The sequence below is a fragment of the Acartia tonsa genome, chromosome 4 (assembly GCF_053477335.1).
Source record: "Acartia tonsa isolate MP-2025a chromosome 4, ASM5347733v1, whole genome shotgun sequence".
Lineage (NCBI taxonomy): Eukaryota > Metazoa > Arthropoda > Copepoda > Calanoida > Acartiidae > Acartia > Acartia tonsa.
Genome location: NC_137263.1, coordinates 23227528 through 23515885, shown reverse-complemented (window position 1 = coordinate 23515885; position 288358 = coordinate 23227528). Strand labels below are relative to the sequence as shown.

Here is a 288358-nt window from a genome sequence, read left to right as displayed (position 1 = left end):
AACAACTGGAAATTTAATGTTAATATCTATAACTGAAAAAAATTTGAAAATCGCACCATAAACACTGAAGATATGGAGAAAAATGTGAAAAATACAAAAATAGCCTAAAACCTGCTAAAAATTGGTCCTATCGCCATCGATGTTTTATAATTAATTGTGCTCCTTAATGATGGGAACGTTGTCAAAAAATTTCAGCATTCTACCTTTTACAGGAGCTGAGTAAATCCCATTTCTCCTATAGCGTTACGGACTGACGGACGGACTGACGGACTGACGGACGGACAAGGTAAATTATAGAGTAGCTTCGCTACTAAAAACATGCTTAGAATAAATTTTCAGTCTATTTATATTTCACTTTCTCTCTTGAATAAACCAAAACAATTTTGACTGTATCATCAAACGGTGTAATTGACAATTCATTGTTTTTGCATTGAATGAAATGCAGGTATTGTAAAAATATGACAATTCAAATAAAAGAATTAATGCAGTTTTTAGTAGCGAAGCTACTCTATAATTCACTTTGTCCGTCCGTCAGTCCGTCCGTCAGTCCGTCAGTCCGTCAGTCCGTCCGTCAGTCCGTAACGCTATGGGGGAAATGGGATTTACTCAGCCCCTATAAAAGATAGAAAGCTGAAATTTTTTGACAACATTCCCATCATTAAGGAGCACAATTAACTATAAAACATCAATGGCGGTCGGACGGCTTTTAAGCAGGTTTTAGGCTATTTTTTTATTTTCCACATTTTTCCTCATATCTTTGGTGTTTATGGTCCGATTTTCAAAATTTTTTCAGTTATAGATATCAAAATTAAATTTTCCGTCGTTTAGAGACCCAACAATGACGGTCAGACTGCCTTTTTGCAGGTTTTTGGCTATTTTTATATTTTTTACATTTTCCCCTGTATCTTTGGTGTTTATGGTCCGATTTTCAAACTTTTTTCAGTTAAAGATATCAAAATTAAATTTCCCATCGTTTGAAGAAAACAACAATGACGGTCAGACTGCCTTTTTGCAGGTTTATAGCTATTTTTATATTTTTTACATTTTCCCCCATATCTTTGGTGTTTATGGACCGATTTTCAAAATTTTTTCAGTTAAAGATATAAAAATTAAATTTCCGGTCAATTGAAGAAATCAACAATGACAGTCAGACTGCCTCTTTGCAGGTTTTTGGCTATTTTTATATTTTTTACATTTTCCCCCATATCTTTGGTTTTTCAGTTAAAGATATCAAAATTAAATTTCCCGTCGTTTGAAAAAAAACAACAATGACCGTCAGTCCCATTCACGAAATTTTGTGCTTTGCTACTTATGGATGTTGTCATCCTTGTTAATTGACAAATGATAAACATCAACTTCCTAAACTAGAACAAGGAGCGAAGCTGCTTTAAATTACGGACAAATCTTAAGACATTAAGATATAGAGAAAAAAAAGATAAGAAAAGAAAGAGAAAAAGAAAAGAAGAAATAAACAAGAGAAAGTGAGAGAGATAGATAGATAGATAGATAGATAGATAGATAGATAGAGAGAGAGAGAGAGATAGAGTAAAAAATGGAGAGAAAGAGATAAAGAGAAAGAAAGATAAAGAGAAAGAGAGATAAAGAGAAAAAAGAAAGACAGAAAATGAGAAGACGTAAACGATGTTTAGCTGTTAGCAACTAAGACCTATTCAACCGCTTTTATTAAATCATATTCCAATAACTAATTCATATACCAAAAGTCAAAAGTAATAAATTTCGTTATCCTTTTAATGAACATTACGTATTAAAATTACTTTTATACATTACACAGTGGGATCTTTTGCCAAAAAACGGGACATTTAGAGTAGACAAAAGTAAACTTCAATAGATAAGCTTGTATTTGAAGAAATGATGTAATTTCTTTTGCTTTAACTCGGAAATAACTTAAATTTTGCCTCTGTTAACTTCTAATGTGCATTTGGTAAGTACGTCTTGCTGTTTTGGAGGAGCGAAGCTACCCTATTTTTAAATAATCTATAAAACTTCATAACTTTAGTTAGGATAGGAATATTTTAACAAAATCAACGTCTATGTAAATATTTCTTCAATGCAAACAATGTTTGTGAACAAGAATATAGCGTCGGGTGCACCCATTTCGAGTCCCGGCATTTTTAGGTAGGTCCAGTATAAGTAAAATAGGACACTTATAAGGCATGTTTTCAAATATTATTTTTACAGATATAAACAACAATAACATAATTTTCAAAACACTTTTGATTTTGTGTTAATACCTTTATTCTAGGTCTAGCTATCTTCATTTAAAGTTTGTATAAGAATATAAGCATACTTACTTAAATTATATTCTCTCTCAAACGTATATTTCTCTCTCTCTCTCTCTGATGCATATATAATGTTTTTGCAATATTATAATTAATCTCCAAATTTGAATTTCTGCTGGACCAAAACCAGTGAGAACTACAAATTTTTTTAGAACACATGAAATTTAGCAAATCTAATTGCTAAAATAAAAGTATTTTTAAGTCATCTTTATTTAACGACTCCTTTATCCCTTAAATGTCCATTAAAACCGCGAGAACGGCAAAAATCGTTAAAAATCACGCCAACGGCGGCAAATAACGGCGAAACGGTTCGCCAGAGGCAAATGATGCATAAGTCAAGAAAGATCCGCTTTAAAAAGTTTGAAAATATTGCAGAGATGACTTTGGGCTCTAAAATGACTCCTTCCCCCTCTAACGGGGGAAAATTTGAAATTAACAAGAACGAAATTGTTCAAACCATGCAATGTAAAATGCTCAATTACTCAAAAACGGACAAGAGGCCCCAGGTTGTGAAAACTGTTTTATACACAATACATGTTGTATATTGATATTATTATTGCAAAACCCGGGGCCTCCTGTCCGTTTTGGGGTAAAATGGAGAAAACTGATTTTTTGGGGTTAAAAATCTTAATATTTTTGGTGAAATTTTCTCACAAAATGTCAATTTACACAACCAAAAAAATATTTTTTTAAATTTTTTCTTTAATTAGACATTGGTACAGGTATCTGAAAAGTACCTCAATTAATTTTTTTTTTCATAAGATGAACATAAATGTATTTTTTATTGCTTTGAAAAAATTGTGTAAAAAAATCTGGAAAATCATCAAAACTGAAAAGAAATTTTTCACTACCTTTTTTAAAAATGGCATAAACCCGCTAAAAATTAATATTTTTTAAAAATTTCTTTTCTAGCTGTCTACTTACAGCCATTATTAGGTCCTAGGATAGATAAAAGTCGATTTTAGATTTTTTGGATGTCCCGATTTTTTTTCAAAAGATCGCACTGTGCATTAAACAAGGATAAAATTTCCATAAGAAGCTTAATTAAGAAAAGGCCATGTTATAAAAAAAACATTATAAGGCCTAATATGAAATTAAAACTACTGGAACGACAGTGCTATCAGTCAAAGAACCCTCTTAAGCAATGATAAACCAACCCCCTCATTTTCTTTTGAATTAAATAAAAAAAGGGGGGGGGGGCGGATAGATTTTAGTTTATTAATTTAGGTTATATTGTGCACCGCAGGTGTAGGCGTTGCAGCGTTTGGACCACCCGCACCCACTCTCAAATCTACAATATACGGAAAAGAAGACGGCTACAGAAATACCTTATTATATGATATCTTGATATAATATCCAGACTCATGTACAGGGATATTAAGGGATAAGACAATGTACGACAAATGTACTTACACAACAAATTATTATATACAAAATTACCCCTTCTGTAGATACAATTAGAGATTAGTTAATGAACCAATCAATCAAAATTCAATAACAGTCCCAAAAGTTGACTGCCAACGAATAAGAAAATGTTTTTTTTAAATAAAACTTTAGTTTAATGAACAGCCCAATGTCTCTTCACTCCCTGCAAGTTATCCATATAACGTTAAGCTATGTTCTGTGAGACAACGCGAGTTACAGAGAAGCTAAACTCTTTTGAAATGACCGATTTATACATTGATTAGAATTAGCTAAAAAGGGTATTTAAAAAACCATCAACCCGTAAAACTAAAAGCGTTGTGTTGACAAATCTTTTTATTATCTAGCCAATGTTGATTTTATTACATTAAAGAAAAGCGGCGATGGCAAGGAATCTAAAGGGATAAGACAATGGCCGATTAATTGATGTACATCCCCCCCACCCTCACCCAATGATGATACCCCTACTGTAGATTACAATTTGTTGTTAAAAAGTTAGGACACTTAATTTGATTAACCAACCAATCAAAATTCAAAACAGTCCCCAAAATAGACAGCCAACGAACAAGAAAACGTTATTAAAAAACTTTAGGGACTAGTATAATAAACAGCCCAATGTCCCCTCCCTCCCATGTCGATGACTAATTTTGCCTGCCTCTTGTCGACGTCGACATAATACAAACATTTACTTTTCACTATTAAAATCTTAAATCTACCAAAAGCCAAAAGTTAAACAGGCACAATCGTTTAATATAATTGTCTTGTAATGGGATCATTGGTAATATCCTGTGATTTAATAGAGGTCCATTTTTAATCTCCCACCTTTATTGCTTCCAGTATGGCTTCGAAACCGATTAATATCCAGTGGATTAGGACCGGTTCTCATCCCTACTGAAAAATCATATATAGCATCGAATTACAGAAAATTTTCCATGAATAACAAAATACTAATAATATGATAAATACCAGTTTTGCTGGCCGGGGTTTTTGGCCTCTCGGGGCCAACAAAACTGGTTTAATGGTATAATTTTTCCTTTTGATATCTGCGGAAAACTGTCTATAATACTATGCAATAAATATTTTAGCCCCTACGGATCACCATGCTTACGTTTCTCTTCGAATCTTACTTGACCCAACCTAACCCAATCAGGCATAAAGGGGGGGGGGGGGGGCTAATATTGCAATTACAATCAATGGGATGTTGTCGGATAATTTAAAATGACTTTGATTAAGTGGTTGGAATGCTTACTAATTGCTACATCACTTCCGAACTAATTCACAATGGCTTCAAATCATCTTTGAAAGATAATATTTCAACATAATTAGTATTTCTCGCATAGTATTATAAACGGCTTTCCGCGGATATAGAATGTACAATTATAAGATTAAAACTAGTTTTTTTTAGCCCCGAGGTAGAAAGCTGGATACAATACGAAGCTAGACATAGTTTTTTCGTATGGATGAGAACCAGTTCCTATCCACCGGATTCGAATGAATACGAGAAAAGTTCATATTATTGGGATGAAAGCCTTCGCAATACCTTTCTGCGAAAATAATGCCTACCCACCATACACCCTAAAAAAAATCCTATTTTCTAAAGTAACATTAATTTTAATATTTGTCCCTTATGAAGTAAAATTTTATTGGATTTAGGAAAGGTTTTAGGCTATTTGGAGTAGGTAAACGCAACTTCTCCCCCTCTTGGAGAATTTTTAAAAACAAAATACAAGTAGCCGGGTAAGTACCAACCACCTCTTGGGGCTAACCTTCTTAAATACTTTTTATGTTTTAAGATGTTATGTTGGCCCAAAATATCTTGTAAACGGCTTGACAGGTCGCTTCACACTTTTTTGTGTAGTTAAGTAGTGGTTCAGTTAAGGTTAGGCCGATCAACCAGAGAAACACCCGTGCAATTATCATATATTTTAAAAAAAACTTAAGTCTTTTTAACTGCCCTTTCGTCCATAAATTATAGGGACGCTGCCGATAGGCTATCATAGAGATAACCTGTGATAACACTGTTAATAACAGTACCTCTATTTTATTCTTTTGATTTTACAGCCACCTGTCGATAATCAATCAGCCAAGCTTCCTTTTGTTAAATGCAAAAATTCGACATTATACATTCAAAAAGTAAGTCAACACGAGGGTGCTAAGTTCAACTGGTCATGGTGACATAAAAAAAATGTTTAAGTTGAGCCACTGTGTGCTCGTGTCATATGTCATGTCATCCTTATATTCCAAGTTTTACGGTGGCTGACTAGCACACAATCAGTTGAGAGTGATCTCTTTCATCTAAAGGCAATCATTTCTACATACATAGAATTCTAATTACAAAATTAGTATAAAAATAAATAAGAAAAAACAATTTAAGTAAACAATAGCCTACATACCAATAACTAAAAACACATTAAAGTAAATTTACGTCAAGTATTTGAAGCTCCTTAGAGTGCCTAGAAAAAAAGGGGATAAAATTTTTTTTAACTTTTGGCAGAAAATCCCGAATAAAGTCATATTAGAATAATGGACTATTCTAATATGACGGCATTCGGGATTCTTTGGCCAAAAGTTTTTTAATGTGTCCCCTTTTTTATAGTCACTTTAAAGAGCTTTAAGTATTTTCACAAATAACTAATTAAGACATTTTAACGCAATTTATGTTGAATTGAAATTTTTAGTTTTAAAGACTGACTTACGGACATTATCTAATTGTAGAATTGATGTGCTGTTTTACATCATTTATAGAAAAGAAACAGCAAATAACGTCTGTTTATTTAAAATGAATTATCAAAACATTTGTAAACAAAATAACATTTCAAATGTCTACAAATCTTTTTTTAAAGTGAATCTTAAATTTAATTCAATTAAAAGTTAGATTTGATTAAGTGCATTCAAAGATAGGTTAGCTCGCATGGTATTTTTAGTTACAGGTATACCTGACTTTAAATTATCATTTTAACCATCTTTCAATAACAATTCGAAATTCTTGCAGTTTTTCCTTAAATTCTTGTCTATTTTTAGCGCGGCAATATAAGTCTGTTCGTCTGTCTATAAATAAAGCTAATTTCTCAGTTGCTGTCTAAGATAGACAGCTACAATTGTTGGTGAATATACCCTTATACCTATAAGCTTCCACTATAAAGATTACTTGATAAGTTGGTATGATGCTATAAAAGACATACATATATGTATACGTATTCATATAAGGTTTTGTGAATTTCTATAAACATTTATGTTTATCATTACTTTTTAATAATTATTAACACATTCCACAGGACATAGAAATGGGATAAGAAACTTGATAGTGCATACATTTTAACCTTTAAAATCCATATGACAAAATATGCCTTTGGTAACAATAAAATAATTTCCTTTATGTAGAAAGATATAAATATCTAGAGAATCCAGGTATCCTGCTGACAGAATATTTCAGGACAGGAACTTGGAGGGGAGGAAGAGAACAACCACATGAGCACAACAAAATAGTTAAAGTAAGTTGCAAAAAATAATCAATTTAATTTTTGGAGCAAAGTTTTTTATTCAACATGTCTTTGGATTCAAAGGTCTTTGTGTCATGGCGTTTTATATTGCTATTAAGTGCTACTAACATACCACAAAATTTAAGATTGAGTGGAACTTTAGGACCGCGACAGTAGCGTAACAAGTAGTGTCTTCGCTCTTTTTCGGGCAGGTAAAGGGTTCGAATCTCGGTCCAAATCGAGTCTTAATTTAAGAAATGAACAACTGTACCTTCTGCTATGCGTAAAAGGCCTTCCTAAGTTAGAACCTTTAGACAAAAGTTGTCAATCAAAGGATTGATTGTCTGCAATAGTTGGGATGTATTAGGCCTAAAACAATACAATTCCAAAAGCTTTTTTCTAGAAACAAATAGCCTAAAACCATCCAAGGTATCCAAGGTCCTTTAAAAACCTGCCTTGGAATGAGAGCTCAATCAATTCAGTAGTTACTGAAATCTTAAACCTAAGATAAAAAAAAAACTTTACTACTTTATATTATAAATTTCAGGTGCAGTCAGTCAGCCACCGAGTGATTCCAGATCAACATCAATACAATTCAATTGATATAATCTAATCAAGAATTACATACATACCATAGTGTAGAATAGTTGGTAATAATCAGAGTATTTATACAGAAAACAAATATATTATTCACTATTAGACACTCAAGATTTAATAAGAAAATGATTCCTGTAATTTTGGTAAGTGTTTTTACATTTTAGATAATGAAAGCGAGGCTTTTCTATAATTAAGGTCGGTCCGCCCGTCCGTTACAGTTAGCTCTTTTCATGAATTGAAATAGGTTAGAATTATCCTATCGATTTCAAACTTTGCATGCTGATAACAGTTAGGTACGACTTAGAAAGCGCAGCAACTCTATAATCGTTACCAGAAAGTCCGTATGTCCATTTAAAACATGCTGATTTTTATTCTTTTGACAACAAATTTTTGAATGTTAAAATTATCCTATTCATCTGATATTTTGAATACTGACTTCTATTACAACAAGGTATAGTGTTATAAGCGAAGCATCTCTATAATCAAGTCCTAATAATGTCAATATGTCCTTAAACAGTAACATGTATTTAATCAGTTTTGCAACAAATTTACTTTTGAATAGATATTTGCATTAATATTTAGTTTATTCAGTTCTGACACACTACAAGTGTTAATGTTTGTTTGTCCTTCCATTGCAGAGCTTCGCTTTTATGGATGTTGTCATTCTTGTTGGATTTAAAGCGAGGCTTTTCTATAATTACATAAATATGTGATAACAGATAGGATAGTTTTTTCCTAGTATGGCTTTGAAACCAATTAATATCTGCATACTGAAAATCATGTATAGCATCGTATTATTGACAATTTTCCACGAATTATAAAATAAAAGGACATAAAATTAATTTGTTAGTCCTGGCATTCGTCCCCTCGTGGCTAACAATACTAGTTTTAATCTAATGATTTTTCATTTTAATAAACACGAAAAGCTGTCTATAATACGATGCGATAATTAACAATTATCGTATTTTTTACATGATCGTCCGTATGAAACTAAAACATTTAATTTCTTTTGTCTATCTTAGCAGGGAGGGAGGAGACACTGGGATGTTTATTACACTTGTCCTCAATTTTTTATGATAACGTTTTCTTATTTGTAGGCTTAACAACTTTAGGGACTTTTATTGAATTTTGCTTGGTTGGTTTATTAAATTGAGTGTCTAAACGCTCAAACCACTTATTGTAATTTACAGAAGGGGTACTTTTGTGTACACTTATTGTGGTTGTACATCAATGTATCTTCTTTTGTCTTATCCCTTTAGATCCCTGCAATTTAAGTCTATAATAGAGTTTTATAAAAAAGTATCTACATAATATTTATTTCAAGTTGTTTGTACACTACAAATGTATGATTATTGATTTTTAAATTTTTTGAATGTTTCCAACCTTGTTGTTTCATAAACATTAATGTTGCAAAATTAATTAAAATTTTCACATTTTCATTTTACTCTAAAAACTTATGTTCTGTTTAGTTTAATAATTTGGTTTTGTTCATAGTATTCATTATCGTAATAAGCTTGTTTGGCCTGTTGCGAAGGATCTCGCTTACCGGTCAAACGATATGTCAAATAGCTAAAACCTCTCTGAGTATCAAGCATAAATTTTACCAAATGCCACTATTTTGTTTTATTTTAGATAGTTATATCAGCTGTCCTAACTGCAGCTGATTATGGGCCAAAGTGTGGAACCGGATATGAAACTGTGTACGACACAGTGTACGACACTTTCTTTGAGAAACGCTGCAGTACTGTGAGCGACAGACAGTGCAAAGTACACTATGACACTTCCTACGAAGGAGTTGTTGAGACACAGTGTAAGCCGGGCTATGATACCAAGTGTAAAACTGTATACAAGACAGGTTATAAGAAATATTGTACGACAGTGTATGACCAAGAGTGTAGGGTAGCCTATGAAACATCATACAAAACTGTTTATGACAAGCAATGCAGCACTGTGTATGAGAAAAAGTGCCATGAAGTTGGTTACGGCTACCACAAGGAGAAAAAATGTGACAGCCATCCCAAAAAAGTTTGTCATGACGTAGCAAAGCATATTCCCAAATCACATCCCAAGAAGAAATGTCATTCGGTGCCAAAAAAGAAATGTCACGATGTGCCGCATCAAGTTCCGGATAAGAAATGTTTCCATGTTCCAAAACAGCATTGCGAGAATGTGCCAGTGACAAATCCTGTGTCAGTGCCGGTGGAAAAGTGCTGGGAAGTGCCACGTGAGCATTGTCAGTCTGTGCCAGTTCAAAAGCCGCGTGTGGTCAGCAAACACGTGCCTAAGAAACATTGCGAGTATGCTGGCGGTCACGGGGGCGGCGGGTATGACGATCATCACGACGATGGATATGGGCATGATGATCATGGACACGGCGGCGGTTATGGGCACGATGATCATGGACATGGCGGCGGCGGTTACGGTCATGGCGGCGCCAGCGGTGGATATGCTGACCATCACAGACGACAGGATGAGGATAAGGGGGTTAGCTATGTTGAAAATTCTGGCGTTGATGATAGTAAAGTTAAGGGCATGACACTGACAGAACTTATTAAAAAAGCTTATGCTCCATCATCACTTAACAAGGGTATTGATGCTTCTATGCGAATGGATACAGCTACAGATGCTTTAAAGTCATTGAATAATGACGGAGCAACAACACAAGCTACAACAGACTATACTGTCAACACTCTGGCCATTCTGGAACAAGATCTTTCATTGGATGACATCGAATACGTGCCAGGATTTTTTGACACTGAAAACAAAAATCCATTTCTTGAACTATCATTAGACATCTAGAGTATTTATTACTAATCAATGTTTTTTTTATTACATGTATAAATAATGTATGATATAAATGTATTAAAAGTTGGAATAAAATGATATAAACATATAAAGCATTTTTTACACTAATTTAAAAATTTACAAATTTTGATTTTGTTGTCTGCGCATAAAACATCCACAAAGATACGACATGATATTTTGTTCTGGTGGCTTCCAACTGGGAACCTCCATCTTGTCTGACTTCTTAGTTCTTGCCGGCCGCAATGGCGGAATACATTCCACACCAAATTGACGTTTTGACAGGTCTGTCTTTTCAATAATTTCAACTTTGTCAGGTTGTTTAGCACCTGACTTCCCAACTGACTTTGCATTCTCTTGTGGCGAAGGAGTTGACTCCACGACAGATTCATAAACCGGATCAGGATCATTAACACTGATGGGTTCATAATCAGGCGTGGAGCCTTTTGGAGAATCTTGTTTAGATGCTACAGCTTTGCTTTCAACTTTATTAGTTTTGGTCTCAGCTTTCACTGGTTCAACAGGCTTTTCAGTTTTACTCTCCACTGCTGCTTCAGTTTTGTTCTTCTCTTTTACAGTTTCAATAGGCTCTTCTGCTTTAGTTTTACCTTCATCCTTCACAGTTTCAACAGCTTTTTCTACTGGTGGGATTACTGGAACAATAGGCTCTGTCAGTTTAGATTTTATAAAACTCAAAGATTCTTGGATTTCCTGTTTTGTTTCTTGGTAAGAATCTCTTTTTGTTTTGTCTGTTTCACTGTTTTGTTTTGTTAGTTTAGATTTTCTTTTGGTAGCTACAGGTGAAACAATGTTATCTTCGACTGCTGGAGGTTTGGGTGGCAGTTCAGTCACAGCAACAGGAACTGGTTCAGTCACAGCAACAGGAACTGGTTCGGTCACAGCAACAGGAACTGGTTCGGTCAGAGCAACAGGAACTGGTTCAGTCACAGCAACAGAAACTGGTTCAGTCACAGCAACAGGAACTGGTTCAGTCACAGCAACAGGAACTGGTTTAGTCACAGCAACAGGAACTGGTTCAGTCACAGCAACAGGAACTGGTTCAGTCACAGCAACAGGAACTGGTTCGGTCACAGCAATAGGAACTGGATCAGTTACAGCTACAGGAACTGGTTCAGGTTTATTGTCAGCATTTGTTTCTTTTGGAACACTATCAATAGTAGCATTCTCTGTATTATCCTTGGAAACAGTTTTGTTATCAATAGGCACATCAATTTTTGTTTTTTGGACATTGTCTAGAGTAGGAGCAACTGTTTTATTATCATTATCAGCTTCATTTTTGTTTTGATCCAGATTTTCAACATTCTTAACAATAACATTTTCATTAAGTTGTGTCAAGCCTTCTGCATTTTGAGAATCATTCACTTTAAGCTTCGCATCTTTAGGCTTTTCTTTGTTAGATACATCAGAATTTAATTGATCATCTGTGTTGTTGTTGATAACATGATCAATTTTCTCAAATGAAGATTCAGATTCTACACTGGCAACCATAGGATCAGCTGAATTTGTTGGCTCATTTTCAGTAATAACAACAGGTTCATTTATAATTCCTGTCTTGTCTCCGTCTGATATCTCTACAGGTAGGGTCTTGTCTTCACCTACATCTTTACTTTCTGTAGGCTTATCAGTACCATTAACATCAATATTATTCGGAGAATCTACCACATCAACTGTATTGCAAGTCATATTTTTTTCATTGTTTGAGTCAAAGATAACCCAATCTTCTTCAGTAACAACTTCAGCCTTATTATCAGCCATTTTAAATTCAACCGTCTCAGATTTTAATTCACTTTCTTTGTCAAGATCTTCTTTGTTAGCACTGTCCTCCTTGCCTACTCCTGTGCATGATATAACATCAGGAATATTATCTCCAGATGCAGATGCTGCACCAATAATAGCATCAACAACACAATCAGCAATCAACAGACTTTCGTGCTTATCAACTTTAATTACTTCTGTTTGTTCATCAACACCATTTGTATTTATTGCTTCTATTTTTAAAACACTTTGATCACTAGGAGCAATATCCTGTAACTGAGATTTTTCCGTTGCATCTTTTTCGCCGTTTAAGGCAATTTCTTGCTTATCCAAAGAACAATCACTTTTTTGCTCCATTTCTGCATTTGCGACGTTCTGAGATGTCCCATTTTCAATAAGTTCTTTGTTTGGCTTTACTTCTATCTCAACAGGAGTATCTAAACAAGAAAATAATCATTTTTTTTTACATAAAGATTAATAAGAATTTAATTACAAAATTACTAAACTATTGTTTATATCAAAGTGTTCTAATAAAAATGATAATTGCCTTTGTCTGAAAAATTGTAAAGAAACTCACGTCATAACTACGAAGGATTATTTAAGAGAGCGCTCTTAGCTCAGGGAAAAGGAATAGAAAAAAAATTCCCCCAAATTCAGAATTTAACAAAATAAAGTTTTTTTTTTTGTAACTTTTAAAGCCAATGTTCAACAGTGTGTTAAAAATATGAAAATAATTTTTCATCTGGTGCCCTTTCCCTGTCAGAACTCTTTTTATTGAACAGATTTTTCAATAAAAAGTTTTGTTTGGATAAAACAAAATACAAGGCTATTAGCACGAAGCTGTTAACTCTAGACGTAAATTTCCCTATTCGATCTCAGGAAGAAAGGGGACATAGGGCTGTTTATTACACTAGTCCTTAAAGTTTTTTAATAACATTTTCTTATTCGTTAGCTTAACAACTTTGTGGACTTTTAATGAACTTTGATTGGTTGGTTCATTAAGTTGCAACCACAAATTATGATCTACAAAAGGAGTAACTTTGTGTATCATCATTGGGATGTACATCAATTTATCGGCCATAGTCTTATCCCTTTAGATCTCTGATACTATCCCCTAACAAGGTACTGAGAAAGCTTCATTTAGAAATTATAATTATTATTTAAATTTTAAACAAAAGGTGTAAGAAATATAAACTTTCAATTGAAAAGTATTTCTGTACGAAATAAGTACATGTTACACCCATGTTCAATCGATCTTTAGATGACAGATACCTAGTTTAAAAGGCATAAATAACTTTTAAAAGCTGCTTCTAAAAGTTGAATTATTATTTCGTTATAAACTTTCTGTGTTTTGCACATTTTATTACCTTGAATTTCTGTGTCATCCATTTTTTCTCTTGAATTAAATATTTGTAAAAAAAATGAATGTTTCAAATATCTAAAGTATCTTATTTAATTTGAAGTACTTGTGAATAGGGATCCAGGGGGGTAAGACAATTGATTATAAATTATGTACATTACCTATGATGATACACAAAATTACCCCTTCTGTAGATGACAATTATTGGTTGAAACATTTGAGCACTCATCTTAATGAACCAACCAATAAATGAAATGAAAGTCCTGTTGTTACGCTAACAAATATGAAAATGTTATTATATAACTTTGGGAACTAGTGCAATAAACAGCCCAATGTCAACTCCATCCCTGGCTTGTGGGCTAAAAATATAATATAATTGTACTTATGTTCTAATTAACAAAAAAAAGTATTTGAACATCAGTCAAAGAAAAAATTGAAAGAATCTCACCGTGAACTCCGTTTATTTCCTCAATAACATTATGATTATTATTTTCACAAGCAGCTCCTGTCGTTTCGTCCGCTCCCATTCTTAGAACACAAATAATACAGCAGTTTTTGCTCAGCCTAGTATTTGTGTCTAGGCCAGGCAGTGTGCAATGACAGGCCGTGCCGGGCCAGGCTGGGCTTGCCTGCCTGTCGCACGCGGCTAGTACCTTGTTATCAGCTGATAGCAGCCGGTAGGAGCATTTCCTGAAACTAGGTTGACCCATCCCGGCGACAAGCAGTGCAAATGCGAGCGCGCATGACTCGACCCGCCGGCATTTATTAGGTTGGGCATCTTATTTTAGATATTAAAATAAATAATTTCTTATTGCATCTAAACATTGAGAGTTTTGATATTAATTTTAATCTATTACATTATCAAATTTAAAACGATTATATAATTATTCTTTAATTTTGAAGGTCCATTGAGTGTTTTATTTTAAGAATAACATAGTATGAGTTTTCTTATAAATTTTACAAATATTTAAAATCTTGAATTTCAAAAATATAGAAAAATGTACAATAATTAAAAGAGCCGCTTTTTTATAACTAGAAACTTGGGTATATAAGTTTGTCAATCCATCTTAAATAAACGGCTATATCTTCAATGATTTTAAATAATTTTGTTGTTAGAGATAAAAAAAATGTTCTAAAATTGAAGAAATCAGCAAAAATAATCAATGTTGCGAAATAAAAAATGAAAAGATAGTTCAGCCTAATCTGACACTTGTTCGGTCAATACAATTCGCAAGGGAATTTTCTCTACAGATATCTGTGTCGACGTTTTTTCATTCTGGCTAAAAAAGCAACCCTATTATTTTTTATTATTCCAAAACAATGTTTTAGCCCTGCATTGTTTTATTGCTGCGCTTCTTATGGAAAAAAATTGTCCTACTTGTTTTGGTATAACAAAATGATTTTTCCAGTATAGCCTCGAAACCGATTAATATCCGCTGGATTAAAACAAGTAATCATGTATCGCATCGCATTACCGACACTGTCCCGCGAATATTAAAATTGAAATCCTAAGATTAATACCAGTTTTGGTAGCCCGGGCCGCCGGCCCTCTCAAAACTGGTTTTAATCTTATCATTTTTTATTTAATTTCCGCGGAAAGCTGTCTCTAATCCAACATGATCACTGTTTTGTTAAAACTCTCTCCTATGTCAATGTAAATCAATGGATTTCTTATCATTTTATCACAGAAAAAACTTTTCCCCCCAATAAAAAAAAAGCTTGAAATATTTCTTAGTCGGATTTGTAGAGATTAATATTAACTTAATTAGGTTATTAAGACAAACATTCGAAAATAGATTTTGTTGTAGACGTCAAAATATCATATTTTTTAGAAATTCTGTAAGATACTTTTACATTTTAGAAATTTTCTAAAATTTACTTTTTTTAAATATGTCAAATTATTTGCATTGCAAAGTCTGCTGCTTATTTTCAGTTATTATGCATGTTTTGCAAAATGGACGTGTTGAAAAGTACAGACATCTAAAGGAAATAATTTGTTTAATAATTGATCAGTGCGAGAGGAGGAGTCTTCTAGGTCCCAAACAAAATTTACAAATTGGAACATGGAACGTTAGAACCATGTGTGACTGCTCAAAGTCAAACCAAATTCTACGAGAAATGAAAGTTTACAAACTTGATATACTATGTCTCAGTGAATGTAGACTAAAAGATAGTGGTAAAATGCTGCTAGAAGATGGAACTACACTACTTTTCTCTGGAAATGCAGATCAATGCATTAGAGGTGTAGGAATTGCAATTAGAAAGCAATTTTCAAAATGCCTTCTAGAATGGAAACCCATCAATGACCGGCTAATCAAAGCCAGGTTTAATTCCAAATATGCCAAAACCACTATAATTCAATGTTATGCTCCAACCAACCAAGCAACAGATGATGATAAAGACAATTTCTATGAAATTCTCCAAAGAGAAATTGATCTTGTTCCAAGTCATGATGTCCTTATTGTACTTGGTGATATGAATGCCAAGGTTGGAAGCAATAATAGTGGAAGGGAGCAAGTGATGGGTAAACATGGTCTTGGAGTCATAAATGACAATGGAGAAAGGTTTTGTGAACTGTGCACTAATAATAATCTTGTTATTGGTGGTACAATTTTCCCTCACAAAAGGATTCACAAAGAAACCTGGACATCTCCAGATGGAATTACCAAAAACCAGATTGACCATTTTACCATCAACAAAAAATGGAGAAACTCTCTTCAAGATGTACGTGTCTACAGAGGTGCTGATGTCCACAGTGACCACTACCTCCTTGTAGGAACTCTCAAACTTAAATTGAGAAAGTCGGAAAATCCTGCTAATCCAACAAGGAGAAAGTACGATACAAATAAACTAAAGAATAATGACATTAAACAGCAATTCAAGTTAGAGCTGAGAAACCGCTTTCAAATTCTTGAGAATGAAGAAGAATCTCAAACAGAAGAAGATAATTCTGTTGAAGGAAAGTGGAACAATTTCAAATTAGCTTTTCAAAAAACATCTGAAAATGTTCTTGGTTTCAAAAAGAACAAATCTAAGCCATGGATTTCCAATGAGACATGGTCAAAGATTGATGAAAGAAAGAAAATTAAAACTAAGATGTTGGGAACAAATTCACCTGAGACAAAAGAAGAACTAAAAGCAGAATACAGTGAACAGGATAGAAAAGTCAAAAGGAGTGCCAGAAAAGATAAGCGTGATTACATTGAAGATCTTGCTGGTAAGGCAGAAACAGCTGCCATTCATGGTGATTCAAGAGAACTTTATAGAATTACCAAGCTCCTAGCTGGAAAGAAACCAGCATCTTCTAATACACTTAAAAATAAACAAGGTCAAATACTCACCACAGAACGTGAAAAAGCTGATAGATGGGTAGAGCATTTCAAAGAAGTTCTGAATAGACCTGAACCACTAACCATAGCTGATCCTGAAAGTGCAGACAATGACTTAGATATAAATGTTGATGCTCCAACAGATGCAGAAGTCAGAAGAGCTATTGAATCTTTAAAATCTAATAAATCACCAGGAATCGATCTTATTCAAGCTGAAATTTTAAAAGCAGACTTGGATACTTCCACCAAATACTTATCTGATCTATTTCGCGCTATTTGGATGGAAGAAACTATACCTGAAGATTGGTGCAAAGGTGTTATAACAAAGCTTCCTAAAAAAGGTGATTTAAGCAATTGTGACAACTGGAGAGGTATAACTCTTTTGTCCATTGCAAGCAAAGTTTTCTGTAAAATACTTTTATTTCGAATTGAAGATGAAATTGACTTATTACTAAGAGAAGAACAAGCTGGATTTAGAAAGTCAAGAGGTTGTATTGACCAAATTTTTGCTCTAAGAGATATTATAGAACAAGCTTCAGAATGGCAAAAACCTTTATTCATCAATTTTGTAGATTTCAAAAAGGCTTTTGACTCTATATGTAGAGTAGCCATTTGGAGAATTCTCAGAAACTATGGAATTCCTGCAAAAATTGTAAATTTGATAAAATTGTTCTACAACAAATTTGAGTGTTGTGTGGATCTCAATACACAATTATCTGATTGGTTTGAGGTGCAAACAGGAGTTCGACAAGGGTGTATTATCTCACCCATACTCTTTCTTATTGTTATTGACTGGGTAATGAGACAAACCAATGAAGGAAGCAACGGTCTTAGATGGCATGCAGCAAATGTTGATGACCTTGATTTTGCTGATGATCTTGCAATTCTTGCAGATTGCATAACTAATTTACAAAACAAAACCAGCAGACTATCAAATTTTGCTGAACAGACAGGTTTGATTATTAATGCTGACAAAACTAAAGCCATGTACATATCAAATGACAATGCTGTAGCACCTATTATTGTTGACAATAATACAATTGAAGTAGTTGAAGAATTTACATACCTGGGTAGTATTATAAACCCAAAGGAGGGCGCAGCAGCAGATATTAAATCAAGAATTAATAAAGCAAGTGCAACTTTTGCTATCTTAAAACCAGTTTGGAAATCCAATAAATACAGCGAGAGAACCAAAATTAGAATATACAATAGTAATGTTAAATCAATACTAATGTATGGTTCTGAATGTTGGAGAGAAAATGTACAAAATTTCAAGAAACTAGATGCATTTCATAATACATGTCTACGAAGAATATGTAGAATATATTGGCCTGAGAGAATATCTAATAAAAATTTACACAAAAGAACAAATAGTGAAGCAATGTCATTACAAATAAAGAAAAAACGTCTTTCTTGGCTTGGACATGTATTACGCATGAGCAATAGAAGGCTTACTAAACAAACCTTTAAATGGGTACCAGAAGGACAGAGGAAAAGGGGAAAGCCAAAAGGAACGTGGAGAAGGACTATAGAAGCTGATCTTCAAAAAGCTAACCTAACCTTGGATGAAGTAGAGACAGAGGCACAGAATAGAAATGGATGGAGAGCCCTTGTTGCAGCCTTATGTTCCCAGGTGGAATGAAGAGCTGGTACAGGTACAGGTACAATAATTGATCTATCCCTGTTTACTTTTCTTTCTTATTGTGAGGAAGTATTGTTTAAGTACACGGGTTAATCCAGGGGCTGTGATTCAGCAAATTGATTTTTTTTTGAAATTGCCATAAATTTGAATATTTTGTGGTTTGCTACTTGGCGGAAAACTTTTTTTGTTCTGCAACTAATGGGAAGTGGGAAAGAAGAAATTGTGTCATGGGGAAATTTTCACTTAGAATTGTTTGTGAAAATCATTGTCCATTGTCCGTGGAGCTAAACATTTAATTATATGATTCTTGTTAGCAGCGTAGCTACTCTACATAATTAGCGTATCGGTTAGAAAGGATTACTAAATAAATTACTTATAATTTTCTTGCACAACACAATTGCATAGACTTGCACACATATAATTCCTAACCCGCGACCGTGGCTCAACACGTAGCCTATCCGCTCGTCGCTAGGAAAGTGATAAGTTCGAATCTCAGCCTGAAACTGCGTCATAACTAAAGACGTTAAAAATTGTTCTTACTGCTGCTATTTACGGTACGCTACTTAAGTAGTTAGTGTATGGGGAATTCCTTTGCTCATAAACAGGCGCAACTCATTAATGTACATAGTAAGGAATTCTCAGTTAAAGGTAATGCAATGAAAGGGTTGGTTGTTTGTTTTTAAACCTAATATCCACCATGGGGCGTTAGAGTAAAATGATCCCATTACCGGTACCGTTACCTTTCCTTTTCTGCTGTAATTCTGATATACATGTCCTTGTGCTTGCAATGAATAAAGTTAAAAGGAAAGTTAACCGACACGGCTACTTTGTACATCACAGTGCGCTCCTTTATCATATCATATGTAAACATCAAAGATCTAAAGGGATAAGACAATGGCCGATAAATGTATGTAATTATTATAAATTCTCAGTAATGATTCACAAAATTACCCCTTCTGTAAATTACAGTTAGTGGTTGAAATAAACCAACCAATCAAAATTCAGTAAAAGTCTCCAAAGTTGTTGAGCCAACGAATAAGAAAATGTTATGATGAAACTTTGGGGACTAGTGTAATAAACAGCCAAATGTCCCCTCCCTCCCTGCATATGTATACAGTTTCATTACAGGGTGCCCACAAAGAATTAAAGTTGTTTAATTAACAAGAATGATAACGTTAAAATAATGCAAATCTAATTGAAATTATACAGAAAATACCTATACAGTTGGAGCCTTGGAGTTTGGACGAGATATAAATGATGGCTTAGAATAGAGTTGGCCTTGTTCCCTGGATGTATAAAAAGGCTATAAGTAAGTAAGCACTTTTTAATCCCTGAAAAATATAAAAATGTAGTTTATTATGCACACTGTACTAGATATGTATATACACAAGAAATATACGATGTTTAGAATAAAAACTGAAGACATAATATCATCATTATTCAGCTTAACTGTTTCAGATATCAATCGATATACATATCATTTCTTCGAAGTTGTACAAGATTTTCATGTATTTTTAGTGATGCTCGCAGCTGGCTAAAATAACGATCCACCCCCTTCACCCCATTCCCTCCCCGCCTTCTGACCATAAATGAGGTCCATATTACTAACCCAAATCATTTCTAGTCCTTACTGCTATTCTTAAATCTATGACTATTAAGTTGATACGATAACAGCACAAAAGGTTAAAACAATAACAGTAGTGAAACTTTGTCTAATACTTATCAAAAGCAAAGCATCCAAATATTCAAGAACCAAGAACGTAAGTATGTCCATTTATAGCCGGTAGGCTTAATGTCCACTAAAATATAAAATCTCGTCTAATTGAAGTTCATCTGAGCAAAAGCCTTTACCTTCCTGTTACTTAAATGGATAAATACTCTGTAAATAATGCCTAGGTTTAGTAATTTTTTTTACAAAAAATATAAATTAGCCAATCCTTAAAGTTTTTCTCTTAAAGTGGAATAGTCCTTTTCGTAACATCGCCCCATATGGGGCGATTCGTCGTATTTTTAAAATGGCTTTTATAGGTTATTTTAGGTTAGGTTGTATTAGGTTAGGTGATTGCCCCACAGGGTTAGGTAAATGGCCGCGTAGGGGTTAGAAATAGGAGAAAAATTACTGTGGAAAATACGAAGAATCGCCCCATAAGGTGCGATGTTACGAAAGGGACTATACCCAAAATAAGTAATAGATTTATTGGCGAAAAAAATCACTAAACCTTTCTCACGGATTTTATATTTTTAATATTCATATTTTGTTGAGTGACTGACATACTGACGGTCAAAGTAAATTACATACAGGATGCTCAGAACAATGGGAAATTTAATTTTGTTACTATTATCCACAAAATCTTTTAAAAAACGGACCAAAAACACCAAAGATATTAGGAAATCTGTGAAAAATAAAAAAGCTACCTTTCATCTTTGAACACCGTTTTCCTTTTCTGTTAATAATTCTGTTCTCTTTTGATTGTACTGAAAATACTCAAATTTATAAAATAAATGATCGAAAACGAATTTAAAAAAACGACAAGAATTTAAACTTTTAATTCCATACATTTTTCTCGTAGCAAAGCCTTTTCGTAAAATCTTCTATAAATCTCTTATAATATGATCTAACGCACAGGGAGGAAGGGGTCAACGGGCTGTTTATTACACTTGCCCTCAAGTTTTATAATAATATTGTCTCAACAACTTTGGGGACTTTTATTGAATATTGATTGATTGGGTCATTACGTTGAGTGCCAAACGTTTAACCACTGATTGTAATCTACAAATTGATAGTTTTGTGTATCATAATTGGATATACATTAATATATTTGATCCCTGTTTTGCAATTCTATTATGTAACAGAGGTCTGTTCGTAAACCTTATTATATATTTATACTAGTTACTATATATCTGATATATTTTCAATCTCACTGTAGCTGTAATCTTAATACCTACTGTTCTTTTAACACATAAAACGTAACTTATCGAATAGAAAACCTTTCGTAAATTTAGGTAAAATTTTATAAGAGAACTCTATAAGCCTTTTGTCTGACTGTTTCATGGTTTTTATATGCCATGATTGTTAATCTAGAGAACAAATTTTAAGTTAAGATTGCAACATTTTTTATAAGTATATTTATTCCCATTTATAAACCATGTAAAGGCTTTATCCCTCGATCCCATTAAATCTTTGTATCAGTATTACCCAGTAATCTTAATCAATTCGCTTAATAATACAAAGACATCAATCTCATCTACGTCAAAACTGGGGGTATGGAGTGTTTACCCACCTAAATAGTTTTAGAAATGTATTACATTACCCCCATCAAACCTTTTAAACCCCTCATTTTATCCCCATCAAAATAATATGCTTGGATATCCCTAATAAATCATCTTAATTTATGTTAAAGATTATATATTTCTATTCTTTAGAATTACTTAAATGTCGTCCTAAAATGTCAAGAATATGAAATTATTTTCATAAGTAGTTTAACACCTTTTTAAACAGTGCTTTAAATTAATGTTATGATGTGTTTCTTTTTTATGAATATTTTTGTGAAATTTTTATTTAAGTATCATATATTTTAAATCATATTCAAATTCATCAAATGCTTTGCTAAGTTTATTATGACTAAAATTTGTTTATAGCAAAATGGATGAAGAAGATATGTGGATATTATGACAGGGGAAAAACTTGTCATCAATTTAGGTTGCTAACATGAATAAAATTTATTGTAGATGGGGTAATTGTGGGGGGGGGGGAGGGTATCGTTATTTTAGCCTGCTACAAGTTTCACATAATAATCTGGTCTAAGATCCAAGAAATATAACTACATTTTAGGAAAAGAATCTAAAAGAAATATATTTTTATTGAACAATGTATGAGTTTTTTTTGTATAAAAAATAGATTTATTAGCAAAATATTGTAACACATATATCATTTTTTTCTCTATTTTTTTGTCTTCTTATTTAAAGATGCAAAAATACACGGATCATTAACTTGTGGCAAAACATTACATGCTCTGTATAAACTAATTTACTTTAACCTTAAAGCATTATGCTTATAGTATATTAAATGTTAAATAATTATTTATCGTATCATATTATAGATAGCTTCTCGTGGATAGAAAAAAGAAAAATGTAGGATTAATTCCAGTTTTGTTAGACCTGAGGGGCCAAAGCACAGGCTAGCGAAAATGGTATCAAAATTATGATTTTTATATTATCATTTGTAGAAAATTGTTTCTAATACAATACAATACATGTTTTTTCCTCAGTATAGCTCAGAACTGATTCTTAACCAGGATGTAAATCGATTTTTGTAACCATATGGTATGTTATTTTACTTGAAAATTCAGCATGAAGAACTTGACAAACTTACGAACATACGAACAACGATGGGTAAGGAGCAGCTTATATTGATAACGAAATTAATTCGGAAAAAAATCACAAAACCTTTACGTGTTTTTTAGCTGTCGTTGGGGGGCAACACATCGTAAAATTGACGACCTCTCCATTTGCCCCCCCCCAAATATTATTTTAGATTTTTTGCGCTTGTTGATACCTTATACCTAGGTAAGGAGAACCAAACCGGTGTACATTTTTGATTATATGCAGGGATCTGAAGGGAAAAGACAATGGCCGATAAATTGGTGTGTATCTTCTATGATGATACTCAAAATTACCCCTTCTATAGATTACAATTAGTGGTTAAAACGTTTGGACACTCAACTTGATATACCTACCAATGAAATTTGAACAAAAGTACCCAAAAGTGTAAAGCCGACGAATAAGAAAACTGTATTATAAAACTTTGGGGACTAGTGTAATAAACAGGCCATGTCCCCTTCCTTCCTGATAATATGTAAGTCCGAAGTACTAAGTTCCCCTATATATTCATTGCCGAGCAGCTTTCTTTACATCATTAGTTTTAAACTTACTTGTCACCAAATTCCTTTCACGCTAATAATGGATGTAAAATATAGATGGATATTATGACAGCTTGCTATCCCCCCCCCCTTTCATTTATTGGTCGGGCCAATTCATCCAGTAGGAGGAGAGGGGATGGGGTAATAGGACGGATGTGAGAGATCGTTATTTAGCCGGCTACATGGTTAACTGTATTAGAGAACATGAAAATCTGGTGTAAGATCCAAGTAATAATAAATCCATTACGCTAATAAGTTTTTACCAGTGCACATAAGAACAAGAACAAGAATGAAAACATCCATAAAAGCAAAGATCTGAAATGGAAGGACAAACAAACATTAACACTTGTAGAGAGTAACATTTGAAAAAGCAGAATATTAATGCGTAAGTCTTAACAAAATTGTAACTAAATTTGTTGCAAAACTGTTTAAATACATGATACTGTTTAAGGACATACTTACCTTTTTATGACTTGATTAAAGAGAGGCGTCGCTTATAACATTAAACGATGTTGTCCTAGGAATCAGTATTCTAGATATAAGATAAATAGAATAATTATATCACAAGAAAGAATGTTGGGAAAAAAGTAAAAATCAGCATGTTGTAAATGGAAGTGGGAACTTGTTGGTAACAATTATAGAGTTGCTAGTATGCTACGCTTTCTAAATTGCACCTAACTTATATAGGAATCATCATGCAAAGTATACGGGTGAAATGTATTTCCGATACTATAAAGCGTAGCATACATCCAAATATTTTCATTTTAAAATGTCTGTACGATATTGACCTACTTTAATTAGGAATTATTCTTATTTTAAAATATTTTATAAAATATTTTATTATATAGCAAGTAAACTTTATAAAAATATGCGATATCAGTAAAAATTCTGACATATTTTTAACATATTTTTGATATATTTCTTTATTTTAGAAGGTTTTTATTTTTTCATTTGTCATCATAGCTCTGGCCTATGTTTAAACAAAAATGTAGGGCTCGTCAGCTAGCGCTTGCTTGAATAAATATCTGATTTTTAAAGTTAATAAACGAAGGAAAGGGCTTGTTAAACTGATTCCCAAAGATTTATAAGCAGGTACCTTGCGCGTTGGCTCAAAACTGTATTGAATTTTGATTAGATTTTATCAAAAATAAGGGGGTAGTCGTTCAGTGGTGGATTCTTAAAGAAAGGTTGCCCCACTAATTGCTTAGTAGGGCAAAATTGCTTTCGTGATAAATCCACCAAAATCAAAAATCTACAATAAAAAAATAAACAAAATCATAGAAGGGTTATGAACATAAGATTTTATTTAATTTTTGTAGATTTTTATGTGATATTGGAGGATTTTTCGCGAAAACAATCGCTTAGTGTTGCAAATTTTTTTAAATAATCCACCTGAGTGCTCGGCAGGCACTTTGAGGGAAACATAAGTATTTCAAATTTGCATAAAACTTTTCCATAAAAAATGCTTATATAAGCAGCTTAAAAAATTTCCATAGTGACCTGCTTAAAGTTAAAAAAAAGAGGAATGTAAAAAAGTAAAAACTGTTGTTACACCCAATAAAAACAAACAGTGCTTGAATTTTAAAATGTCAAGCATTTTTACTCTATATACAGAGCACAGCAATGGAAAATAGAAGGGCAGAGAGAACGTAATGTACATTGGCAAATATTCTAAATCGGGCTCGGCATCCGCGCTTAAGCTAACTGTAAGCTTCGGGGAAAATCGACGGTTTTTGGAATCATTAGGTATAAGACAATCGAAATTGTGTAGAAAAAAAAGGAAAAAGTTTATTTACAGTTTGTTTGTCCAACCAAATCAATATTTGATAATAAACCCTCAAAGTTTTTAGGCCAAAGAAAAAGTTTGGGGGTCAGTGTTATTTGGAGCCCAATGTCTCAGTCCACCATTAACTTGTTCTAAAATAAGCTTGATATAGTCCAAATCTTTTCCTTACAATTACAGGTTTTTATTAGCATACAAGCGGCTGCAGAGCCTATAGTTAAAATATGTTAATGTGTTTAAGATATAGTAAAACGTATGATAACTTTCCCCTTATTGTTTACAGTATAATTTTAAAGACTTTTATGTCCTTTCTTTTTGAAATATTTATATTTGTATTAAGATTACTTAGGATAGTATTATTATACTTTATACATTTGTTTTTTTTTAGCCCCGAGAGGCGGAAAGCTGGGGCTAACAAAACTGATATTAATCTTTTATTTCAATATTAGCGGAAAATCGATGCTGTTCATGATTTTTCAGTATGACTGAGAACCGGTTCCAATCCAACGGATATTAATCGGTTTTGAAGCCATACTGGAAAATTTTTTTTTTAATTTTTAGTGTTTGGTTATGTTTTAAAATAATGTTTAGATTTAAAGAATTTTTATTACTTAGAAATGCTAAAGTCATGATTTAAATTGTCTCAGAAAGGTAATTTATCTGACACCATCTTTACCTCTTAATTTTAAAATTAAATTTTTAGCAGACTTTTATTAAACAATATTAGAAATGTACAAAGCAGTCTTGTGTTAAACTATGCAATGTTTTTGTAAAGCTAAATTGTGTTAATGATATATATGTTAATTTGACCCAAACAAAGCGTTTGTTTTAAAGTAAAACTAATTTTACATATTTTATAAGAAAAAAATCACATTAATTGAATTTAAAAACTTAATTTTGTAAAATATTATCAAAACAATATACTGAAATTTGTTTTCAGAAAACTGTTTATAGTGCCTATTAAAAATGACGCCATACAATACAAATGACTAATGCTAGGCCAATAAACAGACTAAATGTCCAAAGGAAGGCCAGTATACATTTTAATTAACTTATGGTAGGCCAGTATGACGTCATTTTAATAGGCACTATAAAAAGCTTCGATAAAATAATTGAAATCGTAGTAACAAATAAACAGGTCAAAAATCTATTTTTAAACCCCAATTCTAAATTCGAAATGGTAAAATAAAAGTGTTTTTACCTCAATGTTGTCAAATTTCTGAGAAAATATTTGCAGTACGCTTTTTACGGCGCTCAATTTTCTTTTCACACATTTTCCCTATTTCAAAATTCATCCTTTCAGACAGATCAAGGAAAAATATGTTGAGATTTCCGGGAATTTTTGTCTGTTTTCTGCTTGGATGATCCTGTACTTTTATTCTTTTCAAAGCAAGAGAAAAGAACGAGAAACATATTTTTGGGGGGTTTAAAATCCAAGCACCTTATAGTGCATATAAAAAATGACGTCATACAAACCAAATGACCTATGCTAGGTCTTCATATATTGTAATTGACCAATCGTAAAATGTATACTGACCTATCATTGGTCATTTGCATTGTATTACGTAATTTTTTTATAGGTACTATAAGCTGCTTCCCTGTACAGATAATACTAACACATTACACATAATTATATATCCCACAGATGACAAACTCTTTTATTGCTTGATCGTTGTATTAAAGTTTTGCTGTTATAAGTATTATTGATTTTGAATAACTCTTTCTTTTTATTATCCTCGACCTTTCTCTGTAAGTTCCAAATGTACTACTCTATTGCAGGGAGGTTGGGGACATTAGGTTGTTTATTACACTAGTCCCCAAAGTTTTATAAAAACGTTTTCTTATTTGTTTGCTCAACAACTTCGGAGACTTCAATGAATTTTGATTGGTTATTTTATTAAGTTAAGTGTCCAAACGTGTCAACCAATAATTGTAAACTACAGAAGGGGTACCTTTGTGTTTCATCATTGGGGATGTACATCAATTTATCGGCCATACTAGCTTATCCTTATAGATATTAACTCTATTGCCATTTTTGTTTTTTGTATACTGTATAGAAGTAGACATCTATAAACCATCTATAAGTATTTATACACTCTATTTACAGACATCTAATTTTTTACTACAATATTTCCATTATGCTTTACATTCATCATTTTTTACTAAAACATATTTTGTCAACAAATGTTCAAATTTCCCCCCTTTATGTTATTTAAGAATGCGTATAATGATTTGTTAAGAGAAGGTTTGCTCAGCGAATAAATAACTCAATATAAAAAGCTTAGTGGAATAGTCTCTTAACAAGAAACAAAATACTCCAAGCTAAGGGAAAAAATAAGATTGTCTTTAAGTAGAACTGCAAAAACAAGCTGACAAAAATTTTGGTTAATAAAGATCGGAGCTGGATCTTTAAATGTGTAGCCGTTGCCGTAGCCGTAGCCAGCTATCTTTAAATTATCATTATACATTAATACGGCTACGACTACGGCCATGACTACGGCCACGGTTACACATTTTAAGATGCAGCTCAGTATTATTATTTAGGTTAAAGCAACCTTTTTTGAATTGTTTTTATTTTTTTTAGATCTGTCTCTAATCATGAAAGTTGCAGTCTCTTATTTTGACGTCGTAGTGACAGACAAACAATCCCTTTTATTATATTAGCTGCATTACAATATGTGATTAGCTTATAACAAAATATTTTCCAAGTTGTAGAGATGTTGATGAGTTCTCTGGGTACAAATCTTTCAATAAAAATTCTCAGACAAATGACCGATTTTTCATTGCAGTTTTTAAATCAAGATCTTGCTTTGTTGCAAATAGGGCTTGGCATCCGCGACTAAGCAGCGCATAAACCTTAATTTTAAACCTGCTAGTGTGACAATAATTTTGTTCTCGAAAATATGGTTTGTCTGTTTAGGAACAGGTTAAGACATCCAGCTGAATTTTAAAGGGATAATATGACGTTTTTACTGTTGCTTACTCGCGGCCGATGCGCAGCTGCCGAGCTCTGGTTGCAGACTGCAGTGTGTACTTTAATGACATACGCAGACAAACTTCTTGGGTATCTTCCTAACCCGTGCTATACATAATTTTTAGTATGGTTAAAAACCGGCTCTAATCCAGTGGATATTAATCGGTTTTGAACCCATACTGGAAAAATTAATTCTTGACATTCCGTTAGAAAAATATGCTTTAGAATAAAACTATAAGTTATGGATATATAAATGCAAATACGCATATAATTGTCCTTGTTACATAAACGTATCGACTATGTACTGTGGATACTGAATACTGATAGGGTCAAGCTTTATTGGAAGGGAATTATTTGTGACTTTAAAACTCTCGTGTACCTGGCAAACAGCCAATACTTGTCAAACTATATAAGTCCTTACTAGCATTTAGTTCGGAAAAGTTCAGGTAAGGAAAAACAGCCAGTGTAGTGTACAAGTGTTTTATTCAAATTTAAGTGATTTTTAATAATTTTCAAACTAAAGTGTTTTAATTTTAATTACAATATATATTGGTAATTAAGGAAAGTAGTTTAATATAATTAATATTAATCCTATAAATATTTGACTATTTTATGCATAATGTAAAAGCACCGTCAATATATTTTTTAACATTTTAAGTTCACTTTCAAATATTCATACTTTGCGACCTTGACAGTTATTGATTCATTTGCTGTTTTAGCTCAACTAAAATTAGGGTGGATTTTTCGCGTGAAGAAAATCTTTTTAAAAAGATTTATATAAACATAGTATATTGTTTTTTTTTGTTCATTTGTTATTTGAAAATCATGCCGTAATTATCATCAATAACGGAACACATTTAAATGAATTGGCTCGCGAAAATATTTTTTTTCTTCAAAAAATAAAAAAATATATAATTATGTAGCTTTAAATGCAAACTTTTTAAATTGTACTGTCACCAATTTATAGATAATTTAATTTTTATAATTTAATAATTTGTTACAGGACAAAGTGTATCAGAAATCAACCATGAGACGTCATAAAAATGAGTAAGATGAGAAGAAAAGTGGGAAAGAAAACCTATAAAAAGAGATGGATAATTCCTCATTTTTATGATGTCACATGGCTGATTTTGAGCCAATATGTCCCACTACTAAGAATTTATAAATACATAAATTTCTTTTATTTTAGTAAAATTGAATTGCTGGAAAAATGTTAAAGTCGTCTTCGGTTGACCCTGGACGGCAGCGGGGTAGCTGGCAAACCATTCAGAGTGAAGAGAGAGGACTATTTTCATCTTGGTTACAGGTATTGTCACTTTTTTTTGGGTGGGGGGGGGGGGGGGGTGGTTTGTAGCTAGAAATTCCCTTTATATTTCTAGTTAGCAAGAACAATTTAAATCGTATGAGAAAACTAAAGATAATTATCAAATTTTTTAAAGAGTGTTACAAAAAATATTTATTGATTCAGCATAATTTTAAACTTGGAATACCTACATAGTTATGTCAAATTATTTTGAAATTTGGAAATCAAATATAAAAAGTGAGTTTTTAAAAACTCAAATTGAAATGAAAATAATAGCCTTCATTTTAAACTTTAAAGTAGTGTTTATTAAAATTAATGAACATTGTGACACTTCCTAGAAACTTTTTTGTTCTTACTTCTTAAATATTTTTTCTTCGTTTCTTTTCTTTACTCTACAAAACAAATTAGTCTTAGAGACCCAATTATTTTGACTTTGGCTGCAGAATAGTGAAGTATATTTTGATCAGCGGAAATTGCATGTGTGACGTCATAAAAAAACACGTCTAAATACATCTCTTTTTTAGGGATTTCCTTTCCCACTTCTCCTCACCTCTCATCCTTCCGTATTAGACCTACGTATATGATGTCACACATGACACTTTCCACTGCATCAATCTATTTCAGTTATTAAATTAACTAATATAAGTAAGCAGCTGTAATTTTTAAAAAAAATTTACGGTCTTGGTTGCAACTGCTAAGCTTTATAATTGAATATTATTAGACTCCAAAATATCAGGGAGAGAGGGAACAATGAGTTGTTTATTACACTAGTCCTGCAAAGTTTTATAATAACGTTTTCTTATTCGATGGCTTTTTTTTGACTTTGGGGTTTTAAACGTTTCAATCACTAATTTTAATCTACAGAAGGGGTAATTTCGTGTCAATCATTGGAGATCAATTTTTCGGCCATTCTCTTATCCCTTTAGATCCCTGCTAAAATCTACATTTTAAATGTTATTGGAAAGTAATTAAAGCATAGAAAGCACCAGCAACATAAATATCATTTCTTGACATTAATGAACATCTCAGCAGTAAGCTTTCTATTTCTCACTCGTTTTCCTCAATTTATGCAAGAAGATGTTTCCCTCAAAAAAAGAAATTTTTGCATTTCCGCATTTTTTAATAAATGGATGTAGAATATACGTGGATATTATGACAGGGGAAAAATTGTCGCCAGTTTAGGTTTCTAACATGGACATCATTTATGGGTCTGATCGTTCATCCAGCGGAAAAGGCTAATCGTTTTTTTAGCCAGCTACAAGTTCCACTTTATTGGAGTAAATGATAAGCTGATGTAAGATCCAAGTAATAATAAATCTACTAAAGAAAATTTAATTATAATTTTGTCAAATGCGTTGAAAATGTCAAACTGCATTATAAAATACAAAAATCTTTTAGGCTAAAACAAAATATAAGAATGTGAACTTTTAGATTTATTTTCCATAAATAATGATAGTGTCAAAATAAGTTCATATTGAGAATTATTGAGATGTACATTGAAATTTTGTTTGTTTAGATGCTCTTTATAGTGCCTATAAACAAATGACGTCATACAATACAAATTATCAATAATAGTCCAATAGACAGACTAAATTAACAATGACAGCCCAGTATAAACTTTGATTGACCAATAGTAGGCCAGTATGGCATCATTTTTATAGTCACTATAAAAAGCTTCATTTGTTTAGGAAGTTGCCAAAGCGAACCCAACCGCCATAGAAGATCTAAAACAATTTGACTCGGACGAACAGAGAATCCTATTTTGCTCCAGCCTTGAGAAGGTCAACTGTTTCGTTGTTCAGCCAATCTTCATGAAAAAAGATGTGGAGGCCGCCAAGAAAATGAAGGACGAAGGAAACAGTTCTTTCCAGAAGAAATGGTACAAGCAGGCACATGCCATCTACAGCATCAGCATAGTAAAATCACCTGGAAACAGCGACACCTATGCCTACTCCATAGCCAACCGGTCAGCTTGTAATTATTACTTGGGTGAGGCAAAGAATTGTATTGCTGACATAAACATTGCTTTAAAGTCCGGATATCCCCCACAACTTCATTATAAATTGTTTGAAAGGTTGGCAAAAACATATGTGTTGCTAAAAGACAAACCCAATGCATTAAAGGCTGTCAGGCAGGCCAAGGATTCGCTTGAGAAGCAGCGCAGTAAATTTGAGAAAGACAAATACAAGTCAGCAATGGAGAAATTAGTCAAACTTGGAATTGTGATAAATAATAATGATGAGGTTATCCAGGAAACGATAGAATTAGCAGAGGAAGACCCAGAACCAACAACTCCAAAACTTGCCAATAAATCACACAAGAAAATTACAGAATTTAGCAACCTAATTAAAGTAGATCACAATGAGAATGTTGGTCGTCATGTACGGGCAGATAAACCTATCAAGGCTGGTGACACCCTAGTTGTGGAGGAGCCTATGGACGCCATCTTGTATCCTAACAGATATGGAACCAATTGTAATTATTGCTTCAGTAAGTTGAAGAATGTGTTGCCGTGTCCCAATTGCGCTGGTGTTGGATTCTGCAGCGCTGAATGTCGTGATATTGCTGTAGAATCTTATCATAAGTAAGTGGATAATATACTAATTTAAGACCGTAATTGAATTTAATAACAAGGATGGCAACATCCATAAAAGCGATGCTCTGAAATAAAAGGAAAAACATTAACAGTTATAGAGTGTCAGAACTAAATAAGCAGAATAATACTGCATAAGCCTAGACAAACTTATAAGTAAATGTGTTGCTAAACTACTTAATTACATTATACTGTGTAACGACATACTTACATATTAGGACTTGATTATAGAGATACATCGCTTATACCAGTGTACCTCGTTGCAATAGGAATCAGTATTATAAAAATCTGATGAATAGGATATTTTTAACACATAAAAATTTGTTGTCAAAAACTATAAAATAAGCATGTTCTAAATGGACGTACGGACAATCTGGTATCTAATATAGAGTTGCTACGTTTTCTAAGTCGTACCTAACTGTTACAGGAATCAAAATGCTAAGTTTAAAATCGATAGGACAATTCTAACATGTTTAGGAAGGACAAACGGACCGACCCTAATTAAAGAAAAGCTTCGCTTTGTAACAATTATATTCTTTAGTAAAATTAAACATTTTTAAATATTCACAATGCAAGCATTGCCTAATTTAATTTTTTTTCACCCTAAATTTTTTTGTGGTTATTATCTAATGCTATGATAAACATTATCTTTAGCATAAAATCTAATAATTTTTCTTTTAATAGGTATGAGTGCAAATTTGAGAGTTTATTTAATGGTCTTGGATGTTCAGCCCTTGACCGGTTAGCCCTCAGAATCATCACATCCAAATCTTTAGAATTCTTTAAGAAACAACGCCACAACCTGCACGTGGATAACGTTTCCAGCGAGTTTAAGTCCACGTACCAGTCAGTCTTCTGCCTGGCCGGCCTGGACGAGCATCGCTGGCCAGAGGATATATTTGGCCGCTGCATGATGGCTGTGTGCCTGCTGAAGGTGCTGAAGGCGGCTGGCTACTTTTCCGACAGTACTCCGGATGTTTACACAGATGATGAAGTTTTTATTGGGTCTCTGCTGTATCGCCATTTAAATGTGCTGCAGTTTAATGCTCATGAAGTGTATGAGTTGTTGCGAGGGGATAAGACAAAGATAAAGCCGTGTAAGAATAATTTGATAGCCCTGGCTGTGTATCCCAAGTCTTCATACTTCAACCATTCTTGTAATCCATCAATTGCCAGGTAAAAAATTGTAAAAATCCTTATAATGAAGTAAAAGGGTCTCTGTCTGTGTGTGTGTATGTATCAAAGGATCTGGCTAATCACAAAACTGATATAGTTCTCCTTTATAGAGTAGCTTCTCATAGGTCCTGGGAAGGTATTTGGGGGTACCACGACCTTCCATAGAATAATCAATTCTAGAAATGACCTGCCCCTCAAAAAAATCTTTACTGTAGCTTTAAAACTACAATTAAAAGTGGGAGAGTCGACTTCCCCCCTCAACCTCAAGGGCCCCTAGAGGCATCTAGGTGCGTAGCCGCTTATATATATAAAAAGATACAAATTCTCTCTCGAAAAAAATATGGGGGAAGGGGCCAATTATTGTTGCAAAAGCAATTTAAGGTATAAAACCTTCCTCCCTTAAATAGGAAAATAATATAATCACAATAAATTAAAATGCTTCGCTTCTATAGAGACATATTCGTACTTGGTGTACTTTAAAAGTGAAACTGTCAATTTGTGAAAAATAACAAGTAACCTCAAATACATTAGCTTAAACTAACTCTTTCCAATATTCTAATGTCTTTATTTAAGGTTTTGTTTTATGTAGTTTTATACCATTTTAATCACCATCTAAATTGTCATTATTGAAGGGCGATGTTTTTAAATTTTTAAAAAAATTTGTCGATTTCTCTAGGGAGGATGGTGGTACCCTCCCCCAAAAAAGTTATAAACCTTCCCGTGACCTATGAGAAATGTCGTGAGAAAAGCTACTTGACACTTTACCTATAATAATCCTCTAAATAAAATCTGATGTTAACAAATGATGAAACAAATATCATTCAAAAGATTTTAAAATGCTAAAGCTTGAAATTTATGACCACAATTGAAATTCCTTTGAAATTTGAATAGGCAATTTTAGAGAAGATTTTTCCTTTTTTTGCACTCTGTCTTAGGTTATGCGATATATTAACTTGTTACAACATTTTTACACTCCAATGTCTTTCTTTAAAGGAAGCCTGCAAGAAATACACCGCTCTTACTGCTAAAAGACTGCCAAATGCCTATAACTTTTTTGTTATTGAAGCTGAATGCTTCAAATTTTGAGTATTGGGTCTTTAGCAGTTAAAGAACAAGAACAAAATCGAAGCTAAATAAATAAGACTGACAAACTGACTTTTAACATCTACGAAAGAAATACATAATAATTTGGGGTATACAGAGAGAGAGAGAGGGTACACATAGCTGTTTATTACACTAGTACCCAAAGTTTTAAAATTACGTTTTCTAATTCGTTGACTTAACAACATTGGGGACTTTTAGTGAATTTTGATTGGTTGGTTCATTAAATTAAGTGTTCAAACGTTTCAACCACTAATTTTAATCTACAGAAAGGGTATTTTTTTGTATCATCATTGGGGATGTACATCAAATTATCGGCCATTGTCTTATCACTTTAGATCCCTGTGGGTATAAGCCTACTTATCGTCTATCTTTTACCCTATTAACATGTCACCAATGAATGTCCAATATTGAATTCCTGGTTTATTCACTGATAAAACTGTTATGATAGTTATATCAGTTGCAAATACAGGTAGATAAAAATGGAATGAAATAAAATGAAATAGCCTAAAACATGCCATCTTCATCATATTTTATACCTACATTCATAAAACAGTATGATCTAGAAATGATTTGCGTATTTTTCATAAAAAAATATGGTAGTCGGAGGACAACTGTATAATGTAAAAAATTGCCAATATATCTAAAAATCGTTATTATTAAAAAAATGAACTGGGCAAAGTTTGAAAAGTTTATAACGTATATATTTATTATATTCTGTTTATAGTTTTATTATTAACAATATTTTTGTTTTAATTAAAGGAAGGTTTCGTGATTTTTTAATATACAGTTCTTTCATTGGATGTATTATTACTTGGATCTTACACCAGATTATAATATACTCTAATAAAGTGAATTTTGTAGCAATAAATATCACCCCCCCCCCCCCCAACCCCCTTATTTACCCCATACCCTCCCCTCCTACTGAATGAACGAACTGACCAATAAGAGATGTTCATTATAGTATCCTAAATTGACGACAATTTTTCCCCTATCATAATATCCATGTATATTCTACATCCATTATTACAGATATTTCATTTTTTACATTTCCATTTTAAATAGACTAAATTGTGCTGTTAAATAAAAGTAAAACAGACCTAGAAAATCTGTTTACTGTGGCAACCCATTTAAAATGTTTTTAGTGTCAATTATGCATTCAATTGCCAGGCGCAGAAATATTGACACTTTTAAGTCAAGGGCTCGGCAGCCGCATATTTTATTTACTCTGTTGCAGAATATTGACTATTGGAGTCTGAAGCTTAAGATTTAAATCAATGCTGAAATAATTAAGTTCTCCTTTTAAGGGAAGCTTCACAAAGTTCCTGGGATAGTTTAAAATATTTCATTTTTAGATTTAATATTTTGAATAGTGTTACGCTATTTTTTAGATTTAGTAATGGGATAGGTTTAAGACTTAAAAAAAACTCCTAAAAATGAAAAAAAACATCCATCTTCACTGTGTCTGCTGATTTTTGTCTTTCAATGGGCCGAAGATCTTTAATTAGTTGCTTTCAAGTGTTTTGAGTCATTTTATGCGGCCTTCCAATGCGGGAACTGCGGCATGTACATGTGGCTCCAGGTGTTTTACAATTGCGGGTGAAGAAGAACCCAAGTAAAGACATTTGTTATTTACAGTGAATAGAAAATCTGAATAGATATTGTATTTCTAGATAAGGGATAGTTCTTTTAGGGAATAAGTTTTGGACCAAGAAAGGCACTAATGCATATAAACTAAAGGCTTTATAACTTTTTGTTGTTATTCTTCTTTATTCTTTCAAAATTAATTTAAAAGTCAATAAATTTATTGGGAATGTAGAATTTAATTTTAATTTAAAATTCTAATTTAAGAAATAAATAGAAGAAATTCTTGATTTTTTTTCTCCCGTTTTATGTTTCGTTAAATAAGTTCTTAAATTGGAAAAATATAAATTTTGCATACAAGTTTTAAAAAGGAGCTTCTAAAAAAATAAGAATTAAGCTTTCTTAATCTAAGAAATTTTTTTCTGGAATTTTATGTCCTTTTACATGTACATTTTATATTTCTTCCATCAAGAGAAAATTGAGTTCTTCTATTCAGAAAGATCACCTCGTAGCATATAATAGTTCATAAAAGTCAAATAATTTAAAATTTGAAAATTTAAAGCAGCAATTTGCATTTTATTGCTTTGCAACTTGTGTTTTGTCCTAATATGAAAATATTGTTGTTGTTTTATGTAAAGAAGTTGTATCAACTTTTTTTTTATAGCTAGCCGGTTCTTTTAGTAAGTAGTAGATGTAAAATTTTTCATAGAATTCAGATATGCAATCGGTTTTTTTGTAGACCTCTTATTTTTTAAGTAATTTAAGTTTTTTAAAAAAATAATTAAGTCGGTTTTAAGGTACTAAAACGCAACAAAATAAAAGAAGAAAATGGCCAGTAAGAACAAAAATAGTAAGATCTTTAATTTGACACCTTACTTTTAAAATTCTGTTGAGTAATTATTGAAAAAATCTATTTTTTTAACCTCGGTATAATAAAAACTTTAGACCTAAATATTTTCTCAAACAGACATAAAAAACATGGGTTCATATATACCTTCAGAATCAGAAAAATATTACGAATCCATTGTAAGCAAAATTGAAAAAAATTAAAAAATTAAAAAATTAAAGAAATGGCCAATTATTTTTTTTGTTCAGACAACACTATTGTCTTCCCTTTTTTACCCCCTCTTTACCCCCTCTTTACCCCCTTCCCATTTTTATACTCAATTGAAGAATTAAGACGTTGCCTGTACAATATAATATGATATTTTCATATAATTCCTTTTATTGTAGTTTATATACTATATTGTAAACTTTTTTTTTCAATTTTGCTTACAATGGATTCGTAATATTTTTCTGATTCTGAAGGTATATATGAACCCATATTTTTTTATTTGTGAAATAATAAAATTAAGTTCAAAGTTTTTATTCTCGTGGGTTAAAAAAAATCGATTTTTTCAATAATTACCTGACAGAATTGAAAAAGTAAGGTGTCAAATTAAAGATCTTACTATTTTTGTTCATAATGACCATTTTCTTTCTTTTTTTTGTTGCATTTTAGTACCTTAAAATCGACTTAATTTTTTTTTTTTAAACTTAAATTACTTAAAAAATAAGAGGTCTACAAAAAAACCGATTGCATATCTGAATTCTATGAAAAATTTTACATCTACTACTTACTAAAAGAACCGGCTAGCTATAAAAAAAATAGTTGATACACCTTCTTTTGGCCAAATTGATTTGCATTTTGGCTGGCGCGTGTGTTTAGCTCAGTTTTACTGTTAAAACTTTTAAATTTCATTTAATGTATGCAAGATACATAAAGATACAAAAATTATATTTTTACTTTTTCTTTTAGTAGCGAAGATTTTTTATGATTCCATTATTATTTTGCTTCAAAACTGGGCTTTTACGATATAACCCTAAATAAAAGAACTTGTTTAGATAATTTCATTTGAACAGTAAAAAAAACGGGGTCTAAATGCTTGTATATTTTTTTAGTTGAGTGCGTAAAGTTTAGTTCAGTTGCGTGCACATATTTTAAAAGGGGGTATTCGTCTTTAGGGTTGGGGGAGGCAGTTGTATTTTAAATGAGTGTGACACCACCCTGCATTAGATTTAAAAGTATAGTATCTTAGAAATCTCTTTGGACAAGAAGGCCCCTTAAGACTAAAATAGAAGATTTTTCTCTGTCTTGACATCATGTAACAAATTTGAATATTTTAGGTATAATATTGGCAGAAAAATGATCTGCAAAGCCCTACATCCACTTGAGAAAGGAGAAGAAGTTACAGACAACTACGGACAAGTATTCTACTTCAAGAGTAAGCCTGACCGCCAGAAGGAGCTGGACGCCAGGTATTGGTTTACCTGTGGCTGCCAGCCATGCCAGCAGGACTGGAATCTGCTGGGACAGAATGACAAGCCAAAATGGAAAGGAAAAGCAGATAATGGACAGCTGGATTTTCTTGAATCATTATTTAAGGTTGGTATTTTGTTGGTATTTTTTAAGCAGCTTTATAGTACCTATGAGAAAAAGGACGCCATGCAATACAAATGACCAATGATAGGCCAGTATACCTTTATATTATCCAATGATGAAATGTATACTGGCCTATCATTGGTATTTTGTATTGCATAACGTTATTTTTTATAGGCACTATAAGCTGCTTCGTATTTTTTCAACAAATTTGCAAATTATTATGAATTTCTTATATTTAGCTATTGATCCATGTTCTTTATTTTCAATCATCATCTGTCTGTTTTTTTTTTTTTTAAATACAATAGTTCATCTTTAATATCTTTTTTTTTTTTTGTTGGTTTAGTGAAGTTTTATAAGATAGCAGCTGCGCCCCTAGCATTTAGGGACTCTATAATTATATTCGAAGAAATATGGGAAGACAGAAAATAGTCTAAAACTATACCTAGATTTTTTATAAAAAAATAAAATAGCATTAAACCATTCCAGGACCTACATATAAGAAGGTTCACTGTAAAGGAGGACCATTTCGGTTCATGATCCTTTGTTACAGACAAAAAAAGCTTACTACATTATTTAACAGGATATTATTCTAGGTTGGTGCAGACTTTATGGAGAACGGGGACCAGGTGCAGGCCAAGGAGAACCTCGTGGAGGCCGTCAACGGGATGTACGAGCTCGTTGAGCCCAGCTATGACCCTCTGATCCGTGCCGTGGACAAGCTGAGGTCCTGCTACAATGCCGAGGGAACTGTCGTATTCTCCAACTCTGTGCGCATTACCAACCCAGCGGAGAAGCGACCGATTGATGACAGCCAGTTTTCATTTTGAATAGGACATTGGGATTTGCGAGTGTTAAATAAGATTTTCCTTGGATCAGGAGCACGAAACCATGTCTTACAAAGTGGAAGCTGACACTCATAATTGTAAACATGATTCATGTTTTTATCTTTATTTCTTATATTTAAAATTCATTTTGAATAATCATATTACCAATTCATTTGTAAAAATCATTTTAATAATGATTTAATTTTTTATTATGAAAACTATTTTAATTTGTTTATAATTTTATATGTATTTCTTTTCTGTTTTCTCTAAAATAAAACTCTATTTATAAGCTTATTTTTGTGTTTGTATTTTTAACAATTTTTAAAATATGTGCTACTCTATACAGTGTCGTTGTCCGTTCGTCAACCAATCAAAGTATTGCGGAGAAAATGTAAGTTATTAAAACTCTGATCAGCTCCTAACTTCGCAGGGATCTTAAGGGAAAGACAATGGACGATAAATTGATGTACTCCAAATATTATGATAAACAAATTTACTCTTTCTGTTGATTGAAATTGTTGATAGAAAATATTTTGTCAATGCTAGCGTGTACAGGCAATTAAAGACCTAAGAAAAGTCCCAAATACTTTTAAGTGCCATATTAAAACTGTATTATAGACAAGTTAGATATAAAGTCCAATATCCACCTACTTCTTGAAATCTTTAAAGCCAGCTGACAAATGTGCTCTAGATTTATTCTTATAATGAAGGAAGAACCTCGCCCTAACTATGTAGAAGTAGTTCTCTTTGGAAATTTTTTTATGCATTATTTTTTACTTCTTCTTTGGTTATCTGCTAAAAAATATTCGAAATAAAAATATTCTATAGATTGGAGAGTGTTCATTGCTGATTAGGCTTTAAAAATAACACATACTTTTTGCTGAAACGATTGCACATCAAATTAGCCTCCGACAATAATCAGTTCACAAGCGAAAAAAAAGGTTACGACAGCTGCGACTAATGGTATTGTGGCTGAATACAAGGTTATAGCTACAGCTGATCGAGATTGGCTGAGGCTAAGAGTGGCTTTTTGTGGTTGTGACTGAGTGTGCATGACACGAAGTCAGGTTCTCTGGTGGTTGCGGCCGGCTGATTCTTCTCCTAAATCCGTGCGGTCATTTGAAAATTTGTCTTTTGAAATAATCCGTCAATTCAATATCAAAAAATAAATCGTTTTAGGTTTATATTACTGTAAATTTCATCCTGCTTTTTAGCTAAATTAAACAAAAATGTAAATGATTAAAGGTTATGCATTTTTTTCTTTTTTAACATTCTTCTCTTTAAATTACTTTTTCTTCTAGGTTAAAGAATTTTCTTTGCATAAATTTAAAGGACATTATGTTGTCTATTTAAAACTAATTAGCATATTTGAGCAAAAAATGTCCAAAGAGAAAAAAAAGCTGTTCAATTGAGAAAGGCAAGGCGTGAAAAAGTAACTATTTCATTTATGTAGCGAAACAACCTTATAATGTTGGTCCTAGGACAAAAGCAGGAGTGACAAACGTCGGAGTGGACATTAACCTAACCTAACATATTTTAAACCATCTTATAGGGTTATTATAAATGCCTAACCCATTCGGGGGGATTATTTGTATATAACCTAACCTAACCTGTATTAAAAATACTTGTCCTGGAACCATAATATTTGCAATTCTTTTATTCATTTATTAAACTGTTTTCATAGCCGTTCAAGAACCCGTTAAGAAAACATATCCATAGTAGCGAGAGATCATAGATATTTTTAGACGGATATATTAATTTGTTAACAGACAGAGAAAAAGGAGTTTTTGGGTTGTTCATTGCACTAGTCCCCAAAGTTTTACAACCACGATTTCTTACTGGTTGACTTAACAACTTTGGGGACTTTTATTGAATTTAATTTCATTGGTTCTTAAGTTAAGTGTCCAAACGTATCAACCATTAATTTTAATCTACAGAAGGGGTAATTTTGTGTATCACCATTGGGAATGTACATCAATTCATCGGCCATTGTCTTATCCCTTTAGATCCATGGTTAATAATCCGTATGTGTTAACTGGCAACTTTCAATCATTTTTGAGACAGATATTGCACCAAATTTGAGGTTCTAGTTTGTAATTTTAATCAGGAATAGTAAGGGATAAGATGATGGAAGATAAATTGATGTACACCCCTTTTTAAAATAAACAAAATTATACCTTCTGTTATTTAAATTCTAAGGTAAAAAATTGTATACACTGATAGATTGCATCCACTAAAAAAATAAAAATCCTTAAGACAACAAATAAGATTATTTCTCGTATTCATTCGAATCCGGTGGATTAAACTAGTTTTTTTAGCCGGTGCCTTCGGCACCACGGGGCTAAAAAAACTAGTTTTAATCTTATAATTGTACGTTTTATATCCGCGGAAAGCCGTTTATAATACGATACGAGAAATAACTATTCCTTACTTCTCTGAATTTTACAACACCTAATGTAGAATAGGCTTGACACAAATGTCCCAAAATGATATTTTTTACTTATTTTAAATATTAAATACAAATTCGCGGCTGCGGCTGTTCCTTTGTGTAGCTGGCGGTTTTGGTGGCTGGGGCAAAGTCTTAAAAATTGATGGCTGCAGCTAGGAGTGGATAAGGGTAGCTGTTGTTATCTAAATAAAATAAGACGATTAATGAGCTAAAAAAGAAAACATTAAAAGTACACCATTAATACATAAAAACAAAAGAATAAAATTTTCATCAATTTTATTTCAATAACTTCGCCACAAGCCTTAATAATGTAAATTGTTTTGTAATTATTCTACTGACAAGGGTTTAACATATTTGCAATTTATATTTCATATATACATTGAAACAAGGATAGTAGCAAACACAGGGCAAAGTTTCCTAAAGTAAGAATCAAGAAACATTTCCTACTAAAATAGATGTAGAATATACGTGGAAATTATGACAGGGGAAAAATTGTTAGTAATTTAGGTTGCTACCATGGACATTTCTTATAGGTCAGTTCGTTCGTCCAGTAGGAGAGGATGGGGTAGGGGGTGGACGGGGGAAATCGTTATTTTAGCCAGTTACAAGTTTCACTTTATTAGAGTACTTTCCCTACTTTTCACCTGAGTGACTCATTACAAAAGCTGTTTTATTCGAATTTTTCCACTTTTTATGTTAAACAATAAAAAATCATCATTTTTCTCTCTCTTAATGGACATAATCGTTTTGTTAAGACTAAATGTTTAAATACTTCTTACGATCTCAATTTCCACGGACAAATATTCAAACTCTATTAAATCGTTTGTAAACCATTTACCACCCCCCCCCCCTCTATTTAAGTTTATTTTGCGAAGTAATAACTGGGTAATAACATACTTTTTCAGTATGACTTTAAAATCAATAAATATCCGCTGGATTATAACCGGTGAAAAAATCATGTAAAAATCGTATTTTAGACTGTTTTAATCTTGTAACTTTCATTTTAATATCCGTGGAAAGCTGTCTACAATACGATCTAATAAATAACTATTGTAAAAACAAATTAGAAGGTAAGTCAGAAAACAAATTTTATTTGACAGTGGGTAAATGTCGTAGGGTCGTTCGGATATAACATCTTGCACGTGATCTAAAAATGAGTAAGGGGGGGGGGTGTAGTCAAATAGCGATTTAAGGAATTTAGCCACCTCTAAGCTTCAAAGAACTATTTCATTTGTCAAGCAAGCGATTAGTTTGGAGAAATAAAATTGTATGAAAAGGGGAAAGGAAGCAGGGTCTATAACTATTGTTGGTCAACACTTTTTGTGCCTAAAATTTGCAATATTAGACTGTACACACCCATTTCATTTTCTCATTTCATATTCAAAATAATAAGATAGACTCGATAAATACATTTTGTTTCACCTAAAATTATCATATAATGTAAAGAGGTAGGTATTTTTTGTCTAGAGCTAAAGATCTCAGAAAATGTTGGTCCAAATTGATTGTACTTTTCATATAAGCTTTATCAATGTTTTGGGTAGGTTTTAGTCTATTTTCCTGACCTCAAACGTCCTCTCCTAGAATCTATGGTTGAGAATTATTTAGAAATAAAAATAAAAATGGAAAACAATAATAAAAAAAACATTAACGTAAAGGTTTTATTTAATAAAATGATTTGATTTTTGTTTTCAAAATAAGAATTATACGATAGTTCAAAATATGAATTTGAACGTTTAATCCTGTTACATGAAGTAGTAGGGTTTTTTGTCTTTAGCTTAAGATTACTAACTACTGAACCGATTGAGTTCTCCATTTTATGAATGCTCTCATAGGTCCATGGATGGTCTTAGGCTATTTAATTTTTATATCTAAGTTTTGTTTTAGGCTATTTTCCTACTTTCCTTACTGCTTCGATCATAGAGCTCCTGGATGCTAGGAGTGCATCCGCAAGTGATATAATAAAGTACTTACACTTCTGAAAATATAAAGAAAATTTAATTTTTGTTACAAAATTGTACCAGGCTACTAAAACTACTCCACTCCCGGTCTTAACCTAGAGATTATTCATTTCTTATATCAACATTTAGATGTGCGAACATTTACATTCTGCACAACAGTAATTGCATATATTTTGCCCATGATCCACACAACAATTGCAAAAAAAAATCCGCGGATACTTTAATTTTTGGGCAATTTTTGGCTATTGTATGACAGATATGTTTCTTTCTTGGAACATGGAATCTGCAACATATTTAAAAAGAACATTTTTTTGCATTGCAATTAGGTTTTTTGCAGCGCAGCTACATTACGATAGGTCCGTCCGTCACACTGGCATATTACTTTAGTTATATAATGAGTTCTACGCAGCGGCATACACATAAGGAAAAAGGATAAGAGGATGAATACTCACCCCTTTTTCATGTTAAAATACTACTTCCCCATCCCTAAATTTAGAAGCAGACGAAAATCAAAAACCGCCCAGGGCTTTTTGTAAGTCAATCATAAATAATAATGTGAATAAAAAGAAAAGCGATATTTAGCAAACAGCCGTGGGCGGTCAGAATCAGCTGAATGTTCATTATGAAAAAAATTTCCCCCTTTTTAGAAATAGAAGGATTCATCTTTCATGAACAAATTTTTTTAAATAAAAATAAAATTCTATGTAATTTTTAATTAAAACATTAAAACGAAAATATCTAATCTAATATTCTTGCCCTAAATATGGAAATAGTAAAAAGTAAAAAAATATTTTTTTAAATAATTTTTAATCCTCCCATTTGAAAAGTAGTGAAATAGCAATAAATTTTAGCGCGGCAACAGCGCTAATTAGGCCTCTAGGCCCACTGCCTATTTTCGTCTTCTAGTTGCTTCGATTCCTCTCTTATATTTTTTTCTCTATGGGCATACAGTAGTAAGAGCCATTTTAATCCAGTTTCTTTGGTTGCGCAAATATATTTTCTTCTCTCATTTCCCATCCCTTTCCGATGCTGTTGTTGTTGTTGTTGCTGTTGTTGTTGTTGTTGCTGTTGTTGTTGTTGATGCTTCCCTCTTCCTTCCCTAAAACACCTAAACATTTAGAAAGGGTAATATTTTAAAACTTTTTATGTAAGTGCCGAAACTTAAATTTTTCTCTTTTTTTAGCTTTATTTATTCTTTTTTTTTCTCTGTTGGGGACCTTTTTCGTCTTCTAGAAAATTGCTAAATTGCTTTCTGCTTTTTTTGTAGCGAACTGGCTGTGTTGATATATCTGACGCTATTGGCTGATATTCAAAGACCCAATTGAAAGTCAAAGAAGGGTCCACGAGGTGAGGACATTCAGTTATTTCACCCTTTGTATCTCTATTGTCTTACTCTAATATTGTTTATGCAATTTGAGACTGAGCGTAAAGAGGCACCAAAAAAAGACGTCATACAATAAAGTTGATTAATGAGAGGCCACTATACACTGTAATTGACAAATGGTAAAATTTATACTGATCTCTCATTGGTTATTTTGTCGTAAGACGTAATTTTTTTGGGTGCCACTTTGCGCTGTCTCATACAATTTTAAAAAGGCTTCGCTTATATTGAACGCAATCGTCCTTGTTTTATATATTTTTTGATAGATTACAACTATTGGACCAAATGTTCCCTGTTTTATTATTGCAGTTTTAGGAATTAAAATTATCTGGCAATATTTTTTATTGCAATTTTGATACCAGTTTTATGTTTTATTATATGAGTTGTTAAAAGTTTACACCTCCATAAAAAAAGCAAAAATATCATTTTTATCATTTAATTTTTTTTTAATAGAAAATAACAGATGCCCGATATTATTTCAAATAAGTATGAAATCACAATTCTATCATTATGGCGATAAAATGTCATAAATGACGATATTACATCCTTATAGTCGGTTTAAAATTCACGTAAATGACGAAACGACGCAATATTTTGTCACCCGCGACAATGGATCTAGAATATACGTGGATATTATGACAAGGGAAATTTGGTCGTCAATTTAGGTTGCTAACATGGAATTCATTTTTTGGTCAGTTAGTTCATCCAGTAGGAGGGAAGTGGATTGGGTAAAGGGGGAATCGTTATTTTAGCCCGATGCGAGTTTTACTGTATTAGAGAATAAGAAAATCTGGTTTAACATCCATGTAATAATATATTCAATCCCAGTTTAACTTTTTAGCACCTTTTTGAAGTGTTGACTATTTCGACGAGGCAGAGGTTTAATTATGTATTGATAGGGTAATGTCGTGGCAATAAACAGGCGCTACTCATATTTTATCGTTTTAGAGTTTCAGACAAAGATCCTGTGTTTTGTGTTGATTGTCTGCAGCCTTTAGATAGACAAGTATGACAAAATTCATAAAAAGCAAAGCTCATCACAAAAATAATTTGAAATGTAGTTGCAAAGCTTTATTTATAATACCTAAAGTAGCTTAATGTCTGTCCGTCCGTCCGTCTGTCTGTCTGTCCATCCGTCCGTCTGTCCCTTAAGATCTCGGTAACCGCTGAACCGATCGGATTCTACACTTTAGGGTATATACCTAATGGCAGCCCTGTAGCCTGTAGCAGAGCCTATTTTTTAAAAACAAAGGCATCAAGGCGTCAGCCTCTAGCAGAGCCTATTTTTTAAAAACAAATTTTGTATAGGGGGGTTGACTTTCCCTTACCACATAGGGCGAAGCCCCTAGAAGCTAGGGGCGAAGCCGCTAGTATTCATAAAAGTAGAAGATTTTTAAATGCACTACAAAGCATTTTAACATCAGCTTATGAACGTACATACTTACCGACATAAACATTGTATAAAAGTCCTACTTTAGTACATTTTTTGTTTGAGAATTTATAATAAACACAAATTTTGAGGTTCCGTGACGAATAAAGAAATTCTTGAATTAAAAATTATCATTTGCATTTGATTTAATTTTAACTCAAAGTGCTAAATCTTTTATTTTGTTTATTTACAGCTGCAAAGAAGTGTTATGTTTCACAAATTAACCTGAAATGTGTTTAATGTTTACTTTCTAAATTAATTTATGCAAATTTTGCAAAATAAAAACATTTTTTTTTTGCAAATTTGTCTCAAAATAGAATATAATCAGGTTAATCTTTTATGCTATGAGTTAGAATTAGCGGAAACTGTGAATCTATCATGAAATGACCTTTAGTCGATTTTTTACGTTTATTTAAGCATTGTGTCCAAATGCCTGTCCGAAACGAAAGGCGACTACAATAAAACATAAATTTAAAATAGTAGAAACTTTGGGTATAGTCCCTTTCGTGGCAACTCTCCTTAAGGGGCGTTTCTTCTTTTTTTTCATATTAGCTTTTCTCCTATTTCTAGGGCCAATTGCCAAACCCTGTGGGACAATCACCTAACCCAATATAACCTAACCTAACCTAAAATAACAAAAGCCATTTTAAAAATACGACGAATCGCCCCTTAAGGGGCGTTGCCACAGAAGGGACTATTCCCGAAACTTTATCACCCCAAAGGACCGTATTTAGATGTATATACCGACAAAGTGATATTAAGAGCAGAGGTTTTGTGGTTAAAAAATCACGAAACCTTTCATATTTGTTCTTATGTGTTTAAAATTTATTGACTTACAGTTCGACAAACAGATTGGTTTTCACACAAGGATGCCAACAATCATAAAATCAAAGCTAGCAAATCAATCATAAAATCAATATTAGCTATGCAAGTTTAGAGCAACATTACTCCGACTCATTAATTTAATAGATATAAAGCAAAATGGCAATATTTATAGGCAGTAATGTAACCTATGACCAAATTCTAAGTATCGATTGCGTTTTATAGTTAAAATAACACAAGCTTTGACGAAAATTGACGCATGGATAAATCATCATGTACTAGCGGATGCGCCCCTAGAATTCAGGAGATTTTTGTGAAAAGGTGGTATGCTCAGAAAAATAGCCTATAAACATCCCAAGACTTAAATATCTTCGTATGGTGTAGCCATCTCAACGTGAACATGAATTATAGAAAAACTTGGCTCTTATGTAAAGACCAAGGAGGAAGGGGACATTGTGCTGTTTGTTATACTAGTCCCCAAATTTTATAATCAATCTTTGTTATTTATTGGCTTAACAACTTTGGGGACTTCTGTTGAATTCTGGTTAGTTGTTTAAAAGTTGAGTGTTCAAACGTTTGAACCACTAATTGTAATCTACAGAAGGGCTAATTTTGTGTATTATCATCGGGGATGAGCATCCATTATTCGGCCATTGTCTTATCCCTTTAGATCCCCTGATAAAAGCAGCCATAAAGGTTGGTATTTCACATAAAAACGCGGCAATAAACCCATTCCTACATTGCAATGCAATTTAAAAAGGCCCGAGAGAGTTTTGTTTGGTATAATTAATTGAACAAGATAGAAATTAAACTGAGAATTAACTAAGCCATAAATATTGTACAACATCGTTTTAATCTAAAGGTTTGAATTTAATGGGCTGAATGCCGCGTGTATGCATGTATGTATGTACAGATACAACTCTATGCATATACTAGGAGAAATATAAAATAACTAGGGATCTTTTACTGTTTTTAAAGCTGCGGCTGCGTCTGTAGCATTAAAATATTTTTTTCCGAATTAAAGTTTTAACTGTCGATGCTATGTGCTAAGTCTGAGGACCCTCAAATAATTAGGAATAGTGATGATTCAATACTGCACAGCAGTAGTACAGTTAACTGGAATCCGATGCTCTTTGTAGTGCCTGTAAAAATGACGTTATACAATACAAATGACCTATGATAGGCCAATAAACATACTAAATTACCAATGGTAGGCCAGTATACAGTTTAATTGATCAATGGTAGGCCAGAAAACAGTTTAATTGACCAATGGTAGGCCAATAAAACGTCATTTCTATAGGCACTATAAAAGGCTTCTTAGTTTTCCCGAGAAAGCCCCCATTTTACGAGCGTTTTCAACGGAAATCTTAGGAATAAGACACTGGACTTTGAATTAATGTAATTGTAGATGCTCCATTATTATAAACTAAATTATCCCTTTTTATAATAAAAAATTATTAATGGTTAACTTTGGAAACTTTTAGTGTATTTCAACAAATCAAGATTTAATTGTCCAACGTTTTTATGCTAAAAATTCGAGAAATGGTTTATAAATAACCCTTCGCCTCCATTGGTTTCAAATACTGTTTTTTTCCTTAGTTATTTTAGCAGAAAGTTAGAAATTGCGGAAGAAAATCCTTCAAGTTTTAATTGGAAAATGAACACGCTTTGCCTTTGTTTCATTCATAACTTTAGATATTTAAACTGATTTAAAAATTCAAAATTAATTAATTTCAAAGCAAATTAGTAGATAAATATTATATAATTACGTTTCTTATAGGCGAGGGGGCCAGAGGGGAGCTGGGCTCTAATACAAATTTAGGATCTACTGCAGTTCATGGTAAAATATTGCTGGTAGGCAATATTTCCAAAAATCTATGAATTTTAAAGGCTGCCAAACGGCTGAACGTACAGATCATGCCCGCACACTGCCACTTAAGCGGCATAAGAAGGCCTACAAATAATCTAGAATAGCCATAAATCAATAATGCACAATTATCTCGCAGTGCAGAGAAATGCGCGAAAAAGACCTATTTTACGCGTTTTTTCTTCAGTGAAGCTTTCCCTGTGTGGATAATTAGATCTTGGCTATTCTAGATTATTTGTAGGCCTTCTTATGCCGCTTAAAATGGTGTGCGGGTATGATCTGTACGATTAGCCGTTTGGCAGCTAGCAGTCTTTAAAGTTCATAGATTTTTGGAAATATTGCTTACCAGCAATATTTTACCGTGAACTGCAGTAGATCCCAAATTTGAATTAATCCTTTACCTTAATGAACTCCCTTCCTGAAATTTGCCGAAACATGTCTAGGAATATTGCAGCTACACCTCAAATGGGGAAATAAATTAGATTACCCTCCAAAGAAAGAATGGTATAGTCCGTCAACACGAAATTGCAAAAATTAAATACACCCAAGCCCCTTGCACCCTTGTTAACGCTAAATTGGATGGTAACCTAACCATTGCGTAAGGGTAACCTAACCTAACAAACCTCAGGAATAAGGTATAACCAACAAGCAAAATAAATCTAAAATAATATTTGGGGGGCAAATGGAGAGGTCGTCAATTTTACGATGTGTTGCCCCCCACCGACAGCTGAAAAACACGTATAGGTTTCGTGATTTTCTTCCGAGCTGGTATGAGCTGAACAAACCTACTCATTCTAGATTGGGGTTAATCAATAACATAACTTTTATAATGGCTGTTTTAAATGAAATGGTCCAGCATTGGTCCAACCCTAGGAATTTTGAAGAAACAACCTACACAGACATACTCAAGACAAAGTGTGAGTAGCAAACCATTCTAGAACACTTATTGCGTATTTATTAAAGCTATTATTAATCAACCCCAGACAAAGAATATTTAGTATATATACTTTACTAACAAGCAAAATAATTTGATAACTATGAAAACTAACTATACATACATATATGTATAGACTTATAGCTGTATATAAGATATCAACGAGGGAGGATATATTGGGCTGTTTATTTCACTAGTCCCCAAAGTTTTATAATAACGTTTTCTTATTCTGTGGCTTAACAACTTTGGGTACTTTTAATGAATTTTGATACGTCGGTTCATTAATTTGAGTGTCCAAACGTTTTAAGCACTAATTGTAATCTACAGAAGGGGTAATTTTGTGTATAATCTTGTAAGCGAATGTACATCAAATAAGCGGTCATTGTCTTATCCCTTTAAATCCCTGATAAAATATACATACTTATACTTCATCGTTTTATCCCTTGACCAATCTACACAAGTTTCATAAGTTTGCTGTTCTATAATTTGATCAAAATAAAACATGACTTTTCTTTAATCCGAAACGGTTAGCTTTTTTCGTTAATTCATGTCCTATCGATTTCAAACATTGCATGATGGTTCCTTTAACAGTTCTGGTAATCTGTACCAGAAAGTCCGTACTTCCAATTAAAACATACTGATTTTTAATTTTTTAACTACAATTTTTTGTATGATATAATTAAAATTATCCTATTCATCTGATTTTTGGAGAACTGATTCCTATTAAAACATGGTGCAGTGTTATAAACGAAGTATCTCTATAATAAAGTCCTAAAATGTAAGTATGTCCTATGACAGTATCCTGTATTCAAGCAGTTTTGCATCAAATTTAGTTACCATTTTAATTAGACTTGCCATTAATATTCTACTTATTCAGTTTTGACACTCTACAAGTGTTAATGTTCATTTGTCCTACTGTTTCAGAACGTCGCTTTTAATTGTCATCCTTGTTTACTCCTAAATTATCAAAATTTGCTTTTTCTTTAATGTAATAAGGATACGACTTTAAATAGTTCTAGTTTGGCAAACTTTGGCCATTTTTGGTGCATGTTTGATATAAACTGGCTAAATGTTGCAGAAGGTCCTAATTATCAACTCAACGGTTATCTTAGTTAAAATCTTATTGATATTTTGTTAGATATGATGAAACTGGGGCCCGTATATTAGTCCAGGCCAGGCCAACCCAGGCTATACACAGTGCAATTAGTTTTACTATATTTTTAAAAATTCTAAAAATTCATGATAGATATTACAAATTTACAGTTTATATCATAAGTAGGCGTATCTAGAGGGGGAGAAAGTTTGTAAAAATTAAAAAAGTAGTTAAACAGTTGTGATAACTTGCAAGAAAGCGAATCTAATTGATATACAGCGTCAATGATTATACACAAAATATCCCTTTTTTAAATTAAAATTAGTGGATAAAGCGGTTGGACACTCACCTTAATTAACCAACCAATCAAAATTCGGTAAATGTCTCCAAAGTTGTTGATCCAACGAATAAGAAAATGTTATTATAAAACTTTAGAGAAATGAGTAATATTTTAAACAGTCCATTGTCCCCTCCCTCCCAGAGATAAGCTACTCTTTTATATTTTAATTGCTTCTGAATATTGGAATAAAATCTTACTTTTAATTAAATCCGCAAAAAATGTAAAGCATGAAATATTAAAATTGCCAAATTGGTAATAAATTAATAATTGGTGAATAGCTTTTGGGAATAGTCCCTTTCGTAACATCGCTCCATAAGGGGCGATTCGTCGCATTTTTAAATGGCTTTTTATAGGTTATTTTAGGTTAGGTTAGGTTATATTGGGTTAGGTGATTGCCCCACAGGAGGGTTAGGTAATTGGCCCCGCATGGTTAGAGCCCCCCCCCCCTCCCAGGGGCTAGAAATAGGAGAAAAGCTACTGTTAAAAATACGAATAATCGCCCCCATAAGGTGCGATGTTACCAAAGGGACTTTACCCTAGATTTTTAAACGGCCAGTAGAACGACTTCACGTTGATATTGGAGTAAATATGCTTATAAAGAGAAGCTTTGTCTAAAATGAGATGATAGATAAGAGAAGAAAAAGTGTTTTGCATTGTAAGGTTGTAAAATTACTTTATTGTTTATTTTTTTGTATAAAAACTTTATTTAATTGTTTTAAATTCTATTTTTTCATCTTTTTACAAACGAATCTTTTCTATAATCAGGTTAAGTACATCTCTAGGGAATAGCACTTATATTGGGTATAGTTTCATGGCAACGCACCATAAGGGGTGATTCTTCGTATTTTTCACATTAAATTTTCTCCTATTTCTAACCCAATATAACCTTACCTAACCTAAAAAAACCTATAAAAAGCCACGACGAATCGCTCCTTAAGGGGCGTTGCCACGACAGGGACTATTCCCCTTATATTTATTTTGGCAAGTGAAAATTGTCCTTTCGATTTCAAACTTTATATAATGATTTCTAAAATAGGTAGAATTGAAATTTGGAAAGCACAACAAAAGTCTGAAGGCTAATTTGAACATATTTGTCTTATTTAAAAGATTTTTTTGTTAAAAAAGACGATTCCTGTAACTATACCGTATAAAATTGCGGTCTCTATTATAAAGTCTAAAAATATAAAAAAAATACGTCGATGCTAATTTTCAAATATGCTCTGTTAAAACTAATTAACTAACTACATACGCACAACAAATTTCGAAATAATATTTTTTTCTCGTATTCATTCGAATCCGGTGGATAGGAACCGGTTCTCATCCATACGAAAAAACTATGTCTAGCATCGTATTAAATCCAGCTTTCTACGAATATAAAAATGTACAATCATAAGATTAAAACCAGTTTTTTTAGCCCGTGCCTTCGGCACCTCGGGGCTAAAAAACTGGTTTCAATCTTATAATTGTACATTCTATATACGCGGAAAGCCGTTTATAATACGATGAAAGAAATAACTATTCTTTAATATTTAAAGTATCTTGTTTGTAAATGTTCGTATGGACGCAGAGATCTAAAGGGATAAGACATTAGCCGATAAATTCATGTTCATCCTCAATGATGATACACAAAGTTCCCTCTTATGTAGATTACAATTATTGGTTGAAACGTTTGGACACTCAACATAATGAATCAACCAATCATAAATTTTTAAAAGTCCCCGAAGTTGGTAATCAAACTAATTAGAAAATGTTATTTAAAACTTTGGTGACTAATGTAATAAACAGTCCATTGTTCCCTTTCTTCCTGGTTTGGGCGTCTGATTTGTTGAGTTTCGCTTCTATGGATAATGCCAATTATGAAATTACTCTCTATATTTTCCACCGAATACCTAGAATCCCAAATGAAAATGCACCAACAATTAAATGACAGTAGAGAAGTATAGTCTTTAATTTGTAATATTTTCATCATGGTTCCCCTTATTATCATCTGACATGTGCCAGCAATGTCAGGGATCTAAAGGGATAAGACAATGGCCGATAAATTGATGCTTATTTCCAATGATGATACACAAAATTACCCTTTTTGTAAATTATAATTAATCGTTTTAGCACACAACTTGAACTAACAAATCATAATTCATCAGTAAACTTTATAAAACTTTGGGGCAAGTGTAATATGTCCCCTCCCTCCCTGCAGAAGTGTGGGGTGGTCACACGCATATTTACCATTTCGGGGGTTTGTAGGTATATAGGGATTGGTAAATGAAAGATAATTAAGTTTTCTGCATTTTTTTTAAATGATGGATGATTATTGATTATATTGTTACATTGATACTTTCCGATCAGGTCCACATACTCCCTATCAATCTATTTCTCACTTTGGAATACTATCCCTGCGATAATTGATTTATTATTACTTGGATCTTACACCAGATTTTCATGTTCTCTAATAAAGTGAGCACGCAGCGGGCTAAAATAAGGATTCCCCCCTACCACTACTTTTAGAACCTAGTGTCTGAAAGTGTGAAATTATGACGTAAAAAAATTAGCCAATGAGAGGCCAGTTTACACTGTAATTGACCAATGGTAAAATTTATAGTGGCCTCTCATTGGCTATTTTTTTGCGTCATAATCAGAGCCAGACACTTTTACTAGGTTCCTACTTTTACCCAATTCCCAATCCAAGAACTAACCAATAAACCAGTTCAATGATAGCAAGCTAAATTGACGACAATTTCTCCCCTGTCATATTATCTACGTATATTATACATCCATTCCTGCGAGACTATTTTAACCTAGCCTAACCAAATTAACCGTTAATGATATGTTGTTCTTAACAAAGTTCGTTAGTGTTCCATATGTTAGGGAAAAATTCAAACTATCCGTTGCCTTTACCAAAATTAACTACCTAGCTTACTACTAAGCCTTGCATTTAATAAAGACATATGATTGTGCAAAGATTGTATAAAACATTGGCACATGTAAAGAATAAAGAAATGTATACAGGAGTTAGAATATATCAACACAACAGGATTTCAATGTTTTTGTCAATTCTAAATATGTATGTAGATGTATAGTTAAACTAGGGTGCCTAAATTATTGCAAGGTGAGGTTTTATTGGGCTTTTTGTATCCTTATATAAAAGTAGCAGAATGTCGATCTGTATGTTTGTTTGTACCGAAGAATCTTGCTAACCATTATAACGATTTTGGGGGAGGGCACTAAGAGGGTAAGAGAAATCTCATTTGAAAAATTAGCCACCACCTCACCCCCCATCCATCATTTTTTTTGATACTTTTTTAGAACTGAAATTAGTTTTAAAATGAGGGAGATCGAGTTCCAAATCCAAAATTGTTGTTATAAAAAGCTATAAAATGAGGATGTTCGAAATTGCCATATATGTCATGATCGTAATTATAAAGTTGCTACGCTTTGTAATTGTACCTAACAGGATGCTTAAGATTATTTAAAATTGATAGAATATTAAACAACCAGTGCTTTCCGTTTCGGACGTACGGCCATAATCTTAATGTAGTAAAAGCTTTGAAATGTATTTTAAAATTGTTATTCACCCTAGCTCATGTTCCCGCCTTTTTTTGTTTTCCTGAGTCGGCTCTCTCTCTTTCTCTCTCTCCCTGTATGATATGATGGATTTACTTGCAAAACAACCCAATCTCGCAGTAAAGTCATCAAAAAGGGCTTGTATGCAGCAAAAACTTGGCGCATCAATTTCGAGATAGGAAAAAAACACCTGGCTTGATGGTGGTAGTGGGTTTTTTCTTATGTTGGTCAGAGTGGATTGAGGTTTGGCTGTTGTTTAGATTTTTAATTATTTTGTTTACAACCTGGCTAATTAGTTTGGTTTTTATCACAAAAAATGTACATTTGACCAGGGATCGAGAGGGTGTAATCTAGCAAAGATATATCCTGAAGTGATTCCTGGATTAATTAGGTCTAATATCTCTAATTTGTTGATTGTGTATCACACAATATTCAGATTTTATGCTAACATTTCATATAGTGCCTATAAATAAAGACGTCATACTGGCCTACCATTGGTCAATTAAAATGTATACTTGCCTTCAATTGGTTATTTAGTCTGTGCATTGGCCTATCATTGGTCATTTGTATTGTATGACGTCATTTTTTTTATTGGCACTATTTAAAGCTTTAACATTTCATCCACTTGACTTAAGAAAATATTTTTACTTTTAAAATATTATTTTTTCAAATTCAAAATGCAAATAAAAAAAATATTAGTAAATAAATGCAGAATTTAACATTGCAGAATCTCCCTTGATTAAAGAAACGCGAGGGATTAAAGTGCAATTGGGCTCAGGCATAATTCGCACCTTTTTGCTGCAGGGGGAAAATGATTATGTATTGGTTTAAACCGAGCGTCATAAATATAGGAATTATCACTGACAGCATAGGCCTAGTGCAGTAGCAGGGTATTAACACTAGACGAATTAGATCTAAGTAGAGTTAAAGGGACACTTTGTAACTTTGACATTTTCATCTTCGTCATAACATATTTTGAAAAAATTGAATAAGAATGTTTGCTAGCTCTAATATAACATAAATAGTTCTAGTATTAAGTAATCTTGGGGTTGCTTTATGCAATTGCTAGACGAATTAGATCTAAGTAGAGTTAAAGGGACACTTTGTAACTTAAATATTATTATTTTCACAACAGTAATATATTATTCAAAAAATATAATAAGAATGTTTGCTTGCTTTGACTCAACATACAGATTTATGTTATTATGGAATCTTGGGGTTGCTTTACGCAATTGCTAGACGAATTAGATCTAAGTAGAGTTAAAGGGACACATTGTAACTTTGATATTATTATTTTCACAACAGTAATATATTATTCCAAAAAAAATTGAATAAGAATGTTTCCTTGCTTTGACTCAATATGTTATTATGGAATCTTGGGGTTGCTTTACGCAATTGCTAGATGAATTAGATCTAAGTAGAGTTAAAGGGACACTTTGTAACTTAGTCATTTTTATCTCCATAACAGATATTTATTATTGCACAAAATATAATAAGAATGTTTCCTTGCTTTGACATCACATAAATATTTCTTGTATTAGGGAATCTTGGGGCTGCTTTATGCAATTGCTAGACGAATTAGATCTAAGTAGATCTAAAGGGACACTTTGAAACTTTGACATTTTCATGTTCATAACAGTCATATATTGTTGCACAAATTCGCTTGCTCTGACATCACATCAATTAATTTTATTATGGAATCTTTGGTTTGCTTTATACCAGTATCAAATATAGGTAAATAACTGTAAGGGTTGGATAGGATTTACCTTAACGATAACTGCATATTTTACAAATGTCAAAACTTCAAAGTGTTTAAGATTAAGCTTCAAAAATTTAAAAAAAAACACTAATTCTGTGCCTGTTTGAAATAAAATTATTTTTTGGTTTTGTTGTTATTTTTAAATCATAAATCAACACGTAATTATAACATTGTTTCTTGAACCTGTAATTGTTTTTTTTTATATTTGATTATGATATTAAACCTTCAATTACATTAGCTATAATTGTGTCTCTTTAATCTAGAATTATTCTGTGATTCTGTTTGTGATATAAACATTAAAACTATTATCATATGAACTATGATAGTGTCTCTTTAATCTAGAATTATTCTGTGATTCTGTTTGTGATATAATCATTAAAACTATTAGTATATGAACTATGAGAGTGTCTCTTTAATCTAGAATTATTCTGTGATTCTGTTTGTGATATAAACATTAAAACTATTATTATATGAACTATGAGAGTGTCTCTTTAATCTAGAATTATTCTGTGATTCTGTTTGTGATATAAACATTAAAACTATTATTATATGAACTATGAGAGTGTCTCTTTAATCTAGAATTATTCTGTGATTCTGTTTGTGATATAAACATTAAAACTATTATTATATGAACTATGAGAGTGTCTCTTTAATCTAGAATTATTCTGTGATTCTGTTTGTGATATAAACATTAAAACTATTATTATATGAACTATGAGAGTGTCTCTTTAATCTAGAATTATTCTGTGATTCTGTTTGTGATATAAACATTAAAACTATTAGTATATGAACTATGAGAGTGTCTCTTTAATCTATAATTATTCTGTGATTCTGTTTGTGATATAAATATTAAACTTTTAATATATGAACCATGAGAGTGTCTTTTTAATCTAGAATTATTCTGTGATTCTGTTTGTGATATAAACATTAAAACTATTATTATATGAACTATGAGAGTGTCTCTTTAATCTAGAATTATTCTGTGATTCTGTTTGTGATATAAATATTAAACTTTTAATATATGAACCATGAGAGTGTCTTTTTAATCTATAATTATTCTGTGATTCTGTTTGTGATATAAACATTAGAACTATTAGTATATGAACCATGAGAGTGTCTTTTTAATCTAGAATTATTCTTTGATCCTCTTTGTGAATTTAATATTGCACCTTTTATTATATGAATTATGATAGTGTTTCTTTAATCTAGAATTATTCTGTGATTCTGTTTGTGATATAAACATTAAAACTATTAGTATATGACCTATGAGAGTGTCTCTTTAATCTAGAATTATTCTGTGATTCTGTTTGTGATATAAATATTAAAACTATTAGTATATGAACCATGAGAGTGTCTTTTTAATCTAGAATTATTCTTTGATTATGTTTGTAATTTAAATATTTAACCTTTTATTATATGAAATATAAGAGTGTCTCTTTAATCTATAATTATTCTGTGATTCTGTTTGTAGATTGAATATTAAACCTTTTATTATAATTACTATGAGAGTGTCTCTTTAATCTAGAATTATACTCTGATTCTGCTTGTAGATTTAATATTAAACCTTTAATTATATGAACTATGAATTATGTGAATTTAATATTGCACCTTTTATTATATGAATTATGAGAGTGTCTCTTTAATCTAGAATTATTCTGTGATTATGTTTGTAATTTAAATATTTAACCTTTTATTATATGAAATATAAGAGTGTCTCTTTAATCTATAATTATTCTGTGATTCTGTTTGTAGATTGAATATTAAACCTTTTATTATAATTACTATGAGAGTGTCTCTTTAATCTAGAATTATACTCTGATTCTGCTTGTGGATTTAATATTAAACCTTTAATTATATGAACTATGAGAGTGCCTCTTTAATCTAGAATTATTCTGTGGTCATGTTTGTAGATTGAATATTAAACCTTTTATTATATGAACTATAAGAGTGTCTCTTTAATCTAGAATTATTCTGTGATTCTGCTTGTGACTTGAATATTAAACCTTTTATTATTTGGTTTAAGGGGATTCTGCCAGGGACCTGAAGGGATAAGACAATGGCCGATAATATACATCCCGAATGATGAAACACAAAATTAACTCTTTCATAGATTACAATTATTGGTTGAGACGTTTGGACACTTAACTTAATGAATCAACTAATCAAAGTTAGTAAGCCAACGAATCTGAAAAGTTATTAAAAACTCTAGGGACTAGTGTAATAAACAGCCCATTGTCCCCTTCCTTCCTGGGATTCTGTACACTACACTGCAACTGTTTTTAATTCAGGTGACATTATACCTAATTGCATTTATACAAAAGCATCTTTAACTTTTAAAATCTTCTACTTATTACAATTTTTTTAATCGATAAAACATAAACCCTCTAAAATCATAATTTAAAATATTGAGACAGGACATCTGAGATAGAAAAAAGTGGTTCAAAAATATTTTTACTAAAATAAAAGATCTACACAAAAAACATCTGCGATTTAAGAATCTCAATAGTGCCTATACAAAATGACTTTATACATACAAATCACTAATGATTGGCCAATGCCCAGACAGACTATTTTACATAGGGCAGGCCATTATATATTTTAATTTACCAGTGATAGGCCAGTATCACGTCATTTTTATGGGCACTATAAAAAGATTCACAGAGAAGAAGTATTTTATAAGGCCCCTAAAAGACAATCCTGACCAAGAGAAAAAAACAAAAGGTTTAAGTACTTTAAACCCAACTAGCGACTTCGCCCCTAGCCTCTAGGGGCTTTGCTTCAAGAGGTTTGATCAAACTAATTTTTCGTGTTTTAGATTTTAAAGAAATTTTTTTTTAAAAATTGGGGGGGGGTTGAGGGGGGGTAGTCGACCTCACTATTTTAATTTTAGTTTTTTTATGGGGGGGGGGGGTATTTTTCATTTTTTTTTGCGGGGTGGTAAGGTGTGTCCCACCCCCCCAAGAAAATAGTTATAAACCTTCCCGAGACCAATGAGAAGCTACCCTGTAAAGGAGAACCCGATCGGTTCAGCGGTTAGCATGATCCTTCGCTACAAACAAACAGACATACAGACAGACAAACGATCAGACAGACCTCGTTCTTTATAGATAAACCTGACCTAATTCTTTTAAAGCATTGTATTTGTATGTATATTATAACACAAAAGTAACGAACTTAAATGATAGATAAAATAAAAATGTAAAATGTAAACACACCTTTCGGGTAGCTAAGTAGAGTTTTAGTTATATTATAATCAGGCAAAATATTTATGACTGAGACACCTTGGACATGTTTAGTTTGCAATAATAATCATTATCTTAACTTCACATCGCAATTCAGAGTCACATTCAAACCATATATAAACTCAGGGATCTAAAGGAATATGGCAATGGCCGATAAATTGATGTACATCCCCAATGATAATAAACAAAATTGTCCCTTCAGTAGAATACAATAATTGGTTGAAATATTTCAACACTCAACTTAATTAACCAACCAATCAAAATTCAATAAGAGTCCCCAAAGTTGCCTAGCCAACAAATAAGAAAACATTATTATAAAACTTTAAGGCCTAGTGTAATAAACAGTCCAATGGCCCCTCCCTCCCTGATATAAACTATGGTTCTAGAGACCCTTTCTGTCACAGTTTGGTAGAGTATAATATGAACGCTAGCACAGGTAATAGAATACGTTACAAAATGACGTTAGAACCCATCTTAATTGTTCATGCATGTATGGTTGGTATTATTAATGGTACTGAATCTCCCTTATAACTTACTTAATCCGTATGTCAGCTCCTTTGTTTGTATAATAGTTATGCCAGCCCCGGATACCCTTTGAGCACGGGATATACCACGAGATCTTATGTTGGTGTGTCTTTGAACCAAATCTTGCTTATTGATGTGCATGATTTTATGGTCAAACGTCGCTCAGACAACCAACTTATTGATTGCACAACCTTTGTTTGGAAGTCCTAATTGTGCATGGTAATGAGTTGTGCCTGTTATTGGACCAAAGCATTCCGCCTACTCTAACTATTTATGTTGCGCACCTTTCCAGTAGGAATGGTTTTTTGCGTCTTTATTTATGACGCAGTGTCAGGCCTAGATATGAACCTATTAACTTCCCAACAACGACCACGGGTTTTGTTGTATGGTTATAGATGATTGAGATGGGTCTCTGGATTCTGACATCCTTGTTATAAAACTAAATGGTGTCTCAGAATAAAAATGTTATTGTTTATATCCTATTATAGTAGGTTTTTTTTGTCTGAAGCTTCAGATTTCCACAAATGCTAAGCTGATTGAGTCCTCCTATATAGATAGGTCATGTGACAACTTTAGGCTATATTTTAGATTTAAGCCTTAGAATGGTTTTTGGCTATTTTTTGCCGCCATATCGCTTTCTATATGCCGCCATTTTTAAGTTGATCAAATCAAAGAAAAAAGTGTAAATAAGCGTTTATTAGACATGGTCGCAAATATTATTCAAAGACAGCTTTAAAAAGTATATGGCATTTATCTTGGATTTGATTCTTCAGGAAATCATTTTCAACAAAAAAAAGGAAAAAAAACAGAGATAGATTTTAAGAAATGATTCTTTCTTTATGTAGAACATTATCTTAAGCGCAACAATAGGTCGGACTAATGCAGATGATGACCTACAATAAGACACATAAAAATGTGGTTTCAAGTGAATTTTTTACCAAGAGTCGAGTCTTACAGCAGATTCAAAGGTTTGCCTATAAATATACTAAAGAATAGTTTTAGACACAATAAAAACTGTCCCGAATTTGTATTAATTTTGAGGAACACGACTCCAGTTACGTCATATTTTTCTTTCCCGAAAAAGGGAAGGGGAAAGAAAAAAAAGGGAAGGGAGGAAGAAAAAAGAGATGGGAGAAAAGGGGGTTTTCCCCATCTCTTTTGAAGAGATTTTCTTCCCCCCTTCCCTTTTTCGGGAAAGAAAAATATGACGTCACTGGAGTCGTGTTCCTCAAAATTAATACAAATTCGGGACAGTTTTTATTGTGTCATAGTTTTATAACCCAGGTATCTAAATGGATAAGACAATGGAGATAAATTTATGTATATCCCCAATATCAAAGTAAAACAATAAAGGGGGAAGGGGTTAAGTAACTGTATGTCCCCCCACCCCGTGGAACCTGTGCCGACTATCGACAATTGGGTCTTTGAATATCAGTCAATAGCGTCAGAAATATTAATACATATTCATCAACAATACTTGTCTTGAGGACAGTTTGCATACGAGTAAAAACAGTTAAATAAATGCCAATTTGACGAAACTAAAAAATAAAATGCAATGATTTTATGATAAAATCACGAAACCTTTTGAATAAAAGTGTTTATATTCAGAAACATTCTATAATCATACAGTTTTTGTTGCTTTTTATCCTAAATATATTACATTTTTTTGTCTAAAGATTTCAATAATTATTGCTCTAATCGAGTTCTACTCTTTGGGTAAGCTTTGGATAGGTTCTACAAAGGTTATATGAAAGAATAAAGTGCCAACATGCAAATTAAATTTAGAATAACATTTAGGGGATGGGTAAGAAGGTCGTCAATTTTACTAAGTGTTGTCCCCCAACGACGGCTGAAAATAATGTATACATTTCGTGACTTTTTTCTAATCACTCTCATTGCTGGTATGAGCTGGTCTATATAAATAAGCATATCCGATTCTATAATCATACAATGTGATGCTTTTTTACAATAATCTATAATACAAAGTAGAACGTCTGTCTGTTTGTCAGTCTGTTTGTAGCGAAGGATCTCGCTAACCGCTGAACCGATCGGGTTCTCCTTTACAGGGTAGCTTCTTATAGGTCCCTGGAAGATTTATAACTATTTTCTTGGGGGGTGGGACGAATAAATAAAATACGAAAAATCGGTTTAATCTCTTGATTCTAGAGGCTAGGGGCTAGGGGCGACGTCGCTAGTATTTTATAAAGTAAGTTTTTGGTCTTAAACTTCAGATTTTAACAACCATTGCTCTGAATGATTTCAACTTAGGCTTTGATAGGTCCTAAAAAGGTTTTATGATATTTTTTAGATTCAAGGCTATTTATTTCCTCCCCTTTTTTAAATAATTTAATATCATTTCGCATTTAAGTAAATCCTATACTTTAGTTTGATTCATTTCAGATCCTGTATATAGTCCATATTTATTATATTGTTAAAATATGTTGGCTGAATAAAGTTGTTTTGATTTGTTTACCATTTTGGGTTGATTGATTTGCAAAGTCTGGCCAATAGGCTCTGGCTCATCTTTACGGTGTCCCGCGGATCTTGCAAATTTTTTATGTCTGCAAAGAAGCTTTTTGTAGTGCCTTTGAAAATGACGTCATACTGGCCTACCATTGGTAAATTAAAATGTATACTGGCCGGCCATTGGTATTTTATCATGTATTATTATCTATGTATTGGCCTATCATTGGTCATTTGTATTGTATGACGTCATTTTTTTAAAGACTATAAAGAAATTCAATCTGCAAATGTTACGTATTTTCTACTATACAGAATATCAAAATAGATTTTAAATGGGGAATTATGAGAGAAAATTAATGAGAAAGGGGCATTTTGCGCTGTTTTGATGATTTGACAATGAGAATTATTTAGCTGTAATGTAAGGACACCCATTTATTTCTTTATTTATTATTCACCAGCTAAAATTCAGGGTGCTGCAAAATGTTTTATTTGAAACTAGTAGTTGCTTCGCCCTTAACCTATGGGGGATAGCTTTAGGAGGTTAGGAAATTAGCCTAAAACCACTCCAAGACATTTTTTAAGCTTACATGAAAAATACAAGTTATTTGGGACTGAAATTATCGAGATCATCAGCTTCATACAAAAACTATAATTGCTTTATGGTATAGGTTAATTAATACATAAAAATTATAACATTATCATTTTATACTTGTAAAAAGTGTAGATACCCTATAACTAGGATATGTCAGACTACTAACTATGAACGTCTCCACTTGATAGTAAAATAGCTATGACTATTTTGGAATTGGTAAAAAAAATTGCTTAGTTTTTGATTAATTTTTTGTTATATCATTTTAATTGAGCAACATATGTACGATATTGTCCTTTATTTTATTCTTAAATTCCTTACAAATAAATGATTGAAAAAAAACTTCAGTTTCTGTCTTACTATATGATTAGTTATACATAAATAATTATATAGAACAAACCAAATCTATTTAAAATGATGTGTTGTAAAGATAAAACGAGGCCAAACAGTTTCAACTCAAACTGATCATTTAATATCAATCAAGGCGCCAATACAGTTTTAGATTTTATTCGAAAATTTCCCCCCCTCAACTTTATATGGTATTTGCCTTAAGGGTTGTTCGTTCCCTTGCCTGCAACTGGCTGCCTGATTGCAGGGATCTAAAGGGATAAGACAATAGACGATAAATTGATGTGAATCCCAAAATGATGATACAAAAAATACACTGAAGAATACAATTATTGGTTGAAACGTTTGGACACTGAACATAATGAACCAACAATCTAAATCCAACAAAGTTCCTAAAGTTGATAAGCCAACGAATAAGAAAATATAACTATATAACTTTGGGGACTAGTGTGATAAACAGCCCAATGTCTCCTCCCTCCCTGGCCTGCTAGCCTGCCCTATTTACCCCACCTCCTCCCACTTGTATAATATTACTTTACAAGGCACCATATAAATAGAAACACGAGTTTATTTATATCCTGGCATGTTTGCATTCTATTCAATTACACATTATACAATTAGGCAATAAAATCTTTTAGAATTTTAATTTTTTTATGTGAATTGATTGTATTGATATTTCAAAACATATTTAGATTAATTTGTAAATGAATTAAACTATAATTAAACTAACAAGGATGACAACATCCATAAAACGGTAGGACAAACGAACATTACCACTTTGTTGTAAAACTGCTTAAATACAGGATACTGATTAAGGATATAGGATATTTAAGGTTAAAAACCACCATGTTTTTACTTTTTGGTAGCGGTTATTGAGGTGCTTCGCTTCCTAAATCGTACCTAACTACTACAGGAATCACCATGTCAAGTTTTAAATCGATGGGCTAAAACTAATATTCCTTAATTAACGTAAAGAGATACCATTAAGGACGGACAGACCCTAATTTTAGAAAAACATTATTTGAGCCATTAAACGTTTTGTAGTCACCATATCAATATGTATTGTATAGATTTTAGTTTTTAGTATAACGACATGTCGATTATATGTCATTAGAAAACGTCATATGTCAACCACGACCACTTTTAGATCATTGCCATAAGAATAAACAGCTTAGTTCTATTCTAGAACAATACTTGATTTAAGCAATTATTGTTTATATACTCAAATTTGTTAAAAGTTTTAATACACTGTTTTTATTTATAATTTTGCTAAAAAGCAAACAATTTTGGAAGCAGTTTCACCTTCAAGTGATTATGAACTAGATATATTAATATCTGTTTATATTAAACTGGTTTACTGGCTGTTTTAAAAAGAAAACTATTTTTAAAATGATTTAAGGTTTAGGTGGTGTATTTCGGTTGGGTTGTTGAAACTAGGACCTCTCACTGTAAAGCACAGGCGTGCAGAAGAGGGGTGTATTGAGAGCTTGGTGGATAAGGGGGATGTTAAGGTAAATGGTTGCGTTTGCTAATGTTTTATAATAAGAGGCGGGTAGTTTTAATTTTTATATTATTAATTTGATTTTTATCATCCTAATATATTAATTCTTATATACTTTCTTTTCTTCTTCTCACTGAACATTTAATTGATAATTTCCTTTGTGTCAATCCATGATTTTTTCCTTTGCTACTTATGGTTGTTGTCATCCTTGTCTCAATAGGAACTAGCATTTCAGGGTGGCTGATTTTGTCTTTAGATTGTCCAAAATTGCTTTTGCGCATTTTTTTCCCTAGCTTTGATTTTAATTTCAGCCACCCAACTGTATTATGTAAATACAAATATTTTAAACAGAGTTCTCAAATGAAAACATGAAACCTTTTCTTCTAGCACAATAACCATTACCATATTTAGAAAATTGCAAATAGACCAATCAATCAATCAATCATAACACCCCTGATTTCTTATCTGATGAAATATACAAAGAACAGTTAACACATTCTCATATAGATAAACAATATTCTTAATATTAACTTCAGGGAGCGATATTTTATCTAAATTATATTTTTTTTAATTATGGTATTATCCTGAATCAGTCATGTGACAGTTATTTGTCGCATCGTATTATAGACAGCTTTCTGCGGTTATTAAAATGAAAAAGATTAAAACCAGTTTTGTTAACCCCGAGGGGTCGATACTATTTTATTATACGTGGAAAATTATCTGTACTACGATGCTATACATGATTTTTCAGTATGACTTAAAACCGGTTTTAATACAGCGGAAATTGATTTGTTTTGAAGCCATACTGGAAAGCTTGTACGCCTTTGGATACATTACTGTTGTTCTTTTTCAGTTATTTTTTATTTTAAAGTTAGTATGTTTTTCAGTTAAACTTTTAGTTTGTTATTGCTACTCTATTTAATACATATAACGAAACTTTTAAAAAGTATTTTAGCAATAAAAATGTAATCAAATAATGATTTTTAACAACAAAATTTGAACATTTGAAATGTTACTATTTCAATCAAGCATAGAGAAAGGATTTATGAACGCTTTGGCTAATTTTGAGAAAACTGCAAAAAGAACAAATATTCATGGACATTTCAGTTTTTGCATTTCCACGATTTTTTTGTTGCAGCAATGAAATGTGCAGGGATGCAGGCATTGGTCAGTTTAAAAAAAAACATATAGAAACAATAATTACTCGCGGCTATGCATCGACTAGCTCTCATAAGTTCATCATAGAAAAGACGTTAAAAAACCAATCACAATACACAGTTATGATTTCCAGACAAAGTTCGTGCAGTTGAATGGGTGGTTGCTTCGCTACTGATATAAGTTAATTCTATAAGATTTCATATCAAAACCTTTGGTACAAAATCCCAAAATAATTGTTTGAAAACCTTCCCCCCATCCCCCAATGGTATTTGAATATCCACTTTTTCCAATTGTAGCTAAGTATCCAAAAATTACCCCAATAGAAGCTGAATATCTACGTGGATACTCAGCTGGTATTGAGCCAAACTTTCTTTTAATAAAATGATTCCTAGAACAATCATATTTACACTACTAATCTTTAATCTAATTTTAAGGTTTCGCCTTCATAAATAATGTATAATTCTTGTATTAAGGCGCGTTTACATTAATTTGCCAGATGTAAATTACTTTTCAGTATTAAAAGAAAAGGCAGTTTTTCTAAATTTCTTATTAATGGGGGGGGGGGGGGGGGTGGGAGGGAAGATTCCCCTCTAATGTACGCCCATGCTTGTATTTTAAAAAGTTGCAATCCTCGTTGCAGCAGGGAAAATAATTTAGTGTGCAAATATTCCTAAAAACAAACTAATTTATTCGCCCCAAGCATTTCCAGAATAATTTTTATGTGTTTAAGCTTCATTATTTTCTAAATTTGAAAGTAAATATTACTACAATATTAGTTCAAGGTTTTGAGCAAAAATGTAAATTTATATATTGATCTTGTAATCGAAAAAAAATGTACTAATACTCATAAAAACTTTATTTAAAGTTGATTTTTTTTTCTATTGGATAATATACAATTTTTCTGATAACAACATCATGTAAATAAATTTTAACTGAACAATTTTGGGGACTTTGATTCAATCATGATTGGTTAGTTTAATAAGTTGAGTGTCCAAACGTTCAATCAATTATTGTAATCTACAGAAGGGGTAATTTTATGTATCATCGTTGAGGAAATATATCAACTTTTCGGCCATTGTCTTATCCCCTTAGATCCTAGGGTTATAACATTTAAATTTCTGTATAAGTATCTCCTTTTTAAGAACCCCAGACCGATTATAGGCTTCACTGAAAATCAAAACACAATTAGTTTCGTAATTAATTAATTAATTTGTTCATAAAGGTGAGTGTTCAAACGTTTCGCTAACTAATTGTAATCTAAAGAAGGGGCAATTTTAAATATCATCAATTTATCGGCCATTGTCTTATCCCTTTAGATTCCTGTAATAATAACTAATGTCAATGATCCAATAAATAATAATACGATTTCAAATCATGCTAATTTTAAATTATAGATACAAACAATATATAAAGATTCACATATTAACCAATTAATATATATATGCAATGCTGTTCTTATTAAAAGTAATTTAATAATAATAAATTGGATAAACATTGAAACAGGCTTTATTTGTCGCTTTCATCTCATAGACAGCATATTTTTCTTACATGCACAAAAGTTCATATATCTATAGTAGCTTTTGACCTTACATATAGCAATTATTTGGCCGTCAAAATAAAATAAAAATATGCAGCTGATAGTCATCCACTTATACATTATAGTCGCATTAAATGCCAATGTTAACATCTGTTTGTTACCAAAAAATAAACTATAGCCGCCATAATTCTTTCAGAAATTGTGTCCCCCCGCTCGTGAGCTTTTTTAATTCACTTTTCAACTGCTGAAAAGTTAACTTCCATTTTTTACCTATATTTCAACTTTCCACGGCTGTATCTCCATAAAGACAAAGGTAAGACTTTTTAAGCCAAATGTTCTCTCTTTTTTGCTTTATGGGGCTGAAACTTGGTTCCTAAACACAGCAGTGGTCTCCAAGCTACAGACATATGTCAACAAATGTCTTAGGAGAATCAACAAGATCTTTTAGCCAAACAAGATCACAAATGCTGAGCTTCTATAGCGCATTGATTGTGAGACATCAAACTGACAATAAAATAGAGAAAATGGAGATGGTTGGGGCACACTCTAAGAAAAGGGCATTATGATTTTACTAATCAAGCCTTGACTTGGAACCCCTTCACGGGAAAGAGGAAACCAGGTAGACCAAAAACAACCTGGATGAACTGAAAGATGAGAATCCATCAATGATGCCTCTACTGAGGCCCAAACCAAAGAAAAATGGAGAACCATTGGGCGTGGCCTATGCTCTGGAAAGAAGAGATAAATGGCGATGATGATGACGGCTGTACCAGCAGCTGATACCGCTCCACCACCCAAACTAAGCGGCTGCCGAGCATTGATTTATAGGCTTGCGCCAGACACAAATCTAGAAAAATAAATATTTACTTTAAAAAATAATAAATATTTGCTATCTTCTGTATGGAGTGACATAAACTAAGCTCACCTTTGTTTGTTTGTTTGTGTATTTAAAAATAGAAAAGATAATGCAATTTTTACTTTGTGCCTTTTGCTCCTAGGAATCACCATTGCAAAATTATATAATATAAAAAGTTAATTTTAAACTAGCCACAAAATTAACTTATTTACACTTTAAAGTAGTCAAAGAATATTTAAACATGTTTAGATTTAACATTAAAGCTTCCTATGACGTAAGAACAAGCACTGAAATATATAGAAGTTTGGCGTGTTTAAAAAAACAAATATCGGAGAGGTGTGATGTTTATTAGTTGTGGTATCTCCAGGGAACTAAAGGGATAAGACAATGGCCGATAAATTAATGTAAATTCCCAATTATGATACACAAAATTAATCCTCTCTGTAGATTACAATTAGTGGTTGAAATGTTCGAAGACTCAACTATATAAACCACCTAATCAAAATTCAATAAAAGTCCTTAAAGACTAACGAATAAAAAAGTTAGAAAGACTTTGGGGACCAGTGTAATAAACAGCCCAATGTCCCCTCCCTCCCTGGGTATCTCTTATCATAAAATCATATCTAGTCTTTAATAGCTTCTTAATATTCACGATTAACACAAAATTAAATAACTCGTATTTTTCCCCTCGAGACAAATTAAATAAAATTTATATTGCTTTTCTCAAAGTTTGTACATTATAAATAACGTTTTTAATTATAAATTCAACTGGCACAATTTTGTTAAAAATTAGCGCAGCAATAAGAACATTTTTATAGAAGCGGGTTGAAACTATTGTATTTATTGACAAAAAATACTTAAATCTAAATTTCTGGCAGTTATTTAAATAAAATTGGATTTATCAGTGAATTTTTTTTATTGATTATATTAATCATATAGTTATATGATTGGACTTTTGATATTAAAAAAAAACATTTTACTTATATGATGGTCGGGCGGACATATCGGTTTACTTTATTAGAGCGGCTGTACTTCTAAAAGGCGTAGCACAAGCGTCAATATTAGTTATTTCTTTCATCGTACTATAAACCGCTTTCCGCGGATATAGAATGTACAATTATAAGATTAAAACCAGTTTTTTTAGCCCCGAGGTGCCGAAGTCACGGGTTATAAAAACTGGTTTTAATCTTATAATTGTACATTTTCATATTCGTAGAAAGCTGGATATAATACGATGCTAGACATAGTTTTTTTGTATGGATGAGAACCTGTTCCTATCCACCGGATTCGAATGAATACGAGAAAATACTTTATCTCTTAGGTTCAGTATACATATGAAAAACTAAAGTTAAACCTAACTATTTTTTTGTCTTGGCTTGTAGATATATAAAACTAGGTTTAGATTTGTAAATTAATTGTGATGCAATAAAGTATCTTGAATTGGGTATCAACAAGTTTCTAAATATATATAAATTTGATCTCCTCATACAAGAGTATCGTAAATAGGCTATTTTATATCGTTTCTTTAAAACTTATAAAAGAATAGTTATTTATCGCATCGTATTATATATATTATTTTAATATTTGCGGAAAATTGTCTGTAATGAGATGCTATACGTGATTTATCAGTTTTGCTGATAACCGGTTCTAATCCAGCGGATATTTATCGGTTTCGATGCCATACTGGAAAAGTCTTACTAAAAACTGGACTAATGCGCAATAACATAAAAAGTTCTAATTTATTCTGTTAATTGTATATTTTAATTATCTTTATTTATCATATACAATACATCTATTATATAACTTAATGATTTTCATAAGCGCAGCTCCTCTATGATTATACTTTGTGTTCGCAAGTAATAAAGTAGTTAGTAGTAAGTACGAATTGTTTTTTTTTATTACGTGGATCATACACCATTGTCATGTACTCTAATAAAGTGAAACTTGTAGCTGGGGGGTGGATTCTTACAAATCCACACCCTCAACCCCCTCCCCTCATAATAGATGAACGAACGATGTCCATGTTAGCACCCTATATTGATGACAATTTTTCCCCTATCATAATATCCAAGTATATTCTATATCCATTTATCTAAATGTCTTCGTTGAATGTGTTTGTCAGTATATCTATCTGTTAGGTTTTTCTCGCAAATTGCTGATCAATTGCTGTGTGTTTTTTATTATAGAAAATCCGCAATTTCAAATAATTAAGCTAGGCTATGCAAGAATGTTATTTTACTTGTTATAATTTTAGTCTGGTTTTACACTACAGTGAATATATATAAGTATATTAATATGACTATATGTTTAACAGTTAGAGCCACGAATTAATTACTGTTTAAAGAATCTTAGGGTTCAAACATTTTTTTTGAGCTTAAAATAGATAATAAACTTTTTGTGAATTATATAATGACTATGCCAGTATCTTTATAGCAGGGATCTGAAGTGTTAAGACAATGGCCGATAAATTGATGTACAAGACATCCCCAATGATGATACACAAAATTACCCATAGATTACAATTAGTGGTTAAAACGTTTGTTTACTCAACTTAATGAACTAACCAATCAAAATTCAATAAATGCCTTAAAGTTGTTAAGCCAACGAATAAGAAAACAGTATTATAAACTTTGGGGACTAGTGTAATAAACAGCCTAATGTCTCCTTCCTCACTTTTTTTATAGATTAATTTGGTGATCATTAGAATTTTCGAACGTATAGAAATTTCGTACGAAAGTTTTTTCGTCGTGATCTATTCATGATAGTTAAAATAATATGATACGCAAATTGATCAAAAATATTTAAATAAGGTACCAAAGTAAATTGCAATTTTCATTAAAGAATAAATCTATTATTTAAAGGCAATTTTAAGGTTTTTTATTGTTAAATTTTTATACCTATATAAATATATATATATTTTCATGTTTTAGTCTTAAAATAGATAAAAAGTATCTTAGAGTACATAAAACAAGTATGATCCAAAAAATAGTAACATGATAACAACAAATGATAGCAAAATTAACTTTAACTTTACAAAAAAAAACTCTGTGTTTAAGGCTTGAAATTCATTTTATGAAAATAATAAATTATTCATTTACTTATCCCTGTATTTCATGAGTAAAGATATAATTACAAGCAGATGGACTATTTATTAGGTGTTTTATCCTTACTACAAAATAAATGTGCTTTGAACTACAAGAAAAAAAATTTTACTTCTATGAAAACTAATCAAACTTGAAAATATAAATATATAAATATAGCAAAAAAGAACCTATAATATTTTGGAAAGTAACTGCTAAGTATTAAAACAATGATAGAATATTTGCTAAACTATTATTTTGCTGATCTGAATGGAATACTCTTCATATTACTAATGATTTCAGATAGCCTGATATCTAGTTGCCGAAAGTGTACGCAGTTTCCTGAGTGTTTCCTCATCCTAGCTCAATATTTACTACTAGCTACAAATCTTCAAACTTCCCTTAAAAAAATCAAAATTTGAATGTGTAAACGATTTATACAATATACATTATAAATTTGAATTTTTTAAATTTTGATTTTTTTTTTTGAAGTTTGAAGCTTTTTTAGCTAGTAGTAAATATTGAGCTAGGATGAGGAAACACTCAGGAAACTGCGTACACTTTCGGCAACTAGATATCAGGCTATCTGATTTCAGATTTAGTGTGATTTCATTACAGCCAAGAAAAAAAAATAATGGGCATCATAGTTCAGACTTAAAGTTAATTGTATTTTGTATTAAAATAAATATTTTCTTAACCAGATTTTTGTAAGATAATTTACAATTACATTTATCATTTTCCTATTTAAAAAAATTGTAAATGTATAAACACCACATTATCAAGATGACATGTAGAACCTTACATCCTGTCCCTATCTAAAAGGGCATTCACATAGGGGGTATAAGGGGATTGGACACCACCTTTTCTTTTATTTCAGGAGTGGCTCATCTAGCATAATTCATATATAACCTCAAAAAGCATGAAAAGCTCAATAAACCTAAGCAAGTTATTTTTATTGTTACAAAGGTTATACCCATAAGACAATATTGTCTTGAATCTTGAATTTTTAAGTGCTGAAATCAAAAAGCCCCACTTTTTTTGGAATGATGAATAGACCTTGACTGTACGAATTTTCCAAATCTATGTTCTTTTCGAAGAATCTCTTACGAAAATGATACCTTCAATCATTAATTTATGTAGATACAGTAAACAGTGGTGTGTTCTCGGCTTTAACTGTACATACATACAAATAACCATAAATTGAAAAAGAACAAAAACTTTTGTATTCATTTATGTGTTATGTATGTATGTGTAATTCTTTCCAAAATTTCAATTAACAACTTTTTCAAGCGTCATATAATATTTATCAGTACATTAGTTCTAAATTGATGACTTTAATTTTACCACCCTCCCAATAAAAATCCCAAATATTAAGTGCCTCTGTATTTTGTTTCAACTTCTATACAAAAATCTGTTTTAGGAAACCCCTAAAAATAAAAGAGTTGATTCTCGTTGGCACTATAAAGATCTTCAAACCATCATAATAAAAGCATTGATTCTCAGTAATCATTAACTGTTGTTTGCCGTTGTTGATTTGTAGAGTGTTGCTAATATGAATATTATCATCCTTGTTGTGTTAACAATTTAAACCCTACTTTTTCTCCTACACGTAGTAATTTTAGCACTAATAACTTTTAAGTGTAAAATTTAGTCTAGATCTTATGAAATAGACCTTCCCTGTTAAACCTCGATGCTTAGTGTTGACACATTTGCATTGGTCTATGATTATTTTTTTCATTGGACAAGAGGTGTTTATCGAATCGTTTTATACACAGTTTTTCGCGGAGATTAAAATGAAAAATTATATGCGACTGTTTTTCCCAGCCGAAGCTCTTTGCCAACAACACAGCGATTAATCTTAAATTTTAAATGAATTAGTATGCCGTGTAATCGGTTCTTATCTAGCAGAAATAAACGCAGCCATTCGAAGCTATACTGCAAAAGTGGTCAAATTATCGAAATACTGTTTCAATAACTGTCGCTAATGATATTATTTTTCTTGGGCTTTGTGGATATAATAACAGTACCCAAAGTTTAGCAGGGTTCCAAACATCTGGACCTTAAATAGGATTGAAAACTAAAGCGAGCCGTAGTTTTGGGGCGGGCTACAGCGGCGCAGTGGTCTCGCATTTTAATGGCCTTTCCGCTAATCATGGACTGATAAATATCAAATACTCAGTTGGAATACATAACTGAAATATGCTTTTAAATTGTTAATTAATGCGTAATAGGACAAAGATTTTTTTATATTTTTTTTCTGTTTTTTTTATAATATTTATATCTAATAACTATTGTATTAAGTAAGGTTTTTATGTCTGAAGCTAAATATCTTAGAAAATGATGGTCTGAATTATATGTTCTTTTTAGAGAGGCTTTTTATGTGTCTTTTGTGTGAATGCATAGATAAGTGACAAAAGACAGCCATATTTATATTGCTCGAAAAACTCATGTGCCTTTTTGGACAGATAGTCGGTTTGTATAGTTCCTATTTATAGAAAAGTTGTGCTACTTCTAAATCTAAACGTTTTATTATTAAATTGTATGAACATTTATTTCTAATAAACTTATATTACTATTTAGCAATAAAAAAAACCTCCTGAAGCACTTGAGATGCTACCAGTTTTAAAAAGCTATTAATATCTGAATTGAAATAAATGCAGATCTAATTCCAGGGATCTAAAAGGATAAGACATTAAATACATCCCCTATGATTTTACACAAAATGACCCCTTCTGCAGATTAAAAACGGTGGTTGAAACGTTTGAACACTTAACTTAATGAACCAACCAATCAAAATTCACTAAAAGTTCTCAAAGTTGTTAAGCCAACGAATATGAAATAAAACTATGGTGACTAGTTTAATAAAAAAGGCCAATGTCCCCTCCCTCCCTGTATAACTCGTGGTACATATCTTTATTTATCTATTCCATTGATTATTATGAGAGTGGCCAAAAGAAACGGTTGTTCAAAAAAACAGCCAAGAAAATTAAGTTATTTTTTGGTGTAACTTATACACCTAACTTATAAGTTTTTCCAGTATAGCTTCTTAATCGATTAATATCTGCTGGATTGGAACCGGTTCTGAGCCATACTGAAAAAGCATATATAGCATCGTATTACAGATAATTTTCCATGGATATTAAAATAAAAATCATAAGAAAACTGGTTTTAATCTTATAGTTTTTCATTTTAATATCCGCAAAAAGCTATCTAGAATACGATGCGATAAATTACTATTCTTCATGTTTTAAAATTTGTTTGTTGAAAAAAAAGCAACAATATAACCAAACCATGATATTGCAAGTATTTAAGGACTAGCTGTTTTGAAATCCAAGTTTGCTTCTGTATTCCACCCTTCCAGCTAAGCTGCTTTGATTAAGAGTAAAGCATATACATTTGATCCAAATAAAATATCTAAAAAACAGAATTAAAATAAAAATAAGTTAAAAAGATAGTTCATTATTTTTATTTTATTTTAAATTTCTTTTTACATCTATTAATAAGCAAAAACTTATGTTTATTTTATATTTTTAAATCCTGGTTAATACGAACACACTCTAATTATAATGAAGCTGCGCTACAAAAAGATAGCATTTTTGTGTATTTTTGATATATATTGAATTATGATCGTTTTAGGCCAGTGCAGTGTGGTAAAGTTTGAATCTATCTAATTATATTTATTACTGCTAATAAAGTTTGAATGGACCGGTATGCTGTTTCTTTATTGACCACATTAATCATACTCGCCCCGACACACTTACTTCTCTCCAGGGAGGGAGGGGACATTGGGCAGTTTATTACACAAAGTTTTTCAAAAATGTTTCTTATACCGTATTGGCTTAACAACTTTTAGGACAATTTTGAATTTTGATTGGTTGTTTAAATTAGTTTAATGTACAAACGTTTCAAACACTTATTGTAATCTTACAGAAAGGCATCATTGGGGATGTACATCAGTTAATGGGCCATTGCCTTATCCCTTTATATCCCTGGTGTGTGTGTCAGTCCCAAACAATTATGGGGGCCATTCTTTTCAGATCTGTGATTATTTTCTTTAATTGGTGCATTGTTTTTGTAAATTGTTTATGTGTTTTCATTCATTGTTCTTTTTGATTTATCACTTTTATTACTGTTCGCATCAACAAAGACATTCTAATTTATTTCTTGTCTGTATGTCCGTCAGTTTTTGCAAACCGTCATTTGCAACCAAAAGTTTGCTGTACAAAAGTGTCTCAGCTTATTATATGAATCCTGAAAATTGATGAAAAATTCCCATTTTTACTCGGAGCACTAAAAAGATTAGCATTATCATTTTATAAGTTTTACATTAGAGGATTTTTTTCTCAATGTTTTTCAGTTCGAAGATTTTTCTTAATGTTTTTGAAAACACTGAAAAACATTAATAATCACTGTAAACATTTAAAACATTGAGAAACCTAATCTTCATGGGAATCCCTAAAAATTTCTAACTTCTAAAACAAAAAAACATTACATCATATTATATCTCTTCCTTTTATAGCAAAAAAAATGAAATCTTCATTATTCCCTGAATTTAATCTAGTTTTATGACACTTGACCGAGTAAGAGAATTGAGCTTAATAGAACACGTTGTACGTGAAGATAATAAAATAAAAACATTACATGGGTTAGAAATTACTCTATTTAAATTAAGAATAAATAATTATAAATAATAACTTACAAAATAAATTAAACAATGTATGTTTGTATATACATCATAAAATATAAAAAAATACATTTATTACTTACTATTAAAAATAAAAAAAAAACATAGCTTATCCACAATATTAAATAATTTAAATTTGTTAGCATATACGTACAGGGTAGAAAAAAATTGGGGGAGGTAAATTGTGGACTATTTAAAACATTAAAAAATCCACCAAAATTGACAGGAATGATTAATTTTTTTTTAAATAAACAAATAAATAAAGAATAATTTAATTGATACAAAAGTGTGTCTGGACCAAAACAATAAAAATCTGGTGCATTGGAATATATTTTGGTTTATAGAAAGTTGCAATAAATAAACCAGAAATAATTGATGCAAAAAAACACCCAAACTAAAAGATTCTACCCCTTTTTGTTGCCATATGGGCGAGGGCTTTAAAATAAGCCCAGTTTGTAAAAAAAGATTTCGAAAATTTGTGTGTAAAATCTTTGACTTTGGGTGTTTGAAAAATTGTACAATTAACAGAAAGTATTATGTATTGACTAGTCACTGATTAGATTCAAGTTTTTTTTTATTTGAGAATTTTTACTGTCTTTCAAAATAAAATTGAACTGAAATAAATTAAATTTACTTTTTTCAAAATAAGTAAATAAAGGTTGGTATTTAAATGTTAAACGAAATTGATAATAATATTTTTTATCAAGTTTGTGTGATGGTGCACAGCACAGACTTCTTTCAACACATGCACTCAAATTGGTCCAAATTAGAGTTTTTTGCCATGGACAAGGGTTGTAATTATAAAAAGTTTATCGGGTGATAAAGCCGTTTTGTTTTGCAAAGGCCTAATCAGTTGATCTTAATTTCTTCATCTACCATTTTGTATCATTTTATATGTAAAGAGAGAGTAAGATACAGTCTTTAAGTAAGGCCCAAAATCTGTAATAAAAAACTTTTACAATTGACAGTTAATTTTTTTTTGGGGTCATATTAATTCAATAACATTACAATTTTTGGAATTGCCGATTTTTTTTAACATTGACTTGTGCATTGGTATTAAAAACTCTTTTTTAAAAATAATTAAATAAATCATAAGTCATCTTAAAGTTTAATTAACATGAAAAATAAATTATTTCAATCAATCAAATACAGGTTAAAATAATATTAATAATTTTCTTTAATATATTTTTAGAACAAATAAAGTAGACATACATTCTTTAAAAATTATAATACAGGGTCTTTTAATAAGATATCATTTAGTCAAGCTTACATCGACTTCATTTCTATAAAATTTAAAGGTAACATTCTAAATGTAGAGAAAAACTTTAAATGGTAATAATACCTAAACACCTTGACACTATTTAGTCTTAAAAATGCATGTATAAAGTCAAGAACAGGTCTCTTAAACGAAGCCAAATTTCACTTTTAATCTTAATATTAATATGATGTATAAAAATTGCATAAGTCTGTAAATACAATAGAAACAAAATAATGCAGTTATAATCTTTATTTTGTCATTTTAAATCTTCTTCTGGTATTTATAAAATTGTTTCAATGTTTCTGGGAAGATTAGTTTAGAAGACCTCCTTCTTGAAAGTGAATCCAAACTCGTCGCACTTCTGTCTGAGAATCCTGGCTAGGGAAGGATTTCCACAGAAGAAGACGGTCACCTTGCCCATCCTCTGCTCCTTGATCTTGGTGAACACCTTGTTCCAGTTGGGTCGGCCGGCGTTGGTGCGGGACTTCAGACCTGTCACAAGGTCACGCTTCTCCTACAATATTTTAACAATTATAATCATTTTCAAATTGCAAAAAGCAGTTTTTTCCTGTACTTTTTTTTGAAGTACCAGGATGTTTGAATCAGGGAGGGAGGGAACATTGGGCTGTTTATTACAAAAGTTCCTAAAGTTTCATAATAACGTTTTCGTGAATGGTCACTTTCGTATTTTAAAATGGCTTTTTATAGGTTATTTTAGGTTAGGTTAGGTTATATTGGGTAGGTGATTGCCCCACAGGGTTAGGTAATTTGCCCCGCAGGGTTAGAGCCTTCCGCAGGGGCTAGAAATAGGAGAAAGGCTACTGTGAAAAATACTTAGAATCGCCCCATAAGGTGCGATGTTACAAAAGGGACTATACCCACGTTTTCTTATTCGTTAGCTAAATAACTTTGGTGACTTTTATTGAATTTTGAAAGGTTGGTTCATTAAGTTGAGTGTCCAAACGTTCACCCAACCCCCTAACTATTAATGGATTAACGAACTGACCAATAAATGATGTAAGCATGTAAGCATCCTATATTGGTGACAATTTTTCTCCTGTAATAGTATCCACGTATATGCTATATTCATTGCAGCTTTACAAATGTATTTTATGAACTTTCTACGGCCAAGGTATTTATGGTCTTTGCGTACTTCATTGCAATGTTGAAATAATTTGTGTTTAGCAACTTTTTGGCTAGCAAAAATTAGGATGAAGTTGAGAATTGTTTTATTGGCAGAAAAAAAGTATAAGTACGTTCTAGCATAATTTGGCCAGATTTATAAAGGAGGAAGGGGACATTGAACTGTAAATTATACTGGTTCATAAGATTTAATAAACACCTTCTTTCATTTGTTGGCTAAAACCCATTAAAACTTTGCCCAAAGGACCAGTGACATTTTTTCACCTTTTCACCAATACCCTTATTCTACAGAAAGGATATTTTTTATCATAATTGGGGGGTTGTACACCAATTTATCGGTCATTTCATTTCATTTAAGAATATCTTGTTTCCTCCTTTTTATACGATTTTTAGGAAATATTCGCATACCATTGTACAATAAACTTAGAAAAAATACATTTTTTATTGTAGCTATTGTTGTGATACGCTGTAAAAAAAAATAAGAAAAGTATACTTATTTTTGTCTTTTTTTTGTCTTTCAAGTAAACTCCTAAAAGTGCTTTCAAGAAGAAAAGTATGATTTTGTGTGTGTGTGTGTGTGTGGTGTATAACTAAGATAGAGATATCTGTGTAAATATGTAAAACATGATCTTTGTGACATATTGGGTAGGTATTTGTCCTCATAAACAGTGAGGAATATCAGTCAATAGTTATATACTCAAGTAGATATATCTATAAACAATTGATATATTATTACTTGGATGTTGCACCAGATTTCCATGTACTCTGATAAGGTTATGCTTGTAGGTGACTAAAATAACGGTACCCCCATCCACTCCCTTTACCCTTCCTACTGGATGAATGAACTGACCAAAAAAGAAGTACATATAAGAAAGCTTAATTGACGACAAATTATTCCCTGTCAATATATCCACATAGATCCTATATCCATTCTATATAAACAGTGTGGGTTAAGGATAAATAGTGGTAAAATCACTTGAGTTAATAATAATAATCAATTTATAATCCATACTGACAAATATATAGGTTCTAGGTATTTTGTCCTCATAAAAATACACTCACATCCCTAACCTTATACAGTTGCCAAACATATAAATTAAATTCAGAAATTCTAAAGGGATAATTGAAAGAAATTAGTAATTTGGGTTTCTGTCATTTAATAGCACTTAGATCATTTGAATATTTGATTATTTGTCTTTGGTAATGGATATATACAAAGAATTTACAGGGATGGTCATAACTTGCCATTTATATTACTAATTATAAGAATAACTTATAATTATTCGATTTTAAGAGAATATATACTATAAGAAAGCACAAAAAGTACGAATATTTATTGGAATAACAAAATTTATTTTGGCAACTCTACTTTGATGTTATTCAATTTAATACAGCAAAGCAGTCAATGGGATTCTACTATATTCTTATACCTTCATAAAATATTAAGGGTTGTACCAAAATCGAAAAAGGACAAATAAATATTTTTTAATTTTTATTTAAGGATTCATCTAGACATAAGGCTAATTTTTTTAAGTAGGCATTATTCTCCGCGTAATTGGTTGCTTGTTTTACGGTAGTTTATTGTTAACCATTCGATTATTTTAATCTTTAATCAAGAAATCGAAAAATATCTTTAAGGTGCTTTTAAAAAAGGGATTTGAGGTTTTATGGGCCTTGGAAAGTCTCACAGGAGTAAGACCCTATCATATTTAGTTGCACCCTAGAATTTTACAAAATGTCTATGAGAGGTTTCATGCATCTTAAAATAAAATAAATCCACAATTTGAAGTTAAATAAATCCACGAAATTTAAAGGGCAACTCTGAACAATTAATCTACTTGGATGTCACGAATTTTATATTTCTTCCATACAAAGCCATACACACCACAACAATCCTTTTATTTCATGACAATTTGACAAAAATTTGTTTGGGTGCCCGTATGTCAAGGGTTTGTGTTGTACTACACATCTTTTTAATGTGAAATGTCTAGTACTTCATACTTCTCAGGGAGGGAGGGGCAATAACATTTATTTTTTTATTGGGGGGTATGTCTATTTTATGCCACATAGGTATAGCATGATAATTTTTTAGCTAGAAATTATTTTTCAAGAAGAAAAAAGTTAAATCAATTATAAATTTAATTTGACATTTTTTGCTAGTTCGTTGAAAGTATTACTTCTATGCCTCTAGCTTTTCCGTCAATCAAAGCAAATAAATCCAAGTTAATATTTTGTGTCACTTTTTAAACTATTTCAACTATCTTAATTCAGGGATAAAACAATTGCTGATAAATTGATGTAAATATCGAAATATTGATGTTATCTAATAATTATCCCTTCTGTAGATTACAATTAGTGGTTGAAACATTTGGAAACTCAAATCAAAGAACAAATTAATAAAAATTCAATTTAAGTCCTCAATGTTGATAAGGCAACGAATAAGAAAGCATCATTATAAAACTAAAAGCGACTAGTGTAATAAACAGCCAAATGTCCCCTTCCTCCATGATTGCATTTAATAATGTGTGGATTTGGCTAGAGAAAAAATAAAGGCAAAATAGTTTTTTTTCAGTTGTCATATCTGTGTCTCTTTTTGAATATTATGATAGGAAATGTTTGATTAAAAGTTGAATCTTATCTGTAGGTGGCAACTTCCTGTACTAATTATATAAATGCATTACATTTAGAGGTATTCAATTAATTAGTGTTGAATATGATATTGTTTTTTTAGAGCAAAACATTTCTGTATTCAAGTTAATTCCGTCTTTCTTCCTGTGAGAAATGAAATCCAAAATAAACTTTATAGTTATTGAAAGTTATGAAAGCTGTAATATCTATCTATTGGAAGTTTAAAAATCAAAAACCTAATAATTTAATGAAGAAATGCCAAAAAAATTTAATTTTGAGAGCTTCGCTTTTATGATTGTTGTCATTCTTATTGCCAAGTTCAAAGGTTATTTGCCTTTGCTTCTATTCAAATATTTTATTATGTCAATTAGGGGTTTTAGGCTATTTTCCACTCCCCATTCCATAGGTTAGGTGCGAAGCTGCTATTTGTAACAGTACTATAATCTTTAAGGCCTTTAACCTTAATTTAAAAGTGAAATATATAATCCATTTTTCTCGGGTTATCAAAAAAAAAAAAAATTCGAGAAACTTTCTTAAATATTAGAACCAAATCATTGATAGGCAAATAATACCAAAAGGTGGTTAGTTAGAAAGGCATACAGACATCTTACCTATTTATATTAAGAATAACTAAAGCCTATTACATCATCCCATTGATAATAATCTACTTAACCCATTACCCACCGCCTTGCCCATAATCCCCCCCCCCCCCGGGTCTTTAATATAGATAATAATACTTTTTGCCCCAATCAATTATAACGCTTTTTGTGAACCTTTAAAATCAACAACTTTTTACTGGATGAAACAGTAAGGTATGCGAATGTATTGCTATGTAATGGGAGAGCGAAAGCATTATTATCTTTTGGAATAGAGAATGTGTATTTTTACTAAGATCTTGGGTAATATTTAAAATTAGTTCAGGGCAGGTTTTAGGCTGTTTGCGACGTTGATAATTGATAATAACTGATAATACAATGTAAGACAAGTCTCAAAGAAAAAATTTCCATAAAAATTAAGTAACCAATAGTTGATTGTAAAAACAAAAAAGAATTTTAACAAACCAATAGTAATTTTTTCCTAAAGCCAAGTAATCCATTCATGTAACTAACTATGAAAGATTGCAGATTATTGGAGGAGGCATGTAATGGGGTTTTTATATTTCGTGTTTCTACTTTCCAGCTTTTTATTTGATTGTTTGTTTATTTGCCTTTTTTGGAGCCAGAGACCAGGGAGGGGAAAATGTAACCATTCGATTTTAATCCGTGTTTGCTTTTAAGTATATAAGTCTTTAAAAAGATAAAAGACCTAAATCTAACCTATTTTTAAAATAAACTATAACTTTCATTCTTACTTATAAGGGCTAAAAATATAATAATACATTTCTGATATAAGTATTATGAGGAGAAATGTATGCGTTAAGATTTCTACTTATTTTAAATTGATATTTATGATTATTAAAACATATGTAAATAAAAAAAGAGTTTGAGAAGAAGAGCTATGCATCTGCTAATTTAGGGGATTGCAAAAAATTTTTCAAAAACTGACATAATAACGTTATGAAAATCTTGGAAATCAACATCCATAAGTAGCGAAGCTCAAAAAAATTTAACTGTTTACTAAAAAGATAAGAACATGTAGCAGACAAAGTAAATTAAAGTAAACTAAATATTAGATAGTTGATAATCGTTTATAGGAATGAAAAAATATTAAATTTCTCCTTTGTAAATTAAATGTCCCCCTACGCATTGATAGATCTACGGACAAAGTAAGTTTAAAATAGACGCTCTTTGGTTAGGGGAATAAAACAAAATTCAGCCGGTTATCTCCAATAGCCGCTTGGAAAATCAAATATGCCCTTGAGGACGGACATACAGACAATTATTAAGATATTAAGTAGCTTTGCTACTATTAAGGGGTACACATACGCAATTCATTCAAGTTCCTAATAAGGAATTTATGCTCTTTTTTTGGTTGGAGGCGTTTAAATTATTTATGTATAAAGATCGCATGTTCATGTAAACTTAACATTACACAACTATCTTTGTCACGTGGACAGGCATAGGACAATAGAAAATTTAAAAATCATCCTAAAGAATATTATTTGTAATATGCTGTTTTGTTTTTAAATAAAAAAAGGTTTTGTGGTAAAATTAACTTTTATTGTCCTCTCCCTTAGCTCCCTGGCATTGGCTAAAAATGGAAGGTCAGCTTTGGTAAAGAAAAGTATGTATTACAAAACTGCTAATATAATTGATAGAAAATTTTAACCATTTTTAGGGAAGTTTTTGTTTGTTTTGGTAACATTGTTTTTTTTTTTTATCTATTTTGAATTTTCCTCCTCATTTTGTACTTAGTAGCACAACTACTTTTTATGCCTGTACCACCTTCTTTTTGAGTGGAAGTTTTATTACTTGACATAATTATCCTTTAATTTTCCTAAAGGTTTTCATGATAGCATCTTCATCCAAATTGAATTGATTTGTGACTGCTACAAACTTATGAACATAATTTTCCTTGTTATTTTTAGTAACCTGAATACTCTATAGGGGTCTGTAATATCAGGGTGGTTTTTATTAGAAGTGGATATAATTTACTTTGATAGTTTACTTTCCTTACCACTTAGCCTAATTTAGACCGTATTTTATGTATTAATGATTTCAACCAGCTATGCTTACATTACATTTTACAGCACGTAATTGTCCTTTTATAAATATTACAAAATTACAGAAACTCTTTTCAAGCAAAAAAAAAGTATTTTTGTGTGTATGTATATTAGGGAAAGAAAAATGCAGCTAAAAGAGTTAGGGACCAAATTTAGCAGGGATTTTAAGGGATAAGACAATGGTGGATAAATCCATATACATCCCCAATGATGATAAACTAAATAATAACTACTATAGAATAAATTTTTAGTTAGGAAATAATCCAAAAAATTCAAATGAAAGGACCCCAAGTTATTGGGCCAACAAATAAAATAACATGGTTATAAAAGTTTGAGTACAAATTTAATCTACACTTCAAAGTCCCCGGCTCACTGAAATTTAGGGGCCCTGGGAGGGAGGGAGGTGGGAAGGAGTTAAAGCCGGGGGGAAGGTTAAGAAAATGGATAATTGCTGTGAAGAATGTGGAAGGTAATGGTATTACCAAGTTCAAGTATGGTATTATATATTTAAGGGATCATAAACCCTAATGAACCAAGAGAGGTGATATAATGAGAAGAGAGGGCGTAAATAGTTGGGGGGGGGGGGGGGGGGGGGTATGTTCGGAAATATTGATATGAGAAAGAATGAGAGCTCAAACTAAAATCTATCAAAAAGAAAAATATTTTAAAAGAAGGCGTATCAGCTTTTTCACTTTTTATTTAAGATAGCTAGCCGGTTCTTTTAGTAAGTAGTAGATGTAAAATTTTTGATAGAATTCAGATATGCAATCGGTTTTTTTTGTAGACCTCTTATTTTTTAAGTAATTTAAGTTTTAAAAAAAAATAATTAAGTCGGTTTTAAGGTACTAAAACACAACAAAATAAAAGAAGAAAATGGCCAGTATGAACAAAAATAGTAAGATCTTTAATTTGACACCTTACTTTTAAAATTCTGTTGAGTAATTATTGAAGAAATCAATTTTTTTTACCTCGGTTTAATCAAAACTTTGAAGTAAAATATAACCTCCCACAGGCATAAAAAATATGGGTTCATATATACCTTTAGAATCAGAAAAATATTACGAATCCATTGTAAGCAAAATTGAAAAAAGTAAAAAAATAAAAATAATAAAAATGGCCTTACGTATTATTTTTCACAGGTAACACTTAATTGTAACTATTAAACTAGCCAATCACAAGTCTCAAAAATTGACTAATTGGGAAGCTTAACCTCAAAACCTCAACCAATAGAAATGACAAAAAAAAGGATAATGTTCATAGAATATATACAATAGATACTACAATGAAAATAGTGATACTTACATAACATGTAAAGAACGAAAAATTATGAACAAATATGCTTCAATCTGTTTATAAACTTCAAAACAATGCAGTTAAAAATACATTATTGTTTCTTGTGTTTAAAAAATATCTGTTACATTGTATGTATATTTATTTAGGTTTATTTCAAGTTTCAGGTTTTCAGGTTGTTCAACCCTTTAAAGCCGAAAATTATGATTCTTAAAATAAACTTATATTTTTTATTATAGTTTTATAAAACTTTTTCAATTTAGCTTACAATGGATTCATAATATTTTTCTGATTCTAGAGTTATATATGAACCCATATTTTTTATGCCTGTGGAAGATTATATTTTACTTCAAAGTTTTGATTAAACCGAGGTTAAAAAAATTGATTTTTTCAATAATTACTTAACATAATTTTAAAAGTAAGGTGTCAAATTAAAGATCTTACTATTTTTGTTCATACTGGCCATTTTCTTCTTTTATTTTGTTGCGTTTTAGTACCTTAAAACCGACTTAATTATTTTTTTTAAAAACTTAAATTACTTAAAAAATAAGAGGTCTACAAAAAAACCGATTGCATATCTGAATTCTATGAAAATTTTTATATCTACTACTTACTAAAAGAACCGGCTAGCTATCTTAAATAAAAAGTGAAAAAGTTGATACACCTTCTTTAAACCAATGAGTAGGAGAAGCCCAAGCTTTTTATGTTGAGTGGGGTAAAATGAGGGGCTTCAAAGTTTTGAGGGGAGTTATTTGGATGTATTTTTGAAATTTTAAGGGGTAAAATTAGTGGTTTCAAAAACCTATTTACTTTTTCAACAAGAATTTTAATCTGCTTATAAGGTAATTTTGTTTACATTTCAATTTAAACATTTTACTATCCTTGTCATTACCACATTAAAATGTCCAGTTTTACTCCTTTCATTTCTGCAATTACATCTTACATTTTTTTACTGTTTCAGTGTTTTAATTGACTTTTAAGTACATCATAAAATTATAAACAACTTCTAGTTTACTTGTTGCAGATTTCACTCTATGCAATTTCTTGAGACGATATCAATAAAAATTTCAAGACATTATAATTCTTCATTCTGGATCCATTTCTTTCCATTCGACAATATTTGGGAAAAATTACCCTTTGATTGAATGACCTGTATTGATAGGGCTTAGCATAGATGGGTTGTTTATTACACTAGTCCCCAAAGTTTTATAATAACGTTTTCTTATTCGTTATCTTAACAACTTTTATTGAAGTGTAATTTGTTGGTTCATTAAGGTTAGTGTCCAAACGTTTCAACCACTAACAGTAATCTACAGAAGAGGTAATTTTGTGTATCATCATGGGAGATATACATCAATTTATCAGCCATTGTCTTATACCTTTAGATCCCTGGTTTATTGTTAATAAAAAAAGATTGGGTAGCGTCTCACTATTACATTTTATATTTAGCTCAGGGTGATCCTGATGTATATACTTGACTGTAAATTTAATTTTGCAGTTACAGCCAGCAGTATGCAGCAGTATGTCAGCTACTCCTGCTGCATTTACAAGTTTTTTTATGCATATGCATATGACACTCATTACCAGAACTGACTTTAATGGTTTTAACAATTCTAAATTAATTAGGCACAGCTACTTTTCAACTTTGAAAACAATTTACATTTAATATACATTGACAATTTCTTTATAATAACAATTTTAAAAGCAAGGCACTTGTGGTTATTTTTCACAGTAGTTTAAATACTTTTATTAGAATTAAAACACGTCGTTAATAGGTCATCAATGTTTACTTTTATTCAAATTGTATAACGTCACAATGATTTTTTATTAGACAGTGATATCGATGTAAAAATTAGAATAACTACTAACAAAAAATATATGAAACTTGTTTTAAAAACTTTCAGAGAAAAAATCTTCGAAATGAAAAAATCGAGAGAAAAAATCCTCCAATGATGTTGATGCTATTCGTTCTACTGCTCCGTGCGAAAATGCAATTTTAGCATGCAGATTTCAGCTGCATAGTTTTGATTGGTGTTGCTGTCAGATGGATCTAATTTTATAGTGATTTCATATGATTTATTATGGTTAAGATTAAAATAGAGACAAGAGACACTATCAAGGTTTCTTTGTATGATTGAATCATTCAAGTCAGCCTGATAATCAACACTTTTTACTACAGCTCTTTTCAAAACAACCAATAAATTGTGATGGCAAATATCAAGATATAAAAAACCTAAAGGAATGTGAATGGAATAGTTATTTATTGCATCGTATCATAGGCAGCTTTCCGCGGATATGAAAATGAAAAACCACATGATTAATACCAGATCTATTGGCTCCGATGGACCGAAGTCCTCCGGTCTTTCAAAAACTGGTATTAATTAAATGATTTTTATTTTAATATTTGTGGAAAATTGTCCGAAATACGATTCTATACATGATTTTATAGTATAGATGAGAATCGGTTCTAATCCAGCGGATATCAATCGGTTTTGAAGCCATACTGGAAAATATTTTAAATCTTGACAGGAGTCGTGGATATCTTTCTCTACTCTAATGAAATCTCAACAAACGACTCAAATGATTTGCTTTTAATATGAGAATCATTTTTGGCTGTTTCAAATAATTCGTCATTTTGAAAGAGCTCTGTTTCTTGCATCTTCTAGCTAAGTTGAGAAAAATATCCTCAGGGAAAAATAATCTTTCACCCATTCTCCCAGCTTTTTATGCCAGCCAACTATTGGATGAATTTTTGGGTGTTGATCTAATATCTTAACGGAGCCTAGTTAGCCCTCCTCCCCCCTCTCCCCCCTCTCCCCACCTCTTTATAAATTCTAACCAGGCAGGACAATAGCCCTATATATACGTTTTTATTCCAATTTAACCTAAAGATGTTTGAAAAATTTCTCACAAATGCTTAAGACAGAATTTTGAAATTTAGGTTTATGATATGAATGAGTTATATAGGTGCTTTAATCTGCTCTACAGAGAGAGAGAGAGAGAGAGAGAGAGAGAGTTATAGAAAGAAAGAGAGAGAGAGAGAGAGTTATAGAAAGAAAGAAAATGAATAGAGCGATAGAATGAGAGTGGCTTAATATGGACCTGAGAGCATTTCTTGTACAAGATAAATGAGTCTGATTTGATTCGGGCAATTATGGGCTTTACCCAAGAAGGGCGGTTAATTGCAAACAAATCTAATGTGGATGCCAATTAAAGTATGATCAAGATGTGGATATAAACACATTTACCCCCGAGTGAATTTCTTTATTTATCATCCAAGTAATTTAATTTTTATATTGTTTGTTTAATTAGGTTGGTAGGTTGAAGGGGGGCTAAAGGGATAAGACAAATCCGATAAATTGATGTACATCCCCAATAATTATGCAAAAAAAAATACGGTTCTGTACATTATAATTAGTGTTGAAACGTTTGGACACTCAATTTAATGAACCAACTAATCAAAATTGATAAACGTCCCCAAAGTTGTTAAGTCAACAAATAGGAAAACGTCATTATAAAACTTTGGAGACCAGTGTAATAAATAGCCAATTGTTTCTTCTCTCTCTGGGTTAAAATAAACCAACAGCCTACTTTAGATTTGACGGTTTTAATCAGTGGCGTGCATAGTATTTTTACTTTAGGGCGAAAAATGACGAAGGGAGGCCTACCTAATTTTGAGTGGGTTGTTGACGCCCCTCTTACGAACCTTCTGGTTATAATTATAAATAAGAATTATTGAAAAGTTTAATTCATTAAGATAGATCATTAAAAAAAAGGAAGCATCACAACTTAACCATCCCCAACAAGGACGGAAGAATTCAGCAGATGCTACCAATATATTTTGTTTATTACCTTAAACTTCATCAAGGTTTTCGGTCAGAGAAAGGTGCTTTATTATAAACATTTCTGGTTAAACCTTATAGTTTTTTCCCAAAGACGACAGTGTTTTATGTTCTGTTCAAGTCACTCAAGAACCTTTGTTTTTATGAAAAAATACAGTATTTATCTATCTGAAGGTTTAAGACTATATGGATAGGAGAAACATTTGGGTGAAGTTAGTTCTACAGAGCTCATCCAAATGAATAGTGACACTTCAAACAGCGCAAGAAGAGTCAGGTAGAATTTACCTTTTCATGGAGAAGGTCAAGAGCCAGCTGGAGGCCAACAGCTTTCATGTCTGTCCTCTGTAGCGCGGAGGTCACATACATATGCATGTCCAAGAACCTATAAAAATAAGAAATTATTATTTACTGCATCCAAAACATAATTTAACATGTCTACAGGTTATTTTAAGATTATCATCATAATAGCGTAGGAATTGGTGACTCTTAAAGGAAGCCTACAAGAAATACATTGCTCTAACAGCTGAAAGACTGCCACAACTAGACCTTATATTAAATTACCTTTAACTTTTTGTTATGGAAGCTAAAGGCTTTAAATTTGGTGTCTACTTGTGGCAGTTTTTCAGCAGTTAAAGAGGTGTATTTCTTGCAGGCTTACTTTATATATTTCTGATAATATGACTTAAATATAACGAAACAAAAATATTGGTGAATTATTGAAAAAATAGTTAGTGGAAATATTGACTTCAATAAACACTTTCAAATCAATATCATTTATATCTCTATTTTTACTGCAATTCTATGACAATACCTGCTCATAGCTCCTCCTTGCTCGGCTTGTTCAATCTCCAGTTGGGACAACAACTTGACAAACCATTCAAAACTCTTCTGGTCACGGTTAATCCAAAAGAAGTCAACCTGAATACATTTATATGTAAATGGAGAAGCTCTTTATAGACCCTATAAAAAATATGACGTCATAAAATACCACTGGTAGGCCAGTCTGACATCATTTTAAATGAAAAGAACTATGAAAAGAAAAATGGAAGATTTCTTGTTGGGAACTTTGGAGTTTTAAGTAATTTGAGTATGTTGAAATTATTATTCCCCTATATTCTAACTATAAACAGTAGGTAATTTTTTAAGGTTTTTGCAGAGATTCGAACCTATCACTTACATACAAAATAAGAACTAAAACAAAAGATGTTTGTAAATATTTTTCAACTTAATGAAGCATATGATATTGATATTATTTGAATTGTATTTGTACTCAATGTATAAAAATTTGCATTTTCCTGTGAACAAAAATTGAACCTTATTCTACTCAAAAATTTAGAACCTTTTAAACTCGGATAAAAACTATTATCTTGAAGTGCAACTTGTAGTTGGAACTGCGACTAAGATCTTAACCCTTATGGGGCTTAAACCTTGCAGATCGATGAAAGTAACTATCCTAATGTACCCTAATATTTCAAAAATTGTTACACCATCTATGGATGCATTAATATTTTAACCAGAGAAAATGTAGACCAATATACCTTAGGCATGGAGCTCTTTATAGTGCCAATAATAGGCCAATACACAAATTACCAAAGGCCAGTATACATTTTAATAGACCAATGGTAGGCCAGTGTGACGTCATTTTTATAGGCACTATAAAAGCTTTCTTAGGCATCAACTATCTGATTGAATAAAAATAAAGTTGTGATTTCCGTTGTAATGTTAACAGGGAATTACAAGCAAATGCATGGCCTAGGCCACAAAGCAAAATTTACAACACGCCAATGGAAAATGCAAAAAAAACTTGCTAAATCCCAAAACTGACTGAGGGAGCAATAAAAGTGTCTATTTGTAGCTAAAAGAATGCCTAGTTTTCTCTCTGCTTAGGGGCAAAAGTCCGAGTTTTAACAATTATACGGTATCTCTTATAATTTTAAAAAGACTTTAAAATTCTTACCCGTTTTAATTTTTCAGAAATTTACGGTCGTTCATTCAACATTTTTCATATTATTAGAACAAGAAACATAATGAGGGACACACTGTATAAAGGACGTCCAAGCTTTTTTATGGGGGTAAAATATGTAGTTTCAAAGGTTTTAGTAGAGTAATCTAATGTTTTTTTTAATTTTTAGGTGGGTAAAATAAGTGTCCTCAAAGCCTTAAAAGGGTAAACACCCTTCACTTCCCCCCCCCCCCATGGACGTTTTTTTAAATATCAAATTGTATAGATAAAAAAAGTGTTTAAAATATTAAATATTTATAATACATCTTAATTTGATATGGCATGAAGAACTCAGTTTTGTGTCCCTGCCTGTTTATTTTATGTCCAATTTTGTGAGTTTAGACTGTAATAACACCATATTAAAGTAAATTATAGATTTCAGTTTAAAGTTGCTTCAAGCAATAGAGAAGATAGCTTGGGATATTAAATATATTATCCCTGTTAGAAATGTCGACGATGTGGCTCTCAATGACATCTGATGATGTAAAAACGACAACTAAACAAATTTTAATTAGATAACCCAGTTTCAATAATTTAATCGTTTTTCTCACTTCCTAACTAAACACTTTTATATTAATTTCTAGAACTTTGTCAATTTTTTTACAGGGTATTTTTTTTATTTAAAAAGTAGTAAATGTAAACTCAATGTCCATTTTTAGCCTCTGATTCGACCCTATCATATTTGTCAGTAGCGTTGCTACTCTGCATGTTTTCGGTTAGTCGGTCAGTAATGCTTATTTTTTAATATATTAGAAAAAGGGACACAATATAAATAACTGACAATTGTTAGCGTTACCAGCACTATTTTAAACTGTGAATTTTTCCTGAGCGTACCTTGTTGAGCCTAAATAACTCCACCCTCCTGTCATTTAAAAAAAAAATTAAAAATAATAGGGAGTGGAGCAGTTTTGCGTTCGCTTGTTAACTACTGTAGGTCAGGTTAGGTTTGGTTAAATTTATTTACTGGGTAGCCCCGCAGGGTTAGGAATCCCCAAATTGGAAAGGAATAGAAATAAAACTATCCCCCTTATTTTTAATTTATTTGAAAAATAAGGAAAGGTTTAAGTGTTCGATAGGCGCCCTTTGTACTTAAAATCATAAATCTATTATCAAAAACCTAACCTTTACTTGTATTAATACTTACGATTTTGTCATTTGGTGCTTTCTAACAAATGACGACACTGAGTTTTCTTACCTTTCTGAGGTTAAACATTGTGGATCCAATATCATCCGACCATTGGTATTCACATTTAGGACATTTCTTCTTTACTTGCCAATACCTAAATATCATCAAATAAGGTTTTTGTTTAATATTTGAACCATGCTGAAAAGACATGTATTGTATGATTTTATAGAAACTTTCTACTGGAAGGAAAATAGAGACGATAAAGCTTTAAAAATATTTTTTAAATGACCTAAAAATTACAAAATTTGTCAAAGATTTTCTTTTATTTTTCTAATAACTATTTGAGCATATATTATACAAATTATTTAAAATTGACTGTATAAGTAATAAGTTATAGCTAAATAGAGTATGTAAGATGAACAATGCATGATGAATCTATTAGTCCATATTAAGCTATCTAAGGCAATTGCATTAAATAGAAGCAGAGCTACTATATAATTAGGTTGTGTCTATATGTCCATTCCACCCACCGTCTTTCATCTCATATATGCAGCTTTTCTCCTTGAGTTCTTCTTGGGTATGCTTTGCTTATACCAAAGAAAAAACATAGTATGTTGAAGAAAAGATCTGAAAGATCACTTTAGAAACTTGTAGCCTATGAAATTGTAAATTTATCGGTGCTGCTCAACTTATGTACAAAATTATTCTTGTATCTTATAATAGAATTATTCTGCATAAGAAGTAACTTTATAATAAGTATACTGTGCTCTATATAATGCATAATGTATAAATTTAGGTTATAAAAGGTTCTACTACTGCTTGTAATTTCAAAAGTTTTACATATATTCTAAATTCAGTCAAGTAAACCATGGTTTCCAAAACAAAAGTTTTAAATTAAATAATTTATCTTTTTTTTACAAAATGAAACAAATCTATCATTTGAAATAATTTTTTACCCTTGCTTAGGTTAAGTTAGGATAGGTAGTTTAAGGTTAAGTGGTACCCCCACAGGGTTTTATAACAGTTGGGCTAAACTGCATACATAAACCTTTTATTATGTTTATTAAACCCTAATCTAGTAAACTAAATCCTCCAAAGTTTACCAAGAGGGATAACTTTTTATGTTTAATTTATTTCACGTACTTCTTAAGTGTGAAACTTTAAACATTGTAGAAATGTTGTTGAAACATAGAAAAAAATATTCTCAATGTTGGCAACTGTTGTACAGTAATAGCAAGCACTTACCTATGCATAATGGACTGAAGGATGGAGGCAAATGGCGTGATTCCAATGCCGGTACCAATTAGAACGGCGTGCTCGGCACGATATATGTTGCTGGACGGCGAGCCAAATGGTCCATCAATGTAGATCTGAAATGAAAGAAAGGATGCATTTTAAATGGGTCGAGAGCTAGCTGTTCCTAAATTGATTGTAAATAAGACATAGAATTGAATAATGGCCACATTTATCTACTTAGCAGGTGAACTACGGCCATACAAGTGCGACATATGATCGACATTCATTTAAAAACAAAATATTTTCATTAAAACTTTTAATAATACGTAAATCACTATAAAATATCTAGGTTGTATTTTTGTGCGATTTACAATAAGATTGTATTAGAGAAATATTAACATAGACAAATCAAAATAAACAGTAGCAAATCCGAAATTGTTTACACTTGATCTGCCGAATTTGATTTATATGCTAACCAAAATATTAGAATATAAACAAGGCTCTACAGCTAACTTAAAACAATTACAGAGAACAAACAAATCAATTATTATTTCATTAATTCTTTTTTTGCATTTGTTTTGTCTGTAAGATGCTTACCTCTAGAGGTTTGTTGAGCTTAGCCCGTTTGCCCGGCCCGTCATAGAGGCTGACCTTCCTGTTCTTTAGCTCTCCAGTATCGCTCACCATAAGCTCAAACCTCTCGTTTCCATCGTCGTAGGTGAGGCCAGGCGGCACCTGCAGCTCTGCAGCAGATCCTGTGTCGTACTTGATAACTGTCGGTTCTTGTCTCAGGTAGCGCAAGCTTTTCAGGAACCGTTTGTTGAATCCAGCGGGGCGCTCCGGGGTTCCATCGGCCTTGGCCTCGCCTTCGTTGTTGTTGTTGGCTCCTTCTTCGCCTTCGGCGATCTCCTCCACTAGGCGCGCGTTGTCCCTGATCGTGTTTGATAGCTGGCGCAGTTTCTCCTCGCGCTTTTGAAGTCTTTCCTTTTGCTTCTCTTTGTCCACGGTGTACTTTTCTGCCAGGCTAACAAAGTCAGTATCCTCAGGTGACTTCATACGGATTGATTTAGACATAATTGTCCTTGCATTGTCATACTTTTGCCGCACCGTGCCGCGGAAGCGGTCAATTTTGTTCTCCTTGTGCTGACCGCCTGCCTGCTGGCGGGCGTACTCATCCTCAAAGTGTTTGTAAAGCCTGTTTGTCCACTCGCCCACACCACGGATATGAACATGAAAGACGTCATGTACCTCAGGTGCAGAGCTGATTGTGAAGGGATGCCACTCCCACCTGGCAACCTCGGGGATCTTGATGAACACCCAGTCTCCGGGACTGAAGTTGAATCCAGGTGGACGCTTGATGATCAAGTGAGTGACTCTGGAAGGAAGGATGACTCCGGCACTCACCAAGGACTTGCCACGGCCCAAGAAGCTTGTCAGTATTCGATAGGTTATCTCTATAACAAATATACAGGCCGGGCCAATAAACCATTTCCAGAATTCCGGGGCGTGCATGAGCAGGAGAGCAAAGTACAAGAAGTAGAGCATGTGGGTCACATAGAAGACCTGGAAGTAGCCGCTGCGTCTCACATAGGACAGGGAGCAGATAAACATGATGCTCAGGATGATAATCAAAGCAACTCCAGTTGGATTGGCAACACCGTGCGGCATACCGAATACTCCCGGCATAGTAGTCAGCATCCAGTACATGTAGCTCCACTTCATACCTCCCTCCTCCGGGATACACGCCTGGCAGTGGGAGATGCTCAGGTTCAGGCTCATGCCGGGCGGGGTCACAAAGGCGTCGGGCTCACAGTAGTCGGTCAGGTTGGAGTCCTCGGTGACAAGATGACATCCTGGCGGGATCTGGTAGCCCAGCATCGTCCAGTTAGAGGCGTAGTCCTGCCAGTATGGAGCCGTCAGCTGAACAAACTTGACTGGGTCAGGCTGCACATTAATGCCTGAAATTTAAATAAGATATAAAAAATAATCCGAATTAAAATTAACTTGATGTGTGAAACTCTTTATAGTGCATATAAAAATGAAGTCATACAATACAAATGACCCATTAAAGGCTAATACACAGAAAAATTAAAAATGACCCGCCAGTATACATTTTGAAAGACCAATGGTAGGCCATTTTTATAGGCACTATAAAAGCTTCTGTGTTTGTTGTTACTAAAACTTTTTTACTGATAAGTTTGCGTCCTGAGCAAAAGAATCCAAACAAGTGTTTATAACCTCCCTCCCCCCCCCCCCCTAAAATAAATCGCTTAAAAATAATAAAAAACATATTTATAAATCATAACTACTGAATTTAGAATTCCCACGCCTAAACTAAAGATAGAATTAACTTTAATTTATGCATTAAAGAAAAGTTAATTTTAATTGGATCAACAAAGTGGCCCAATCATGAATGAAATTAAGGAGATCTGATGATTTGATAATATCTATCTATGCTTTTTGTTCTCATCTCGAAGCTGAAGTCACCAACGAAATCATTTTTTGAGTGACTGAAGTTTATATTAAATTGATGTATAATAAACGACGCCGTTTGGGTAGATCTCAAGGAGGAGAAAAGGCATTAAGATGTTTATTATACTAGCCCCAAATGTTTTTATCAACGTTTTCTTTTGCGTCAGCTCAAAAACTTTGGGGACTTCTATTGAATTCTTATTAATTGGTACATTAAGTCAAATGTCAATCATTAATAGTAATCTACATAAAGGATAATTTTTGTATAATCATTGGGGATATACTTCAAATTATCGGACATTGTCTTATCAATTTAGATTCCTGATTCGCCCTTGTAATGAATAAACCTTACTCACCAAAGTTGATAAGATGCATAGCCGTGTGGATCCATGCCTGGACAAATATGATCTCCCCCACCATCTTGTGGAAGTAGATGTTGAAGTCGAGTGGGAGTAACTGGGCCAGCCCCATGTTCCGCAGGATCGTGATCGTGTACCGTAGCACAAGGACAAGTATCATTACAGAGTTGAAATTTAGGCAGCGTCCTGAAAAAAGAAAATTATCCAACCAAAAACAACTTTTTTAAGTTCCAAAAATGTTCATATTTAATTCGTTGACAAATCTATTTTATATTAACTGTTGACTTTTAGGGAAATTTTTCAAAAAGGTTATAGATTCCTTATAATAAGCAAACTTTTTTGAAATTGGCAGACATTTATAAGCCCTGATACAATGTAACGTTATTATGTCATTATTGGCTCCCTGCTAATACAATATGAACATTAAAGTTAAACACGTTTTGCAAAGTGTAATAAAAATATTTTACTGCAAAAAATAATTCAAAGAATTTGGCTTATATAAACCTATATGCATTTTACTATTAAATATGTATAATCACTTAATCTAATATGTGTAAAAAAAATAGTTATTTATCGCATTGTATTATAGACAGCTATTCCTGAATATTAAAATGAAAAAATATAATATTAAAACCAGTTTTGTTAGACCTTGAGGGACCACAGGCCCGGGCTAATAAATGCAGTGTTATTTTTATGATTTTTATTCTAATATTCGTGGAAAATTGTCTGTAATACATGCCATACATAGTTTTTTGGTATGGCCGAGAATCGGTTCTAATCAAAGCCATATTGTAAAATAAAAAGTAAAACTCACCACAGGCCCGAGACAGCATATAGAAGGGATTTGGAGTAAACCCGTTCAGCATGGAGAAATTACGGAAGTAGTAAGCTCTGTGGATGAACAACACCAGGTTCACCGTAGCTAAGAAGAAGAGGAAGGAGAGGAAGGGCCGGTTGTTGCGCCAGTAGTTGGCCGTGAAATGGTGGGGCAGCTTCTCGCCAACGCGTTGCAGGAACGATTTGCGGGCGGAAGGTTTCGGCGGGACCAACCATTTTCCTAAAAATGAAAAAAAATATATTTAAATATCTTAAGGCGACCTTAACGTATAAACATGTAAACAAGGATAGTTCTAATATAGATTATTTATTCTTTTGACTTATATCGTGGGTTGACTAAAAGTAGTAGGGGAAAAAGACAGAGAGAAAGTTGACTTTGGGCTGTTTATTACATTAGTCCCCAAAGTCTTCTAATAACGTTTTTTTTTATTCGTTGGCTTCAACAACTTTGGGGACTTTAAATGAATTTTTTAATGTTTGATACATTAAGTTGTGTGCCGAAACGTTTCAACCAATACTTGTAATCTACAGAAGGGGAAGTTTTGTGTATCATCATGTGAGATTCACATCAATTCATTGGCCATTGTCTTATCACTGATCAATCATATTATCACTACCCCCTACGTCCCTGGCATTCATGGGTATAATCATATAGTTTTTGACATATAAACTTTAAATAAGGCCATCATATACTATACAATATACACACAAGGATAACTTTTCTATAAAAAAAAGGATTTATAGCTGCAAAAGCAAGAATATGCGTTATTTACTTCAAATTTACGAACATTTAAAGCAGCAATATAATATGACCATAAAGATGAGGGGTAAAAAAACTTGTTATCTATATGTCAGTAAAACGGAGCTTTGAGCATTCCGCAGCGCGGCGAGTGTAGAATTTCACCAGAAAAAGGAAAACTTTTTATTTTGGGCAATTTTACAAGCAATAAATGTCGGGTATAGAGTTGAAATTATTTTCTCGCCCTGCCATCAAAATTTTGCACATTACATCTTTCATCGTGTTATTATACGTAATTTTAGCCAAGAAACATTTCTACCTTATTTTGAGAAATAAATACAATTTTTGGACTTTTTTAAAGGCAGTGTTTTGAATGATAAAAATTATTTTTGAAACTCATTTAAGGAAAATTGCAAAAATTCTTTCAAGCCTTTTTAAAACTCATTTCATAAAAAAATGCAAAATGTAATTAAAGATATTTTTTATCCCAGATGTCAAGTGATTTAAATTAGTTTTAAGATTAACACATATTCTAAAGTTTAGTTTTTAGACCTAAAAAACTTAAATGTAAGATTAAAATAACAATTATATTGATGAATTTCAAATCATGGATCAAAATGGATAAGACAATGGCCGATAAATTGATGTACATTCCAAATAATGATACACATGATTACCCCTTCTAGAGATTACGTTTGGACAATTAACCATTTAAAATTCAATAAAAGTTGCAAGTCAAAGAATAAAAAAAAACGTTATTATAAGACTTTGGGGACTAGTGCAATAAACAGTCAAATGCCCCTTCCCTCACTGATTTAAATACTAAAAAAACAAAAACTAAATTGACATCCATGTGTGTTTGTTGTGTTTAACTATCATCTACTAATTTCTAAAAGCTTTTTTTGTTTTGTTTTAAACACATTATTTCCATTTAAATCCACATGTCAATGCCTGTTGTCCAGTTAACAAGAACATGTAAGTCCAACTCAATCAGAAATTTGCAGGGATCTAAAGGGATAAGACAATTGCCAATAAATTTATGTACTTCCACAATGTTATTACTCAAAATTACCCTTCTGCGGAATACAAATAGTAGTTGAAACGTTTGGATACTCTTCTACATGAGCCAACCAATCAAAATTCAAAGTTAGTTCCCAAAGTTGGTAAGTCAAAGAATAAGAAAACATTATTACAAAACTTTAGGGACTAGTGCATTAAATAACCCAATGCCCCTTCCCTAAATTAGGTAGATGAAAAGACCTTTCAGTAAATTAGTTCCTTCTGAATATAAGCTTTTTTGTGTCCAATTTTAGTTTAACCGAAACATTGTGAGCCACCAACATAAACAAATCTTTAAAGACCAGCCAACCAAAGCAAACCAACCGACCAACTAGTACCACATACATATAGGGTAGCTTTGCTATACAGCAACCTAGCTGTGTCACACATGTTATCAAAGGAATTATGTAGCAAAAACAAACATAACATTTTTTGTTTTCGATCCCATTTACATTCTACTGTCTTTGTCACCACTTCCCCTCCCCTCCCCCACCCCCAGGTCGTCAGTTTAAATGACCATTAGCAAGTTTTTTGCCACAATATAAGAAAGTCCACAATATTTTCTTCCTGCAAAATGTGTGTTCAGTTTGTTTGATGTACATTGTGTACTTGTAAATCTAGAAAGAAAAACTATTGCTGATCGGTTTTCCTATTGCATATTGCTAGATCCAAATCATTTTTTTTTTTAAGAAATATATATTATCAAAACACTTTTTGTAGTAAAGGCATGAAGTCGAAAAACATTGTAATTGCATTTAGAAAGAAGACCAACACTCTTGATTAAGCTAAGCTAATTGGTTGTATCAAGAGTCAACCAAATAAAATTTTTAATGTTAGAGCGTTTTAATTTCTTTATAACTGTACATATCTTTTAACTAACCATCGTGGGTTTTGGTCTAGTGTATCTTGTCAAAAACTTGCGAATAAAAAAGCTACCCCCCAGGATAAGGGCGAGTCCTTGTCTTCGGCAATTTAGAAAATTCAAGTTAAAGAAAAAAAAATACATTTTTGAGATAGTTAAAGAATAGGAGGAATGAAATACTAAGATATTGATCTCTAATTACTGTTCTTAAGACCTGATTAAACTTCTCATTAACTCTCAATTATTTCTACACCTCTACTTTAATTTCGCCTTTAGAATTTTAATTCTGGTGTGGTGTGTAAGGGCCAGCTATTTATAATTACTCATAAATGTTTTTAGAAATATGTGGATACCTCTTTAATTTGTATTTATGTTTAGCACAGAAGCAATAAATATCGACAGAACAAGTGTACTTCCACTTTTGCTTGAAGACTTAATTTTTATTTTGTCCAAATTTTTCAAGAAATGAATACTAAAATACAAATTATAACATACTATTTATTTTGATATTAGTATTCCTACTAATGTATATACTACTAGGGGTTGTATATTCGTACTAATATGGAAAAGCTAAAAAATAGCCTAAAACCATACCCAGACTTATTTATGAAAATATAATAGCATAAAAAAAATTCAGGACCTATAAGAAGCTTCATTGTTAAGGAGAACTATATCGGTTCAGCGGTTAGCGAGATCCTTGGCTACAGACAAGAAAGCTTAGTACTTTATATAATAGGACTTGGGGCTATGCTATGCCCCTAGAATCTAGGGGCTCTGTGTTTAATGAGAGAATGAGGTGATCGAAAATAGCATAAACCTTCTGAGGGTTTATATGAAGTGTTACAAAAATGGAGAACTCAATTATTCAACAATATCTTGAGAAATAAAATTTCAGCTTTTTATTTAACAGGATTCTTTCCATTTACGAATATGAAACACTTTAAACGGAAGTGATGGCAAACCGTCATAAGAACATATATGGTAAACATCAGAAAGCAAGGATAGGAAAATGGAAGAAAAGCAATAAAGGAATCTTCATTAAACTATCTGTATTCTTAAAAATTAGTTGTATATAGCGGCAAAAAAACCAATTTATGAAATTTACATTCTTATTTTAAAAAAATACTTATCCTTTTATTCTAGACTGATGGTAGGCTAATCCACCCCCTGTCCCCACCCTACCATTGTGTCAACCCACTTTTTAGACCTTAATTCTAGTGTCCTAAATTGTCATTACGTCAGCTAAAGTTTTTTTGGACGTTTTTGTGGATCAACATTTTTTTAGTAGCGAAGTAATTAAAAAAGTATTTGTTTTGGTTAGATGGTATGGTATATTTTAAAGACGTTTAGAAGTAAAAATGCTCTTAATCTGTTAAAGTTTAATAACCATAGAAATTCAAACTGTTAAAAAAAAAAAATACTTTTTAAATCATATTTTATTTTAGTTGAATGTTAAGAACACTCTTTTTATTGAGTATTGGACAAAAGAGTTTAAAAGTTTATAAAATCAACAATGTTTAACATTCTTTTACTTTATTTTGTTTGGCACTAAATTTAGATAACACTATCGATAATTGTAAAATTGTAAAATCAATGCTTTATATAAGACATCTAGTAAGTGAGAGGCAAATTAAGTTTAAATGAATGACACCCCTTTCTTAAACAAGGAGAATTTTAAAAATGAAATATTTTAGGATGTTAACTTTTCGCCATTGTAATATCCTTTTTCTCTGCCTCTGAAAATTATTGAAAAGGATTTCTTGCTTAAGTTTAAGAACTCTGTAAATAAGCCAAAAAACCCAGATTTTTATTTTATTTTAAAACCTTTCGTAGGTCATTTAGCTCTAAGATATTTCTGTTTTCAGTCATCAAACAATAAACCTTTTTTGACATTCTATATTTTTTTCCATTTATATATCCCTAATGCGTGGATAACCGCATAAAATTACCATAGCTTGACTGCCAGCCCTGCCTAACCTATGTTTCTAAGCTAATCCTGCAAGATTTATGCCAACCTTAATCCAGTCTAATTAAAACCTATTCAAAGCTATTTTGTGTCCAGAAATGATCGTGTTTCCACAAAAATAAACGGTTAATCGTGCAGATAATGTTGCCTGATATTGATTAAATCTCAACTTTGAGAAGATTTGTTGAAAGTATGTAAGTGGTGGGGGCTTGTTTAAGTAGTTGAAAATTACATGACCCTATCTTCATATACATACAGGCATATACGTATTTAAAATAAAGTAATTAGATAGTTAACTTTTCTTCATTATATCTAAAAATAGACATCGTTAAAAAAAAGCAGGGCAAATTTGATCCATAAGTGTAAATAACCTATCAATAATTGGAATGCATCTAAGTTTCGATAATTTTTAAAGATGGATGATAGTTATTTATCGCATCGTATTATAGACAGTTTTCTGCGGGTATCAAAGTGAAAATTATAATATTATGATAAAATTATTTTATGATTTTCATTTAAATATTCATGTAAAACTGTCTATAATACAATGCTTTACATGATTTTTCAGTATGTTTGAGAACCAGTTCTAATCCAGTGGATATCAATTGGTTTCTAAGCCATACTTGAAATTAAATTTCTTTTAATTTTACAGTAGATGCACTAATATAACGGTTTTAAATCAATATAGTATCGACAATAAAATTGAAATTTATTCTCATGTTTAAACAAACTTGATCAGGGGCTGGACCAAGATAACTTTATGATAAGACAAAGTGTAATAAAATCTCGGGAAATGCCTTCAATCTAAATCTATAAACAAGCAATAAAGTGTAGCAATAGGTCCCACCCATTTTTCACACAAGGACAAAACTTGGCCTTTGGCAAAATAATAGTTTTTTATCGCATAGTATTAGACAGCTTTCCGCGGATATTAAAATGAAAAATAATAAGATTAAAACAATTTTTGTTAGCCCCGAATGGCCGAAAGCCAGGGCTTACCAAATTGGTATTAATTTATGATTTTTCTTTAATATTCTTAGAAAATTGTCTATAATACGATGATAAAGATTTTAATAGTTTAACGTTTTTTTGTCTGTACGATATGATCTCGTTAACCACTGATCAGATTGAGTCCTTTATCTAAGAAAATTTACATAGGTCCTGGAATGGCTTTATGCTCTTCTAATTGTAGATTTAAGACATGGGATAGTTTCATTTTATTGGTGTACTCAATATTAATAACTTGTTTAATTAATTTATCTTCTAGTAGCATATCCTTAATCCATGATATTTATGTGGTAAATATTTAATTACTAAAAAACACGAAAATATTAATGTTTTAAGCATAAGTAAAGGCTGATTAATAGGCAATATGGTAAACGAAAAAAGTTTGAAAAAGTGTAAATGTAATTTTTAAAAAGTCAGAAAAAGTGTAAAATGTAATTTTAACATAATGTGTTTTAACAGGTAAACTGGTGTAGCAAGTAATTATGTACATAATACAATATGCAATATAGATAGGAATTTGATATACAAAACATTTTTTAGAGTTTTTTTTCCTAAAAAAAAAATTAAGACATAATTTGAACCATCGTGGCATGTTGTATATGTTGGTCAGAGAAAAATACATATTTTTAATTAGTTTTTTTTCTGTCATTTTTAAAGGAGCGAAGCTACTACAAAACTGTTTAGTGTTGAATTTTTCTAAGGATCTAAAGGGATAAGACAATTGCAATTAAATTGATGTATGTACATCCCCAATGTTGATACACAAAAATATCTCTTTAATAGATTAAAATTAGTGGTTAAATCGTTTGAACACCCTACTTAATGATTAAACCAATCAAAAGTAGACCCAAAGTTGTTAAGCAAACGAATAAGAAAACGTTTTTATAAAACTATGGGGACAAGTGAAATAAAGAGACCTTTGTACCCTCTCTCTCTGAATTTTAGTATGACAAAATGCATTCTAGAAAACACAAAGTAAGAGAAAGAAGAGAATCTTGGACAAAATAATCTTTTTACAGTATACTCATATCTTTTATAAAGGCTTTATTTTTTTATTAAGTGTCCTAAGCCTTTTACACTCACAAGTATAGTTTAAGTAACATACCATATTATTAAAATTTAAATTAATAACATTTATTCTATTTAAAAAATGAATAGAATTTTTTTTGAAAAGACAGGTTAATGAAAAAACTAACAAGGGACACGACCGTATAAAATGCTATTTTTTATTTCTATTAAATTGTAAACGGCTTTTATGTGAGAAAAAAAAGTTAATAGAAGTTAAATAATTGACCGTAGAAGATTGGGATTTGTTGATGTCCGAGATATTACCCTCTTCAATCTGGCACAGACTGTTAATAGACAAGGCCCTTAGAATAAACATAATAAGAATTAGATCCTTAATATATTAAATGGACCAATAAAAACATAGTGTAGGGGAACAACCCGGCCATATTAATGGTTAAAATCTGGATTTTTTTTGGTACGAAAGGGCACTAATTACGTTCATATAAGTCAGCTTTATATAGTTGATTTTTTTCATGTAAAGGTAACTTTTGAGAAATTATATCGTCTAAAACTTTAATAACTTATATAGGATTAATCATATTTGTCTAAATAAAAGCAAAACCCATTGTCTGCTAGAGATTCCTTTTTATGTTGAACAGACTTTTATGCCTAAGTGTCCATCTAGGGATATAACTCTATTGCCATTAATTAGTTTTTAAACATGATTTTTAATTAAGTATCCCCGCCAGGTCCTAACTTGAGCTGCGGTTACGGACATAAAAACTAGAAATGCCGCGATTTTATGATTGGATTCACATAATGAATGTAAAGATTTAAAAAATGGGTGTGCATTCATTTCCGCATGGTCATATTTGTTAAACATTATAACACACATAAATAAGAGGTGGTTTAAAGAGAGAAAGTGGACAATAGGCTTTTTCTTACACAAGTCCCAAAAATTTTATATCAACGTTTTCTTAACAACTTTGGGGACTTAAAATGAATTTTGATTGCTTGGTTTATCAAATTTACTGTCCATACGTTTCAACCACTTATTGTAATCTACTGAAGGGGTAATTTTTGTGTATCATCATTGGAGATGTATATTAACTTATCGTCCATTTTGCATTTTAGCGACACAGCCTTTTTTTTTACTTAAATATGCCTTTCTTCCATATAACAGTAAACAAATTTTTTAACGCCATTATATTTTTTCCTTAAAAAACTATAACAATTTCATTTATAAAATTGAAAAAATAAGTTATAATCATTTAAATAATCTTGAACTATTTAATGATTCCAGACAGTAAAAATTGATTTAAAATCAATGAATATCTTTAGTTTAGAAAGTCATCTTTTCATTTTCAGATTAATCAAGAATGAAGGAAGTATTAAATCACGGGTAAAGTAACTTTTATTTTATCCAGATATAAGAATCTAAGAGGTAATAAGAGTTATTTATCGCATCATATTATAGACAACTTTCCGCGGATATTATAATAAAAAAAATTAAGATTGAAAACAGTTTTGTTAGAGCGAGCTAACAAAATTGGTATTAATTTAGTTATTTATATTTTAATATTCGTGGAAAATTGTCAAGAATATGAATATGATTTTTCAGTATTACTAAGAACTGGTTCAAATACAGAGGATATTAATTGGTTATATACTTTCCCACCCCTAAAAAATACATTCGCCTGGATCTTACATACTAGAGGCTAAGCAATCAGTAAAACCGACTGTCTATTGATTCAGTTTTGATTTGACCAAACAATTACCTATTATGTAATTAATAATTCGCCCATATCATGCCCATTTAATTTATATTCATTTTTCAAAGTTCTATATAATCAAATGTAAACCTATATTATGTGTAATTAATTAAATGCATAGTTGTAAAAATTATACAAGGGATATTTTGTTTAGGTAAAAAATAGATAGTTTTGACTGTTTTTAAGGTCGCAGAGACTTCTAAAATAACAATGATTTATTATAATTTAAATAAAAGATGCCAAATTAAGCAGCCCAACCGTCAAGGATGTATTATATACTTTTAAAAAGCTACATTATGATTGAATGTTTACAAGAAAAATCAGAGCTCTAGCTTCAATGTCAACTGAGGTAATCCAATATCCACCAAGGCGGAGTTACTGACAGTCAATGTGAATAAGTGAAAAAAGCTCTTTATAGTGCCTATAAAACAAATGACGTCATACAATACAAATGACCATAGATAGGCCAATACACAGACTAAATTACTAATGGCAGGCCAGTATACATTTTAAGTGACCAATAGTAGGTATATATAACGTCATTTAGGCACTCTGAGTCTAACAGATTGACAGACAGACAAACAAAATTTCAGACGAACTTTTAAAAATTATTATGATAAATTGAATGCGTATTGGTGTATTGGCTGGTGAGGTCTAGATCACATGAGAATCTTAATGGAAACACATTAACATTCTCATTCTCTCTTTCAAGCAGGGTTGAAAACTTAAGAAAAAGTGGCGAAAATTGGAATTTAACAGTCTCATTTTCCTATTGATGTACACCTCATATTATAATAAACAAAAGCACCAAGCAAGTGTTTATAAAACTTTGAAGACCAGGATAATTTACAGTCCAAGAATTTGTATTGTTATTGTCAAATTATTAATTCTTTGAATACTAAAAGTTGCAACTTTGAATTCTGACGTAAAAACCTGGCATCCCTGTCCACCTTGCATGTTTGAAAGATTTTGATTACACCTTGATACTTACAATGGGAGGAGAGGCAATATCAATATTCTAATCAATGTCCATTAATATTGTAATGTGGTTGGTCTCGTGTGTACAACTATATAGTGTCAGGCTGTCTGTCTGTGTGTCTGTCTGTGTGGGTTTGTCTGCAGGAATGGAGGGTAATTGGTATGTTTATTTCATACGTCCCCAAAGTTTTATAATAGAGTTTTCTTATTCGTTGGCTTAACAACTTTGGAGACTTTTATTGGATTTTGATTAGTTGGTTCATTAAGTTGAGAGTTCAAACATTTCAACCACTAATTGTAATCTATAGACGGTGTAATTTTGTGTATCAAAATTTGGGATGTACATCAATTTATCGGCCATTTTCATATCCCTTTAGATCGCTGGTTTGTCTGTCTATCTGTCTGTATTGTTGTGTGAATGTATGATTGTGTATCTGTGTTTTGGTTTGTGTTTTGTGGTTTTTACAGACTTCTGATTTGTCAACAATGCCCTTTTTATTTAAATTTTTAATTATATCATTAATTTTAATGTACTTAGGCGTCACTTTCTATAATAGTTGATATTTTATTGTTCATTATCTAATATTTAATATATTTCCAGTGATGTGAACCCACGGCTACCTTCTCCGAGTATAAGAAAGAATTAAAAAGAGAAAAGATACTTTTTTAATGAACTATCTTTCTTATAAGAGCTCTACTTTAACTACTTAAAATAGTCTTAAACCTGCCCATCTTCACAGGTATGCTTTTTTCATATTTACACCCATATTCTACTGTTTACAGAAATTTTTTTTTTAAATCCTGCGGCTCCACATCCCTGGATAATTCTGACTCTTATACTGCGCACACAACCCCTGGTGACGTTGTAATTTATGTGTCATAAAAGATAGCAAATTCATTTGGCTGGTATGATAGCGGGGCGAGTTTGGACCTTTTGTCTTTTAGTTGTACATTAGCACTGTTCAAAACAAAAATATAACCACGTTTTATTAATTGTTGTCGCAAAAACTTACTTTCAATCAATAATCTTAATCTAAAGAAGGGGCAATTTTATTTATCATCATTTTATCGTCCATTGTCTTATACCTTAATTCGGATTTTTTATGTTTTTCAACATCTACACATTGTTATTTTGGTCTTTTTAAAGACATATTTTCCTCCTAAAAATACAGAAAATCTAAAAATGCTAATATTGAACAAGCCTAATGTAGCTACATGACTTTAGCACAATTAAATTTACAACAAATTTGCCGTGTAATGTTTGATAGGATGGGAAATTATTGAATGCGAATATTATAATAATAATAATATCATATTGTCAGCTTTACAAGGTTCTGCTGCAAAATTTGCTCTTGAACAATGTTGGACATTTATTGCAATTTGACCATTCATTTTGTACTTTATTTAAGCATGTTAAAATTATCCTATAGATTTCAAATTTAGCTTGACGATTTCTGTTATAGTTCATTGTCAGAGAGTCCCCTTTTCTTTCATAAACATTAATTCCGATTAGGCACACTGTTATAAGCGAAACATCTCTAGAATTAAGTTCTAAAATGTTAAAATATTAAATGAGTTTTCAATTACAGCTAACTTTTTGTAACTTTAAAGAAAGCTTCATACATATCGATAATGACAATTGTATATTTTTGGGGGGATAGGTCAACCAAAATAGAAAATCAGTCTAAATCTTTTGGTGTGTGTTTTGTGTAGCATAATTAATCTAACAGCCTTTGACACTCAAAATTAAACAGTGCTTGACCGTCATTAAATATTAGAGAAATGTCTGGTGGAACTTATTAATGGAATACTTTTAGGAATTCCCACCTCTCAAAAGGGAAATCCCAAACTCCAATAAAACATTTATCCAACATCTACAATACAAAGTAGAACGATGTCCGTCCGTCTGAAGCTTATGTCTTGCTAACCGCTTAACCGATTGGGCTCTACTCTCCATGGAATATAACTACTGGTCCTACGGTGGTTTTAAGCTATTTTCTTAGGAGGTGAGACATTAGTTGGTGATTTTAAATTTTTAGATATCTCAATAGCTTCGATTCTATATAGGCTAGGGACAAAGTCACAAGTAAATATATAATGTATCTTAAATCATTTGCAATTGAAAAATATTGAAAAGAAAGTTGTTGTGTGTAAAAAATGGTAAATTAATTCTTCAAATGGTTAATTTCAATAATAGGAAGCTGTTTTTATCTTTGCTGTTAGCTAGCAGGGGGCGCAGGGGAGTAGAGACGCACAGGGGGTAAAAAACGCAAGGAAGCAGGAGGGCGCCTCAACAACTATTTCTTTCTTATTCATCAACCCCAGAGAGAGAGGGGACAATCGACTGTTTTACTAGTCCCCAAAGTTTTATAATAACGTTTTCTTATTCGTTGGCTTGACAACTTTGGGGACTTTAGTGAGTTTTGATTGGTTGGTTCATTAAATTGAGTGTTCAACGTTTCTACCATTAATTTTAATCTACAAAAGGGGTAATTTTGTGTATCGTCATTGGGGATGTCAATCCATGTATCAGTCATTGTCTTATCCCTTTAGATCCCTACATCAACCCAACTCAATTATTTTCCCAAATAGTCCGCACCTCCTGGGGGTAAAACTTCTCTAGTTTCTTTTTAACAAACACATGAAAACAGAGATTGAACAATAGTGACAAAATTATCTTTTCCCAAATTAAAAATATTGCCCATTGCTGTAAGGTAAAAGAAAGGGAAGTTGTTTAACTTAAGCCCCTATGTCCTCTCCCTCCCTGACAAAACATCATCTTTGTTTTTATGCTCTTTGGCAGGGATCTAAAGGGATAAGACAATGTCTGATAAATTGATGTACATCCCCAATGATGATACAAAAAGTAAATCTTCTTTAGATTGGCATTAGTGATTTAAACGATTGCATACTAAGCTTATTAAATCAACCAGTCAAAATTGAATAAAAGTCCCCAAAATTGTTAAGCCAACGAATAAGAAAACTTTGGGTACTAGTGTAATAAATATCCCCATGTCACCTCCCTCCCTGATCAAGAGTAGTGAGCATTATGAATAGATAGATAAATAATGAAACAGTGAATTTGGTTTTGATGAGCTACCCTAGACAAACAAAAACAGTTTGAAGAATATAGATAAAGATATCTCTCTGGCTAGATGGAAAGATGGATGGATGGATCAAGATATCAAAATTCAAATACAATAAGAAAATGATTCATAATTATTTTGAATCAAAATTTGCACCCTTAGCATTATTTTATTGAAACTTATCATTTGGAATAGATAGTAAATGGGATAAAAATCAAACTTCCAAAGATTATTCCTACAATTATTATAAAGTATTTAGTGGATCAAACAGCTAAGGCATTCCCCCTAGTTGAAATAAGTAAGATCAATATCTTAACACGGGGCTTGCAAAAAACGAGAAAATGGAGATAATTTAAAATATTTAAAAATGTGTCTAAATTTAGCATTAGTGTATGTACACCTTCTGAGAGGTGTAAAGATTAAGACTCAGTGGTTAAAATGTAAATCATCCGTCTGTCCTACTATCCATCACACTGGCATAGCATTTAAATTAAGTTGTAGGTAATACCAGGGATCTAGAGGGATAAGACAATGGCCGATAAATTGATGCACATCTCCAATAATGATATACAAAATTTTCCCTTCTGTAGATTTCAATTAGTGATTAAAACATTTGGACACTCAACTTAATCAAAATTCGATCAAAGTCCCCAAAGTTTTTAAGCCAACGAACAAGAAAACGTTATTATAACGTTCATTCAGTCATATTTTTGGCAATTTTGGTCATCAAAGCATAAATGTAAAGTTTAATTTTATTAGTTAATTATGATGAATTTGCTGTGCAAAAAATTTTTCAAGAAAAACACATTTTAGAACCTATTTTTTACTACAAACCATCAACTTATGTTTTTGTTGTAGCACAATGTGGCATTGCGTGTCTCATATTTATGTAATTACAGAGATCATACAAAATTTGAGGCCTTAACTAAGCAGCTCAGATCATCATTTATTCAATAATTGTCCTATCAATTCTTTATTTCATTGTATAATTTACACAGTTGGTATTTCCTTTGGCTAAATTCCTTATTCGTACCTTCTGATAAAACTTGGAAATAAGTCAGTTCGAATCTCAATCCCAATAAAGAAGTTAGCAAAATCTTAAGGGATAATACAATGGACGATTAATTGCTATACATCCCCATTAATGATACCAAAAATACCACTTGGTGGTTGAAACATTTGGATACTCAACTTAGGGCACCAACCAATCAAAATTCAATATAAGTCCTCAAAGTTGTTAAGCCAACGAGTACGAAACCGTTAATATAAAACTTTGAGGACAAGTGTAATACAGCCTATTGTCCCTTTTTTCTGATTGTATTGGCTCATAAATTAGCGCGATCAATATTATGCATAGACAAAAGTTCATTTTCAAGTAAATCATTTACAGAAAATACTTTATACAAACTAAAAAAACTCAAACTGTTTAAAATCCTGATTTTTCACCTTTAAATTTAATAGTTTGGTAATGTTGTAAAAAACATTGATCTTTTTTTTCTGATAGACAATTCTTGGATAAAACTTTATTGTAAAATTTAACACGCTGGACAGTCAACCGCAAATCTTTGATGCAATAGTTAAACTTTCAACTTTGAGTTGAGTTATGAGCAAGATCTCAAATAATCATATTCTTATATAAAAGCAACAGGGTGTCTATGTGTCTCTATGTGTGTGTGTGTGTGTGTGTGTGTGTGTGTGTGTGTGTGTAGCAAAGGAACTCGCAAATCGATGAACCTTACTAAAGTCTTCTAGAGGCCTCTAGGGGCTTAGCCGCTAGAAGACAATAAATATAATAACAAATTTAGTGGAAAAAATTCTATTAAAATAGCCAAAATCCCAAAACCAACATTTTATCCTTTTACAAGTTATCATAAGTTCTCAATATTTTTTAAACTATTTAATCAATTTCAATAGATTGTTTTTTTTTCTATAATAAATTGAAGCCAAAATCTAAAGCCAAAGTATATTGAACATGTAAATTGTTGGCAACGCTCCCTGAAAACGGACAACCCTTCAAATTATATTTCACTTTCAATCTGCAAAAAAAGTTGCGAAATATATTGGGTAATAAAAAACGTGGGCGACGACGTGGCTGAGCAGGGGTGAGAATTGAGTGGATAGCTGTTAACTAGAGTAGCTATTCTATTTTATTACAGACTAGTGGTTCCGAAAGGGGAATAGGTAGGTAGAAAATAGCAAAAAATAACGTACCAAAACTTGAATCTAAAAATAAAACAGTCCGTAACCAACTCACGACCTTTATGGAGCATCTCTTAAATGGAGAAGCCAATTTGTTCAGTAGTTATACTGATATTTTAAGCTACAACAAAAAGACCCCACTTCTTTAAAAATCTTTTTAAAAATCTTCTTGCAATTTAAAAAATCTGTCATTGAAAATATTTGGTAGTATTCTTCACTAATGTTATAACATACACGTTTTACTTTGGACGAACTAGAATATGGTTTATACAGTATATGTAGGTAAAACTTTAAAAGCTTATTGAAGCTTAAGTAACTACTAATGTATTTCAAAGTTTGCCTTACTTCTTTTTCTTATTTGAAGTTATGAAATAAGTAGCTTATTTCAATACTGTAGCTGTAGAAATCATAATTGTACATAATAATGATAAAAAAAACTATAAAATAGCCGCTTTAATAAACAAGCATCATTTTAATACCCACACCAGTAAATGTTATATGGCAAATAAAAAGGGGAAAGGTATTTTTCGGAGGGTTGTTGGCAGAGTGTTTGGGGGCCGATATGTTGGAGGGCGGTTGGCCCTGTTGAGCTTAAGCTTAGTGGTGATATGTAATTTCAAGTAGAATGTCGACATTTTTATTATAAGTGGTCTGAACTGACGTAGATATTGCCTGATATTTATATCAATATCAGTAAAGTGTACTACCACAAACCTCTATCTTCCAATTAGATGACAATTTAATTTTTGTTGATATAACAATAGAACCCAAAGCTTAACAGGTAAGTCCCTGGCTGTTGTATACTAATTTATCGTTCTGCCAAATTTATAGATAGACGAATCATGGACAAAAAAAGCTTGGTTAATGCATAAAATCCCTTTTTATTGCACCTTCGGAACTTTTGATGTAGGTACGTGAAGGAACACAAGTGAACCAATTTAGTACATTGTACAATTTCATTTCTAAACCATAAACGAAAAGCGTGGACAAAAATGAGCAAAATATTAATATTAATAAGAAACATATGCAAGAAATATTATTTTTTTTTTGGACATATAAAAATATATAAATAATGCTTTTAATAGTGCCTATAAAAATGACGCCATACTGGCCTACCATTGGTCAATTAAATGTATACTGGCCTGCCAATGGTAATTTAGTCTGTGTATTGGCCTACCATATGTAATTTGTATTATAAGACGTCATCTTTTATTGGCACTATATAATTACAAATATTCCAAAAGATTAATAGTAGTGTTATATTCTAATTATTGGTCAATTTAAGACAAAAGTTCATCTTACAAATGTCTTTAATTCTATATGCCAAACACCTTTATTTTTGATTGGCAGAAAAGTTGTAGACAATGCAGCTTTTTTTGTAAATCTAACTTGGTTTTTCTTTGCTGTTCAAATTCCACATTATTTAAATGAAGTAATGTAAATGAGTTACATATACAAATCACGGAGGAGGGGGATAAGTGCTGTTTAATTAATCTACAACCCTTTCTACTTGGATTATTTACAAGGAAGTTCTTCTTAGTGTCTAAAAAAATGATGTCATACTGGCCTACCATTGCTCAATTAAAATATATACTTGCCTGCCATTGGTTAATTAGTCTGTTTATTGGCCAATCGGTGGACAATTATATTGTATGACGTCATTCTTATAGGCACTATAAAACAGCTTCATTTAAAAGAGCCAAATTTTACATATCAAAATTGGGAGGAAAGAATAATTTTTTGTCCTATCCATGAAATCCTTGACATTACATACATGGCCAGAAAGACAAGGAGGGAGGGGACATTGGGCTGTTTATTACACTAGTCCCCAAAAGTTTACAGTAACGTTGCTTATTCAATATTCATTGAAGACTTTAATTGAATTTTGATTGGTTAGTTGATTTACTTCAGTATCTAATTGTAATCTATGTAGGTGTAAATTTGTGATTTATCATTGGGTATTCAAATCAATTTATCAGCCATTGTCTTATCCCTTTAGATCCCTGTGAGAAAGACCTGTGTGTGCTCCTTTGTAAGCATTCTCCTTCTGGCCATTAAGACGAGTATGGACACAATGAATACAACAGTAACTATACACCAGGGATGTGAAGGGATAAGACTATGGCCGATCAATTGATATACATCCCCAATGATGATACCACAAAATCACCCCTTCTTTAGATTACAAATAGAGGTAGAAACGTTTGGACACATGGTATTATAATTTTTGAGGACTAGTGTAATTAACAGCCCAATGTCCCTTCCCTGCCTGCTTGGAAACACAGATAAAGATTTAAATAAGTAATAATAACATTTATATAAAAATTGGCCTAGTGTTTTAATCCTATCATTGCAATAACTTTATTTGAAGCTCCTAACAAGGGCTAAGACATTCTCTCTAATCAGAAAAATTTAAAACTATACAAAAAGACTTTCAGTGAAAACAAAGATTTTCTCGTATTCTTTCGAATCCGGTGGATAAGAACCGGTTCTCATCCATACGAAAAAACTATGTCTAGCATCGTATTATATCCAGCTTTCTACAAATTTAAAAATGTACAATCATAAGATTAAAACCAGTTCTTTTAGCCGGTGCCTTCGGCACCTCGGGGCTAAAAAGACTAGTTTTAATCTTATAATTGTACATTCTATATCCGCGGAAAGCGGTTTATAATACGATGAAGAAATAACTATTATTTTATTGAGAGGAATTGTGTAAAAATTAACAATTTACAAGTTTAGCATACCGTTTCTTTAAAGGTGCTCTGTCCAATTGTTTTTCTAAATCTTTTTTCCTAAACCCTGATGAAATTAAAGGGGTGGAGTTTAAATGCTTGAAAAGGCTTCATGTGGGGCAATAAAATCTTACTATTCCACCATTTAGGTTTTGCTTTAATTTAACTTAAAGTAAAAATTCACATTTATAAAAAAAAGTAATATGTACCTTTTTCTCCTTAAATTCTGGAATGCTGATAATAGATGAAAAAAGATAATTTATGAAAAGAAACAATATATTTATACTATCCCAGTACTGTTTACATTTTTGAAGGATTATGCTATACTTGTACATAAAGACCTAGCTTATCAACAGGCCTGCAAGAATGGAGTGTAGTTTTCACTGTAAAATTTTCAAGGGACACAATGTCAAAATATCCTAAATCACCATATTACTTTAATGTAATATAACAAGTTTTAATGTCAAAAGTACACAGATATCATAACTGACAACCATTAAAATTCTAATTAAAAGCTAATGTCAGGATGGAAAAATGAAAGGACAGAAAATGTTTGCTTACCTATACTAATGGTCAGGTTTTCTAATAAACCCTCGTGCCTCTGCAGCTGGTCTTTCAAATCATCAACTGTTATACCGTCACAACCCTCCTGAAATAATAATAATATTAGTTGGAAAAATGGAAATATAATTACTTGGATGTTACAACAGATTTTCATGTTCTCTAATTAAGTAAAACTCGCATCGGGCTAAAACAACGTCCTCCCCCCCCCCCCCCCCCCTCCAATCCAACCTCTACACCCCATTGCCTCTTCTCTTACTGGATCAACGAACAGACTAATAAAAGAGTTCCATATTAGCAACATAAATTGACGATTTCCCCCTGTCATGATATCCACGTACATTCTATATCCATTGATGTAATATTTATAAGATAGATATTTAGGTACACCTAAGTCTGTAAATATAAGATGGAGTCATTTAAAACTAATTCAAACCTTTGCACAATTTATCTCATCGTATTATAGACAGCTTTAAAAATCTTACCCTAGATGTGCCGATCCACGGGGTAACAAAACTGGTATTTATTTTAAGATTTTTATTTTGTTATTCATGGAAAATTGTCTTTAATACGATTCTATAGATGATTTTTTAGTATGACTAAGAACCGGTTCTAATTGGCAGATATTATTTGGTTTCGAATCTATACTGGAAAATTATTTATATTCACTTCAACAAGTTATCATATTTTTATAGTCTATATTAAAATCAAATTAAGACTTAAATACTTTTTTGAGTTGGGATTTTCTAGGCGTTTACATTTATTGTCAGGACTGTAGTTATTGTTAATAATTATTCAGGAAATAAAAGTTATTTATTGCAACATATTATAGACAGCTTTCCGCTGATATTAAAATGGAAAACCATTTTTGTTATTCCGGGGGGCCGGAAAAAAACTTGTTTAAATCTTATGATTTTAAAATTTCTGTCCTGAAATTAATTCAACAGGAATCTCTGCTAATAGCTCAAAAATGAAGTTTTCTTAGTGTCTAAAAAAATGATGTCATACTGGCCTACCATTGGTCAAATAAATATATACTTGCCTGCCATTAGTAATTTAGTCTGTGTATTGTCCTATCATTGGTCATTTTAAGTATGACGTCATTTTTTATAAGCACTATAAAAAGCTTTATTTGCCTATCCCATTATTTCCCAAATAAACGGGCCAATACATGATTCTATTTTAGTGTCGGGCGTGTCCCTAGCCAGGCGCTGATAAGATTATCATATTCTCAAACAAATATCATTGCAACACTGTCACTCAAACATCAAATTAGGCAAATATTATAATAGTTATTTAACGCATAAACAGCTATCCGCGAAAATAAAAATGTACAATTATAAGATTAAAACCAGTTTTGTTAGCAGCGAGATGCCGAAGGCTTTGATTCTATGATTGCTAATTTGTCTATTCGAAGAAAACTGGATATAAACGATACATTACATGAATTACAGTGTGACTGAAAACCGTTCCTTATCCACCTGATATTAATCGGTTTCGAAGCCTAGCTGGAATATATTTTATAGGCTGTGTGCTTATTTGGCTTATATTATAAAGGTTAATGTGTCTGACTTCATTAGAGTTTAATAAATATTAGGATTTTCTAAATTTAAGAAGTAACATAAAATTGACCACTTATTAAGTCGCACTCTTTTAGAGAAAGCATCGGCAGCCACCTGCCAGATATTGCGAGGAATAGCAGCCGCAGCAATTGATGTCATTTTGAATATTCTGCAGCAGCAGCCGTCAATATGGCAATGAATACAAAAAAAAATTACAAAGTCTCATGTTTAAAAAGTAGTTTATAAAAATTGATGGTTGTCGATGAAATATTAGCTGAAAGCAAATGAAAAAGAAATATTAAAATAACTAAGTAAAAAAAGAATCAAAATATTTGAAGCTCCTTTAGTTTGATAAACTATCAATAAATCTAAAGCTGAAATAAACATGCTCCCATATATGGATACCAAATTAAATCATATAATCTTGGAACTGCCAACTTTGGAGAAATAAATGGTAAATCACTGAATCATAAAGGAGGGGGTGGGGGGGGGGGAGTAGCCCCATTTCTTCATCTTGATTAAGTTAAAAAAGGCAAAGAGAAAAAAATAAAGAACAATAATAATAAAAACCAGAAATAAAAATAAAGATAGAAATTTTTAAACAAAATTAATATCACATTTCAGCTATAAAACTTTATCAGATACAAAAAAAAATGGTTATAAATTAAGTAATTAAGGATAGGTCAAATGCAATTAAATTGATCATCTTTTTCCAAATTGAAGAGTATATATTAATAGTTAAAGGAAAAAGTAAAAACTTTTTATCCACTGATTTTTATGTATTAAGTATTCTATGAAAATAAAATGGTATTGGGTTTTGGAGTCCAAAGTGATTAAAGATTAATGTTTCTACTTGTTGTGACTAAATCAAGAATAAAAAATCAACACAGTTGTTGTTGGTTTCGTGATTGTCTTGCATATTTTCTTTCTTTTTTTATATTATTATGAGAACTGAGCATCTGATATACAACTCAATTCCATGATTTTTTTGAGCTTCGCTACTTATGTAAGTTGTCATCCTTGTTTAGCGTATCTTTTACCTACTGATTTTACTTTACAAATATATGATACATATCCAAAGATAGAAAGGTTAAAATTTCTTTTTGAATAAAAAGTTGCCATACCAAAAGTATACAATAAGTAACAACCAAATCTATTCAACCAAAATTAGAACTTCAAAAGATTGTTCCGAAAAAAACACAACTTAAAATTTTTAGCTGTTTTTTAATAATTTCAAGGGAATGCATAGTAACTATATTTTTCTCTTTATCGTTTCAAATGCTTAAATTTTTTACCATTCTATAATTGGAACCTCCATTAACTAAAATAATTTATTTGTTTCCTTTTAAGATTAGAGGACAAGTAATATGTCCTCGAAATTGCAATAGCTTTTACTTCCAACATACAGATTAACAAATATAAAGTTTGGGTCATGTGAAGAAGACGAAGTTGCTGATTTCGTCGTATTTTCACAGTAGCTTTTGAAAGATTATTTTAGGTTAGGCGATTGCCCCGCAGGGTTAGGCATTTGACCCCGCATGGTTAGAGCCCCCCGCAGGGGCTAGAAGTAGGAGAAAAGCTACTGTGAAAATATGACGAAACCCACAACTTCCTTCGCATGACTCTAAAGTTTCAATAATGCTTTACTAAATAAAATTAGTTTGTAATCCTACAGAAACGCCTTTAAGCTAAATTGAGACGTTTATGAAGGCGGAAGATTGGGAGCAAAAATCTAGTGACAGTGGGGGGTGGGGGGAGAGGTTAGGAGGGACCCCCCGGGGCTAGGGCTGGGCTTTACAAGCCATAGACTAGGTATGAAAATATGTATGGCTCATTTTTACAAAACTGTTTTTTCTACATAATTGAATTTTATTTTAAGATTGAAGAATGATTTTGAAATATTATCTATTCATTCATAGGGGTGTGGAAGAGGGGAGGGGGGATTAGGGGTGTCTACACCCCTGCGTTAAAACCCTAATTACGTCAATGTTCTCAACCATTTATTTGCTAAGAAATTTAGGTGATATTGAAGGCAGTGTCCTCTAAGACTCAAATTACCACAAATTGAGTTAATTAGATTTTAATTTCTTACTGTAATTAGTAAAATGCCAACTAAATTTTTTTATGGACAATATTACGTTGTTTGATCTGTGAAAATGCGGGGGTATGAATTTATGAAATCTAGCACAATCTCTTTACTTTACAGGAATAAATTGATTATTTGTTATGTCTTTTTTCCAAAAGGCATATAGTTTTCACTTCTTCCGCCAATTCAAAACAATTCTTTAATTATTTCTCGTCATTTTTATGGCCATTTTTTATAAAAAAAAAAATTTTTCACCCTAAGTGATCTAAACTTATTTGTTGACCTAATGTCATTGAAACAAAAATGCCATCTTTAAAGATTTAATGTAATATTTTTTGGTAAGCCTATTATATAAAGTAGTAAGGTTTCTTGTATGTAGCTAAATACCTAAAATAATGTCTCTCTTCAGATTTACGTATGATTTACAAAGAAACCACAAATATTGGGGTGATTTTAGGCTATTTATTTCACATTGTAGAGATCTTAAAGTGTAGAGGTCTAGTAAGTTAGTAAAGGAAGACTGCTTTGTTTACTTTTTCTCCCTGCTATGTAAAATATATTTTCAGTATGGCTTAGAAACCGATTAATATATGCTTGATTAGAACCGGTTCTCAGCCATACTGTAAAATCACGTATTTCATCGTATTACAGACAAATTTCCACGAATATCTAAATAAACGATCATAATCAGTTTTGTTATCCCGGGCCTCCGGCCTCTCAAGGCCAACACAACTAGTTTTAATCTTATATTTTTCATTTTAATATCGGCGATACGATAAATAACTATTCCAAAACACTTTTACCCATCCCCTTTATCCCTAGTTGAAGCAGTATGCTCATCACAAATACAATTTGTTACAACCCATTTCAAATTGAATAAACCGCCTCGACATACTTACTTACATACACAACAAGAACGACCATTGACAATTGTTGAAAAGCTTTTTGAAAAAGCTGAAGTAGAACAAAAGGGAACCCCTGTGTGGTGCCTTTAAAAATGACGTTATACAATAAAAAATAACCAATGATTGGCCAATACACAGACTAAATTACCAATGGCAGGCCAGTATACAGTTTAATTGACTAATAGGCCAGTATGTCATTTTATAGGTGCTATAAAATTTTGATCATACACTGCTATAATATCAGACGTGGGCCAATTTTTAGATCTTGTGTAAACCATTATCACAATCAAGTATTACTTACAGATAAAGATTAAGCAATCAAAGCGACAAAGGAATATAGAGACATTTTGATCAGTAAAAAGAAACTTAATATTATCACTTAAACAACTATCAAAGATTTAATTAATCCGATGATTGCAGAGTAGCTTCGCTACAAAACCCATATGTAGTGTGTCCTTTTTTACAGTCTCTACACGACTCAAGTTACTACTACATTACATCATGTAACAATCATCATAAAACCTTTTTTATATCATTTTTTTGAATGACAGGTCAGTTGATAAAATGTAACATGAATAAAACAGCCTGCTGCATTTTAAAGATAATCTTTTTATGTGCATATCAGTAAGGAAATCGAATAGATTACAGTGTAATAGAGCGGTAACAATTTTTTGAGATCCTAGCTTTTGAAAATACTACAGTCTATTCGAAAAAAATGCATCTAAAGTTTTTTTTGTAAAACAGAACTAGGATAACATTATCTACTCTTGAAAACAATAGACAATTCAACCTCCGCACTACATAAGATAAAAATATGTATCGACAATTTAGCACATCAATATCTCCTATCTTGCATCCTATTCATGTCATAAACAAATGCACTGCTATCAAAAAAGAAAAACAGTTGATCCATTAAGTATTGAAATAAAGCACATTTTTCTCCCCCCACATTTTTTTGTTGAAAATGTGCAATGATAAGATTTTAGACAGTAAAAGTTGAGAGGTGGAAAATTCTACTTGTATTATTATATGATAAGGAATCTCCTCCTACTTTATAGATGTTTTTAAATTAAATATTCTTAGTGAAATTAGACTTTTATTATATAGTGTAAATGTCTTTTTACTAATTATTTGGTCAAAAAAGACTTCAAACCATTTGAATAACTAAACCACGGTCCATTGAAAATACTTAACTATCCTTTTTGTGATTGGAAAAGAGAAAAAATAAATTCTTTTATAAAGTTTTTAAGAGAGGGGACCTCGTTTCCAACTCCCAACTGGTTCAAGTCTTTGCGATGCATGGTTCTGCAGCTAAACACATGTTTCTTAATCATATTTACTGATAAGCTTAATAGTTGAAATATATGCATATCCAGTGTAATATCTAACCGTATTTGTAACACAACTCAAACAAACAAATTTTGTTTTTGCATTTGTTTTATGTATTGCAAATTGTTTTCTGCAAATTTGGATTCTTTAAAATCTTTATTGTATCATTGTACACATATTGTGTAAGATAATTATATTTTTGGTATGTCCGTACGTCCGTCTGAAAACGACGCTACACAGTCAATTGACATTACAGGTATGATAGCTAGTTGTTGCATCATTATATTCTAGCGGCTACGTCCCTAGTTGTACTTGAGTAAGGGGAAATTTACCCTCCACTTTTGATTTAAATTGTAATAGAAAGAGAAATTTTGAGGGGTCATTTTTTAGGGGCGATTTCTCTTGGGGGGATGATGGTACCCTTACTCAAAACAGTTATAAACCTTCCCAGGATCTATGAGAAGCTAAACTGTAAAGGAGAACCATATTGGTTCAGCAGTTAGATTCTAGATTCTTCGCTAAATCATGTAAAGAAAGTAATCTTTAATCAATCATTGAAAATAAATAATAAATTAAAATCCAAAACCACTAAAAATATTAATTTGTGTGTGTGTGTGTGTGTGTGTGTGTGTGTGTGTGTGTGTGTGTGTGTGCGAACACAGACAATATTGCACTGTCAAAATAATGATAAAACATTGTCTAGCAATTTGATCAACAACATTCAAGAAAAAAAACCAAGAATAATAATTTCCAATATTCGCCAAGATTTATAGAAATTCAAGCATATTTAAAAGAAGAATATTAGGTGTATTAAGTGTGTAGGTTGAAAAGGGTTTTATTCCAGAGAACGATAGTCAAATATTTAATACTATTATTTAAAAGGAAGTATTAATTTTCACTCAATAGGACGTACTGACAAGTCTTAATACAAGAGATATGCAGAGTTGCTTTACTACTAAAAAACACATCTCTGAAACTAATTAACTGAGAACAAATTATTTTATGCTAATTTATTTCTGCACACTAACATTGTACACACCCAGGGATCTAAAGGGATAAGACAATGGCCGATAAATTGATGTACATCCCCAATGATAATACACAAAATCACCACTTCTTCATTTAAAAATTATTAGGTGAAACGTTTAAACACTCCACTTAAAGAACCAACGGATCAAATACATTAGAAGTCCCCAAAGTTGTTAAGCCAACGATTAAGAAATGGTATCATAAAACTTTAAGGACTATAGTTTAATAGACAGCCTATTGTACCCTCCCTTCTTGGTTCTACAGGGAAGATAGGGATATAATGAATATTATGTGTAATGTATTGATACCCATTAAAATACACTTCAACTTCAATCCAAATTTTAATCCTGGATCAAGAAATCCAAGAATAATCTCTTACAAAAAGTTTTTGTTACTCAGAAGCTATAAAATTGGTTTTGTACACCAACTACCATCTCTACTCTATACATATGTATATTAAACAGGGTGCTGCCGCTCAAAAAAATGTCCAAATAAACAAAAATAACATAACATAGTTTCTAATAAAAATGACGTCATACAATACGAATGACTAATGATAGACGAGTATATATTTTAATTGACCAAAAGTAAAACGTATACTTATACATATCTGGTTATTTGTATTGTATGACGTCATTTTACCTATGATAGGCCAGTATACATTTTAATTGACCAATGGTAAAATGTATACTGAACTATCATTGGTTAATTGTATTGGGTGCCGTAATTTATATTAGGGACCATAAGCTGCTTCGAATATTTTTTACAATCCTTTAGACCTTAATCACAACAAAACTTTAGTTATTTGTAGATCAAAACAGGCTACTTTACTCATTGTGGGCTTTTTACATATTCTTACATGGCTGTTACAGGTTATATTTTTTACTGAAAAAAAAACATTCAGATGTAGCACCCTGTAAATACAAAACTGAAAATGAAAAATTGCCAGAATTTTAAGGACCGGGAATAGTGTTGAAGTGAGAGATGAGTAAGTCTTGACCCCTCATATAATCAACATAGCCCCACCCCCCCCCCCCCCCTCTAACTCATAGTATAGTTAATATTTTGTGTGGCTCGGGGCCTCCTCACTATTTATACGTAATTGATTATGTTGAAAAGTTTGGAGTTTTGATGGTGTGGTGATAATGAATGATCCTAAGATAATATGTATTTATAGATATACGCATCTTTTTGAGAAGCAAGGCTACTCTTCAAGCCGCTTGTTTCAGTATGTCTGTCTTTCTCTTGTATAACATGGTAACTTCCATTTTTACAAAAAGTATATATTACTCTTTTTTTCTTAAAATGTATTGTTGGCCTTTTTATTCATTAATAGTCTAATCAAAGTCTTCAAAGGTATAATGATAATCGTAATTAAGGGAGTGTCAACACCCCACTTAATATTCAACTTTGGTAAGACTACCTTCCCCCTTTTTTACCCCTTCAATTGTTCAGACCCTAGGTGAAACCCTGTGCAAGCCACTGAATATAAACATACACATTGACTGTGAAAATCCTGCAAATTATTAATTTTAATTTTTACAACTTCGCTAATAATAGAGTTAACCATCCTTGTTTTAAAATAAAGATTATCAAACAAATATTTCAAGAAAAGAAAAAAACAAATCTTTGCGTGTTCGAGATTCTGTAAATTGAAATAAAAGCATTTATATTATTAATTAGTTTCAATTAAAATAAAATTGCACTTACAACTGCATATTTATCTTTGATACTTGCTCATATTCAATTGGAAAGATTTATTATACATTTTGGAACAAGTCGAAAATACGATGGAGGATTGGTAACGTTAAATACAACGGCTGGCCCGACTGAAAAAAATATGAACATCGTTAGAACTAGAATAAATTAAAATAGCCAAGACCAGGGCCTTGATAGTTATATAGGCAATTGTAGGCTGTGCAACCAGTCAACCCAGCCTTTAAAGATACAGTATGACCTTCCTTTTTTTTAGACTTGATCCAAAACTTCATGTATCATTTAAAAGCATAGGTTTGCACTGCACTGGGTAAAATGAACAAAATGCATTTTTATTCTCAGCACAGGTTTAGGTTTATTTATCTTTCATATTCAACAATAGTTTGCTGATTAATTCTTTGAGTATTCTAAAATAGCAGGGATTTTAAGGGATAGGACATTGGACGATAAATTAATGCACAACAACAATTGCGATGACAAAAACTATCTCACTACTGGTGGAAAAGTTTAGACACCACTAGGTTGCACCGCCAAATTATGATTTACTAAATGTCCCCAAAGTTGTTAAGCCAACGAATGAGTATATAAAATATTGGAGACCATGTGGAGTCTATAAAGAGTTCTCAAGCTGGAGACTCAATTTAACCTAACCTCAACATCGTATTGTAACAAAAAAGCAACATAAATTAGAATTTCTAATAAAATCATCCAAACTTACCCTAACAGCATCCTCGAAAAGGGCATTGGCCAGATCTGAAACTTCTTTCTCATCAAACTCCATCCCATTCTCCACCATACAGGCTTTCATCACTTCGCGCAGGTCAGCCTCGTCAATCAAACCATCATCTACGACAATTATGTGGCTTTAAATAAATGTATAGGTATACCTGATAACTACCTGGTTCCAGAGGTGGGGACTTTTTTTGCTTTTTGCTCTTTTATATTGAATTTCCGACGCTAATGGCTGATATTCAAAGACCCAATCAAAGTCGACACAAAGTCTAGTGAACATACAGTATTTAACCCCTGCCCTCTCTATTCTTTTACTTTAATGATCTAATATCAGGACGGATAAGGAATTTGATAATCAAACGTTGAATTTTAGTAAAGCTAAACATCGAGATGTTCTTTAATAACTTGTTCTTTCGAGATAACTTTTACTAAAGATAAATTCATGATGATAATCAAATTACACATTCTATATATTTAAATTAATGGTTGAAATGTTTGATCACTACTAGTGTTGAACCAATCAATCCAAATGAAACTGGCCAAAGTTTAGCACCAACGAAAAAGATAACGTTGTTATAAAACTTTGGATACCAGTGTAATTTAAGTCTAATGTTCAACCCTGTTTAAAGTAAATATTTTGATCAATTCTAGATTTTTAAATTTTGTAGTATAAAATAAATTGAAAAATATATCTATCCGTCTAATTTAACATATCTATTAAGCGGTAAATTTATCTTTTGATTATAATTTCCTTTATGATGTTTAATTTGATTTGACCATTTAATATCTCAGCAAAATCCTGTTTTCATATGATGGCCACCCTTAACACCCTCCCCCACCACCCACCCTATAAACTTTTGAAATTTGATTAAAGACATTCTTAGTTTATAGACTTCTTTTTAATCGTTTATGAACATTTTAATACCATGTAATTAATACTATAATGTAAAAAGGTAATTATTAAAGAGATAGTATGCTTAAAACATTGTTCCTAAAAGTTACAGAAATTTTCACGAAAGCTTTGAAATTGATAGAACGATTCTAACATCTCTTAGTTGACGCAGATCGTCACAGAAAAGCGTCTTAAATTTTATGATAGAATATTTTTGCAGATTATATAGGGTAGGGGGGTAATTCTTCTATTGCTTGCAAAATGTAAGATGAGGCCAATAATGAAATTAATTCGCTAAAGGGCTTGGAAATAAATAAATTATATGCTTAATTTATTTTTGAGTAGTTAGATTGAAGGTTTAGATTCTTAAATGACCATTCTTATTTTATAGTTTTAGGTTTTACCACTTAAGATCTCAAAACTGGGATGTCTTATATATTGAGATGTACTGTTTTTAAGTCATATATTTTTACATTTAGTGTAGAAAAAATTAAATATCAAACATTTTTTTATTGATTTATTCAATCAACCGCAAATGATAAAATGTGTGCTTGTTAATTAAGTGTGTGTCTGTCTGTGTATTTTTATGTGTTGCTTTGTGTGTGTGTGTGCGTGTGTGTGTGTGTGTGTATTTCATGACATTTAAGCTGTGTATGAGAATTGTATCCGTTATTAGATATGAATATATATTTGTGTGTGTATACGTCAACTTATACCAACCAAACCATATTTGTAGGATCCCTTTAATCCGTAAGTAAACCATTAGTAACCCCCTTCCCAGAGAGAGAGAGAGAGAGGGAACATTGGGCTATTTATTACACTAGTCCCCAAAGTTTTATAATAACGTTTTCTTATTTGTTGGCTTAACAACTTTAGGGACTTGTAGGTGGTAATTTTGTGTATTATTATTGTGGATGTACATCAATTTAACCGCCATTGTCTTATCCCTGCCCCCTTCCCCACCCCCAACTCATTCTTTATTTTAGAGCAATTGCAAGTAATTATAACCATGCGGGGTTCTTCTGAACCTTATTTAACTAACCCTTCTCTATATTTTTTTTCAATTTGCTGAAATATTTTTAAAAAGGGGTTTATGATTGGGCTCAACATGCGATTCGACGGATATTGCCACCATATTCAGCTTCTGATTATAAATATATCATGAAAAGGTTCTTTATCCCCCCCCCCCCCCTCCCCAATTCCTTCCCTTTAAATTGGCTGTATTTTTGGGAAGGTGCAGAAGGGCGGGGTGAAAAGGTTAAGTTATTTGTCTACCACTCCGTATTCTTAATTAAAATTTTTAGAACATCCCATTTTTTTACCAGAGCTCAAGTCATAAGTAATTATCGGCATTATTTTGTATTTTTTTAGCAAAGCTTTTCTTTAATTAGGGTAGCTACGTCCGTATGTCCTGAACGATTGCTCTTTTCGTAAATTTAGACATGTTAGAATTGTCCTATCGGTTTCAAACTTGGTATACCAGTTGTGTATGATTTAGGAAGCGTAACAGACAGCTCTATAATCTCTACCAGAAAGTCCATTTCAAATATGGTGTATTCTGTATCCATTCGCCAAAAAATTATTATCTAAATTTTATATCTTACCGTTTAAGTCATAAACTTTGAAGAGGAATGAAATTTTCTCATCCTCCCCCTGTCCAGAGAACTGATGCATGGTCTCTATGAACTCCGCCAGGGACACAGTGCCGCTACCGTCCTTGTCAAATATCCTGAATGCCCGTTCAACAAAAAACTCCTGAAATAAAATTAGATTTGTAGAAAAATTTTGTATTTGAAAACAATTGTTATTTTTTGTTTGTAGTAGAAACATTAATATTTTTTACAAGCACTTGAAAGTTTTAGCAATTCCCACGAAGATAAGGTCTATAATGTTGTTGTTATATTTTAAAAAAAACATGGAAAGAAAAAAATCTTCGAATTGAAAAACATTGAGAAAAAAAATCCTCCGATGATAACATCCAATAATTTTGACACTTAACTATATTTCCGAATAACAGACAAAATAAATCCTTACTCTATGAAACCAACGCAATTAATTTTTTTATGCAGATGCGTAAAATATAACATTATTCAAAACTAGATAACTTTGTAGCTTTGCCAAAAGTTTTATTTAAAATATTTGTGCAAAAAGTTGTGAAAAATTGTGCGTAGCTAATAATTACTATTTTTATAATTACTGTAAAAAAATCAATTACAAACTGTTTGATTGATTCAAATTGAGGGCTTTGCTCTGCTCAGAGATTTATTATTTGCTCTTTTAGTTCAAAAAAGATTTTCTAGAACAGGGTGTTCATTGATTTGGATGCTGTGAGTATTGGTGCAAAAAATGGGGACATGATTCCAGTGACGTCATATTTTTCTTTCCCGAAAAAGGGAAGGGGGGAAGAAAAAAAGAGATGGGAGAAAAGGGGGTTTTCCCCATCTCTTTTGAAGAGATTTTCTTCCCCCCTTCCCTTTTTCGGGAAAGAAAAATATGACGTCACTGGAATCATGTCCCCATTTTTTGCACCAATACTCACAGCATCGATATATACCAATAAAGTGTGAAAAATCAAAACAATTATTGGCGTTGTTCGTTTGCCCTTAAGATTTTTTTTTAGATTTTAGCAGTTTAGCAAGAAAATTCAGAGAAATCCTAAAGTGCTTTCGCACCCTGTAGAATGAAAATTGCAAGAAAGAGATCTAATTACAATAGCAATTTAAATCTAAACTTGTAATTAAGATTGATAAGTACAGCAGTTTCCTAATGTAATGAGTTAAAGAAATGTTAGCAAAAATCATAAATCTAAATCCTTATATTTCATAGGGTTTGGTGAATTCTGTGAAATGATACTATTACTATCCTATTAAATAAAGTAGTAAGTTTGTTTTCTGTAGGCTAAGATTTTGATAACTACTGAACCGATTGAGTTAGCCATTTTATGGAAGCTTCTTATATGTCTCTGGATGGTTTTAGGCTATTAGCCTACTTTCATTACTAGAAATTATCAGCAAAAAAGGAAGTTTAAAATGCAAGAATTTTAGTCCTACAATATCTATTTTAACTCAATTTTGACTTAGACTGAATGATTTTTTACGTTATACAAGTACTATATCAAAATACATAAACCCAAGCCGCAAAAAGCCGAGGCCTCTAGATTACAACTAGGCTTTTTGCAACTTTATTTGTATATTATACAATATATAAATTTTCTTCACTAAATACTGAAAAATGTGCAAAAAATAAAATTAAACAAGGATGACAATATCCATAAAACAAAGCTCTGAAACGGTAGGACAAACGAACATTTATTCTGGTAGACTTTCAGAACCGAATAAGCAAAATATAGATGTATAAGTTTTGACAAAATTGCAAGTAAATTTGTTGCATAACTGTTAAATAAAGGATACTGTTTATGGACATACTTAGATTTCATTATTCAAATGCTTCGCTTACAATATTGTAATTTGATGTCCTGCTTTAAGGTTACCTTGTGATTTTATTTTAATCCACATTTCATTAGTTTAACATTGCTTCGCTACATATGAACTAAACTGTTCAGATATTACGACGTATTCAAATTTTAATTGCTGGTAAAATAATAATAATACTAATGCAAAGGTTTGTGGCGGCTGAAAATCTTGTTTTTACTCGCAGCAAAATTTATAACCCATTGTTTCTCTCCGCATATTATTAGACCATTGTGCAGTCAATTGTAATAATATCCGTGTTACCTCCCCGGAAAATTCGGTTTTTGCCATTTCCGCCAAAAACAATTTTTAAGACGTATTGTGTGCGTATGTAAGTTATAAAAGAACATTGTCATGACACGTTTATGGTTAAACAAATGTGTTAAATGTTGAAAAATAATGTTAACAAATAGACATTATAAAAGTTAACTATGCTCTGTCTGTTTGTAAGACCATACATAACGCTAAATTGTTTCTGTCGATTTCTGTTCTACTTATTTTTATGAAAACTAAATCTAAAAAAAGTTTATTTTAAAGTTTGGATCTAAACGTCCAAGTTTTATGAAAGAAGTCGTTTCGAAAATCCATCAAAATTTATAATATACAAGTAAATAATATAACAACAATTATTACAAAAATCGAAAACTTTTTAACAAATGATAATATTTTGATTTTTAAAAACTTAAAGTTAAATATCTCAAAATAAAACATAGGCATCTAAATCCATAATACTTAAAACACTTAGATTAGATAAACAGTTCGAAATTGTTTAATCATTCTTAATTAAATTATAATTTGAAGGTAGGTAGTGTAAATAAATCATTAAATATATCACAATCTTTAGAGTGACGCACTGACAGACAGGCCTTGGTAAAAAAAAGTAGCTGCGATACAAAAAGAATAATAAAATATTGACATATGATAGATCTAGAATTTACATGAGTATTATTTGTTCTTGTGGTTAGGTCAATACATTGATTATTGGTATCAATAGAATTGATTTGACCAACATTTTTTCAGGCCATACTTCTCTATAATTAACTATGTATGTTCGTTAGTTTGAAAAAAGGAAACGTGGTTTACTAGTCAGCAGTTTAAAATTGAATTTTAAATTTGAATATTTTTCTCCCCAAAAACATCTCCGCTATAATTCACTTTGTTTGATCGTCCGTCCGTCCATTACGCTGTGGTTATTTGGCCGCTATGAAAGATAAATGTCCCAAACTTTTTAAGAAGATCTCCATGACCAAGAACTTTTTCAATCTGTCCATCTGCTACGACATGAATGGATATAGAAATATGACAGGAGAAAAATTGTCATTAATTGCTAACATTGACATCATCGTTTGGTCAGTTCGTTCATCCAATAAGAGAAGATTAGAAAAGGGGTAACGAAGGGGGAACCGTTATTTTAGCCAGCTACGATTTCACTTTATTAAAGAACATAAAAATCTGGTATAACATCCAAGTAATAATATATCCATCCGACATTTGGTTGTTATTTTAGTAGATTTTTATAAATGTATAAGCCTATGGATGTTGTCATTCTTGATTAACCAATATCATACCACTTGACATTTTATATACATGCAAAAAGACAATATGTAATTTTCATTGGTAAACCACCAAAATGATAATCCTGTAGATATGAAATGTTTATTAGGGCTAATAATGCAGGTATATTGACCAAAATGTGCTGTTATTATGCTTTCAAGGATATCAATATTCAATGCATGTTCCTTATTCAATATTCATATTTCAATCAAAACTGCAAAAAATTTTGAAAACTATAACAATATAGTTGTTATAGAAAGAGGGGACACTGAGCTGTTTGTTAAACTAGTCCCCAAAGTTTTATAATAATGTTTCTTATTCTTTGGCCTATCAACTTTGGGAACTTTTATAGAATTTTGATTGATTGTTTTATTAAAATGAGTCTCCAAACACTTCATCCACTAATTGAAATCTACAGAAGGGGTGATTTTGGAGAAGTACATCAATTTATTGACCGTTGTATTATCCCTTTACATCCCTGCATAGTTGCCAATTATTAGTTAAAAAGTTCCAAATCAATAGGACAATTATTTAATAATGAAAAGCAACCGACTACGGCCTAACAACACCTTAAAATAGTTTTTAATGAAGAAAAAAAAGTTTAAGTAAAATGAAGCTCTTTATAGTTCCTTTAAAAAATGACGTTATACAATACAAATAACCAATGATAGGCAAACATACGGACTGAATTACCAATGGCAGGCCAGTATACATTTTAATTGACTAGTTGTAGGCCAGTATGGCGCCATTTTTTATAGGCTCTATAAAAAGCTTAAAGTAAAGTATAGCGCCTTGCTGTTTTGTAATTCAGTCTTTTTATATGTGATATGTATGTAAATTTATGCATAATAATATCTGAAAGGGTTAGATAAACCTTTTACATACATTTAATAACTCAATAATTCAATATTATTCCATTATGCATGGCTTTTTATATCAATATTCAAATTACGATACTTTTATACTTTTCGTTGAGCTTTACAATTGAAATCTATAATACAAAGTAGAACGATGTCTGTCTGTCTGTCTGTTTGTTTGTCTGTTTGTCTGCTTGTTTGTAGCGAAGGATCTCGCTAACCGCTGAACCGATCGGGTTCTCCTTAACAGGGTAGCTTCTCATAGTTCCCGGGAAGGTTTATAACCATTTTCTTTGGGGGTGGGACACCCCCAACCCCTCCCCCCAAAAAAAAACAAAAACAAAAAATTACCCCTCCCCCAAAAGAAATTTTATTTAAAAAAAATTTCTTTTATATCTAAAATACGAAAAATTGGTTTGATCAAACCTCTTGGGGCAAAGCCCCTAGAGGCTAGGGGCGAAACCGCTAATTATAATATAAATTAGTAAGGTTTTTTTTCTCCGTAACGTTAGATCACCATTCGAGTTCTCTCTTTGAGGGAAGCTTTTTATAGATGCTGTGATGGATTTAGGCCATTTTATTGCAGCTCGTATGTCCAGTAAGATCTCGAAAACAATTGGAAAGAAATAAAATTTGAACGAAAGCTTAGTTTTGTTCCATTGATGGTTTTAAGCTATTTTGATATATGTTGTTTTGAATTTTTTTGATCGATTATTTTTATGTTTTATGGATGGGGGTTTCTAACCCAAGAAACTAGCGTAATACGACGAAGACCAAACTGCATTACTTTTGCACCACTTTTGACGTCATATTCTCCATCTCTTTTTAAGGGGTTTTCTTTCCCACTTCTCTTCTCATCTTCCTCATTTTATGACGTCACATGAATCAAAAGTGACACAAAAGCAATGCAGTTTGGTCTTCGTCCATAATACCACCCCAGGACAAGTAGCTATAATTCTTTCAAGTTGAGCCAAATCGGTTCATGGGTTACCAAGATCTTAAACTTCAGATAGTGTAAGCATAGTGTACATAAATTTAGATATTAAGTAAGGATTGATAGATGGATGAATGCTCAAAATCGCTCAGTAATATATAATTATCATATCTTTGTTCAGTTAGATGTTTGGAACTATTTCCAATTTTCATAGCTTCATTAATAATTAATTTGAATGAAGTAAATATGTTCCTTTTAAAGTAATAAAATGGATACAGAATATACGTGTATATTATAACAGGGGGGAAATGTCGTCAATTAAGGTTGCTAACATTGGTCAGTTCATTCATCCAGTAGGATAGTAGGGGATGGGGTTAAGAGGGTGGATTGGGGGATCGTTGTTTTAGCCTGGTACATGTTTCAAATTATTAGAGTACATAATAAACTGGTGTAAGATCAAAGTAATAATTAATTCAAAAGTAATGCCTTATGTAAAAAAATCAAAAGATTATTCACCGAATTTGGCATTTATAAGTTGTCTAAGTTTTTAGAAAAGTGTTTATAAATCAAAATATAACTATCATAAAAATGAAGTAAAAAGGAAGTCGAACTTATGAAAGACTTGGCTGTTATTATTAGTTTATTATATAGCAGGGGTCTCAAATTTGTGAAATGATTAATTACCGAAATACCGAAGATTTTGAAAACCTGCTTATCAAAAAATTAAAGCGCTAGATAAGTGGAAAAATGATAGGCTATGTTCTTTCAAACCAACAAAAAATACTGAGGATCCAAGTTATTTTGTGTAGTAAATTTTTAAAATACTGCCAACAAACAAGAAAATGAATGTAAATTTATGCAACTTTCAGTGACTTTTGGTCGGTAAAATGTATCAAGAAATTTATTTTTCTATATTATTTTCTATTTTGTTAGAATACTAAAATAATGTGTATAATGGATGTTATATGATTAACATGTTCTAATAATCATATCATCCATAGTCAGCATAGTACAGGGGTCATGTAGCCGCTAGTTTTATTACAACGTTTTTTTGCGTTGACAGCTTTTCACAGCTTCGAAATTAATCTACTTGCATTACATCCAAGCTGAATACTAGGCTATAAAAGTTTTCCGGAATTTTAATAAATATAATAGATTTGAAATCTGCATAAAATTTTAGGGATTTTTTATAAAATTCGTTTTTTATATAATTCATTATTTAAAAGCGCAAATCCAATTTTAGTTAATAAATTTTGACCAATAGGATAGGTGGATTGGAAACTACCTGCGCTCTAATTGGTTGAATGATATACGTCACTTAAGCTTCTCCAATCAGAGCGCAGATAGTTTTCAATCCACCAATCACAGATGTAAAAATTATTTAACTTAATTTGTATTTGCGCTTATAGATAAAGAATTATACAAAAAACGAATTTTATAAAAATTCCTTAAAATTTTATGCAGATTTCAAATCTATTATATTTATTAAAATTCCGGAAAACTTTTATAGCCTACTGAATACTGCTAATACTAATAAATACAAAAAATAATATCTTTGTTCGGCGCGTGACATCAACTGTGGCTGCTAGAAATTTGCCTCAACTAGAAAGCTGTCAAATTCAGCTATTTACATTGCACCTAAGCTGCATACTGTACTGCGGGTGTCGAACCCTTTCAAAAAAACTAATAACTTGATTTATCAAGTAGAGAATCTGTACATTTTTATATGCCAGGTCACCCTTCAAACATTAACTTTATACCATCATAGTTATAGGATAACAAAGATGACAACATCCATAATAGCGAAGCCCTAAAAAGGAAGGACAAACGAACACTAACACTTGTAGAGTGAAAAAGCAGAATATAAATGAATAAATCTAAACAAAATTGTAAGTAAATTTGTTGAAAAACTGCATAAATACTCGAAACTGTTTAAGGACATACTTACACTTTTATTTCTTGATTATATAGAAGCTTCGCTTAAAACATTGTAATATATTATCCAAGGAAACAGTATTTTAAAAATTTAATTGGACAATTTTGACATGATTAAATTAACGAAAGGAGCTAACCGTTACGGACGGACTGACCCTAATTATAAAAAAAACTTCGCTTTGAAAATAGATAAACAAAATTTTTGAAAAGAATATGTAAATTTACGTGTTATCTCTTTGCTTTGCCTTTTAAAATTATACTTTTTTGAAATAAAATTTTCTTAAAAGTTAAATAATAAGCATATGTTTATTTTAATAAAAATTCAGCTATAATAAAACCAGTAATTACTTCTTTATATAAAATTTGTATTTTTTAATATTTTTTGATAAAAATTGACCCCTCTTTAATAAAATTTTAACCTCCATTTTTCACACAATATTTTCTCAACAAAAGCAAGTTTTCAAAACTCATTCTGCCTCAATTTAAGGCATTGTTCTTGAAACAAGGGTGACAACATCCATAAGTAACGAAGAATAAAAAATTATGGAATGGACATACAGACAAAGAGAGTTATTGAGAAACTCCTTTTGAGACAAGACCGACCTACAAACATACAAAACAGATTAGATTCGCATATGTCATAGGAAACTTCACTAAAATTTAAAATATCTATCTTAAAAAGCACCCAAGAAAATCATATCCCCCATAACGTTACAGACTGACGGACAGACAAAGCTAATAAAAGGGTAGCTTCGCTACTAAAAATAACAATTTAATGTCATTGTTCTCGGCTCAAAATTGTATTCTTGTCTCCTTGACCGTTTCAACTTTCCACCTTTTCAGCAAATCACATAAAGACGTATAAAATTAGGTCAAATAAAAAGCCATTATTAAAAGCAAAGCTTCGCTATATTCTTATCATTTCCGCCTGTCTGCCTGTCCATTCGTCCTATTGATTTGGAACTCTATGTAAAATTTACTTCGACGATAAAATACATTTTTGTACATAAAGATCAAGTATATGAAGTATCTTGTTTTTACGCAATTTTACAGAAGGTGAAACGTATTTTTGTCTTCGCTTTTATACCTTATCTTTTGAAAGCTTAAATTTCATATAACTTTTATGTTACATCTGATGAGTTTTGCATTTATGAATGTTGTCATCCTTGTTTTAAGGTTATAGTTTTCGCCGCCATTTGCTTATGAATAGCGAGTTATATTATGTGGCAATTCACTTTTATATGTTCCATTGTCTTGGTTTCAATGTATGTAGTACAAATCACTTTTTGACCACCTTAAAAAAAAATAATAAAATAGGCCATTATTTAGGAGAAGTAAAACAAAAAAAGCTCAAGTCACTGAAAAAAAAGAGGGCCAAATTATCAAGATTAAAAATGAGTGATCTTCTCCACCCGCCCCCCCCCCCCTCCCTCACCTATCATGAGGGCGATTCTTCATATTTTGTCAAAATCAATATCATTCAATAATGTTTGTAGTCACGACGGATTAGTTATTGTTAAGATCTTGCGAGGCAACCTTTTTATACGGCCACCCTCTGGGTTACACACAAGAGGAGTCCCAACTAAAAAGCTTTTTAGAGGAAAGAGAAACTGTCCCAATTTTGTATATCTTTTGCGGAACAAGTTCCAATTACGTCATATTTTTCTTTCCCGAAAAAGAGAAGGGGGAAAGAAAAAAAAGGGAAGGGGGGAAGAAAAAAGAGATGGGAGAAAAGGGGGTTTTCCCCATCTCTTTTGAAGAGATTTTCTTCCCCCCCTCCCTTTTTCGGGAAAGAAAAATATGACGTAATTGGAACTTGTTCCGCAAAAGATATACAAAATTGGGACAGTTTCTCTTTCCTCAGCTTTTTATTAAAAAGCATATTAAACTTGTTAAAAATTCAATATTTGTTTATCGCAGCGTACTATAGACAGCTTTCTGTGATATAAAAATTCGTTGAAGATTGTCAAAAATACGATGCTTTACATTATTTTTCAGTATTGCTAGGAAAAGGTTCTAATCCAGCGGACATTAATCGGTTTCGAAGCCATGCTAGAAAAGCTCTTACTACATTTTTTCAAAAACTTTATTTATTAATCATCTAGAATCCTCACCACTAGCCTTAAGAGTAAGGGGTAAAGGCATCCTAGAGGTTATCTTTAAATATTTCTCAATGTTTTTGATCGATGAAAATTGTTTTAGCAATATGTGTGGCCTTTTCCATTGTACCGTGTTGACTATCTGGGCATGCACACAACTTTTTGTTCTCATTATTACTGAATCAATTATCAACAGATTATTGGATAAGATGCGCAAAAAAATGTTATGTCATAGTCACAGCCTGAACTAATCTATCTTGTCAAAAGCTTTAAATAATTTTTTTTATTAAAGAAAGAATGAAAAATATACAGATAATCTATTATTAGGTTTGTCTGTACGCCGTCCGTTAAACTGTCAAACGGTCACTTTTAAAGAAAATCTGAAAATCTTATGTCCCAAGCAATTGTAAAATTTAGCAATACAATTTGGCATTTTTCTAAAGGACAACCTGTATTTTGGTTTTTAAAATAAAGTTTACAACAAATTTCCAAATTTGGTTGTCTATAAGAAAATTAATTTTACACTTATAAGCTTAAACTTAAGAGTGTACTACGAGACAATGGCTCTAGAAATATTAATGTGTATACCTACAAGCCTAAACTTGAGAGTGTACTAAGAGGCAATGTCTCTAGAAAGATTAATGTGTATACCTACAAGCCTAAACTTGAGAGTGTACTATGGAACAATGTTTCTAGAAATATTAATGTGTATACCTACAAGCCTAAACTTGAGAGTGTACTATGGAACAATGTCTCTGGAAATATTAATGTGTATACCTACAAGCCTAAACTTGAGAGTGTACTATGGAACAATGTCTCTAGAAATATTAATGTGTATACCTACAAGCCTAAACTTGAGAGTGTACTATGGGACAATGTCTCTAGAAATATTAATGTGTTTACCTACAAGCCTAAACTTGAGAGTGTACTATGGAACAATGTTTCTAGAAATATTAATGTGTATACCTACAAGCCTAAACTTGAGAGTATACTATGGGACAATGTCTCTAGAAATATTAATGTGTATACCTACAAGTCTAAACTTGAGAGTGTACTATGAGACAATGTCTCTGGAAAGATTAATGTGTTTACCTACAAGCCTAAACTTGAAAGTGTACATAGACGTCCAAGGGGGGGGGTAATGGGGCGATTACCACCCCCCCCCCCAAACGAATTTAGGGGTGCCGTAGGCGCCCCCAAATTTTTTTTCATTTAACCCCCCCCATTTAAAATTTACCCCTACCCTGGGGGTGCCGTAAATACCCCCCCCCCCCAAAATAGAAAATCTCTAACTAAAAAAATCTCTAACAAAAAAAATTTAAATTACCCCCCCCCAAAAATTTTACCCCGGGGGTAAGCTTTGGGGGGGGTAAACAAATTTTACCCCTGCCAACAGATTTCAGGGGGGGTAATTACCCCCCCCCCCCCAAGCAAATTTTACCCCCAGGGTGAAAATTTTGGGGGGGGTAAAAAAAATTTGGCGCGCCATTTTATCCCCCCCAAAACCGATTTACCCCCCCCCCTTAAACAAATTTTACCCCCCCCCCCAAAATAAAATGCTTGGACGCCCCTGAGAGTGTACTATGGAACAATGTCTCTAGAAATATTGATGTGTATACCTATAAGCCTAAATTTGAGAGTGTACTATGGAATAATTTTTCTAGAAATATTAATGTGTACACCTACAAGCCTAAACTTGAGAGTATACTATGGGACAATGTCTCTAGAAATATTAATGTGTATACCTACAAGCCTAAACTTGAGAGTGTACTATGGAACAATGTCTCTAGAAATATTAATGTGTATACCTACAAGCCTAAACTTGAGACTATACTATGGGACAATGTCTCTAGAAAAATTAATGTGTATACCTACAAGCCTAAACTTGAGAGTGTACTATTGTACAATGTCTCTAGAAATATCAATGTGTATACCTACAAGCCTAAACTTGAGAGTATACTATGGGACAATGTTTCTAGAAAGATTAATGTGTATACATACAAGCCTAAACTTGAGAGTATACTATGGAACAATGTCTCTAGAAATATTAATGTGTATACCTACAAGCCTAAACTTGAGAGTATACTATGGGACAATGTCTCTAGAAATATTAATGTGTATACCTACAAGCCTAAACTTGAGAGTGTACTATGGAACAATGTCTCTAGAAATATTAATGTGTATACCTAAAAGCCTAAACTTGAGACTATACTATGGGACAATGTCTCTAAAATATTAATGTGTATACCTACAAGCCTAAACTTGAGAGTGTACTATTGTACAAATGTCTCTAGAAAAATCAATGTGTATACCTACAAGCCTAAACTAGAGAGTATACTATGGGACAATGTCTCTAGAAAGATTAATTCGTATACCTACAAGCCTAAACTTGAGAGAATACTATGGGACAATGTCTCTAGAAAGATTAATGTGTATCCATACAAGTCTAAACTTGAGAGTGTACAATAAGACAATGTCTCTGGAAATATTAATGTGTATTCCTACAAGCCTAAACTTGAGAGTGTACTATGGGACAATGTCTCTGGAAAGATTAATGTGTATACCTACAAGCCTAAACTTGAGAGTGTACTATGGTACAATGTCTCTGGAAAGATTAATGTGTATACCTACAAGCCTAAACTTGAGAGTGTACTATGGTACAATGTCTCTGGAAAGATTAATGTGTATACCTACAAGCCTAAACTTGAGAGTGTACTATGGTACAATGTCTCTGGAAAGATTAATGTGTATACCTACAAGCCTAAACTTGAGAGTGTACTATGGGACAATGTCTCTGGAAAGATTAATGTGTAGATAATTGGATTCATTTGTCACTCTGTTGTTCTTTAGAATAATTATGTTATGTAGGGGGCTTTCTAAACACAAACTGCCCACAAAAAAAAGGAGCTTCTTAAAGAATATAGATAAAAGAATTTTTTTTTCTAAAATTACAATGTCGATGCTTAAGAATCAATTTATTTGCCTAAATAATGCTTCTTAATTCCAAAAAAAAATTATGTTTGAACACCCCCCCCCCCCCCCTCCCCTCAAATAATTTAATCCACCCTAAAAACTTATTGTTTGTTTTACGAATGACATATAAGTTGCTACAGATGACTGTTGACACAACTTAAGTTAAAGTAATAGAATGTATGTCATACCATATATTAAAAATTTGCCACATTTTTTTATAGGGCTACATAATCATATAGTGGAGAAATATTTTTTGGAATATTTTGCACATTGCAGTACCATTGTGCAATTAAAGGAAGATATCAATCGAGATCAGTCCGTGACTTTTGCACTGTGTAATTTTAACTTACAAACATATCATTAGCAGGTCATTACTCTCCTTTTTATTTAAGAAAATTATCTAAACAAATAAACAATTTTAGACTTGAATATTTTTATACAGTTAATAAATGCTATTTTTTATCTATTTCTTCTTTTTAAAAGTTATGTTTTCCTTTGCCGAGCGTTTTTAAAAGCGCAGCTTCTCTATAATCAAGTCCTAAAGATGTAAGTATGTCCCGTAAATTATCGTGTATTTACGCAGTTTTGCAACAAATTTATCTCATATTTTGTTTAAATTTTTTTATCTGCTTAATTAGTTCTGACACTCTACAAGTGTTGATGTTCTTATATGCTTTTATGGATGTTCTCATCCATTTTATTTTAAATTTAAGGTCTTTTAAAGTAAAACTTACATTTTTCGATGGCACAATTTTTTTGAATTCGTCCAAGGTAAACTCTTCTTTTCCTTTGCCCACATTTTCTCTGAATACTTGTTCCAACCAGCTTATATTCTCTTCATTCAACACTCCTCGTTTCCTAGATAATAAATAAAAAAAGTAAAAAAATCAACATGTTTAAAATGGACGTACGGACATTTTGGTGATAATTATAGAGTTGCTACGCTTTCTAAATCGTACTTAACTATTAAAGGAGTCACCATGCAAAATTTGAAATCGATAGGACAATTCTAACATGCCTAAATTAACGAAAAAAGCTATCGGTAACGGACAGACGGACCGACCCTACTTATAGAAAAGCTTCGCTTTTAAAAATTTAAGGAGAGGGATATTTTTCTTTAACCTGACTCGAGCTTTCATTTAGAAAAGAGCCAATTTGGTCAAACGGTAGGCGAGATCTTATGGTACAGACAGACAAATAGAATAAATTTATAAATATAAAAGTATCATTTGATTCCTTTTAATGTTTCGCTTTACCCAAAACGATACTTTTCTATGTTTAGTACATGTTATCATTTTTTGAGCTTTAGGTAAATCAAGTAATATTGGTTGGAAATTTAACAATTATTTCTATCGAAAATAACGTAAGGCTCAACATTAAATTGGTAGATGCTGGAAAATATCGTTTAAAAAGCAACACAGGCATAACATGATTTGAATGGATAAATGAATGAGTTTATGTTATGACATAGGTATGAAACTACCTAGTTTTCATATAACAAACGACCACCCCCAAGCATCAACATTTTTATGGGCAGATGTATTTCCAATACAGCAAGTTTTACAGCTAATAAACATCAGTTAGAAATACAAATTGAAACAATACCTAGATATAGTATATATGTTAAGCAGACATTAAATTTTTATGTATTTTTAACACGCGCACTTTAATCATAATGTTATTGCCGTAAAAATAAGCATATAACACTTTAAATCTTCATGTTTGAATCATACAAACTTGGGGTAAATAAGGTTTAAAAGAGATGGGACATTAGAATAAAAATGTTTCCTATACCCATACTGTGTCGACTATTTTCTGTCTCTAGTCCTTAACTTTTTTTCTGGGGGGGGGGGGGGAGGGGGTGGAAAAAAATTAATAGAATTCAAAAAAGTCCCCCAATGATTTAATCTACACGAGGGAAAATTTTAATGCTTTCGTTTATTGGTCAGTTTGTTCATCCAGTAGAAAGGGAGGGGAAATAGTAAAGGGGACGGGAAGGAGAAATCGTTATTTTAGCCCGCAAGTTTCACTTTATTAGAAAACATTAAAGTCTGGTGTAAGATCAAAGTAATAATATATCAATTATTCTTTAGTCAAATTATAAATAGCTGACTATAAAATTTAGCTGTAACTTATCTACGCTAATAAAACTCGACACAAACCGTTTTCTTAAAATCAATCCATATGGGTATCAATCAAAGATAGATTACATATGAGAAAATAATGGTATGTTTGCTCCGTGGAATGGTGTGCTACATTTATCTCTGTCTTGCTTCTGGGGGCGTGCCGGAGGGGGGAGGGTTACCCCCTAAACTTTTGTTATAAATCAGAGAGGGAGAGGGGACAATGGTATGTTTATTACGCTAGTCTCATAAAGTTTTCTTATTCGTTGGCTTAACAACTTTGGGGACCTGAGTGAATTTTGATTGGTTAGTTTATTAAATTTTATATTCAAACGTTTAAACCACTAACTTTAATCTACAGAAGGGGTATTGTAGTGTAGAATCATTGGGAAACTACACCAATTTATCGGCCATTGTCTTATCCCTTTAGATCCTTGGTTATGAATACACCCAACACAACTTCTATTTTATGGAGTTATAAATGGCCAAAAAAAACTGACTCAAAACTAAGTCCATATGATCTAGAGGCGCTGCCAGTTGCATAGTGAAATAAAACATTGTATAATATGCCAAGTATTCCATTCTGAAAGCTAGGAATTTTTGTGACATGTTAAGAATTCTAAAAAAATTTCAAGTAGGAATTGCAACTTCATGTCAATACGAAAATATTTACTAAAGGTCTTCTTTAAAAAGTTTGGTTTTTGTCAGGGATCTAAGGGGATAAGACATTGGCTTATAAGTTATAAATCGATGTTCATCCTCAAGGATGATATACATATTTATCACTCTGTAGATTACAATTAGTGGTTTAAACGTTTGGAAACCCACCCTTCAAAATTCAACAAAAGCCCCCAAAGTTATTAGGCCAACAAGTTAGAAACGTTATCATAAAACTTTGGGGACTAGTGTAATAAACAGCCCAATTTCCCCTATTTCCCAGTGTGTCTGCCCAAAGTAGCGGAGCTAAATCTGTTGTAATATAAAAATAATAAATTGATTATACTATCCAAAAAAATCTTTCTTTGAAAAGCAATTCTTTATTAGATGTATTTTATGAGATTAAATAATTATATTTCAAATGTTGAAATTTACTGGAATAGTTCTGATCTGAGTATCCATTTTTAATGGATAATATTATCATTTGGATCTTACATCAGATTAAATGTACTCTAATAAAATAAAACTTGTAGCTAGCTAAAATAACGACCCCCTCATCCATTCCCTTTACCCCAACTCCTCTTCTACTACAGGATGAACGAACTGACCAATACATGATGTCCATCTAACTTATAAGCGACCAAAATTAAATGCATTGCTTTCTTTACTAAATGATTATTTTCTTCCTTAAAAAAGTTTTCAAAAACAATTTTATTCTCAATGATTTACTCTTTAACTAGAGAATAATTTTTGTCTGCTGTAAATCTTCATCCTTTGCTTATAATAAAACTAAATTATATTTTTTATGTTTAAAAATTCACACTATAGTGTATCTATTTCCTTGCTAAGTATCGAGAATATGTGCCTTGATCCTTAACCCCCGGGGGTTATTATTCATTGAAATATTGAAAGTTAGCAAATGAAAAACATTGAAACCCTGGTCTGTAGCTATTTATCTAAGCACTGAAAATCAGGGGTTGCCAGCCGCATCCGCAGCCATATTCAGCCGCCCTATGTTCGTGCTATAAATCTGCTGTTGCTATTTTGGTTATAAGCTAGTACCTTTATTCTTTTAAACCTTCAAACAAAGCCGTTAATATAGCAATCGATTGCAGCTGAAAATGCAGCTGCTAGTTATATATCAACCAGTATAATATTTTCTACATTATTGTAATTTTAGCGAAATCGCCAGCCGCATTAGAGACATTTTATGATTCATTTTACCCGCATTTTTAAGCAACTTTTGGCCAACCGCTTTAGAAATTAAGCGTCTACCTAGCCCTTGTAAACAGTTCGTGAGTTCTAATTTAGCTGGGCACAAGTTATTTAACCCCTGTTGATCTCCAACATACAAACATTTCATATCTTATTCTTTTTTATTATTAACAACAATAACATTAGAACAGAGAGAAGGTGAGAAAGAAAGATAGGATAGTAAAATTAACAAAAATAAGAACATCTATAAATAGCGAAGAAAAAAGGGTTTGACAAACGAATAAAGTGAATCAAGCAAGTGTTTTGTAAATAAAAGATAGAACAAGGGTGACAACATCCATAAAAGCGAAGCACTGAAACGGTAGGACAAACGGACATGAACACTTATATAGTATCAGAACTGAATAATCAGAATATATAAGTATAAGAGTCGAAGAAAAATTGTAAGTGAATTTGTTGAAAAACTGCTTTATACAGGATAATGTTTATGGACATACTTACATAATTAGGACTTGATTTTAGAGTTGCTTCGCTTATAACATTATACTTTGTTGTCCCAGGAATCAGTATACCAAAAATCAGATCAATCGGATTATTATCACATAAAAATTTGTTGTTAAAAAAGTAAAAAAAAACATGTTTAAATTGGACGTACGGACATTTTGGTAATGATTATAGAGTTGCTAAGCTTTCTAAATCGTACCTAACTACTAAAGGAATCACCATGCAAAATTTGAAATCGATAGGAGAATTCTAACATGCCTAAATTAACGAAAAGAGCTATCCGTTACGGACGGACGTACGGACGGACGTACGGACGTACGGACGGACCGACCCTAATTATAGAAAAGCCTCGCTTTAAAAAATAATAAGAATAGATGATATTAAGAATGATAGAAATCACGAAGCCTTCATCAAAAATATTATATGTCTTTTTTTGCATGACCCATGGACTGACAGACAAAGAAAGTTGTATAATAAAAGCTGCTAAAAGGCTGCTTTAATCTAGACGGACTGCTATGGATGTTACATACTTAAATATGCTCCATAAAGATGGGATTGTTGACAAAAAAAAAACAGAGGGCTAGTTTTAATGGCAGCTGACTAACTTTTATTTCACCATAGCATTACGGACTGACGAGAAGACAAAGTAAATTATACAGTAACTTCACTGCTAAAATTTAATTTGCAGCGAAGCAATAGAGACAGTCTATACAGATTCATACAAACAAACCGACCACAAAATATGTAAAGTAGCTGCGCTACTAAAAACTAAAACTTACAGAGGATTTGTGATTGTGATGAAGAAAGACATGAATTCCTCCACAGTAGTTGTATCATCCATATTTCTGTCTATACATCTCATCAGCTTCGTCACCACTCCACGACTTGACCAGATCTAAATAAAACATTATTATTATCATAGTTGCTTCGCTCCTAGTCTCTAGGGGAGGGCGTGGGAGGTCAGGAATATAGTCTAAAACCATCCTAAGAAATTGATAAAGATTCCATAAGAGATCCCCTAAGATACTAGACATACCTTTAAATTGAAAAAAATGAGGAACGTTTTGTAGTTTAATGATCTTAAAGTTCTTTTTTTCATAGAAATATTAAATCCTAAAAGATATGACAATACAAAATATATTCAAAGTAATTTTTTATCCTAATATTGCTTCAAGTTAAAATGGTCTTTTCGTTTAGGAAGGTGCCGTTTTTGTTACTTTATCAATGATAAATTATCCTAATCTTAATAAATTTCAAGTGTAGCACAACACTTTTCATGGTTTAAGGCGCTTAACTATGAATAGATTATATAAATAGTTAAAGACGTGCACAAGGGGGGAGGGCTGCTAAACCTTTCAAGGAATCGGTATATCCTTCTACACCTTCATATAAAGAGGAAGGATTTTGTCCCCCTATTCCCCAAAGAAAATCATCCAAGGAGGGGATATTATTTACTATATGAAAATGACACATCAGGAATAAAGAATTTGAACTTTTTAATCCCAACACCCCCCCCCCCCCCCCCAGCCAAAATCATATGCACGTCACTGTAAGGAGAATATGAACTTTCAAAGCCTAGCCCAGCTACCTAACTGCCCGTATGTCCGTGTTAAACTTTTGATCTGTTGTTATATCTACATAAGACTGCATTATAGTCATGATAATCAAGGTATAATATATCGTTGATATTTCAGCCAAGACCACTTTTATCTAACACCGTATAGTTGACAAAAAAAGTCAGTAGAATAGCATACTATGTCAGTAATGAACACTTTTGTTTTACACCACAAGTCAGCAAAAGTTTTTTTTTATCGAAGCAATGCTTAAAGGCTTATGTCGACAACAATCATGTCATTAGAATAACGCAATTTCGATAATTATCGATAATTTGTCAGATTTGATCATCTTTGTTTCATGATATATTGTCGAAATGCAATGTCGAAACTGGGTCAATTCAATGTCTCCGAGTTTGACAGGAGTTAGTTGTTTGTGGGATCAGGGATAGGAATATGGCATACAATAAAATAAAAACTATTTAGCCACCAACTATTATATGGACTTTCACAGATGACTTTTAAAGACTGTATTTTTTCTGCAAAATAAGAACATGAAACTTGCCATAATTGTTATTAACTTAAAAATACAATTCAGGCGACAAAATAATTTTTCTACATCCGTATCCCGGTGGGTGACGCTAAAATCCATTTTTTATATTTATCAAATATTGTATTTAAGTGTGGAATTAGGTCATTTATCAGAAAAAAAGGGTTTTCAGAGCTAAAGAAAGAAATAAATAAAAAGGGGGTCAAATCAGGATTCTGAAGGGATAAGACAATGGCCGATAAATTGATGTCTATCCCAAATGATGACATACAAAATTACTCGTTCTGTAGATTAGATTTTGTGGTTGAAACATTAGACACTCAACTCAAATGGAGGGCCAAAAGATAAGAAAACGTTATTATAAAACTTTGGGGACAAGTGTAATAAACGGTCCATTGCCCTTTCCCTCTCTCTATGGGGACAAATATATGGATTTTTAAATGAAAGCATTACTGGACAATAAATATTTAAAAAGTACCGCTTTATTAGGAGTTTTAAATTGATTTCTATGCTTGAACAAACCTCTAAGAAAATTTAAAATCAATCAAGACCTATCTATAACAAAACAAGGACAATTCAGTTCTTCATAAGTGTAGCATTCAAGCTAACAAATCTAAGAGGAAATAAAACTTATATTGTTATTTACTGATACAATAATAAAAATTTCCAATGATATATTGTCTTTACAACTAATTTAATAATTTACAGATAAACTCAAATTATAGAGCTGCTGTACTTCTGTATATGTAAAAAATAGATAATAATCAACAGAATAAAAAATAATAGAGAAAAAAAGTTTTTGGCATTTACGCTGTTGTTTAATATTATTTTGATAAAAATTTAATAAGTTTTTTTTCTTTAAGACATTAAATGCATAATCTCTTATCATTAAAAAAAAGGTTCTCTTTATCTCTCTTTAAATGTCTTGCAAATCTAAGTCTTTTATATTACAACTGTGTTTTTTATTACTGCATTGTGATTTGTTTAGTAGCTGGTCTACTTATAATTTTGCAGAAAAGCAGTTGTAGCTGCTTAGAAAAGCATTTTCGGCCATACTGCATTAATATTTGTTTACTGCTGAGCGTTTTAATTTTGGTAGCTTTTAAAATAACGACCAAAAAAATAAATAAAAACCCTTTGATTAATCAAAAAAGAAAATCTTTGATAAAAAAAATGACTTTAAAGGTTGGGCCAATGAGATAAAAGTTGCCTCGGGGCAGTGCCAGGGCAATGGATTTATTGTTACTTGGATCTAACTCCAGATTTTCATGATCTCTAATAAAGTAAAACACGCGGTGGGCTAAAATAACGATTCCCACCTTTCATCCCCTCCCCACTTACTGGACGAACAAACTGACCATTCAGAGAGTTCCATGTCAGCAATCGAAATTGACGACAATTTTTCCCCTGTCATAATATCCACGTCTATTCTACATCCATTGTCAGGGCCATTACTTTCAGTTTTCTCAGTTTATCAAATCGTTAAGTTTTCAAGTTTTTACACGAATTTCATACACTTTCATAATTTCCAACAGGTTCAGTTGCTTAATAATTTCAGCCTGACCCACTACCACTTGTTAGCATAATAAGATATAGAATAAATATGTAGATATTCGAAAATCCAAGACAATTGTATGTCAACAAAATAAATCTAGTTCAACAGGGAATGTTATATTTTTATATATTATCTTTGCATTAAAATATCTCTTTTTATCATATCATGAGATATCCATTTAACAAACAGACAAAATTCAAACTTAATAGGATTAGAATTTGATAAAAAAAAAGACCTGAAACACACTCAATTTTAGTAAGACAATGGTCTATAAATTTATCTACATCATACAATTACAAACAAATAGTGGTTGAAACATCAGGACACTGAACTTAATGAACCAACCAATGAAAATTCAGTAAAAATCTCCAAAGTTGTTTAGTCAACTAATAAGAAAACGTTACTATAAAACTTTGGGAAATAGAGTATTAAACACCCTAATGTCCCCTCCCTCCCTAAGACATAAAAGGGTAACAATATTTTTTTATGAAAAAAAGTTGATCATAAAAATGTTCGTTGAAAACCGGGTAAACTGACTGACGAACTTACTGACATTCTATATTGTAGTAGTAGTGCCAATCTAAACCTTTTTCTTACATTTTGAGAAAATCAGAAAAAAAACCTTGCAAAAATTTGTCATATTAAAATTATAGCAAACACTTTCTTATTGTTTGCGCCGAGTTGGTCTAAATTATAAGCTTTTATGTGCATTTCTGTGTATCATATTAAAAATACAAAACTTTTCTATTTTAGGGCAAACATGTCTCGTGTCGAATTTTTTAAACTACCTCGGTGACTTTAAACTCATTAATTTTTAAAGGAAAGGGGAAATAAACCCTCAACTTTTATTTCAATGTAGTTTTTCTACAGAGAGTGAAGGCTCCCAACCCTCTCCCAAAGTTTTTAGACCTCTAAGAAGACTCATTTAAAGCTATTTACGAGATATTTCAGTACACACAGACAAACATCCTGTTCTTTTTATTATACAAAGCAGAAAAATTCCTGACTGCTCGTCTGTCTTTTTTCTTTCCTAACTTTCCATTATCAACATGAGTTTTCGTAAATATTCTTTAAATAATTAAAGATGTGTAAAAGTATAAGCTATTATTAGTTACTCTAGTCCTAAATATGCAATATAAACCATTGATAAAGAATAATATGTTGAATCTCCGCTTTAATAAATGTTTACATCCTTGTTGTTTAAAGTTTTTCTTTGTATGTGTTAGCTAGCTCAACAAAAAAGGAGATTGTATGAGCTGGGATAATTTGTGCAAACCTATTTAGAATATGGTGTCAAGCCAATGTGCAAAAATAAGGGCTAAATAGCTCGCCAAAACTATGAGAATGCACGCAAATTTCCTACCCTCACACCAAAAATTTAGGGCTTATTTAAAAGGCATTTATTTTTGTTTCATGATTAGCCAAGACAGATAATTAGCGCTTTTGTGATGATTAATAGCTTTTCGTTTTGCTTTTAATGATATTTAAAGGAAATATATTTTTAAAATTATTTCAATAGAACTCAGCAGTAAGGTTTTTGTTGTCTAAAGCTTAAGATCTATTAAAAATTTTAACCTGATAAAAGCATTATCTTTAACTTATAAGAAAAACAAACAAAATTTGGAATGTTCTAAAAAAATAATTCTTTTAGAAAACAATTGTTTTTAAATCTTATTTGTTTAATTCACTAACATATACATGAGTGATAAAAAAAACAAAAAAATGGTTGTTAAAAGCTTTAAAACCCATCCTTTGCAGACAAGGATGACAACATACATAAAAGCAAAGCTCCACAAGTGAGAAAAAACTTTTTAATCAGCGAAAATCTGCATAGATTATAGAAAATCTAATTGCAGTTTTAGGGTTCAGTGCCTCTAACATTACTAATCACCCCAGGAATCAACAGTTGATCAAATGATTCTAAAATTGCTAAGTTTAAAAAATCTTAGCTATCCGTTATGAACGGCAAGCTATGTTCTAAAAATAGAAAATCTTTGCTTTTAAAAGATATCCCCCAATAAATTGTGCAATAAAGTGGGCAAATGCATTTGTTTTTTTGTTGGAACCCAAGGAGGGAGGGGACATTGGGCTGTTTACACTAGTCCCCAAAGTTTTATAATAACATTTTCTTATTCGTTGGCTTAACAACTTTAGGGACATTTATTGAATTTTTGGTTGGTTCATTAATTTGAATGTCAAATTGTTTAACCACTAATTGTAATCAACAGAAAGAGTAATTTTGTGTGTCATTATAGGGGATGTACATCAATTTATCGGCCATTGTCTTATCCCTTTTGATACCTTGTTGGAACCAGTGTGTACATACTTTGCTTTCTTTCAACGATTTTCTAGAATTTGTCAGGAATACATTGTAAAATGTTTGAACTAAAGCCTTTACGTTACCACTTTAAATTGATGAAAGTATTAGTAATATACATGTCTACATATCCACTATTTTTAATGGAAAAATGTAATTTTCCAGTATTGCTTCGAAACCGATTAATATCCGCTGGATTAGAACCGGTTCTCAGCCATACTGAAAAATCTATATAACATCGTATTACAGAAATTTTCCACGAATATTATAATAAAAATCATAAGATTAATACCCGTTTTGTTAGCCTAAACCTTCTGCCACTCCGGCCTGACAAAACAGGTTTTAAACCTATAAATTTTTATTTTATAATCTGCTGAAAGCTATCTATAATACGATGCGATAAATAACTATTATCAGCATTTTTTACTACCTTTGTAATATCTAGAGAAATTACTGTCCTTGTTTTTTAAACCTTCCTTAGACTGGTCGTACTGATAGATTGGCAGGTTAAGCAAATTGTTGCAATCCATTGGCCCTATCCGCCGCCAACTTTATGGCTAAAAATGCTTTAATGCCCTTAAAGATTAAGTATTTTATGGTTGGCCCTAAAAAAGTTTGTATTATAAACTAGAAAATGATTTAATCAGATAAGACTGTTAAACCATAGACGCGTAAAAGTTGCACGAGAGGATTTTTCTGCAGGAGTGGATTAAATAAGAATAGGTGTCTGCCAAAAAATGTTCGCAACTCATCCGCAATTGAAAAACATAAAAATCTACCACATCATCACTGCACCCCCCGACAATTTGAGCTGAAATAAGTTGTCATTTAGGGTTATCTATATAACCTATAATGGCAACTATTTTGTACAAGTCGTGGCCCTGAGTATGCAAATTTGTAAGAGATCTTCTGCAAGGCAGGGATCTAAAGGGAAATGCTAATGGCTTATACATGTACATCCCAAATCATGATGCATAAAATTATTCTTTTTGTAGGTTTTATTCAGTGGTTGAAATGATTGGACACTGAACATGATGAACTAACCCATAAAAAGTAAAAAAAAAGGCTCCAATATTGTTCAGTCAACGAATAAGAAATCATTATCATAAAACTTTGGAGACTAGTGAAATAAACAGCCCATTGTCCCCTCCCTCCCTCCCTGTCTGCAAGGATAATTGTTAATGTTTTGGTATTTAGTTTGCCAAAGATTAAACTCACCAGATAAAGCAGGGATTTAAAGGGATAAGACATTGGCCGATAAATTGATGCACATCCCCAATGATGATACTCAAAATTACCCCCTATGTAGATTACAATTAGTAGTTAAAACGTTTGGACACTCAACTCAATGGACCGACAAATCGAAATTCACAAAAGGTCACTAAAGTTGTAGAGCCAGCGAATAAGAAAACATTATTATAAGACCTTCGGGGACTAGTCTAATAAACAACCCATTGTTCTCTCCCTCTATGAGATAAAGGATAACCATGAAAAATAACGTTCAAACTAGGATAATACTTTACAAAGCAAGCAGAGTAAAAAATCTGATTTGAATATTGCTGACTTTTTTGAAAATAAAAATTGTTTTGATTACGAAAAATAAAAAAAATGTGTAATTTTAAGCACCTTCTCTACATTTGGGTATATTACTATGTCAGTTCGTCAATATGAAAAAGTAAAATAAAGTATATTAATTAGTCTTTTAGGTAAATATCTAACTAAAAGTTTATGAAAAGCATTTTGTTTACCAATAATTGGCTTTTTCAAACCTCCTAAGTTAATTATGATAACTTTTCTCTCAAAATTTTTTTTGTCATTGTAACATTGTATTTGTTAATATAAATGTAGTAAGTATAGATGTATAACCCAGACAACTACTTGGGCCCTGTCTTGGGAACCTTTTTCGTCTGCTAGCAAATTGCTTTTGCTCTTGGGATGTGTTAATATATACAAAGCTATTGGCTGATATCTAAAGACCCAATGGAAAGTCTGCCCAGGGTCAACGGGATGGGGACATACAGTTATTTAACACCTTCCCCCTCTATTGTCTTGTTCTAATTTTGTTAATATCTTAATTCTATTTTTTATATTTCAAATCTTATTGTATGAAGTTATTTGAGTAGTAAACAATTTTTTCCTCTTTTTTCTCAGGTTCATCTCTACCCGGGGGCTAGTTCTCTTTATTTTAGTAATAAAATTTTATACATTCTTTCAAACGAATATTTCTATAATTAGGGTCAGTCCTTTCATACGTACGTTAAACATTACCTAACAATTAGCTCTTATCGTTGATTTAAAAAAAAATCTTAATTGCCCTATATGTTTCAACTTGGTGTAATGATTACTGTAAAAGTAAGGTACGATTTAGAATGCGTAGTAACTCTATAGTCATTATCAGAAACAGAAAGTCCGTCTGTCTATTTAAAAAAAGGGTGATTTTTGAATTTTATAAAAAAAAGTATGTGAATTTGTCCTACTGGCTGATTTTGAATCTTCGCTTTTATAGATGTTGTCATCCTTGTTCTGTGTATTGTTTAAAAATGTTGCCGCAATTAAAAAACTTTTTGATTTGTTAAAATTAGTTTAAACAAAAATATCAAAAGACAAAGTAAATTGACTCTTTGATTATGCTTACGAACCAGGTATGTGACAGCCTCCAGTATTATGATCTTACCTTATGGAAAGTGTTAAGTGTGACAGGATTGTCCTGACAGACCAGGTATGTGACAGCCTCCAGTATTATGATCTTACCTTATGGAAAGTGTTAAGTGTGACAGGATTGTCCTGACAGAACAGGTATGTGACAACCTCCAGTATTATGATCTTACCATATGGAAAGTGTCAAGTGTGACAGGGTTGTCCTGACAGACCAGGTATGTGACTGCCTCCAGTATTATGATCTTACCTTATGGAAAGTGTCAAGTGTGACAGGGTTGTCCTGACAGACCAGGTATATGACTACCACCAGTATTATGATCTTACCTTATGGAAAGTGTCAAGTGTGACAGGGTTGTCCTGACAGACCAGGTATGTTGCAGCCTCCAGTATTATGATCTTACCTTATGGAAAGTGTCAAGTGTGACAGGGTTGTCCTGACAGACCAGGTATGTGACTGCCTCCAGAAGTTCTACAAGGTCAAGCTTCTCCTGATCCCGGCGGGACTCATCTCCATCACTAAACAATTTTTTAAAAATTAATTGTTTCGTTTAAAAAAAAAAATTATCTTAATATTTTGATATTCTTATTCTTGATATTGTAAAGTAGAAGTTTTTTTTGTCTATAGCGAAGGATTTCGCTAACCGCTAAACTGATATGGTTATCCTTTACAGTGAAGCTTCTTATGGGTCCAGAAAATTTTTAAAATATTTTTGGGAGGGTAACTCCACCCTCCCAAGAGAAATCGTTCCTAGAAAAAAAAGTTTCCCCCTCAAAATATTTAATTTTATATAATAAAGTAAAAGCGCCTCTAGAGGTCTCTAGGGACGTAGCCGCTAGTAAACCCAATAAAATATTTAGTTTTTTTTGTTACATTGGGATTCTTTGAGACCCTATATTCTAGGGGCGCGGCCACTAGAATTCAAATATAGTAGTGACGACATGATATTAACTTTATCTTATCTCGTATTGGGTGTGGCCTAGAGGACATAAGGATAATATATGTACACATTTACACCCATACAATTTACTAAAGTCTACAAAAATCATGAAATTCATTTTAATCTATAATTCATTGTTTAGTTTGAAGAAATAGGAGCTTAGAGGACAATCACATCAGATTCGCAAACAACTTATTAGCTTAACTTCTATTGGATATATACATTTCCGTTATATAATATTGCAGCTAATTCACCAAAATGCTAGTGAACAATTATCAATCTGGATTTTATGTATATTTTAGTAAATGAATCTTGTAATCTCTAAATGTCGAATGTATATATAGACATATGTCTCCATACTTTTGCCATCAAATCAATTATTAAGTCATCAACTTCAAACGTAATGGGTGTCACAAAAAATAGTAGTTTTGGCTTAATTAATTATTTTTTAAAAATCTTTTTATAAGATAAAACAACTTTGCAAAATAAAAAGTCAGGCAATTTAAACCTTTGTTCTGTTATACATGTAACTAAGAACCTTGGCTTCAATTTTCATCTTTTCGCAATAATTATAAGGCACATACAAAAATGACTAGATTCGAGTAATGACAGGAAAAAATTGTCGCCAATTAAGCTTGCTAACGTGGAACTCGTTTATTGGTCAGTTCGTTTATCCAGTAGGAGGGGAGGAGATGGGATAAAGAGTGTTAAAGGGGGTATCGTTATATAAGCCCGCTGCAAGTTTTATTTTTTTTAGAAAACATGAAAATCTGTTGTAAGCACTATTACTATATCCAAAATCCCCCTGTTACTGGCTATAGCTATCTATGTGTGTGGCGCAAACGCCTTAAATATTGATAATGAAGCCTTCAATGCAATTATTAGCAAATATTGCTTAATGTTAAAAATTTTGTCCGATTTAGTTCTCCACTTCAGGGAAGCGTCACATAGGTCTTGTGGTGGTTTTATACTATGTTTTTAAGGCTTTTTCTGCTCTTTCCTTCATCTTAAACACAGAGCACCTAGATGATATATGCGCAGCCTCTAGTTCATTATAAATTTATTTCGATCAGTTATTCTCTATTGAACAGTATTTACTTGGTGGTTTAAAATTGAAGAGATTGGCATTTTCTAATCTACACAAATGTTTCAAGTTAGTGATAACACAGATAAAAAAATGTTTATGACATGATCATGGATTTAAGAACATTTAATCCGAATTCTACAATGTCTCATGTCTCCGCCCTTTATAAATTATGACCAAACATTGGCATCCAAAAATTGTACAAGTATTTTCATTTGAAATTTGAATTTTATTATCAATTGTCAAAAACCCAAGGTCGTTTTGTTTTTGTTTAAATATCCCTCTAGGCTACTTGACCAATTTAGTTGTGATTTACAGTAAGGCTATTATAAGCTCTAAATTATATAAGGTTAGTATATCACTAAATGTTAAGAGATAGTCAAGAATCGTATTAAAAGGAAGATTGCATTTTTTATAGTTTTATAAAAATGAAGTCATACTTGCCTACCATTGGTCAATTAAAATGTATACTGGCCTGCCATTGGTAATTTAGTCTGTGTATCGTCTAATCCTTGGCCATTTGTATTGTATAACGTCATTTCTTTATAGGCACCATAAACAGCTTTGTTTTGATAAAAAAAAACATACAAAAAAATATTGCTCATTCTTGGTCATGAAAACAAAATGAAGTGGGAGTAAGTACAAGATGTTAAAGTATCCCTCACTCCATACATTCTGTGTCTGTGTCAATAATTGTTCAGGGGACAATTAATACAATCAAGGTGTTTTTTTTCCTTTTGATATCTTAAACTGGAAAAAGTATAAGAAAGATCTAACTTTAAGTCTTTTTGTTTGCCTATTAGATGAATGGATGTAGGATATACGTGGATATTATTACAGGGGAAAAATTATCATAAATTTAGTATTTTAACTTAGACATTAATTATTGGTTAGTTCGTTCATCTAGTAGGAGGGAAGTGAAAGGGGTAAAGGGGGTGGATGGAGAGACCGTTTTTTAGCCTGCTACAAGTTTCACTTTTTAGAGAATATGAAAATTTAGTATAAGATCTAAGTAATAATAAATACATAATTATTTGGTTGGTTCAGCTGTCAATTTCTTTAAAAGATATAAAAATTGTAAAACATTCAAGGAAAGGTTTGTTTTCATTGACAATTTGGAGAGAGGGATCTCTGAAAAGCATCCGCTCACTCCAACCCCAAACAAATAAAAAACTAGGTCTTTTATTATGGATGTTATGACCGGGATATTATTGTCGTTAATTTATTTTGCTATTTCCCCTGTTATTTATTGGTCAGTACAATCATCCAGTAGAAGGGGAGGGGATGAAGGAAATGGAAGGGGGGAATCTTCATGTTAGCTCCTGCGTTTTTTACTTTATAAGACAAGAAGAAAATCTGGCGTAAGATCAAAGTAATAATACATCCATTACCATATTCTACAATTTTACTTAAATACAAAAATATAAAAAATGTAAATTAAACTAAAGATTAACGGCATTGCTTCAAGTAGCAAATGAAGAAATTTAAATAAAATCTAATATTTTTCACATACGTGATATTTCAAATCTAATTCACTACGGGGGGTGTATGGGGGTAGGGTGGCGTACATGGGGTGGTAAACATTGGAAACATGTTCATATTATTCATTAATGGTTGTAATATCTTGACATCTGAGTCATGAACTGATATTGATTATTGTAATGTAACCAAGATAGATTGGTATAACATGCAACACATATGTGTACATTACAAAATTAATTTCCATCCCTTCATAATAGGACTAGAATATAATCTTGGAAATTATATCCCTACTTAAACGAACTTAAAACGTTATTATAATCTTATCTTCCAAAACTATAAGGTTTGCGGGATGAAAAAAAGATCCCATGAGCCTCAGTTAAAGAATTACCAAATAATAAAAGACGCCATACAATACAAATGACCAATGATAGGCCAGCATATATTTTACCATAAATCAATTGCAATGTCTATTATTGATCATTTGTATTGTATGAAGTTATTTTTATTAGGCACTATTTGCTGTTTCTCACTTTATGATAGGGATATAATTTTTCTTCCTCTCCCGTCTAATCTAAAGGGATGGAATATTATATATACATATATACATGCATGTACATATAAAACCACTGTACATGCATGCATGTTGTATATCTACATGTTTTACATGCATGCATGTGCGTCTCAGACATTGGATATTTATGTGTAGTGAGTTCCAGGGATCTAAAGGGATAAGACAATAATAAATCTTTGTACATCCCCAATGATTATACACAAAATTTATAAAATTAGAGGTTGAAACGTTTGGACACTCAAATAAATGAACCAATCAATCAAAATTCAATAAAAGTCCCCAAGGTTATTAAGTCAACGAATAAGAAAACGTATAAGACTTTGGAGACTAGTGTAATTAACAGTCAAATGTCCCTCCCTCCCTGAAAGAGTTCACAATAAAATTAAAAATAATATTTATGACAATTTTCCTCAAATGTGTAAAAAGTTATTTACAGAAATTTTAATTAATTCTATCTCTATATTAAAAATGTTCATTTCTAGTTTTAATCCATTTTTCTTATTCATAGCCACTTCCCAGTGTTCTTAAGCCCATTTAGAAGAAAATCAATCTTGTGATAGGTATACCCATTTATTCTTCTAAAAAAGTAACAGGATCTGTATCTGTCTTTCAGTATATACCGAAGAACCACTGTAAACGCAGAATCGATACGGTTCTCCTTTATAGGGGAGCTTATAATAAGTCCTGGGAAGGTTTTGGAGGAAGGAACCACCACCCCGGCCTACCATGAGAAATAGCCCCTAGACAAAAAGTTAACACCCCCCACCAAAAAAAAAAATTATTTTTAAAACTTCAATCATCTCCCCCCTTTAGAGGCCTCTAGGGGCGTATATTTTATTTGATATAAACTCATGATATTCCTATAAAATAATATAAACACGCACCTGTGTGAGCAGCAGTTTTTAAGATGTGAAATCCAATGATCCTGAACCAAGGAGCCCTGACTACTCTCATCAAACAGGTTAAACAGGTTCTGGCAAAATTCCTAAAAAAAGAAAAAAATATTAGATGTCACGTGACAATTAAGATATAGTTTTAAACATATAAATTTTAATCCTCTTTAAGGCTAATGAAATCAGGAACCTTAAAGAATAAGACAATAAATTGCAGACTCTAATTATAATAAACTTAATTTTGTAGATTAGAATTATAAGTAGAAAAGTTAAGACACTGTTAGATTGTACATCTCAATCAAGATATAGCATAAGAAAAAAAATAAATAGCATAAATCTAATAAAGAACAAAGCAATTTAAGTGTAATTAAAATCAAGAGTAAATATTTTTAATTCTTAATCAATTTGAATTATGTTAAGGTTTAATTCTAATGTAATCTAAATTTTTTCATTTCTGTAAAACTCAACTTTATATTTTTTATAACTTTAATTGCAAATTACATTTACAGGTAAAAGTTTAACATATTTTTTCAATTTAAAAAAAATCATCTTCTAATAGTGAAAAAATTTGAATAATACATTATGTAAAAGACTCATACTAGTGTGACAAGAACACTCTACATTTTTAGCTAATGGATTTTTTCAACAACTGTAATGGTACAGAGATCTAAAGGGATACGTCAATGGCCGATAAATTGATGTATATCCCTAACACACAATTGCCCCTTCTGAAGATTACAATTAGTGGTTAAAAATTTGAAAATATACCAATCAAACAAAATTTAATAAAATTCCCCAAAGTTGTTAAGTCAACGAATATTAAAACGTTATTATAAAACTTTGGGGACTAGAGTAATAAACAGCCAATTATCCCCTCCCACCCTGACTGTAATGGTGTTTTGTTTGTTACCATTATTATATTATGCTTAATGTGTATTTGCATATATACAAGAAAGTATTTGTCCAAAACTGGAGAATTTTTCAATGAAGCTGTTTAAAAAATAACGTCAATCTGGCCATTGGTCAATTAAGATGTATACTGGCCTGCTATTGGAAACTTAGTTTGAGTATTGGTCTATCATTGGTCATCTAAATTGCATGACGTCATTTTTAAAGGCACTATAAACAGCTTTTTTTAAGTCCTGGTTCTGTCTGTCCGTGTTATTAAAAGATCTCAGTAACCGATGCACCAATTATGTTTTGTATTATGGTGACGATTCTATGGTGGTATAAAAATATTTTCTAATAGATATAGAAACACATTAATACCTAAATCCACCAAAAAAAATGTGAATCAAATGAAAAATGCCCTAATTTTTTAAAAGCTTGGGGGAATTATCTTAAAATGAAAAATAGACAAAGCAAAGTTAATCGAACAAAAATTTAATCAAAAATCAATTTTTACTTAAAGTAGATTTTGATAAATGTAAAGTGATTTATCAAGTTTTACTCCAGTCAAAAGTTACCCCCAAAACTATTTATAATTTTATGGTATTTGATAAATTAAGTTTGATTTTTTAAAAAAAGCTATAAGAAAGTAAAATTAAATGAAACATAAAAGATTTTTTTATTAAATATAAAAAAAATCTATTTTTTTAAATGTTGTAATATCTTTAATTGTTATAATAGGTTTGTTGACAGCTCTGCTCTAAATAAAAATGATGATTACCGAACAGAACATAAATAGATTATATAAAAAAATCCATCAGAATTTTTGATTATTATCCTTTCCACTAGTTCATTTAGACAAATATATAATGAATATAAAATCATTTTAAAACAACAAAATCATTAAGAAAAACCATTAAATAACTAAACATTATATGTATATGGTATATAATGGCTGATCTATAGATTATGAATAATGCAATAATTGTTAAAACTCTCTCACCCGAATAATTACCAAAGCTTCCTTTTATAATAGCGCAGATACTCTATAATAAAAGTACGTCCGTCCGACGTTACATTGAAAGTCAACGTTTAAGCTGTTTCTGCGGAATTTGCTATGTCTAGTCTGGAGGCTTTACGATTTTTCTCTTATTTTTTCAATCACAAATTGTAATATTGCTGTATTAAAGTCAATTGTTATTTTTGAAAGCCCTCTTTTTGTGCTTCGGACAAAATCATCCTACTTGTTTAATGTATTATCAAAAAATGAAATAGATCATTAAAAAAAAACAATTGTACATTTCAAATTATGCAGATTTAAATCAATTATGTATTGAATTAATTTTTTTAGCCCTTGAATTTAAGTTTTAAAAGTTTATTATAAATATATTTCTGCAATTTATAAAAATCTAAAGCAGCTAGATTTATGGCTATAAAGATCTTGTAAACGTCTTAGCTTTAATTTAGTATCAATAAAGGAAGGTTTTAGTCCATTTGGAAAATGTAATCCCCCCCCCCTCCTCCTAAGAGACACGCACAAATTAAAAAATAATCTATAATTTATTTTAAAGACTGTGTCTACCCCCCCCCCCTCCCCCACTTTTTGGACGTCGTCCCTAGAGAATGAGTGCGGAGCCACTAATGCATATACAAAAAGTACTGGTAATGTTATTTTAATGTATGTATATTTGATATTGTATGCATGTATATTTTAAAAAAAAACCTTAATGAATTCTGTCAAGAAGACAATGCTACATTATGAAAAAGAATTGAATATGAAAAATCTGAATGTGTCATAATATTTGTATTTTATATCATGTTCAATTTTTAATATACCTTTTAATGTTTTAATTTCACGAAATGCAAAAAATGTGGGCTCGTCAACCGCCTTTTTTTATCAAGACATCTAATATTCAAAATTGAGCTACCACAGCTGCAAGCAATTCAACAGCTAATCTAAGCCTATTATGGTGACCGTTCGCGGCTAAATTAAAAAAATGCAAACCATAAGCAGTCGTAACTAAGCAGCCATTAAATGCTAAGCCCTGTATTGCCATCTATTATATAAAGGATCTCGCTAACCGCTGAACCGATATGGTTCGCCTTTACAGTGAAACTTCTTATAGGTCCAGTGATTGTTTTAACCCTCCCAAAAAAAGGATACAAACAAAAACTTAGCTGCGCGCGCAGCCACTATCTATGTATATGCATAACCTTGCTTTCTAGTTTATTAACAAGGATTAAGGTTAATTGTGCATGGAACAAAGTCTGGAATAATTATAATTCTGACCGTATGAGTGCGCAGAGTCAATAAAACTTCCTATTATCCCAGGGTCCGCAAGTGCAAAATGACCCTACAATTCATCCCCCTCCCCGTCATAACAAAATTATGTTCGATAGTCTTGAATTTCTTCAAGGAGTGTTTTGTCATAGAATTATTTAAGTAAACGAAAAACTACAATCGAACTTTTAAATTTGGTGCTAAAACAGATTAAAGAATTATGAAACGGTTCTGAAATATTCCAAGAAGGTTGCAATTTTTTTTGTTGCAAAGATGCTGTATTCCTATTTTAGATACTTATATAAACAAGGGTTATTATATACAATATCAGTCCAGATAAAGAAGACAGTATACATTTTACCATTGGTCATGGTCAATATAAATGTATACTGGCCTTTCATTGGATATTTGTATTGTATGACGTCATTATTTATAGTCACTATAAGCTGCTTCACAAATAATTTCATAAAACATAGTAATAACATAACTTTACGGTAGAGTTGGGGGATGAGGGTGGGCTATTTTGTTGCTGCAATTTAAATTAATGAGATGTTGTGCAAAACTCTTCTCCTCCTCCCAAAACAAACACAATTAAAAGTCAGGGGCAAAAACTGGGACATGGGGCCCATTTAGAGATTAACATACTTGATTAGCCTCGCTATTGTAAACCAATTTAGTTACTTTTAGTTTTACTGCTCCAACTAATACTTCTGCTCATTTCTTACAATACGTTTTGTATCACTCCATAACTTACTTTTCTTCATCATAACTTACATCTGTTTGTTTAAAAATCTAAGGATAATTATAAAATTACATTTGAGGGGTTCCAGGACAAACGCAGGAGTGACAAACGTCGGAGTGTCCAAAAGGTTAGGTATTTCTATACATTCAGGTTAGGTTAGGTTAAGATACGAATAAACTAATAAGCCCCCAGCAGGGATTAGACATTTAAAACACCTATAAGATGGTCTAAAATAGGCTAGGTTAAGTGTTCACTCTGACGTTGTCACTAAGGCGTTTGTCCTAGAACCCATTTGATGTATCTAGGTGTAGTTACTTTACATAAAAATTCATTGGACTCTTTTTTAGTTGAATAAGATAATATTTCAATATGAAGACTAAGGGATAAAACAATATAAAAAAAACAGTAGGTTAAATGTTTTTTTTTGTGATTATGAAGTAATAAGAAAACAAATTGATGTAACTTAATTTTCATCTATAAACTATTTAAAAACTTCTTAATTGATTAGTAAAATATCTCTGGAACTTGGCAGTGACTTGTTCTTGTTAAAAATAAATTCAAGTCAGCCGAATATAACATTTTTACAATCATAAACTATGAGACGCAGGGCATAGTAAAATATTTAATTTTTTTCCCGAAACCCAACTTTTAATGGCTTTTTCTCAGGGGTATACTTTTTACTGTTTCAATGGTTTTAGGTTTTTTTTTGTTTCTTCAATTTTCCTTGTTAGGGCCTGCAATATGATTATTTTAAAGATTCACTCTAGCTTGTTGACCAATCTTTATAATTTAAAATCATAAAATATTTTTTCAGTCCACCACCTGTGTATTGATGTAATTTTTTTAGTTTAGGTATTCGATGTGTTTCTGCCAAAGTAAAAGAACGGGAACTTGTCTATATCTTGTCCCAGCCTATATTATCGTTATTTAACCATTTTAAAATCATTCTATTGGTTCAAACTTAGAATGATGATTCCTGTAACAGTAAGTAACAACTTTAAAATCGTATCTACTCTATAACCAATGCTAGAACGTCCGTATATCCATTTAAAGTATGACAATTAATGGCTTTTTAAAAACCCTATTTTAAGCGCAGCATCTCAATTATCAAGTAAGGAAATGTATGTATGTCCAAATTTAGCATTGTCACTATAAATTTGTTTGACTTTCTGATTTGTTAAGTTTCGCTTTAATGCATGTTGTTATTCTTGTTCTCTTTTGTTTATTCTCTCCCATATACACAGACCAATTGTCTTTATTGTTCTTATCCATTTAATTATGATTATTTCTTATTTAATCCTGTTTAATTTCGCAACTAATTTTTGAATTGTTTGGGCGTTGCTGATATACACTCACTATTCAACTAGATTATTGCATTATGTTAATAGTATTATTTAGAAAGTGTTCAATCTCTTCCGCAGTAAATCACATTGGTAACCATCCAAAGTTTTATAACCACTTTAAAATTTGGAGACTTTTATTAAATTTTGATATTCCAAACGCGTAGAATCCATACTGTTTAACTGATAATTCTAATTTACAGAAGGAGTATTTTTGTTCATCATGATTGGGGAAACATATCAATTGATTTTCCATTGTCTTATCCCTTAAAATTCCTGAGAACATTAGCATATCTAAGATATTGCAAATTATTACCATTAATGACATTGATATCTAATTTTGGCGCTAAAATCACAATGTTGAATTGATATTTATGTGGAAATTATGGCGCAACTATTTAGATTATTACTATCTAAGTCAGTAGATATATAAATAAATTCTACATAATCCTTTTATTTTACAATAGGATTTGTACAGTTTGTCATTGCGTGCGTGCACAGAGATTTAGCGTGAGATAAAATTTACAGGGAGATATTCTTACTTAATTTTAAAGCTTTTTTTGTTATTATTATACCAAAAAAACACTTTTATTTCCATGAAACAGACTTAGGTATTCAGGCTATTGAAAACACAAAGTAATGAATTTTGGAGGATTTTCTTAAAATCAAACTGTACATTAACTGTAAATAAACAATGTTGATCTCGCTCCAATAGGATTATATGTTTATTAAAGGAGATAAAGACAAATCTAAATTAAAGTTATGTTCGTAGTAAGGCCTTATAAGTATTATCATGTAATTTTCCTTCTCTTTATTAGCCAAACAAAAAAGGTTTTATAACGGCAAAAAGTAGAAAACTTAAAAACACAACTGCTATGGTTAGAATGTTGTATTTACAGTACTAGTCATAGGCTAAGATATCTAAATGCTTTAATGCTTTTTTAGGAAAGCTTCTTGTAGACTATGAGCAATTGATTAATATTGTCTTTAAATATTTTGGGGAATGTCAAAGCTCATGGAGGTTACGGGCGAAGCCGCTAAATTAAAACTGGTATGAGCTATGGTTGATTTTATTCCCTGTTGCTTTAGCCAGATATTTAGAAATATGGGCAAAATTCTCAATTTTGCAAGCTTAGCACAGATACTAACCCAGTACCCAAAGTTTTTATGGTTTGTTTCAAGGAAGATGAGACAATGGACGACAAATTAATGTACATCCACCATGATGATATACAATATTACCTGTTCTGTAGATCAAATTTATCCCATTAGTTAACGAATAAAATAACGTGGTTTTAAAACTTTGGGTACAATTGTAGTTTATAGAACATTGTCCCTTCTCTTCCTGGGTTTATTTAGGGGATCAGCTTTTTTTATGAGACTCTTTTGATAAAAAATACTGTTTTACAATATAAAAAGGGGTTTTTATTATTCCACTTGTTAAATATGGGATTATACCCTAATATACATAGGTATGAAAATGTCATAACTCTGCATGAGATGTTAGATTGGCCTACTGCTGCTTCTGTACTGCCTGCGATGTACCCCTCCCTCCTCCCTTTCTCCATCTCTATCTGACTGTCCCTTTTCTCCCTCTATCCCCCCCCCTATTTTCTATAATATCTCTCGTCTTTTTGGTATTGTGGAATTTATAAATATACAACTATAACTTAAATCAAATATTTTTGTGTTACAAGCCAAAACGTTATGAACTGCTGCTATATATGTTAATACAGGAATAAGGGAGCTAGGATATATATTAAATATCTTTACATTCTGACAATAACGATTACTAAACGAAACCAATATCTACAAAATTATAAATATTTGCTGATAATTAGTTGAAAGTTAATTAAGTATGCCAGTCGACAAGGCAAAAACTTAAAGGCCCCATTATCGCTGATATGTATGCCATTCAACTTAAAACTGAAAATCTTTAAAATACAATACAGAAGTAAAATTCTTAATAAAGTAAACTTTTTATTTCAACTACATCAATTCATAAAATAATTTGAAATGCTTCGGAGCAACGAAGCTATTCATAGTACCTATAAGAAATGACGTCGTTCAATACCAATGACCAATGATAGGCCAATACACAGACTAAATTACCAATGGCAGACCAGTTAACATTTTAATTGACCAATAATAAGCCAATATGACGTCATTTTTTATAGGCTCTATAAAAAACTTCCATAGCAACCATTTTTTGAAAAAAAAACGTACGTTTTCCAAAATTCGCAGCCGCCATGCCATGAATTAATATGTAACTAAAAAGTTTTGCATGTAAAATTGGCAAGAACGTAATACCAGAAGCATATCAACACAAACAATAAACTTAATACAAACAAACATTTACATTTGATTCTTGCATATAGTATACTGTAATAAAAATAATAATAAAAAAAAGAACAACAATCAAAAGAAAATGTAAAAACGAGTTTTGATGGCTTGCTTTATCTAATATCTGAATCATCCATTTTGATGTAAAACTTTAGTAGGTTTATTTCTACTAACGGCTACGCCCCTAGAGGCCTCAAGTGGCACTTTAAATGTTTGTTTTTTTTGTTCAAGTCTCTACGATATCTATCTATGTTGCGTTCAAATCTACGTATATTTTAATTTTTTGTGATTTCTCTTTGGAGGGTGGTGGTACCCTCCCCCAAAATAGTTATAAACCTTCCCGGGACCTATAAGAAGCTGCCCTGTTAAGGAGAACCCGATCGGTTCAGCGGTTAGCTGTTACTTTATTATAAGGATTTAGATGAATTAAAATTTTCCTATATGTTTTGAGACTTTCTTTTTGGCATAAAAGCTTCAATTACGAAAATTAGTTTTTAGAGTGTCGTATATTAATACAATTTTATGGACGATAACTTAAAACAAAGCGAAATAAAAATATACATAAATCAACTTGATTTTATTTTATTCTGCTTTATGGAATTTGTTAAAACAAAGCATTTACATAAATTAAAAGTTTTTTCTCTATTTGTAAACGCGCAACTTCTCTATATTGAGCGATGTCTTTTCGTCATTCAATAATGGGGACAGCTATGATAATAATCTTAGTTTTGTTAAAGATAAAGGGGTATGCGACAAAAAATGCATCCTTTTTTAAAAACACGAATTGCGCCACTAGTGTTAATGGTAGAAAAATGCTACACACATCGTTATCACCGCGTTGAGCTCTAGTTTTTGAAAATATAAATAACATATTTGTGATTTTGATTGTCTGTCTGTCTAATTTGCTAATCTTCACTTTTATAAATGTAATTATTCATATTTCTTAATTAAAAAGTTACAGAAAAAAATTATCTAAATTTTCCTAAAATAACTACGCATATTTAAAATGGCAATAAATAAACATTAAAAGCATTAAAATGAAAGTATTTTCTCGCCGAAACTCATTCAGAAAATGCCTATTAAGAAAAGCAATAATATTAATTGTTTCTCAGCTTAGCCGCCATATTATCATCCATACAGTTATTACATCCATAGACGGTCTACGCCCTTAATGATAAATTTTGGCCAAAGTGTTAAAAAACATTAACACAAATCATTTTTTATTATAGGTGCACGTGTGTCTTTAACTTTTATTGACATTCCACTGAACATTATTGAACAAGAACACTTATTTCATAAGCAGCGCAGCTCTTTACTATATTTTGAATTTATAGCCTCATAATGGGCAAACTAATTTTTAACAGCACAGAATAAAAGCACTTAATTCTCTTTATTATTTGTTACACTAAAAAGTATGTTTTTTTGCACGACGTTGTCCACAAACTTATAAAAATAGCTTAGCTATAGAGAAGTTACACCGCAATGCTTAAGTTAATTTGTTTAATTTATTACGTTTGTTAAAGCATTATTAGAATTATATTTATGTATATTATTAGAATCGAGTCAGATTTACAAGCAGGTCTTTTTTTTACAACAATATAGGCTGCTAACAGACAAACAGCATATGGTTCCAAATAGTTTAACTAAAATGCAAATAATCTGGAATAGCTTAGACAGCAAGAAACAAGAAAAAATTCGTGTAAATTTGGTATTTTTTCTCATTTAAGCGCTTTTTGAAATATCTGTTGTTAATCTTCCCTTCTTTATATTAAAAATATTAGTGGTAAGTAAAAAAATTAAGCCAAAGGATAAAAGAACGTGTTCATGGAACTTTAGTTACCAGAATAATTTACAATTAATCCCCCCCCCCCCCCCAAATGCAAAGTCATTCCAAATTAGTTTTTTAAGTCCTAGTTATGCAGTGCAATAATTAAGAAAAACTGATGCTCGTCAAAAAACAGACCATAAATCGTAAATCAGACTTAATCCCATTATTGTTCCATATGTACAAAGGCTATGTACAGTTTAAACTTAAATCCATGCCACATGATGCTATTGAAATGATTGAAATATGTATTAGACTCAACAAGAAGTATAGGCATATATACATACTAATGAGATTTCTTGATGAATTAATAGATCTGCTCTCTCAGTAATATATTTGCCAGCTATTTTAAATAGATATTTACTAACGTGCACGCGCGCATATGATTACAGAGACCCGATATACCGACAGTGTACGCAAGTCTAAAAGTAGAAGGGCAAATGGAAACTATTATTTTTGGTGGATTAATATTCAAATTAAAAATATAATTTTTGTAAATAAACCTTTTTAAATATTTGTAAAACTCGAGAAAAAGTACAAAATCAGACCCTATATTATCCTATCATCAACGCACACAGTTGAAATGGAAATAGGCAAAATTTATATTCATGTGCATAAACAATACTCGCGCGCATTCCACCTATTGGTTCAGCAGTTGGCGAGATCCTTCAGTACAAACAAACAAACAGATAGACTCACAGACACCCTGTTAATTTTATTTAAGGGTTATGCTTTTATACTCCCTTCCTAAGTTTATCAAGCTGCCTAAGATTCCATAAATAGCTAACTTTCTAGCGCTTTGCAATTAAATATATACACATTTTTCAAATAATTTTAAGGATAGATTTAGAAATGAAGAATTATACTCTGCACGGATAATGATTCTTGTATGCAAAATGTTGGTTCTGAAAGAACTTCTGATTACTTATTCGAAGATTTATTTCATAAAAACAAACAAAAAGGACACTTTCCTGAATTAGAAGCGGAGTTGTTTGAAATAAAAATTCATGAAATCAAATATATATAAACAAGGATGATAACATCCATAAGTAGCTAGGCTATGGGCTAGGTAAGGAATGGAAAATAAAAAAAAAACATGTACATATCAATATATAAATTTCTTTTGTAACTTACGAAACAAGTAAGTTGTATATTGGATGCTCTATAGTAAGGTGTATCTTCACCCAAATAGTCCCCAGCATATCTTGAATAACAACCGAGAAAATCACATAGTGTTACTAACTAACGTACGAACAGAAACTATGTACATAGTAGCTTCGATACTAAAAAGATATTATTCTATTGGCCGTACAAGAAAACCAGGATCCCTTGAAGCCCCGCACTGAACAAAATGTTAAACTATGGCAATTCCTCAAAACTTTAAATACTCATGTATAATGTGCATTGAACTTTGACTTGTAGTAATTGATGTCCGTTCAATTCTGCATGTGTATCACATTAGCAAACTTGGCAAGATGATTCCTGTAGAAGTTAGGTATTTTTAGAACATATTGTTATATGATATAATTATCCTATTCATATACATTTTGGAATAATGATTTCTAGGACGACTAGTCACGAGTAAACAAAGTATTTATATAATCAAGTCTTTTAATGCATTGTTACTTATATAATTTTTGTCAATAATCGTTTGTCTGTCTAATTTGTTGATCTTCACTTTTATGGATTTTCTCATTTTTATTTGTTAGTTTTCCTATTATATCATGTGGCGATGTCACAAAAGGGTTTTCTTTTTTAAGTAAGCATTATATAGGTCCTGTGATGGTTTTGGGCTATTTTATTTCCATATTAAAATATTATGATGGTTTTAAGCTATGTTTCTAGCCCTTCGATTACATAGCCTTTAGATGCTAGAGGTGTAGCCGCTAGTTGTCTATAGATTGCATACATGCATATATGCGAAATTGAAGGAACACTGCACATATATAATAATTTGAGGGATGCCATCCCCCCACTGCACTGGACTAATAGATACAAATTTTTGGTTTCTACGCCCCAAACATTGTGATTAGCTTTCAAGCCAGAAAACTAATTCATGCCAATTATATGTATGAGAGATTATTAGTAGCGTAGCTACTATTTAAACAAATTCGTCAGTCTGTACGTCTGTAAATGAGAATTACGAATATGGTCTCATTATGCAGTCTTATAATAATTCGCTTTAACACAATATAACCAGGGGAGGAGGAGACATTAGGCTGTTCATTACACTAGTCCCCAAATTTTTATATAACGTTTTCTTATTCGTTGGCTCAACTACTTTTGGGACTTTTATTGAATTTTGATTGATAGGTACATAAAGTTGAGTGTCCAAACGTTTCAATCCCTAATTGTAATCTACAGAAGAGGAAGTTTTGTGTATCATCATTGGGGACGTACATCAATGTATCGGCCATTGTCTTATCCCTATAGTTCCTTACAATAAACCACACGGTGGCAGAAAACACTCTATTTAATTCTAGACATTTCATTCAAATATGTCACAAGATTATACTCTTATTAATTGACATATTTAAGTTAAATTTTGTTATTATGTTATGGCTGCGCTTCCTCTGCACCTGTGCTTGCTTTGTTTATGATTCAATACAGTATGTATTTGTGTCATGGGATGAAAATAAATTGTGCACTCACAAACAGATAACAATAGTTAGGTCCACAAACAAGTAATTGTGTACTAGGGGGAGGAATACAAGGTGTTCGATTTAAAGAATTTCAAGACACCTTTAAACACAGGGATCTAAAGGGATAAGACATGGCCGATAAATTTATGTACATTCCTAATTATAATGCACAAAATTTCCCCTTCTCTACATTAGTCGTTGAAATGTTTTAACAATGAGTTACCCAATCAAAATTCACTAAAGTCCCCAAAATGGTTAACCAACGAATAAGAAAACCTTATTATAAAACTTTGGGGACTAGTGTAGTAAACAGCCCATTTTAAGAAAACAATGCGCTACAATTGATGATCAAAAACAATAAATGATTGCTTAGATATCCCAGTTTGGGTGTCAGGTATTAATATAGATATATGAAATAACAAAGATTTTAGAACAAAAAAGCTCCTTCAGTTTACCATAATTCGTTGAAGTACCTAACTGAACAAAGTTTTTACTTACACATAATTTATATCCTATAGCTTTCATCAAATAATCATTAATCTTGTACAAGATAAAGATAAGATATTCCCCAAAGCTCTAAATATGAGTAACATGATTACATGATTCAAATCGATTAAAATGACTGTATGATTTGTAATTCTCTGTTATCGGCAAATAATATCTAGTCATAGAAAAAATAGATAAATGGGCAGGTAATTTCCAGTATGGCTTCCAAACCGATTAATATCCGCTAGGATTAGAACCGTTTCTTAACTATACTGAAAAATCATGTATAGCATCGTATTACAAACAATAGTCCACGAATAATAACATAAAATCATAAAATTAATACAAGATATGTTAACCCGAGCCTTCGGCCCCTCGGGGCTAACAGAACTGGTTTAACATCCGCGGAAAACTGTCTATAATACGATGCGATAAATAATTATTTTCCATTCAATAAGTGTTAGTATTCTAAGCTTGCTTTCTAAATTTTTCTATGATAATGTAATGTAGAACAAGGAGACTTAAACGCATCAGAGAACATTGCCGTAATTTTAACTAGATCAGTGTTTCTACATTCTTACATATATTAGCGACAGCAAATAAAAGATAATTTCACACATTATACAAATACTAATTTATTTTCTGTTGTCTTATACCTGTGTTCATTACTGAAAATAATATATTTTTTCTCAGAAGAAAAAGTCGACCATAGAAAGAAAACGAAGTATCGGGTTTAATCGTATTTTTACATTAGCTTTTGATAGGCTATTTTAGGATAGGTTAGGTAAATGTTAATGATTGCCCCGCATGGTTAGGAAATTGGCCCTACCGGGTTAGAGCCCCCCGCAGGGGCCAGAAATAGAAGTAAAGCTAATGTGAAAATACGTCGAAACCCACTACTTCGTTTTCTTTCTGTGATCCAAAGTTTCTTATTGAAACAAAATGTATGGCCTTGCTGCCTCTTATAATTGTAACTTTGTGGTGATACCAATTTAGCAGAAAAGCAGGGAAGCAAGAAAAGGGTAGGAGAGGGGGGTTAGAAAATATTGCAATTATCAAAATAATTATAAATGTTCGAAACTGCATCAAATTTTGATATAAATTTTTATATTTATCATACGAATTTAATTTTAACTTCTTCGTTATTACGACTGATATTGCTTAAAACCATTAATTTATGATACAAGAATGAAACATATACAAAAACTATTCCAGCATGGCTTCGAAAACGATAAATATCCACAAAATTAGAACCGGTTTTCAGCCATACTATAAAATCATGTATAGCATCTTATTAAACACAATTTTCCACGAATATTAGAATAGAAATCATAAAATTAATACCAGTTTTATTAGCCTGAGTCTTCGGTCCACGTGTCTAACAAAACTAGTTTTGAAATTATAAATTTTCATTTTGATATCCGCGGTAAGCTGTTTATAATACGATGCAATAAATAACTAATAAAGTCTTATTAAAAAGAGTAGCATATTAGTAAATTTTTCATATTGATGTGCTTATTAAATCATATCAATTAAAACAAGAGAAAAATACTCAACAAGAAATCTAATTGTTAAAACGCTTAGAACATGGCAAGCCAAAGTATTTGCCACCCTAATTTAAAAGATTTTATTAAAGCTACACAGCACAAACGGAATTACCCTGAATGTGGAATAGCTTTTGATTAATGTTATTTATTATCTGATTAACAATGTTGCTATAATGAAATAGAAATGCAACCAATGGTAATTAAAATATCTTAGACTTTAATTACTTTTCAATCTTACTATTTCTGAAATAATAAAAATCTTATATAAAAGTCATTTTAAACGGCGGGGCTGCCCAATAATTATGGTCTTTTCGTTAGTCCTTCATAACGTGATCACGCAAATAGTAAGACCTATAAAAAGTCCAGGTCAGGTTTTAGTCTATTTAAGGAGACTAAGGTCCCACCAAACTCTAGACATGTCCTCAATAAAACCTCTCGACCCTACCCCCTCGAAAAAAATGGTATCATTATTAATGCAATTTTGCAAGCAAAGTTCCTGTTACTTTTTAGGGCATTCAATTAACATTTTAAGAATTAAGATTCTAATTAACATGAGTTTTATCGCTGTAAATTCAAATGACAATGAGCCCTCTTATCTTTTCATTTTATTTTAATTGCCAAGAAGCTTGTGGTATGCACCATAGAATAATTAGTGCAAGAATAGAACTTTGTATGTTGCTTAGAATATTTAACTTAGAAAAGTGCTTTATATGCTGCATAGAAAAGAACTTAATATGGTGCATAGAATAATTATTATAATAGCACTTTGTATGCTGCATAGAATAATTGTATAAGAATAGTTCTTCACATGCTGTATAGAATAATACGTGTTATAGTGCAAAGAATAATTAGTATAGAAATAGTTCTTGGTATATGCCACATAGAACACTAATTACAAGAAAAGGACTACAAGCATATTCAGAAAATGTAGACATAATATCGATGTCCATTGAATCTTTAAAAATTTGCTTTAAAAATTTCTAAATCGACCAAAATTTATTCTTAATAAATTAATTTATGAAATATCTTCACGTTGAGATATCAAGAATGTCTTAATTAACACGTTACAAACCAAGGAAGAAAAATAGAAAAATCTTTATCACAAAAAGAGATGGTGGGGAAAAAAACACATGAAATAAAAGGGAGAGGGGGGTTTTACGAGGAAGAATCACTTTACCCCCCGCAGAGAGCCCTTTCAACTTAAAACAACATAACAATAGGTTTAGCATAGTCTTACTGCGTTTTCAACCAATTTTATTATACTTTATAACTCTATTCATTTATAAATTATGCCTTTTATACAGAGGAGTGAGAAAAAATAGTTGCATGAATAGTACAGATTTTTTAGGCTTTTTTGAAATAATTGTCCTTTGACGATTGGGTATAATGATAAAAATTTAGCCTTCATTGAATTATTTATCAAAGCCTAAGTACTCAAAAACAAGCACACATTTTCGTAGGAATTAAAAGGGATAAGACAAGATAAATTGATGTACATCCTGGACCTAAATGATGATACACAAAATTTCCCCTACTGTAGATTACAATCAGTGGTTAATACTTTTGGACACTGAACTTGATGTAAAGAAATTGGAAGACTCATTAATCCAGAATGTTTTTAAAAAATACTTTTTAATGTGCTCATTACAAGTGTATGAATGTTTTTTTTCTAGGAAAGGAGTGGACATTGGGCTGTTTATTATACTGGTCACTAAAGTTTTATAATAACGTTTTCTTATTGGTTGGCGTAACAACTTTATTAACTTTTGTAGTATTTTGATTGGTTGATTCTTTAGGGTGAGTGCCCAAAAGTTTTATCCACTAATTGTAATCTACAGAAGACTTAAGTGTGTGTACTTCCTTGGGAATGTACATTAATTTATCGGCCGTTGTCTTACCCATGGTTTTTCTCGCTGTGCACTCATTAACTCATTTTCCACCTAGGGTATTAAGAAAAGGGTGTTTACCCTCTCCTGTATAATATACGGCCCTGATTAAAATCAATATAAACAAGAAACAAGGATGTTTTCATACAAATGTAATGCAAGCCAACAAAACATAAAAAGATTTGGGTCATGGAAAGAAGTAGTGGGTTTCGTCGTATTTTCACTGTAGCTTTTAGTAGGCTATTTTAGGTTAGGTAAAAGTTAATGATGGCCCCGCACGGTTATAGACCCCAGCAGGGGCTAGTAATAAGAGAAAGCTACTTTTTACTCGCAACGATTTTACTTAAAGTAAAGTATTATACTGCCAATAATAAAAAAAATGTAAGAAAAAATAATTGAGTAATGCGTAGATGAAAGTATAATTTCAGAAAAAATTGTCGAACATATGGACAAACAGATATATTCTGGTTATAAAGTAGCTGCGATGCTGTAAAAAAAGTGCTCAGAACATACAAACAAACACCGTATACATTATAATTCATGGTGCTACGGTGTTTGATAGAATTTTAAAACAAGAAAAATAATTTGGTTGAAATAATTTGCATAGATATGAGGTTTTTGTCAGAAGATAGACATATAGTTTTTTTATGTAGCGCATCTACTCTATAAATATCTCTATATGTACGTAACTACGTTCAAATAAAGGAAAGTATTGATTAAGGGTGGCTTAAAATATAGAGGCCTTTAGGGGCACTTGAAGAAAGGGGGAGTTGTTACTCCTCTTCTTTTAATTATAGCCTTTAAAAGAAAAAGTAAAAGAAAACTTTTTGTTGGGATAATAATTTTTTTAGGGATGATCTTTGGAGGGTGAAGGTAACCTCCCTAAAATAGAAATAAACCTTCCCTAGAAGCTTATTAGCAGCTTCTCTATAAATGAGAACCACATCGGTTCATTGATTAGCGAGATCCTTTACTACACACACATACACACACACACAAACACATACACACACAAACACACATAGACATCCTGTTATTTTTTATAAAAGGATTCATTATGTCATTGCTGCGCTACTTTTAAACATAATTATCCTAGTTTTGTTTGAGTGAAGGCTACGCTTCAAGTGTATTCATAGGTTCAATTCATTTTTCAAATTTCATGAGTCAGGGAGGAAGTGTTTATAATGCCTATATGTGACGTCATAGAGGCCTAGCATTGGTCAATTAAATGTATACTAGCCTGTCATTGGTAATTTAGTTTGTGTATTGACCTATCATTGGTCATTTGTATTGTATGACTTAATTTTTTTGTAGGCACTATAAAAAGCTTTATATTTCTATTGCAATGGTAGGTATTGTCAATAAATCAATAAACTTTTTTTTGTTTTGATCTATCTCATTGGTTTCTTTTTTAGGCACTATTAAAAGCTTCGTGAGGGAGGTAAAAGTTAATAATCCATTTAATATATCTATGAGATTGTTTGATGTTAATACAAGTTAGGTTATCCACTTAAGTGTCTTGCTTTTAAAAGGTAAGGCGAAATTTTTGTTTTCTGTAACATAAAGACGACCTTTAAAATATAGAAAAACCAAAAAAATACCATTATAAATCCCTTATTTCTGACTGGATTTGAAGTTAAATTGTTATATGATCCTAATCAATAAAATATATCTCGAACAAAACCTTCGAGAATTTATTTAATTATGGTTAGAAAACAATAAAAAGAATAAAAAAACAAGGATGGAAAGTTTTCATTTGTTAAATGAGCATTGTGACAAATTTTATTTTAACTTCTTTGTTGCAAGGTTGATACTATTATGTCAGGTTCCAGGACAAACGCAGGAGTGACAAACGTCGGAGTTGACAAACGCAGGAGTGTCAAAATATTCAGTTAATTCAGTATTTCTATACAGGTTAGGTAAGATTAAGAAATGAATATACAAATAAGCCCCCCGCAGGGATTAAGCATTTTAAAAACCTATCAGAAGGTTCAACATAGGTTAGGCTTAGTGTCCACTCCGACGTTTGTCATTCCTGCATATGTCAGACGGGCGTTTAACAAAAAAAAAGATTATTAGCTGTGCTAATAAATTTTAAAAACCTACCTTTTCATTGAGTAATGTTTCTATCTGAGATTTGTGTAGTTGATGTTTGACTGACAGTCTCTGGATTGCCTCACGGAGGTAGGTCAAGCATCTGAAATTTTAGAATTTTCTTTATAAGGAGTATTATGGCTCTGGTAGCACTTTAAAATGTTTTCTATGTCTGTGAAGCCCTCTAGCGACACCTTAAAATATTTTTCTATATTAAATGTTTTCTAATCAAATCTGTTTTTTGGTATTTATTTTTACAGACGATTTCTCTTGAGAGGGTTGTGGTACCCTCCCAAAAGATAGTTATAAACCTTCCAAGGATTCATGAGAAACTATATTGTAAAGTAGATCCATATCGGTTCAGCGGTTAGGAATATTCTTCGGTACAGACACACAGAGATCCTGTTACTTTATTATAAGGATTTGAAGAATATATTGAGGACTAAATTTACATCAATTGACCAACTAAGACATCGAAGAGCTCAAGCCTCAAATTAATTTAAAACACAAAGTAACAGTTTAAACATCATTTATTATTCTTTATTTTCATTTGGGTAATTATTTAGTCTGCTGCCCACACACACATACACACACACACGAGCGAACAGACAAATTTAAATTCATTATTTCAATTAATTTTAGCATGTTTTAATTAATTTAGAGCACTGTATTTGAATAGTGTACAGAGAATCAGAATTTAATTTGTTCTTGGACAGCTACACTCTTAAAAATATATTTTTCTTTAAAAAAAAAATTTTTGTTGTTCTTTTAAAAGCATAGTAAATAACCAATGGAAGGCCAGTATACATTTTAATTAACCTATGGTAGGCCAGTAAGGCGTCTTTTTTTACAGGCACTTTAAAAAGCTTCTAATTTTTTAAATAGGAAAATCAATTTTTAAAATAATCATCTGTAATTAAAGTTTCAAATATTGGACTAGTTTTTAAAGTGTAATTTTAAAATCTTTTTTGCAAAAGAAAATAAAAATATTTTTTTTAGCAATAAAGTTATTTTAACAAGTAATACTTGTATATCTACAAGAGTAGATTCGCTTTTATACAAAGCAATTTAATTTGAAAATTTAACTTTTAATAAATTGATAAGCAATTATTAATCAATTTCGAAGGTCGCTGATTTTATAATCTAATTAAACAGTTATACCTTAGAATTAAATTTTTAAACTTAATTTTTTATAAACTTATAAAACATTGCTTCTCTTTATGTATATATACTTTTTTTGTTATTGAATTAATTTAAATAAAAAAGTGTATGTGAAAGAAAGAACCCTGAAAAAAGCCAGAGTTGGGACAATTAAATCAATTTAACATCAATTATGACTATTAACATTTTATCTTATTTGTAATTGAATAATCAAATTATAAACCAGCATACTGCATACATTTCAAAAGATTTTCTATGTAAATTTATATTAGGTAAAATTAAAATTAATACAGAGGGGGAGAGGTCGACCCTCACCCTTAATTTTAAATTATAAAGAAAAAGTTTTCCGAGGCCTTAGACATAATTCTTTGTTAAGGAGTGTAAAATTGGACCAGCGGTTAGCGATATCTTTTGGTTCAGACGCGTAGACAAACACTCAATTACTATTATTTAAAGATAGGTTTAAAATGCTTTTATTGGGAGCAATCGTCTTTGATGGAAGTTTTAACCAATCAATAATATGTTTTTTATGTTTTTATTCATTGTTTTAAAAATTGTTTTGGTTTAGACTCATAAAGCATAAAATGATTTAAATTCAAATTTCTTTCATATTGGATTTGATGAGGAGCAAGCTTTTTTTACTTACACCTTACAAAGAGATAAAATATATAACAGTAAAACTTTTTATTGCTTATACATATGTTAAATTTCAATTTTTTAAATGTTCTTAAAATTTGTACTTTAATCATATTGCAAAATTTCATTTTTTATACCTGTTTTGAAAGCGTAGCTACTCTTTAACTTGAATATATGCGAGTTTTGATCAATGATACTTTAAAGGATAGCGACAACGAATGAAATAAACTATTTTTAGTATGGCATCCAAACAGACTAATATCCGCTGGATTTAACCAGTTCTCAACCATCAAAATTTTCTACGAATATTAAAATAGAAATCATAAAATTAATTCCTTTTTTGTTAGCCAGTTTAGATCTTATAATTTTTCATTTTGATAGCCGCAGAAAGCTGTCTACAATAACTTCCGATTGTGCTGCTTATAAACAAACACATCCTTGTTATCCAAAAGCTACTGAAGCCTTTACTATATGCAAAACAATGTGCTTTTAGTGCCCATCAAAAAACATGAAAAGATAAAATTTAGTTTTAATTTTCAACATGATTGTACATATTTCTCATTGTAAAATTGTAAAACTATTTGTCATGACGGGTTTATGGTAAGTGCTAACTATGCCAATCCATTGTTTTACCCCCAAATAACATTCAGAACAAATTAGTGTGTAAAGAGTCAGGGATCTACAGGGATAAGACAATGGCCGATTAATTGATGTACTACCCCAATGATTATACATAAAATAACCCCTTCTGTGGATTAAGATTAGTGGTTAAAACGATTTTATACTCAACTTAATGAATCAACCAATCATAATTCTCTAAAGTCCCTAACGAATAAGAAAACGTTATCATAAAACTTTGGAGACTAGTGTTATAAACAGTCCAATGTCCCCTGCCTCCCTGGTAAAGAGTGGCTGTCAATGTTGATATATTTAAAAACAGGGCTCAGCACAAGGAAAATAGAGTATTTATTATTATGTAAATATGTAGGTAGTCATAATGCAATATGAATTAGGTTATGTCGACATTTAGTCACCCATGACCAGTCTTTATTTAATCCCTGATAGTCGACATAAAAAGGGTCAATTTTGTCAATTTTATGTCAGCGATGACCTCTTTTTAATACATTCGACATTCTCCATTGAAATTTCCATCATAATAGTTTTGACATTGGCAGCCGCAACCTCCCGCGCAAATTGGTAACCTGCAGTACCCTTTAAATAGACAGCTGCTGAGCCCAGATTTAGAGTAGTTTAAACTTATACGGATTGTTTCATGAAAGAAATCATTATATGTAAGTGATCCCCATTCTTAGATGTTCAGTGAAAAACTCAACATTTTTCTAGGTAATTTATTTTTAATTAAATCAATGTTATACGCTTGTGGTTCATGCATTTGTTATTGTTCGTTTGGCTGAATGTCTTATTTGTTTTCATGGACGTTGTCATCCTTGTTTTGTCTTGTATACCTAAGAAATAACTCCTTATCAGACAAATAACTATTCGCAATAAGAGTAAATTTGTTTTTTTTTACCCTTTTTAAAAAGACTTGAGACAACAAATAAATTAGATTTTTCAAATCAAATTTAAATTTTAGGTAACAAATATATTAAAATTGATTTTACATTTCGTGTTTTAGAATTCTATATATCTTTGTTCTCATAATCATCCGTACTATTCTATAGTAAATAAATTTAACTTGAAGGAAAAAAAAAGATTGCGTCGGGTTATAGACAGTTATCCACGGATAAAAATTGATAAGTTGTAGAATTGATTGATTTCTTATTTGTTGGCCCATAGTGGCCGACTCTACAAAATAAGGATTATTTGTATAATTTTATATTCTAATTTGTGAAAATACGATACATGTTTATTCAGTATGGCTCAAAACGGTTTAATCCAGCGGAGAGAAATCGGAATCAGACCCATACTTGAAAATATTTGATGCGTACTACGGTACTATAGAGATATGAAAGGAGACGTAATTATAGGTTTAGTCATATCTTACAAAGGAAACATTAAAATAAAGAAACCAGAGAGACACACGAATTATTATATAAAAGCTTTTCTATATTAAGCAACCGACCGTTCGCTTTCGACGGATAGCACTTGTTTGAATCATACTATCGAATTCAAACTGTACAATCATTACAAGTCCTACAATAACAGACTTGTTAATTTATTGTGCTATTAAGAGGAAAATATGTATTTAATATTCGTTTGATCAATAATATGATATGTTGAACTTTTTATTGTATGATTTTATGGTTGTTGTCATCCTTGTTGTAACAGGAAGACCTCAAATTTTATTTGATTAATGCCATTTTTATGTCTGAGGGAAATCAACAAATTTTAACCAAAAAAATATAAATAAGATTTTCCAAATTCAAATTGACATTGAGATTTAAAGTCCCCCAAAAATTACTTTTTGCTTTATTAAAAGGTCTATTGTGTTAATAGGAAGCGCGGCAATATAAAGATATCAGAAGCAGAATGTACATCCGCAATGATGATACAAAAAATTACCCCTTCTGTAGTTTACAATTAGTAGTTAAAATAAACCAACCAATTAAAATTCAATAAAAATCCTCAGGTTTTTAAGCCGAAGAATAAGAAAATTGTATTATTAGTCTGTGAGGACTGATATAATAAAACCCAATGTCCCCTCCCTGCCTGCGTACAGACATGTTATGGCTATAAAGTAGCTGCGCCACATAAAAAAAAACATTTTAATTTTGACTTAAATATCCTGGACTATATTTAGTGCCGCCAAAATGATGGTTTAAGAATGATATAGTCAGACAAAACTAAAGTAGGAGAAACAAAGGGAAAAGGAGTAAGTGGCCTTAATAGCATACGCGACAAAACACAGTTGCCAACTATAGCTTTTAAAACTTTTTTTTCTAAATTAGGTTTAATGATAGACAATGATTTGGACGTTTTAGGTTATTCTTTAGTGTTATTATATACTTGGATCTAACGGGATAAGACAATGGCCGATAACTTAATGTACATTTCCTTAATTATGAGACACAAAACAATCCTTTCTGTAGATTAAAATCAGTGGTTGAAAGTGTTAAATCACTTAACTTAATAAACCAACCAATAAAAATTTAGTAATACTTCCCAAAGTTGTTAAGCCAACGAATAAGAAAACGGATTTGTAAAACTTTGGAGACTAGTGTAATAAACAGCCCATTGCCCCCTCTCTATCTCTGGATCAAATAGGATAGACATTTTATAAATAAGACATTTAGAAACATAAACATAAAGTTTAAAAGTAAATTTTTGTCATCACCTACATCCTACGGCCTAACATAATTAAATTTTAGATTCAAAATTGTGGTAACCCTGAAGACAATGGTGTCCTGTGAAAAATGTGAGAGTTTACCCCGTGATTATTTGTGTATGTGACATGAAAATTGTTCCCAATTGTGACATCATATGTCCTTCTTAATTTATCGGCTGTTATACTCCAGGAAGGAAGGGGAAAATGGGCTCTTTATTACACTAGTTCCCAAAGTTTTATAATAATGTTGAAATTGAGAATCATTATTTATCTCAGCTTTCCGCGGATAATAAAATGAAAAATAATAAGATTAAAATCAGTTTCGTCAAAGGAGACGAAGGCCAAACTATTTTAATATTCATGGAAAATTGTCTGTAACACGATGCTATACATAGTTTTTTAGTATGGCTAAGAATCGGTTCTAATCCAGGGGATATTAATCGGTTTCGATGCCATATGGTAAGTTTGCTTCCTTGTTAAATAGTAAGATTAGTCTATAGAGTTCGAGTCTCGTCATACTAAGGAAAACAAAATTTTATTAGGTTATTAACAAAGTTCTTAAAATCAAATAGTTGGTTGTTTTGGGGCTATAGAGCTGTGTGCATTAAAAGATTATTGAGTATTATAGCAAAACTAGACTTTATAAAAATGAGCAGCGCTGCAATTCTTCAAAATATAAAGTCTGCCTGTCTGTCTTTGAAAATTAGATACTTATGATATACGTAATATACTTTTTTCTATAATTGTTGTCTAATCAGTAAATGCATTGAATGGCTACATTAGATTTTACTGTCCTTTTTTTCTAAAACTATTCATTCTTGCGTTGATTGGGTTACATATGAACAAACTTGTCCCTGCTAACAATATATTTGCATGTTATTAACACAAAATATGTAATTCTATTTTATAAGTTTACAACTAGTAACTTAATGGATGTAGAATATACGTGGATATTATGACAGGGGAAAAATTATCGCCAATTAAGCTTGCTAACATAGAACTCAATTGGTCATTTCATTCATCCAGTACGAGAGAAGGGGATGGTGTGAAAAGTGCAGGAAGGGGGAGTATCGTTAGTTTAGTCCGTTGCTTGTTTCACTTTACTAGAGAACATGAAAATCTGGTGTAAGATCCAAGTAATAATAAATCCATTGGTAAAGTATAATAATACTTTAAATATTGTGTGTGAGAATCTTTATTTCAAGTTTAGCACAAGATACATTTCCTAATAATAAATCTATACTATTCCGAGTCTGTTTGTTCATTAAGATATCTGTTTTTACAACAGATCTATAGTTTAGATGTATATACAGAAAATTACCTGCCCCCCTCATCTAAGGACCTTTTTCGTCTGCTAGCCAATTGTTTTCAGCTACTTGATTATGTTTATATTTTTGACACTGTTGATTGATTTTTAAAAAACTCAATTGAGAGTCGGCACAAGTGAAATGGGGACATACAGTTATTTAACCCCTCTTCCTCTAGTGTTTTACTCTAATGTTTTTACTCTTGGGTAGGTTACTACTGACATGGGATAGACTTTGCCACTTAATATTATTTACGTTTTGTGTTCATTTTCCTAATTTAAATATTATTATATTGAACAAAGTTGATTAAGAATGATTCATTAATAATAAATCTAAAAATCTTGATTGAATAAAAGTTACTTTAAAAAGTATTTAAAAAACACTTGATCTACATCATTTTATTTAGCCACAAAATAAAAATTATCATTCTCCCATGAGTTTTAAAAAAACAGAAGATTTTGTGTAATCCGCCAACCACCCCCCCCCCCTCCCCTTCAATGTGTTTTCTGATTTTTAAATAATTTTATTGACCCAATAAAAATGTATCACAACTACTTTTCAAAAGATATAGGGGGGGGGGGGTGTTCCTCATTTATAATCTAAGGGATATTGAGGAAGATTTTCATTGTTTAGCGCAGTCAGATGATCGGAAAATAATTGCCTTTTTGGCTACTAACCTTCGCATGTAATTAGATTATCACGCTCTCCTTTAATTCAATCAAGACTTAACTTATTGTCAACACATCAAAGAAGACCAAAAAGGTTTCAAACTAGATCTTCTGCAGAATTTATTTAAATTTGATATTTTATTTCATTTAAAATTGCTGATTTGGATAATTTTTGGTGTAACTAAAGGGAAGTGTGTTATAGGGGGAAAAGAATCCTTGTCCCTTGTCCCTGATTATACCATAAAAAAGTTTACTTCATGAATCAAAAAGACATAGCTTTATTGTAATAAATTTAGCTTGTTCTTTTTATTTGGTTTTAGAGTTATTAACCATTTAATAAAAAATCATTCTAATTTTTTTGATAATTGTGAAATAATAATAAACGAGTTAAAATCAATTTCAAATAGAAATATCTCAAAAAAAAAACTTAAAATTTGTCTGAAATTCTTTAGAAAAACTAATTCCATGCCTAGTTGATCATTTTTGGATTAATAAAAAAAGTTTAGTTTGCATTAAGGTATGACGTGTTACTGTGGAGCTCTAGTCTGCTATTATCATCTCTCTCTCTCATTTAAAATTATGTAAATTATCGGTTTAGAAGATGAACTGGGAAGTTTTGTGTTGCGCGCGTCATTCTCCTGGAAGATGTGTTTGACAAGTTTTACCAGCTGGGACCATCAAACCATTTTAAAAGGTGACTGCGAAAAGTATCATGTGTTACGTCATAAAAATAGTCTAATATCCATCTCTTTTTAGGGGTTTCCTTTCCCACTTCTCCTCTCCTCATTCCCTTTTAGACGTATTTATATGACGTCACAAATGACACTTTCTGCTGACGCTTTTATGCTACTATTATGGTGACAAAATCATTAGCCAAATCCTATAAAATGTCCTAGGCTGCCCTAAGAAATTTTTACAGGATTTTTCCCAATCCAAGAATTTAAAGTAGAAGCTAAAGATCTCCGAAGATTCTGTCATGAATTGGATGTACTATTCAATGACGCTTTATAAATGTCTTTGGGTTGTTTTAGGCTATTTTCCTTACCTCCATACCCCTCCCCCTTCCTGGAGGCTGAAGGGGGGGCATCCGCTAGTATGAGTATAAATTAAGATGATAAAATAATGATGGTCAAATGACGCCTCTAAATCATAGAGATTTAATCCATCCCTCAGATTATAACCAAAGAATGTTATTTTATCTAATTCTGATTATTATTCATAAGAAAGAAGATGGTTTTATGCCTCAAACTAGCAAACATATTTTGTTTATAATTAGATTTTGAAATGAACAAAATATATTATTAAACCTAATTGTAAACATATAGGATACTTAAATTCGTGTACTAAATTTATATAGAATTTCCACAAGATTTGCTTTATTGTATTGAATACAGTAATGTATTAGCCATAATAAATTATTAAAAGCGAAGCTTTTCTGCTTTTCTATTATTATGGTCAGTCCGTCCGTTATAGACGATAGCTTTTTTCGTTAATCTAGGCATGTTAGAATTATCCTATCGATTTCAAACTTTGCATGATGATTCCTGTAGTAGTTAGGTACGATTTAGAAAGCGGAGCAACACTATAATCGTTACCAGAATGTCCGCACGTCCATTTTAGAATGTTGATTTTTTTACTTTTTTAACAACAAATTTGTATGTGATATCATTATCCGATTGATCTGATTTTAGAATACGGATTCATAGGACAACAAAGTACAATGTTATAAGCGAAGCATCTCTATGATCAAGTCCTTAAAAATGTAAGTATGTCCTTAAACATTATCCATTTAAAATTTGGATTCGACATTTATATTTTTATGTTCTCTTTTATGGATGTTGTCATTCTTGTTCTATACATAGTTTGATATGGGTTAGATAATTTGTATTTCATACAAATAGGTTGACAATAGTATTGTAAACTTTAAATGTACCAATTTGGTTAGGTTAGATTATAAGTTGAGGTTATAACCTTTGAAAATCCTAAAATTTTAATTTTTATATCCGCGGAAAATGGCGAAAAATAACTATTTTTAGTCACAAAAGCAAGGTTTTAAATATAGATCTATAAAGAATATTTTACATTTAAAATGTGTTTTAAATGGGCGATTTTTAAAATAAAAAGTTAATGTGAATAGATTGATAGTTGGTTTTAATGGGGAGGGGGGGGGGGGATATAGATGTGATGTTGCAAAAAGTTGTTTCTCTTTCCCTCTTTCTTTCCGAGAGTCCCAACTTAATCTGTGCAATGTGCCCCCGTGTCAAAAACAGGTAACGAATCTGAATTTCATGGTCTTTACAAACACAAACGGCCGAATCAAATTCTATTATCTAATGCATGTTTTTATAAGGTAGGCTTGTTACAGAAAAAATTACACCAAGCAAAAACCTAACACAAATAAATATTTATTGTCACAAATTGTTAACAATATATAATTAAGAATTGAAAATCTACGTAATGTCTAATTTTTAAGATGTAAGCAATCATTTTAAGGGATATAATGTTTGCTTGCAATTTTTAATAAAAAAAAAGACTTTCCCGGGTCTTTTAGGTTCTCTCACTCAATTCTATTTCTTGGCCTCCAAAAATTGGGGACTCTAACCTATTCCTGCAGCCTGCAGGGCTATATTAAGGTGTGTATAACCCTACCTAACCTATAAAAGACATAAAAAACACAAGGTAATGAGCTAAACCTAACAAATATAAATACAACTATGGACTTTTTTATCCAGAGGTTGATTCTTGATAGAAAAAAATTGGAAAATCGGCATCATTTTTTTTTAGAAATCTTCGAAAATTATATGATTTTTGTGCAATTATCTGATTCTTTAGTTCTTTTTATAGAACTGACCTAAGCTCTTGTACAGGTTCTTCAAATAAACTATATAGAATAAAAGAACATTTCATATGGTCAATAAAAATTATTATTAAAAAAGTAACCCTAGCCTGGGCCACTAAGATCCGTCAAAGGCCATTTTCGCCTATCTTCTTTCATATACACTCACACTTATTGTATTATTCCTTGATAGTCTATTCAAAAAATATATTCGTCATAAACTTTCATAGATTAAAAGTACCATAGATTTAAAAATTAGCATTCAAAACTTAACAACACACACAGCCTGCAAGCTGATCAAAGCATTTCCAGTATGGCTTGGAAACCGATAAATATCCGCTGGATTAGAACCGGTGTTCAGCCCTTATATATAGCATCGTATTACAGATTATTTTCCACGAATATTGAAAATTTAAAATTTATACCAGCTTTGTTAGCTCGGGCGTTCGGCCCCTCGGGGCTACCAAAACTGGTTTAAATCTCATAATTTTTCATTTTAATATTCGTGGAAAGCTGTCTTTAACACGATGCGATAAATAACTATTACAGCATTGAAGAATTTGCCGTGCTTCGTCCGTTTAAGAAATTCTATCCTACTACTTTTATAAAATAATTTGAACTTTATAGTTTTACTCTTGGCCTTTAAAGTAGCACTGCTACTTTATAATTTAGAGTATGTCGGTATGTCTTTTTGTGACCGACGCTTAAACTATCTTATTTACTGTATTTTTTTTTATTTGAAGAAATACATTTACGAAAATATCACATGTAGTGATTTATTTACACCATCTGACAACATCTGAAAATGATGAAAGTTTTGACTGGTCTTTTAAAAATTTTCTTGTTGCTGAGCTGCTTATGGACATAATTGTCCTTGTTTAAATCATAACTAAGACATTTATTGTACATTGAAAAAGTCGTGTTTTACAATTTGAATATGATAATATTGTAATTTGCACGCCACTAACATAATTTATACAACACATAATATTATACAAAAGATAAAGGTTTGTAGGTAGCGCAGCTGCTCTATAACTAGGCAATTCTTTAGAGTAAAAAAATAGAGGGGGTTAAATAACCGTATGTCCCCTTCCCGAGGACCCTGTGCCGACTTTTTATTGGTTCTTTGAAAATCAACCAATAGCGTCAAGAATATTAACACAGCTAATTCGCTACAAAAGAGCAGAAAGCAATTTGCTAGCAAACGCAAAAGGTCCCCAACAGGGGGATCCAGGTGTTTGTCTGCCTATACATCTATACTATATATTCATTGGGTATTCGACTGGCCATCAGTGGTTTAATGCTTAGAAAATTCAAAAAGCTTTAAATTTTTTTAAATTGAAAATCTCTTCTTGATAAAAAATGTAATTGTACTGCTCTTTTCCTTTTATTGGTGTGCTTTTTTGATGTAATTATATTTTTCGTTGTAATTAGAAGTTCTTTTGAAATAATATTTTTTAATGGTTGTAATAAATGTTGATTACATGTGAAAGAAATTTTGGCTAGTTTAAAAAAAGGGTATGCTTTATATGATTATTTTACATAAGATTTATTAAAATTTTGGTTTGATGATTTTTAATTTAAGTATTTTTTTGATGTAAAGATATTTGACAAAACTTAGTATGAAGTAAAATTATCTAACTTTGATGACAGGAATGTAAACTTTTTGATAACAAAAAATTAAAAATTAACAACCATGGTAGGGATATGGCGCCTCAATAAAAGTTTTGCTTAAATTTCTTATCTGCTGATTAATAAACATTAAATAATTCCCATGATTTTGAACGACACTTTACAATAAAAGGTAGAAAACATATCTGGCAATTATCCTCAAAATTACTTTTCGGGCATAGAAACCCCCCTCCTTAAGAAAAGAAGTCAGGTCCATTATGGAAGAGAAGGGGGGGGGGGAGCAGTAAACTTTACCCTTTTTATATACCTTATTTTTAACAATCTGCAAATAATTTGTTAATACACTTAATTAAATTTAAAGTTATTGCCCTAACAAATAAAAATTTCTACAAGGAAAAAGAAAGAGAAGAGAGAAAAATGGAGAGAAAGAGAGAGAGAGATTGCATGTTTTATGGTGTTTTAGATTCATCATTTTAAATGATACTTTTTGGCAAAGGCCGCACGAGTTTCTGCATTTTTACACAAAAGCAGGAAAAAATTTTGTGCCCATCATCAAAAATTAAGGATTTTACACATGTGTGCCTTACTTCTGGAAAATTAACTCAATTGCTTTGCAACAAGGATGGTAATGTCCAAAAATAACCCAGCCCCCAAAAAAATATTGGAATAATATTTCAGTATGACTTCGAACCGCTTAATATCCACAGGACCGGCTCTCAGCCACACTGAAAAATCATGTAATGTATCGTATTTCTAGGAATAATAAAAAAATCATAAAAATTAATTCTAGTTTTGTTCCCTCGGGCCTTTGGCCCCTCGGGTCTAACAAAGCTTGAGTTAATCTTATAGTTTTCCATTTTCATATCCTTGGAAAGCTGTCTGTTTTATGATGCGATGAATAACTATCTTCCCTATAAATCGAAGTGTGATTTACTACATAGAGAAATCCTAAACTTATTTTTGTGACCTTTTGTCAGGCGGTTTAATATATGGATTGGACATTTCTTTATAGAGTAGATTCGTTGCCTTTAATAAAGCAAATTAGTATTTCCTAAAAAGCATGCATAATATTGGTTGGCAATCTAGCAGTTTTTGCTGAATGAAATGAATCTTTTTTAGACTATTTCTTGTAAATGAACAATTATTTCATTTTATTGGACAATTTCATACAACTTATATCTCAATACCTATCTAAAAATATGTAAAATAATAACGTTTTTTATATAAGTATTTTAAAATGTCTGTTCTTTAAACAAGGATGACAACATCCATAAGAAACAAAACCTAAAAATATTGTTGTAAAAGACAAAAAGGGTTGAAAATCTACTTAAAAGCAGTCCGATAACCATGGATTTGTTTTATAATGTTTTTTTAATTATGCTCCGTAATGATAAAGTTTCGGACGGACATTTGTAATTATAGAGTATCTTCGCTACTAAAAAAGGTATATAAAGCTTTACTTTTACTTTTTGTATATATTATTGAAAACGTATTTATATTTGTAAATTGATGTTCAACAAATTACCAGAATTGCAAAAACTTAAAAAATATTACAAATATCCTTATTTTTGGGAAAAGTATTTTATGTTAGTATATTTGTAAAATTTTCATTAAAGAGTATTTTCTGTTTCTGAGTTTTATATACATTTCTATTGATAATAAATCAAAAAAAAATTAAAATTAAAAGCAGTGAACCAACTTAGTTAAATAAAAAATTCTGTACAAATACCAGCAATAGTAGTTGGATGTAAGTGTAACAAGTATCATATTAAAGAATTATGAGTTCTGAAGGAACCTAACCCTTCTTTTTTAAATCAGAATTTTACTATTATGGTAAATTCAACCCTGTGGGCTTCTAAAATATTATTTTGAATATAACAATTATCAGTAATGTCTGAAAATTAACTATAGTCAAATCTTTTAGTTAGTTTTTTTTTAGAGTGTAGACTTAGCCATACATGTGTTATTGGTAATTAATCACTATTTCACACGGGCAATTAAAATTAATCAATTTGATTTACTAGACTAGACAGACACTACTTGAAAGCTTTCATCAAATAAACTAGTGGGCCTTTACATTTTTGATTTATTTGATTTGCACTTTTATATGTACTTTAATTTTGATTTTGTTGCTTTATATCTACTAAACGGGCCACTAAAGAATTTATCCTTTAAGTTGTTGAATAAGTAAATGTGATAAATTTACGGCTAATAAATAGCACGAAAACTTTTGTTAAAATAATATTTTGTAAGACATTTTTTATTTGGTAATTCCTTAAAATTATACAATGGCAATAGCCTTCAAAAATAACAATAGACGGACAAGAGCGAATTGTGTAGTATAGATGCTTTACTTTTTAAGGGTTTTTGCAAGACCTTGTATTAAAACTCGCAAGATAAGTAGTTAAAATCTACATTTCTATTATTGTTATGAAATCATATGTATGTATAGCAAGGACAATTGTTTCTGTAGAAAGTGCAATACATAAATTGTTGAACAATATTGATATATAAAAGAGAACATTTAAGTGCTTTACAGTCATCTTAGCGAACAAACATACAGACAAACATCATGTTACTTTGATGTATAAAATAGTATACAAAAACAACCCCAACCCCTTTTTGACCAAATTATATAAAAAAAAAACTTGCAGGCTACTTTTCATACCTTTTCTCCCTCGAAGCGTGTCTAATGTTGGAAGACATTAAATCTAATCATTATCTATAGTAATTAATGAAAAGATAATAAGCAATTAAAATTCTCCAAGTTAATTGCGTCTGGTTAACAATTATATTGATATTAAAAATAACACCGTACAACAACAGTGTGTGTAGAAAATAGTTTTCATGTGATAAATTAGTTTTTAATTATTTGATGACACAATGTAATACAGGTTTTTTTTTATTTAATTTAGTTAATGATATTAGCTTTGTTAAATTAACACTAGCTTCCAGCAAAAGGTAATTATTTTTAAATTCATACATTTTTTATATGATAAATTTATAGTTTAAAAATAGTTATTTCTTTCATCGTATTATATACCGCTTTCCGCGGAAATAGAACATTTTTATATTTGTAGAAAGCGGTTTATAATACGATGCTAGACATATTTTTTCGTATGAGAACCGGTTCCTATCCACCGGATTCGAATGAATACGAGAAATGTTGTTAATCTTGTTAAAACTTACAAAATCGTTTTAGGAATCTTTTTGGAAGCGCTGGGAAGTGTCTTCCATCTTCTCATTCCTCCTTTTTAGGCGTATTTTAATGACGTCACTCATGACACTTTCCAGCGCTTTATCTTTTTGTGTTGTTTTAAGACAAAAGAACAATTCTATCAAACTTTTAAAAATGAATTACCTGCTTCGCTGAGCCTCTCTGCTGGCTCTGGCCTCCATTTTGGACACTTTCTTGTTGTCAAAGTACGAGAACCGCGTGGTCAGCTTGCTGCCGCTGCGCGGAGCCGCCAAATGGTTCGGCGAGGCCGGTGGCGGGATCTTATCCTCGAGGGTGGGGTCCGGAGGAGACAGCCGGACTCGAACTGTGTTTTCTGAAACAAAAAATAAAAGTTTAATAAAAATAAAGTCTTATTATTAAATGCAAATAAAAAAGATCATTGATTATCAAATTCGGTAAATTTACAAAAAAAAAGTTTCTTGACAAAAATAATAGAATAACATTTATCAAGATAACTAAGATTTTACATTATCACTTTCAATTTATAGTTTCTCAAAATAATTTGCTATATCAAATAAGAAACATTTATAACACACACACACACACACAAGAGTAATGCAAGAAGCGAATCTTAATAGAACACATATAAAAAAATTACACAAATTAAATAGAATTTTCATAATAACTTTTTTCGCCACTTGTTACGGTTCATTCAAATATTTACATTAAGCCTTTTTATTTTCATTATCCTAAACAAATTGTATCAAATATTTCATGTTATAATCGTGCCAAATTTTATAAAAATCCATAAAAAAAGGTATTTAAGAATTTAACTTTAGTCAAGGTCTAAAGCTTTTTCAGAGTATTGCCAAGAACAGAGGTTTTTAACTATTTTTTATATAAAAAAATATGATTTAAGCCTGTTGATGGTCTGTTGATATTACTGCTTTTATCTAATTAATAATCTGACAGGTGCGTGCATAAGACTTTGTCCGGGGGGTGCATGCAGCGTTCTTACAACCCTCTGACATATAAAATTTAGAGGTTGGTATAATAGATTTTTTTGATTATGTATTACTTAAGAGGAAGGGAGTAATAAGTAAGATAAATTGAACTGAAAAGAGAAGGGGGTAAAGTTTCCCCTTATTTCTAAAGGGATAAGACAATGGCCGATAAATTGATGTACATCCCTAATGATGATGCACAAAATTGCCCCTTCTTTAGATAACAATTAGTTGTTAAAACGTTTGGTCAATATTACTTTAAAGTTCCCAATGTTGTTAAGCCAACGAGTAAGATAACGTTATTATAAAACTTTGGGGACTAGTGTAATAAACAGCCCAATATCCCCTCCCTGGGGATTATTTCATTATACAGGCCTCTATACCCCCACACCCTGCACGCCCCTGAATCTGTATGAAAATTACTGTTGATGAAAATTAATTATACATATAAGTGGATGCATATCGTCAACCTGCCTGCTTCACTAGCTTGGCTCCCTACAATTTTTTTAATGCAACCAATTTGGCCAAAGATTTTATGGTTATGACGGAATTTGTAATATAAAACATTTTACAGATGCATAAAAAATAGACATAACTTTTTGGAAAATGGTAGTACTTATTTCATGGCGATTTCTTTGCTTTTAATTTGAACTTTTAATGATGGATGAAGCTTTTTATAGTGCCTATACAAAAATTACGCAATACAATACGTATGACCAATGATAGGCCAATACAGAGACTAAATTACCACTGGCAGGCTCGAATATATTCTAATTGACCAATGTTAGGCCAGTATAAAGTAATTATTTAAGAGACTATAAAAAGTTTCATGATGGTTACACAAAAGAGAAAATTTTCAATTCATTTATACAATTGAAATTACATTTTTATTATTTCGAAAAATATAAACCAAAAACGTGTAAACCCTATGCCATAATAATTTTGATAACTACTCCTGCATAGATGGACTTGATTATAGCTACTCTTACTTTTATAATCACTAAAGAAAAAATATTCTATTAAGAAAGAAAATCTATTAATGTTATATTTCTAAATGATATATTTTTGATAATTTAAATATTTGCATTTTACAAATATCAAACTTAAAGTTTTCTAAATAAAGTTAAACTTATGACTGTCTATCTAAACTTATGAATGGTCACTCAAGTCTTTGGGGCTGTTATTCAGCCAATGAATTCCATTTGAAATGGCTGAAAATTAAATATTTTGGTGTAGAGTTGGCGTTGTTTTTTTGATGTAGCTGAAGGGAAGCGGGTAAGAAGGGGAGAAATGAGGAGAGAATTGTTGGGAAATTTTCACTTAGAATGGTTTATCTGAATCACATTCCCTAGATCCTGGTCTCACTATGGTTTAACTTAATAAGGTATAACTAAGGTATACCTTATAAATGTCTACCTTACATAAAGTTTGAACTAGTAATAATGAAGGTCGACTAAAGCATAACTTTTGAGGGTCTTCTCGTGTATACTACATTCGCAGGTCTAATATAATAATTGAAGGTCCAACTTGTGTGTATAACTAGAGCGGCTGGAAAGTGTTGACTAAACTAATGATGGGTGTGCCCCACTCTGGGCATAATTACTTCTCTCCTAACATACTCCACTTTAACTCTTTAACTTATACTAATTACTGGTTACACATTACACAGCTAAGGGTAGTAAAGTGATTATGGTGTTGTAGACCGACAATTCTACAGTTTTCTTGGTTTAGAGAAATTATAACAAATACTAAAGACTATGAAAGTTTTCTTCACCTTAGAAAACCAAAACTTATAATGATGTTTATTTGTTAAAATATGATTAATTTTAGTCCTTTTATTATTAACTGAGGAAAGAAAACCAAGGGAGGGAGGGGACATTTGGTTATTTATTACATTAGTTTATTCGTTAGCATAACAACTTTGGGGCCTTTGATCAAATTTTGATTGGTTGGTTCATTAAGTTGTTTGACCAAACGTTTCAACGTCTAATTGTAATCCTCAGAAAGGGTAATTTTGTGTATCATCATTTTTAACTACGAATATACATCTCTCAGTAGACAATTTAAAAAAAAAGAGTTGCATTTTTAATAAACACTTGAAAAATTTTAAAAATTGAAGCCACTCTAATACACTGCAATGGACTCTATGTCCTCACTTCATTGCATAAACTAAAGAGACCCCACTTTTTTTTAGCTAAACCAACAATTTTGGTCATCTAATTTAATTTAAACCTTGTTATGCTTTGCTGTTGTTATTTAACATAAAAGGCTGTTGATTAATTAACAGTTATCCTCACAACAACACACAACAGCACTGGCTAAATAGTAAATTATTAATTTCTTTATTTTTGTTGTAAAATTGTTCAGGGTAGTTGCACAACAAAATTGTATGTGTCTGCAGATTTAGACAAATTTGCCGCCCTCAATCTTCTTCGTGGAAAAAATTTAAATTTTTAGCCAATATATCTTGCTAATTATGTTTCATAATTTACAGTTTTTTTTGGCAGATTATATTTAATGTACAAAACAAACATTAGATTTTGAATTTTCCTTATTTGTAAAACTTATCTACTCTGTAATTTAGTGTTGTTTGTGTTGAATATTATTTTTCCATTTCATTGAATATAAATAATTACATGTACTACAAAATCAGATATATCTTTTTGTTTTTAAAATCAATAAACTCTTGTGTTTTAAATCATTTAAAATTATTTTGATAATTATTAAATCACGCCATTGAAAGAGCTTGTAGTGTGGTTTTAACTTAAAAGGTCGATAATTCTAATTTACAAGGCAGGTTTTAGGCTGTTTTAGGGTTAAACTGAACCGTCCTCCAAATAATACAACCCTTCACAGCATTTTAAAGATTTTAAAAAGTTTTTGTTAATCAATAAAATCAAATTTGGAAAGAATTTTGCCTTTGAGAATCCATAAAAAAAATAAGGAGAATAGCTGAGCTGGGGTTCATTATCTTTTGTGAGTTTGTGCTATTGAATCCTAATATTGGAGGGAAGATTGATTACCATATTATGGAGATAAGACTAAAAATAGTGTCAAAAGTCCCCACCCCCTCACTTCTCCCCTCACCACATAACCTTCACCCCCCGTGCTCCCCCGTGCACCCTCTCTCCATAACCATTCTATCCTAACATATCATTTTCTCATCAAGTGTCACCACCATCTTTTATCACAACTTTTTTGGGGGTCCTGACACACACACACGTCACACACACACACCATCATTAACAATGGACCAGCCAGGGCAAAAACTATTTTCAAGTTTTTAACAAGATTAGTCTTCAGGAAAACTTAAGCCTTTTTATAATGAAGATTTTTGTCTCCTCCTGTAAGCATACAACCTCCATAAAACATCTAGAAATTATTTTTAATTTCTGATACATATTGAAAAAAGAGAAGAAATAGAAATATGAAGCTCTTTATAGTACCTATAAAAAATGATGTCATACAATACAAATGACCAATGATAGGTCAATACACAGACTAAATGGCTAATGGCAGGTCAGTATACTTTTTAATTGACCACTGGTAGGCCAGAATGACGTCATTTTTATATAAACACTATAAAAACTTCTAAGTTGATCATTGGAAGAGGTCAAAGGTAAAAAAAGCGACACAATATCGATGGAATTTGCGAAAAAAGTTATAAATTTAAATTTTCTAAGCAAGACTGAGATAAACCATGTGATCCCAAATGTTGACATACTCATGTCAACTGCTTGTGCGCCCATGCCGCGTAATGTTATCAATTTTATCAACACTGCATATAGTAATCAATAAGGCTTATATTCACATCCATATAAGTTTGGAGAGGGGGGGGGGAGGGGGGATGGATGTTTAAATCAGGTGAGCTATCATTGTTACATTTGACAAATGTGAAGCTCCACTAAAAAGCACAGGGGGAATAAAACAATCACTAAAACAAATTCTATTTGCTTTGGGGAAGGGTTCTGCCTTTTTTTATACAAAAGTAGTCGTTAACCTGCTCTAAACCAATACTAAGCACTTTGAAGCCATTTACAGTATCTTACTAAACATACATTACTCATTCAGCTGCTTTAGTGAAGCCGCTGTCAAATGTGTGATGTAAATCAGGGAGGGAGGGAACAATGGGCTGTTTATTGCTCAAGTCTACAAAATTTTATAATAACGTTTTATTATTCGATGGCTTAAAAACCTTGGGGACTTTTATTGAATTTTGATTGGTTTGTCCATTTAGTTAAGTGTTCAAACGTTTCGACCACTAATTGTAATCTACTGAAGGGGTAATTTTGTGACTCATCATTGGAGATGTATATCAAGTGATCAGCCATTGTCTTATCCCCTTTGATCCCTGGATGTGAATAGATTTTTTTTTCAAGACGATTTAAAATTCATTATTTATACTGAAATCTTTTTATAAATGCAGAATAAAGATAAATGCATTAAAAAAATTAAACAAGCCTCTTAATTAAAACAGGTTCTTTAAACAAATATTTTTGGATGAAAGCGTTTCTAGATGCAATGATTTATGTATAACTATTCACGACCAACGAATCAAACATAACTCCTTTCACATAAAGAACTACTAATGGCAATGATAATATTACTTATGCATGAGAATAACACAAAGAGTAATAAAAGAACAGGGTTAAATCAATAAAGTTTCAATTTAAATTTAATTGAAAATTATTGGTTTAAAATAAGTTTTTATATATAACAATGTAAACCAATTTAATTTTAAGGCAAAATAACAGTGAAAAAAAATAAGGGTTCAAGTAAAGTTTTAAGTTAAACCCCACTTAAATGAATGCATATGATTAGGACCTATAATTAAGCTATTCTTTAACCAATTAAAACTAATTATATATATATGCCATGCTGTTAATTTCTAGAGCCGCCTGCCTGCTTGCCTGGTCGATATTTACCAGTTAGGCATATTCACTGTTTTTTCTACCTGTTTAGTCAGTGCAATAATCTATTAATTACCCAATTTTGAACCAAGCTAGTTATCTGCAATACTTATTCTAGATACTTTATAACTATAATATGTCCGTCCGTTCATTTGACGGTTTGTTTATCCAAGCTTAGATAATAAAGTTTTCGAATATTTGTATAATGCCATTATAAATGACGTCATACTGGCCTATTGGCCAATTAAAATGTATACTGGCCTATCATTGGTCATTTGTATTGTATGGCGTCGTTTTTTATAGGCACTATACATTTTTTTCACTTATTAAACAACTAAGATTTCTTCACAATTCATATTATGCAAAATCAACAACAAATAAAACATTAACAAATAAATATTTTTATACCCCAAAAAGTTATTATCACACACAAGTAAGGTCACACAGTGTAAAATAAGGCGTATAGCCGCACAGTATAATATTCAAGCAGATTAAGTAATAATCAGACAAACACACACACACACACACACACATACATATATATAATATTATTAATAATATACATATATATATATATGGTACAAGATGCTGAATTGAGAGGGGAACTTTATAATCAGAGTAAAGATGATATCCATGGCATGGAGAGGGGGTGGTGGTTGGGGGGTGGAGTAGAGCGGGGCGTGGTCACCTTGGTTGTATGCGTGGGCGCGCATATATATATACATATACATACAAGTGTAATGTATCTATGGATGGTTATAATATGTGTATTGTATAACTAAGTAAATCCGCTGATTAGCACAAGAGAACAGACAACACTAAACTGAATGAATATATTGCAATTTAAATGCTTAGTTGTTCTCTCTCTCTCTCTCTCCCACTCTCTCTCTATTTATTTCTTATTCTTCTCCTTAGGTTATCTTGTAAATCTCTCTCTGTGTTATTTCCTCCAAGTTATTATAACATGACTGTAGTGCTACCATGACCTTAAATTTTATGTTATATTGAATTGCCTAACTATTGTAACTATAAATACGTGTTTAAATCATATTTAAGATGTTAAAGGGTTTGGCAGATAAAATTTAATGATTATTTGTTTTCATAAAATGAATTATATCTTTCCCTTTATTATATATGTTAAACTTGTGTGCTGTTCTTGTATCAACATAATGGGTTCCATTTGAAGTCTACCCACCCACATACTGTAAACAAGCCCCTAGCCCCTGCAGGGAGCCGATAGCTTGTGGTAGTCTTACCACTCTAATTTGAACCTCATCTAACCAAACAAAACCTAACCTAACCTATATGATCTCTTTTTGGTATAATGATCGTAATCCCATTTGCACAAGACTGTGCGCATAAAAAGAACATATGATATTATGTCAGCCATAACCACTTTTAATTATACTCAATATTCGACTTAACTTAAACTAGGTACCATATATCCAAATATTAGGGAACGAAAATGGATAAAATGGAATTTTAACCCACTAAAACTAAGAAAAAGGAGTAAATCAAAATTGAAGTAATCTTTAATCACTTAACATAAACATTAAATATTTTGATTGAATATTCTAACAAGAAGAAACGTTTAAATAACTTCAAATTAAGAACTTTCTTATCCTTGTTACTATAGCAAAATATTCACAATAAATATGAAATTAAAATACAAACAAACGCACACACACTACTCTATAACTATCTTTCTCCGTCTGCCTGTCCCCCCGTCGGATTTTTTTGAACAGCTCAGGTAAACTTACTTTTCCTAGCTTATATAAAGTAGTAAGTTTTTTTGTACTAAGCTTAAGATTTTAATGAATACTGAACTAATTTGGTTCTCCTTTTTAGGAAATTTTTATATAGGTCCTGGGATGGTTAAAAGGTATTTTGATTTTAGTTCCAAGCCTCGAGATGATTTTAGGCTATTTTTGAACAACATTCTTACCTCTTTTAATAAAGATCCCCTGGAAGCTAGAGGTGCAACTGATAGTTAAAGATATAAAGTATAATATTTTGTGAAAATTCATATGGCCTATGAGCTTTAGTTTTTATAGTTTTAAGCAAAAAAGCCTCTGCTAACATTGGATGTAATCATCCTGTTTCGTTTTTGAAAATTTGAAAATTAAGTTTATAATGATTGATACACAACATATGAAACTGTGCCTCATATCTCAAATAGTAAACCAAGCGTAGAAAATTCAACATTTTAGCTAAATTTTAGTTTTCATCAAAATGCTAATCGTTCTTTATGGTGAAAAAAGAACTTATAAAATTGCTGACAAGTCTTTGTTAGAAACTATTGAGGTGGGTAAAGAAAGATATCTGCTGCCTTTAATATAACATGATATAATAATGTATGTATGTATATTTAAGGATTTCAGGGAGAGAACAATGGACGATATTTTATCTTCCTCTTTTATAAAGTTCTACCTTTTTTGAGGGATATTTTAGGTTATATAAAAATAAGTTTATGTATTTTTAGCTTCTTTTTGGACAAACTCTACGAGTTACACTGAAGTAATGCTTTCTACCTAGGAGCAGTAGATGCCATTTTAATATCTTTAGTATAACGTAGTTGGGTTTAGACTCGAACACGACAACTCCTCTTCCACAAACTATTAAGTTTATACAATGACTTTTTTATTTGGAAATAAAAGTGCTAATCTTAAATTTTGTAACCCAAAAAAAGTGAATATATTGAACAGGCCTAATATGAGTTCTAGTGTATACTTATTATAGGCTAAGCATATCAAATCTCTTTAAGAGCATGCTTCAAGTAAATTAAGCTATTGATGCCACTTCAGAGATAAATTATGTTTGTATACAAACACCATTTAAATGTTTAGTTATTATGTCTCTAAGTCAATAGGCCTTTTATAAATAGAAATACCACATTATTCAAGTATGCATTTAGTTCAAGCAAATTATGTTATTTAAGAATCACTTAAATGCTGGAAAAATAGCAATTAATAATAGCAATTTCGGGTTCTCGTAAACACAGAAAACATCCCCTACCCTTACTTATGAAATAATAAGTGAGATGGAGAGTTCTGTGTTCGCAGAGTACTTTAAGGGAAAGAATCAGAAAAAATACAAAAAATATCAATAAAATGTACAATTAAAATGGTTCTCCTTTACAATGTAGCTTCTCATAGGTCCTGGGAAGGTTTATAACTATTTTAAGGAAAGATACCACCACCCTTCCAAGAGGAAACCCCCTTCAATCTATTTTTTACCTTTTCTCTTTAAACTAAAATTGAAAGTGCCCCATGAGGCATCAAGTAACTTTGTCAAATATTTTTCTATAAATAGACTATTGACTGTAATGGCTTTAAATTATAGTAAGTAGAAACTATTTATTACTATTAGGTTTAATCTAAATTATACTGTACATGATAGCAAATGTCTCCACGTATCTCAGACTGTTTCAAAACAAATATAATCTAATATTTACAAGGCCGATAACATCCATAAAGCGAAGAGAGATAAATAAACCATTATTTAGGGATAGAAAGTATGGGACATTAAGATGTTTATTACACTAGTCCCTAAAGTTTTATTATTCGTTGGCTCAACAACTTTGGGGACTTTTCTTAAATTTTGATTGGTTGGTTCATTATGTTTAGTGTCCAAACATTTCAACCATTCTTTTTTCTACCCCTCCAGAAATACACCCTACTGTGAGCAAAACCCTGTGCACGACACTAAATACACTTATAGAAGAATGGATAATAAATTAATGAGTATATATAAATATTTCTGCCAATGATCTGTCCCTGCCTGATTAGAACCATGTGTAATGAAATCTAATAAATATGTGATTATTAAAGTGATGTCCTTGACTATTGGCTACACAACCATGTACATAGTATACATAAATATTAGAGTATTTCAAAATTATTTTGATTGGTTGATTTAGGCTTGTAGTAGATGCTTATATAACTATACCAATTTTCATGAAGTTTGATAATTTTAAAAACTTAACTAAAAAATAAATTAACAAATCAAACAATGATCATTTGTAAAATATCTATTGAAAGTAAAATAAAAAATAATTAAAATTTTATAATGTTTTTAAAAAAATAGTTTCCAAAGTTAACATCTGAACAGCAGACAACGAAATTATTTTCGAAAATTCATTAATTTTGAAACAATCTAATATACATTTACAATATAGAAATATATATCTATAGTATTTAATCAATTTTGCAAGAAAACCTATTTTTTTACAACAACAAAAAGGCAAATTTCCAAATCTTTTACAAAGGCAACAATGTCTTTAAAAAAAATTAAAATTTATATACTAAAAATTTAATTTTATTTTCTAATTAAAATTTTTCCAGTCAAGATTTGTGTTGTTATCATATCAACATAAAAATAAGATTATTGAAAAATGATATGTTAGTCCTTATGTCGATATTAAACATTTAAAGCATCATATTACAAACAGCTTTCTGTGGATATTGAAATGAAAAATTATAAGATTAAAACCAGTTTTGTCAGCCCCGAACTAACTAGCTAACAAAACTGGTAATAATTTTTTGATTTCTATTTTAATACCTTTTTGTGGCAAATTTTCTGTGATTTGATGCTATAAAAGGTTTTTTTATTATGGCTGAGAACCGATTCTAATCCACCAGATGATAATCGGTTTCGAAGCTATACTGGAAAAGAAATTAGGAAATTACAATTCAAATTTATGGAAAAAACTTATTTAAAAATTTCGCGAATTTGATAAAACATTGTTAAGTAGAGAGTTTGATTGTATTTAAGGCCACACAGATATTCTAATATATAAAGTTATAAACCATTTGGTTTGCCGCTTCCTCTACACTTATACTGTCGGTCGGTGTCCGAACATTTACGCAAAAAAACCTATTTATCTGTCAAAAGATGGAATGAAAATGTTTTTAATGTCATAAGATTTTTTTACATTATGGCTTCTAAACTGATTCATATCCGCTGGATTGGAACCTGTTCTCGGCCATACTGATAATTCATGTATATCATCGAATTCTAGACAATTTTCCACGAATATTAAAATGCAAATCTTAAAATCAATACCAGTTGTTTTACCGTAGGCCTTCGGCCCCTTGGGTCAAACAAGACTGGTTTTATTCTATTTTAATCTTCTAATATGTATTTTGCTTTGATTTAAATTTAAATGTGCATATTTTTATACTGTTAGGTAATTGACATAAAAATTTTTCTATTTTTGTTGTTGAAATGATTGAACACTAAACAGTTGTATTAACCAATTTAAAGGGCAAGCTATTCAATTCTAGAATATCATATTTTTCATCTGCTTTATCAAGTTTTATACCATAAATAATCTATTCATAATGAATACAAGCGGCTCCTTCCTTAGCATTTTTTGTTATAAAAGCGTATCCCATAGTTTCATCCGTTCATAGATCTTACTTAACAGATACATAGATACATTAAGTTCAGAGAGATAGGGGACAAAGGGCTGTTTATTGCCCTAATCCCCAAAGTTTTATAATAACCTTTTCTAATTCGCTGGTTTAACAACTTTGGAGACTTTTAAGGGATTTTGATTGTTTGGTTTATTAAGTCGCGTGTCCAAACGTTTCAACTACCAATAGTAATCTAAAGAAGTGGTAATTTTGTGTATTAACATTGGGGTTGTACATCACTTTATCGGTCATTGCCTATCCCATTTAGATCCCTTCCTTAAGTGTCTTTAAAATATAGTTGTAGAATTTTTTGGATGCCTAATCAAAACTTCTTCTCTTTTTAAGGCTGCTTTAATAGACAAGATACGAAGCCGTTGTTTGTCCGCTAATTAAGAAATTACATGACAGCCGTTTCCAGCCGTTCTATTAAATTAAAAGGGAAAATATAATTTAGTTGAAAACAATGATTAAATTACACTTACCCTCCCTTGGGGCAAAATACACAAACAGTTGAAAACATTTAAACTTTCTGGCTCAATCGTTTTTTGATGATTGCATTTCATATTGGTTAAAAAATCTGCGTTGGTTATAAGCTTATAAGGATTTTTAAATAGCGTAGCAGCTCTTTGAGTATTTTGTTTGTAAGATAATCACCTTGAGAAAGACAAGGTTTTTTTTTATAGAATAATAATATCAATGAAAATCTAGGATAACCTCTTACACTTAAAGATGTATATATTTTAAAATTAATTTCATTAGTTTTACTTAATAATATTTTTTATAGCAACGCAAGTTTTGAACACTATTGACCTTGCTTTTGCCTAAATATTAAGCATGAGCATAGTAATAAGTTGATAAATATTTTGATGTGCCATCAATATCACATTTTGTTATATCTTATTGCACAAAAAAGACAAAACAACAATTCGATTAAAGGAGAAACTTTAATCAAAAGGAATGAGACAGTTTGTGCTGTTTTAATAATTTATAGTTCTGGTGATTTTCAGGGATCTAAAAGGATAAGATAATTGCCAATAAATTGTTGTGCATTCTCAATGACAATACACAAAATTACACCTTCTGTAGATTACAATTTCTGGTTGAAACGTTTGGACATTCAATAAAAGTCCCCAAAGTTGTTAAGCCAAAGAATAAGTAAACGTTTTTATAAAACTTTGGGGACTAGTGTAATTAACAGTCCAATGTCCCCTCCCCCTCTCTCTCTCTGGATGATTTGACATGTTAAATATTTTGCGTAAGTGATAGCCCACAGCATATTTCTTATGAGCTGAGGCTTAACTAATCTGGACAAACTTAAGATTTAGATCAGAAGAATGCAACAAGGGATGGATAATTCAACTCAAGAAAAATTAGTATGTCTTCGGAGGGATCCAAATTTTTAAGACAAAGACCGATATATTGATTTGCATCCTTAATGATAATAAACAAAATTAACCCTTCAGTAGATTATACTTGGTAGTTGAAACGATTGAACACTCAACTTAATGATTCAACCAATTAAAACTCACTAAAGTCCCCAAAGTTGTTATTCAACAAATAAGAAAAAGTTATAATAAAACTTTGGGGACTAGTTAATATACAGCCAATTGTCCCCTCTCTCTGTGATGTCTCCAACACTAGGGGCGTGAGGCAAAAAGGTTTGTAGACAACTGCCTTGGAAAAAGAATAGTTATCGCACGTCTTCCCCACCCTTTGTTCTATTTTTATTGTTAATAACAATGACTATATTACAAAAAAATGTATGAAAATGTTTGATTTTGCTAAGTTTGAGACTTTAAGGCATTTAATTTTTCTCAAGAATAAATATCTCCAACCGAATGCAACCACTTGCATTATATGTACATCGTCACATACAACAGTTTATACTATAGCCGTGCTCAAAATTATTCATTTTTAAAAGTGTTAAATCTAAAATTAAATTACTTGTGTGAGTCGCCTGTAGCCTCAGGAAAATCATCCTGTTTACAATTTTAAAAATCGGCTGGAAGTCTAAAACTAACTATTTAAGTTTAGATAAGAGACGTGAAGATTTTTTTGACTATTTGCTTCATCTAATTGAAATTTCTTTAATTAATGTAAATTTTCATTTTTTGAGACAGGCTAAAGTTCATATGAACCGTATTTATCTAAGTATAGAGGGTAATCGTTGCTAGCTCATTAATATAAGCTCTAAGCAGGTATAACTAATTATATAACAACTTTCTACTTTAGGTAGAAATATTCCTGTCCATCTATCTAATTTTATATTTGGATTTATTTATTTTAATAAATAAATGCCTCAAGAAAGTCTAAGAGAGATCCTCCATTCTACCCCCCCCCCTAAAAAAAAACTTAGACGTCCATAAGCTGCTACCTCAAAAACATATGTTTCTACCATAATTTTTTTATTGCGTTTATTAGTTCACAAAAAAATTTAATTAACAGTTTTTTTTTCAAAATAAAATCTTATTATTAACAAGGATGACAACATCCTTAAGTAGCGAAGCACAAAAAATCAATAATGGGATTACGTACAAGTAGATTTAAAGTGTATTTGAATAGATTTATTGGAGAAAATAAACATGAAACCTTGTTTTATTATGTATAATGATGACGGTCAAAGTAAATTACATAAAAGATGCTCATAACAATGGGAAAAATAATTTTTTTACTGATATCTCAAAAAAGTTTTAAAATTGGACCAAAAACACCAAAGATATGGGGAAATATGTAAAACATATAAAAATAGCCAAATACCTACTAAAAGGAAGTCAGACTGTCATGGTTGTTTACTTTAAACGACAGGAAATTTAATTTTGAATTCTTTAACTGAAAAAAATCTGGAAATCGGACCATAAGCACCAGAGACATGAAGAAAAATGTGAAAAATACAAAAATAGCCTAAAAACTGCTTAAAGGTAGTCTGACCGTCATAGTTGTTTTCTTTAAACGACAGGAAATTTAATTTTGATATCTATAACTGAAAAAAATTAAGAAATCGGACTATAAACACCAAAGATATGGAGAAAAATGTGAAAAATACAAAAATAGCCTAAAACCTGATTAAAGGCAGCCTGAACGTTAAAGTTATTTTCTTTAAACAACAGGAAATTTAATTTTGATATCTATAACCGAAAAAATTTTGGAAATCGGACCATAAACACCAAAGATATGGAGAAAAATGTGAAAAATACAAAAATAGCCTAAAACCTGCTAAAAAGCGGTGAGACCGCCATTGATGTTTTATAGTTAATTGTGCTCCTTAATAATAGGAATGTTGTTAAAAAATTTCAGCAAACTATCTTTTATAGGAGCTGAGTAAATCCCATTTCCCCCATAGCGTTACGGACTGACTGACTGACGGACAAAGTGAATTATAGAGTAGCTTCGCTACTAAAAAATCAGATTAATGAAAGGGAAACTGATCAAATAATCCATTTGCTCGATTGTGCATAGTAATACATAGACAAGTAAATTGAAAATAATTTTATTTTAGTCCTTAATTAATGCTTTGAATATAAAAAACTGAATTTATGAGAGGAAATAATATATTATCACGTAAGTGAAACAATAGAGGAGGAATGTTAAAAAACTGTATGTCCAATCCTCGTGGATCCTGTCTCGACTTTTAATTGAGTCTTTGAATATCAGCCAATAGCGTCAAAAATATTAACACATCCAAGTCGCTACAACAAAGCCGAAAGCAAATTGCTAGCAGACCCAAAAGGTCCCTAACACTGGATCCTGGTAGTTCTCTTGAATATATATCTATACTTATACATTAATTATATCATCTTCTAAAGGCACATCCTTCATCCCTGCAATAAATTAATCGTTATCTCCTCAGTAGCCGCTCTACCCTAGATTTAGCTTAAAGATTTTAGCAGGGATTAAAATAGATAAGACAATGGCCAATAAATTGATGTAGATCCCTAATTATGTTACACAAATCCCTTCTTTAATTGACAATCAGTGATTAAAACATTTGGTAGCTCAACTTCATGAAGTAATCAATCAAAATTCAATTAAAGTCACCAAAGTTGTTAAGGCAACGAATAATTAAACTTTGGGGACTAGTGTAATAAACAGTTCAATTTCCCCTACCTCTCTGAGTATATTATACCCGACTAACTATCTAAACACATCTTTCTATGTTTTTTTAAAGAAATTTTAACCTTATACACTACCTAACTATCAAAGTATACATAATTTTCTATGTAGTAGACCCAGATTTAAATAATTGTAAGAGATTTCAACGGGATATACTGAGTTATCGTATTTACCAAAATTGGCACTCAATGGAGCTTATTATATCATACATAGATAGATAGTTACAGATATTATTAAAAGGACACACTGAAACAGGGATGTTGGAATTGGTAATTGGGATAATGAAAATAAAATAAAGTAATTTTTAGATATTCATACGTCCTATTTTTTTAAGGGGGGGGGGTAAAAAATTAGGGTTTATAAGGTTTAGGGGAGGGATAATCTAATATACTTCCCAAAATGTTTGGGGCACCCAAAAATTGGTTTTGGGGGTTATACACCATATTACCCCTCCTTTTTGGACGTCCCTGTGTATTTTTTTAAAAATTGCTATTAGTCATTTTTCTAGCCCTTATACGTGACTAATTCCTGTAGAATGGTAGTAAATATCTTGATTGGCTTAACAATAAAATTGAGAAGCTACTAGACATGATCTCATAGATTGGTCGGCATCAACTTGTATAAGGTTATCAAGTATCTATGTATAATCTATATGGGATTATGTATTCCCGGTTAATCTTTGTTGCTGCTATAATATCAACATATAATTTTCTTAGATATAGCAGATGTCTAGTCCCTATGCAGAACTCTGCACCTATAATCCAGGGATCTAAAGGGATAAGACAATGACCAATAAACAGATGTAGATCCCCATTGATGATGCATAAAATTATCCCTTCTGTAGATCACAATTAGTTGTTGAAATATATAGACTCTCAACTTCATGAATCAACCAATCAAAATTTAATAAAAGTACTCAAATATGTTAATCCAATGAATAAGAAAACATTATTATAAAACTTTGGGGACTAGTGTAATAAACAGCCCAATGTCCCCTCCTTCCCAACCTATAACCAATTAAACTTATCATAACTACCATATTGTCGAAAAATAACATGTAGATTTTATGTCAATATAAAACGTCCTTATTGAACAGGGGCTCTACAATTTATTATACTCTTGTGATTATTGGGTAAGATAAGGAAAGTATTTTCCATAATCAAAAGCTAGACTTATTAGCGGGGCTAAACAGCCGAGTTTTTTTGGCATTTGCGCGTTTAATATTTGAAAAATCTAAAACGTTAGTCTCCATTAAAGGTGGTGGAAGGGTGGAATCGTTAAATCAGCCGGCTACAAATTTACCTTTATTAGAGAACAATGAAATCTGGTGTAAGATTCAAGTAATAATACATCCATCGCATCAACATACAAGTGTTTTTCCTTAAAATTTTCGAGCCGCCTTAAAAATTAGCGGTTGCCAAGCCACGAAAGAAAGTATTTTTCATGATTAAAAGCTGGGGTTATTAGTCTTTCCGTGTAATGGTTTATTTTAAGATAAAAAGATTACATAATTACTAAACTTTTTACCAGGTTTGATTTTTACATTTTTTCAAACTTTAATAATGGCTTCATCATACATTTTTCAAAACTTTTTGTGTACACTTATGTGTTTTTTTTTTAAAGTAACTAATGCTAAATGTTGTTATAATTGACATATTATAGAACCACTGATTTTGCTATATTTAAAGGCGCAAACTGCAAAAATTTGTTTTGTTTTTTGATTAACATTCAAGTTTTAGTTTATGCTAGCTAGCAGTGGGAAGTTAGGAAACTAAATTGAGTGCAGAAAAATAGAGCGACTATTTTTCCTGTCTTGTTTGAGATGTTTGTTTTAAAAAACTTAGTTATATGATCTTTCCATAATACATAAAAAGAATACTAACTTCTAAAAAAGAATATTCGAAAACGTATAAAACTTAGGAATAATTAAAGAGAAAAGTTACTCTATAATACAATAATTAATGAAAGGCCCTGCCTGTAAAACCTCTGTACAATAGGCAATAATACACATTTAGCCAGCGAAGATTTTCTATAGTTGGGGTCGATCATTCCGTAACAGTTAGCTCTTTTCGTTAGTATAGACATGTTAGAATTGTCCTCTCGATTTAAAACTTTGTATGATGATTCCAGTTAGGTATGATTTAGAAAGCAACTTATAACCCAAGAAAAGTTATGAAAACAAGAGAACCATTTATCACTATTGACAACACAAAAAGGAATTGTTAAGCCAACGAATAAGAAAACGTTATTATAAGGATAAAAAGCACACAAATATGAACTAGTCAAATAACAGAAATAAAAATCAAGTCTGAATAAAAAAACATGTAATGCTTTTAAGTAGAATTTGAAGTTTTCACCAATTAACAGATCAAACTACTTAAATAATCAGTTTATTATTACTTGGATGGATGTTGCACCAGATGTCAAAGTACTCTGATAAAGTAATACTTGCAGCTGGCTAAAATAACAATACGCTCAGTCAACATCCTTTACCCCATACCCTCCCGTCCTACTGGATGAACGAACTGACTAATAAATGAGGTTATTATAAGCAAGCTAAATTGACGACAAATTTCCCCTGTCAATTTATCTATATCCTATATCTATTACTGAAATTAAGCGCACAAATTAGATATTCTTGAATATTTTCTGAATAATCGAACTTACCTGCAAAAAAATAGATCATTAATAAAATATTTAATCATTTAAAGATTACAAATGCTCTGCTACAATGGAAATAAATAATATTGTTTTACTGCTAAAAGTATTGTTCAACGTAATATACATTTCAGAGTTTTTTCAATGTTACATTATTTTTAAAAAAAAATTACATTCTGATTTTAAAACAAATAAATATTGTGAGTTAAATATTGATGTAAAATAAAGGATATTTTTTAGTTTTTTGATATCTTCAAAGGCTCTAGGCTATTTTAATAGGTTGGGTCAATCTCAAAATAACTTTTACATTCTATACAACAAATCTAATGGAAGGGTGGGATAAACACCACTAGAATTCTCTGGTAGATCCCCTAGAGATTGGGGGCGGGGGGTATGGTACTTTGCTAAAATATTTTTTTTTGCCATTTCAAGTTGTAACCCTGCATGGCCCCTTGAGCTCCGAGGTGGTAAATCCGGATTTGTAATGGTCAATTCTTACATTAATTACCCGCGGTAAGTGGAGGGGTAAACTTTACTTAAAGGAGGCAGATACAAGTATAGGTAAAAGGAGAATAAATTGATTTACCCCTATTTCTATTTTAGTTAGAGTTTATTACCCAATGTTTTCATTGCGGGGCTACTCTTCACCTAATACAACCAAACCTAACAAGGGTGTTGGGAACTGTTTTTTAATCAAAGTGCATTTTAGGCAGAAAAGACTTCATATAATACTTATTTTTCTTTCATTGTTCTATCCCTATGCTCCTGGAGACCTGCGACTAGATTTATGTTCTTTCGTTGAGCGCATAATGCTCACCTAAGTGAGGCAATTAAAGTTGCAAACAGTTCAAGCAAACAAAATTAACTTTTTTTTTCAATTTTCCTCATTAAAAGTACGTTTTTTAGAATCTCGTTTAGAATGCATTATGTTTGTAATGACATAGACAATAAAAATAGCCTTAATGAGCTTAGAATTGTTTATCAAATGAATTGAGGGAAAATGTGAGGGAGGGATTTTTTCTTGTTTTGTAGAGTTAAGGCACCGAGGCACAGGACCCGCAAGGTTAGGCAAAGTAAAATAACTAACAACCCCCTTATTTTTCATTTTTAAATTCCGACGAAGAAAAAGATATTTCTTTATATTAAGCTGTGACTGGTGAATTATATGTTTATACGGTTGAAACTCCCAATTCGGGGAAAAATATAAAAATAGCTAAAAACCTGCCAAAAAGCGGTCTACCCGTCATAGATGTTTTACAGTTAATTATGCTTTATAATGATGGGAATCTTAACAGCCTTCTATCTTATATAGCAGCAGAGAAAATCACATCTCCCCCCTAACGTTACGGACTGAAGGACTGACGAACCAACGGACAGGTATATAGTTGAGTAGCTTCACTAAAAAAAATATTTCTTTATATTAAGCTGTGACTGGTGAATTATATGTTTATACAGATGAAACTCAAACTTATGGGTACACAGTCCAGACAAATTGTAACCTCCATCAATTTAGATATATATATGGTGTACTCATCACTTACATAAACACATACATCCACAAATATAATTCTATATCATTTCATATTTGACCTCCTGTACATCTTACGCACCCAGGGATCCACAGACGCAAATCAGGATAAAAAGAACCTCTTTATAGTGTCTTGAAAAAAATGAGTCATACAATACAAATGCCCAATGATAGTCTAATACACTAAAATACCAAAGGCAGGCCAGTATACATTTTAATTGACTAATGGTTGGCCAGTATGAGGTCATTTTTAATAGGCATTATAAAAAGCTTTAGGATAAAAGATTTAGGCCAGTAAAGTATCTACTATTTGTTCATTAAAATTTAACAAATCTTTTCAACAAAAATTTTGTTATGTTATATTAATGACAAGTTGACAATATTTTAAGTTTTGAAAAACTAAAATTTGTAATAAATAAATACATAAAGGGGGGGAGGGGTTGGGAGGATAGTAGCATAAAACCAACACAGGAGTCAGTCAATCGGACTAGCTCTTTTCAAATTCTTTAGCTTTAGTCAAAAGGTATTGCTTTGTATTACAGGAAAAAAGATTTTTCATCAAAAGTATTTCATATAACAGAGACAATACAAACGAAACATTATAAAGAAAACTTAACCGACAGATGGAGTAGCTTCACTCTTTAAAACAAGAATAAAACTATTTTTGAATTGTGAGTGATTATTTCTGACAGTTTGATCATATAACACACACATGCGCCTATCAAGTATGACCCCTTTCAATCTTGGGGGTATATTCTCAAAAAATCAAATCAAATAAATTTGGGGTAGAAGGTTGCAGGGATCAAAAGGGATAAGACAATGGCCGAAAAATTGGTGTACAATAATGATTTACAAAATTTTCCCTTTTGTATAATACAATTAGTGACTGAATCGTTTGCAGTACACTAAACTTAAGGAACCAACCAATCAAAAAAGTCTCCAAAGTTGTTTAGCCAACGAATAAGAAAACAATAGTTATTATAAAACTTTGGAGACTAATGTTATAAACAGCCCAATGTCTCCTCCCTCCCTGGAGAGGTTGACCTCCTTTCCAAACTTAATAACTACTGAAGACAAGTATGAATCTTTCTGGAAAATAGAAAAAAATCTACAAGTTTTTGATATCTGAAGTAATACATGAATTGAATAATATAATCAACAAAGAGTAAATAAAATGCTTTCCTTAAAAGCACAAATATGAAAATCTAGCTATTTTGAAGAAAATATAACATCCAAAATAAATAAATTTAATATCCTTGAAGAATTCGGCCTTTTGGCGTTTTCATAGACAAGAATTGAAATGACTTAGCATTTTAATAATTCCAGTATATCATTTTCATTTACAACAAGTTTTGGTTTAACAATACCCTATACAATTTCATATACATCCTATTATATAAAGTAGTAAGGGTTTTTGTCTTAAACTTAGTATTTTTAAAATTACTGAACTGAATAAGTTCTCCATTTAAGGGAAGCTTGACTTAGGTCCTTTGATGGTTTAAGGCTATTTATCTACTCTACACCAACCTTTCGATTATAGATTCGAGTGGCTCAGTCACTAGTATTATATAAAGTAAAGTTTTATGATTGTCTCGCTAACAACAGAACCGTTTGAATTCTCCATTTTAGTGAAGCTTTCCATAGATCCTGGGATGGTTTATGCAATTTTATGTTTGAATTCACATAGATCCCGGTATGGTTTTAGGCTACTTTTCTTCTCTTCCCTAACCCTTCGAGTATAGCTCGTATATGATATTGGAAGAGCTGAATTAGAGTTACTTAAGAACTCAATCAGCTGTACATAGATTTCTAGATTAGGTTTTAATGGTCCTAAAAATATTAGGAATTTATTTTTTATTTTGAAACCAAAATTTAAAGTAATTGAATGAATGAATTCCCCACAAGGCTAAAGTCGCAACCACTATATTTTACAGAGGTTGTTCTTTGAGATTAATAGGTGCTTCCCCTAAAAATGCCCAGCAAGCACAGAAAATTGGTGACAAGTGGGGGAGGGGGGAAGATTTTCTTTAAAAACTACCTACCCCTCCTTCCTTATTATTCTTTTTTTAGAAATATGCCAAATACTTTTTATCTTTTTTTTATATTTTCTAAATTCTTTCATAAGAGAAAAAAAAAGATTTTTAGAAAACTTTAAGATTTGAAAAAAATATGCTTAATTTAAAATATATTCAAAATCAGATGAAAAAATACCACACAGAATAAAATATTTAAAATTTTGTGTGACAATCCATTAATCAAGCTACGTTGACTTTAATGTGGTCAGATTTAGGTAAATTTGTCCTGAATTGAATAATACTTCACTGAAAAGAAGAATGTTTTTTTGAAAGCATCATTAATCTTCGCTGATCCCTCTAACTACAAAATTGGACCATTTGTAAAAAATTTATACACTCTAAAAGATTCTTATACTCTTTAGCTTTAAAATATAACTTTTAAGTTCAGATTTTCTGTAATGAATTAATGTATTTAACTTTAGAAAAATTAGGAGTATTATAGAATTGAAATAAAAATTCGCAAATTTTTTTCTGGAAGTTTTCTTGAAATATATTCACAATTTTAACATGTTTGCCAATGGAATTTAAATTACCCAAAGTTTTCTTTTTCTAATTCTTTTGCTTAAAACTTGGGTACTTCTATTAAATCTTGATTGATTGATCGAAATTTGCAGTGCCTTAAATATTAAATGAATAATATAATGCACAGAAGGGGTAATTTTGTTTATAATAATTGGGGATCTACATCCATTTATCGTCTATTGTCATATCCCTTTCAACATTGATTGAAGATTTGAAGAAATCTTTGTACATATTCATCTCTCCCCATTTCTTGTGAAATTGCCGTGCTTAACTCTAATCACAGACTATGTATAAACAAGTTCTTTTATGTAGCACAGTGACTCTTCAAATAGTTAGTGTCTGTTCGTACGTCCCTTTATCTGGCCGTGTTTTAAAAATAGGAAAATATTGTTCTTTTCAATTATGCCTATCTTTTCAATCAACCATCCTAAAATATAAATAAAGTGAAGATTGCCTAGACAGGAGACCTTAAGCGGTTCGGTGGTTAGCAATATCTTAACAGTCAGACAAATCTTACTACTTTATATATTAGGATTACAGCTTAATTGCTGCACTAGCAGTTAACAAAAATGTTCTTGTATTTTCATTGGTTTTATTCAACAGAGAGTATTTTAAGCTTTTTGAATGTGCATTCGATGGAAATATACGTACTTGTTTACTCCCAATCCGCTAAAAATACCCGAACAAACGAAATCTCGAAGAACGATCTGCAGCTTAATGAATATCATTTTTCCACTTCTACGAATTTTTTCAAAAATTGAGCAATTTACATGAAATTCAAACGGGGGCTCGCGTGGCGACTCCAACCCGAATCTTTTCATGCCAAAGAACCCAGGATTGCCCGATTATAATGTATATTACAGCTATTATACAATTGTTTTGTATTTAATTCGCCGAAAAAGTAAAATTTTGTTGAGTTATGTAAATGTTAAGCTGGGGTAATTATGATAAAAATTTTATTTGACCAGTAATCAAGGCCAATTATGAAGACTGTGTTGTGCTTCAGGGGTGTGTGTCAGCAGGGATATAAAGGGATAAGACAATGTACATTCCCAATGAAGATGCACAAAATTACCCCTTGTGTAGATTTCAATTTGTGGTTGAAACGTTTGGACACTTAAATTAAAGCACCAACCAATCAAAATTCAATAATAGTCCCCAAAGTTGTTAAGCCAACGAATAAGAAATCATTATTATGAAACTTTGGGGACCAAGTGTCCTCCCTGGGTGTGTGTCAGGGTGGGTTATTGTCTAGGGGTAAATATACAACATCAAAGATTGGGTCATAAGCAGGGGGTGAGTTACCAACAATTCAAAAAAGGAAAAAAAATTCATTTGGCTTGGTTACAAAATGATAATATGAAATTTACTATATACTCATCATGTAAAAATAATTTTTCTAATTGCTTTTCCTCTATCCCTTATCCGTGAAACTCCCAAATAAAAACAATTATCCGTGGTTATTCTAAAAAAGCTTCCCCCAAAAAATGAATATTTTACCCCGTTTCTCCCCCATAAATTATTCAAATTTCCACATTGCTGGTGTGTGTAATTTTTAGTAGCGTAGCTCCTACATAAATAAGTTTATTTTCCAGTATGGCTTCGAAACCGATTAATATCCGCAGAATTAAAACAGGTTCCCGGCCATACTGAAAAACCATGTATAGCATCGTATTACAGAAATTTTCAACGAATATTAAAATGAAAATAATAAAATTAATGCCAGGGGCTAACAAAACTGATTTTATCTTACAATTTTTCATTATAATACCCGCAGAAAGCTGTCCATAAAACGATGCGATAAATAACTATTACTATATAGTTTAAAAACTGCAATGGTTTGAAGAAAGATTTTCTATCTTATAAATGTGTTTAATTTAACTGTGCTATTGTAATTTCTGCACTACTTATGCACCCACCCATCATTGTTGCGTAAGAAAACTGCGGTTTTTGCTGTGATAACATGTGGTATTTTCATGTGCCCCTAACATGAATTCTACATGACATACACATTTTTCAAAAAGACGGGTACTCTGTCTGTGTGTGTGAGTGTGTGTGAGGCTGTGCCTGTGGCCGCAGGGATCTAAAGGGATAGGAAAATGGCCGATAAGTTGACGTAAATCCCCAATTTTTATGAAGAAAATGATATTTATTGGTTAAAACGTTTGGCCGCTCTCCTTAATAAAACCCTCTCCTAAGTTGTTGAGCCAACAAATAAGAAAACGTTATTGAAAAACTTTGGGGACCAGTGTAATAAACAACCCAATGTCCCCTCCCTCCCTGCTGTGGCCGCCTCCTGGTTCTAGCTGACATGGCAGCCACACTTCTTGCAGCAGTGTTTACAACAACTTTTTGCTCCCATGCTGTCGGAGCCCATTGTAAGGCTCAGTTTTTCATACGTCATATTAATATCTAATTGACTTTTATTTTGGTTGATGTTATCATCTTTCATGTTATGAAGCAGTTTACTTCAAAAACAAGGATGGTTTATTCCCATAGTAGTAAGGTTTTTTTTAAAGAAACATGATTCCAAATGCAACTCTAATAACAAATCATTTAAATGAGGGGGGGGGGGATAAAATCAAAACACAAAAAAGGAGAAAGGGAGATGAGACTTTGTAAAAAAAAAAAAATTTATTCTCCCCTTTTTTAACTTTTACATGCGTCTGTCAAACAGAAAGACAAACAAATAGAGTAGCTTTGTAATCAATAAATTATTTTATGTACCATAAAAACAGAATGCGTCTATCCTTATTTTATTTACAAATTTTAAGAATATATCTTATATGTTTTAGGCTTTATAAGAAGTATTTCTATAAATTTTGATAAGGATATAATTACATAGCTTTAAAATTAATGGCTTCTGTTATAAAATTAAATGTAGTTAATATTATTTATGCACTTTATAGTAACTATATACATACACTAGATACTTAAATTTAAAGTTCATATAAGAAAAAGTAGATTATTTCTAAATGAGAATGGCATTCTATCTAAAATAATCTATGGGGTAACACTTTAAAAAGTTAAAGTGTAATAAGTTTGCGGGGGTCTATGGTAGGTAAGATATTTTATCTGTTCTACACACATTAAATGGGCCTATCCACCCCCCCCCCCCTCCTCCTCATAACAATCCAGCCCAGTTCTTATCACTAAACGATCAAATTAATATGTATATAATTGTAAATTGAATACGGCCCTCACATGCAAACTGCCAAACAGTTCAGTTTTCTGCACTGAAAACAGGGTTCGTCATCCAAAATTAAAGCTTTTTATAGTGCCTATAAAAATGACGCCATACTGGCCTACCAATATTCAATTAAAATGTATACTGGCCTGCCATGGGTAATTTAGTCTATTAATATTGGCCTATCATTGGTCTTTTGTATTGTATGACGTCATATTTTAAAGGCACTATAAGGAGCTTCGCCAAAATTAGCTGCAATGCAGCCGCGAAAAAAATCAACGTTTTTAAGATTCAAAAGACAGCTGAATGCCTATCTTAAAGAAGCTATACCTAATGTTATTTTAGTTTGAAAAAACGCAGAAAAATTCGGTTTTCTGGCGGCTTTCGAGCCCTGCCCAAAACTTTACAGGCTTTTTTGATGCTCTCCTCGTAATTTGTTCATTTGGATCCTTGGCAGAGAAAGATAATCAGCCATCATACATAATTCAAATACAAAGGAGGGATATCTCACATGCACAAAAACTGTTTTGCAACAAGAGAAAATATCATTCGAGACAAATTAGTAATTAATTCAAAATACAGTTTTATTTTAAGTAATTTAAAAGGAATATATTTTCTTCAGATAAAATATCCCTGACATATTTTTCGCCATATTGGACTAACAACAAATACATGATTACTGGTAAAAAATTTAAAACCATAATTTTTTACAGAGTTAGGTCGGTTTAAATCTCACAATTAGCACAAAGCCCTGATAGATATGTCGTTTGATATTATTATCATCTTCCCGTCATTTCATTTGATATCGAAGTTATGGTTTAATTTTATCAAACCATTGAGCCTTACAAAAAATGTCTATTATTTATTTTAAGATTATTTGAATTTATATAAAATTTTTATATATTTTAGTTGAGAAGTAGTAAACCTATTTATTAACCAATTTGACTGCAAACTATTCCTATATCGGTCCATCTTTAGTTAGTTTTTTGGGAAAATCCCATATACGGCGAATGGACCAGCCATGACTACACCACTATCATTTCTATAAAATAGTTGTCTCTAATCCCTTTGAGGTGCTCTAACCTTGCAACAACAGCATTGCAGGTTTGACCGAAACCTATCCCTAAACTAAAAGAAGAATCACATAAACATTCCTTAATTTAAAAAGGAATGGTAAAAAATACGAAAATAGCCTAAAACCTGCTAAAAAGTAGTCCGACCGCCATGGATGTGTTAAAGTTAATTATGCTCCTTAGTAATGGGAATGTTGTCAAAAAGTTTCAGCCTTCTATCTGTCATAGGAGCCGAGAAAATCACGTTTCCCCCACTTTGTCTCTAACGGACAGACGGACGGACATACGAAAGGACAATTCGAATTAGAGAGTAGCTTCGCTGCTAAAAAGGGAGAGGTTACTGGTCTATATGCGATATCAGAGATTTTGCTAGTTATTTTTGAGAATATTTTGATACGAATAAATTTGCATAATATTTCCATCACGACCATATTTGTTAAACATATAGTTTTATTCAGAAGAGGATAGAAATTATGGTCGGCCTCGGGGCAGAACAAGATAGGCAACTAAACTCACTGGATCCACCTTAATTGTTTTCATACAGGTCAAGCGCACTCAAATAATTACAAATTTTAAACGTTACTTACAATTTTAGACTTTTTTATCTCTATCTTACAAAGTAAATAAGTAGAAAAGACAGTTTGAATATAGATTTTTTAGACAGATTACTAAAAGTCCCTGATAGGATTTATGCTATTGTTTACACAAAACATTAGAGCTACGGACGTAGCTGCTAGTATACTTAGAAGAATTTTTAAAGTTTCAATTTTGAATAAAAGTTAATTTAACCAATTGTAATATTTCTTAAATTTTAATAGTTGCTATAAATTTTTTTTTGAACCGTTGGTTTGTTTGTAAGTAGATGGAATCCAGAGCATGCTATGACAATAGAATAATAAAATAATAAGAATAATAGACTTTATGATTTAATCTTAAGAAGCTGCTCTTCTTTTTGATAAAAATCATCAACTACAAAAATTAAAATACATTTTGAATATGTTCGTTTAATTCAAACTTTCTTTGGGTTTTACGGTGTTTTATGCTTATTTGGCGAATAATTTATTCAAAATCAAATCCAATCTTTTTCATCTTATGTAAGAAAACTATTACATAACAGTTTTTAAATGATGCTTCAAATAGTCTACAAAAATAAGTCATTTAGGACCTCTGATATTAAATGTCAGTACAATACATATACTGCTAGAACCAAGTTGCTAAAAAAATTTGACCGGGAATTTTTGAAATTTTCTGCTCAAATGGCTTTGAATGCATCCTGACACTGTATGTAAATATCTAGAAAATTGGGGGAGAATAAGGGGAATACCCCTCCCCCTCCTCCCACAAAAAAAATATTATATATTTCTTTTAGGAATTACAGAAACTCCAAATATATTTTTAATTAAAATCCCTAGATCACAGTTTAAAATTTTAAAAACTTTATAAGACAGAAAGAAATAATAACCCCTCGAAAAAAATCCTAACTATGCCCTTTAAGTACATGGCATACTGTTAAAGTTTAGAATAACTCACAAAAATGGTTGAACTGAAATTAGTTTCCGAATGTGAACACATTTTCCTAGGTGTTTCCCAATCCTATCTCAATATTTGCTACAAGCTAAAAAACCTTCAAACTTCCAAAAAAAAAAATCAAAATTTGAAAAATTAAAACTTTGAATGTATAATGTATAAATCGTTAATACATTCAAATTTTGATTTTTTTTTGAAGTTTGAAGGTTTTTTAGCTAGTAGCAAATATTGAGAAAGGATTGGGAAACACCTAGGAAAATGTGTTCACATTCGGAAACTAATTTCAGTTCATCCAAAAATGTCACTCAAATTGATTTTAACTTTTAAATTGAATAGCTTCTTTAAAATAAGGGCATAAGGTCCGCTTTTTAGTCTATGAGAATTAATTTTAGAGTCATATCTTTTTAAAACTTTCATGCTGTTCTTTTATCAACAAAACACTAACCAACTAACTATTTGTTCCAAAGGAACTTGCTAACCACTGAACCGATATGGTTCTCCTTTACATGGAACAACCGCTAGTTATTTATAATATAGGTTTCTGGTAATGTTGTTTGATGTTAGGCATAATGTCATAACAAATCAAAACTGTAATCCGGAACTTTTATTGAATTTTGATTTGTAGGTTTATTAAGTTGAGTGTCTTAAAGTTACAACCACTAATTGTAATCTACAGAGGGGTAATTTTGTGTATCATCATGTACATTAATTCATTGTTCATTGTCTTATCCCTTTAGATCCCTAGTCTTTTAGGAAGTTGTCATCCTTGTTGAAGAATATCGTGTTTGCGCTAATATTAAAGTGTCCATTTTGTTTTTCTATGACCATCATACGCAATTTATACATTATACAGGGTGTCCCATAATAATGTTTTTCTATGACCACCATGCGCAGTTTATACATTATACAGGGTGTCCCAAAATAATGTTTTTCTATGACCATCATCCTTAATTTATAGATTTTACAGGGTGACCCAAAAGGTAGGAATTAGACAATGGGTTGTATAATAAAACCAGACTTCAAAAGTTTATAACAACTTTTTCGTATTCGTTTTTTTATACTAATGAATTTTGATTGGTTGGTTCATTAAGTTGAGTGTCCAAACGTATCAACCACTAATTGTAATCTTTAAAATTTATAGATTAAACAGGGTTCCCCAAAATAATGTTTTATATAGCCAGTAATAGGATAGCTGTACGTATAAAGGGAAGGAATAAATGAAAAAAGGCTCTTTGGACATATAAAAAGAAAAATGGATATCTTATATAAAGTAAAGATGAAATTTTGAAATTATCACAGCATTACAGACTGACAAACAACATATTGTTTCTAAAAACCTGTAAAAAAAACACCCTGTATTTGATTTGACCTTTAAATGTTATCTTTAGAAAAAATGTTTTAACTGTTGTAATATTTAAACTTTAAGTAAATGTAAAAGTACTTTATTTTTACAAGCTTATATTAAACTAGGGTTGTGTCTATTTTTATCCTTGTAAAAGATTAACCAATTTTTATGGTAATTTGGCCAGGGATCTAAAGTGATAAGACAATGGCCGATAAATTGATGTACATCCCCAATCATGATACACGAAACTACCCCTTCAGTAGGTTAAAATTATTGGTTGAACCGTTCGAACACTCAACCTAATTAACCAACCAATCAAAATTTCCTCTAGTCCCTAAAGTTGTAAAGCCAATGAATAAGAAAACGTTGTTAAAAAACTTTGGGAACTAGTGTAATAAACAGCCCATTGTCCCCTCTCTCCCTCTCTCTCTGAAATGTGGCACAATCCATATATTAAGGAGAATTGAACTTACCTAAAATAAGTTTATTATTTATTAATTGATTTTAAAAACTTGGAAAAAAATGCAATAACAATAAGGAAAACTATTTAAGGAAAGACAATTTTTTTGATTTAAAATTAACGTCTGTTATATGTTTTTAATTATAGCTTCCAAACCGATTAATATCCCCTGGATTAGAACAGGCTCTAAGCCATATTGAAAAATCATGTATAGCATCGTAATACTGACAATTTTCCACGAATATTAAAATACAAATCATAAGATTAATGCCAGGGGCGAAGCCAATATTATAGTAGAAGTATTTTCGTGCAAACCCTAATATAAAAAAAATGAAAGGGAGTATAATATGATAGTATATACTAAGTGTGAATTGTATTATGAATCGTGATATGGTATTAATACAGATTTGTTAGGATTTAACTACATAAACCAGAATACCAGGGCCGGCATACTATTTTACAGTTAGGAAGACACATGGTCTTGGCAAACCTGGAGGTTTTTTTGTGTTGTTGTTATTTGAAAAGCATAATACAATGACCGATAAATTGATGTCCATCCCCAATAATGATACATAACATTACCCCTTCTGTAGATTATAATTAGTAGTTAAATAGTTTGAACACTTAACTAAATAAATCAACCAATTAGAATTCAATAAAACTCCCCAAAGTTATTAAGCCAATGAATAAGAAAACAATATTAAACTTACCCCACCCCATGAACGTCCGTGATAATACATTAGCCCTTCCAAAATACAATACATTCACGTACCTAGCTATATCAAACAAAAATAAAAGGATTTAAGCCTTTGAAAGGTATATTCACGAAGTGTTGGAAAAAAGTATAATTAATAATATACTCCCTTCTTCACTTTCATTAATCTTTTTTTTGCAAAAATGGTTAATGTTATTTTAAAGTTCAAACAAGAAAACAAGGTTGATAACATCCCTAAAACGAAGGACATGCTAATATTACCAAATAATGTGTGACATATTGTTACAGGAATCTTAATGTAATGTTTTAATAGATTCTACATTTCTAAATGTGTGATCATAGCTAGACATTAAGTATCTAAAGAACTTCTAAATTTCATTGAAAAAAAGAAAAATTAGTTCTGCAAAATAATTTTAATGCAAAAAGGGTATTTAGGGAAAAATGCGTTAAAAATGTAAAGCCAGCAGAAAAAACAGTTTTTGAACAACGTTTTTGGTAGAATAATGGTTATATAACCTAAAAACATAATAGTGGTCACTTTTAAACATACATACACAAGTACAAAAGTATTTCCGCCCATGGAGGGAGGGGCACATTGGACCGTAAATTTAACTAGTACCCAAAGTGTTGGATAAAAAAATTTGGCTACTTTTATTTAATACTAATTTGTTGGTGTCAAACCAAAAATGTCACTACTTTTCAACCAAAAAGTGGTAATTTTGTTTATCTTTATTGGGGATGTAAACTAACTTCTCGACCACTGTCTTATCCCCTATGATCCCTGATTTCCGCCAACCGCTTAAAAAGCTAAGTATGTGTGTGTGTGTGTGTGTGTTTTTATAATCGTAAAATTTAGTGGAAATATTTGTTGATGGTTAACTGATAATAAATATGGTTTTCTTATTAGTAGCGAAGCTACATTATAACTTGGATATGTCCGTATGTCCTTTATGCAATTGTACGTACAAGTCTGTTTTAAAGATGGAAATTGCTTAGTAGTTTTCCAAATATTTTGACGCAAACTTCAGATAAAAACAGTATATTTTTGGTATATTATTGCATATCATTATCCACATCTGTTTGTTAGTCTAAGTATAAACCTTGCTCCGCGGCTATGAACATTATTGTCCTTACTATTTCTTATCCTTATTAGACCCAGGTTTTTTGTAAAAAGAATTTTGATGTTTTAAATCATGAAAACTTATTATCTTTTTCATCCCCTAAGTGGCTATAACCACCTTAATAAAAAATAAAAGGCTAAAATACTTTTAAGAAAACGTGGTTTGTATTTAAAGAGGATTTTTAAACAACTTTCATTAAAAGCAACCATAGACGTCCAAGAGTGGGGGTAAAGGTGTGTTTATCCCCCCCCCTCAAAAAAAAGGTTTGACGTCCCTGTAACCAACCTTTATAAATTAATGAAAATTTTCGTTTCAAGGAATATTAATTTTACTTTTGGTATATTAAATTCTTGCACTTCTATAATTATATGATATGTTGAACTTAGCCTTTATGGATGTTATCATCCTTGTTAAATATAACTTTGAATACCATATATCCATACATAATATGTCTGTCTATATTTCAATATCTACAGCATCTTAGGGTTGTTTAGAACATTAATCTTATTATATTTCATGTTGCGGATAATCTAGCTCCAGTTCCATCCTTAACCCACCTTTGCCCCCCAGGGATCTAAAGGGATAAGACAATGGCCGATAAATTGATGTACATAGCGATGACGATACACAAAATTACACCTTCGGTAGATTACAATTAGTAGTTGAAACGTTTGGACACTCAATCTAATGAACCAACCAATTAAAATTCAATCAAGTCCCCAAAGTTGTAAAGTCAACGAATAAGCAAACGTTATTCAAAATGCGGACTAGTGTAATAAACAGCACAATGTTTACTCCCTTCACTGTTTGTCCCTTGCCCCCTCAACCATGCCCACGTCCCCCCTAATCATGTTCACGTCCCATGCCCCCCTAATCATGCCCACGTCCCTTGCCCTCCTAATCATGTTCACGTCCCTTACCCCCCTAATCATGTTCACGTTCCTTTTCACGACTGTGTCTCATCTTCATGTTTTATCTTAAAATGAATTTTTAAACTGTTTTTTTCTTATATTGTGGCGCAGCTTCTCTATAACTAGAAAATGTCCGTCTGTCATGCAATTTTTGTTTATTCTTAGCGATCTAATATTTCCTTAACTTCCACTTTCCATTTTTTTGTGAACATGCTAATGAGGGATCTAAGGGGATAAGACAATGGCCGATAAATTTATGTGCATCTCCAATGATGATACATAGAATTAACTTTTTTGTAGATTTCCATTAGTGGCTGAAACGTTTGGACACTCAACTAAATGTACCAACCAATCAAACTTCAATGTAGTACCCAAAATTGTTAAAACTTTGGAGACTTGTGAAATAAATAGCCCAATGTCCTCTCCCTCCCACTGGTCGCCGGAAGGGAAACCCAGTTTTTTGAAACAGGCTCTCTGAGATTATTACAGATTCTGATATATACATATATAGACTAATGAAAAATGCAAAAAACGAAATCAAAAGCGTTCCTTCTTGGGAGAAAATCCGGGAAAAAGATTTTAGATATTTTTAACCTAAAATTCACATTGGCAAGCCTGCAAAGAAATATACAGACGTTTTAAACATGTCATTGCTCAGCACCTAGAAGTGGTAGAAAAATGCTACACATACCATTGGAAAGATCATAACCTCTAGTTTTCATAATGGTATATAATGTTTTTTTACTATTATTATTTTTTGAAGTATCCTCTGAAGTATACACTAGTTTTAAAAATGCAGTTTTTTCATGAATTTCAAGTTTGATACTTGTTACACAAACCTTTTTAAAATTGTATTGCTTAGCACCTAGAAGTTTTATTTAAATAGGTATATTTTTATATTTTAGGTGCATTCAATTTTAGCCTAATTAAAAATAATCTTTGAAATGTGTATAGTTTGTAGTAAGAACTAACGAGGTAGGGGGGGGAGGAGGAGTTTATAGACTTATTTGCAATGAAATTCAGTATAAAATTTTGCTCTGGATGTTTTTGGGCTTGTTGTTATTGATATTAACATGATTCTTTTTGTAAGATCTCTTATATAATTAAATCTACCAAAATAAATTGAAAATTGAATTTTGGCACTATCCTTCTAGGGGCTAGTGGGGTAAAACAGCTCCTAAACACTAAAATCTAAGGTCTAAGCTTATTTTTAGAGAAATCAAACAAATTTTTTGTAAACTTTGAACTAAAGATTTTATTTTGCCACTTTCCTTCTTGGTACTAGTGGGTTTTAACACCCCCCAAAACACAAATATTATAAGTTATGAGCCTATTTTTAAAGATATCAAGATGATTCTTTTTTAATTTAAAATTTATTCTCATAATTAAGATCCATAGCCACTAAAGATTTGCCCTGGCTGTTTGGACTTGTTGTTATAGTTATCAAATGATTCCTTTTTTAAATTTTCTTAAATGATTGGATTTACCTCTAAAACTTTAAAAATTTTATTTTTGGCACTTTCCATTTAGGGGCTTGTGGGGTAAAAGGCCAATAAAACACTAAAATTATAAGCTATGAGATTATTTTAAAAGATATCAAGCTAATATTTCTAATGTAAACATTTTTCACATACTTGAACTAAGTAGCTATTACAGATTTCAATTTGGCACTTTTCTTCTAAAGTCTAGTGAGTTATAAGCTTATTTTCAGTTATTTGAAAAAAAGTTTTCATTAACAAAATCAGCCCAATATTTTTTTTAAAGCACAGAACTTAAAGTTTTAGTAGTTTTTGGGGCAGTTTTACCCCACTAGCCCCTAGAAGGGAAGTGCCACACTTGGGGTTTACTGGTAGATTTAATCAAAAAGGGTGTGCAAAAAAAAATGCGGACATTTTTAAAATTGAAATTGCGCGGCTTGTGTTAATAGTAGAAAATTCTTATGCATATCGTTAGAACCGTTATGAACTTTAGTTTTTGGAAATATAAGAACGAATCCTGTGCTACGTATAGTTAGGGAGCTACGTGGTGAAATGTTCCTATTGCCTTAAAACTTAACTTGCGAGTAAATTATCAAAGTATAAAAAGATTGAATAAAAAAATTGCAAAACAAGTTTTTTTTTATTTTTAAACAATGAATTCAAGAAAAATTATAAAATTAACTAATTTATTAACAAACTAACAACAAACAAAGAAGTAATGAATAACTAATAATCATTTTTAAAGATTTGATCTCCATTTTTCTGTATTATGGCCTTTGCTCTTGCTGGTATAGAATGAATAAGCTTTTTGCACAAATCTTTGTCAGCATCAATTTCTTTCCAGGCAGAAATTATTTTCTTTCGTAGATCATTAAGTGTATTTGTATTTTTAGATGCTATCCTAGCTTTAATAATGGCCCATACATTTTCTATAGGCCAAAAATCTGCCATCTTTGGAGCTTGGATATCAGGATTGATCCTGGTTTTGAAGCTACACTTTACAGCATCCAATGCAACTTAACCTTGATGTATTGTAGTGCCATCGTCTTGTCAGATGGCATCTCCATCTGGATAAAGCTTTTTCATATTCATATTTTTCATATTCAATTAGAAGATTTGTATGTCAAATAAATACAAATATTTAAAAAGCTTTAAAAATAGGTTTATTTTTTTTAATTTTCTGGTTTACTCACAATTCAAGTTTTAACCCTTAACGGTCGGGGGGGGGGAGGGGGGCGTTAACCGCCCCCCCATCCGGTTTTTTCTATCTCATTTTCTGTGTGTGAAAAATAAAGAGCCCAAACTGCTTGACTTTTTAAGTATGGGTATGACACATAACTGAGAGTTGGAATTTTTTTAATATCTCCATCCTGGCGGGCACAGGATGCCAGCAAACCTGGCAGGGTCATCCAGGTAAAGAGCAAAAATTTTTTTTTTCACTAAAACAAAGCATTTTATCATACCAAATTACTAAAAAATCCTCTAGTAGTACATCCTTATATGAAATACAGGTGTTCAAGTAACTTTCAGGTTCCAGGTATGATCCTGCAGGTCCTGATCCTCCAGGTCTCCAGAAAACTTTAAAAGGCTCCTGTGGCCGCAATTTTTGATCTAGAGACTTCAAATTTCAAACTTAAGCTTTTCTGACATTTCTACATAATGTATTAAAATTTCATGAAGATCCGCCGCCGTTTTTCTGCCGACCGCCGACTGCGGCGGCTGGCAGCTGCCAAGTACAGCTGCGGCCGCTGAAATTTATATTTTGATATTTCTAATGTAAAATTTACATAAAGATAAACATTTTCTGGAAAAAAAATTTTCTTCTAGCTTCAAAAATAGGAAAAATACAGCCGTTTGAAATTTTTAAGTAAAAAAAGACCTAAAAACAAAGGTTGTTAAATAAAAGGGTGAAGGAAGCGAAAGTTGACTTAGACCTATAAAAGGTCGGAAATTCATTAACAAACAGGGGACTTGCACAAAAAAAATTAGCCCTCTAGCTCTAATAGGAACTGAGATAATAAGGGGGGGGCGTTGAACGCCCCCCCCCCCCCCGACCGATTAAGGTGCGGCTAGGGGCCCAACTGTAAATAATAGATTTTACAAAAATAATAATTTGGTTGATAACTTAACATCAAGCCCAAACATCCAGAACAATATCTTATACTAAATTTCATTGCCTATATGAACTCCCCCCCCCCCCATTGGATCTTATAACTTTGCAATTGTAGGTTTTTCACCACACTAGCCCATAGAATGAAAGTGTTTTTCAATTATGTGAATAAATTTTAAATTAAAAAATCAGCTTGATATCTTTAAAAATAGGATCATAACTTATAATTTTAGTGTTTTGGGGGCTGTTATAAACTGCTAGCCCCAAGAAGGAAAGTGCCAAAATGAAATCTTTAGTGGCTACTTAGCTCAAAAATTCTAAAAATTAGTTTAAACCTTAGATGTTAGTGTTTTGGAGCTGTTTTACCCAACTAGGCCCTAGAAGGATAGTGCCAAAATTCAATTTCAAATATTTTTACTGGTAAATTTAATCATATAAGAGATCTTACAAAGAGAATCAGGTAAATCACTATAACAACAAACCCAAAAACATCCAGGGCAAAATTTTATACTTAATTTCATTGCCTATAGGTGTATTATAAACTCCCTGGCTCTTACTACAATGTCAAACCATACACATTTCAAAGACTATTTTTAATCATGCTAAAATTGAATGTACCCAAAATATAAAAATATACCTATATAAAATAATTATATAACTCCTAGGTGCTAAGCAATATAATTTTAAAAAAGGTTTGTGTAACAAGTGCCAAACTTAAAATTCAAGAAAAAACAGTTTTTTTTAAAACTTGTGTATACTTCAGAGGATAGCTCAAAAAATAACAAAAGTACAAAAACGTTATATATCAATATAAAAACTGGAGGTTATGAGCTTTCCAATGGTATGCGTAGCATTTTTCTACCACTTCTAGGTGCTGAGCAATGACATGTTTAAAATGTCTGTGTATTTCTTTGCAGGCTTGCCAATATGAATTTTAGGTTAAAAATAGCTAAAATCTTTTTCCCGGATTTTCTCCCAATAAGGAACGCTTTTCATTTCGTTTTTTGCATTTTTCATTAGTCTATATATGTATATATCAGAATCTGTAATAATCTCAGAGAGCCTGTTTCAAAAAACTGCGTTTTCCTTCCGGCGACTAGTGCTCCCTACATGATAATGCTTCCAATACTTTTTAAGCAATATATATCAGCTACGCTACTAATAGGCATAAATGTTCTTGTTTGTTTGCTATCTATGCAGCAATTTCTAGACTTGGCTGCTAGTCTGGAGTCGCGCAGAGATTTCATTAATATAAACCTTCTCCCTATTTAAATGTAGTACAGGACCCATGGATTTTGCCATATTGGATAAATCATGATAATAGTTATTTCTCGTATCGTATTATAAACGGCTTTCCGCGGATATAGAATGTACAATTATAAGATTAAAACTAGTTTTTTTAGCCCCGTGGTGCCGAAGGTTAAATTTACCATTTAAACGCGCTTTGTAGAATGCATGTTAATGGATTTTTTGGAGGTCTGTTGTACTGGTTGCTATACTCCAACATAGCAAAATCGACGGTACTCTAGCAAACATACATAGGTAATGCATATCATATATTTGTTTCCTTATCATATCTTGCATGTTTATTGAATAAAAAGATTAAGAAAAACCCATTATCCTATCATGAGAATACCCATATTTACCCATGCTCTTAAAAAAGTTGGTTGAAAATAGCCTTAAACCTACCCTAAAAAGAACCAAAATATCGGTTCAAATTTGCACAAAACAATTTTTCTTACTGATTTCATAATGAAAAATTAACCAGTTCTTTTTACAGGGTTGGTCATTTCCATTATGGCTTTAAAACGGATTAATATCCGCTGGTTCTCCGCTAAAAATTATGTATTGCATACAACTACATACAATTCTTCACGAATAGAATAAAAAAAATATAAAATCAATATCATTTTTGTTAGCCCGTACCTTCGGCCCCTCGAAGCTAACAAAACTGGTTTCAATCTTCTAATTTTTCATTTTAATATCCGTTGAAAGCTGTCTCTAATACGATAAGGTAAATAACTATATTGAAATGAAATTCTAATTTTGAGTTAAAATAGAGGCGATTTTCCGTTAAACCAGGCAGGGAGAGGACAATGGGCTGTATAGTCCCAAGAGTTTTATAATAACTTCGTATTTGTTGGCTTGACAACTTTGAAGACTTTTATTAAATTTCAAATGTTTGGTTGAGTGTTCTAATGTTTTAACCACTAATTGCAACCTACAGAAGAGGTAATTTTGTGAATCAACATTAGGGATGTACATCAATTGTTCGGCCATTGTCTTATCCCTTTAGATCCCTGGTTATGTGTGACTATTTTGATCTCTGTAATGGACCCTTGTGAACAATAGAAGATGGATAAACCTAGGCTGCGACAATGGATCTATTATGACTTGGATCTTATCATGTTCTCTAGCAAAGTGAAACTTGTTCCTAGCAAAAATAACGATCCCCCCATCCGTTTTCCTCCAACTGGATGTAAGAAATGACCAATAAATTGACGACAATTTATCCCCTGTCATAATATCCACGTATATTCTACATCCATTGCTACGACCATCATCATTTATACTACAATACTTCAAGGACTAAAGACAAATATATGCAAAATAGAATTTAAAGTTGAGTATTAGAATTAAATAGGCAGGATGTATATTAAAAGCAAACTAATTCTTAAAGGTGTTTTTTGATTCTAATGGAGTAATAAGGAGCAAATTATGTAATGTATACTACAAAATTAATCTTTAGCTTTTTCAATTATCTTCTTTTTCTATATCCCCCCCTCCCCATGCTTTAAATTGACCCTTCCCTCACCTTTTATAGAAATGTTTATACAATACAGCTAATGTGGTGTCAGTGTTCGTATTTTGAAAATAAATAAAGAAACAAACGCCTTTCTTTGTTATATATAAAACATCCCTAAACTTTACTTAACATAACCAATCCAAGATGATGATTATATATTTTTTCCAAGTTTAAATGTATTTTTTGTAGCAAAGCCTGCCTTCAAGTTACCAATGCAAGATTGTTTTTATCTCATTGGCAAATTCACACAGAAAAACACGTATCGATATCTGTATTATAGTTTTCTGTCCTTTTCTCTCCAAATTTTGGGAAATTCTGCATGTTCACTTTCTTATCCTATTCTATAAAGTTTTTTAGTCTGAAGCTTAAGATTTCTACTGAACTGATTGCGTTCTTCTTTTTAAGGAAGCTTCACATAGGTCTCTGAATGGATTTAGGCTATTTCATTGTTAGATTTAAGTCTTGGGATGGTATTAGCCTATTTTTATGTCTTTCCCTTTCTCTTCGATTTCAGAGCCCCTAAATGCTTAGGTCACAACCGCTAGTATATTTATGACATGTCCCAATGTATCATTACAAAAAATCTTCACTACAAATCTGTAAAATTAAAATTAGCTGGTTTGTTTGTGCACCGTGCTAAGCATGAATGATCGATAACGAGACATTACAGCTCCTAAATATTTCAAACACGAAGAAACAAATTCGTTGGGGATGACAAAACCTGAATAATATCATCCACATTTTAACCATAAATAGAAAACAGGGATCGGAAGCCGCACTTTTGTTTTTTGCTTTTCTCAGCAGTTAAATGTATTACAATGCGGCTTTGGCCTGCGGTTGCACTGAGAATGTTAACAAAAAAAAATATTTAAACTGCCGCGGCTGCGACTTAACAAAATAACAAATTGCTGCTACGGACTCTAAAAGGTGTGCGGCTTACTTTTCTTTTATTGTTTTGAAAGGGTTATTGGACTATCATGGCAGCTAAAGATTCATAAGTTTTGCGCGGCTGAATAAAATGAAATGACGTGCGGCTGCCGATCCCTTAAAGACATATATATATTATACACACACAATTAGGCCCATATACACAGTCAGCGAGATAGACGAAGAATAGATATCTATCGTATTTTAGACAGTTTCCGCGGATATTTAAAAAATCATAAGACTAAAACCAATTTGTTAGGAGGGCCAAAGGCACGATCAAATAGAACTGGTATCGACTTTGTAATTTCTATTTTATTATTCTTGAAAAATTGCCTGTAAAACTATGCTATACATGATTTTTCAGTATGGCTGAGAACTGGTTCTTACCCAGCGGATATTAATCGGTTTCGAAACCATACTAGAAAAAGAAAAAACAAACAGTAAACCAGCTACAGATGAAACAGTGATAAAAAAATTATAAAATTAGTAAAAAAAAATTGGAGAGTTAGACACAAAAAAATGTAAAAAAAAAATTTTAAAAAGACTTTTTTCAAAGTATCATTTTAAGGCCTGCTCCAAACATTTTATCACATGTGATTGTGTTGATTAAATCTTTAAAAAGCCATTAGGCCACACACACACACATACAAACACAACACACACACGCACACATACAGGGCCAGATAGGTTATCTAATCTAAATCAAATGATGAACAACTATTCAGAAATGATGAACATTTATCACTAGGTTTTGTAAAAAAAAACACCAAGCAAAGTAATTTCCACAAAAGCGCAGCTTAAAAAATTCATATCATAATACACCAATGACAAACAATTTAAAATTATTTTTAAAAGCTTCATTTTCAGACAAAAAATCTTTTAATTATATAATTTATGGAAATATATTAGATTTTACACCTAACATACAAATTCTAACCCAAAAATTTCTAGGGAGTTATAATTAACCCCTCCTCCCTTTAAAAAATGTAATCCACTTCTTGGAATCATTGATGATAATTAATTATAAGATTTATGAAAAGAAATTTATATCATTTCACCGAAAAGTAAATCGTAAAATGACAAATGACAAAAAAAATGAAATAGATCTAAAAAGGTAATATGTGTCATACAGACTTGTTTCAAACATTTATCTTTTCCGATAAAAATATTTTAAGTCAAAAAAAGACAAATAGCTTTTCAATATCTGCTCAATAGCAAAATAGAAAATGATAAATTGACAAATTTTGTCTGGATGAAAAATGATTTCAGACTCATGTCGTGTGTGTATAAAAAAAGCCAACTTGCTCAATTTTTTTTGTTAAACTATTTTTGTATATTTTGTAAAATTTCGAAGCTGGTTGTTAGCAAAATAGGTGTTGAGAAAATGCCCTGGGCACTAGACACAACAAAAGACTTTTCTAATAGCATCACTCACACCTAAAATACAAGCTTTTCTTTTTTATAAAGCCACTCTTTGATTCTCAAAAATATCAATCAGTATTTTACTCTAAAAAAAGTTTTATGTCAATCTGTCTTCAAATTACTCATAGATATTTAGAGCTAAAGGCCGTTAATATAGCAAAGCAAAGCTTTCATCGTTGTATCTAATTGTCTTATGAATCAAAATTATAAAATAATTTCAAAACCAGGGATCTAAAGGGATAAGAATATGGCTAATAAATTTATGTATATCCCCAATGATGACCTACAAAATTACACCTTCTGCAAATTACAATTAAGGGTTTATATGTGTGGACACTCCACTTAATGAACCAACCAATCAAAATTCGATAAAAGTCCCCAAAGTTGTAAAGCCAACGAAAAAGAAAGTGTTATCATAAAACTTTGGGGGCTAGTGTACTTCTAATCATTTGTAAACAAACTTTAATTTACAAAGAAAATTAAAGTTATATTTGATATGACATGTTGAAATTTTTTGCTTACTGTTATGAGGGGCAATTAAAGAATTATGAGAGTATAAAAAGTTTAGAACTCAAGCTTATTGTCTCATATCATTTCCGTTAGATACAGTTAAGGTCTTCAATGCTCTTTTAAGCTTTCAAAAGTGTAATTAAATCTATATCAGAGATTTTTTAGTTTGAGGGTTGTAAAATGAGGGGATTCAATGGTTTGAGGGGGTAAAATAAGTGAACTCAAAAGTTTAAGGGAGGTAAAATGAGTGGATTAAAAAGTTTGAGAGGGATTATCAATTTTTATTTATTTTTGAGGAGGTAAAATTTTGGGTTTCAAAGTGTGAGTGGGGTACCACCCCCCCCCCCCCCCCTCCCGTTGCCCACTGTTGGATGTCTAACACCAATATCATTGAAAAGAATTTAATCCAATTTTCAACGATCAACACGAACAATATTCCTGGACCTTCCTAAAGCACAGCCGCCAACATTATGACTGGTTATGGCTTGTATAAAAGCTAAAAATCCGCAATTTTTTAGTCGCTGATTCTGTCATTTTTCAAAATTTTACAGCTAATTCAGTAAAAATCTGTCAATATTCTTAATTATCTTCATTCTAAAAGGCCTTTAGATTTTCTTTTAAAGAGAGGATAGATATGTTTGATGGTCCTAACTGTGTAAAGGTGAAGATACGGCATACATAATCATAACTATATCATATCCGGAGATAATAAAGTGTCACAGAAAAATTCAAATGTAAACAGGTTATTTAGGCAGTAAAAAAAATCTAGGAAAAATTTGTTGGTTGGGGGTTTCTCTGTTTCTTACTTAAGATCTTTCAAATGTCAGGAAAGATAGTTGTTTGATTTAGACTTCTTTCTTCATTGATTTTCGTTTTTATGATGTCATACATATAAATCAGTGTCTAAACATGTAAAACACTTGGGAATTTCCAATTACAGAAAAGACGTACTTATACCTAGGAAACCATATAAATGACATATATGTCTTAACAGTTAAGCCCCCTATTTGTTGGTTAAAATGAACAAGTACTTCTAGTACTTACACAGCTGTAAAAATCTTTACAGCTACTAACTCTGCAAAATGTCCCAAAAATTTTAAAGTTGTGCCATAACATCCGCAAATTACTACCACAATAAAATCTAGGGGAGAGTGGGGAAATTGGGCTATTTATTACACTAGTCCTCAAAGTATTACAATAACAATTTTTTTTTCATTGGCTTAACAACCGCTGAGACTTTTATTGACTTTTGATTGATTGGTTCATTGAGTTGAGTGTCCAAACGTTTTAACCACTAATTGTAATCTGTAAACGGGGCAATTTTTTGCATCATCATTGGGAATATACATTAATTTATCGGCCATTGTCTTATCCCTTTAGATCCCTGATACACACCCCTTAAATTCAATAACAATTGTGTTTTATTGTAATTATCAAATTTTTTGTAGTTATGGCCATATGCAGAAGTGATGGCACAACGCCATTTTTAAATGAATACGTACAAATGTAAAATGAAACATGTTTTCCAGTAATTTGAAGTAACATTTTTAATGCGTTTGCAAGAGTATTCAATTAATGTACAACTAAGTATTTTGCAACTGAAGAAAAACCATCTTGTCTCCAATCAATCAAAATTAAAAATTTTTAAAAATTCTGTTTTAGAAATAATTTTATGTTATTTTTTTAGGTGCAGAGAATACAGCCTATAACATCCAAATGACTTTGAAATGTTTGCTTAACTTGGTTTATATACAGCCCTAAATCAGCCGTTAGACATTCTTACAATTACTTTTTTTTAATAAGACTTAATGAACCAGCGCCTGCTACAAATAATCTCATGAGAAATTGTCATTGCTTTGAATTCTAAGAATCTCACAGAATAACTTCTTTATTACTCAAACTTTACAAGGAACAATTTTTCTAGTAGCGCAGCTACTCTATTGGTGCGTTATTTATGTACGTCCGCCAGTATGACTGTAACTTCATTATATTATTGCCAAATGCAATCAATAATTTGTGAGAAAAAAGCTTGCTATCGCTGCGCTACTTATAAACATAAATTCTTGTTTGTTTATGTGTCTGTTTGTGTAAAATATAATTTTAAAGGTTGTAAGAAGGAAAAAAGGCACACGATAGACTTTTTTACCTAAATTTAGGTAGGTATATAACATACTTTAAAACTTTTTTTTAAATTGGTATGCCTATGTCTCAACGATAGGCAAACCTATCTGGATACTCTAGATGCATAGATCTATCAATATACATACAAGATTATGTTATTTAAGATAATTAGTAACACCTTGAATAAAAGTAAATTTAAATTACTTATTACAATTCAAACATGGATGACAACATCCATAAAAGTTAAGCTAAAACGATAGAACACCGAACATTAGCACTTGTAGAGTGTCAGAACTGAACGAACTGAAATAGGAATCATCATGCATAATTTGATAGGATAATTTTGACATGTTTAAATTAATTAATTAAGCTTATCATATTTACGAATGTACGAACTGACCTACGCTAATCATAGAAATGATTTGCTTTTAAAAAGTTTTCTGCGCATATCTTAAATCTTCATAACTAAAAATGTAAAAACAATGCCTAGAATTCACCGACCATGCAAAAAGTTTGAAAAAAAGCAATTAGCAAACAAACGCAAGTGGCCTTACTCTCATAACCAAAAACAATCCAACAATAAAAAAGGCTTATTCTGACTAATAATAGATTTGTATACTTTAGAAGCGCAGCTACTCTGTGGAACTAGTGTATGTATGTATGACAATTCGTTCGTCCATCGAACAGAATAATATCTTTTGACGGGTATTAACATTTATTAATCAAATGACATGTTTAACATCATATATTTAAAAGTTACTCGTTTTTCTTTGCATGAATTTTTAATATACGTTTTTCATACAAAAAAAGTTTGTTTTTCATTGCTCTGTCAGTCTGGTTTTAATTAACCTTGTTTTTTATTCATTTCATAGATAAAATAGCTAAACAATTTACGTTTATTATTTAAAATGTAAATTATAAATTTGTTTTATATGTTAGAAAAGTCATAAAAGTTGGGCATATCTAATCTATCTGTGTGGTAGCTTTTTCTAAGATGATGTTCGTACATTTTAGGGAATCATTACATAGGTCCATGGATGGTTTATGCTATATTTCTTTCAACTTCATACCCTTACAAAAAGATACCCTTGGGCTTGAAACTAGGACGCAGTCGCTAGAGGTAAGGTAGTATTTATTATCTTTTCCAGTATGGCTTCGAAACCGATTAACATCATCTTAATAAGAACCAGTTCTCAGCCATACTGAAAAATCATATATAGTATCGCATTACATACAATTTTCCACAAATATTAAAATAGAACTTTTCTTAATCCTATATTTTTTTCTTTTAATATCCCCGGAAAGCTAATTATAATACGATACGATAAATAACTATTATCAGTGTTATAAATATGATAATTTAGGGCATAATATCCATCCAAAGACCAAACCAGAATTTGATATAAGTTCTGCTTGGGTAATTGATCTGTGATGTGTATATTAGAATTTAAATAGCCTAGAGGATTATGAACACTAGTCAACATTATAGAGCCTCCCAGCTTACAGATAAATTTTCACAAAACAAGGTCGTTTATATCCATAAGTAGATCAGCAATAACAATCAATCAAATTTTAAACGAAACAGTAAAGTGTTAAACAGTAAGAAAAAAAAATTATGTCCATAAGTAGCGCAGCACTATTAGATTTTGGATGAAAATGGAACAGTAGGTTATTATGTGAGAAGAAGGGATATTTTTTAGCTTAATCCTAATATTACAAAGTCTTTACATCCATAAGTTGCAATGCAATAACAATCTATAAAAATGATGGACTAAAAAACATAAAGTTTTTTTTTGATTTAGCATCTTCAAATATGCAGTGAAAAAAAATAGTTATATAAAAACTTTTAGAAAGATTTCAAAAAATGGTTATTGGCCTGTTTATTACACTAGTCCCAAAATTTTATAATAATGCTTTCTTTTTCGTTGAACAATTTTGGTTACTTTTATTGGATAGCTTCATTTAGTTTAGTGTCCAAAAGTTTCAAAGACTAATTGTAATCAACATTAGGGGTAATTTTGTGTAATATCATTAAGGATATACATTGATTTATCGGCTAATGTCTTATCCCTTTAGACCCCTGTTTTTTTGTATGAGTTCTTTTCTCCCTCCCTGTTAGTGTGTTCTGTGGTTACAAACCAACACTACTAAAATGTCTTCACAAAACGGATGAATTTTTTTAAATAACAAAAACTTGTTTAAAGTTTACTAAAAAAATCAAGATTAACATTTAATGTGAAGTGGCGTGCACACGATTTGGATGTGCCTGAGAAACATTTGCAATTTAAACATATATTTTTTTCCCTACTTAATCCTAAATTTATTGGAAATAGCCCTTGAACTTTACTTAGAGTTATTGCAAACAAATTTTATTTCTAAGTTTAAATCATTTGAATGTTTAAAAAATAAAGATTTACTATTTAAATTACTTTCAAATAAATTTATTTTAATAATGTGGCCATTTTTATTTTTCGCTAATTTTAACTTTTGATGGTATTGTAAATAATTTTGTACTAACTACTATATCTATACAGGGAGGGAAAGGACATTTGGCTGTTAGTCCCCAAAGTTTTAGAATAACGCCTTCTTATTTGTTGGCTTAATAACTTTGTGGACTTTTATTACATTTTGATTAGTTGGTCCGTTAAGTTGAGTGTCAAAACATTTAAACCACTAATTGTAATCTAAAAAATGTGTAATTTTTAGAATCATCATTTAGGGTGAACATCAATTTATCAGCCATTGTCTTATCCATTTAGATCCCTGAAATCTATACCACTGTATACCACTCTACCAACTAAATCTTCCAAAATATTAACTTTGGATTTTTCAAATCAATTCGGATTTAAACATAAACAAAAAGTATTCAATATCATTGTAAAACATGAAGAAAAATATAAGATTCATTTTATTAGAGAAATTATTTGGGAAAAATTTATCTTTATCAATTTAAATTGTCCTAAAACATTTTTGTTGTTGCGGTTTTCTGCAATACCAGCAACACATTAGTGCCAGGGATCTAAAGGAATAAGACAATGGGCCATAAATAGATTAACATCCCCAATGATGATAATAACTACCCCAATTTTAAGTAACAATTAAAGGTTGAAACGTTTGGATACTCAACTTAATGAACCAACCAATCAAAATCCCCAAAGTTGTTACAACGTTATAATAAACTTTGATGACTAGTGAAATAAACAGCCTAATGTTCCCTCCCTCCCTGCATTAGTGCCCTTTAAAAATACCTTGGCTTTTAAATAAAATTATTATGATATAAAAGCTGAATCTTGATAACTTTAATAAACGATTTATATGTAATGATGCATAAGATTATAATTTGACTGAAATATCCGTTCAACTAATTATAGAAGGTTAAAAATTAATAGTATATTTATTACAGGGATCTAATGGAATAAGACAATGGCCGATAAGTTGATGTACATCACCAATGATGATGTACAAAACTACCCTTTCTGTAGATAAAAATTAGTAGTTAAACGTTTGAACACTCAACTTGATGAATCAACCAATCAAAATTCAATACAAATCCCAATGTTTTTAAGCCAAAAAATAAGAAAATGGTTATATAAAAATTTGGGGACTAGTGCAATAAAGAACCCAATGGCCCCTCCCTGTTTTTTTTTCTCCCATTATAATAGTAGTATTAGTAAGAGAAGACGGGATGTAAAAATAATGGATTAATTATTACTTGGATGCTATACCAGATTTTAATGTTCTCTAATAAAGTGAAACTTGCAGCGGGCTAAAATAATGGTAACTCACCTATAACCCCCTTTACTCCATACCATCCCCTTCTTTTGGATAAACTAACTGACCAATAAAGAATTCCATGTTAGCAACCTAAATTGACGACAATTTTTCCTCTGTCGCAATATCCACTTGTATTCTATATTCATTATTAAAGTGTAGGCCTATTATCCAAATTTTAATTTTCTTAAAAATATTTTTTCTTATCAATATAAAAGTAAATTGAAATTTTTTGCAATTTAATGAAGGAACAGAAAATTATTTATACATTATTTTTAATTTTTTATGTTTTAGAAAAAAGGCATATAGTTTTGAATGTTTCTTATACATTTATGAGATCATTAAACTGTAAATATATCTAGATTTAATGAATTGTGAGTTACTAGTCGATGATTTAGAATTTAAAATTAAAGATAATGAAAGATTATAAATGATTAGCTTAATGCCTAAATAGTTGCATCCATATTCTTGCAGGGAGGAAGGGGACATTCAGCTGTTCATTACAATAGTCCCCAAGGTTTTATAATAACGTTTACTTATTCGTTTGCTTTCCAACTTTGTGGACTTTTCATGAATTTTGATAGGTCGGTTGATCAAGTTGAGTGTCCGAACATTTTAACCACCAAATTGGATCTGCAGAAGGGGTGATTTTATGTATCATCCTAGGGGGGATGTACATAAATTTATGGGCCATTGTCTTATCCCTTTAGATCCCTGTTATTCTGGCAATAGTAACTATTACTGAACTGAGCATAACATTCAACATCATTAGAGAAATCCATTTAGCTTGGTAAACAAATATAATTTAATATATGTGTACACAGACGTGCGGAAGGGGTTTGTAGGGGTTGTTCTCACCCCCCTATATTAAATTACTTTACTCTTTTCTTCACCTTTCCATGAATGATCCGTTTATGACCCCCTTAGAAGCTGACATAAATCCCAAAACACCCCATCATTTTTTTTAAAAAATAGGAGAGGGGGGTATCAAAATTAATGCGGTGTTCAGCACGCTCCTGTATGAACATGAATATCATTTAAAAAATGAAAAATTATTCAATATTTACATTTTATTAAGGAGGCTTTTGATGATTTGCTGAAATTTTGGATAAATTGATGATGTTTTCTAACAGATTAGCATAAACTTTTATCTTTATATCTAAAACTAGCGGCTACGCCCCCTAGAAGCCTCTAGGGGCACTGATAGGAGGGGGAAAAGTCGACCTTATCCCATTTTAAATTTGAGTTTCAAAAGAGTTTAAAAATATTTTTTTTGGGGGGGGGAGGTTGGTGAAGACACTCTCTTCAAAAATAGTTTAAAACCTTCCCAGGGCCTATTAAAAGCTTTACTGTAATGGAGAACAATATCGGTTCAGTGGTTAGCGAGATCCTTCGAAACAGACAAAAAAACGCTTACTACTTTATATAATACGATAACTTGAGAAAAAAAATTATATATTTAAAGTAAAGTTAAAGATAGACCATTTTTTTGAGGAATTTCCAAATACTAGTTACTAGCAGGGAAATAAAGGGATAAGACAATGGCCGATAAATTGATGTATAAAATCACCACTTCTGTAGATTACAATTAATGGATCAAACGATTAGACACTCAACTTTATGAACCAACTAATCAAATTTCATTAAAAGTCCCAAAGTTGTTGAACCAACGAATAAGAAAAAGTCTTTATAAAGCTTTGGGGACTAGAGTAATAAACTGCCTAATGGCCCCTTAATCCCTGAGTTACCATAGGTATTGCGCAAAAAGCCGTTATAATTTTCTTCAACATCAAATGTAAATATTTTTGGCCAGTTGGTCCCATAAATGTCTGATATTTACAAAAAGGTCTTTCTCACCACTTTAGGGCCTCGAGTTACAAAAAAAGCTTTGATAATTTTTAGGGGTGTTAACTGAATAGATCTAACTTGGTTGCTTTAGTTTACACGAAAATAAGGATAGGCCAATAGGCTGTTATCTAAATTTAACTGATCTTGCTTGGAAAGTGTCAAAAACTTGGGGAGGGAGGGAACATTGGAGTGTTTATTATACTAGTCTTCTTTATAATAACAGTTTCTTTTTCGTTAGCTTACCAACTTTGGGAAGTTATTGAATTTTTGATTGGTTGGTTAATTAAGTTGAGTGTCCAAACGTTTAAACCAACAATTGTAATTTAGAGGAGGGGTAATTTTGTGTATCATGATAGGAAATGAACATAAATTTATCGGCCATTGTCTTATATCTTTAGATCCCTGTTAAAAGCTAGATTTATCTTAAGAATCAAAGAAATATTCATGTTGTAACTTGGAAAATGAACTTAGGTTTTGATAAATTGTACATAGTGGTTTTTGTTTAAACTTGTACACGAAAAAAGAATCTGTTAATTGACATATTTTCCATTTCCTATTTTCCTGTTTCTAATACAAAAGGATATTCGTTGCCAAAGAGAAATTCAACTAGAAAAAAAATATTTAAAATCTTTATTTTCACATTTTTATCAATTATATGCATTTTTAAAGTCGCAATCGCTTGATTTTTTTTAGATTTAATTAAGCTCATCTTATGTAAAAAGTTATATCTCTCTGCTACAAATAAAAAAGTTTTATATTTATATATGTTTTTGTGGGATTGTAGTTAGGGTCTTACATTATTCATATAAGAAAGCTCTTTATAGTGCCTATAAAAAAGAGGATAAATCTAAAAACTTTTGGCCAAAAAATTCTGAATTACGTCATGTTAGAATATGACGTCAATCGGCGATTTTTAAAAAAATGTATCACCTTTTTTATTTGCACTATAAAAAGCTTCCTATGCAAGTCTAAGGCAACCCCTACTCTTATGCTCTTTGCAACCCAATGTCTATTCTAAGCAGAGTTAGTGTAAGTGTGAAGACTATCATTTGGCAAAACACACAATTTCAAATAAAATCTGCGCGCAGCATTGAGAGACTGAGAGACTGTACCCTATTATCAGTAAACTAGCTGGGCGCACGACTACCAACCCCCCGCCCCCCAAAAAAGGATACGGGTATTAACTTTTTATATTTAGCAAAATCATTTTTTACATTTATGTAACAGTCTTGTTACTCAGTGATTTTTAATGCTTGCAGTTTTTGTCTTAATAGTAAAAACGTATTATATATTAATAATCAAATAATAAATAAAAACATATTTTCTTATTTTTAGAATCTTCAGATCTCAGAAACTGCTATATAGAAATGTCTGTTTAAACAACAAAATTAAATATACTGATTAATAGCAATAATATAACAATACTCCCATTTATTATAGAAAATATAGATAATAAATATAAACTCTGTTGGTTCTTTCTTTATACAATACTAAAGGCTGCGCCTCTAGCATCCAGAGCTTGATCTTTAAATCATTTTAGTGGTGATTTAAAGATCAAGCTCAGAAGATTTGTATTTAAAAGGACTCTCCACAGAAAAATCAACTTTGGATTTTTGAAAATCTAACCTGAAACTATTATTCTCTGTTCAATTTTAGGCATTTTTTGTTTTTGTGGCATCGCGATCGAAGCCCTTTGAAAATTTTGTCCGCCGCCTATTTGTACTGCCGCTATAACAATATATACTACACTTTCCTCCACTCAATATATGTTCGCCGCTAAAGAACATTTGCTCCATTGCAACCGGCCGCTCTACGATTTATCCTCTTCCTTGACTGGACAATCCTGCCGCCTCCATTTTGTGTTCGCCTCCGCCAAATATAACCATCTTTTGCCGCAGTTGCCGCATTCATCGCCCTTCTCCGCCGCTACTCCGCTATACATTGCGTACGTAGCTATACACAACACCCCCAGCCTCCATTTAATTTCTGAACAAGGGAGAGGGGAGCATGTATTAAAAAGCGACGTACAGCGGAGTAGCGGCGGAGAAGGGCGATGAATGCGGCAACGGCGGCAAAAATAGAAGCTAAAAATCACTAAAGCAGCACAAATTAAATGGCGGGAGGATTCACTTAAAGGAGGTAAAAAATTTCAAAGGGCTTCGATCGCGATGCCACAAAAACAAAAAATGCCTAAAATTGAACAGAGAATAATAATTTCAGGTTAGATTTTCAAAAATCCAAAGTTGATTTTTCTGTGGAGAGTCCTTTTAAAGGATAAGGAAAGTAGTAAATGGGCAAAAAAATCAGATATTACAGTATTAACTAGACTAAACCTAGCCAGGGACCTATAAGAAGCTTCCATAAATTTTAGAATTTAAACAGTTCAGTAGTTTTCAAAATATTAAGCTACAGACAATAAAAAACTTACTACTTTACTTTGTACACACAGACACACAAACACATAGACAAACAGACATCCTGTTACTTTAGTATAAGGACTATAAGGATAATTGGATAATTCTAAATAAATTTTATAAAGGAAAGGAAATTCATTAGCAGTTCAGCTTAGACATATTTTTTTAGGACTATTTTGTAATTTCAGACAGACGAACGGTCAAACTTGAATAATAGACTAGCTGCGCTGCTTAAATAGTTATTTTTTGCGGCATAAAGCACCTAGTGGAAAGCAGGCTAATCTGTGTAATTTTGTCTACCAAGTGTTAAAAGGTTAAACTATTGGTAGGTCCAGAGTACATAGGGGTCAGTAATGCATAATATACTCAGGCATACAGAGACCTATCATCGACGTAAATATCAGGCATATAAGAAGATAGGTCAATAATATAACGAATATGAAACAGTCTATGAAATACATGCTTTAATATTTAAATGCAAAATATCTTTTCCAAATGTAAAGAACTTTTGCTGTTGATTATTTCTATTTTCTCTCATGTACCCATCCTTCCAGGGTAAACTACAAAGATGGAAAACTACCATTTCACATTTTTTAGAGTAAATGATTTTAAGACTTTTTTTCCACAAAGGAAAGGTTAAAAGATTTTATTTAAAGAAGCTTGATGTAGTATGCGACACATTACAATCTTTCCCGATTTTGTATTACTTTTGCGGAACATGATTCCAGTTACGTCATATTTTTCTTTCCCGAAAAAGGGAAGGAGGGAAGAAAAAAAGAGATGGGAGAAAAGGGGGGTTTTCCCCATCTCTTTTGAAGAGATTTTCTTCCCCCCTTTCCTTTTTCGGAAAAGAAAAATATGACGTAACTGGAATCATTTTCCGCAAAAGTAATACAAAATCGGAAAAGATTGTAATGTGTCGTAGTATGCCTGTCTGTATTTTTGTGCTGAAAAATCTTATAAACGGCTGGAAAAAGGAACAATTTTCATAAGTGCTTAGTATTCAAACCAATGTTTTTTTGGCTTTGGGAGGGTTTGGAGGTTACATCAAATATTTCCCCCCCCCCCCCCCCAACTTTTTTTGGGGGGAAAGCCACTAGTTTTGTAATATTTTATTTATTTAACCAAAAAGAATTTATAGTTTTAACCCTTTGTGAACCTCTGGTGGATATTTACTGAAGATTCATGCCTACCTTACATTATCTTACACAAACTTACTTTAACATAAAACTATTGTTTTTAGACAAAGACGATTGCATCCATTGAAAGCGCAGCTATACCAAGCTAACAGTTTTGCTGAAAAGTGCAGAGTATAAATAGTTTGATATTTTGCCTTATTACTATGATGAAATTATGTTTTTTGAATTGTTAAAATCTGTCACCAAACAAGAGGGGTATTGTTAACCTTCTTATACATAGTGACGTTTTAACGTACGAACAAACCCCATTTAAAGCGTAGCTGCTCTACTTAAGACGCCATGATAAATGTTACACATTGTTTGGCAGAGTTTTCAACGCAGTGGCCATTAATCTTTTAATAAACAAGTGAATAACCTTTGACTTGGGTATAATATTATAATATCTTGCCCCAGACAAATTGGTGCGTTTTCCGCAAAGTGAATGTTGAGCACTGAACCCCACCCCTCTTAATTTTGAAATAGATTTTATAAAAGGAAGAGAGGCAGTTTTTTCACATGCCCAACTTCTGCGGGGGTCCCTAACACTGCGGGGCTGCCAAACCTAGTACCCAATATAACCTAACATAACATACCTACCCTCCCCCCATATTTTCATTTTAATTAAAAAAAAGGGGGATATTAGTGCTCAACAGAAACTTTGAGGGAAATTACCAACAAATTATAACACAAGTGGATCACCCCTCAATATCCCTTCTCTTTAGTTTATATCAATTGAAAGCTTATAGCAACCATGTATGGACCTAACCTGCAGTTTAGAGGGTAAAATGGTGTTGGGAGTGGGGGGGAATTAGTGCTCGCTGTGGATAAATTACATTTTGCAGACAAATTTACTACATTATAATGCTAAAAGGTATTTTGTCTTAAGAGCTTCTTAAAATCAATCAATCATTATTTATGTTTTCTTTTTTTAAATATTCATTTTTGTGGTCTCTTCTTGGTTGAAATTCAGGGCTCGGCAGCCGCGCCTCAACCGCGCATAAACATCAAATTTAATCCCGTTTTTGTGCAAAAAAATTCTTTAAAGATGGATTGTCTGTTTGAGAACGGAATCCAGCTGAATTTACAAGTTTTAAAATGACGATTTTACCGAGGCTAACACGCGGCTTGCGCGCGGCTGTCGAGTCCTGTTTAAATTTCATTCTTCTTTAATAGATTTCAAACAACTTACCTATAATAAAAATATATGATTAGATAATGAAAATAAAATGATGACAAAAAGTAGAGAAATTTTTTTCTAACACCTTCGGAGACCAATTACTTTTCTAGGCTACACAGTACTCAATATAACCTACCCTTATATATCAAACAAACGTAAAACAACTCCCTTCCCCAATATATTCAATTTGTTAAAAATAAGAGGGTTTTCTGCTCAACTAGGCACTTTGAGGGAATACGGTGATAATATTTATTAGAGTTGTTACGCATCTTAAAATGAAAAATAGAAACAAAACCTAACAATTTTAATATTTGACCTTTATCCTCTTCATCTTATGAATGGTAATATTTGGCTTAAAAGTTATTTAATTAAATTCTTACTGTGAACGAATAAGAACAAGAACGGATATACAATATACGTGGAAATTATGACATATTAATTGTCGTCAAAAAAGGTTGCTAACATGGACATCACTTATTGGTTACTTCTTTTACCCAGTAGAAGGGGAGGGGATTGGGTAAAGGGGGTTGGTGGAATGGTTCGTTAGTTTAGCCAGCTACAAGTTTCACTTTATTAGAGTATAAAATAATCTGGTGTAAGATCCAAGTAATAACATATCCATTAGAACAAGACGATAAGGATAAAAAACGATGAGATAATTTCTAAAAAGTATTGAAATTCCAAAAAAATGTTAAGAAATTTGATTATTCTTAAATAAAGGTCCAGAAGGACGAACGGGCATACTTTAATTACTGAGTAACATCGCCACTAAAAATTGGTAAGGGGCCAAGAAAATATCTTCATTTGATTTGATATTTATATATTTAACCTATATTATGAAAGTAGTACAATGTCTGAGTGTCAGTAAGATGCTTTGTATTAGTCCTGGGCAGGTGTTAAGCTATTTTAGAGAGGGATTAAAGAACTAAAGGCTAGGAGCAAGGCAACTTAAATTATTAGAAATGGCTATATTACATAAATAGCACTGCTTACGTGCTGTGCCTAACAATAATAATAAATATTCAAATTGCGCGTCTTTTATGCAAAATACATTGTTGCTAATAAAATTCATTTTCCCTACCAAAAAGTTGGGAGGTGCAAATTATTTTTCTCGTTTCAAATTATTCCATGTTAAATTGCATCGGCGTATAATGTCAAAGGTTTATGTCGATTTTATGACATCATTTATGAGCATTTACCAATGATGATACACAAATTTACCCCTACTGTATATTACTATTAAAGCTTGAAATGTTTGGGCACTTAACTTAATGAACCAACCAATCAAAATTCAATAAAAGTCCACAAAGTATTTGAACCAACAATAAGAAAATTTAGGGGACTAGTGTTATAAACTATTTTTCCACCAAAAAAGGAAAACAGAGGATATAAAATTCCTAGATAATTCCTTTAAGAGAAGATCAATTTTCAGACTCTCAACTGTTACTTGTCTTCTCCACCCTCCCCCACCCTATCTTCTTCATTTTTCTGTCCCAGCCCTCCCTCCCCCAACGTTCCCACACCCTCCCTTTGAATTTATAAAATTTATGTAAATCGAACTCGCGAAACCGTTTACTTGGAATGACGGATTTTCCGACAATTCAGTGTCCCCGGGCAAAATTGCAATCAGTGCAAAATATTTCGCAGTGATACAGAATTCACAAGCAATTTGTGTTTCTGTGTTCTACCAGGCAACAACACAAACACACACACACACACACAGACACACAATAACATATAAACACAAACAAACAAGGGAATATTCAAGATTTTTGCAGGAGGTGGTCACAAAAATATTTTAGCAATGGTCAATGCTTTGTGAAAACAAAAGTTTCTACAAGAGCCTTATCAAAATCTTATTAATCCTAAATAGTCTGCTGTAAGAGTTATGCTTATGCTGGTTTTTTGCTATGTAATTTTTAGATAATAGACTGGAAATGGTTTAAGGATATTTTCAATATTCTCAACAATTTGAATACAGAGCCCCTATATGCTAAGGGTGCTAACGCTAGTGTATTTATATTCTAAAATGAATTTAAAATTTCAATGTTTTTTTTTGGTTTTACCTACCCTTTATACCCTCTAGATTTCGGAAAGGTTTAATGGTTGGTTTAATGGTTAATAATTGAAAGGGAAGTTTGAAAAAGTCCTCTCTTAGTTATAAAAAAAAGGATTTAGAAAAATGCTGAAACTCTAAAACTGACCAAAAAGGAAGGTTTCAATAAAAAGTCTACCTATGAATCTATTTTCTATGGGGGTTGGTCCATACACCCCTCTGGCACGCCTATACACCTTCTGGTCGGCCCTTACACCCCCCTGTGGCACGCCCATGTACACAAGCACACATTATTATGTGGACAAACAATGTAAATGATTTCAATCTTATTAAAATGTAAGTACTACAATTTTAGGCGCATTTTTAATATTCACTTTTTTTATGTTATACCTAAAATTGCTTATATAAACAATTTTGGACAGATTGAAGGGAAAAAATTGCATAGTAATTTTAAAGGTATCCCAAGAGGTTGCTGTGCCATATATGGCAAATGATAATTTAGTTAAAATGAAGACCAAAGTTTGCTGTGTGCAAATTTCAATGTCAATCTTTGCGAAATTTTTCCCCTTTTTTTCTTTAACAACCGTTACATACCCCACCACTCCCACAATATACACTGTCCCCTTCTTTCTTTCTTTCTCTCTCTGCTTCTCTCTCTTTCTCTGTCTCTCTCTTACCCCCAGAGCCATAATATACTTTTAATTCTTCTCCCTACCCCCCTCCCCTTGCCAAATCTTTAAACTGGCAATGGATATAGAATATACGTGGATATTATGACAGGGCAACAATTATCGTCAATATAATTTCCCCTGTTATTTATTGGTCGGGCCGTTTATTCAGCAGGAGGGGAGGGAATGAGGTAAAGAAGATGTACGAGGAGGATCATTATTTTAGCCAGCTACAAGTTTCACTTTACTAGAGTACATGATAATCTAGTGTAAGATCCAAGTGATAATAAATCCATTCAACTGGCAAATAAAAAAAGTGAAGCTTACACAAATTTAATTATGTTGAGGCGTGCAACTCAATTAATATTTAGATTAATTATTGTAACCCTTAATTTAAATTTTAAATAAAAAGCTAAAGAACAGAATTGTGAGTGAGCAAATAATTATTTCAAGTTGGGCAGCGCTATAATTAATCATCAAAAAAAAATTACAAATCCTAATATAATATACAAGTAGCAGGACCCTGTCTGTCTGTACCTAAGGATCTCGCTAACCGCCGAACCGATATGGTTCTCCTTTACAGTGTAGCTTCGCATAGGTCCTGGGAAGGTTTATAAATATTTTGGGGGAGGGTATCACCAACCTCCCAATAGATATCGCCCTAAGAAAAAATTAACCCCCCTCAAAAAAAAAGAAAAGTTATCTCTTTAAATATAAAATAAAATTTTAGCTTATCAAATTCAACTCCCCCCTCCATCTCAAGTGCCCATAGATGCATCTAGGGGCGTAGCCGCTGGTATTTAATATTTTAATAAGTTAGCATCATAAAAATATGTAATTTGATGCTTTACAATGCATAACTTAAGACTTTATTTTTTTGATCTTTTTAATTTTTTATGTTTTTAGCGTGTATTATAAAAAAAGTTATTATCCAATTCCACAAGTTTTAATGAAAAGTTGTTAACCAAGCAAAGATGGCAACATCCATAAAAACGAAGCTCTAAAATCAAACGGTAGAACAAACTAGCAGTAACACTTGTAGAGTGTCAAAACTTAATAATCATTACATTTTTAAAAATTGCTTAAATACAGGATAAGGACCTACTTACATTTCTAGAACTTGATTATAAAGATGTATCGCTTAAAATATTAAACCTTGTTGTCCTGGTAATCATTATTTCGCAAATCAGATAAATAAGATGCCATACAAAAAAACAAATGATACCTAACTGTTACAGGAATCATCATTAAAAGTTGGAATTCGATAGGACAATTTTAACATGCCTAAATTAACGATAAGAGCTAACCGTTACTTATGGAGAGCCGTACGGACGGACGGACGGACGTAAAGACCCTAATTAAAGAAAAGCCTCGCTTTTAAAAATGCAAAGTATTTGTTATCATGGCCGGGTGATCTAGAATGTTGAAAACAACGCCACAAAACAGACAATTTATAACCAAATGACCCAAACCTTTCATAAAAAGTTGAAAAAAACTAAGGTAAAATTTATGTTCACGATTGTTTTTGGGCTTTTTTCAAATACTGAAAACATTATTTCGTGTTAATTCTTAAAGTTGTACTTTTAACAATATAAAACAATGAGAATTTTTATCCAGGGATCTAAAGGAATAAGACAATGGTCGATAAATTGATGTACATCCCCAATGATGATACACAAAATTTTACCTCATCTGTTGATAACAATTAGTGGTTGAGACGTTTGAACACTCAACTTAATGAACCAACCAATCAAAATACATGATTGCTGAGTATAAGATATCTTTGGGGACCAATGTAATGAACAGCCAAATGTCACCGTGTACCTTTTTTTTTATAAGCAAAGCCACTCTACAAGCCTACATGTGAGTAAGAATTGAAGCTATGAAGCGCAGCTATATTATAGCTGGGTGTGTGTGTGGTCATTTTGTCATTTTCGCCTTATCCTTCTTACTTATACCAGTGTCTGCACCCTAGCCTTTAAAGACGTCTTTAATTTTAAAAGTTAGATATAAAGCTTCTTGGGACAAAGCCTCTTGGGGTACTTGAGGGAAGGGCATGGGGAGGAATGGGGAAATTCGACCCTCCATTTAAATTTTATTTTTAAAAAGAAAAATTAAAATACAATTTTTGAGGGAGAAAGTCATTTTTATAATTATTTACTAAGTATATTTGCGATTACTTTTATTTAATGAAATCTTCCAATTTTTAACATGTACAAAACGGCCTGCTTAATTGCTTCAAGATCCATGTCAGATCTATATAGGAAATAAATGTCTATAAACGAGCTTAAGTTTTCCAAGGAATATATGATTAAAACTCATAGTGCTCCAATAATCCATAATAAACTCTCATTGCTCAGAACGATAAGACCCATTATTTTACTTTATTAAAAATAAATTCATTTTTTCATTTCATGGTTGCTATTTACCTTATATTGATGTATTTAATTTCTAATCATAAAAAAGAAAATTTAAATTTATAATATGATAAATTTAAGAAAACTATGTTTTAAAAGAATTCGATTGTGGCGACATTTTGTGTGTTCAAATATTAAACTAAAATTGTAATCATCATCATTAACCCTTTGGTGATGGTAATGTAAAGAAAAAAATATAATTTTAAAAAATCTTTTAAAAATCATTTAAATTATTAAATATTTACTTTCTTTTAGATAGTAATGCCGGGTGAGGAAAATAGATTTATTGAGAAATAGATATGCATATAGAAAACTAGCCAATAGGGAGATAATTATATCGAGCCAACTCTAGTATATAATGTATGTAAACCTTCCCTCGACCCATGAAAGGCTTCTTTGTATAGGAGAACCATATAGGTTAAGCGGTGAGCGAGATCCTTCGCTTCACACGCACAGATAAACATCTTGTTACTTTAATACAAGGATATAGTCTATTTAAATAAATATGTAATTAACAAAAAGAAAATATAGATTAATAGTATAGAAATAAAAAATTATGCAAGGTTAATTAATACACACAGGAGAACAAAACATTCAAAATTTGGTCAAAATATTTTAATGGATTAAGACTTGGTTCTTTAAGATTTATCGTTATAAGAAGACAAACTATTATGTACTATGATATGTCCGTCTGACTCTAATTAATAGACACATTATCTTATTATTAGTAGCGAAGCTACTCTATAATTCACTATGTCCGTCAGTCAGTCAGTCCGTCAGTCAGTCAGTCCGTAACGCTATGGGGGAAATGGGATTTACTCAGCTCCTATAAAAGATAGAATGCTGAAATTTTTTGACAACATTCCCATCATCAAGGAGCACAATTGACTATGAAACATCATTGGCGGTCGGACCGCTTTTTAGCAGGTTTTAGGCTATTTTTATATTTTTCACATTTTTCTCCATATCTTCAGTGTTTATGGTCCGATTTTCAAAATTTTTTTAGTTATAGATATCAAAATTAAATTTCCCGTCGTTTAAAGAAAACAACGATGAAGGCCAGACTGCCTTTTTGGCAGGTTTTAGGCTATTTTTATATTTTTCTCCATATTTTCAGTGTTTATGGTCCGATTTTCAAAATTTTTTCAATTATTGATATCAAAATTAAATTTCCTGTCTTTTAAAGAAAACAACAATGACGGCCAGACTGCCTTTTTAGCAGGTTTTAGGCTATTTTTTATATTTTTCTCCTTATCTTCAGTGTATATGGTCCGATTTTCCAAATTTTTTCAATTAAGGATATAAAAATTTAATTTTCTGTCGTTTTAAGAAAACAACCAAAGCGGCCAGATTGCCTTTTATCAGGTTTTTGGCTATTTTTATATGTTTTACATATTTCCTCATATCTTTGTTTTTTTATTTAACTTTTTTGGGATATCAGGATCAAAATAATTTTCCCCATTGTTATGTGCATCTTTATTTGTATTTTACTTTGACCATCGTCATCATACAAAATAAAACAAGGTTTCGTGTATCCAATAAATCTATTCTTGATTTTAATAAATACCCTTTAAATCTACTTGTACGTATTCCCATCTATGATTTTTGTGCTTCGCTACTTATGGATGTTGTCATCCTTGTTTTTCAATTATAAAGTGTTGTGTTTTATGTTAATAACTAATAATTTGCTTTTAATCAACATTTGATATTACATTTGCTTAAGCAATTTCTCCTTTTTACTGCATAATACTTTCCCGACTTTTAAGTTGAAAAAGAAAACACATTTTGGAGGCGTCTAAATATGCCCAGAAATTTGTCAAAAATGTGTCTAATGTGGTTTGATATGAGGTAAGATAAATAAGTTGTAGAGATAGGTTACCATTTGTGCAAAAGATTACACCTTTCCAACTACATTTTTTAAACTTGGATTTCACAAAAGAAATTTTGTTAGAGGAAACATGTTGGAAGAATTTAAAAGCTACTCGTAACATGTTACATGGTCGCATGTCTGTAAATTATAACACTAAAACTTCAATGAGAGTATCATCACAGTTTATTAAAGGATAGTATAAATGTTAAAGGTAAATTGTTTAAAAGAATGACATATTTTATTATTAGAGGTACCCAAATTAAGAATTGTCCTTGTTATAATACAAAATCTTTCAGTTATGCCTTATTCATATCAACCTATAGACATTTTTAAAATGTTAGAAGTCTCTTTCCTTTTTACTCTCTGGTTGTGTAAAATCAAATGCATATCATCTCATTTTCAACACAAATTAACCTTTTGCATGCACCAACTTACACACACACACACACACACACACTCTCACAAACACATCAAACACTTTAACCTGGTATAAGTTTGTATATAGAAATCTATTTTGCCGCTTTCTTTTCTGCCAGTTGAAATAACAGTTTTGAATATTGTAAAATTGTCTTATTTATAACATCTATCAAGTGAGTTATGTCATAATAAGTGCTCTGTGAAAATTATTTTATTAGTTATTGTTGCACTACCTTTGAATATGAAAATCCTTATTCTATACGCGTACAGGGAGTGAGGGGACATTGGGCTGTTTATTACACTAGTCCCCAAAGTTTATAATAACATATTCTTGTTGGTTGACTCAACAACTTTAGTGACTTTTGTGAATTTTGAATGGTTGGTTCCCAATCGTTGCAACCATCTATAAGAAGGGGTAATTTTGTGTATCACCATTGGGGATATATATATCAATTAATCGGTCATTGTCTTATCCCTTTAGATGCCTGATAGTTGTAAGTGTATGGATATAGTTATATGAATGAATAGATGGATAGATACATTTCCATAATAATTTTCTATTGTCAGCTCTGGCACGACTTTCTTTTCACCAGATTAAGTGGCAATCCGTATAAAAGAGCAAAGATGTTTGTATGTCTGTCTGTTTTTTTCCCTTAATATCTTCCAATCATGGGCGAGCAGGAGTGGAATTTAAATTTAAATTGGGAAGGTCTTCCCCCAAGGACCCTGTGCACGCAAATAAAGTATTTTGGAAAGTTTTTCATTGCCGAGGACAAATCTTGCTCACAAGGGGGTTTTTGAGTAAGGAAGGAGAGAAATGTTTAATAAAAACGAAAACACCTTAGGAGATAGCTTACTTAGGTACAACCCATTCCGTCTGGCAGTTTTAAAGATCTTTTCCAGGAGACAAAAATAATCTATTTTATCTAGAATTTAAATAACAGTTGGTCATCAACGATATAGCTGAAGCCCCTAGAGGCTGAGGTAACCGCCAATGTTAGTGTGAATGAAAAAGATGTGTTTAAATATAAATTGTGAAACATCTCTTGAAGACATGAGAATGCGATTTTATCAGGAATACTAGGCTTGGACAATGGCTGAATTAATCTTACCCCTGATTTGAAAGTGTGAAATTCTGTCTATGATAGTTGATATATATGGGGTGGAAGAAAGGATTGTAGAATAATCTAAATGCTACAATACTCTGGCTCCATACAGGGATCTAAAGGGATATGACAGCGGCCGATAAATTGGTGTAATCCTCAATAACGATACAAGAAATAACACTTTCTGTCGATTATAATTAATGGTTGAAACGTTTGAACACTCAACTTAATGAAACAACATATCAAATTCAAGTAAAGTCCCAAAGTAGTTAAGTCAGTGAATGTAAAAAAAACTTTGGGGACCAGTGCAATGTCCCCTTCCTTCCTGGGCTTCCTGACATTTTGCAATGTTAAAAGGACAATACAATATATTATATTCCCAGACAAAGAAAGACTGCAGTAAAAATTTATTCATCGATAATTTAGACACTTTTTAAACTTTCTAGTGGCTTCGCCCTCGAAGCCTCTAGGTTCAAGATTTGAAGGAGGGTAGATGTTTTCGTGGGGCAATTAATCTTAGAGGGGTTAAACCACTAATCCGTCGATCTGCTAAGACTTTTGATTCCATAAAAAAAGTAAGGTATAGCCAAAAAAAAACATTTGATCTTTTTTAAATTGACCTAAAAAGTAGTCAATATACTTTAATGTAATATTAGTAGGTATAAATATAATCCCTGTCTAATCCCGCGGATTAATACTCGGATTAAACATGTTTCAATACTCCTTAAGCTTTTAACATAAAAAATATCTAAATTTAGTATAGAGTATTTTTTGGGGGTGGGCCTTCAATTCCGCTTATCAAATTATCAGAGACTTTACATTTTCAACTGCACCTTCCACTTTGGTTCACTCATTTACTATTCAACAAAACAAAAACACATCCTCTTACTTATATATTGCTATTAATGGATATAGAATATACATGGATATTATAACAGGGGGAAAACTGTCGTCTATCTGATATCTATTAATATGCGAAGATGAAGTGACACCCCTCTTGGGCAAGGTCAAGATATAGATTTGCTCAGGATTAAACGATTATAACATTATTTACACAAATTTTTAAAAGCAATTATTCTCTATAATTGACATATGTACATGTACGTAAGTATGTCTTTAAAAGTGAGGCATTTGGTTCCTTTTGTATTTCTCGATTTCTCTGTTATAAAACTTGACTTAGTCGGAGCTTAGGAGCTAATAACATCTATCACATATTAGTGATCTTTACTTTTTTGGATGTTATCATTCTTGTTTCTAAAAAATTCATTTACAACAAAGAAATTCATTTTATAAAGAATTTGCTACAGAATATTTAGAATTTTGAAAAGCTTTAAAGTTTTAAAAATCTTTAAAAAACTATAATTTCTGCTTTAAATTAAAATTTTATGGTTAAAAAAGTAATTTTATTTTACTAATATGGAACTAAATGTAAAGTAACAACAAGAATTAAAACATACATGCGCAGCAAAGCTTTATATACATTTACAACAATATATTAACACAACAAGAGTAGCTAACAGACGGATGTAATAGGGTAGTTGTAGAGTAGGTAATCATCAACCAGGGGTATCTATTTAAGAAATTTCTGCATATAACTCTAATAGCAACCAAGAAAATCTAATTTTTTCGTAGATTTTCAGCTCTACTACATCAAAATGGTTCCATGAACTGGCAAAGTGAATCAAAGTGTAGATGCGCATTGGTCATGGGAATCTATTCATGAAATTTGATACATTTATCTTTAATAGCAGCTGATTAAATCACGTCTCCTCTTATGGAATGGCGGACATTTTGCACTTATAGAGTTGCATTGCTACTAAAAAAAGCATATAAAATTGAATAGCTTAAACCAAAAGTAAAGCTCCCTCTGTGGGAACTAAGAAAAAAATTGTTATGGGTAAATTAAATGCTTGTAATAAATAATTAAACCCACCCATTTTCAACCCCGTCATAAAAACAGTATTCACCAATTTCCCATGAGCTAAAAGTGGACCATTAAACAACCTTTTAGAAACATATTTTAAATGGTTAGATTGCATTCAATAAAAGGTTCTTGAAGATGAAGGTTTTCAGTATTTCACACGTTGGTTACTGGAATAATAATACTTTCTTCATCTTTTTTTTATAAACTAATAAGGTTTTTTTGCTTGTCAGTAAAAATCTTCAACTGATTGAGATCTTCATTTATGGAAGCTTTGGTGGGATGGTTTTAGGCTATTCCCCACAAACACAGTGCAAATAGGTGCTAGGGGCGTAGGTATTTATATTTCATATTTTACTTGGTCAAATTGTAAATTAAAATTCTACAATTAAGGTTCACTATTTTAATCATTTAACAATGAATAGACTAAAATAAAGCTTTAAATCCAGAGTAAAGAAGAAGTCAGAAATCACTATCTATTACGATGGGTTAACCTATTTGTAGGTATAATAAAATTCATACTTCTTATGATGTAATGATATGAAGTAAACCTTTTCCTCCAAATAAATAAAAGGTTTTTAAAACTGTATTGAAATAGGATATTAAGCCGCGGCAGTTTCACGCTTTTTGGGTTATTTTATCCTAAACCTAATGGAATATCAGGATCTTATTTCACAGTTCACCCGAATCAAATTATTTTAATCTTTTTTATTTGAGAATTAAATTTAAACCAAATAAAGTGTAATAATAGCTTTTTACATATGAATAGTAAAAAAAAAACGAGGGTAGTACTTTCAACTATAACACAGCTATGAAAAAAAAATAATGAAAATTCCATTATTACAATTGTTAAAACATAACAGATGAAGGTCAAAATTATTATACCTTTAAAAAAATTTTAAAATAAAATTTTTAAACTTATTTATTTCTGTTTGAGGTATACTACAATGAAATTTAAAATAAAATCTTTAAAAATTATAACAAATATTTTCTTTTAAAAATATTGAGAAAAGGTTAAATTTATGAAAATTCCTGTAGGGATATTTTTTCTAAAGGTAAATTATTTTTCTTCAAGCTACCGGCATTTCTTTTTCTTGGTTACATTTCTAGCCAATTTTTAAAAATTAAAGTTAAAATATTATTCCTTTTTTTTGCCATTATTTCTTTTTACCTCAAAATTTAAAGAATAGACAAAGTTTCTTTAGATGAAATATCCCTACCATTGTGAAGAGTATATTGTATATAGTATAAGATAATAATAACATCATCCTTTATAAAAAAAAAGTGTATCTATTGTTACACCGTGTATACTTTTATTTACATTCATTCACTACACTATGTCCCAAAAAAACTAAAGAAAGTTCAACAAAATTACATACAGAGTAAATTAGAGTAGCTACCGGACATTGGGCTGTTTATTAAAATAGTCCACAAAGTTTTATATTAAGGTTTTCATTTTATTTGGCTTTAGGTACTGTTCTATAATTTTGATTGGTTGGTTCATTAAGTTAAGTGTCTAAACTTTCAACCACTAATTATAATTTACGGAAGGGGTAAGATTATATATCATCATTGAGGCCGCCATTGTCTTATCCCTTTAGATCCCTGAGCTGCCCTCAATACAGATTTCAAAAGATCTTTTTACACTTAAAAATCAAATTTCTTCCAAACTATTTTGAACAGACGAATTTACAAAGAGTAGATGGTCATTGGTCAGAAAAATATCTTTAAAAAAAAATACAAATAGCAGACGGACTGACAGACATAGTGAGTTATAGAGTAGCTTTGATACTAACGCGACTGAAGAATAATAGTCTACGGTTGGGGCAATAGACATAAAATATGGTTTAAGAAAAAGATGAAAAGTCTAACAGATTTTAGAGATTTGATTTTGTCCACTTTTAAGCCATTGTGGGAGGCAATGCATTAGCTTTTTGTTTCCCTTACACGGAGTTTTAATTCAATGTATACAGTATAGAGATACTCCAATATAAACACTAATAGTCCAAGTCAAAAACCTAACCTAACCTCTAATCCATGATTAGAATTTCATTGTTAAAATTTTCTAGCATTTAAAATAAATTAAAACTAAAATCAATTTGTTAAGTTATTTCTGGGATCTTAATGGATAAACTATTGGACAATCAATTAATTTCATTATGAAATTACTCTTTGGAGATTTAATTTTTAAGTGGAATAGTTTGGATACCGATAGTTTTACGAACAAATCAAGATTTGATTTAAGGCTCCAAGATGTTTAAGTCAGCGTGTTTTTAAAACTTTGGGTACTAGACTAGTCCAAATATCCCCTTGTTCCCTAAATTTATTTCTCATTGTCTTATCCCTTTAGATCCCTGGATTATATTAATTTGAAATCTATGCAATAATTATTATCCCTGGTAATTATAACCAATCATATATTTACTAAGATATCAAATAAGGCCTTTTTAGAAGCAAATTGTAGTGCATATATAAAAATGACGTTATACAATACAATTGACCAATGGTAGGCCAGTATACATTTATATTGACCAATAGTAAAATGGTTACTGGCCTATCTTTGATCATTTTTATTGTATGACGTCATTTTTTATAGGCACAATAATCTGTTTCTTTTTTTATACTAAATAATCCGTTTATGCACAAATAAAAAAAACTATAAAAATTAAAAGCTGATAATATTTGATCAAAATTGTATTGAAAATGTTTACAGAGTGCAAATCTTAAGCTTTTGTACTAACATTTCATGCTAGATTTTAGTTCTGTTATTTTTTTTTGATACCAGTGCAGTGGATTTATATTGTCAATCATAGCTTTTTAATAAAAGATTTAATTTGGTCAAAATGTCGACGTAATAAATACAAAATTTAAACATCTATTAAGTAATTAATATCTACCATGACTTTAAACTTAATGTTATTCATAGCAGGGATCTAAAGGGATAAGACAATGGCTGATAAATTTATGTAAATCCCCAATGATGATACACAAAATTACCCCTTTTATAGATTACAATCAGTTGTAGAAACGTTTGAACACTCAACTTAATAAACCAACCAATCAAAATTACATAAAAGTCTAGTGAAATAAACAGCCCAATGTCCTCTCCCTCCCTGCATTCACAGTGGTTTGCACGTCAACAGAATGCTTCTCAGTCTAACTGGGAAATTCTTTTATGCACTTTGAAAACTGTATTCATGGAGCAATTTAAGTGGATCATACATCATCCATGTACACACACACACACACACACACACACATACACACATATTAAGCTCCGTGATATAAAAAGAGTATATTATAATTTAATTATGCTGAAATTATATGTGTAGCGCAGCTAGTGGGGGCTCAACAACAAAAAGTTGAAGTCTAGTTCCAAAAATGAAGATAAACATGAGATAAATACCGACGCATTTTCAACATTAGGCCATGGTAAAAAGTCGATAAATATTCTTTGCTGAAGAATACATAAAAGTACTCAGTGAACTTAATCCCCCACCCCCCAAAGAAATAATGTTTTAAAATTAGTTTCTGGCCCCTGTGGACATCTTTAATCCTGCGGGACTCTTCTAAACATTACTCAACCTAACCTAACAAAAAGGTGAATGGGGTTAAAGTTGGACCAAAAGCGAATGGACGAATTTTGCCCTCAATTCGAACTCATACAAGTCGCTTTTTGTTTACTTGAGTAGGACGGGATGGCTAATTTTAGGTTAATTAATACCCAACCTATATAATATAAACTTAGTTCTTACTTTCATCTAAATTCTAATCAAGTATAGTAAAAAGTAGATTTAGGTATGATATTTTCTTTGCTTAGTTTTCTTTCTTATATTTTATTTTAAAATGTTATCATTTGAAAGAAATAAAACAAGAGTAAAAAGCTCATTTTGACCATTAATATAAAGTAATTAGGTTTTTTTGGTCGGAGGAAAAGATATCTGAAATGGCTGGTTCAATTGTGTTGTGCTTTTGAGGTGGTTTGTGATCAGTTTAATATCAGAAACCTTCTTACAAACAACTAAAGGCTAGAAACAAAGTCGCAGGTAAAGACATACATAGGTATCTATTGATCTAAAAATCCATACATTTGACCTTTTTTTCTTGTTTTTTTTCTTCCAATAACTAAGAAAATATTTTTCATTCACTGTTCCTCTTTTCTCTCTGTTTGTCTCTTTTTCTTTTTCTCTGTGATCATATCTTGCGTTTTCTTTTTCTTTTTCTCTGTGATCATATCTTGCGTTCTCTTTTTCTTTTTCTCTGTGATCATATCTTGCGTTCTCTTTTTCTTTTTCTCTGTGATCATATCTTGCGTTCTCTTTTTCTATTTCTCTTTGTTGATTTTCTGGACGAGTGGGTGATATGATTATGCCAACACACACACACATACATACACTGAAAACACACACACATACACATAGAAATACACACAAATCACAAACAAATACACACACAAAAATATCAGTTGGGGGTTTGAAGCAGACAATAGGTTCAATAAGATACAAAATTAATCTTTCAATCCTGGTATTTAAAGGGATAAGACAATGGCCGTTACATTAATGTACATCTTGAAAAGTACCTTTTTTGCAGATTGCAATTAGTGGTTGAAACGTTTTGACACTCAACCCACTAAACCAAATTACAAAAATTCAATAAAAGTCCCCAAAGATGTTGAGCCAACGAATAAGAGAAAGCTATTATAAAACTTTGGGGACTAGTGTAATCCTGCCTTCCTTCTTTTTACCACCTTATGGTTTTACGTATTTCAATTTTTAAAGAAAAACTAAAAACATGCATATCTTGTTTAGCTTCCATTACTTCTTGGTTTAGGGACTGTTGGTCTGTAAAACTTAAAAACTTCAAACAGTTTCAAAAATACATATATGTAATGTAATGGAACATTTTTTCATGAAATGTTTGATTTAAAATAAAAATTCTATCTATTTTTAATAAGTTTAACTTTCTCAAAGTTCCAACTGTTATAATTACGAGTATACACAAACACTCAATCGCACACACACACACACACACACATGCACACAAAAAAAGTAAAGCGATCAAACATACTTCTAAAGCACGAAGCATAACTAAAAAAAGTATGCTAGCTTCGCATATAAGCAACCAATCGTTTAGATAATTTTTTTTGTCGAAAATACAGTAAATCTAAGTACAGGAATAAGTAATTTCTTTCCTAAAACTAGGCATCCGCCAGTAAGCTACCAAAAAAGCCTCCTATTTATATTGTTGTCTTGCTGGCATCTGACCGATTTACAAGCGGCTGTCTAGCAGCTAGCTGTTTAGTTTTTATAGTTATCTTTTGTTATTTGTTTTATTCTCTACAGTACAACTTTCATATTTGAATTTATAAAATATGAACCTTACGAAACTGAAATTTTTTTTATCTTTTACAATCTTTGAAAATCACTACTTTAACCAAAATAATTTAAATTAAATTAAATAAGATAAATTTAGCATCAAACGGTGCATTATGAAAACCGGGAGAGAAACGTTTGGACATTCCTATTTACAGAATAGCTTCACTACTAAATATTCATGTCAAATATTTTAAATTCAGAAATCTACTATCTTTTTTTCATTAGACTTAGAATATTCTTCCCAACTCACTTCATAAAGTATTTCAAACAGTTTTAGCCCTACATGGCTCTACAAAACCTTACATAACCTAACCTAACCTATAACAATAATTTCAATTGTCCTTTTCTCAAAAGATATTTAATTGATAAATACCCATTGCAGAATGCTCTAAATTTTTACTGCAATTAAATTCATAAAAGTGTTTTTATCTTATATCCATTAAGATCTCAAAAACTTTAGACTATGAAGTTGCAATTTGAAAATGTTTTATTTGATAAGTCTTTTATGTTTTTTGTTGACACAATAAAAACTGTCCCGAATTTGTATTAATTTTGAGGAACACGACTCCAGTTACGTTATATTTTTCTTTCCGGAAAAAGGGGAGAGGGAAAGAAAAAAAAGGGAAGGGGGGAGAAAAAAGAGATGGGAGAAAAGGGGGTTTTCCCATCTCTTTTGAAGAGATTTTCTTCCCCCCTTCCCTTTTTCGGGAAAGAAAAATATGACGTCACTGGAGTCGTGTTCCTCAAAATTAATACAAATTCGGGACAGTTTTTATTGTGTCTTTTTTGTTGTGTGTTGCACCATGAAGGGAGGGGAAATTGGACTGTTAATTACAGAAGTCCTCAAAGTCTTATAATAACGTATTCCTATTTGTTGGCTTCCTTTTTGGAGACTTTTGATTCAATTTAAGTGGTTGGTTTATTTAATTGAGTGTTTAAACGTTTCAACCACTAATTGTAATCTACAGAAGGGATAATTTTGCGTATCATCATTGGGGATGTACATCAATTTATCGGCCATCGTCTTATCCCTTTAGATGCCTGGTGTTGCACACAACTACATTTCTCATGACTCAGATCCAACAATAAAACTTACACACCCTCACACACACAAAGACACACACCCTTACACACAAACAAACTTTAGTTTTTTATTTGATTAGCGGGATTTCAAATCCGATTAGATAATAACATATAGTACTTTTTTATCAGCGAATATTTTATATAAATTAAGCATAAAATTGTAAAAAGTATGTTATGTATTTTTAGTACATAATGTCTAAAAAAAAATTATAGATAGAACAAGAAGTCTTTAAAATTAAAACTGTCAACTTTCAATAAGTTTACATAAAAAATATAAATGGATTTATAAAAGTACTAGATCAACAAAAAATAACCAAGATTTTCTAGTTTTAACTACTTATTTATTTTTTAACTTTTTTGTTTATTTTGTGATCGAGTAGCTTATCTCTTATAGGTAGAAAAACCAACAATATAATGGCGATATTTCCTTTTTATGTGTGTTCTAAAACACATACAGACACAGGCTCTTCTTCATTTATCTATTCAGGGGAAGCTATAATAGTATTTTATTGGTATTGACAAGGAAGTATTTATCCATTAACTGTCTACAAAATCCACATAAATCTAAAATGTTATAGAGTAGGTGTACTCAGAACAAGTGGATGGTATAGAGTAGGTGTGCTCAGAACAAGTGGTTAGTATAGAGTAGGTGTACTCAGAACAAGTGTATAGTATAGAGTAGGTGTGCTCAGAACAAGTGGATGGTATAGAGTAGGTGTGCTCAGAACAAGTGGTTAGTATAGAGTAGGTGTACTCAGAACAAGTGTAAAGTATAGAATAGGTGTGCTCAGAACAAGTGGATAGTATAGAGTAGGTGTGCTCAGAACAAGTGGTTAGTATAGAGTAGGTGTACTCAGAACAAGTGGATAGTATAGAGTAGGTGTGCTCAGAACAAGTGGATGGTATAGAGTAGGTGTGCTCAGAACAAGTGGTTAGTATAGAGTAGGTGTACTCAGAACAAGTGTAAAGTATAGAATAGGTGTGCTCAGAACAAGTGGATAGTATAGAGTAGGTGTGCTCAGAACAAGTGGTTAGTATAGAGTAGGTGTACTCAGAACAAGTGGATAGTATAGAGTAGGTGTGCTCAGAACAAGTTGATGGTATAGAGTAGGTGTGCTCAGAACAAGTGGTTAGTATAGAGTAGGTGTACTCAGAACAAGTGTAAAGTATAGAATAGGTGTTCTCAGAACAAGTGGATGGTATAGAGTAGGTGTGCTCAGAACAAGTGGTTAGTATAGAGTAGGTGTACTCAGAACAAGTGTAAAGTATAGAATAGGTGTGCTCAGAATAAGTGGATAGTATAGAGTAGGTGTACTCAGAAGAAGTGGATAGTATAGAGTAGGTGTGCTCAGAACAAGTGGATAGTATAGAGTAGGTGTGCTCAGAACAAGTGGATGGATGTATCGTGTGTAGGAGCCATTACCCTGACTCGGCATATGTTTAACTAATGTCCCTGAATCACAATTTAGCGGTTTACAAATGTATTTATTTTCAAGTTTAACATACTAATTGATATATATATTTATAATGATAGACTTTAGTAACCAAAGGACAAAATATCGGCAAATTATATCAAATATCTAAATCATTTTTAATCGTGTATTTTCTAGTTGTCAATTACTTTGTAATAGATCCTAACAACATAATATTAAAATTATTGAAGTACAATAATCTTAAAGAAATAATTTCAAAACATCTATTTAACATTAATAGGTTATTTCAAAATATTAAAAATAAAATGTAAAAATTTAATTATTTAGAACTGTTTGTTTGCATTAAATTTTGGTGTTTCTTTAATTAAAGGTTGCAACTTCCTTTTTGCGAATTTTGTCAAGTTATTAATATCTTTTCTGGAAAAATAAAAATTTAAACTGTAATTTAAAAAAGAAAATTGCAATATCTAAATAAAGGAAAACAGAGGTTTAAATCATATTTAAAGTATATTTACTTCTTACATTGTACGTAGACAGTTGTCTGCGGATACATAAATGACAATAATCATTGGTTTCGTCCCTTTTTAATTTAATTTGATAAAGGAAGCTGTTTATATAGTGTCTATAATGACGTCATAAAATACAAATGACCAATGATAGGCACTACACAGACTAAATTAACAATGGCAGGCAAAGTGTACATTTTAATTGACTAATTGTAGGCCAATGTGACGTCATTCTTGATAGGCACTATATAAAGCTTCGTGACAAAGTCTAAAATCGTAGTTCATATGATTTACTGTAAAAATTTTAAAACCATAGATTATATGTATTTCCTTTAAGGCTTGGACTTGTAAGAAATGAAGCAAATTCTTTAAATTAACAAATATATATGCGTATGTATATCAAAACCACTTAATGGACAATTATAGTTAAAAAGATTCTTAAGATTTTACGTTTGAATACACAAATGATACATTAATGTACACAAGACATGCACATGCACACATAGACACAAATACACATAAACACACACAAACACACACACATAAACACACACACAATTTAAATACCCCTTCTTAAATATACAAGACAGACACACAGACATATAAAACACAAGGACGACAATATTATAAAGTGTCAAGACTGATTAAATCCATATTATAATAGCATAAAAAAAAGACTGAAAGTTTAAATTGATTTCATTTTTGGTATCTAGATATAATTAACAAAATTCCGAGACATTTTGTTTAATTTTGGCAGGGAAAGGGGAATAGGTCAATGGCTGATAATTAATACCCCTTCCCTTCCAATTTTTAGCTAAAAATTTCTGCCTGTAATAGATGAGAAATATTTGGGGAAAGAAGGGGCAACATGTGTATCATTAGAAGCTTTTTACAGTGCCTACAAATAAATGATGACATACTGGCCTACCATTGGTCAATTAAAGCGTATACTGGCCTGCAATTAGTCTATGTATTGGCATATCTTTGGTCATTTGTATTGTAGAACGTCATTTTTATTAAAAAGCATTATAAAGAGCTTCATGTCATTACCACACATCTCATTTCTTCCCTAATATTTGTGGTATCAAGCTAAATATTTCAGTGTAAGAAGACCAACAAACAAATTAAAGACAAGAATAGCCTCGTTCCCAAGCAAACAAGCCCAGATTTGAAAGCTCGCATATACGTGTAAATGATTTGTTGACACAAAAGTATTTTTTTTTTATATCCTGAGGATTATAACAGGTGCCAAATACTTGGAAACAAACAATGAAAACTAATTTTTCATTTTCGCGTGTAAGTTAAATCACACTACAGAGATCTTAAGGGATAAGACAATGGCCTATAAATTTATGTACATCCCACATAATAACACACAAAATAACCTCTTCTGTAGATTACTATTAGTTGTTGAAACGTTTGGACACTCAACTTAATGAAACAACCAATCAAAATTCATTAAAAGTCCCCAAAGTTGTTGATCTAACAAATAATAAAACTTTATTTTAAAACTTTGGGGACTAGTATAATAAACATCCCAATGTCCCCTCCCGCCCTGAGTTGAATCACACCTTGTATTGTATATGTTTATAGATATATTTTCCAGTAAACTTCCCCAGAGGCTAAAAAGGTTTCTTTATTTCTTTTTTGTTTAATTATTGAGTATAGCTCCGATATAACTAACAAGTAAAATTTTATATTAAAAATTAAACTTTAAAAAGATTTTTTATTATTTTTAAAAAAGATATAAGTAAACTTAAATCTTAAAAGAAAACCCCACTGCATATAAAGATAGCAAAAGCATAAAATATTTAAAAGCTTAAATATAAGTTTTTTCCTCTGAAACTTGAAAGATATGATTACAAGAGAGATAGGATACAATGGGCTGTTTATTACACTAGTCCCCAAAGTTTTTTAATCACGTTTTCTTATTTGTTGGCTTAACAACTTTGGGGTCTTCAGTGAATTTTGATTGGTTGTTCAATTAAGTTGAATGTTCAAACCTTTCAAACACTAATTGTAATCTACAGAAGTGGTAATTTTGTGTATAATAATTGGGAAAGTACACCAATTTATAGGCCATTGTCTTATCCCTTTAGATCCCTGTATAATTTCCATTATCATCAAACTATAAAAAACAAATAACTTTAGCTCTTGTAAGAATATTAATAAAATTCATTTCTGGTTAGGAAAGAAGATGTTCTACATAGTAATACTTGTTTTTACGCTCCTCACCAAAGAAATAAAAAAATGTAACATTTTATTGTTGAAAATAAAAAAAAACTGAACAAAAATTTGATTAATTATTAAACTAAACATAACATATATGTGTTATTTGTAATATACATGTATATAACTTAATTTTCAAGCAAAAGAAAAAGGTGTAAGAAAAATGAAAAATGTATGTTAATGTTTAAATTAGATCAGCCCGGGCTTGTTCTCAATTTTAAAACTTGTATAAAAAGAGTTGAGGAATTAGACCAATTCTATTGTACTGATAAATATATTATGTATTGACACAAAGTCATTAATAATTCTGTTTAGAAAAGATTAATCAAGGCTATGTCTGTCTGTCTGTCTGTGGGTCTGTCAGCACGGCATGGGAAAAACATTTAAAGCAAAGTTATAAATGAACATGTGAATGATGGATGGATTATTGTCCAAAATTTTGCACATATTTGCTGCGCCCAGGTTAATATTAAAGGGGGAGGTGAAACTTGAACTAATCAGACAATTATTATAAGAATCATGATGGTCCTTGTACTTTTTATGCAAATTAAGTGCACAGTGCAGAGCACCCGGGCAAAATCATTCGCAAGTAATTCAATTAGATAGAAAACAATTGGTACTCAAGAAGAAAAAAGGGGGGGAAATATGCAGAATCAAGATTAAAAAGAGAGACGGACAAAAGAGCGCAAAATTTTGGGGGGAGGTGGGAGAGATTGCCTGCAAAAACCGATGATGAATAGGCCATTTTATGAAATTTTATACCCTTCGGCCAGTTTTACGATAATTCACCGATTTTAAAATATTTAATAGAAATTTTGGCTGAGGACTGGTTGTGGGGAGGGGAAGGGGGTGCATGTTTGCCCACAAAGCACGCGATACACAACACATATTTATTAGGCGGATACATTAAGCAAATTAGGTTCTTTAAAAATCAAATAATAAAATATGATTTTTCTAATAAATAATTTCTTGACGAATTATAGAGAACCCATTCTCATGCGAATCTATTGAGCTATTCGTATCTTTATATATTTTGAAACTTAAATTATTGCCTGTTGCCCCCTTCAATAAAAAGAGTATACCCCCTTAGCTAATTACTGTGCATGCACTTGTATTAAAATGTCAAAGTTGCAGAAGTTTATAACAATTATAAATTTTAGATTTGTTATCTAAATCTCAAATTAACAATTTTACTGTTGAAACCTGAATAATTGAGAGAATTTGAAATATATACATATATATATCTAGGAATGAATTGAATATCTAGTTATCTGGTTGTGTATCTGTGGCAACTCCCTGCCTGCCCACAATTTTTAATGTTTATGCCCCAGCCCAGTTTATTCATATTAACTGCCAAAGAAAAGAGAACGGGTAAAATCCCTTGAAATGTATTGTCTAGGTCAAAATAAATTATTAAGCGCGGCTACTTTAAGCCTGGGGTATGTTCAAACTGCTAATGGTTTAATGGATTTATTACTATTTAGATCTTACATAAGATTATCATGTACTGTAATAAAGTAAAGATAGTATCTGACTAAAAATATCCGCCCCCCCCCCCCCCCCCAACAACCAACCCCTTTACTGTCTGATTTTAAAAAATGCTTATTATTAAAGTAAATTTTACAACATAATAAAAACAATTCCTGCCATAATTAATACTTAATTTATTTACATAAGCAATCATATAATCTTGAAGTTTTTACATTAATATCAAATTAATTCTCTATCCTTACTGTATTATTCTTTATTGCTGTTTTTATTAGAATGCTGCGCTATTTATGGACAAAATTGTTTTTGTTTGTGTATCTTGATGAGAGAAGAAAACTTTAATACTTGAATTTCTGCTTTTAATTTGATTTTTTAAATCTCTTATAAAAATCTGAAAAATAAATAAGTAACAATAAATTTAAATTCCCTATCAGACAACTAGTTGCTGCGCTCCTATCTCTAGGGGCATTACATTCCAAGGGATATGGAAGGGCATAAAAATATCCTAAAACCATACCCAGACTTAATCATAAAAATTAAAAAATAAACAAAAACCATCTCTGCACCTATAAGAAGCTATCTGAACCTACTTCACTGTAAAGGAGAACCATATCGGTTTAGCGGTTAGCGAGATTCTTACCTAACCATTTCTTCCTGATATGTTATACACCCAAGTTTAACATTAAAGTTATAATCATCAGTTAACTCTTTACGAGATTAGTTTAGTTTTTAACAAAAAATATATGTTGGTCTGTTCCAACTTTAATCAATACACATGAAAGAAATGTTTCTAATGTATCTAAGGGGATAAGACAATGATCGATATATTGATGTATATCTACAATGATGATACACAGAATTAACCCTTTTGTAGATTTAAATTAGTGGTTTAAATGTTTGAACACTCAAGTTAATGAGTTAACAAATAAAAATTTACTGTAGACCCCAAAGTTGTCGAACCAACGAATGATAGAATGTGCCTAACTTTGGGGCCTAGTGTAATAACCAGCTCATTTTCCCCTCTCTCTGAATATATCTATAAAGAAGATTTTTTAGAATGCAAAAAAACATGCAATTTTTCTGTTTATTGATGTCGACAAACAGTATTTCAGATAATTATCATTATAGTTTTAAGCTCCAAATAGATTTATACATCTACAAGATATGCAATAGTAATAAAAAGCTTATATATATATTATTATTATATTATATTATTATTTATATATCCTTAAAAGTTATAGCTCTAGAAATTTGTACAGAAAACTTATTTTGCGAGTTATCAAAAATTGATTAATAACACCAATTTATTTATAAAAAGTATTTTTGTTCGTTTGTGGTATTTGGTTTGCTTTCCTTTGTCCTGTGTTTCTCTGTTACGAAAAAATGATAAAAAGATAGCTTCTTCATAATGGATGTAGCATAATGTGGATATTATAACAGGGGAAAAATTGCCATCAATTTAGGTTGCTATTTCCCCTATCATTCATTGGTCAATTCATTTATTCAGTAGGTAGGGAGGGGATTGGGTACATGGGGGATGGGTGAGATCGTTATTTTAGCCCGATGCAAGATAAACTTTATTAGAGAAAATGAAAATCTGGTGTAAGATCCAAGTAGTAATAATCCTTTAGTTTCATAAATCAAATTTTGTAATGATAAAGAATTTGTTTAATCATAGAAAAATTTATTAATATGAAATAACTACAACTAAATCAAAAATCAAAAATAGGTAGATATAAAGTATATTAATTATTTTTGAGATAGTTTTTAGATATTTTTAATTGCAAACGTTTCAAATTTTTATTAGTTGCATGGTATTAACTTATTCTTGTTTTAATTTCATGGCAGTGAACATCAAACAGGCTAAATTTATATTATTTTGCTTAAATTTATTTGAACATTTTTATATTAGATAAAAATACACCTTTTCTTATGTTTTATTTTGAACAAAAAAGGGGTCAAGATATCAAATATCTTTCTTTAAAAAGCGTTAATTTCCAAATTTGAAAAATATCAAATTTTATTGATCAATTATATGGGAAAAGTTTATAAAATGTGTCCATAGTTAAATCCTCCTAAACGACCAAGTGAACCATATTTAGCCCCCCAACCACTCTTTACTTTATTTTTTTAACTTGATCCGGAGGGGAACTTTTAAAAGTTGCTTAGTTTGTATCTTCAATAGCCTATTTTTCTCGATAATTCGAAAAATTTGGGGGGGAGGGGAGGAGTTCATTGAAAAATATAGGTAAATTTTTCTGTCCATCTAATTACAGTGGTTGTGTAACCTCTAGGGATATTTTAATATTACACTTAATTCACATTTTATAGATATACATGGAAAATATATTTTATATCATTTAATTTTTGCTTCAAATTTTATAAGTTCCTTTAAAATGGCATTTAAAATCTTTAATTTATATTCTTCTTTTAATCTAGGCTAGAATTAAAGATAATTTACATGATATTATCGTCTTTATATTGTCCAACATTAACTACTACATCATATAAAAATGTAAATATAGCATCCAAGTTGTAAGAGATATATATACCTAGCTAATTATGGTGGTTTTCCTCAAAGTGCTTAGTTGAGCAGAAAAACTAAATTGAATCGTTGTATATTGTTTTACTTTGGGTCAGCGTAGATTAGGTTATTTTGAGTACAAGATAGCCATGCCAAGACGGGTTTAGCACTACAGGTATAGGCTAGACAGTGTTATGGCACCCCGAAGGAATGCGGCAAAAAGAAAAAATTAATCCTCCTACTTTGTTTTAATTTTGTTTAAAAATACGTTCACATTATTGTATAATCAAGAAATCTACTTAAAATAAGAAATGTTTTCTGTGACAAAAAAAGTTGAGTTTGAAAATAATTAGGGGCGACATGAAACCTCTTCCACGATCTATTTTTGTATCTTGTGGTAGATAATAGAATTGATTACTGTTTTTTGGGATTGCTAAAATACAACGATCTTTTAACAAATTTAATTTTGTGAATTTCGTGGTTACATAATATTATTTACCAAAGAAAAACGAACCGTAGCGGTATAAATATAATATAAAAAAAAGTCTGTTTGCCCTACCAATTCAAAGTAAACCATGCGAGTATCTAACTGATCTTGGTGTATCAAAAATATAAAATTATTTTTACTTAATTTTTCTCTCAGCAAGAGCTAGAGATCAATCTCTTAATGGTGATTTTTTTTTCATAGCTGTACAACTAGGACATGTCTGTTCTACTGTATGTAACGTCATAGTAGCTAACAATACCAAATAATCTGACAAATGTTTTTTTTTGCAAATTCTTACACTAAAAGTAGGATTACCGAAAATAAAAAACTTGGAGTTTTCTTACTGCAAGATTTTCAGCTCTTATAATGGAAAATATTGTTCTTGTTTCAGCTAGGCTTCAGTGGAATTTAGATTTTGTCATATCCTGATTATATTTTAGAAGCTTGGAAATGTTAATTAAAATCCCTTTCATTTTTTCAAAATAAATCTATAGACCTAATGCCATTAAATATTTAAATGGTTAAAAATAAATGTTTTCATTTTAATATTTGTCAATGTGTCAATGTAAATATCAGCTTTTAAAAAAAAATTCATTACAATTTCATTTTTGTAGGAAAATGTTAACATAAAGTAAAAAATAAAACATAATTTTTTATAACAATGTTTTTTTTTAATTTATGTAAAATAGGACTAGATTTTAAAATGAATTGTATAATGTTTTCCAATTCTTTTTTTTTCTAAATTATGTATGCAAAACTAAATTAAGTGATATGTTAAGAAATGTAGTAAATGGCATTTTTCTTGAAATATTATTTATGATAATTTAGCCTAATAGCAAAGAAGCTTGCATTGTTTAAAACTTAAACATTCACTTTTCTTCCCAAATCAAAATTAAATCAACGACCATTTGCAAAAAAAAGATATAATTTGCAAACTTATTGTGATTGCTAATAGTAATGCAAAATAACACGATACCTTATACACACACACAAATACACACAGAAAACCCACACATACACATATTTACACAGAAAATACTCACACAGACACACATGCACAGAATCAAAATTCTTTGTTTAAAAACACACGCACATTTTTTCTTGTGTAAAGCTATGCCATCATAAAGGAGTTAGTTTTAACAAAGTCTAAACTTTTTTTAATTATTGAAAATATCTTTGGCGGATAAAAATAAAAATATAAAAGGATAAGACAATGGCTGAAAAATTTATATACATCTTCAATGATGATACAAAAATGACACCTTCTGTAGAAAACAATTTGTAGTTAATATGTTGGGTCACTCAACTTAATGAACCAACCAATCAGAATTCAATAAAAGTCCTCAAAGTTGATAAGCCAACACTTTGGGAATTAGTGTAATGTTCTTTCAAATATACCAAACAATAATATAATCCTATATGATGGAGGAATACTTTATGATAGATACACCTAAGTAATTATATGATCCTAGAAATTATGCTTACATTAATTGCCTTTTAAGGAGGTACGAATAGCAGTTAAAAACATTTCAAAATAAAAAAAACGCGCGGCATGAATCATATTGCATAAAAAATACGTTATTCCTAATTATCCAATTCATTACACCTACAAAAACAAACATTTGCAAAACCATTCCATTACAAAATGTTCAGCGCATAAAGAAGTTATTTTTTGTGAAAGATTTGTGAATCCTAGCATGAAAAGGAGGCGCTATCATGCATATCCTGGCCCTCAATGTATCAGCCTGGACCTTCCATCCATCCATCCATCTATCCACCACAAAATATTATAAACAAAAACTGACAAAACACTGATCAATAACTTGGAAAATCAAAAATATTTTTCTCGATAATTACGAAATTCTCTCAAGTAAAAAATCCGGGAATTTAGTTCATGATTATGGCATAAAAATGCATTTTTTCATGAAATTTGTAAGAAAAAAAAAGTATTTATAAAAAAACTTACTGTCTTTGCCGGCATTGCTGATTCTCCGCCGCGGGCCTTCGCCTCCGCCTGACCCGCTCATACCTCCCGCCTCACCCCACACTACGCCTACTATTTTTGTCACAGTTTTAATTGAGAGATCACTCCAACTTTTGGCTCATAACTTAAGGTTCACTCATAAATATTTTTCATAACTGATGTCACCATATTCTAATATCTTTTTTTTCTCTATTTAATAATGAAAATTTGTGTATTTATTATTATTATTATTTGTTATAACTAGCTGTGTGTCCTTTACTAGCGGGGACAGTCATAAAACGGCTTCTCTGAAAGTGGACTGCACAGGCTAAACTGTACTTGTGGTTAAGTGCTGGAGTGTGACGGGGAGAGGAGGGGGGTGGATCTGGGGAGGACCCTGGCCCCTGTCTTGGTCGCGTTCTTCTTATCTTTGTGGTACGGGGTGCTGGGGCTCACCTACCCGTCACTGTGTAAGCCTATGTGTCGCACACTCACACATATGTACATGCTCACAAACTTACGGTGCATATATATAACACAACAATATATATTATATTTATATACGACGAGCTCCTAGTATCAAAAGTCCTATATTTGTGTTTATATATATTTATATGTGTGTGTGTGTGTCATGGTTTGTGTGTGTGTGTGTGGTACGGTGAATGTTGAGTCTAGTGGGTGGATGCACTCGTACACACCCGCTTACCACATATGCTTCACCTCGCACCATCTCTCACTTCCCTCCCGACCTTTTTTTTCAATTACATTTTTTATAGCTGCTGCATTTAACACCATAAAGCATATTTATATATTTTTTAAATTATAAAATAAAAAAGCAATGATAAAATATTGTTTTGTATTAAATAATATTGTTTATTAGTTAAAAATCTTGTAAGGGAATTCCACCAATAAAGATTTTAAAATTTAGAGGTCAAGTTGCATTTTATGGATACAAAACATACAAGAAAAAGGCGTGGGACTCACACGGGTGGAAAAAAGGGGGATGGTAGGCGCTAAAAATATTTTAGGCCGCCAGAGGGGATTTATGGGGAAAGGAATTGAGGGCGGGGGGACGGAGGGTAGGCCGCCAAAAGACGTCCAACAAGCACCCATTCTTCTAACATTGAAACCATGATCAATTTCATTCATAAAGTACGTTTTACCAACATCATTCTTTAATATTTTTATTTACTGTTTGGCTTATGAGTGGGGGTAAGGGGGGTCAGGGGGTGGCAGGGATTTTTAAATAAGGTGCGAGGGGGGTTAGGGGTAGGTGGGATAGTTATCAATTTGGCCCTGAAAAAAAAAATACTGCACAGTGCACAATTCTATAAAGTTATTCAATCACATCAAGACGAGGAACAAAAAATAGAGACTTCAGCGCTACATAGACAAACATCGTAAATATCCAATTGATTATAATTCATATTTTTATCATTTACAAAGATAACAAGGATGACAACATCCATAAAAGCGAAGCACTGAAACGGAAGGACAAACGGACACTAACACTTAAATAGTGTCAGAACTGAATAATCAGAATATAAATGTATAAATGTCGAAGCAAAATTGTAAGTAAAATTGTTGAAAAACTGCTTGATACAGAATAATGTTTATGGACATACTTACATTTTTAGGACTTGATTATAGAGTTGCTTCGCTTATAATATTGTACTTTGTTGTCCCAGGAATCAGTATACCAAAAATCAGATAAATCGGATTATTCGATCACATAAAAATTTGTTGTTAAAAAAGTAAAAAAAATTAACATGTTTAAAATGGACGTACGGACATTCTGGTAATGATTATAGAGTTGCTACGCTTTCTAAATCGTACCTAACTACTACAGGAATCACCATGCAAAGTTTGAAATTAATAGGACAATTCTAACATGCCTAAATTATCTAAAAAAGCTATCCGTTACGGACGGACGGACGGACGTACGGACGGACCGACCCTAATTATAGAAAAGCTTCGCTTTTAAAAAATGTATTAAATATGTGAATTTGTCTTTATTAGTTGCGTAGATATTATATAATTAGGATATGTAGGACAGGTAAGTCCGTCCTTTTTAAATATTGAGGAGTATTATCTGGTATTTAAACCAACTAAGTTTTCAGACTGATATTTCATACAGAATCTCCATTTTAACTTTTATAAAAGTAAGAGTGAATTAGATTGTTCAAAACAAATGTTCAATCTTTTCCACCATTAATTTTAAAACAAAAAGGTTATTTATCCCTTATTCAGACTTGTTATGTGTTGTCATAATGGATGTATGATATTCGTGGATATTATGACAGGGTAAAATTTATCATCATTTATTAGTCAGTTCGTTTATCCGGTAGGGCGTGAGGGATGAGGGTATCGTTATTTTAGCCAACTGCGTTCACCACTTTATCAGAGAACAGGAAAATCTGGAGCAACATCCAAGTAATAATATATCAATTATGATACTAGAAGAATCTATAAAAGTTGTGTTTAAATATTGATTAACCAGTTATTTCTTTTTATTAACCACAAAACCGAATTTTAAAACAATTTTTTTAATATATGTATTTATATTACTAAAAAAAATATTTGTTCAAAAAAATGTTTTAAAAAGATAGTTAGTATGTTTTTTCAAGAACTTTGGGGCAATTTTGTATTTTTTATTAATGACAAATATATACAAACTGTTTTTTTTTCACTTGGCAAAGTGCTGGAACCCTCTAACGTCATAATAATGTTAGAGAGTGTCAAATTATTTTTTTATCTCAAAGTTAAAAGTTATATGTTAGGGGGGTGTCAAATTTTTTGATTTTTTGTCTTAATGGTTTAGAATTCTTAAAAGATAACTTTGAATAAATAATAAGCTTTACGATGGTTTGAAGAGAATTGGAGAAGCTAATTATTACTGTAGGAAAACAGAAAAAAAACAGAAATACAATAAACAACAAAAGATTGGCCAGAATCGAATGAAGAAATTGTATAAATTACCAGGAATCTACATCACTATATTACTTGTCTGTAAGATATTCTTCAAGATTATGTAATCAAGGAAAGTTTGCAAAGACATGATAAAGATGAACACACTTTGAATCGACTGTTCTTTTAATTTTTTTCTATGAATTTGTGAAATGGTTTATTTTAGCGTCTAAATTTCTTAGCTTGTAATAGCGAATTAATAAATGTTGAAATTCAAAAAGGTAGAAAGTTCTAGTTTTCAAATACGTAATAACCTTTTCTCGTATTCATTCGAATCCGGTGGATAGGAACCGGTTCTCATCCATACGAAAAAACTATGTCTAGCATCGTATTATATCCAGCTTTCTACGAATATAGAAATGTACAATCATAAGATTAAAACCATTTTTTTTAGCTCGTGCCTTCGGCACCTCCGGGCTAAAAAACTAGTTTTAATCTTATAATTGTACATTCTATATCCGCGTAAAGCGGTTTATAATACGATGAAAGATATAACTATTCTGTGTTGTTTATGGTTTTTGGCTGTTTTTTTTTTAATTTTGCGCTCTAATATTGCCATCTAAAAATATAAAATTGACTGCTTGTGTATATTTCCTTGGTGTTGCTTGTTGCATTATGCTGTTTTATATAATTCTCAGGGTTACAGGGATAAGAAAATAAACAATAAATTAGTCTTTCTGTAACATTTATGTGTAAAATTATTAATCTAACATCTAGTAATTATTTATCTTCGATGGAATGGATAAAGGATTAATTTACCACCACTGACCTCTTCCTCCCTGATGCTTGTGCATATTAGAGCAGGGAGGGAGGGAACATTAGACTGTTTATTACACTAGTCCCCAAAACTTTATAATAACGTTTTCTTATTCGTAGGCTTAACAAATTTGGGGGCTTTTTAAAATGATTGGTTGGTTCATTAGGTTGAATGACCAAATGTCTCAACAACTAATTAATTTACAGAAAGGAGATAATTTTGTATATCATAATTGGCGATGTACATCAGTTTATCGACCAATACCGCATCCCTTTAGATCCCTGATATAAGAGGGTGCGAAGGCTCAAATTTTCCCACTCCTTGACCCCCTCGCCCCTCCCTTATGCCTATGTCTCACGCACACCTACTCCCACCTCTCTCACCCTCCATAATAATTTTCTTTTGTATTCAAATTATGTGATTTCACTTTTTGATTGATAGAACTTAAACATACGGAAACAGAGAAAAATTGTGGTTACAATAAATCTACGGAACTTATTTCCACTTCATATTTTCAAGCTGATAGCAGCAGATTCGTATCATAACTATTCTAGGATGTCTTCAAACCTGTTCCCCTCGCCCTCTTTTTTCTTTCCCTAAAAATGCGTAATTCGTGACAACTCATGGGTGTTTATACAAATGCGCCAATTTTTTTTATAAAGTTTTTTTTTAAAAATGACATCTGTTTGGTTTTCCTTTGCAATTAAGCCTATTTTTTAGGTACAGGGAAGATTTTTAACTACTTTGGTAGAGCGTATCTCCACCCTCCAAATTTAAATACCCCCCCCCCCATTTTTAAAAAAATATTTCTTATTAAAACTCAAATTAAAAAGTAGTAGGGCGATTGACTTATCCCCCTCCCACCTTAAGAACATCTAGAGGCTTCTAGGGGGCGTTCGTTGCCCCTAGTCTTTCTTAAAATAAAAGCTATGTCTTGCATTTTTTTTCAATTAGGTGTTTGATCACGAATTGCATATGGTAAAAATATTTTTCTTATTTAATTGTTATCCTAATAAGACATAAGTTATGCTTGAAAATTGTTTTAATAGCTATTATTATATGTTGCATTTTTAGATAAACGTGAGAATAGTGATCAAAATTGGCGTATCATTTGTACTCATTTGCGTCATTTCTATTTTCAGATTTCTATTACCCTTCATCTTTCAAGCTACCTAATGTAGGATGACGGGTAAATAAAATCTGAAATATAAATGACGCAAGTGAGTACAAAATATATACGCATATTTTGGTCAATTTTGGTGTTTTTTTAAAAATGCTAAATATAATGATAACTATTAAAACAATTTTTAAGTATAACTTTTATCTTATTAGGATAACAATTAAAAAAGAAAAATATTTTTACTATATGCAATTCGTGTTCAAACACCTAATTGAAAAAAATAAAAAGTTCGTCAATTGTAATAAGTGTTGCCCCCCAAATTCAGTCGAAAATCTCGTATAGGTTTCGTAATTTTTTCCAAATTGATTTTGTTGTTAAAATCCTATCCCTTTGTCCCTGTATTTTTTATATAAGTACCAGGCATCTTTAGGGCTAGGACAATGGAAAATAAATTAATTTACATCACTAATTATGATAATCAAATTAGTCTGTAGTTAAATATTAGTTGTTGAAAAGTTAGGACACTGCAATAAATTACACTAAAAGTACCCAAAGTTTTTTAGCCAAGAACAACTCAAACTTTGGGTACCAGTGTGATTTACAATCCAATGTCCTCTCCCTCCCTGAAATATTACACACATACACATGTGCTATATCTTCAAAATTTGGACATTTTATACAAAAATTTGTCTCATTCATGAGAGAGGCTTTTTGCACTCACAAACCTACTTTAACCCTTCAGGAAAGATTTATTTATTTTTGGTCTTTTTAAGATAGCCTGATATCTAGTTGCCGAAAGTGTACGCAGTTTCCTGGGTGTTTCCTCATCCTCGCTCAATATTTACTACTAGCTACAAATCTTCAAACTTCCCTTAAAAAAATCAAAATTTGAATGTGTAAACGATTTATACAATATACATTATAAATTTGAATTTTTTAAATTTTGATTTTTTTTTTTTGAAGTTTGAAGCTTTTTTAGCTAGTAGTAAATATTGAGCTAGGATGAGGAAACACCCAGGAAACTGCGTACACTTTCGGCAACTAGATATCAGGCTATCCTTTTTAAAATTTTTCAATAATTAAACATAATGGAAATCAGGTTTTGTATTTTAACAAAAAGTAAAATATGTTTTTAAAGCTGTGGGTTCTGTATGTTAAGGTTAACTGTTTGGTTTTTTTTGGGGGGAGAGGGGAGGGGACTTTTTAGATTTTATTTTAATTCTTTTTTTTCTTGATTAATTTTTTCTAGGGGCGATTTCTCTTGGGGGGTTGGTGATACCCTTACCCAGATTAGTTATTAACCTTTCCAGGTCCTATGAGAAGCGACCCTGAAAGGAGAACCCTATCGGTTCAGCGGTTGGAGATATACAGATATACAGTTCGGTATATACAGACAGACAAACAAACAGACAGACACAGGTCCTGTTACTTTTTTATAAGGTTTGGTATAATATAGATTAGCTGGCCAATTATGTATAAAAATATTAAATAGTTAAAAAAATAAAAATGTGAATACCTTTCTCAAGATTTGAGTATTCGGCTAAAAAGGGCCATGTTATGAAAATGAACTTTGAAGAGGTGTTTCGGGCTATAATTACACCTCTTTTCAACTTCAGTTAAGTTTTTCCCGTAATTTGGGTTTTTACTAAACTTGTCCATATATATATACAAGCAGGGAGGGAGGGGACATTGGGCTGTTAATTATACTAGTCCTCAAAGTTTCATAATAACGTTTTCTCATTCGTTGTCCCAATAAATTTGGGGACTTTATTGAATTTTTTTTTGGTTCAAAAAATTAAATGTCCTGAAAATTCAACCACTAATTGTAATTGTAAGAAGGGGTAGTTTTTTGTGTATCATCATTGGGAATGTACATCAATTTATCGGCCATTGTCTTATCCCTTTAGATCCCTGATATACACGTCCATCGTTGCCATTTCCCCAGTCGTGCAGTGCAAACAAAACTTTGCAAATCTCTCTTAACTTCTCTCTGTAAGCAAAAAAGGAAACCGACCTAGTTAAGTGAAGAAAAAGCATGTTTGGGAAAATATATACATGTCTAACCTTGCGGGGCAATTATTTTACTAATTCTTAAACATGTAGAAAATTCACTTATTTTCTCTTAAAATCCACTTAATGTTTTCTTAGGCTATTGGATTTATTTGGAATAAGAAAGTGGGAGACTGATGTATTACCTTCTACATATAGGAAAATGCCCATCTAATTTAGGTATATATATCAGGTATCTAAAGGGATAAGATAATTGTCAATAGATTCATCTACATCCTCAAAGATGATAGACAAAATAACCCCTTCTGTAGTTTACAATTAGTGGTTGATACATTTGGACACTCAACTTAATAAACCAACCAATCAAAATTTAAAGAAGGTCCCCAAAGTTGATAAGCAAACGAATAAGAAAACGTTATTATAAAAGTTGGGGGACTATGGGAATAAACAGCCCAATGTCCCCTCCCTTCCTGGGTATATAGACAATACATATACTACATCAGTATAGTATGTTTTTTTATGATGAAAAAGGTTTTTGTGTTTTGTTTGATTTGTTTAACATTGCGCTGCCAAAAGTTTTATAATTGTGTGACGTGATGTCTGTTTGAAAGGTTAATAGAGGCTGGCTACCTCCATACCTTAATACACGGGACCGTGGTTCAGCGCATCCGCTTGTCGTCGAAGAGATGATAGGTTCAAAGCTCGGCTAACACCACGTCATAGTTAAAGACGATAAAAATGGTTTCTAATGCGTCTTTGTCAGTTGAGCGAAATAAATAGTATGGGGTAATGCCTTGGCCCTAACCAGTTGGTACTCATTACCATGCACAGTTAGGACTTCTGAGACAAAGGTCGTGCAATCAAAGAGTTAGCTTTCTTATGGGTGTTAATTAATCTAATATCTCGGGTGTTCGGACAGAAAAGGAGAGATTTATTTGACTCTACTTAGTTATTCTGGACTTTTTAGAACAGACGCAAGATTGTCATGGACAGCATACCCGCCCACATGAGGTACATGCATACCTTTCTATCAAGCTGAGCTTGATCTTTAAATCATTTTAGTGGTGAGCCAGATCGAGGTGAGCCAACTTTCCACCAATGAGAGCACAGCATTTTAAGAAATGCCACGCTGTGATTGGCTGAAATACGGCGCACACCGATTTGGCTCACCACTAAAATGATTTAAAGATCCAGCTCTGGACTACAAGAAAATACCTACTGCTGCTCTGGTAGAATCCTTAATGATAAAGTAAAAGGATCTCTGTCTGTGTGTCTGTCAGTGTGAGTACCGAAGGATCTAGCTAAACACTGAACCGTTATGGTTCACGTTTAAGGTGTAGCTTCTCATAGGCCCTGGGAAGGTTTATAACTATTTTGGGGTCGAATTTCTTCTCCCAAGCCCTCAAGGGCCTCTAACGGCGAAACCGCTTGTGTCAAAACTCAAGATAAAAGGATCTATTTTTTTTTAAAGCGAAGCTTTTCTATAATTAGGGTAGGTCCGTCCGTCCGTCCGAGATAGATAGCTTTTATTCGTTAATTTAGGCATGTTAGAATTGTCCTATCGATTTTGAACTTTGCATGATGATTCCTCTAGTAGTTAGGTACGATTAAGAAAGCGTAGCAACTCTATAATCATTACCAGAATGTCCGTACGTCCATTTTAAACATGTTGATTTTTCTACTTTTTTAACAACAAATTTTTATATGATCTAAATATCTGTTTGATCTAATTTTTGGTATATTGATTCCTGGGACAACAAAGAACAATATTATAAGCGAAGCAACTCTATAATCAAGTTCTAAGAATGTAAGTATGTCCATAAACATTGTCCTGTATCAAGCAGTTTTTCAACAAATTTACTTACAATTTTGCTTCGACTATTATACTTTTATATGGTGATTCCCCCTTCCCATTCCCACCTACTGGATGAACGAACTGACTAATAAACGAGTTACAAGTTAGCAAGCTAAATTTACGTTATTTTTCTTCTATCACAATAACAATGTATATTCCACATCCATTTTTGTAATCAATAAGTTGTTAGTCTGTCGGGTGTCATCAGAAACAGTGACACCCGGTCAGCGATTTTCATTCATAGCAAATCATGCAAAGTGTAGTTTCTTTACAAAGTGATAGATATTCACCAATTTAAATGAATTTTATCATTTGTTATACAATAATGTATTTCTTGAATTTTACGCCAGAATTTGATGTTCTCTAATAAAGTGAAACTTGCAGAAGGATAAAATAACGATTCTTCACTTTCACCCCCTTTATCCCATCCTTTCCTCACTCGATGGACGAATTGACCAATAAATGAGTTTTATTTTAGCAGCTAAATTGAGGACAATTTTGCAATGCCATAGTTTACTTACAACAATATACTTAAATAAAATCAAATGTAAAAAATCATTGTTTTTTAATTTAGGATTATGATATGGTGTTCACATATATTGACAAAGTTTTCTCTATTCCAATAGCAATTAATTCAAAAACTTATAAACATAGAAAACATTGAGCACTTTATAATCAGGGATATTGGGATGAGACTATGGCCATAAAAAATCATTTTCTTGGCGTCTTTGACTTTGGGTAGTGGAACTAATATGATTTTTCTTAAATTGGCTAAATTTTGAAGAGTTTGGGGACTAGAAAAGCTACAGGATTGCAACAACACTTATGATGTAAGTGTGAAGCATATTTTGAAGATCACACACAGTTTTTACAATAAGTTATGTATTCTTTATGTATATTTCTTATCAAATAATAACTACATTGTCAGCATGGCGTTTTGAATGGTAAACATTAAAACAAACTAGCTAAATTCCAGAAAATACATGGAAGGATATTGAGATGTTTATTACCCTAGTCCTCAAAGTTTTAAACTAACGCTTTCTTATTCGTTGGCATAACAAATTTAGGTACTTTTATTGAAATTTGAATTGTTGGTTCATAATGTTGAGTGTCTAAACGTTTCAACCACTAATTGTAATCAAATACAGAAGGGTTACTTTTGTGTATTAACATTAGGGATTCAAATCAATTCATCGGCCATTGTTTATCCCTTTAGATTCCAGAGAAAAAACCAGCAATTAAATAAGAAAAATTTGGGTGTAGCAATATGGTAAGTCTGACAGTGTTCATCTTTATTTGAATATTCAGACAACACACCAACTTTACCTAGCTCCTACACATACCTTTTAACAAAATGCACAGAAAATAATACCATTCAAGATTATTTGCAGTGTTATTAAACATTATTTCTTATTATTTTTTCTCAAGATACTTTTCTAACAATACAACCTATAACAAATATACTGATTCTTCAAGTCAATTTTTGATGATACATAAAATTACACCTTCTGTACATTACAATTAGTGATTAAAAGGTTTGGACGCTCAACTTAATGAACCAACCAATCAAAATATAATAAAAATTTAGTCCACAAAGTTAATAGGCTATAAGATAAGGAGACATTATTAACTTTGGGGACTAGTGTAATAAATCGCCCAATGACCCCTCCCTTCCTACTTACAATCAGACAGACGAACATACAGACACAAACACTTTTAAAGAAGCTTTGTTAGTAAAAAACAAATCATTTAAGTTTGACTAGTTCGTCTGAATATATATGTTATTTAAGATCTTCAGGTATTAGGTAATGATTATTCTCGTATTCATTCGAATCCGGTGGATAGGAACCGGTTCTCATCCATAAAACTATGTATAGCATCGTAATTATATCCAGCTTTCTACGAATATAAAAATGCACAATCATAAGATTAAAACCAGTTTTTTTAGCCCCCAGGTGCCGAGGCGGAAAGCTGTTTATAATACGATGTGAGAAATAACTATACTTTCAATATGTGCTTTGAAAAATTTATGCAATTCTTAATAGTCCCCTTTTAAATAAACTTGTAACATTCTCTCTAAAAGGAAAGATCAACTTTTTACTGCATAAGCGGATTATTCTGAAACTGAAAAAGATACTTTTCTATGGATGATAAAAGCCGAGAATTAAGTATGAATATATCATTTTACATAATTTTCCTTATGCTGTAAATAATACTTTAATGAAATAGTAAAAGCACTTGATTCATATAAACCAGGAAAAATTTGCATGATAATTCCTTTTACAATTAAGTACGATTTAGGAAACGTAATGACTTTATAAATGTTACCAGAAAGTCCGTACGTCGATTTAAAACATGTTAATTTTTAACCTTTTTTTAAAATTTGTGTGATGTATCCTAATCTTATAAGCGAATATAAGTATGTTCTTAAACAGTATACTGTATTTAAGCAGTTTTACAACAAATTTACTTACACATTTGTTTTGACTTGTACATTTATATTTTGATTATTCAGTTCTAACATTCTACAAGTTTGTCCTACCATTTCAGAGCTTTGCATTTATCATCCTTGTTTTCACTTGCTTCGTTTCTATTGCACAGTTCTCGTTTTTTACATATTAAAATAAATGACAATTAAAATTTTAAAAATGATGGACAATTACTAAATACTTTTACACTTACAAAATGAATTACAATTTAGATAAAATAAAAAAAAAATACTAAAATATGAAATATTTATGAGACACGCACAAACAAAGATTTAAAAGACGAACCAACGTAGTTAAAAGTTCAGGGCCTACACTAGGATTCGAATGGGGGGTGGCGTGAAGCATTTTGTGGAAGAGCCCTGAAAAAAAATAATTCAAGTGGAGGAAAGAAATTTATGGGTGGAGTGATGGTGCTTTCCCTTGAATAAAAGTTTTAGAAATAAATAAATAGGGGGTAAGGTATTTTTTCTTCCTAGTATTTCCTTGTACCAATATAACCAAACTAACCTGATCTAAAGTAAAAAAAAACAGATGAAAAACTACTCAAAATCCCATTATTTTCAATATATTTTAAAATCTTAAGGCAGGGGGGGGAGTTATGTGCTCGACTTGGCACTTTGAGGGAAACTGCTAGTTACATACTTTTTTTCGGGGGGGGGGGGAGGGGTGGCACAAAATGAATATACATTCTCCCCTCTTGGAAAAACTTATGAAATAAGTCTTTGGGGGTTACTATATGTATCAACCTTTTTAAATGTACGCCTCATGGCAACGCCACTGTGAATAACAATACTACTAGCTGTCACAAATTCTTTGATTGACATTCCATTTGTATTTTCCTACAGCCACAGCCAACCACAGCTTCTTTAAATATGTCTTCTTCAATATCACACTGCGCTATCATACAACAGAAGTTAGTTATAATATTATTTTATAAACAGCTTTCCGTGGATAAAAAATGTAAAATTATAAGATTAAGGTTGAAACTGGTTTTAATATTACGATTCCACAATTTTATATTCGTAGGAAACTGGATATAATATGATACGATACATGGTTTTTCATTATGGCTTAGAACCGGTTCTAATCCAGCGGGTATTAATCGGTTTCGAAGCCATACTCGAACAATTTAAATTGTGTTTAAATCTATAGTCTGTTGACATTGAAATTTTAAAAGCTAAAAAAAAATTTCTTAAAAATTACAATGTTTTTTTTTACGTATATTAGAAACAAATTGATCTATTTTTTTGCGACAAATCTTCTTAATCCTACGTATAAGCAATTTAACCTTAAACTTATTTTGTTCTCTACCACAGAGTGTTCATATACATTGACAGGGATCTAAAAGTATAACACAATGGCCGATAAATTGAAGTACATTGTACATCCCCAATGATGATTACCCCATCTGTATATTACAATAAGTAGTTAAAATGTTTGGACACTTAATGAACCAAACAATCAAAATTCAATAAAATTATTAAGCCAATTAATAATTATAAAACTTTTTGGGACTGGAGTAATAAACAGCCCAATGTCCCCTCCCTCCCTGGTTCATATATGTCTTTTTCAATAGTAGATTATGCCGATATTATATTTTTTTTGGATTTTGACAAATATGAAATGTGATTTTGGTCAGGGAGGGTGGGGACATTGGGTTGTTTATTACACTAGTCCCCAAAGTTTTATTATAACGTTTTCTTATTTGTTAGGTTAAGAACTTTGGGGACTTAAATTTTGATTGGTTGGTTTATTAGGTAATCTACATACAGATAGGGCAGTTTTGTACATCATCATTGGGAATGTAAATCAATTCATCGGCCTTGTCTTATCCCTTTAGTTCCCTGGATTTTGGTACATTGGCATTTTGGATGAATTTTCAATTATTCTAACATTTTTTTCTGGTGCGCTGGAATTTTGATATTAAACATATTTTTTATTATGTCTTTTTAAATATCATGAAATAAGTGATTTAATATATTTGATATTTGTTGTACCTTTAACATGTGCCTGAACCAGCTATTTAACAAAGATGATAACATCCATAAAAGCGAGGCTCTTAAATCAGAAAGAAGGACAGCGAAAAAAGAAAATTGATATTAATTTGTAAGTCTAAACAAAATTGTACATAAATTTGTGGCAAAATTTAGTAAATACAGGATACAGTAAAAGGACTTACTTTCAATTTTAGGATTATTTGATGGCTAGCTTATAACATTGTACCTTGTTGTCCTAGGAATAGTTAATTTAAAAATCAGGATATTTATATCAAAAAAAGTTAAATTTCAGCATGTTTTAAATGGATGTATTTACTTTCGGGTAACGATCATACAGTTGCTACGTTTCCTAAATCGTATCTAACTGTCATATGAATTATCATGCAAAGTTTAGAAATCTAAAATGTATAAAATACGAAAACAGCTAACTTTTACGGACGGTCGTACCGTCGTACGTACCGACCGTAAATATAGAAAACTTTTGCTTTTAGAAAGGAAGATTTTCTACAATAAGGGTGTGTACTTCCGTATGTGCGTCTGTAATATACAACTCTAGCATTCTAAGTACAATGTTAAAAGAAGTTCATCTCTAGAATTACGTCTTAAAAAGTCTGTTAAGTAGATTTACATTGTATGTACAACGAATTTTTGTTCATTTTATTTAACAAATATTTTGTATCTCTAAATTTTGTCTGATTTTTAAAGATTTGCTATTGTGGTAATTGTAACTTTATTGGCAATTTTTCATATTGTACGATTATATTCAGTAGGTAAATTTAAGCTATTTTCTTCGCCCTTAAACTTATTTACTAATAATTTAAGCAAAAATATATAATTGCTGTTCAAATTTAACACGTTAATGCCGCGCTAAATTTTTGCAAAAAAAACTGCACTTGCAATGCAGATAAACACTAGTATCAGGAAAATGATATTATTTCATTTCAGAAGAAGAGCCACAATTTACATGAGGGACTATTTACAACAAAAAGTTTGGATAGTTTTGTTGAATTTCTGCCTTTATGCTGTGATTTCATGAGTGCATAATATAAATTCTAGGCATAGATAAATAATTTAACATTTATTGGACGTTTTAATTTTTATAGTAAAGAATTTCTAAACAAGAAACTTTTAAGAATGTTTTTTGCCAACTTTTGAATTTTTTTATTTACTTAGAATTTTTAAGGCTCTGCAGCTTCGCACTAAACCGCGCATCTGCAGATGCAACTGATGTTGCTGATGCATATTGTAATGTAGGCGGCTGTTGTTGAGGGTTAATGAAGATGATTGCAGTTGATCCTTCCTCCAGGCTACCCAGCATTCCCAAATCCATCTTATGATATTTTATTGAGTATTTCATTATTTACAGCTGCTAAACAACCGCTACGACTGAGGCTGAATAAGGCTTTGAGCGGCTGAGGCTTCGAGTAGCTTATTATCACCTGCGAAAAAATGCAAATAAGGCTAAGGCTTTATGGGTGGCTGAGAAAGCCGCACTTCTGGTGGTGGTTGTGGCTGAGGCTGTCTAGCACTGATTTTTTTTTTCTTTAATCTGAAAGTATATTTGCATTACCCTACTTCCAATTTTGCTTATATATCCAATCTATGTGAATTAATTAATCTATGAAATGAATATATAAACTTGCTCCTCGGTGGTTTATTGCGCAACTAACCCTCATCAAAACTGTGATTGAAATGAATAATTAAATTGACAAATAAACATCAATATGTTTAATTGAATGGAAAATTATTTTGATACAAAGCTGAGTGAATGTGCGTATCTGTGCATTTGTTTTTGAAAAATTACACATCTCCATTTTTATATTCAATTTATAAATAATCTATCATGTTTTAAACTGTTTTCTATAAACCAAAACCATTGTACCTTTTATTGTAGTAAGTATTAAAATTAAACAATTAAGTTTATTTATTTCAGGAATGCTTTAGATTGGGATGGTTTCAGGCTATTGATAAGGGCACCGTCGCCAGTATTTTCTGTCCGATCTTTGTCTAGAGGTCCTAACTTTGAATGGTAACGAGTTTCGCCTGTTTGGGGCCAAGGCATAACAGCATAAGAAACCATTTTTAACATCTTTAGTTATGACGCCGAGAATCAAACCTATCACCTCTCCGACGACGAACGGATGCGCTAAGCCAAAGTCGTGGGTTTAAAATAAATAAATCAAACTTTCGAAGCTTTTTATAGAACCTATAAAAAATAACGTCATATTGGCCTACCATTGGTCAATTAAAATGTATACTGGCTTGCAATTAATATATCTGCTGCGTATTGGCCTATCATTGGTCATTTGTATTGTATGACGTCATTTTTTCATGGACATTTTAATGAGCTTCCTAACCTTACCTATCTCATTGCAACTTGGGAAACACCCGCATGGTTACAATATATTAAACAGCTTAAAGAACTAGAGCCTACGCTCCTAAAGGCCTCTAGAGGACGTAAAATGTTTTTGTTTTTTAAAAAACTTGCGTTAAGATCAGCTGTTTACCAAATGATATTTTTTTGCAGCTAGATGGGGTTATTGTGTTTTTTTTA

General features: G+C 31.5%; 4 protein-coding genes across 8 annotated transcripts; 2 read left to right on the top strand and 2 right to left on the bottom strand.

The window, feature by feature from the left end:
* Positions 1-7119: 7119 nt before the first annotated feature.
* On the top strand, positions 7120-10597 carry LOC145316481 (uncharacterized). 2 transcript variants are annotated; one of them, XM_080157026.1, is made up of 3 exons: positions 7120-7213; positions 7749-7941; positions 9431-10597. In XM_080157026.1, the coding sequence occupies exons 2-3, from the start codon at positions 7924-7926 to the stop codon at positions 10595-10597; spliced, it is 1185 nt and encodes a 394-aa protein (XP_080013152.1). In that variant the 5' UTR covers positions 7120-7213; positions 7749-7923. The 2 variants fall into 2 exon arrangements, with proteins under 2 accessions (XP_080013152.1, XP_080013151.1); XM_080157025.1 differs by having other exon boundaries at positions 7749-7945; positions 9435-10597.
* LOC145315398 (uncharacterized) lies at positions 10586-14446 on the bottom strand. The gene is made up of 2 exons (XM_080155381.1): positions 14185-14446; positions 10586-12813 (listed from the first exon to the last, which is right to left on the bottom strand). The coding sequence occupies exons 1-2, from the start codon at positions 14444-14446 to the stop codon at positions 10721-10723; spliced, it is 2355 nt and encodes a 784-aa protein (XP_080011507.1). The 3' UTR covers positions 10586-10720.
* A 14359-nt stretch (positions 14447-28805) lies between these two features.
* LOC145316483 (protein-lysine N-methyltransferase SMYD4-like) lies at positions 28806-39680 on the top strand. The gene is made up of 6 exons (XM_080157027.1): positions 28806-28829; positions 29573-29689; positions 31375-32270; positions 32964-33455; positions 38307-38565; positions 39156-39680. The coding sequence occupies exons 2-6, from the start codon at positions 29594-29596 to the stop codon at positions 39387-39389; spliced, it is 1977 nt and encodes a 658-aa protein (XP_080013153.1). The 5' UTR covers positions 28806-28829; positions 29573-29593; the 3' UTR covers positions 39390-39680.
* A 37240-nt stretch (positions 39681-76920) lies between these two features.
* On the bottom strand, positions 76921-272944 carry Nox (NADPH oxidase). 4 transcript variants are annotated; one of them, XM_080157021.1, is made up of 18 exons: positions 272613-272944; positions 190925-191114; positions 176050-176140; positions 157955-158055; positions 153397-153511; positions 145142-145257; positions 140598-140721; positions 127646-127796; positions 125136-125263; positions 115791-115878; positions 97795-98037; positions 96978-97166; positions 94747-96107; positions 94159-94283; positions 92983-93067; positions 90597-90703; positions 90071-90167; positions 76921-78734 (listed from the first exon to the last, which is right to left on the bottom strand). In XM_080157021.1, the coding sequence occupies exons 1-18, from the start codon at positions 272671-272673 to the stop codon at positions 78537-78539; spliced, it is 3570 nt and encodes a 1189-aa protein (XP_080013147.1). In that variant the 5' UTR covers positions 272674-272944; the 3' UTR covers positions 76921-78536. The 4 variants fall into 4 exon arrangements, with proteins under 4 accessions (XP_080013147.1, XP_080013149.1, XP_080013148.1 ...); XM_080157023.1 differs by lacking the exons at positions 153397-153511; positions 157955-158055; positions 176050-176140; positions 190925-191114; positions 272613-272944 and adding an exon at positions 153243-153299; XM_080157022.1 differs by lacking the exons at positions 153397-153511; positions 157955-158055; positions 176050-176140; positions 190925-191114; positions 272613-272944 and adding an exon at positions 153166-153223.
* Between the last annotated feature and the right edge of the window lie 15414 nt (positions 272945-288358).

Bases quoted from the DNA above. Each gene is read 5' to 3' on its own strand.
- Nox (XM_080157021.1), bottom strand. From the start codon at position 272,673: ATGAGCGGGTCAGGCGGAGGCGAAGGCCCGCGGCGGAGAATCAGCAAT. The intron at 97,167-97,794 runs GTGAGTTTTACT...TTCTTTTTTCAG, and splicing joins TATGCTGTCTCGGGCCTGTG to GACGCTGCCTAAATTTCAAC. The intron at 78,735-90,070 runs GTAAATTCTACC...AAAATATTGTAG, and splicing joins TTGACCTTCTCCATGAAAAG to GAGAAGCGTGACCTTGTGAC.
- LOC145315398 (XM_080155381.1), bottom strand. From the start codon at position 14,446: ATGGGTCAACCTAGTTTCAGGAAATGCTCCTACCGGCTGCTATCAGCT. The intron at 12,814-14,184 runs GTGAGATTCTTT...TTTCTTGTTTAG, and splicing joins GGAAATAAACGGAGTTCACG to ATACTCCTGTTGAGATAGAA.
- LOC145316483 (XM_080157027.1), top strand. From the start codon at position 29,594: ATGTTAAAGTCGTCTTCGGTTGACCCTGGACGGCAGCGGGGTAGCTGG. The intron at 29,690-31,374 runs GTATTGTCACTT...TCATTTGTTTAG, and splicing joins TATTTTCATCTTGGTTACAG to GAAGTTGCCAAAGCGAACCC. The intron at 32,271-32,963 runs GTAAGTGGATAA...TTCTTTTAATAG, and splicing joins GCTGTAGAATCTTATCATAA to GTATGAGTGCAAATTTGAGA.